A 286,504-nucleotide genomic window follows, 5' to 3' on the forward strand; every position below is an offset into this window, starting at 1 on the left:
GTGGCATGGGGTATGAAGCCCTTTTGCAAAGGGCCCCATTCCTACCCTGCCACACAGCAGTGGCCAGAGCAGACTGCTCTTCAGCCTTGGTGCGGCCACGCAGGATTGCTACCGGGGGCCCACCCCGGGCTGGCTGGAAGCTGTTGCACACCAGGCTTTGTGATGGAATCCGCCAGGACAAGACCTGCACCACAGCTGAGTCACGCAGGGTGCTTGGTGGGTAAGAGGCAGGCGGGCCCTGGTCAGTGCTGTCAGGCAAAGTGCCAGGTCCTCCTGGTGGCTCCCGGGACAACGCTGAGCCGCTCCCTGGGGACCCCTCTCTTTCATCTCCAACCACGCCCCTCGCTCCAGCCTCACTGCGCTGTGTTCAGTCTGTTGAAGGAATCACTTTCTGCCTCCTGGCTCTGCTGCAGGCTTGGACCAAGTGCTTGAACCCTGCCTGACTGCTCCTCATCCCTGATTATGGGGTCATCTTCCCTTGTAAGCTCTCTGCAGCCCTGCATATAGATGGGGAATCTGTCCTAGGCCCCGGCTACCACCCCGATTCCCCTATCCTGGTCCTTGTCACCCCTGTCATGCTGGATTGCTTAGCTGTCTCACGGGCCAGGCTGTGAGCTCTCCGAGGCAGGATCTGGGGGTAGAGAAAGGAAGGAGGGAAGGCAGAAAAGGGAGGGGGCCCACCTAAACTTCCTGTGCCATCCTCACCCCCACACAGCTTCCCCCAGGAGCAGCAGGGTCCACCTCCCTCCCCCTTTCCCTTGGCGAGAGATGCACTCTTTATTGGGAGAAATGATTGACATTATCCAGTATCAGCTGCAAGCAACAGTGCACCCAATGAGAAACGGCTTGCTTGAGATTTTCATGCTGTCACCCAGGAGTAACTGGCTCAGGACGAACCCAGAAGCTCAGGGGTGGGTCTAAGAGCCCCGCCTTTCCCCACACCTCTGCTCTGGTATCCTACTGTTTTGCTATTGGCTACATCCTGAGGTTGGCTCCTTGTGGTCACTGATGGGCTGCCTCAGGTCTAGGCATCACCTCAAGTCAGGAGCATGGCCACTGGAACAGGGCTTTTTCACCCTGCCACAGATGTCCCCTCACCCTGGGCTGAAGCCACTAGGCCAGTGCTCTAGCTGCAAGGGAGCCTGGAAAAGCAGTGTCCTCTGCCGGTGTGGGTGGAGCCCACAGGGATGGCTGTCACCGCACCGCCCTCCTGTCTTGCCCAAGAGGCCTCCAAGGTCCTTGCCTTTCAGCATCTTCAGTGAGGCAACGCCCAGCCCTGGAGGGTATTTTTTGGGTGTGGTTAAGGAGACCATGTCCCCAGCCCTCCAGCGAAATCTCCTCTCTGAATTTGGAGCAGGACTCTTGATCCCAGTCTCCATTTTTCTTTTAGTTGCACACAGCACCCCCACCCCCACCCCCAATAAAATCTCTGCTTCCCAGCCTTCCTTGCAGTAGATGAGGGCGTGAGACCACATTGGGGCCAATGGGGAGCAAGCAATTTGTTGTATGACTTCCCCAAAGTGGCCTGCAGGCCACGTCCTTCTCTGAGCGTGTCCTGGTTTGCCCGAGACCTTGTTGGTTTTAGCACTGAGGGTCCCACATTTTGGGCAATCCCCCCATGTCCTGGGAAAACTAGGACAGCTGCTCCCGTGTTTCCCACTTCCTGCTGGCTGCAGCGTGAGTGTGAGAGAAGCGTGAGGCAGAAGCCACACACTAAGGATCTCGCAAAATCCGGGCTGCTCTCTGCCAGCACAGGGCTGGCTCCGTGGTGCCAGCCAGGTGCCTCAGATCCTTTCTGTAGCAAAGGGTGCTGATCCTCATCTCTGACTCCCTTTAGGCAAGGACTAGCGTCCATGCTGTGTGGTTGAGGATTTTTTTCTTTTGGATTTTCTGTCCCATGCAGATGCCCGTAACTATAAACGATGCAGAAACAGGGCTGTAGCCTTGGGGGGGGGGGGTGCAGGAGCTCAGCCTTGTGCCCTGCTGGTCCCGGTGTGTTGTGTTGGGGGAGGTGGGCGTTAGTCCTGCAAATGGGAAAACTTTCTGACAAAGGAGCATCAGGGGCTGTCCCTGGGGAGTGAGTGCTGCCCTTAGGGTAAGCTTTCTACCCCACACCCCCATCTCCCCAAAGTCTTCAGCGAGAAGAGGTTTTGGCCCTCAGTTACTTCCTCCGATGCAATCTGAAAGCCAGTGCTTCTTAAAGGAACAGACACCCTGATACCGCTCTCTGCCCCCACTCCCTGCCCCCACTCTCTCTCTTCCTAGCTGTTTCCCCTCTTCTCCATCATTTACACACCCACTGCACACAATGCATCCAGAACAGGGCATAGTGGTGAACACAGACCTCAAAGAGGAAGCACAACAGGAGAAAGAAAGAAACAGTTGCGTAAGCTGCCCTGCCTCCCGGGAGAGAACGGGCACCAGACGCTGGGGCAGGTGGCAGCCCTGTGTGGGATTTGTTGAAGCAGGGACCTCACCGGGGGCACCGCGGGAAGGGAACCAGCAGACTCCAGGGTGTTGCATCATGGCCCCAGGCGGCCACTGTTTCTAACAATGCAGTGCTGTTCCTGGAAATACTAAGCTCGGGGCGCACCTGCGCAACCAGGGACTGTCTGGGCTCGTGGCGGTGGCTGGGAGTGGGCCGCAAGGCAGGGCTGTGCATACATGACCTTGAGGGGCTGGGGCAAAAGTGACATTGGGTGAGCCTGGGAGCCAGATACTCCCTGCTGGCCCAACTGTTGGGTGAGTGGGAGGGACCAATAGACCCCGTACTGGGACCCCAGGGCGAGAGGCACAGAGCAAGGGATTTCTGAGGCAGGACCAGGTGAGCAGCTGAGCCGTCATTCCTAGCCCACGGCTGTCTTATATCCCAACCCTGCCGCTTCCCGGGCAGGCCTCTGAGTCCCCTTCTGCAGCATGGAATAATGATAAAGGCTGCTTTGTGGATGTTGGGGGTGGGGAGGGCAGGACGCAAAAAACACAGCCTAAGATGTCATTCACAGAGGCATTGCTGAGTGTTCTGGCCCCAGGTCTCTCACAAGGTTGTGGTCAAGCTGTGGCCCAAGCCTGTGACTCTCGGGAGGCCTGGCAGGACGGCTCACGCCGTGTAGACCGCCCCGTGAGCGGCTTGAGTGACTCTATGACGTAGCAGATGGCTTCTTCCTGCCACGGTGTCTCCTGTGACACAGCCTGGGGGTGACAGCTGTCATTCTGCAGTGTCCTGGGTCCCAGCCCTCTGACCCGTGGCAGGGACAGCAGGGTGTGGGTCGCAGGAGGAGGGGTGCACTGGTGACTGCCGACTTCGCTGGGCTGCTGAGCCAGCCTGGGAGCCGTCTGCTGCCACCTCGCTTCTCATCCCGCTGCTGCTGTGCAGCTTGGAGCCCAGAGCATCCTGCAAACCCTTCCCAGAAGCTCCTTTTTGGCTGAGGTAGCCAGAGCTGGGCTCTGTGACTTACAACCAAAGCTGTGACTGCTTCCGGCGAGCAAGCCTAGCGGGGCAGCCAACCTAGCCAGGCAGCCTTGCTAAGGGAAGGGACAGGGGTCTCCTGGGGTGTGGGCACACCCCCGGACTGTCACTGCAGACTTCACAAACTCGCCCATCTCTTTGGGAGAGAAAGGCCTGGTGTCACCTGCAGAAACAGTCATGGCTACTCAAACATAAAAGAAAGAAGAACCTTCGCAGGAAACCGGACTCTGGCTCTGCCTGCTCCTCCCTGGCTCCGAGGCCCAGCCTCGGTCAAGGGATGGGATCCTTCCTCTGCTTGCTTAGATTCTCTGCTTGGCTCTGGGCTAGGGCTCGTGCCAGCAGAGGTTCCCAAGCCCCATTGCTTGCACAGCCAGCAAACAGAGGCTGTGACCATGAGCCAAGGGAACAGTGAATTCCCCACATCCGGTCTCCCACCCAAGGTGGACCAGACAGGCCTCCCGAGCTCTCTGCTGTCTCCACGCCAGCCCTGTGGGAATCACCCACATTTGAGAATGGACTCCCCCTCTTCTGAGCTTCTGGGTCAGTGGCAGCTGGGAGCAGAGTGGCTGGCCATCCCATGGAAGCAGGTGCCCCACAGCTGCCAAGCCGGGTAATTGTGCCTCCCGGGCATACAGGCAGAGAAGTGAGTTGCAAGATGGAAATGTATCTAGGATTGTCTTCATTCCATACCTGCACGCCCCTTGCAGCTCAGAGCAGCTATAGCTGAGTGAGAAAAGAAAGCGTTTCCTAGAAGCAAGAACTACTGAGCAGTGAGCTCCATCACTGTGTACAGTGCCCGGGCAGAGGGGTAGATGAGAGGTCCTGGCCATGCCACACACGTACAGAGTGGCCTTCGACAATTCTCCTCTTGCCAAGCCTCAGTTTCCCCCTTTGAAAAGAGAGAAGTTGGGGGGCCGCTGCCGTGGCTCACTTGGTTAATCCTCCGCCTGTGGCGCTGGCATCCCATATGGGTGCTGGGTTCTAGTCCCAGCTGCTCCTCTTCCGGTCCAGCTCTCTGCTGTGACCCGGGAGGGCAGTGGAGGATGGCCCAAGTGCTTGGGCCCCTGCACCTGCATGGGAGACCAGGAGGAAGCACCTGGCTCCTGGCTTTGGATCAGTGTAGCTTCAGCTGTAGTGGCCATTTGGGGAGTGAACCAATGGAAGGAAGACCTTTCTTTCTGTCTCTCTCTCTCTCTCACTGTCTGTCAAATAAATTAAAAAAGAGAGAGAGAAGTTGGGGCCTTTGTTGTGGTGGTGCAGTGGGTTAAGTTTCCACTTGCAATGCTGGCATCCCATGTCAGAGCACCGATTCGAGTCTTGGCTGCTCTGCTTCTTTTTTTTTTTTTAATTTTTATTTTTTTATTTTTTACAGGCAGAGTGGACAGTGAGAGAGAGAGACAGAGAGAAAGGTCTTCCTTTGCCGTTGGTTCACCCTCCAATGGCCGCCGCGGCTGGCGCGCTGCGGCCGGCACACTGCCCTGATCCGAAGGCAGGAGCCAGGTGCTTCTCCTGGTCTCCCATGCGGGTGCAGGGCCCAAGCACTTGGGCCATCCTCCACTGCACTCCCTGGCCACAGCAGAGAGCTGGCCTGGAAGAGGGGCAACCGGGACAGAATCCGGTGCCCCGACCGGGACTAGAACCCGGTGTGCCGGCGTCGCTAGGTGGAGGATTAACCTAGTGAGCCGCGGCGCCGGCTGGCTGCTCTGCTTCTGATCCAGCTCCCTGCTAATGCACCTGCCTCCCATGCACGCTTGAGAACCCGTTTGGGGAGTGAACCAGCAGCTGGAATTTCTCTCCCTCACCCCTCTAACTCCGCCTTTCAAATAAATACATCTTTAAAAATAAGAAGAAGAAAAGAGGAGAAATGGAACAACAGAATGTTAGATATCAAGAGCGGGGTAGTGTGGCCTACCTGGTCAAATCCAGTGATTCTGCCTGCCGGTAACAGAAGCTCCAAGTAGAAGTAGTTGAAATAGCAGGAGGACATCACACCGCATGGGGACTCAGAGGCTCAGTGGCTCTGGGTTGTTTAAGCCAGCAGCTCCGTGATGACAGTGGGGATAGTGGTGACACAAGCTCTCCCCCTCCTTCCCCTCCCCAACCCCCAGGTGTTGGCAGCTCCCAGCATGGCAGCCGATGGCTGAAACAGCTCCAGGTGCCCCTTCCTCCTGCAGAGGCGTCTGCCTGTGTCTCTGCTTCAGTGGGAAGATGACTCTCTGCACCCCACAGGTCTCACTGGCCAGGGGACATGTCACGTGCCTGAGACTGAAGGAGGCACCCTGGGCTGGTGGAAGCCAGTCCCCCTGCACCCCTGGGAACTCAAGGCTCCCAAAGCAGAGGAAGAAGAGGAGGGAGACAGTGAGGGGGTCTGTTGGTTGGGTAGGAAGCAGCAGTGTCTGCCGCAGCTCTGTGCCTGCTCAGAGACAGATTTCCCCAAGTCAGCTTGCACAGGAATTGGTGGCAGTCAGGGACAAATGTCGTCTTGACACGTTGCACCCTGTTGCTTCTGGCCTTGACGCACTGGAGGCCGAAGCTAAAAGTCCCATTCTTAGTGTACACTTTTTAAAAGACTTATTTATTTGAAAATCAGAATTACACAGAGAAGAAGGAAAGAGAGAGAGAGAGAGGTCTTTCATCCGCTGGTTCACTTCCCTGTTGGCTGCAGTGGCTGGAGCTGTGCCAGTCTGAAGCCAGGAGTTTCTTCCAGGTCTCCCATGCGGGTGCAGGGGCCCAAGCGCTTGGGCCATAGCAGAGAGCTGGATCAGAAGTGGAGCAGCCAGGACTCAAACCGGCGCCTGTATGGGATGGCGGCACTGCAGACAGTGGCTTTACCTGCTACGCCACAGCACCGGCCCCTTAGTGTACACATAAGTCCAGGTTGCGCTATCGTGTTCTCGTGCTGACCCAAACCCCTGAAGTGCATAGGCTCCTACCGCAGTCAAGTGCTACTGTGGCACAGAGGCGAGCGCTCTCAAGGTCCACCTGCCATCTCTGCCGCAGCTGCTGCTGTTGATCCTGGCACACACCCCTGGCAGCAGCTGGCGGCAAGACCTCCTGCCGGTCAGAGTGCGGTCCCTGGCAGCAGGCGCGTAGCAATCGGTGCAGCCAGGAAAATGGAAGCCCCTGGGGCTATTTCAGGTAGAACATGTATTTTTATTATTTGCTTTTTAAAAAAGATTTATTTATTTTATTTGAAAGTCAGAGTTACACATAGAGAGGAGAGGCAGAGAGAGAGAGAGAGAGAGAGAGAGAGAGAGAGAAAGAGAGGTCTTCCATCTGATGATTCACTCCCTAGCTGGTTGCAATGGCTGGAGCTGTGCTGATCTGAAGCCAGGAGCTTCTTCCAGGTCTCCCACATTGGGCCATCTTCCACTGCTTTCCCAGGCCATAGTAGAGAGCTGGATCGGAAGTGGAGCAGCCGGGTCTCGAACTGGCGCCCATATGGGATGCCGGCGCTTCAGGCCAGGGCATTAACCCCCTGCGTCACAGCGCCGGCCCCCAAGTATTTTTATTATTTATTAGACAGGTAGAAAGAGAAAGACACAGAGAGCATCCATCTGCCTGTTCACTCTGCAAACATCCACAATGGCTGGGGCTGGGGCCGGGGCTGAAGTCGGGAGCCAGGAGCTCAGTTCGGGTCTCCCATGCGGATGCCAGGAACTCAGTCACTGAAGCATCTCTGCTGCCTCCCTGCTCTGTATTAGGCGGGGCCGGAGCTAGGAGCTGCACCCAGGCACTCTGGTGTAGGGTGCAGATCCTAACCTCTAGGCCAAATGCTCTTCCCTGGGGATTGGTTACAGGGTGTTGGAAGGGTTCAAAGAACCGAAGAGTGAGAGGAGTTTCACCCAGGAAGCTGCTTGTGTCAGCTGTTTTTGTGACAATGATGAAATAGTGAAGACAACTAACTTTATTAAGAGAGAAGGTACAAACTTTTCAGCTTCTAGTTTGGGAAGTTCAAGTCCAAGATGGGAAGTTCAAGTCCAAGATCAGGCCACCTCAGTGGTTTTGACCTGTGTTGTGGGGCCAAACCCTGCTGGACACCAGTCAGTTAGAGGAGTGGGAGGGAAGAGATGGACTCAGCCTGAGGCCCCAGCAAACCGTGTGTGGAAGAGAAGTGTGACAGATGATGTTGGCAGTGTAGATTTCGGGGTCAGGCAGGCCTGGGTTTGAGTCCTTGTTCTGCAACCTTGGGTGAGTCACCTCCCCAGTGCGAGCCTTAGTTTACTCACCTGTAAAACAGAAGTGAGACTTCACCTACCTCAGAGTACTGTTATGAAGGCTCAAGGAGAAAATTATAGTAGGAGACTTTAGCCCCGTGGCCCACGGCTGAGAAGGGGCTCAACAAATGGAAGCTGCTGGTATGGTGTTCACCACCACCGTCATTATCATCACCACCATTGTTATCACCACCATCACCATCATCAGCACCACTACCGTCAGCAGCAGCACCATCATCATCACCATCACAGTTACTGTCACTGTCACAACTCTCATCACTACCCTTATCACCATGAAAATCATTATCACCACCACCATCTCCATTACTATCATCACCACCACCACCATCATCATCACCACTACCGTCAGCAGCAGCACCATCATCATCACCATCACAGTTACTGTCACTGTCACGACTCTCATCAGCACTCTTATCACCATGAAAATCATTATCACCACCACCATCTCCATTACTATCATCATCACCACCAGCACCACCATCACCACTACCGTCAGCAGCGGCACCATCATCATCACCATCACAGTTACTGTCACTGTCACGACTCTCATCACTACCCTTATCACCATGAAAATCATTATCACCACCACCATCTCCATTACTATCATCACCACCACCACCATCATCATCACCACTACCGTCAGCAGCAGCACCATCATCATCACCATCACAGTTACTGTCACTGTCATGACTCTCATCACTACCCTTATCACCATGAAAATCATTATCACCACCACCATCTCCATTACTATCATCACCACCACCACCATCATCATCACCACTACCGTCAGCAGCGGCACCATCATCATCACCATCACAGTTACTGTCACTGTCATGACTCTCATCAGCACTCTTATCACCATGAAAATCATTATCACCACCACCATCTCCATTACTATCATCATCACCACCAGCACCACCATCACCACTACCGTCAGCAGCAGCACCATCATCATCACCATCACAATTACTGTCACTGTCACGACTCTCATCACTACCCTTATCACCATGAAAATCATTATCACCACCACCACCATCATCAGTCACCTCAGTGCCTTTGCAAAAAGTTTCTGGCTTCACTGTGGGCATCCGAAGCTTTCCCAGATCGTTCACTAGGTCCCCTTTTAACTTCCAGAAAGTTCTCAGGTACGTCACTCAATGACATCAGTACTCATCGACTCAGGATTGGCTCCTGACCCACCCCCCCATCTCTAAGTCAATTGTGGTGGCCAGGGACGTGGCACAGAAACATCCCACCCAGATCATTTGAGCTGATGCAAGAGAAGACGGTGGTTTCCCAGGGGGAGATCGGGTACAGTCATAAGAAGGGTGAGTGAGTGCCGGGCATGAGAAACAGCCGTCCACTCAAGTCTCAGCTCGGGGAGGCCTTCTTGTTGCTCACTGTCCCCCTTGTCCAAGATGAAGTCATTTCCTGCTGTGATGCACACTCAGAGCTTCCTGTTGTCACAGCGCTCGCCAGTTCATAATTATACTCCTGTGCAGTCCAGGGCTGCTGCCTTCCACGCTAGCCATGAGCTCCAGGAAGGCTGAGGCTGTGTGGTCATGGTCATATCTGCAGAGGTCCAGCCTGGTGCCCACTTGGGGTACTCAGTGAAACATCCGTACATGAAGGGACCCTGGTCGTCACGAGGACCAGCCTGTTTGTTTTCCAACTGCACTGCCACCTAGATGAGGATTGTTCCCTCCCCCAACAAGCAGGTTTGGGGGGCACTTACCCAGGACATGCCTCCCTGGGGAAGAGAATGACAGTTTTTTTTCCGCGAGACCTACTAGGCCTGAGTCCCAGAACATGGGACGGGTGATGGCGGCCAGCAGAGGGGCCCTGATGAGTCAGGAGAGAAGCCAGGGGGAAAGGAGGGTTACGTTGGATTAAGAGCTTTACAAAGAGTGATTCACGATCGTTGTGGCTGACATTTAAGAAGCCCCAAATACTTGTGGTAACCAGCCTACTGCTTTGCATTTTGCCTCCCATTTATCCCTGGATGAAGCCGCTCTCGGCTGCCCCAGGGCGAATCGGATTTCACTTTCCACTTCTCAAGCCTCAGTGATGCTTGGCTCCTCAGTTTCCTGTATTTAACTTATTATTGCCAGCGCTTATTTTCACAGAAACCCTTGCACGGTGTAGACGCACGAGCTTTGCAGACAGGCTGGCTTCTGCCATCTGCTGTGTGGCTGAGGACAAATGACTTAACTTCTCTGAGTTTCCACGTTCTCGTCGGTCCATAATGTCAACCTCACAGGGCTTTTGGGAGATTTCCGAGTCGTGTGAGCTCTGGGTTCAGCCTAAGCTATGGCGGGAGGGAGGAAGGTGAGTGTCTTGAGTAAGGGAAGAGAAGGGGGCAACTAGTAGGGCTTCCTAGTGTGTCTGTCCTGCCCCGGTGTGGGCGCGAGTCTGAGTCCCCAGGAGCAAATCCGTGGGGAGCTGGAAGAGTGCCTTGCCCAGATACAGGTGCTGTGACACCAGGGCACAGTGTGGCTTTGGGGCATCAGGGATGGCGTGGAATGCCATGTGTGTGACTGGTTTTCCCAGGTTGGGGATGGGTTCCCGAGTGCTGGACTTCCAGTGTTAAAACAGGAGGGTCTCAGGCAGACCAAGGCACAGTTGGTCACATGCTAAGTGTGCTGCCCCACTCCCCTGCTTGTGCCTGGACCCCATAGGAGCTCTAGCACCTCCAGTGACACAGCAGCGGGCACCAGAGCAGGTATAATGATGAGGGTGACCACACTACCTCTCCCCAGACTCTTCTAGAAGCCACTGGGTAAAACGTTGCAGGGAACTGGAGGCCTGAATTAATAGATGGGGTGATGGCCACCACAAGGAGGTACAGGTGGAGGGCCCTGGACGCCCAAAGCCATGGTTTCATTCTCAGAAACCCTCAAAAGTGTATGTGCCGAGACCACCTTGCTCTTCCTAGATTTGGGTGAATGAACCCCCAACTCCTAAGTACAAACCTTTGCTAGATGGAGTTGAGATTCTGACATTTACAGTCCAATATAGCAACGCTAAGAATCTAGGAGTGGGCATTTGGTTTAGTGGTTAAGACACGGGATGCCTGTATCCTGTACCTGGTTTGAGTCCCGGCTGCACATCCAATTCCAGCTTCCTGCTTCTGTGCACCCTGGGAGGCGGCAAGTCATGGCTCAAGGTGATGGTCTCTCAGTGGGAGACCTGGACCAAGTTCCCAGCTCCTGGCTTCAGCCTTGGCCCGGCTCTGGATGGTGTGGGCATTTGGGTAGCGAACCAGTGTAGGGAGCTGTCTGCCTCTCTCATAAATAAATAAAATTTAAAAAGAATCTAAGACTTCATGTGGTTGACAGGGAGAAGACTGGATTCCCTGCCCAGCGGGAAAGGGAAATGGAGCCAAGGAGCAGCCCTCTGGGGCCAGCACTAGGGACACAGCCCTGAGTCCGAGACAGTGACAGTTAGCAAGGCCACCTGAGGAAGGCGGTCCACGATGAGCTGTCCATCCAGGCTTCAAGCGAACTGCCCTCCAGGGCCGGGGGGCGGGGGTCTGGAACCAGACAGAGGAGGGGATACGCAGGTGCACAACCGAGTTTCAGGGTCCTCCAGAGTCACCCACCGCTCTGGCCTCCAGGGGGTGCAGCTCCCTCCTTCCAGCTCTGTGCCCTCGAGTGGTCAGCCAGTCCCCTGTCTTAACCGAGGAAAGCTGGAACATTCTAACACACTTTATAAAGGTTTGGGAGTACCCAGGGACATAAGCAGAGGGAGGCCTGTGAATCCGGGGGAGACCAAGAGGGGCCTTGCCTGGGAGACCGAGAATTCTGGGGGGCAGAGAATTCTCCTGTCCATTCTCAGTTTCAGCTCCTGCCTCCCAGAGTCGAAGGATGAGCAAGTCTGCTTTGAGCAGTGCACAAAGTTAACACTCAAGGGCCGGCGCCGTGGCTTAACAGGCTAATCCTCCGCCTTGCGGCGCCGGCACACCGGGTTCTAGTCCTGGTCGGGGCGCCGGATTCTATCCCGGTTGCCCCTCTTCCAGGCCAGCTCTCTGCTATGGCCCGGGAAGGCAGTGGAGGATGGCCCAAGTGCTTGGGCCCTGCACCTGCATGGTAGACCGGGAGAGGCACCTGGCTCCTGGCTTCGGATCAGCGAGATGCGCCGGCCGCAGCGGCCATTGGAGGGTGAACCAACGGCAAAAAGGAAGACCTTTCTCTCTGTCTCTCTCTCTCACTATCCACTCTGCCTGTCAAAAAAAAAAAAAAAAAAATTAACACTCAAGGATGCTCCCTGCAGCTTTGTAGGTGATATAGCAGTGTGCGTGTGTGTGTGTGTGTGTGTAACGGGTTATTACAGGTCGGGGAGCACACTGTCCAAACTGTTCACAACAGTTACCTCGACGGAAGGAAGGAAGTGGGGAAGGAAGGTAGCATTTCCTATGCCCCCTGCGCACTTCATGCACTTTTGCTTAGCTTTAATTTTTTTTTTTTACTCTTTTCTCAGCCGTGCATAATTTGCAAACAATGACAGTCATTTAAAAAACATCGATGTTGAAAGAACCTGATGAAGTTGAGCACCAACGATGGGAAGGCTGTGTGGATAGACTCTCGGGGTAATTTCATTTCCTCCGCTGGTTTTCAGCGCTTGGGAGAGGGGAGGGAGTGGCGGGTGGGAGGGGAAGGACTGGAGGAAGGTGATAATGAATGGACCCCGGAGACAGCAGCAAGCCTGGGTGCTGGGCTCAGTAGTTATTCTATTCGAGGCACGCGGCATCCGGTAGCCCGTTTAATCTCTGTAAGGTGGCATCATTAATCCTAGACTTACAGCCCAGGAAAGCAGCTCCGAGAGATAAAGCCGGAGCTCGCGAGCCCAGGAGAGGGCAGGGCTGGGGTTCAGACCCCGGGGCGGGGCGGGGCGGGGCGGGAGCTGTCCCCTTCGGGCAGCGGCCCCTGGCCCCATTCAGTGGAGGAAGGGGAGGGGGAGGCCTGGCGTGCTGGAGCTGGTCCCTGAATGGCAGACCCCAGGCTGCAGAGGGAAGTGCAGCCGCGGCGGGAGAGAGCCGTGTGCGCCGGCCTTGGGAGCCGCTAACTAACGTCCGAGTGCGACCTGAGCACGGTCGCCCCCTGGGAATCGACTGACCCGCCATCCACAAAGCAGTGGCGCCCCTCGGGGCCTGGGTCCGTCGGTGTGTGTACCCTTTCCCAGCGCCACTGGCCTCAAGTCCGGGGCCTGGATGGAGGCAAAGAACCGAATCAGACAAGCAAAGGGTCTGACCCTGGCGAGGCCAGCGAGGTGGGGGCGGGGCACAAGCCGCTGTGCGTCCCAGCAGAGTCCCCTGCCCCTCCCTCCTCGGAGAGGTTCAAGGATTTCCCAGGGACGGCCAGGTCCGGCCTGTGAGGGCGGAACCAGGGGCTTGGAGCAGCCCGGAGCCAGGGAGGGAAGTGGCCAGATCAGCTCCCAGGTGGCCAAGCCTGCCTGGCCGGGCGCCCTTGTAGGCTCCCTGCACACTCCGGTGGTTCAATGCACGTTCTTCCCGAAAGCCTATTTAAACAGAGACCCAGAATTGGCCCCCAAAACTGCCTTCTAAAATTGTGGATCACAGCGCACTCTCCAAGCTTAGGTGGAATAGCGGGTGATGGCCAATCTCTCCCTGTGTTTTTCAGGTTCTCTTCATCCAGCCGGGTGTATTTTTTTTTATAGGGCAGGGAGACATAAATATTATTGCTTAATGTGCTTGAACTTGACAACGGAGCCACGTGCCTTGGCTCCGGCCAGTTGGGCCAGTAAAGAGAGCGCCTCGCGCACGGAGGCCCAGCTTCCCGGCTCCGCTGCCGTTAGGGAGCCTCCCCGGGCCCAACTCCGTCCCGAAGACCGCGGCTGCAAGGTCCAGGGGCAGCCTCAGGGTCCGGGGTCCCCCAGCCTGTGCAGCGGCTCCAGCGCGGGAGCCGGGGCTCCAATCCAGAGCCCGCCGCCGGGTCTTTACAGCAGCCGGGCCGAGGCGCGAGCGGCGGCTGCTCAGGGTCGCTCCGGGGCCGCGCAGGGAAAGGTGTGGACGGCTGGAGAGGAAAGGCGAGGGGCCGGCTGCTCCGCGCTCCGCCGGCTTCCGCGGCCGGGGGCGCCCGGGGTGCAGGAGGGCAGGCAGGGGCTGGGGGTAGCTCGCTGAGGGGCAACCCGGGGCGCTGCCCTGCGGCTGACTGGGAGAGGCCAGGCGACTCGGCCGAGGCGCACAGCGGGCTGGTGGCCACGCCTGCGGTCCTGGGAGGCCGCAGCCCTGCACTGCGTGCGCCCCTCGCTCCCGGACTGCTCCTGCAAGCAAAGCCCCGTGGCGGCTCGGAGGGGTCTTAGTGTTCGGCGGAGAGCAGGACCGCCTCCCCGCCCGCGGCTCCTCCGCACCGAAGCCGCCCAAGGCGCAGCTGAGTGCATCTGGCCGGCGGCCGCAGGCGGGCACGCCCAGGTCCGACCCCCTGGGACCCGGCGTGCAGCGCCTCCGTCCGCTTCTCAGCCCCCGACCCGTGTCCTCCGCAGCTCTAGGCCGTGACCCAGTGCCCGGAGGTCACGGAGCTGCTACGCTACGGAGCCGTATGCGAACGTAGCGGTCTAGGGGGCCCCCGAGGAGCAGCCCGGGTGTCCCTGGGCAGGTCCTGTCCATCCCGAGGCGAGCGCCGCGGAGCCTGCCCCGGGACCGCAGTCGCGCATGCGCAGTCGCGGGCGGCGCCCGGGGAGGCGGCGGGCGCCCCAGCTGCTTTGCATTGACGCCAGCAGCCGCTGGAGGTCACCGCTGGGGGCTGGGCGCGGCGCGCTGGCGGCAAGACGCGGCCCGGAGCGCAGGCGGCGGAGCCGGAGCCGCGCCGGCCGCAACTCGCGGGTGCGCGCTGCTGCGCTTCTCGACGGCGCGGCCCCAGGCCCGGCTGCAGCCCGGGTGCTCCCCTGCGGGCCTCGCCGGGCGCCGTGCGGCCGACCCCCGACTCTCCGCCGCGGCCGGCGGCAGCGTGCAGGCTAGCGTTCGCCGACCGCGGGGCGCCTGGCCGCGGGGCGGCGGCCCACGGGCGGAGCCGGAGCCCCGGGCGGCGGCGGCGGCGCGGGCACTCGGGGGGCTCCCTTCCCGGGGTGGGGGTCGCGCCGCGCGAGGACTCGGGCTGGCCGAGCGCACAGCTCCCCTCCCCCGACCCTGCCCGGAAGCGCGGCGCGACCGAGGCGAGCGCGGCGATGTGAGGGAGGCGGCCGGCGGCTCGCGCCTCAGGAAGGGCATGTTCGGAGGGGCGGCCGCGGCGCGCCGCCCGCCCCAGCGCCCCCTCCCCGCCGCCGCGCCCGCACCGCGATAAAAGGGGCGGCCGCGCTTCCTGACGCGAGACCCGCGCCGCCGCCCGCCCAGGCGGCGATGACACGGCGCCCGCGGCCGTCCCGAGGCGCCGGGCGGGCCGTTTGCTGACCGGATCGCGGCTGCCCGCCAGCGTGTCCGCCGCGCCGCCGCCAGCATGGGCTGCGCCCCGAGCATCCACATTTCCGAGGAGCGGGCGGTGTACCCCGGCGGCAAGGAGGCCGAGGGCGCGCCGGGCCCCGCGGCGGCGGCGGCGGCGCCCCCGTTGTCCGGCGAGCCGCGCCTCCCACAGGCCCCGAAGACGGCCGTCCTGCCCCGGGCCCGCGACAGCAGCCTCGTGGAGTCCGAGCCTCGCGACGGCAGCGGCAAGCAGGTAGAGGGGCCGCTGGGGGCTCCCTGTCCGCGGCCACAGTCGGGCCGGCCGGGCGGCCGCTTCCCCTCGGGGGACCGGGGGGTGGGTCCCCCTCCGGGCCGCGGTGCCCTCTCGCCCCGGGCTCTGGTGGACAGCAGGCGCCCGTCGGGGCCTGGGCAGCGCTCGGGGGACGCTGACTCGAGGACCCCGATTCGGACGCGGTCCGTTCCTTAGACGGACCCGACCCCTGGAGCGGCAAGGCCGGCCGTGAACTTGACCGAGACGAGGCGCTCGGGTCGGTTCCCTCTCCGAAAGCTGGTGTTACTGGGGTGCGGGGGTGGGGGGGTGTCCGGGATATTCTGGCGCGCCCCTGAACCGTTCAGCCAATGTGGACTTTGTGCCAGTAGTAGGCAGCGAAGGGCGACCGGCCCCGTGAAGGGGACTGGACCCTCCTGTCCTGTTCTGTTTTCCCTCTGTCGGCTTTGCACACGCACTTTTCCATTTTCTTTGGGGCTATTAAAATGTAATCTGGACCCACATCAGCTTTGCTTCATTGCACATGTATTTGAGGTTCACGTTTAGTAGCATACGTGTTGTATTTAAAGCATATGTAATTAGAAAATACTATCCCGAACCCGCTTTTTGAAGCATTCAGCAGAACAAAGTTAATCTTTTATTAAGCAGTCTTACTGGGACATTTTGTGACTTTTTGGGGGGGGGGGTTAAAAAAATTGCGTGTCTTCTCCAGCGCTTGTTGCCTTGGCTTGTGTCTTGCCAAAGTTTCTGGGCTTGGTTTTTGTTACGGTTTCCTAAAGGAAAGAGAAAAATAGGGGAAATTATTCATTAAGGCACACGCAGCAGAGGCTTTGCAGTTGTCTGATTTGAAATCTAGGGCTGGCACTCGAGCAGTGTTTTACGTTTTATCAAACTAGTTACAGGAAAAAAAAATCTGGCTGGCTGCGGTGGTTGAATATCATCTTTGTCATCACAACCAGTTTTTGAGTCATTTGCAAAAATGTTCTTGCTGAGTGAGGCTTGCTAAATCTCATTTGATGGATATAATGTGATCTACTTTCCATCTTAAATTTTTAGCAGTCCTCATGCTACTTTTCTAAATGAAAAGGAAACATCCTTTTCAGTAACTAAAACGCCCTAACTGAAAATTCCACTCTGTTCTGATTACCAGAGGCTGAAATCTTTCTCCTGTAGATTCTTTGAAGAAACCTATGATGGTTTGGACTATTAACTTACACTGCTTTTAATGTCAGGGGCTTAATAAGCCTATCTAAGTGGCTTGCAAAGAAAAAGAGCATGGTACAGGTAAAGTTGACTCTGGAAACTTCAGTAGTGTTCATGCTTTTGACGCAAATCTAACATTGGTTACTGTGGCACAGTGGGTAAAGCCGCCGTCTGCAGCGCCAGCATCCCATATAGGCGCTGGTTCGAGTCCCAGCTGCTCCACTTCTGATCCAGCTCTCTGCTATGTCCTGGGAAAGCAGTAGAAGATGGCCCAAGTCCTTGGGCCCCTGCACCCACGTGGGAGACCCGGAAGAAGCTCCTGGCTTTGGATCTGAGCAGGAGCTGTTGCAACCAATTGGGAAGTGAACCATTGGATGGAAGACCTCTTTCTCTCTGCCTCTCCTTCTCTCTCTGTGTAACTCTTTCAAATAAATAAATAACTCTTTAAAATAATAATATTAAACTTTTCAGCTAACCTAGTAGTCCTTTCAGTAAGAGGCCTTTGTGTCTTCCAGGCTTTTTTGTGGCGGGCTGAGTGTCCTTAGGTTTGCCTACACATCTGGTAAGCCTCTCCAGTATAGCATTCATCCTTGCAGTGCCTGCTCCAGTGGCATGCATGTGGCAGGTGCTAAAGAAATGCGTGTTGAGTTGATTTTTTATTAACTGAATGATGAAACTTTTTCAGTAACTAGAATTTGATTCCTCGAAGCCTCAAATATGGGCTTTAAAAGATGTTAGAATTTTTTTTTTAAGATTTATTTATTTGAAAGAGTCACACAGAGAGAAGGAGAGGCAGAGAGAGAGAGAGGGAGGGAGGGAGGGAGGGAGAGGGGTCTTCCATCCGCTGGTTGACTCCCCAGATGGCCGCAACAGCTGGAGTTGCGCCAATCTGAAGCCAGAAGCCTCCTCTGGGTCTCCCATGTGGATTCAGGGGCCCAAGGATTTGGGCCATCTTCTACTACTTTCGCAGGCCTTAGCAGAGAGCTGGATAGGAAGTGGAGCAGCCGGGTCTCGCAGCGGTGCCCATATGGGATGCCGGCTCTGCAGGCGGAGGCTTTACCCACTGTACCACTGTGCCTGCCCCAAGATGTTAGAATTTTTAGAGAAGTGGTCGGATTATAAATCACAGTACCACAACTACAGACATAATAGTCCTGTACTTATTCATGAACAGGATGTGTTGATAGCATGCCTCAGTTATAGATATTTGTATTTAGCCATATCAGGTAATAGAGCAGAGGTAAATTTGTTGTTTTTTTTTACTCAACATTTTTTTCTTGAAGGGAATAAGCCTTTAAAATTACTGTGAAATATATTCTGGAAATTCAGAAATACATGTTGGAGAGGAAGATAAACTTTAACAATTTAGCAAAGCCAAATTATATGACTCATTTGAATTTTTTTATATTAGTAACTTAAGATCTAATTTTAGTTCATTAAAAATTTCTTCTTCAAACCATAATAAGTCATCCTACCTTTGAATTTCAACAAGAAATTAATTGATGGGGAGAAGTTTTTATATTTCCATAGCATTTAGTAAATACCAGTTCATCAGAGGTGGGCGATTGATCATTAATTGCGTTTCAGATAAAGTGGTGTGTTCCACGAGGCAGTTTGCAGACTGTTAATGGAAGTATTACGTGAGAAAAGGATTCTGTGGTCAAATAAGTTTAGGAAATACCGGCCCAGACTAAGTTCAGCAGAGTTCTTTCCTGCACGACTGTTAGAACTTCACTTCTTAAAATACACCGAATCACTACTTGGTGTTTACAGCGTGTAGCATTTCCCAAACTTGTTTAAGCGGCCCTTTTCGTGCGGTGTGTCCTTGGGCGGGCCACACGTTAAAAGGCCTGATTCCTTATGTGAGATACCAATACTCAAAGTACAAGAAATACGTGTAACAGTAAAACTCAATTTGCTTCTTAATGATTCCAAAGGTGCTTCAGGATCTTGTAATACATCAGGCTGGGCTGTCTGTATGAACTTATTTAAGTATTACTAAAAATACGCTCTGGCTGTTTATTCGTTTCAGGAGTTCTAGTGTGTGTGGTTACAGATAATGAATGCTGTGTTAAGTTCAGAACACTTACAGTTTTGTTTATTTTTAATCAGTGTGAGCTTTAACTGTAACATTTCAGTATTTTCTTGTCGGCCTTTGGATTTACCCAGTTTCCCTTTTCCTCAGCTAGGACTGGAGTTGCCCTTGAAAGATGTGCTTGCGGGGGAGGGGTGTTAGAGGACACCCTGTGCCCCCACCCCTCCCTGTTTGCACATAGCCATGATCCTGCTTGATTGACGCCCCCCCACCCCGACCCCGCCCAGTCACCAGGTCTCCAGCCAACTCTGTGAGGGGGCAGTCACGCCAGCTTGCTGCTGACCCACCAGGCCTGGCGCACAGTAGGCCTTTCGTAAACGTTTGTTGAGCCAGGCTGTAGAAGTGGAGAACCCGCCCAGCCCATATAAAGGGGTGGGACCCGGTTTTAAGCAGCGGAGGCTGTGAAGTTTGGTTTTATGGGAATCTCTGGTTATTGCTCTTTAGAGCATTGAACTGGGAAATGATCAGTTCCCACCCTGTCGAGCAGTGTGGATTTCTCTATAAAGATTTAAGGATTAGAGTGGCCGGATGGGGAGTATATACCAGGTGACAGGTAACAGCGGCCGCACCCCGGCCTCTCCGCACGTGTGGCTGCCGGCAGCGCTCACGGAAAACCCTCAGACACCCTCCAGCTGCTTTCTGTTCCTCCCCACTTCTGCCCTGCTCTTTTCTTCCTGTTTTTTTTTTTTTTTCTCTTGTTTTTCATTTCCTTCTCTCCCTCTTGCCAGTCTTCTCCTTGCTTTGTCCTGCCAGCCCACCTTCCCCCACAAAACTGCCCAAGCTGGCCCGCCTTGTCAGCTGAAAAGTTGGTAGTGTTCTGGCGCCTGAGCTTCGCAGTTGCATCTGTTGCCTACCTCTAAGTTACACAGTGGGTTAGTCAGATTTGTATATTTGCGTAAACTAAAGCAGTTTTCTGTGTGACTTGGCTTTTTTTTTTTTCCCCTCCACTAGGGGTCTTTGACCTTTGTAGCTTAAATGGAGTTAGTAAAGTTTCTCTGAAAGCATAGTTGAGAAAATGAGACCTAACTTTGTGCCCTCATAATAAGTGGCTGTCCTTAATCTCTGGCACTGGGGTTGGTGAGTTCCCTCATTGTGGTGGCTTATGCCATTTGATATATGGATTTTTACTGTCTTAACCAGGCCTAGTCATATAAAGATATTTCTTTTTACAATTTCTTGTTTTCCTATCATATAGATATTTTGCATTTATTTGTATTATATATGTTTTTGAATGCTTACTGTCACTATGCTATGACTTTTAAGTTTGATTCTATTTTTAAAAAATATTTATTTCTTAAGGAGAGAGCGAGCGTGAGCCAGTGAGAGAGAGGTAGAGATCTCCCATCTGCTAGTTCACTGCCCAAATGCCCACCAGAGCTGGGACGGGCCAGGCTGAGCCAGGAGGTGGGAACTCCATCCAGGTCTCCCAGCTGGGTGGCAGGGACTCAAATCCTGAGCTGCCTCCCAAGGTGCGCCGGAATCAGGAGCATAGCCAGCACTCAGATCCTGGCACTCGACATGGGATGCAGATGTCTGGGGCAAACAGGTGCCTCCTGAGTGTGATTTTTTTTTTTTTTTAAAGATTTGTTTTATTTATTTGAAAGGCAGAGTTAGAGAGAGAGAAGGAGAGACAGATCTTCCATCCACTGATTCACTCTCCAAATGGCCACAACAGCTGGAGCTGGGCCAGACCAAAACCAGGAGCCAGGACCTTCATCTGGCTCTCCCACATGAGTGCAGGGGCCCAAGGGTTTGCTTTCCCAGGCGTATTAGCAGGGAGCTGGATCAGAGTGGAGCAGCCAGGACTCTATCTGGTGCCGGCATCTTAGGTGTAGCTTTGTAGAATGCTGGCATCTTAGGTGTAGCTTTGCCTGCTACACCACAGCGCCGGCCCCCTGAGTTAGAACCAGGGAAAAAGAGGTCTTCCATCCTCTGGTTCACTCCCTAAATGACCACAACAGCCAGAGCTGAGCTGATCCATAGCCAGGAGCTTCTTCCAGATCTCCCACGTGGGTGCAGGGGCCCAAGGACTTAGGCCATCTTGTACTGCTGTCCCAGGCCATAGCAGAGAGCTGGATCGGAAGTGGAGCAGCCAGGACTTGAACCAGCACCCATATGGTATGCTGGCCTGGGGCTTTAACCCACTGCGCCATACCGGCCCCTGTGATTCTTGAGATAGACATTATGGTACAATTCTGTCAGCCCAGACCTGCCCCCAGGCCAGCCTTGACCCTGTCTTTGCTGAAGCAAGGGTTGTGATAGTGGCCCTTTGAAGTGCTGTGACACTGGTTTTTCCTGGGCTGTCTTGCCCACTTGTATGGAGTCTTAAAAAGGGGAAGGTTTGTGATGTGAGGCCACAGGGCAAGGCAGACATCTCAGAGTAATGTAAAATGCCTTGAAGGACAGATAGTTTTGAAAATTAAAACACACAAAAATATCAAAGAGCAGAGGAAGGAGTGTCTTAGCACATGAGTAAGCCCTCTGTCTTGCCCAAGGTCAGTGGCTCGGCCTGGTTTCTCAGTGCGGGGAGGCGGCAGCAGGCGCTGGACTCTGAGGTTCTCGGAGTGTGGATCGTTGGTGTGAGTAATGCCCGGCGTTTCTTCCAAGTGCTGTGCTAGGTGGTCTCACCCTGGCAACCCTGCGGGGAGCTCTGTCCTCTCACTTTTGCAAGCACTTCTCCCTGGCCGTGGTTGAGCCGGGATTCAAACCCACGCTCCTGGATCTCCTTCCCTGGGTCGCTGTGCTTGGTGAACGGCCTGGCCCTTCCCTTCCGTCTGCTCTGGTCTTCTGCTAGGCTACACTTGTCTCAAGTTACCTGGCCTGGCAGCTGGTGTCCTGAGTCTGGTGATCAGGATTTTGCTGGCTCTTGGCTGAGGAAGTTGGTGAGAACCCTACCTCAGGTCCCTGTGTGTGTGGAAATTCCAGGCGCCCTCAGCCCTTCTGCAGTTTGGATGTCCCCCACAGGCCCGTGTATCTGGGGGCTTGGCCTCCAAGTCTTACGTTAGTGATTAATGCATTACGGTTAATGGTTAATGGATGAAAGGTGGAGAAGGGATCTAAGTGTGGCCTCTAGGCGGTGGGCCCAGTGGGAGGTCTCTGGGTCCCTGGGAGGTTGGCCTTGTGAGAGAGTGGGTTGTTGGAGCTGTTTGGCCCAGCTGTTCTCTCTGGCCTGGCTGGCCCTGTGATGCTCCCTCTGGGTGTGTTCCGCCCTCTGCAGATGCCAGACTGCTGGCACTGCCTGGGCTTGGACTGTTTGTGAGCTGCGAAAGAGGTAAACCTTCTTCTTTCCCAAGTGGCGCCTTTCAGGTATTTTCATTGTAGTAGCAAAGGTCTGACACCAGCCCTGACCCACTTACCCTTATCTTCAGTCTGTGCTCTCTGCAGTCAGTTGGCAGGACATCTCTGGGTTTGGGCGACGGGGCAGGGGTGGGGGGATCTCCTTCCTACCTACTTCCGCCGTAGCTCAGGCTGCACAGCCTGCCTTAGCCAAGGTCTCCTGGGACCTCATCCTTTCTGTAGACCTGTGCCAGGAGTGTGGACCTGCCCAGAGTTACTGAAGGCCCAGCTGGAGCTTCCCAGAGCACCTGGCTGGGCTGCTCCTGGGACCGCCCCTCCCACTGTAGCCCTTGTGGGCTTAGGATGTCTTTTGCTGGTTTATAGACTGCCTGAGGGCAAGGACTGTGTCCTAGTTTCCTTACAGTTCCCAAAGTGCTTGGCACACTCCGTAAATATTTGGATAAATACTCAATCTCTAAGGCTTTCATTCACCTTTCTGGGTCTATCTCACCTTGTTTAAACTTAACAAAAATTGTTAGGGTGTGTTGTATGTGTTTTAACAAAAAGTCAAAATACCCTTAAGCCTATGATTAATCTGTAGGGTGAGTAGTAGAGTTTTTGCCTCCATGTTAGGGTTGAGCAATATTCCTGGGGTCCCCTCCTCCTGTTCTGCTTTGCTTGGTTAGGAAGAGTGGTGGAATATGACGTGGGGGAGCTGTTTTGACAAGTTTTGGATTGCAGTCTTTTAGCTACAGGTATTGTGTAGTTAGCCCTTTCACACACACAGGAAGGATGTGTCACATGTCCCCCCGGCTTTGAGGAAAGACTCGGAGGACTTGGGATCGGAGAACTTGCCAGTGATTTTATTTTGTGTGTGTTGGAAATACACCTTAGGTCCGTGGGATTTGTCCCCTTTCACTGTCTGTGTGTCTCTTGTGTGTCCTACCAGCAAGTGAAGTAGAGCAGCCGCTTCTGCTGCCCTCAGGCCGCTGAGAGGTCCCTCCGTGGGGCTGACAGCTTGACACATCAGCAGTTCCCGTGTTGTCTTCCAGCGTTTGGAGTCGCTGGTGGCTCCGTCGTGAGGTGCTGCTGCAAGAAAGCAGAGGAGGAGCCAGGAGACACGCGTTTTAGGTCCAGCTCTCCACCAGGCACTGGCTGTGTGTTATCTGCCAAGTTCTGACCCTCGGTCTTCCCAAGTACAAATAAAGCTGGAACACCTGGGTTCTGGGATCACTTAAAAAACCTACATGAAAATGTTCTGTAAACTTCAAGGCACTATCACTTGTGAGGACTGGTCATTTTCTTGAAATCATCTTTCCCAAAGGCAGACTTGGCTCAAATATATCTATTTATTAATGCAGATCTCATCTTTTGTAGATTTTTTTGTTTTTGCCTTGCTATTTTATTAAGAAAAATTTATATATGTAGCTGAAGTCAAAGAATTATGGACTTGGATACCTGTATCCATACTTCCCTGTGTTTGCTTGATCGTATGTATCACCCCTTCATCCACCCATCAGTCCATTTTATTTTTGGATGCCTTTCAAAGTAAGTTCCACAAAGTAAGTTCCAGTATACATATCATCTACTAGAATTCAAAATAGTGTACTTTTAGGTAAAATTATGTAGTGAAATATGCAAATCTCACATGTGCCATTCATGAGTTTTGACAGATAGTTATACCTGTGTAACACAAATTAAGATGCAGACTATTTTTTAAAAAATTTATTTATTTATTTATTTGAAAGAATTACACACAGAGAGAAGGAGAGGCAGAGAAAGAGAGGTCTTCCATCTGCTGGTTCACTTCCCAACTGGCTGCATTGGCCAGAGCTGCGCCAATCCAAAGCCAGGAGCTTCTTCCATGTCTCCCACATGGGTACAGGGGCCCAAGGACTTGGGCCATCTTCCATTGCTTTCTCAGGCCATAGCAGAGAATTAGATTGGAAGTGGAGCAGCCAGGACTCGAACCAGTGCCCATATAGGATGCCACCACTGCAGGCAGTGGCTTTACCTGCTACGCCACAGCAACGGCCCCTGATGCAGGTTATTTTTTAAAACAGCTTTTCTTTTTCTTTAAGATTTACTTTAATTATTTGAGTTGCAGAGTTACAGAGGTAAAGACAGAGATATCTTCGATGTATTGGTTTATTCCCCAAATGGCTGCAAGGGCTGGGACTGGGCAAGACAGAAGCCAGGAGCCAGGAGCTTCATCTGGGTCTTCCATGGTGGGTCTTCTTCCGTTGCTCTCCCTGGTGCATTAGCAGGGAGCTGGATAGGAAGTGGAGCAGCTGGGACAGGAACCAGCATCAATGGGATGCTGGTGTCTCAGGTGGTAGCTTAACTCACTATGCCACAATGCCAGCCCCAAGATGCAGACTATTACCATCACCCCCAGAAGGTCCCTGTACTTGAGTCCCACTCCTCCTACCCACTGTCTACCACTGTGATGCTTTTTGTCCGTAATAAATTATTTTTACCTATTCTGGACTTCATAGAGTATAATCTTAGTGTACATTATTAGTTTTTGTACAACTTATTTCATCAAGCATAATGTTTTTTTTTTAAACTTTTTTTTTTTTTTTTTTTTTGACAGGCAGAGTGGACAGTGAGAGAGAGACAGAGAGAAAGGTCTTCCTTTTGCCGTTGGTTCACCCTCCAACGGCCGCCGCGGTAGCGCGCTGTGGCCGACGCACACGCTGTTCCGATGGCAGGAGCCAGGTGCTTCTCCTGGTCTCCCATGGGGTGCAGAGCCCAAACACTTGGGCCATCCTCCACTGCACTCCTTGGCCACAGCAGAGAGCTGGCCTGGAAGAGGGGCAACCGGGACAGGATCGGTGCCCTGACCGGGACTAGAACCCGGTGTGCTGGCGCCGCAAGGCGGAGGATTAGCCTGTTGAGCCACGGCGCCGGCCTCAAGCATAATGTTTTTTGAGATTCATCTATGCTACATGAATCAACAGTTTGTTATTTTTCTTGCTCAGTTAGGTGGTAATCTGTTATATGAACACATCACAATTCACCTATCCATTGTCCTGCTGGTGAATACTAGAATTATTTGTAACTTTTGGCCAGTATGACTAAAGCTCCTGTGTAGTATACATTATTTTGTGGATGTGTGCTTTCATTTCTCCTGGGTAAATACCAAGAAGAGAAACTGCTGGGTCATAGGCTAAGTGTACAAGTATGATTAGCTTTTTCAGGGACAGCTTGACCCGTTCCCCAAATGCAGTATTAAACGCAGGCCAGAAGTGTGTAATAGAAGTTCAGTTGCTTCACATCCTTGCTGTCATCTGGTGTCATCAAACTTTTACTTTTAGCTATTCTGGTGTGTATGTGGTGGTATCTTACTGTGTTTTTCTTAATTTTATTTATTGATTTTTAAATTTTGGTTTATTTATTTGAAAGGCAGAATTACAGAAAGAGAAGCAGAGACAGAGAGATCTTCCGTCCCTTGTTCATTTTCCAAATGGCCACAACAGCCGAAGCTGGGCCAGTTCAAAGCCAGGAGCTTCCTCTTGGCCCCCCGTGTGGGTGGTAGGGGCCCGAGGACTTGGACCATCTTCTGCTACCCTTCCAGGCACATTAGCAGGGAGCTGGATTAGAAGTGGAGCAGCCAGGACACAAACCAGCACCCTTATAGGATGCCAGTGCTGCAGGTGGTAGCTTTACCTGCTGTGCCATAATGCCAGTCCCGGTCTTTATTTATTTGAAACACACACACACACACACATACACACAGAGATCCCATCTGATGGTTAACTCTCCTTATCAATCCAGGCCTCCCACGTGGGTGGCAGGGACCTGATGACAAGAGCTGTCACCACAGGGCCCACATTAGCAGGAAGTTCAAGGAGCCAGAATTGGGTATCAAACCCAGGTAGCTACCCCAGGGTGGGATGCAGGCGTCTTAACAGCTATGCTAAATGTCCACCCCCTGATTGTAGTTTTGATTTGCATTTCTCAGATGACTAATGATTATGAGTACTTTTTAATGTACTTTTTGATCATTAACCTTTTTATTGAAAGAATTTAAGTATCAGGCCAGTGCTGCGGCTCAATAGGCTAATCCTCCACCTGTGGCGCCGGCACACCAGGTTCTAGTCCCAGTCGGGGCAACGGATTCTGTCCCGGTTGCCCCTCTTCCAGGCCAGCTCTCTGCTATGGCCAGGGAGTGCAGTGGAGGATGGCCCAAGCGCTTGGGCCCTGCACCCCATGGGAGACCAGGAGAAGCATCTGGCTCCCGGGTTAGGATCAGCGCGGTGCGCCGGCCGCAGCGGCCATTGGAGGGTGACCCAATGGCAAAGGAAGACCTTTCTCTCTGTCTCTCTCTCTCACTGTCCACTCTGCCTGTCAACAAAACAAAACAAAACAAAAATTTAAGTATCATCAAGACTTCCGAATATGGAAGGACTATTAAAAATTTTTTAAAACGATTTATTTAGTTTGAAAGAATTACAGAGACAGGGATGGGAGGGGAGACAGAGAGAGAGAGGAGGGAGAGAGAGAGAGGATAGAGAGGAGAGAGAGAGAGAAAGAGAAAAAGAGAAAGAGAGAGAGAATTATCAGTCTTTCATCCACTGGTCACTTCCCAAATGGCTACAAGAGCCAGTGCTGAGCCAGGCCAAAGCCAAGAGCCAGGAGCTTCATCCAGGTTTCCCACATAGGTGGCAGGGGCCCAAACACTTGGGCCATCTTCTGTTGCTTTTCCCAGGCCATTAGCAGAGAGCTGGATTGGAAGTAGAGCAACTGGGATGCAAACTGGTGCCCACGCAGGATGCCAGCATCACAGTGGTGGCTTTACCTGCTGTGCGACAATGCTGGCCCTGGGAAGGACTTTTAAAGCAAGTTACATAAGGCATTTACTATAAAGGACAAGGTTGATAAACTTGACCACATTAAAACAAAGAACTTCTCATCAAAAGATAAGCTATAGACTGGAAGAAGATATTTATAATGCATAATACCCACAAAGAATAATTATCCTCTGTGTGTGTGTGTGTAAATATATAAGAAAGAGCCCAAGGGGTAGCATTGTGGTGCTGTGGGTTAAACCATAGTTTGCAACACCAGCATGCCCTATTGGAGTGCCAGTTCGAGTCCTGGCTGCTCTGCTTCCAATCCAGCTTCCTGCTAATATACCTGAGGAAGCAGGGCATGATAGCTGAAGTACTTGGGTCTCTGTCGCCCTGTAGGAGACCCAGATGGAACTCGTGGCTCCTGGCTTCAACCTGGCCCAGCCCATGCCATTGTGCCCATTTGGGGAATAAACCAGCAGGTGGAATATCTCTCTTAGTCTCTATCTGTTCCTCTTTTAAATATATACATACATAAATAAATCTTTAAGAAAGAAAGAAAAGACAGCCCAGTTGAAAAATGTGCCTAGATGGGGCCAGCGTGTGGCACACTGGGTTAATCCTCTGCCTGCGGTGCCGGCATCCCATATGGGTGCTGGTTCTAGTCCTGGTTGCTCCTCTTCCAGTCCAGCTCTCTGCTGTGGCCTGGGAGGGCAGTGGAGGATGGCCCAAGTGCTTGGGCCCCTGTACCTGCATGAGAGACCAGGAGGAAGCTCCTGGCTCCTGGCTTCGGATCAGCGTAGCTCTGACCGTTGCAGCCATTTGGGGATTGAACCAACGGAAGGAAGACCTTTCTCACTGTCTGTAACTTTACCTCTCAAATAAATAAATAAAATCTTAAAAAAAAATTTGTGTAAAAATGTGCAAAGACTTGGACAGGCACATTACCATAGAGGAAACCAAATGGCTAATCAACTTATGAAAGATGTTCATCCTTATTGGGAGAAATAAATCCCACAATTAAAGAACATTTTATATCTGTCAGAGTGGCAAACATTTAAAAACTGGACAGTGTGGGGCTGGCATTGTGGTGTAGCAGATCAAAACTGGACAGCATTTTCAGGAACTCCTCAACTTTATAGGTAGAAGTACAGATTGGTTCAGCCACTGGATCAAACCATTGTCATTACCAAGTAGAGTTTAACTTGTGACTCTATGACATGAGTTTGCTGAAACTCTTACACATCTCTACTAGAGACATGTACTAGAATGGTCATAGCAGCATTGCTTGTGATAGCAAACTTTCCTATAAACCCAGATGTCTCTCCGTGACATAAAGGATAAACAAGTTGTGATGAGCCCCAAGAAAGGAATACTTTATAGCTGTGAAAAAGGAATAGGTCATAGTTATAGATAACAACCTAGATCAATCTCACAAGCTCAATGTTGAAAGAAGGAGGAAGTTACAGAATTTATGATTCTTTTTATTTAAAGTCTAGTTAAACAATATAGTATATAGGATTATACATATGCATATAAATGTTGAAACTGTAACGAAAACCAAAGAAATAATTAACTATGAAGTTCAGTTAGGCAGAGAAAAAAAATTTTTTAAAGATTTATTTGAAAGCCAGAGTTACACAGAGAGAGGAGATGCAGAGAGAGAGAGAGAGAGAGAGGTCTTCCATCCGATGGTTCACTCCCCAGATGGCCACAATGGCCGGAGCTGTGCGGATCCGAAGCCAGGAGCTTCTTCCGAGTCTCCCACACAGGTACAGGGGCCCCAAGGACTTGGGCCATCTTCTACTGCTTTCCCAGGTCATAGCAGAGAGCTGGATGGGAAGTGAAGCAGCCAGGTCTCGAACCGGCGCCCACATGGATGCCAGCGCTTCAGACCAGGGCATTAACCCACTGTGCCACAGCGCCGGCCCCAGGCAGAGAACATTTATTCTGAGGACCTAAATGGTTGAACTGCAGGTGAATTTGAGCACTTGATGGGGAGGAGATGGGAGGACTGTACCAGGCTCTCCCTTCAGGAAAGCCTTAGTCTTTCTGGAAAGGTGGGGTGGCTCTCTGACCTGGAGTGCCTGTGGTGCCCTGAGGGAGGGTGTGGGTGTTGGATTGCAGGGGACTGAGGAGACCAAGAGGACCTGGATCAATGGAGGAGGGGATAAAAGGGGGTGGGAGTGGGGAAGGGGTGCTGCCCGCAGACTGTGGGGAGGTTGCTCAGGGGCTAGAGGGGAGGCTTGAGAGCCAGGTCGAGGAGTTTGAAGTCTACGCTATAAACCCCAGGGAACTCCCAGAGGCTTTTTATTTTTAGCAGGGTGGTTACGGGATAAACACATTTTACGAAGATGAAGTTTCAGGCAGAAATTGCAGTGGGTGGGGTGAGGGACAGCTAGAGGTGGGGCGCCCAGGCCTGTCGCGGTAGCTCAGGCACAGGTATGACCAAGTCTGACTAACTGAGTGCAGTGGTCTGGGAAGGAGGGGAATGAACTAAGAAACCGACAGGCTGGAGGTAGCCTGGATTTGGGGAAGAGAGGGAGGGGGAGGAGGTGGGGTGACTCAGGGTTGGGGCTTGCCAGTGTAGCAGGACTGTGATAACACCACAATTTGTACAGGGCTTTAGGGTTTAGCAAGTGCTATTTCTGTGTATCACCTTGTTGATGTTCCCCCAGCCCTGTGAGGTAGAAGGGAGGGATTTTATTTTCCCTGTTTTAAGACCTAAAGAAGCAGAAATTCAAAGAGATTGACTTGTCCAAGTTTGTGGTGACCACTTACAGAAACAGGTTCACAATAATAGCATAGGGTAGGAGCCAGAGGAAAGAGTGGTTAGGGAGTTTTAAAAAAGTCTCTGGGTTCTGGGTTGATTTTATAAAACTGAACTTTTCCTCTCATTGTAAAAGTCACATTCATTATAGAAAACCTGAAAAATACACACAAGAGGAGGATCGCTTAACTTCTGTGATCAGGAGATCATTCTCCTAAAAAGGTGTGCTTCCTTCCATCCATGTAGATTGCCTTAAAATCACCAATTATAAACTTTTAAATATTTTAAACATTTTATTAGAGAGAGAGAGGGAAAACTCCTGTCCATTGGTTCACTTCCCAGTTGCCTGAAACAGGTAGGCCTTAGCCAGGAACTCAGTTCAGGTCCCCATGTGGGTGGCAGGGACCCAAGTACTTGAGCCATTTGCTGCCTCCCGGGTACGTGTTACCAGGAAGCTGGGGTCAGGAGTGGAGCTGGAACTCAAACCAGGTACCCCCACTGGGATACAGTTGTCCCAAGTGACATGTTCATTGCTGTGCTAAACAGCACCCCATCATTTTGCTTTTTAGTTTTAGGAACATAAACTATGGTTTCTTTACTGTTGCCCCCTTCCATGCTCTCATTTCTCTTCCGCAGCTCCGCCCACAAGAGAGAGGATTTAGACGTATCTGATCTGTCCTCACTGTGCTTTACCTTCACTCTGCTAACTTCTGGGAGGATTTCTTTTTAGCTTAATTTTTTTTAAGCTAATTAATTCATTCCTCAGGGTTTATTCAGCTCTTTTGCTCATTGAGGTTTATTTTACATTTTGGGGTGCACAGAGACAGAGGTTGGGTATGTGTGTGTGAGAGAGAAAGCTCACTCTTTTTTGTCCACTTCCCAAATGTAATGGCTAGGGCTGGGCCAGGCCAAAGCTTGGGAGCCAGGAGCTCAGTGCAGGTCTTCCGTGTTGGTGACAGGCACCCAAGCTGTCTCTTGAGCTGTCTCTTGTGCTTTCCAGGTCTGCAGTCAGGAGCCAGAGCCGGGTTGTGAACCCAGACATTCTGATGTGAGATGTGAGTGTCTTAACCACTAGGCCAAGTGCTGCCTGCCTCCCTCATTGCGTTTTTTGGTTTAATAGTTTTTATCTTCAAGACTCATGGTTTGTTCATTTTTCATTACTACTTATTTGTGTTTTATGGTTGGTTATCTCAAACTCCCTTATCTCTCTGAGGCTATTAATTACGCATGCTTTTAAGTTCTGTCCTGGTGGGGCGGGCGTCGTAACATCTGCACCCCATGTGGGACCGCATGTGTTCGAGCCTCAGCTCCTCTTCTGATCCACCTTCCTGCTAATACACACCCTGGGAGGCAGCGATGGCTCAGATAATTGGGTCCTAGCCACTCATGCGGCAGGTCCAGATAGAGTTCTGGATGCTTGGCTTCTGCCTAGCTCAGCTCTGGGTGTTGCAGGCATCTGGGGAATGAAGAAGCAGATGGAAAATCTCTCTTTGTGTGCCTGCCTTTCAAATAAAAGAAAAGAAAATAAAGCCTTTTAAAAAGTCCATTTCTGGTTGCTATTAATTTAAACATTTTAAAATGAGATACATATGCCACCAGCAAAGTATACAGAATCTATAAGTATGTACAGCTTGATGAAATTTTACGTGGACACGATCCTGTGTAACTAACAACCCAAGTCAAGTTAGAACATTTATAGTACTCCAGAAAGCTGCCTTGTGGCTGTTGGATACTTTTTAGTATTTTAAACATTTTTATTATGAAAGGTGTCAAACAGAGCAATCTTGAAGGAATTTCACAGTGCCTTCATTTTATTTTAGCATTTTATTGTAATTGCCTTATCACATGTATCTGTCTATATACATCCTTCTGTCAATCTGTTTCCTTTTTCTTTGATGTGTTTTACTTTTTTAAAGATTTATTTACTTATTAAAATGAATCTTGATGTGAATGGAAGGGGAGAGGGAGTGGGAGAGGGGAGGGTTGCGGGTGGGAGGGAAGTTATGGGAGGGGGAAGCCATTGTAATCCATAATCTGTACACTGGAAATTTATATTCATTAAATAAAAGTTAAAAAAAAATAAAGATTTATTTACTTATTTAGAAGAGAGAGGGAGAAGAGAAAGATTTTCCATCTGCTGATTCACTCCCAAATAGCTACAATGGCCAGCACGGAGCCATCCTGAAGCCAGGAGCCTGGGGCTCCATCCTGGTGTCCCATTTGGGTTTCAAGGACTCAAGCACTTGGACCATTATCTGTTGCTTTCCGATGCATTAGCAGGGAGCTGGATCAGAAATGGAGCAACAGGGACTCAAACCAGCACGGTGATATGTGATACCAGCATTGCAAACAGTGGCTTAATCTGCTGTTCCCTAATGCCAGCCCCTGATGTATTTTAAAGTAATTGCAGGTGTTAATATACTTTTTTGTGAATATTTCAGCATGCATGTCATTAATTAGTCTATCATTTGGAGTATTTTTTGAGAATTAGATATAATAAAATGTGTAAATCTTTAGTGTAACCTTGCTGAATTTTGACAAATGGATGCGTGTATCTGTGTAAAGTAAACCTCTGCCAAGATACAGAATGCTGTCATCACCCCAGAAGGTTCTGTCGTGCCTCTCCCCAGGAAGTCTGTCTCTGCCACTCTGCAGCCAGCCGTCTTATGTTTTCCCACTGTAATTAGTTTTGCTGTTCCAGAACTTCATGTAAGAGGAATTGTGCAGTTTGCACTTTTATGTGTCTTTGCCTCAGCATTCTGTTTTAAGATTCATATTGTTGCATGTTATCAGTCCATAGCATTGAGACTACTAACGTTTAGAAGCTCACATTACAGACTGTTAAGTTGCCCTCCTGAAAATGTGATCAGACTTCAATCTCACAGATGGGAGCTTATAAGACTGCTTGTGGTTCTTTCCACAATCTGATTGTCAGAGGGTGGCATTTCACTGATATTTCAGCTTGAATTTATTTCATTTGTTATTTGTTATCCTTTGTCTTCCCCTGCCCCATATGTTTTGGATTATTGAACAACCATGAATTGCTGTTCATGTTTGTTGCCTATTTTTGTTTGAAAGAGTTACAGAGAGAGGGAGAGATGGAGAGAGAGAGCTTCCATCTGCTGGTTCATTCGCCATATGACCTCAATGGCTAGGGCTGGGCCAGACTGAAGCCAGGAGCCAAGAGCTTCTGCTGAGTCTCCCACACGGGTAGCAGGGGCCCAAGCACTTGGGCCATCCGCCACTGCTTTTCCTAGGCCATTAGCAGAGAGCTATGGGAAGCAGAGCAATTGGGACACAAACTGGCATCCATTTGGGATGCCAGCATTGGAGGTAGTGGCTTTTCTTGCTACGCCACAGTGCCAACCCCAGCGTTTTATATTTTTATGAAATCAAACCTAGCAGTCTTCCTTCTTACATGTTTTTTTTTTTTTTTTTTTTTTTTTTTTTTTTTTTTTTTTTTTTTTACAGGCAGAGTGGACAGTGAGAGAGAGACAGAGAGAAAGGTCTTCCTTTTGCTGTTGGTTCACCCTCCATTGGCTGCCGTGGCCAGCGCGCTGCGGCCGGTGCACCACGCTGATCCGAAGCCAGGAGCCAGGTGCTTCTCCTGGTCTCCCATGGGGTGCAGGGCCCAAGGACCTGGGCCATCCTCCACTGCACTCCCGGGCCAGAGCAGAGAGCTGGCCTGGAAGAGGGGCAACCGGGACAGAATCTGGTGCCCCGACTGGGACTAGAACCTGGTGTGCCGGCGCCGCAGGCGGAGGATTAGCCTATTGAGCCGTGGCGCCGGCCTCTTACATGTTTTTTTTACTTGATTCATATAATCTTTTATTTCAGAGGCAGTCAGTGTATATGCATTGTAGAAAATTAGCAAATGTTGACATGCAGTTTTCACAACCTCAGAATCACTTGCTGCAACATGTTAGTACTTGGATTTTTTTCTGTGCATGTAGATACTTGGATTTTACTGAAATTAGGTCATAAAACATATACAGGCCGGCACCGTGGCTCAACAGGCTAATCCTCCGCCTAGCGGCACCAGCACACCGGGTTCTAGTCCCGGTCGGGGTGCCAGATTCTGTCCCGGTTGCCCCTCTTCCAGGCCAGCTCTCTGCTATGGCCCGGGAGTGCAGTGGAGGATGGCCCAGGTGGTTGGGCCCTGCACCCCATGGGAGACCAGGAGAAGCACCTGGCTCCTGCCATCGGATCAGCGCGGTGCACTGGCAGCAATGCGCCGGCCACGGCGGCCATTGGAGGGTGAACCAACAGCAAAGGAAGACCTTTCTCTCTGTCTCTCTCTCACTGTCCACTCTGCCTGTCAAAAAATATATATATATATATATATATATACACATTTAAAATTGTAGTAAATCTGCATAAGAATGTGCGATTTTAGCCATTTTAAAGTGCACAGTTCAGTAGTGTCGAGTACACTGGCACTGTTGTACAGCAGACACCAGCGTCCATGTCCTCCCACTCCGCCTGGTCTCTGGTGACCACTGTTCTGCTTTCTGCCTCTAAGAACCTGACTCGTCCAGGTGCCTCATGTAAGTGGAGTCCTGGAGCATTTGTCACCTTGTGACGGGCTTCCTTCTCTCAGCGTCTCCTCAGTGCTCATACGTGTCGCAGCACGTGTCACTGTCCTTCCTTTCTCAGGGTGAGTAACAGCCCACGGGCCCGCGTGCAGCACAGCTTGTTTATCCATTCATCCGCTGCTGAGTGCTTCAGCTGCTTCGCCCTTCGGCTGTTGTGGACAGTGCTGCTGTGGATGTTGGATGTTGCCTTACAGATGCTTCAAGTCCCTGCTCTCGGTGCTTTTGATACAGACCCAGAAGTGTGATTGCTGGATCGTATGGTAATGCTTTTAGTTTTTTGAGGAACTGCTGTAAGTACATACTGTTTTGCAATGTGGTTTTTTTTTTTTCCGGCAAAATATACACATTTCAATTTCAGTATATCCCTATCATACCATATGATTCTAGATTCAAATTAAATTTTTTTTAAGATTTATTTTATTTATTTGAAAGAGTTAGAGAGAATAGAGACAGAGAGGGAGGTCCTCCATCCACTGGTCCGTTTCCCAGATGGCCACAATGGCTGGAGCAGCGCCGATCCAGGAGCCAGGAGCTTCCTCCGGGTCTCCCACATGGGTGCAGAGGCCCAAGGACCTGGGCCATCCTCCACCGCTCCCCCAGGCCACAGCAGGGAGCCGGATTGGAAGTGGAGCAGCTGGGATTCAAACTGGCACCCCTATGGGATGCCGGCGCCTCAGGCCAGGGCATCAACCCGCTGCGCCACAGCGCCAGCCCCCAAATTAAATTTTTAAACACTTATTGTTTTATTTATTTGAAAGGCAGAGAGAGGGAGAGAGGGAGAGAAAGAGGGGCAAAGAGAGAGAGAGAGAGAGAATGAATCACCCATCAACTAGTTTAACTTCCACAGCAGCAGGTGGGTTGGCCAGGCCAGAGCCAGGAGCCAGGAACTCAGTGTGGGTTTTCTGTATGGGTGGCGAGGACCCAAGTATCTGAGCCATTACCTGGTACCTCCAGGGTCTACATCAGCAGGAAGCTGGAACTGGGAGTAGAACTGAGACTTAAACCAGGATACTCTGATACAGGACATGATCATCCCGTTTGGGGTCTTAACCTGTAGGCCTACTCCCAAGTTAAATACTTTGGTCACATCATCAGTGATTCATGAATCAAGTCAGAAGACACAATATCTGAGTCACTGGGTTAGGATGATAATAATCAGGCTCCCCTCCCCCCTTTTTAAGATTTATTTGAAAGGCAGAGTTAGAGGGAGGGAAGGAGGGAAAGAGGGAAGCAGGGAGAGAGGGGTCTTCCATCTGCTTTACTTCCCACATGGCCGCAACAGCCTGAGCTGGGTCCGGCTGAAGTCAGGAGCCAAGAGCTTCATCCAGATCTCCCACATGGGTGGCAGGGGCCCAAATCCTTGGGCCATCTTCCTCTGCTTTTCTTGGGCTATTAGTGGAAGCTGGATTGGTAGTGGAGAAGCTGGGACAGGAACCAGTGTCTGTATGGGATGCTGGCATCACAGGCACCAGCTCTACCTGATACATTATAATCGTGGCCCCCATATACTTTTTCTTGGTATTACTTCTGTGATATGGCTTATAAATTGATTTTTTGATATTTAGAAGTTTGCATTCCTGAAATCAATCTTGGCTGTTTGTCACAATTAAAAAAATTAAAACATACTGTTGAATTCAGTTGTAATTTAAATATAATTTTCTTTTCTATATCCATGAGTGAAAAGAGTCATCTACAGTTTCACACCTAGTAGTAGCTCTTCTTAAAGCTTTAGCACATTATTGTGTATATATTATTTTTATTATATTTATATATTATATTTTTCTATGCATGTATAGGAATTTTTAATTTAATTTTTCAAATAATTGTAAAAATATTTATTTATTTGAATGGCAGAATAGTAGAGTGAGAGGGAGAGACATAAGGAGATCTTCTATCTGCTGGTTTACACCCTAGCTGACTGCAATGGTGAGGGCTGGGCCAGGCTGATGCCAGGAGCCTGGAACTCCATCCTGGTCTCCCATGTGGTTGTCAGGGGCCTGTCTGTTGCTGTCCCAGGCATATTAGCAGGAAGCTGGATCTGAAGCAAAACAGCCAGGACTTGAGCCAAAATTCTGATATGGGATGCTGGTGACGCAGGCAGCACATTAACTGTGCCACAACTCTGGCCCTGAAACCTTCCATTTTCCTAAGTGTTTATTCCTCAGTGGGACCTTTGGCTTCATCATATCCAACTTCCTTATTTTATGGAGGAGGAAATTGAGGCTCCGAGGCATTCAGGAGACATGGCGGAGATCGATGCAAGTATTAGAAAAGCTGGGATGGGAACCCCACTCTGGCACCTGCCCTTAGCCCCTGGTACTTTTCATATTCTCGGGAAGGGGCCCAGAGGGAGCTATTCCTCCTGGTCATTACAGTGAGGTCCTGTGCGTTAGCCTGTCCACATGCTCTCCTGATTCAGGTTTGCAAAGTGTACTCCATTGCAGTGGTTTTCCTGTATAAAAAGCAATAAAGAAATTGAACACCTGGAATTTCTAAGCTTGTATTATCATTTGGGGAGTTGCTTGTTATTACAAAAATAGTTCAATTTTTAGTTTGAACAAACATGCACATGCTCTTTTTTTTCTTTTCGGTTTACAACCCCTGCAGTTGGAGTTGGTACACAGTGAAACCTATAGCACATATGGGACCACTCACTGTATATTTGACCTGCTTCCCTTTTGTGCCCTAACGTTTTGGATAAAGGCAGGACATCTTGTTCCTTTGCCCTCTCTGTGGCTTCACGTTCTTTTTGTTTTTCTAATATTAAGAAAGAGAGTCTTGAAAACCAGGAATTTCAAGTGAAGTGAAGTGTAGAAAAGCCTTGCCTTCGGTGGCGTTGGCTTGGCCGTGCTGTCCATGCCGTAGTCTCAGAGGGCTGGGGGTGCCCCTGGTGCGATCATCGGTAGTGACCGTGTAGGCCAGCGCACGCTTGTTCTCAGCGCTAACGGAAATCAGTACTCCATTCGACACTGCTCTCTGGTGGGGTTCATTTCCGAAGCCGAGAATGCTTGCCCTCAGTCTTGTTTCTTGAGCTCCCCTACAGGCGTTCCTGTTAACCCCACCTGCACAGAGAACTGTAGTTTGCTACATTTTCATGATAGGGAGGTCGCTGACTTCTTACTGATGGCGAAGTACCCCTCATTCCTACAGCACACGCTTGTTTAGTGCTGGCTGTGGGCCACGCACTGCACAAGCCGTATCGTGGCAATGTGAAGATGAGTGAGACGGGGCCTCCTTCTGCAGGAGAGAAGCTCGCCGGTGGCCTGGGCATAGGCTTGCCTCTGAGTGTGTCCGCCCTGCTCCTGCCGTGCCTGTTCAGAAGTCTGACTGTACCACTGCTCTGATACAGAGCACACGGGGGTTGGGATGCGAAGACTTAGCTTCAGAGTCTGGCTTTGGCTTTGGTGCTTGTTTACCTGCATGAGCTGGGGCCCAGCATGCAGCTCAGCTGTGAGCCACAGGTCCCTGCACGGAAAGTGTGGCCAGCGAAAAGGTGTGGGAGGATGCCCTCTGACCTGTTCTGCACCGGGGAAGTGACAGCTTTTCCTTGTCGTTCTTTCCGTATTAACCAAGGCTGTGCTTTCTCACCAGTGATTCAGTGGAGAAGGAAGTCCTGTTACAATTCTTTCAGGGCTGCTAAATATGCTGATAATGGAAAAATACACAGGGGTGCACTGGTTTTCTAGTCAGTAAACCAAGAAACAGATTTCCATGCTAAAAGCTGTGTTTGTCTTGAGGGGCTGAGAGTGTTTCTGCTGTGTAGGGCAGCTTCGGATCCCATGGGGGGGTTCTCTCACATAATCACACTGTTGGGGTTCGTCTCAGTGGTTGCGGAGCTAGGTTCCCTACAGTGTAAAGTTTGCTGTGATCTCCTGGCTGGAGTAAGACAATGAAGGAGGCTGGCTACTGGATTTGAAGTTGCTCTTCCAGCCCACCGGCACTGGCCAGTCAGAGCCATGTGCCTGTCCGTCCTGTAGCCAGGCTCTGGAAGGACCTCTGAGCATAGCCCCCACCCCCCCTTTTTTTTTTAAAGATTTATTTATTTATTAGAGAGGCAGAGAGAGAGAGGGAGAGGTCTTCCATCCAGTGGTTCACTCCCCAGATGGCTGCAATGGCCGGAGCTGTGTTGATCCAAAGCCAGGAGCTTCTTCTGGGTCTCCCACGCAGGTGCAGGGGCCCAAGGATTTGGGCCATTTTCCACTGCTTTCACAGGCCATAGCAGAGAGCTGGATCAGAAGTGGAGCGGCTGGAACTGGAACCGGTGCCCACATGGGATGTCTGCACTGCAGATGAGGGCTTTACCCGCCATGCCACAGCGCTGGCCCCATTGAGCATAGCTTTAAGCTGGACCTCTCCTCCCAGGTCAACTTGGAGTCAGCAGTTTCTGAATGGTGGCTTTGCCTCCGCCTTTAGCATTCTTAGCTTTCTCTACTAACATCCTGTCCTTGCCAGGATCATCTGCCATATGTATTTTTCCTCATGAGGAAATCCTGTGAAATCTCTATCCCATTTAATGTGTTCTTCTGCAAAACGTGTCTTCAGATCTCATTTCCCTCGTTCTGAGGCAGCCAGCACTCAGTGCAGAGGCCCAGGCGGTCTCTGCCCGAGAGAGAGTGAGCCAAGCAAACCCAGTCGTGCTGCTGCCTTTCAAGCCGTCTGGGCCTTCCCGGCGTGGGGTTCAGACTTCCTTCCTTTGGCCTACGAAGTGCAGCCTGAGGACTCCTGCCCCCTCTTCAGCTTCCTCCTGTGCTTCTCGCTGGAGCATCTCAGGCGCTCGGACCTCCGGGACTTGGTGACCTCTGGACTTTGCACTGTGCGCTTTCCTTGCTAACGCTCTGCTGGGAGGCTCTCTGTACTTTAATTAGCAGAATTAGCAAAAAAACCTTGGTGATGGGAGAGCTTTAAGGAGTAGGTAACTGGGAGGAAGTTTTATGTCTGGGGCAAAATGCCTTTGTGTTTGTGGTATTTCATTACAGAAACAAAAGCAAAAAGATAAGACCAAGACAGGTGATAAACTGTCAGAGCCAGGAATGCCTGGAGGGTGGAGAGGTTTCTGCTGGGTTCCCTGGGATGTTTCACCATGGCCCTGAGGACCTGGAGAGCTGGGGAGGGGTCCTTAGACAGTGGAGGGACAGCCCAGGGGCCAGGGAGCCTGCAGGTGCTGATGGGGCTGGTGTTCCTTGCTTAACTCTGGGGGTGAAGGGGTGGGGGTGGGGTGTGAGGCTGTGAAGTAGCCCCCTTGCTGGGCACCTGAGGAAGTTATCTTGTCCTTAGAAGCCAGAGATCTTCTGGTCTTGGGGGTGTGCGAGCTCACAGCCAGACTCTGCAGGACAAACACTTCTCTGTGATCAGCTTAACACCTGTTTTCATCACCCTAGTACCACCTTAACTTATTAAATCATGAATTACTCGCCTGGAAGTCACCTGAGATTGAGTTAATATAACACAAGTGTATTGACTGTTTACTTCATACCAGGCACTGTTCTAAATACTTTGTATGTATTAACTTATTTAATCCTCGTGACAACCCAGGGGGCTTGGTGTTACCTTAAATGTCCCTCTTCAAAGATAAGAGTCCAAGGGAACTGGGAAGTTAAACAGTTTAGCCAAGGTTTCATAGCTTATAACTGGCAGACTTGGATTCAAACCCAAGTAGCCTGGTTCCTGGGTCCGTGTTCTTAATCACTGATGTGTAGGAAGGACAGCTTTCCCCTTTCTCAGCCCCTCACTTCTCTTCCCATACAAAACAGCTCTGCAGTCCTCTCTGGAAGCCAGCTGGCTCTTCTGCAGTTCAGTTCCGTTCTGACATGAGCCGCATTAGCGCACATCTCACAGGGTGAGCATTCAGAATCCCGCAAGGCTTCCCCAGCCCCCTCCAACTTCAGATGCCAATTGCACATCCTAGGTCCCCAAGTTACCTGGAATTTCTGTCCAGCTTGGCCACAGGTTGGAGGTTCTCGTGACCCCCTTCTTGGGTTTGATGATTTGTCAGAGTGCTCACAGAACCTAGGAAAATGGTTGCCCTGTTAGGTTGCCAGCTTGTTCTGAAGAGTGTGTTTATTAAAGTGCCTGTCCCAGAGCATAGGAGCTTCTGCTACCCTCCTGGCACATGGTATGTTCTTGTTCACCCTCTCAAAAGCTCCCTTCATGTGTTCTTTTGGATTCTTAAATGAAAATTGTTATTTATTTATTTTCATCTTACTTGAAAGGCAGAGTGACAGAGAGAAAGAGAGAAACTTCTGTTTGTTGGTTCAGCTACTTCCCAAATGCCCACAGCAGCCAGGACTGAGCCAGGTTGAACCTAGGAGCCAGGAACTCCATCTAGGTTTCCCCTGTGGTTGACAGGAACCCAAGCACTTGAGCCATCCTGCTGTCTCCCAGGATGCATACTAGTAGGAAGTTGGATGGGAAGTAGAGGTGCTAGGACTTGAACCTTCACTTCAGTATGGTATGTGGGCATCCCAAATGGCAGCTTAGCCCACTCTGCCACAACACTGTCATAATGTCCTACTCCTCTTTTTTGGATTTTTTAAAAAAGATTTATTTATTGATTTGAAAGGTAGAGTAAGAGAGAGAGATGGAGACACACACACACACACACACGGGAGTGGGTGGGAGAGAGAGAACAAGATCAGTCAATCCACCTTTCATTTACAGGTTCACTCCACAAATGGCTGGAATGACTGGGGCTGGTCCAGGCCAAAGCTAGGAGCATGGAACACCATCCAGTCTCACGTGGGTGGCAGAGGCCACGCACTTGGGCCATGTTGCGCTACTTTCCTAGGCACATTAGCAGGGGACTGGATTGGAAGTGGAGCAGCTGGGACTCGAACCGGTGCTCTGATATGGGAACTTAGCTTGCTGTGCCACAACACCAGCCCCTGTCAGGTTTCTTTTTACTGCAAGTGACATCAACCTACGCTAAACTGGCTGAGGCCAAAAGAGGAATTTTTGGGCCACCATATTGGGCTTACATAACCCAAACAAAAGTGAGACCATAGATATGCTGTCCTCAGGGACAAACAAAATTAAGATTCCTCACCTTTCCTTTCATTGGTGTCATCTTTGTTGTCTTGAGCAGCTTTTTCAGTGCCCACCAGCAGTCCCTAGTTTCCCATTTCATAGCTTCTTCCCTTGATCCCAGTTTTGAAAAGTCCTAGCAAGGAACAAAAGGGGTCTGGTTTGGTGCGTCTGTCGGCCCTCAAGGCCAGTGGGTGGCCTCCGTGACTGGCAGTAGCTTTTACAGAACCGGGTGGTTGGGTGGTGGAGGAGTGGCGTCGCAGGGAAGGGGAGAGTCTGGACAGAACGAAGCTGCCCCTGCACTGGGGTTGGGATTGAGTCCAGCCCCCACTTTCCAGCTTAAGAATGAGTGCCATCGCCATGGCGGATTGACAGTGTTACTCCTTGCACCGACTCTGGGGCAGTTGACTTGTCAGACATATTCCACTTCTGGTTTGCTAAGGGGAGAATGGAAGTTAGCTTGAAGGGGAAACGCAGCAAGGTGTGACATGGAAAGGGCTCCCCAGCTGATCTTCCCTGCTTTACACAGTCTGCTTAGAAGCTGTTTAAATACTCTGTGTGACTCAGTACTTCTCATTTTACTCAGTACTTCCATACTTATTCTTAATTTGGGCTTTGCATTCAGTTGGTAAGATCATTGCATCCTGTGTTCTTGTGTTTGTTTCCGCAGCTAACTTTGCATCTTGGGCAAGTCATCCAACCTTGTGGGTCTTAATTTCTTCACCTGTTAGGATAGACTGACCGTTCTGGCAAGCTGGAAAATGCACAAAAAGCTCAGCCTTGATAGCACTTTATCATTTAAACCTTAAAACAGCTGCTCTCTGTCACTGGGGCACTCTTCTCTAAGCAGTGGGTGATTCAGGGACCAGGGCTCTTTGTATCTGTGGCTTTGCCATCTTCAACACATTGGCTCCCAGGTTCACCATGTTTGCCTGCATTGACAAAGAGGAAAGAGCGCGGAGGGTCATGGGTGAGAAGTATTTAAGGACCAGATCTGGAAGTGGTCCACGTCAGGTTGTTCACATTCCATTGGCCACATGACCATACCCAACTTCGCCCAAGGCTGGGAAATGGGATCTAGCTGAGTACTGGGGACAAGGCACTGGGTTTGAGCATAGCAAGTCTCTGCCACACTTCTTTGGTGACATTTGTTCTTCCCCCTTTCCCTGTTTCATTCATAGCTCTTACTGTGTAGTTTGGATAAGGTTGAGCCCACTCCCAGCTCTAGAGTGGGTCCCCGAGTGCTACTTGTCCCAGTTATGGGTTCAGTAATAGATGTATAACCCAAGCCTCAGGCAGGATGTGGCATTCCGCTGGTCGCAGTGACTAGTCCAGAGGCAGGCTTGTGATATGAACTGTCCCATTCAGAATAGAGTGCTTAGAGGAAAATGACCCTGTCTGATGGGCCACAGCGAAGGCAAAGCCAGCGCATCCGTGGGAACTGCGGAGACCCAGAGCCCAAGTCCTGTTGAACTTTGTCTGAAGGCCTGGCTCTAGACTTTGCAGTAACATGAGCCATTACATCTGCTTTATCACATAATTTGAGGTTAATTTTGTTGACTTGTTGACTTGTAATCAGCATCCCGATAGATACAACTTAATTGGAAGGGGAGCAGGGAGGAAGGATAGAGTCTGGATCCCTAAGTACTGCTTCCTTTTGTTGCCGTCAGTTTTGTGGTGTTTCTTTGAATACTTGAGCACACTCAAGCAGGGTCTGAATTCATGTTATCTGGTTTGACTTCCCAGTTCCCAGGAATAATTATGTTCTTTTTTTTTTTTTTTTTGACAGGCAGAGTTGACAGAGTCAGAGAGAAAGGTCTTCCTTTGCCGTTGGTTCACCCTCCAATGGCCACTGCGGCCGGCGCATCTCGCTGATCCGAAGCCAGGAGCCAGGTGCTTCTCCTGGAATCCCATGCGGGTGCAGGGCCCAAGCACTTGGGCCATCCTCCACTGCACTCCCTGGCCATAGCAGAGAGCTGGCCTGGAAGAGGGGCAACCGGGACAGGATTGGTGCCCCGACCGGGACTAGAACCTGGTGTGCTGGTGCCGCAAGGCGGAGGATTAGCCTAGTGAGCCGTGGTGCCGGCCAATAATTATGTTCTTTAACACTCTTCTCTTTTTCAATGATTTTACTCTGGATTGAATTATATGGATATATAGTTTGTCTAAAGAAGAAACTATGATATTTCCATTGAAAGGAAAATTTCTTAGACTAATTAAATTTGCTTTTTTTTTTTTTTAGATTTATTTATTTATTTGAAAGTCAGAGTTATGCACAGAGAAGGAGAAGCAGAGAGAAAGAGAGAGAGAGAGGTCGTCCATCTACTGGTTCACTCCCCAACTGGGAGCAATGGCCAGAGCTGCTCTGATCTGAAGCCAGGAGCCGGGAGCCTCCTCCCAGTCTCCCATGCCCAGGCCATAGCAGAGAGCTGGATTAGAAGTGGAGCAGCCAGGACTCGAATCGTTGGCGGCTTTACCCACTATGCCACATGCCAGCCCCTTAGTGGTTCTTTTAAAATAATTATTTTTATTTGAAAGGCAGACAGACATCTTCTGTCTGCTGGTTCACTCCCCAGATGGCCTGGAACTCAGTCCTGGTTTCCTATGTGGGTGGCAAGAAGCATCACCTCCTCCCTCCCAGGGTGCATGTGAGTTGTGCTGCCCCTGGAACCAGGATCGATCCTAGGAACTCCCGCTAACAGTGTGATCTGACAACATGCATAGAAAATCAGAAGTGAGGCATAGAAACAATGCAGGGGCAGACACTGGGCCTAGCGGTTAATTAAGACACCACTGAAGAGGCCTGTGTCCCCTGTCAGGATACCTGGATTCAATGCCTGGCTCCAGCTCCTTTCTCCAGCTTCCTGCCAGTGCAGATCCTGGGAGGCAGAGCTGATGGCTCAAGTAAGTGGGTTGCTGCCACTCGTGGGAGATGTGGACTGAGTTCCTGAGTCTTGGCGTGGGCCTGACCTGGCCCAGCTCCAGCCCAGTCCCAGACATTGTGAGTATCTGGGGGACTTAACCAGTGAATAGGAACATTCTCTCTCTCAATAAAAGGGAGGGAAAAAACCCCCAACTCAGTTGGCTGTGGCTTAGTTAGCCAGCCAGTCAGTTGGCGACAGCTTAACTAGTTAATTGATTATAGTCTAATCAGTTAACTGGCTACAGGGCTTTCTGCAACCAGCCAAAGCTCAGTTACTATGATCAGACTCTGCCACTTTGGTGTGTTGGGCCCAGTGTAGGAACCCAGTCCAAATCCATGGCCTCTTAGAATTTAATATTTTGGGGCTGGCACTGTGGCATAGTAGGTTAAGTATCTGTTGCCCTGGCCTCCCATGTGGATGCCAGTTTGAGACATGGCTGCACCACTTCTGATCCAGCTCTCTGCTATGGCCTGGGAAAACAGTAGAAGATGGCTCAAGTCCTTGGGCCCTTGTACCCATGTGGGAGACCTGGAAGAAGCTCCTGGCTTTGGATTGGCTCAGCTCTGGCCGTTGGAGCCATTTGGGGAGTGAACCAGTGGATGGAAGACTCTTTGTCTGTAACTCAGTCAAGTAAATAAATAAATCTTTAAAGAAAAAATTTAAAAAAAGAATTTAATGTTTCTCCTCCACCAAAGCAAACAGACATGGTTCACGCTGTTTCTCTGTGTATTCTGTTTTAGCAGCTTCTCCTCAGTTTGTCTTTATGTCCAGAACGTTCGCAGACGGGGGGTTGCATGCACAGCGCAGAATGTGCTTGGTTCTAAGCGTGTTTATTGGGATAGGATGTTTTAACTTTTTGGTCGAATGCTGTAAACCTTTTTGCAGTTTGAATAGTTTGTCAAATTTGTTGATTTTTATAGCACCTCTAACTTGAAAAAAATGCCAGTTGCTGTTCCTGAAATAGATTTTGAGAGACTTACGTGGTATTCAGCAGGGCAGTTGGAAATAGCCAGATATTTAGGGACTATTGCTCCAGAAGCTAATTTGCACAAGCAGAAGCCATTGGCTCAGCACATAGACACCTCCTGCACCCGTGGTGACACCTGCAAGCCAGGGAAGCCCAGCTTGGCTCAGTCCTGCAGAACAGGAATGACAGAGGTATGGCAACCTCAGTGGTAGACTTGCCTATAACTTAAAGGATACTTCCAGTAGAGTTTAAAAAAAAAAGGAAAAAGGAAAAAGCAGAGAAGGGAATCAGGGCCAAGGGCACACGGGGTGGACTCATTAGTCCAGTGGGGAGTCAGCTCCGCCTGTGGAAATCCATGCCACACGGACGTGCGTGCTTGCCAGGGCGCCTGGTCACACATTTGGCTCTCAGCTTCCCACAGCCTCACCAAGTAGGGAAACAGTCGCAGAGTTCTGGAGATGGAAAACTAGCTAATGTCTCAGGAGCAGTGTAGTTGAAGGACAAGACTCTTAATGGTGTTCCCATAATAATTGTGGTGGTACATAAACAATGAGGAAGGGTACCAGGACCTGGTGCTCAGCTGTGGCAGGCCATGGTCAACTTATTCGCCATTCTGCAAGGCTGTGGGACCTTCTTCCTCAGCTGTGTCTGGCGCCTGCATACGTGGGCAAGATGGACAGTTGAATTGATCTGGATTTGGAGTTTTGCATTTCCCAGAAGTCCGCAAGCTGTTGCCAGTGTAGACGAGAGAATAGATCACTGTAGATTTTGGTTTGCTGTATATAGGACGCTGAGGGAAATATGAGAACAGGAGAAGTGGCTTGGTGAAGTGCCAGATAGGTGGAACTGCTCAGTGCCCTCCACTGGGTGTGAGCAGGTGAGGACCACAGAAGCACAAAAGCAGACAAAACAGATTAGTGCTGTTAGAAGCCAGCCAGTGGTACTGTGGGGGACCCTGAGGGCTTCTAGTGGCTGCTGATACAGCTGGTTAGCCTGGATGCTGGTTATGCGGGCATGTTCTGTTTGTGAAATGCATCTGCTAGCACATGGATGCATGTGAAGGCACACTGTATAGGAAAATGGAATGCAATCCATGAATACACTTTTTAAATTTTTATTTATTTATTTTCACTTTATTTGAAAGAGAAAGAGATCTTTTTTTTAAAAAAAGATTTATTTATTTATTTATTTGAAAATCAGTTACACAGAGAGGAGAGGCAGTGAGAGAGAGTGAGAGACAGGGAGGGAGGGAGGGGGGGAGATAGAGAGAGTTTGGTCTTTTACCCGTTGGTTCATTCCCCAGTTGGCCGCCATGGCTGGAGCTGCACCAATCCAAAACCAGGAGCCAGGAGCTTCTTCCAGGTCTCCTATCGGGTGCAGGGGCCCAAGGCCTTGGGCCATCTTCTACTGTTTTCAGCAGAGAGCGGGATTGGAAGTGGAGCAGCTGGGACTTCAGGAGCTGCTTCAGGAGCTGGGATGCTGGTGCTTCAGGCCAGGGCGTTAACTTGCTGCACCACAGTGCTGGCCCCAGAGAATGTCTCTCTGCTGGTTCACTTCCCAAATGCCTGCAGCAACCAGGGCTGGGCCCAGCTGAAGCCAGGAGCCAAGAACTCTATTCGGGTCAGATCCTGGCAGAGACCAAAATACTTGATCCATCATCTGTTGCCATCCAGGGTGTATATTAGGAGGAAGCTAGATAGGAAGTGGAGTAGCCAGTACTCAAACCAGGCACTCTAACATGGATGCAGGCATCTTAAGCCAAGTCTTAACCATATGCCTGATGCTAGAAGTTTTTGACAATATGCATTTTCCATGCACTTTTTTTTCTTTAAGATTTACTTTTTTATCTGAAAGAGAGAAAGGGAGAGACAAAGAGATGGATCTTCTATCTGCTGGTTAACTTCCCAGATGGCTGGAACAGTCAGAGATGAGCCAGGCTGAAGCCAGAAGCCAGGAGCTTCATCTGGGTCTCCCACATGGGTTGCAGGAACCCAAACACTTGGGTCATCTTCTGCTTTTCTAAGGCCATTAACAGGGAGCTTGATCAGAAGTGGAGCAGCCGGGGCACAAACTGGTGCCCTTGTGGGATGCCAGCATTGCAGGCAGTGGCTTTACCCTCTGTGCCACAGTGCTAGCCCCTCCACGCACTTTTTGAAGAACACTTTTCTGTGTGTTCAGTAAAATGTTAAGAGAGAGAGAGGATGCACATTTTTGGTTCCAGACCACTTGCTTTCATGTCCTAGCTCTACCACTATAGCTTGGGCCTTAGGTAAATTACTTAACCTCTCTGTGCCTCAAGTTCAATAATATAAAAGCAAGAATAATAGTAGCACATTACATAAGTGGTTGGGGATTAAATGAGTGGATACATGTCAAGCACTGTGAATTCTATCTCATGTATAGTAAACACTCCCTGGATATTGCCTATCATTATTTCTGTTAATAGCAGTTACTATAATGAGCGTAAGTGTGAGGGAGACACTTCTGCCCAGTAATGTTCTGAGTGTAGGCCGCTGTGGTGTCTGGTGTGGAGTGGGGCTGGGACAGGCGGTAGTCAGAGGGAAGAAGCTGAGGGGTGGTGGTGGTGCTCTGTGAACTTTGATGTTGCCTGGGACAGTGGTGGGCCTTGGGGGAGGAGAAGGCTGAGTGCTGGGCCTCGGAAGTCCTTAGTGTGAGGACACGGCCACGTGATGTGCGTCTCTGAGGACAGGGGAGGGGCACTGTCTGCCTGTGACCTTTGGGCTGCCGGGTCAGGTGCAGCCTCTCATGACTGCTCCGAGTGGCCGGGAGACAGCCCACATGGCTTTGGCAGAGTACTAGGAGGACTGCAGTTAGTGGCCAGGGAGGTGTCAGAAGCCAGGGGACATTTGGTGCCTTGTGACAAGGAAATATGGGTTGATTTAGTCTGTTTGAATATATTTTCAGAATTCCATTCTCAGTCTCCTGATGGCTTGTGATGGTCCCTGTTACTGCCTTTCTCTCTGAGCCTTGGCTAGATTTGTTTCACCCTGCAAGACCCTTCCTCCATACTGTGTAACACGCCCATGCCAAGTTCTGCTGGCAGGAGTTAAGTCATTCTAGCTCCACCCTCTGGATCCCAGCCCCATTCCTGATCAGTGGGCCTTGTGGCTTTGGCCACGCTCCCATCTTCAGTTCCTCTGCCAGGCTCAGGTCTTGCTTGGATGCTTTGTCCTGGCCACCTGCCAGTATTCCAGTTTCCCCTACGGCTGGGGTCTTCCTTGCATCCGTCCAGCCCCCAGGATGAGAGCCTATTGCCTGATGTGGGCTTCCCCTCTTGGCATCTTCCTGCCAGGCCTGCTGAGCCTGGGCCTGTGCTGATCCCCCAGGCGGCCTCTGCCGGCACTGTCTGCTGGGGATACACTGCTCCTGCTGGCCAGGGAGCCTCCCTCTCCGGATTGGGCCCCGCCTCCACTTGGAGGACGCCTTGGGGCTTCTCCCCAGGCCAGCCTGCCCTTTCCAGGGCTCCAGTTCTGACAGTGGGCACCGGGGATGGACAGGTTTTGAGTCCTATAAAAAGAAAAAGAGAGGAAGTAGCCTTTACACAACGTCTGCCCATTTTCTTCCTTCTTTCTGTTGTGTGTGTGTGTGTGTGTGTGTGTGTGAGAGAGAGAGAGAGAGAGAGAGAGAGATGTTTTGTGGTTTTGAGTTGAGAATGCTTAAAGTGGAGAAGGGTCAAAGAGTTGAAAAGCAATTTTTATTTTGTGACTAGGCAAAGGAACTCTAAAAAGCCAACCTATAGAGGCCATTCTAGTTTTCTTCCAACTATTAATATAATACAAATGACATAACAATTGGGGATTAGGGGCCAGCACTGTGGCATAGTGGACTAAGCCTCCATCTGCAGTGCCGGCATCCTATATGGGCACCGGTTCTATTTCCAGCTGCTCCTCTTCTGATCCAGCTCTCTGCTATGGCCTGGGAAAGTAGTAGAAGATGGCCCAAGTCCTTGGGTCCCTAAAACCATGTGGGAGACCCAGAAGAAGCTCTTGGCTCCTGGCTTCAAATCAGCCCAGCTCTAGCTGTTGCAGCCATTTGGGGAGTGAACCAGTAGATGGAAGAATTTCCTCTCTGTTTCTCCCTCTCTAACTCTACCTCTCAAATAAATAAAATCTTAAAAATTTTTTTTTGATTCTTTTTCTTTTGAGAATGATAGAAAATGCTTTGGCTGTAGATGATATTTAATATTTTGTAGTCAAACCAACAAAATACTGTTTCTACACATGTTTTCTATGACTGGAAAGAAGGACTTTATAGGTCACTCTTTGAAATGGTATTTGTTGTCCCAAAAGTTATCCATGGTAAACTTTAGAGATTTTTGGTGATACATAATAAAATTCATGTAAAGGAGAAAATGCAAGGATTTCAGGCTGCAGAGGGACCATTGGCTAGCATTGTTTTCTGAGCAGTTTTCATCAGAAGTTTAGATTTCTCTGAATTGTGGCAGGTCATCTTGTTTGCTATGACAAAAACCAATCAAACAAAAGGCAAATGTCATATGCTGTTTCGTAGGAATGTAACTTAGTAAGATTACTTTGGAAAACTGTTGGCAGTTTTTACGAACATTGACAGTATGCATGTTACCTCACTTACCAGTTCTACCTCCAGGTTTACAGCCAACACAGGTGTGTATATATGCTCACCAAAACTCACATACTAGAATGTTCATCGCAGTGTTGTTCATACTAGTTAAACACTAGAAATAATCCCACAGGTCCTCAAAGGAAAGTAAGTTGTGGTGTAAGCATACAGTGAAATACTTTCTAACAATGGAAATGAAAGAACCATTGTGCTACACGCAGTAGCATGAATGAATTTCATAAGCTTTGTGTTGAATGAAAGCAGCCAGAAAAAAAGTACATGATTTTGTCTATACAAGGTTTAAAATTGAGCAGAGCCGTGGTGTTGAGCCGGTCAGTGCTGGCCTTTGGGGAAGGGGAGAAGGGGAGGCAGGAGGCCCCCTGGGGAATGGTAGTGCTCTATTTCTTGACCTGGGCAGTAGGGATCTGAGTTGAATTCACTTTGTGATAATTCAAAGCTATACACTTAGGACTTATATTATTTGCTCTATGTTAACTACCAATAAAACTTTCTATTAAAATACTCTCAGTATGTAAAAAGGTGCTCCAAACAGTTTGTGGAAAATGAAATTAAAAGAGTTTTTTGGGGGAGGTACAGAACATTTTTGAAATCTACGCTTAGTTTTTTCATTACAGTACATTTTCTATGAACCTTTTGAAGACCCCTTGTATGTATTTTTTTTAGGGGGCACTAAAATGATCTGATCTTTTAATTTCGTTTTCCTCAGAGTTTTGAGCAGAGCTTTCACATGTTAGTGTCTTTGCTGGTCTTAGGGATTTTGCTCTGCTGGTAGCCAGGCCTGAGCCCCAGCTGTGATTTCACACATCTGTGTGTATTTAATCACTTCCTCCTGCTCTGTGAGTTTCAAGAGAGCAGGGGATGGGCCTATTCATGCCAGTCCTTGTGTCTCGAAGGACGGCCACAGTGCCCACACTGCTTGGTACTTGTCAGATGCATGGACTGACTTCAAAGGAAGCAACCTTTTTGGCTCTGCTCTTTCCATTTTAGTTAGAGAAGTGCAAGTTGGAACAAGCTCTGAGGTCGAAGCCCCCGTGAAGGTGCATGGAATACTTTTGACATGACAGCGATTGAATAGCCTTCGAGTGTGGCCTGCAGAGAAGTCAGCTGAGAGAGGAAGCAGTGCTGGCTGTCAGGCACCCTTAGCCCGGTCCTGTGTTGTGTGCCTACTCGTCCTGTTCCTGAGAATGAGCAGTTGATATATGATAACTTCATTTGTTCTGGCTTTTCTCATGACAATCCTAAGGTCAAGTCTATTTTAAGTCTGAGAAATATGTCCTGGAAGTTAGTTCCAGAGTCCCTATTTCCTTTTTCTTTCCTTAGCATTGAAATCTTGGCTAACCTCCCCAGTCCCTCCCCCAAAAGCGATCTTAGAAACAACTTTGCAAGTATCACAAATATTCGCTGTTGATTTTTCTCTGAACTTCAGTCGTTCTTTTCCAACTGGATGTGGGAAAATGACATATTCTCATTCACATCCCAACTTGAAAGAATTAAGTCCAGAACAATGCTCCGATTAATGCAATAGGGAGAAGAATTTAAGACATGTACATTTAGACTTTATTTGTTGGGTGTTTTTCTTGCTTGTGCAGGGTGGTTAGGAGACAGGTTTGGAGCCAAACGGTACTGGTCCAGATCCCAGCCCCACCACTCCCTGCTTTGTGACCTTTGGCAAGTGGACTGCACAACCTCGCTGGGCCCAGCTTTTCTTATTTGTAAGATGAGGGCAGTTGTGAGGATTTAATTAAGAAATGGAAGTAAAGGAATCTGTTCAGTGCTTAAAAAATGATAAGCATTCAATAAATAGTGGTTACCCAGAGTGGCGGTTCAACTTTATTGTTAGGAAAAGAATGGCTTTAGTAATAGTATGTATTAGACTCTAAAAAGTAGATTAAAACTTCTTATTTTTCCATTTTTCTTTATTTTTATTTCTTTGAAAAGGGCGAGACAGAGAGAGAGAGAGCTCTCCCCATCTACTTGCTCACTTCCCAAATGTCTGCAGCACCCAGGGCTGGGCTAGGTCGAATCCAGGAGCCGAGGACTCAGTCCAGGTCTCCTATAAGTACCTGCTGCCTCCAAGGGTATGCAGTAGCAGGAAGCTGAAATTGGTAGCTGAGCTGGAACTTGAACCCAGGCACTCTGATATGGGATGTGGGCCTCGCAAGCCTTGTCTTAGCTGCTGCTCCAGACCACCCACACCAGGGCATTCTTCCTGAGAATATGTTTGGAAATTAATTTTGGTGGCTTATAAATGATTACGCAATACCCAGTTATACAGTTTACCCTTGGGGATGTTTTGGTTTGTGTAACAGCCCTTTCTCCCCTTTTACTTTGGAACTAAAGGGTCTAGGGAGAGACAGTTTTGGAGAACCCAGTCCTCTGTTGACTCTGGTAGCCATTTCCTGAAGAGCAGCCTATCGAGAGTTGCACAGAAATATGGGAATGTTGATGAGAGCTTTGGGCTTAGGTCATTTTTTTTTTTCCTTTCTTAGCCAGTTTCTGAGTGCTTAGTATTAAGGTCAACGTTACATTGATCCTGCATTTGTTGGTGAGAAAAAGGGAGGCAAAGAGATGTTTTGTGGAGAATGAAAGATGATGTTATGTACAGCATTTCCAGATTTAGACCTTGAACTCTGGCCTTGAAGCACTTGGATGGAGCAATTGGAAGTCAGAGGGGCTTTGAAAGATGGCAGAAAGGACAGGGGCTCTCCGTATGCTGCCTCTACTGTGTGCACTTTGAAGATTTATTTATTTATTCATTTACTTATTTAATTTGAAAGGCAACGTGACAGAGCGGGAGAGAGATTTTTTTTTTAAGATTTATTTATTTATTTGAAATTCAGAGTTACACAGAGAGAGAAAGAGAGGCAGAGAGAGAGAGAGAGAGAGAGAGAGTGTTAGTAGGAGGTCTTCCATCCGCTGGTTCACTCCTTAATTGGCTGCAATGACCGAAGCTGTGCTGATCTGAAGCCAGGAGCCAGGAGCTTCTTCTGGGTCTCCCATGTGGGTGCAGGGGCCCAAGGACTTGGGCCATCTTCCACTGCTTTCCCAGGCCATAGCAGAGAGCTGGATCGAAGTGGAGCAGCTGGGACTCGAACCGGCGCCCATGTGGGATGCCAGCACTGCAGGTGGTGGCTTTACCCACTGTGCCACAGTGCTGGCCCTGAGAGAGAGAGAGACCTTATATCTGCTGGTTCACTTCCCATAGGGCCACAACAACCAGGGCTGGGTCAGACCAAAGCCAGGAGCCTGGAACTTCCATCTGGGTCTCACACATTGTGTAGTAGGAACTCAAGTACTTGAGCCATTATCTGCTGCCTTTCCTGGCACAGTAGCAAGAAGCTGGAAGCAGAGTAGTGAGGACTCGAACTGGCACTCTTAACAGGATACGAGTGTCCCAAGTAGCTGCTTACCCGCTCTGCCAGTGTCCGCCCCGTCCTGTGCACTCTGAACTAGTTGCCGGCTTCTCTGAGCATCACATTCTCATTTGTGAAACAGGAATAACAAATTCTGCCTTACGAAGTTTTTGAGAGAATAAACTGAGACAGCATGTGATAAATGATACTTTTCTTGGGAAACCCTGAGATAGATGTAAAGGGGTGAGCTTTTGGGGCCGATGCTGTGGCGCAGGTTAATCCTCTGCCTGCAGCACCCACATCCCATGTGAGCACCGGTTCTAGTCCCAGCTACTCCTCTTCCGATCCTGCTCTCTGCTATGGCCTGGGAAAGCAGTAAAGGATGGCTCAAGCACTTGGGCCCCTGCCCCAGCGTGCGAGACCTGGAAGAAACTCCTGGCTCCTGGCTCCTGATCGGCCTAGCTCTGGCCATTTGTGGCCATTTGGGGAGCGAACCAGCAGATGGAAGGCTGTCTCTGTCTCTTCCCCTCACTGCCTGTAACTCTGCCTCTCAAATAAATAAATAAAATCATTAAAAGGAAAAAAAAAGGGGGGGGGGTAAGGTTTTATTTATTTATTTTTAGCTTTTTCTTCTCTTCCTTTAATGTAACTTGTTACATGCTTTTAAGAATTTAACAGGGGCCAGCGCTGTGGCGTAGCAGGTAAAGCCGCCACCTGTAGTGCATCCTGTATGGGCGCTGGTTTGAGACCTGGTTGCTCCACTTCTGATCCAGCTCTCTGCTATGGCCTGGGAAAGCAGTAGAAGATGGCCCAAGTCTTTGGGCCCCTGCACCCATGTGAGAAGACCTGGAGGGAGCTCCTGGCTCCTGGCTTTGGATTGGCACAGCAATGGCTGTTGCAGCCAATTGGGGAGTGAACCAGTGAATGGAAGACCTTTCTCTCTCTCTCTCTCTGCCTCTCCTTTTCTGTGTAACTGACTTTCAAATAAATAAATAAACCTCTTTTTAAAAAAAGAATTTAAGGATTCTATATAAAAGATTGTAAAATTTGTTGACCTAATGTTTTGAAATATTTTATTGTGGAGAATTTATAGTATGTGCAAAAGTAGAGGAAATGGTTTTTTATTTATTGTATAACAAGTTACCCTAAACTTTACTGGCCTAAAACAATAATAATCATTGATCTTGCATGGTTTCCGCGGGTCAGGAACTTGAGGGCAGCATGGCTTGTGGTTCTGGCTCATAGCTGCAGTGAGTTGTTGGTTGGGGCTGATCAGGCTGGAGGACTCGCTTCCAAGGTGGTTCTGTCACATATGTGCGTGGCCAAGTCAGTATGGATGTTGGGGGGTGGGCAGGGGCCCAGTTCCCCTCCGTGAGCCATCTACACAGAGCTGCCCACAGATCCTCTCTATGGTGGCTGCTTCCCTCAGAGCTGTGATGCCAGAGGCCAAGGCAGAAGTTACAATGCCCTTTCTGACCTGTCGTCAGTTTCAGTGTCCTACCGCGTACATAGACCAGCCTTGATCCAGTGACGCTGGAGACCAAGCAAGATCTTGTGATCACCACCTCTCTAATTCATTAGTGACAATGTGGTGGCAAATGGTGGTATTCTGTCATTCCATTTTCATTTAATACTGACTATTTCTAGAAAGAGAAAGTTGCCTTATTAGTTACTAATAACAGTTAGATACCATAAGCAGGGTAAATGCTTGTTTCTTTGCCTTTCATTTACCAGTTTTCAGAATACTGACTTAGTTCGCTAGCATTCTTCAAAAGGGGCCAGTAAAATTTGTTGTGAGCTCAGGGAGTGTTATGTATTTGATGTGTTTCACGCTGTCACACTTGCCATCTTTCTTGATGTTCGTATCTTTGTACTACTAGATCTCTGGTGGCATACTACGTGTAGGACTCTTGCTCTTGGCTCTCTCACGTAACAGTGCATCCTTGAGATCACTCCGTGGTCGTCTGGAGGACTTCTTCATTCTTTTAAAAACAATTGAGATAGAATTAACAGACTAACCCTTTTACAGTACAGTTCTGGGTGGGCATTTGGCCTAGTGGTTAAGATGCTGGTTAGAATGGCTGATATCCCACATCACAGTGCCTGGGTTTCTCCCTGTCCAGCTCCTGACTCCAACTTCTCACTAGTGTAGACTCTGGGAGGCAGCAGGTAATGAATGGCTCGAGTGATTGGGTTCCTGCCACGCGTGGGAGACCTGGATTGTTTTCTGACTCCTGGCTTGTGGCAGGCATTTGAGGAGCAGATAGGAGTTCATTTGTATAAACACTCTCTCTCTGCCTCTCAAATAAAAAAGAAAAAAAGTTACCTAACGTAGTGGATTTTAGCATATTTACAGAACTGTACAACCATTATCACTAATTCTAGAATGTTTTGACCAATGCTGCATATTGCCTCCTGCCAGCCACCTCCCGCCCCCTAACTCCTGCTGCTTCTGTTTCTCTCTTTAGATTTGCCAATGGAGATTTCATTTAGATGGACTTGTATACTTTCTGACTTGTGTGTGTGTGGTTTCTTTCACTTAGTAGTGTTTTCGAGGCTCCTCTATGCTGCAGTTTGAATCAGTTCCTGTTTTCCGCAGAGTCATAGGACTGTCCTGGTTTGGTCTATCTGTGTCCCGGTCAGCCAGCCCACACTGGCGAGCCTGTGAGTTGTGTCCAGACTTCTCAGTAACTAGCCTTGTGCATAAACCTCCCTTCCCCACCACATGTAACTTGGTAGATACAGCTGAATTCTCCTCTCTTGGTAGCATTTTGAATTTTCGCCAGGAAGTCTGTTTCCATACGGTAGCATTTTGTGAGATCTTCCTGCTGCTGTAGTTCACAGTTTACTTACATTGTTCATAGAACTGTCAAGATTGAGTGCATATCTTTTCACATGTTTAAGGACCATTTGCACTCTGCTTTCTGTGAATTATCTGTTCAGTATTCCTCTAGACTCCTTCCAAGGCTTGTCTTTTCCTTCCACTTTTGACTTCCCTTCCTGTACTGCATTTTTTTTTTCATTTCTCTATTTCTCTTTTTACTTTGCTTAAGGTTTCTTATGCAAATTTAAATTCACAATGACAGACTTCTACCATGTTTTTTATCCATATATAAACAAGTACTGAAATTTCACCAACTGTTGAGAAAATAAAAGGCATTATACTATCAAGTGGAGAGTAGAGATAATCACAGTATTTACAAACACTATCTTTGAACATATCTCTTCTGCAGTTTGAAGAGAAGCGACACATTTCTTCTCATAATTTTCTTCTATTCTTTTTATTCAGTGTAAAAGTATGCTGAATATTAACTGAAGAAAATTAGAACTCTCTTGACAAAGTTAGAAAAATATGCTGTTGTGTATTAAAACCTATCTTATCTGCTAACATTATATTGGCGATAATACCCAACACAGTTACATAAGAGACTACGACAAGTAGTCTAAAAATTGGAAAAGAAAAGAAACTCTCTCAACTTAAAATAATATGATAGGAGCCGGCGCTGTGGTGTGGTGGGCTAAGCCTCCACCTGTGGCGATGACATCCCATAAGGGTGCCGGTTCGAGTCTTGGCTGTTGCTCTTCCGATCCAGCTCTCTGTTATGGCCTGAGAAAGCAGTGGAAGTTGGCCCAAGTGCTTGAGTCTCTGCACCAGTATGGGAGACCCAGAAGAAGCTCCTGGCTCCTGGCATCAGATCAGCTCAGCTCCGGCCATTTGGGGAGTAAACCAGCAGATGGAAGACCTCTCTCACTCTCTCTTCCTCTCTCTATCTGTAACTCTACCTCTCAAATAAATAAATAAATCTTTAAAAAAATATGACATATCTGGAAAACCCAGAAGAATTCATGGAAAATGTAGTTATTACCAATTAGAGAGTTTTTAGCAGGCTATGCAATAAACATATCAAAAACAACAGACTTGATTGATAAAGAAAATTCAGATAGAAAATAATGGAAGGGAAACCCTGTCTATCAAAGCAAAAAGAAAAATTTTGATTAAATACCTAAGCATAAGCCTAATAAGGACGACTGTGAGAAAAGGTATTAAACACTCCTGAAGGATACAAGAGATTTTAACAAACAGAGAGACATACCATGTTCTCAGATAAGAAGATACAACATCATAAAGATGTCAGTTCTCCCTGTACTAATTTATAAATTTAACACAACTCCAATAAAATGCCTTCAGGTTTTCTTTCCAGTGCTAGACAAGCTATGAAAAACAAGCAGGAATAGCCAAGAGACCCCTGGAAAGGAACAGAAATGAGGGATGGCTGGCCTTACCAGACAGTAACACATTATAAGGCCTTCTGGGGCTGGTGTGGTATAGAGGGTTAAGCCCCTGCCTGCAACACCGGAATCCCATGTGGGTACCAGTTCATGTCCCGGTTGTTCCATTTCTGATCCAACTCCCTGCTAATGGCCTGGGGAAAGCAGCAGCAATTGGCCCAAGTACTTGGGCCCCTGCCACCTGCATGGGAGACCCAGATAAAGCTCCCGGCTCCTGGCTTTGGCTTGGCCCAAGCTGGCCATTGCGGCTATCTGGAGAGTAAACCAGCAGCTGAGAGATCTCTCTGCAACTCTGACTTTCAAAATAAATAAATATATATTTTTAAATATTTATTTATTTATTTGAAAGTCAGGGTTACTCAGAAGAGAGGCAGAAAGAGAAAGAGAGAAAGAGAGAGAGAAGTCTTCCATCCGATGGTTCACTCCCCAATTGGCTACAACAGCCAGAGCTGTGCCGATCTGAAGCCAGGAGCCAGGACTTTCTTCCAGGTCTCTCACGCGGGTGCAGGGGCCCAAGGACTTGGGCCATCTTCTACTGCTTTCCCAGGCCACAGCAGAGAGTTCGATAAAAGTGGAGCAGCCGGGTCTTGCACCGGTGCCCATATGGGATGCCGGCGTTTCAGGCCAGGGCGTTAACCCACTGCACCACACCCTGGTCCCAATAAATAAATATTTTTAAAAAACAAAAAATAAATCTTTTAAAAAACTATATAATTAAAATAATGTAGGTGGTCAGGAGTTCAATGATTACTGTGAATTCCAAGTTTTGAAAATAATTACATAAAGCAAGTGATGAAAAGAGGGTTTAGTATGAAATGCCGGAGGCTTTGCCATCTCACTGCTGCCAGCTCAGCATCAGAGTCTGCTGTGTGGCAGCAGTGAACGTAGGGCCGCGCAGCAGCAGGTGAACGCTTCGGTTTCCGCGTGGCTTTTCAGCTCAGTCTGCTGGGTGGAGCCGTCTCATGGCCGGGGTGGAAGGGTAGGGAAAGGTAGTCTTTTTTTTTTTTTTTATTAAACTTTTATTTAATGAATATAAATTTCCAAAGTATAGCTTATGGGTTACAATGGCTTCCCCCCTCCCATAGCTTCCCTCCCGCCCGCAACCCTCCCCTTTCCCGTTCCCTTTCCCCTTCCATTCATGTAAAGATTCATTTTCAATTCTCTTTGTATACAGAAGATCAGTTTAGTATATATTAGGTAAAGATTTCAACATTTTGCCCATATAGCAACATCAAGTGAAAAAACTACCATTGGATTACTAATTATAGCATTAAATAGCAATGTACAGCACATTAAAGACAGAGATCCTACATAATTTTTTTTTCAAATTAATTAATTTTCTATGCCATTTCCATTTTAACACCAGGTTGTTTTTTTTTTCATTTCCAATTCTCTTTATATACAGAAGATCACTTCAGTATATAATTAGAAAAGACCTCATCAGTCTGTGCCCACACAGAAACGCAAAGTATAAAAATACTGTTTCAGTACCAGTCATAGCTTCACTTGGCTTTAGATGACACATTAGGGACAGATCCCACATGGGGTGTAAGTACACAGTGACTCCTGTTGCTGACTTAACAATTTGACACTCCTGTTCATGGCGTCAGTAATCTCCCTAGGCTCTAGTCATGAGTTGCCAGGGCTATGGAAGCCTTTAGAGTTCGCTGACTTTGATCTTATTCCGATAGGGTCATAGTCAAAGTGGAGGTTCTCTCCTCCCTTCGGAGAAGGGTACCTCCTTCTTTGATGGCCCCGTTCTTTCCACTGGGATCTCACTCACAGAGATCATTCATTTAGGTCTTTTTTTTTTTTTTTCCATGATATCTTGGCTTTCCATGCCTGCTATACTCTCATGGGCTCTTCAGCCAGATCTGAATGCCTTGAGGGCTGATTCTGAGGCCAGAGTGTTGTTTAGGACATCTGCCATCCTATGAGTCTGCTGTGTATCCCACTTCCCATGTTGGATCTTTCTCTCCCTTTTTGATTCTATCAGTTAGTATTAGCAGATACTTGTCTTGTTTGTGTGATCTCTTTGACTCTTAGACCTATCAGAGCTATCAATTGTGAGCTGAAATTGATCACTTGGACTAGTGCGATGGCATTGGTACATGCCATCTTGATGGAATTGTGTTGGAATCCCCTGGCACCTTTCTAACTCCACCATTTGCGGCCAGTCCGATTGAGCATGTTCCAAATTGTTCATCTCCTCCCTCTCTTTTTCCACTCTTAGATTTAACAGGGATCACTTTTCAGTTAAAATTTAAACACCTAAGAATAATTGTGTGTTAATTACTGAGTTCAACCAATAGTACTAGAACAACAACAACAACAACAAATACTAAAAAGGATAAAGTATTACATTGTACATCTAAAGTCAGGACAGGAGCTGATCAGTTCATTGTTGCTTATAGTGTCCATTTCACTTAACAGGTTTCCCCTTTGGCGCTCAGTTGTCACCAATTCACAATAGCTAAGACCTGGAACCAACCCAAATGCCCATCAACAGTAGACTGGATAAAGAAATTATGGGACATGTACTCCATAGAATACTATACAGCAGTAAAAAACAACGAAACCCAGTCATTTGCAACAAGATGGAGCAATCTGGAAAACATCATGCTGAGTGAATTAAGCCAGTCCCAAAGAAAGGTAGTCTTGAGTGCCAGGAAAGAGAGGACCCCCAGAGCCCCCAGGTGGGTAAGCTTTGCAAATCCCTACCACAATGTAGAGCCTTTTTGGGTGCTAATTCTTTAATCTTTAAAGCTCTATCTTTTTTTTTTTTTAAAGATTTATCTATCTATTTGAGAAGCAGAATTACAGAGAAAGAAAGAGAGGTCTTCCATCTGCTGGTTTACTCCCTAGATGGCTACAACAGCTGGAGCTGGACCAATCCAAAGGCAGGAGCCAGCAGCTTCTTCTGGGTCTCCCACGTGGGTGCAGGGGCCCAAGCACCTGGGCCATCTTCCACTGCTTTCCCAGGCCATTAGCAGGGAGCTAGATCTGAAGTGAAGCAGCCAGGACTCAAACCAGCGCCCATATGTGATGCTTGTGCCACAGGTGGAGGCTTAATCTACCACACCACAGCGCTGGCCCCTAAAGCTCTATCTTTAGGTAATGACCTGTTCTGTTTTTATTCTCCTTTTGTAAATTTCGGTTTGTTTCTAGAAAATTGTTTTCAAGATATTAAAATATTAAACACTTCTGGAATGAGCATGGTTCAGTGAACATCTCAGAACTGTCACTTTGGCTACTGTGTGGATGGGGGCTGTAAGGGCACAGAAAGGGCAGTAGGCTGGCCAGCCAGAGGCCGTGCCACTACGGGTCAGAGAGGCGGTGTGGTCAGCTGGTGGCCACAGACGTGGGGGCACGCGGGCAAACTCGGGGTCTGTTTTGGAGTTAGCATCTGCAGGAGGGTGGACAAGCTGTTTCCTTCCATTTGAGGACCAGATAAGCAGTCTGTGTCAGGTGTAAATCAGCACATTGATCTCTTCATTGAGGATGTCTTGCTGTTCAACCATTTTTGTGGTTGATTCATGTTGTAGCTTCAACTCTTGGTTTCATTGTGGACTGCTAACCGCTGCCCCATGGACCACACTTTAAGTAGCACCAGTTTCAAGTATTTCAGTCTTAGGAGCAAGCATGATTTATTAAGCAGTTGAGACTGCTTAATAGATGGTTAGTCTCCGTACCATCTTTCTTTGGTATTAGAAGTGAGCAGTAATGCAATGAAATCCTTACTTGTGTAATTACATTTCCTGAAAATAGAGTAAGGATTTTGGAACATATTGACAAATTATTCCCCAGAAAGATTGCATTTACCTTTGGAATTACTATTTTGCCATCACTGAATCTTTTTTAATTCTGATGCTAATTTGGGTGACAAAGAGAAAGTTGTTATTTTTTTTTTTTTTTTTTTTGACAGGCAGAGTGGACAGTGAGAGAGAGAGACAGAGACAGAGAGAAAGGTCTTCTTTGCCGTTGGTTCACCCTCCAATGGCCGGCGCACTGGGCTGATCTGAACGCAGGAGCCAGGTGCTTCTCCTGGTTTCCCATGGGGTGCAGGGCCCAAGCACTTGGGCCATCCTCCACTGCGCTCCCAGGCCACAGCAGAGAGCTGGCCTGGAAGAGGGGCAACTGGGACAGAATCTGGCACCCCGACTGGGACTCGAACCCGGTGTGCCGGCGCCGCAAGGCGGAGGATTAGCCTAGTGAGCCGTGGCGCTGGCCTGAAAGTTGTTATTTCAATATGTACTTATTTGATCACTAGTAAGAAAATTTTTCATGTATTTTTTAGAACTGATACTTCCATCAGTACCTTGTGTTTATGCCCTTTGGATAATTTTTGAGTTGTAAGTACTTTTTACCTTATAGATATTTACTCTTTGACCCTATAATGAAAATATTTTTCTGCATTTTAAAAATACATTCTGGGGGGCCGGTGCTGTGGCATAATAGGTAAGGCATCCCATATGGGTGCCAGTTCGAGACCTGGCTGCTCCACTCCAATCCAGCTCTCTGCTATGGCCTGGGAATGCCAGCACTGCAGGCAGTGTCTTTACCTGCGGTGCCCATAGTGTTGGCCCCTATTTATTTATAGAGAGAGCGAGAAAGAGAGAAATCTTCTATCTGCTGGTTCACTTCACAGATGGATCCAACAGCCAGGACTGGGCCAGGCCAAAACCAGGAGCCAGGAACTTCATCTGGGTTTCCTATGTGGACCTGGGGCCAAGTACTTGGGCTGTCCTCTGTTGCTTTTCCCAGGTCATTAGCAGGAAGCTGGACTGGAAGTGGAGTAGCTAGGATAGGAACCGGTGCCCATATAGGATGCTGGCATCTCAGGTGGTGGCTTTACCGACTAGGCCACAACACGGTCCTCCCAGCCAAATGTAAATGCTAAAGCCCTAATGTGATCTTAGTTAAGAAACGAACCTTTAGGAGGTTATGGATGTGGGGCTCTCATGGGTGGAATTAGTGGCCTTATATATGAGGCTCGAGGGAGCTTGTTCACCTTTCCACTGTGTGAGGAACAGGCCCTCGCCAGACACCCAATCTGTAGGTGCCTTGTTATTTCCTGCCTACAGAACTGTCAACAGTAAACTTCTATTATTTTATGAATGACATCTTCTAAGATACTTAGTTCAGGCTCATGTAGAACTAAGAAAACAGCTAAAGAATAAATTATTTTCTGATCTAGCATCCAGTCTAGGCTCACACATTTAATTGTCTTGTCTCTTTAGTCTTCGCTGTGAGACGGTTCCATCGGGGTCTGGAGGGTGTTGAGAGGACGGGCCAGGTATTTTGTAGACTTCTCCCCATGTGAGCTTGTTTGATGTTTTCTCCTGGTAGGCTCAGGTTGTACACTTCGGCAGGGATCCACAGAAGCGATATTGTGTCCCTTGCAGTGCGTTGCAGCAGGGGCACCCTGGCTGTCGATTCCATTGCAGCACTGTTCACTTTGAGCATGTGACAGAAGTGCTATCAGGTTTCCTTACTATTTTCCCCTGAGAAATGAATGGATATCTTAGGGGGATCCATTTGGACACCATAGAAACATCCTTTTAGTCATTAAACTTTCACTAACAAGCTTTAGCAGCCATTGATTTTTGCCTGAACAGTAGTTTAACTCCTGGGTTGCATGTTTTGACAGTTTGTTATTCAGCCACTTGGGATCTGTTGCAAGTCTTTTCAACTGAGATGTATAGCAGCTTTTAAAACAAGTTCATTTTTATTTGAAATGCAGGGTGATGGAGAAGAGTGATAGTGAGAGAGAGCAGAGAGGGGGAGAGATTTTCTGTCTTCTGATTTCACACCTCAATGCTCATGACAGCCAGGCCTAGACTAGGCTGAATATAGAACCCTAGAACTCCATCTGGGTCTCCCACATGGTGGCAGGGACCCTAATACTTGAGCCATCACTCACTGTCTCCCAGTGTGCTGGATAGAAGGAAGCTGAATTGGAAGCAGAAGAGCCAGGACTTGAACCAGGCACTCTGATAATGGGATGTGGGCGTCCAAAGCGGAACTTACTGCTGTGCCAAATACCTGCCCTGAGCTGTATAGCACCTTTGTGAAAAAAGAGCAATTAGATTTTTTTAAAGATTTATTTATTTTAAAGGCAGAGTTGGAGGAGGGGAGAGAGAGAGAGAGAGAGAGAGAGGGAAGGAGGGAGGGAGGGAGGGAGGGAGAGAGGGAGGGAGAATCTTCCTTCCTTCTTCCACTGGTTCACTTCCCAAATAGCTGGGCCAGTCCAAAGCCAGGAGCTTCATCCAGGTCTCCCACTTGGGTGCAGGGGCCCAAGCACTTGGGCCATATTCTGCTGCTTTCCCAAGCACATTAGCTGGGAGCTGGATCAGAAGTGGAGCAGCTGGAACTCAAACGTGTCCATATGGGATGCTGGTGTTGCAAGCAGTGGCTTACCTTGCTACACTATAATGCTGGCCCCAAGCTATTAGATCTTAACATTGGTTCACACACAGGAGTGCTTCACATCTCTATTATACCTTTTTGGCTCCTGCTGGCCGGTTTGGACTCCAGACTGCCTCTGCCGTCTGCTGTCCTTTGGCTGCAACACCCACCCATGGTCTGGGCAGCTCGGTCTGGATGTTGGATGTGGTTTTGTGTGACACAGATCGTATCAATTCGGGAAAAAACAACCAAGGCTATGGTAGCATAGTAGCAATGTCATGGATTTATGTATGTTGGGGTCAAGAGATGATCACTTCGTTTTGTTGCCTAGAAGATAGGTTTGCATGCTAAAGGGACAGAGCCATTAGAAGAGACATTAAATGATGAGGGCAGAGGGGACGCTTGGTGTGGGTGGGGGACTGAAAAGATAGGCCTAGGTGGTGGCCTTAGCTGTCAGCAAGAGCAAGGAAGCTTGTTTCGGGGAGACATTAGAAGGAAGGAGAGGAATGCCGTGTTTTGGTAGGTTATGAGTAGGCACAGATGGATTTGGAAGTTACCACCTGGTTGCCTTATTTTCCTCGGTGAAACAGGAGTGAGATTATATCTTACGAGTGAGGGCATACAAGCCTTAAGAACATCAGTGAGTAGGGAGAGGAATTGTGGTGAGTAAGAGAGCTCTGGGCCACATCAAAGGATTCAGGTGGCTGGTGGTAGAGACCACCGAGGCACAGACACAGAGGAAGTGGATGCTGGGTTGGCTGGGGCATGGGCTTTGCACTCACTGTGGTAGAAGGCTGTGAGTGAGGTAGGAGAGAGCAGAAGATGGCACAAGAGGGTAGGATTTTTGTCTGGAGGGGTGGTTGAGACTCCTTCGTCAGTACAGAATGGGGGAGGTGGAGCTGGGGAGACAGTAGAAGAGTGAAAGGATTGGGGGGCAGAGGATTATTAGAGGAGAAACAGGGGTTCAGACTTGCTGGAGGATAGGCATATTGGCCAGGGAATAGGGAGTCAGTGTTTCACATTTCCACTGGGGTACAGTTCTGGATGATGGGGGCTGGAGCAGAGTAGCATGGAAGTGAGGCTCCCTGGGTGTGAGAAAACTGGTTGAAATTGCTGGATGGGTTATTTACATGAATGTTAACGGCAAGTGTTGGCAGAGGGGCATGACTGCACTCAAGGGCTCTGGGAAGAACAGCGAGTCGAGCGGTGATGAAACCTTATACCCAAGAAGGCGGCATTTGGCTGCCTACAGATTAGGGACAATTGGACCTGGCAGTTTGCTGGAACCGGCTGTTCTGAGCCTCAAAAGACGCCTTGGTGCTAGTGGAGAGTGCCGTCTGCGCAGGTTTCAGACGAGGTGGTCATCAGGTGCTTGCTGGCAGTTGTTTCGTCCGTGGCCCCTTCCTTGCCTTCCCTGCTTGGCTAACTCCTGCGGTCCTTCAGGAATGAGTTCTGTGATCACCTCTCCCAGGAAGTCTTTGTCGAACCCTCTCTTCTGGTCTCCTTTTCTGTCCCCATCACTCCTTGTGCTTACCTCCCCCTAGCAGGTAGCAAGCACCCTTGGTCCGTGTTGTCTGCTGTGCTTCCTTCCTTCAGGCCAGGACTTCCTTGGGGAAGGCTGGGATCGTGCTGCCTGCCTGCGCAGGACCCTGCTTGTGTTCGGGTGAACTGTCTGAGATTGTCGCTAGCTAAGACACTTAGTCTACTCTTGTTTCTCTCCCTACTAAGTGACTTTCCTTTGTTACCTCATCTTGAATCTCATTTGAAGTCACAAACTCCTTTCTTAATGTGGCCTTAGCCATTTTTTTTAAAGATATATTTTATTTATTTGAAAGAGTTACAGAGAGAGGTAGAGCGAGAGAGAGAGGTCTTTCATTCCGCTGGTTCACTCCCCAGATGGCCGCAACAGCCCAGACTGGACCAGGGCAAAGCCAGGAGCATCATTCATGTCTCTTAGGTGGGTGCAGGGGCCCAAGCGCTTGGGCCATCTTCCGCTGCTTTCCCAGGCACATTAGCAGGGAGCTGGATCGAAAGTAGAGAGCTGGGACTCAAACCGGCGCCCACATGGGATACTGGCACTGCAGACAGCAGATTAGCAGCTGTGCCGCAGTGCCTGCCCCTTTGATTTATTTTGATAACTCCCCTTTTGCATTTCTCTACACTTGTTAGAAGGGATCAAAAGAAACCAGCTTGAAGGCCGGCCGGTGCCGTGGCTCACTTGGTTAATCCTCTGCCTGCGGCACCGGCATCCCATATGGGTGCCGGGTTCTAGTCCCAGTTGCTCTTCTTCCAGTCCAGCTCTCTGCTGTGGCCTGGGAGGGCAGTGGAGGATGGCCCAAGTGCTTGGGTCCTGCACCCGCATGGGAGACCAGGAAGAAGCTCCTGGCTCCTAGCTTTAGATGGGTGCAGCACCAGCCATAGTGGCCATCTGGGGAGTGAACCAACGGAAGGAAGACCTTTCTCTCACTGTCTATAACATTATAAACATTAGGACTCATTCTCATTTCTCTGCTTCTAATGTGTTCCATGCTGCTGCTGCCTGCAGCTTAAATGTGCTAATGGCTGCTGCTGTCAGTCACTCTCCAACAGTGACTGAACTACCAGTTGCTTCAGAGGGACAGTTTTTTTTGGAAACATAAGGATCTGTACCATTATGTTGCATTGAACAACAGCATATCCAGATGAAAAACAGTCAGGTGTATCTGATATAATAGGAAAATGTTTCCCTTTGTCAGCTGGGGCAGACGTGCCGTGTATAAATCAGATAAGTTTAGGTTTTTTCAGTGGTTCTACTTCCCCATCCTAGTTGATCTTTTCTTTCATCTTCTCAAACTCAGGGCTGTTTGTTCTTGCTTTCGTGGCCGCTGAGACTGTAATATAAATATGCACTTCAGATCCCGAGGCCACCTCCATAAGTCCTGGATCAGAAGTGTTCTCCTTGAAGTCACCTGCATTGTGGCTTGAGACTTCTCCCAGCCCCTCTCTCACTCCCCCTGTGAGCTGGACTTTCCCTGAGACGGCCTTGTCTCACAAGGAGCTTATATACACAGCTTCCTCGGCCTTTGGGGGGAGGGGGTTCTCAATGTCCCAATTCCCAGGATGTTTTTCCTGGGAGTCTTGTCCTCGTCATGAATTTCCTGTTTTTCCCTCAGGGCCAGTTCTGTACTGTTAGCTTGACTGTTGACATTTAAAGAAACGTAGAGCCCAGCGGACCAAGTCCATGTAGATGTTCTGGTTCCAGGCCTAGTGGACACTCTCCATCCACCAGAATGCTTCTTACTCCCCCCTCCCCCTTTCTTGGACTCTGCTAATCCTTAACAGGTTAATCTGAGTTTATATTTAGACGAAGGTTATCCATTAACAGGAAAGTCTAAAACTGAAGACAGCGTTGAAGTAGAGGAGCAGAGGCAGACTTTTGACCAAATTTCTTGTTAGCAGGTTATGCTTGGCACCATCGTCCTGGTTCTATTGCTGCAAAACAAACCACCCCAAATCCAGTGGCATTAAACAATAACCACTTATTTATTAATTTATTTTTAAAGATTTTATTTATTCATTTGAGAGATAGAGTTACAGAGAGAGGGAGAGACAGAGAGAAATGTCTTCCATCTGCTGGCTCACTCCCCTAATGACTGCAACAGCCAGAGCTGGGCCGATCCAAAGCCAGGAGCTTCTTCCAGGTCTCCCACGCCGGTGCAGGGGCCCAAGGACTTAGGCCATCTTCTACTGATTTCCCAGGCAATAGCAGAGAGCTGGATCAGAAGTGGAGCAGCTGGGACTGGAACCGGCAGCCTTATGAGATGTCGGCAGTGCAGGTAAAATTAGCCCACTATGCCATAGCAGCGGTCCCAACAATAAGCACTGTACTGTGCTCATGGATTCTGTGTCGGGGATCTGGCCGGCACAGTGCAGGGTGGCTTATCTCCACTCTGTGGTGCCCAGGGTCTGGAATCACTTGGAGGCTCTGTTACTTGTATGTCTGCTGCCTGGGCAGGCTGCAGGCTGGTGGCATCAGCTGGGAGCAATGACCAGAGCCCTTGTAGTTAGTCCCTCCATGTGGCTGGGGCTTCTCACACACTGGGCTGGGTTCCAGGAGCGAATTCACTGCAGGAAGCATCTAGACAACCAGTATCCCCAGAATACATGGGCTAGATGCTTGCATGACACTCAGTGACCTTGCCCCTGAAGTCACATGGCTTCATTCCGCCATTCTCAAGTGGTGGAAACAGTCAGGAACCTGTCTTGATCCCAGGGTAGGGAACACAGACCCCACCTCTCAGTGGCAGAAGGGCTAAAACATTTGGGGCTGTTGTAAAAACTATCACGAATTTATCTTTAAACAAGATAGAGTATAAAATAATAAATGCCTTATATCTAGTAGGAGTATTGTAGAACTTGCGTTTCAGTTATAATGTGTGTCTGTATGTTCTGGTTTATGGTATTATATTTTTCTTATTGCAGATTACAATTTTTTTTTAATTACTAAGCTGTAGTACCATCTGATTTGGTTGTGAATGTCAAATTTTATCTGTTACTATCTCAATGTATAGGTTGTTCCTGGTGATTCTTAGCCAGTGGTAAAGATGAGACCCTAAGGTGTTATTTGTCATTTGCCTGTAAGGATAGAACAAAGCCCTCTCCTTTTTGGACCTGTTTTCTTTCTTTCTTTCTTTTTTTTTTTTTGGGAGGGGGGGGTTAAGATTTATTTATTTATTTGAAAGTCAGAGTTACACAGAGAGAGGAGAGGCAGAGAGAAAGAGAGGTCTTCTATCCTATGGCTCACTCCCCAGTTGGCCTCAATGGCCGGAGCTGTGCTGATCCGAAGCCAGGAGCCAGAAGCTTCTTCTGGGTCTCCCACGTAGGTGCAGGGGCCCAAGGACCTGGGCCATCTTCTACTGCTTTCCCAGGCCATAGCAGAGAGCGGGATCGGAAGAGGAGCAGCCAGGACTAGAACCGGCTCCCATATGGGATGCCGGCACTTCAGGCCCGGATGTCAACCTGCTGTGCCACAGCACCGGCCCCTGGACCTGTTTTCTTTGCCTCCCAGGAGACCCTCAAGGCCCTGTTGGGACTGTGGATCAGCCTTAGAGAGTTAGTACACTGCAGAATGGGCTGGCTGGACCCTACGATGTGAGTCTGATCTTTGCCAGTCTCTCCTGAGAGGGTGGGAAGCAGCTGTGAGGTGAAGAGGGATGCTTGTTTTTGCAGACCATCAGAAAAGCCTGCAGCATCTGCAAGCTGAAGTTCTCACAGAGAGACCCCCGCCCAGCCCGGGAGGGTGGTGTTCACGCTCAGGCAGTCTCCACCTTCAGTGTTAAAGCCAAAAGGAAGTGTTGAGAGTGGGGTCTCTGAGGGAATTCGTGCGTGGTGACAAAACAGTCTGCCTTCCCCTGCTTCCCCACTTCCTGTGGCTTACCAAGTACACTCCCTCTGTTCCTGGTCTTTTGAGGAAATGCGTGGAGATGATTGAGCTAGGGCATCCACTGACATCTTAAAAAACATTGCATTGCGGGCCAGCACCATGGCTCACTTGGCTAATCCTCCGCCTGTGGCACCGGCATCCCATATGGGCGCCGGGTTCTAATCCCGGTTGCTCCTCTTCCAGTCCAGCTCTCTACTGTGGCCCGGGAGGGCAGTGGAGGATGGCCCAAGTCCTTGGGCCCCTGCACCCTCATGGGAGATCAGGAAGAAGCTCCTGGCTCCTGGCTTCAGATCAGCACAGCGCTGGCCATAGTGGCCATTTGGGGAGTGAATCAACGGAAGGAAGACCTTTCTCTCTGTCTCTCTCACTGTCTGTGACTCTACCTGTCAAAACAAAAACAAAAACAAAAACAAAAACAAAAAAACACCACAAAAAACAACAACAAAAAAAAACATTGCATCGCAGAACATTTATGTGGAAGAGTACTATAAAATGACCCGAATTTCACCAAATATTTAGAAAATTTACATCATTCTGAGCTCTTATTGTGATGAAAATGATAAGTGTTCATTATACAAAAGTAGAAAGTACAGATAGCCAAAAATAAGAAAATAACAGTTTTATTGTTTTCCCACTTAGAGAGAAGCACTGATCTTTGCTGTTGCTGCATATCCTTCCTGTCACTTTTCTGTGTATATGCTGGTATTTGCATTGTTAACAACACATTTATGGCATTTTTAAGCTTCTGTGAACACCTCCGTATTATTTGGGTTGTAGTCTCCTCTTAGCCTTTTTTACCTCTCAGAATCCTACTTGTTCTTCAAGGCCCATCTCAAATACCACCTCCCTTGGGCCATCCCTCTCCCCGCAGCACAGCCACAGCGTTCCACCTGCTTGTCTTGTGGATTTGTGTCGTCCTCTCCTGTCACCTGCAGTAACTTGAGAGCATTAAACGCTGTCTTGTCTTGTAATCTTCTTTGGCATGCAACGCACTGAAGTACATTCAGTGCATGTGTTTAGAGCCCAGTAAGTTGGAGTTCATCACAAAGGCCTGATGGGGGCCCAAGGCGAGGGGAGGGGAGAGAGAGAGAGAGAACACAGAAATGTTGGTCAAGCTGAAGACCCTTCAGATCTCTTCTGGGGAGTGAGTTCTGTTCTGTCATTGAGGCCTCCCAGCCTTGAAATTCTTTGCTAGTAGGAGCTGACATTTTATCAGTGTTCTTATATTAACCTTAGGTAGTAGGGTTCCCCTCACGCCAGGGTTTTATAAACTGACCCAGCTTTCCCTATTTCTCAACACATTAGTGTTGGCTACAGTGAGGAAGCGAGTTCTTTCTTATTTTTACTGCCTGGCCTTTACCCCCATCCTTGTATTTGCTTCAGACGCCTTCCACTCTGCTTTCTTGGGTCTTTCTCTCTTTTATTTTTTAAAACGTTTATTTTTTTAAAGATTTATTTTATTTATTTATTTGAAAGACGGGCTAACAGAGAAGGAGAGAGACAGAGAAAAGATCTTCCATCTGCTGGTTCACTCCCTAATGGCCACAACAGCAAGGTCAATGCCAGGCTGGAACCAAGAGCTAGGATCTCCATCTGAGTCTTCCATGTCTGTGGCAGGGGCCCAAGCACTTGGACAGTCTTCTGCTTCCTTCCCAGGTGTGTTAGCAGGGAGCTGGATTGGAAGCAGAGCAGCTGGGATTTGACTGACACTCCAATATGGGATACCAGCATTGTAAGCAGTGGTTGAATCTGCTGTTCCACACATCATCTGCTCCCCCTTTAAAATAACTTTCTTTAAAATTTAGAGTATCATTCACAAATTTGTAGAGATTATGGCTGGTTTTTTTGAAAGATTTATTTTATTTTATTTATTTGCAAGAGGAGGGAGAGAGGTCTTTCATCTGCTGGTTCACTCCCCAAATGGCTGCAACAGCTAGAGCTGAGCCAATCCCAAGGCAGGAGCCAGGAGCTTCTTCTTGGTCTCCCACACAGGTACAGAGGCCCAAGGATTTGGACCATCTTGCACTGCTTTCCCAGATGCATTAGCAGGGAGCTGGATCGGAAGTGGAGCAGTTGGGACTCAAACCAGCTCCCATATGGGATGCCATTACTGCAGGCTGGGGCTTTAACCCTTTGTGCTACAGCACCGGCCCCTATGACAATGGCTATTTTTATTTCTTTTACCAAAAGTACTTTTCTGTACTTAACAACTTCCATTATGTTTTTGTAAAGCCATGTTCTTCATCTCCCCAAATATACAGATTTTTACTTCCATTTATTCCTTTTACTGCTTAAAACAATTGCTAATGATGAGTAAAATGCTGACGGAACATTTGTAAGACAGTCTGGACAGAGGGACAGTGTCTGGTGCCTGAGCAGGTGACAGGACTCCTGCCAGGCCTCTTAGGACCTGCCTTGAAGCAGTGTCTTCTGTCACGTTCCCATCGGAGTGTCCCACGGTGTTGGGTCGGACGCTGCAGCCAGCAGCACCTGCCGCTAAGAAGCTGCCCACTGCTCACACACGGGGGGTCTGGAGCAGAGGGCCTGGCTCCGTGAATCTCGTGCCTGTGAGGCCACCCCTCTCCCTTTGGAGGTGTGGAACCAGCTGTGGCTTCAAGTGTCGTGTTCCACCTGGCAGTGTCAAAGGCAGGCAGGCAGGGACATTGTCTGACAGACGCTTCTCCTCAGCAGAGGTCCCCACAGTCCCACCAACTAGACTGCCGCTGTCCTCTGACGTCAGGGGAAGCGTGCCTTTGAGTGGACCTGCAGAGACTGTCACAGGCCCGGTTCTACACGGTGCACCGGCCTCTGCTCTATCCCGTCTGCAGGCCAGCTCTGGCTCTGCTCTGTGCGGTCCCACAGCCAGGTCAGCTCTCTCCCTTCGTGAAAAGCTCTGGTGCTGCCTGGATTTTGTCTCCTGGTCACAGGAAGTCTCAGTTCTCCAGCGTCTGGTGTGAGTGCGTCTGACTTTAGTAGCTGCTGTTGAGCCCGCCCCAGCTTTGCACAGGCCTCCGGCACTGCCCCCCTCGCCCCCTGCCCCAGTCGCTGGTCTCCTTGGTTCCTCACTTCCAGCGTGGTAAAGGGAAGGAGCAGCTCGGGCCTGCGGGCTGCTGGCACCTGCAGCCAGTTTTATGGCTTCGGCCTGGTGTCTGTGCCTGGGCACTGGTGCTGTGCACTGTTGAGGCCCACCAGTGAACCAGATCGCCAGGCGTAGGACCCTGCCGCCGGTGCAGCCTCCCATCCTGTGGAATCCTCCATCTCAACCGCATCCAGCCACTTCCTGCGCCCTAACACGCCTGGTGGCTTCACACCCCCACGCCTTTGCACGGAATATTTTCTCCTTCTAGAATGCTCTTTCCTCCCTTCTCACCTGGCAGAACCCTATTTTTCCTTCAAGATTTACCTCAGTAGACATCACTCGTCTGAAAACTTTCATGATTTTTCCCCTAGGGTAGAGTTAATCAGTCACTTTTCAGTCACACTCTGTACAAGTTTTTGTTGTTAAACATTCACAAAGTGTTGTAATTGTCTGTTTATATTTTTCTGTGCTTCTCTGTTTAGCTCCTGGAAGATTGGATCCATATTTTCATTTCTGTAACCAACACTCGGTCGAGGTTTAGCGCATAAATACGTGGAGGCCAGTGAAGAATGCATGGCGTCTTTACGTTTGCTTCTGCTGATCTGTAGCTGCGTCATGTCTCCCTGACGTGGTAGAGGAGTGGAGGTACAGAGTGCTAGGGCGGAGTTACGCTCTCTGCAGTGAACCTGGTGCTTCCTCACGGTGCTGACCTCGGAGGGTCCCCTGGAGCACAGAGTGGGCAGCGGCAGCTGTGGCGGCAGGCTTGTCGGTCTCCGCCTCTCCCAGCTGGACTGCTGGGTTCTCTGATACTGTCTGAGCAGATGGGGCGGGGGGATTTGTGGCTGACACCCCCCCCCCCAACGTGGCTGTCAGCGACGCTGCCCCTGTGCCTCTGCCCGCCCCAGTCCCACCTACTGTTCCACGTCCGTGCCTTTTCTGACCGCCGGTCACAATCACTTCTCCCCGTCCTGAGCTCACAGAGCGGGTTAGCACACGGCAGCGCACTGCAGTGACAGAGCGTGGGCGTTGGGGGTCACCAAGCCCCACACCCCCACTTACTAGCTGAGTGCCTGACAAGCAGAGTAACCTCTCTGAAAGTAGAAGACAGTCACTACTTTGTAGGTTGACATGAGGATCTGGGTGCTTTCTGGTAGGTGGTAGACACTCAGACGTTACCATTGCTGCTGGCTGGGTGGCTAAGTTGCTGGAAGCTGTCTCCTGGCCATCCTGGCCATCCCCTCGGCAATGCCTGACTGCTTGTTACCGAGCCAGTTACCTGCTTTTATAAGGGACATGTCCATCAAATACTTGTTGGAATATTTTTGCAAATAAAGCTGATAATTTTTGTTTCTTGGCACATGGCCGTGCTTTGCTCATTTGTGTAGAGGATGTTTCTTTGAAAAAGTTGCCTCCAAGTCTGCTGAGAGAACAGAATGTTTTCTCTATGTCACAGTTTCAGCCAGCTTTGAGGTTTCGTGTTTGTATAGCTCTAAGTCTCTCTTAATTAAGGAAATGGATTAGAAAAGACAGTTTAATGAAAACTCACGGACCGCAGGCAATTTGCACACATTCCCTTGTTTGACACCAAAGTTCAAACTCACCTGTAGATGTGAAAGGAGCAGGCTGTGACTCTCTCGACTGCTTCCTGACTGGTAACCCACAGAGGTTGTCAGTCCGTGGGACGAGACGTGGATAATTCTGTTGTTTCTCCATCATATGAATGAGAAACCGGGAAAACAGAGTCTATTTACTATAGAGGGAACGAAGGTCCTAGAAACAGTAACTTTTAAAAGGAACCTCAGTTACCTAGTTTTTAAATACCTATGTCTGTTTATTTTATTTTTAAAATCCTGTGGAATAAACTCCTTTCTCTGATTTATAAGGAATCTAAAATATGGAAAATTTGATCTTTAAGGGGCATGACTTCTGGTTTATGGGCTTGTTTGTTTTTAACATTTCAGTGTCTCATGATACTCTTAGTTAAAGGGAAATTCTTTTGACTGTCATGTAGCTATTAATTATAATTTAGATGTATTTCCAAGAAAATACTCATTTTTAAGAAAAAAACGTGAAAATATTGATTTTTTTAATATATATTGAAAAAAAAATCCATAGAGATGTTCTCCTATGTTTAGGAGAATGTTAAGGTTATTATGTTAAAGTAAGAAGATTTCAGGTAATAGCATTTTAACTTTTTTCTCTGCACCTTTTCTCTATTGTCTGGATTTGGGGGTGACTTGTGTGTTACTTTATATTCAAGAAGTTTTAAAGCCATTTTGTTTTTGGAGGTAAAAATGTATAACTTAAGATTTGAACTTGGCGAAGTCAGCCCTTCTCTGGAGCATTACCCCAAGTAACTAGGAGGAAAAGAAACAGAAATGAAAATCCCGTCTTTGAAGAAATTTGGAGGGGTCTGAAACCCCAAGCCAGAAAATAAGTGAGTGTTTGAAAGATTAAACCGAGGTAGGAGAGGAAGCTGGCCGAAGGCACTTGGAGCAACAGATTTCAGAAAAAGAGAAAAACAAACGAACAAACTGCAAAAGAGCAGTTTCCAAGGTGAGGAGCGCATCTTGGGGTTCCAAGCCACAGTCCTGCATTTGAACCAGAGGGGATGAGTAAACACGCTGGTGGCAGGAGCTTCCCTGGATCCAGTTTGGTGCCAGGAAGCCGGGGGAGGCCAGCGTGAACATGCACTTGGACAAGCTGTGCTTAACAAGGAGCAGCCTCAGCTCTGCCCATCACTTTTTGTTTGAGGGAGAGAGAGGCTGAAGAACACCACCCCCACCCTAGGTGCTCACACGCACTGTGCTGCCGGAGAGGGAAGGAGCCTGCTGTTCCCGGGACGCGGCCCTGGCTCTTCTCCCAGACAAGTCTTCAAATAGTTGGTCTGGGAGAAACTGCCCTCAAAAATGAGCAGTTCAGGGTGCAGGCAGACATAATAAAAGAAAAACGGCAAGGAAAAGAACACGAAGAAAAGACTATGATGAGCACTCACTAGGAAAATACTGACACAGAACAAGTGAAAGTTGTGTGGGAACATCGGTGGTGCCAAGCCCTCAGCGGGACCACGTGGCAAACCATTGGGGGAGAGCCCTGAGCTCAAGAAAGAGAGCAAAGAAAGGAGGAAAGCTGTCAAAGCAATAAAAATTAAGAGTGGCACAAGACAGTGTATGGAGACTAGGGATGAAGTAAATGAGCTAAATGAAAACAGTTAAGGATTTGAGAGAGAGTGGTAGATACAGATGCTCCCTAAAGAGGGAAAGAGAAATAATGGATAAAACCAAAAATTTAAGATATAAATCAAAAGTTTTGAGAATTAAGAGGATGCTTGAATCTGCAGTTTGAGAACATGTAGTGTGCCCAGGGAAAATTAACAGAGAATTACCAGCTTTGCAACATACCCCAGTAGTTATTGGACTTAAAATGTAAAGAATTACATGGTGGTCAGGCTGAAAGACTGGGTCACTTGTTAAAAAAGGAGATTTGATGGCTCCATTTTCCATTCAGTGTGGGAGGACCCTGGAACAGCAGCAGCAAGATCCATAAGAGTACTAACTGTGACCCAAGGGCTTTCTGTTCAGTGAAGTTGTTTTTAAAATAAAAAACAACAGATGAGTTTTTTTGTAAGAACTATATTTACTTGAAAGGCAGTGTTAGAGAGGAAGAGACACAAAGAGAGAGAGAGAGGGATCTTCCATCTGTCAGTTTACTCTCCAGATGGCTACAGCAGCCAAGGCTGGGTCAGGCCAAAGCCAGGAACCCAGAGCTTCCAGGTCTCACACTTAGGAGACCTGTACGGAGTTCTAGGCCCCTGGCTTTGGCCTGGCCCAACCCCAACTGTTGCGGCCACTTACAGAGTGAACCAATGAATGGAAGATACCTCTCTGTCTCTTCTTCTCTTTGTGTAACTCTGCCTTTCAAATAAATAAATAAATCTTAAAAAAAAAATGCTTTTCCCTCATCTTTAACAGCCCAGTAGCTATTTAGCTAAAGACATCCATAGGTATAGTACCACTTTACCCCTTATACAAAAATCCACTCAAAATGGATTAAAGAACTAAATCTATGACCCAATACCATCAAATTATTAGAGAACATTGGGGAAACCCTGCAAGACATGGCATAGGCAAAGAGTTCTTGGGAAGGACCCCAGAAGCATAAGCAAAATTGACAAATGGGATTACATCAAATTGAGAAGCTTCTGTACTGCAAAAGAAACATTTAGCAAAGTGAAGAGGCAATCGACAGGATGGGAGAAGTTATTTTCAAACTTTGCAACTGATAATGGATTAGTAACCAGAATATATAAAGAGATAAAGAAACTCAAAAACAACAAAACAAACAACCCAGTCAAGAAATGGGCAAAAGACTTAAACAGGCATTTTTCAGAAGACGAAATTCAAATGGCCAATAGACACATGAAAAAATGTTCAGTATCACTAGCTGCCAGGGAAATGCAAATCAAAACCACAATGAGCTTTCACCTCACCCCAGTTAGAATGGCTTTCATACAGAAATCAACAAGCAACAAATGCTGGCAAGGATCTGGGGGGGAAAGTACCCTAATCCACTGCTGGTGGGAATGTAAATTGGTACAGCTACTGTGGAAGACAGTATGGCGATACTTCAGAAATCTGCATTTAGACCTACCATATGACCCAGCCATCCCACTCCTGGGAGTTTACCCAAACCAAAAGAAATCAGCATATGAAAGAGGTATCTGTACCCCCATGTTTAGCGCAGCTCAATTCACAATAGCTAAGATGTGGAATCAGTCCAAATGCCTGTCAAATGAAGACTGGATAAAGAAATTATGGTTTATGTATATCATGGAATACTACTCAGTGGTTAAAAAAAAAACAACAAAATTTGGTTATTTGCAAGAAAATGGATGAAACTGGAAAATATCATACTTAGTGAAATAAGCCAGACCCAAAAGAACAAATACCATATGTTCTCGCTGACCTGTGATAACTAATAGAGCACCTAAAAGGTAATCTGTAGAAATGAAATTGGTACTTTGAGAGCAATGACTTTGAACAATGACTTGTCTCGACTGTTGAGGAACAGTTTTTTTTCTTTCATACTATTTGTTGAACTCTTTACTTAACATAGTTAATCATGTGTATAAAATTAATTGAAAGTAAATCTTGAAAAATAAGAATGGGAATAGGAGAGGGAGGAGGAAGAGGGATGGGAGTATGGATGGGAGGGCAGATATAGTGGGAAGAATCAACATGTCCCTAAAGTTAAAAAAAGCTAACCATAAGAGAGAATATAACTAACCAAAACAGGGTTCAGAGCAAAAGAAAGAAATTAATTCCATCATTTCTATAGGAGATTAAATAGATAATGCCGGAAAGAACGAAATTTTTATAGATTTAATAAAAGTAAGCAGTAGACAAAAATATAGACTATCCTGGTTAACTCAGATCCCTCTGTGTATGCAGGTACTACTTCCAACAGCAGTCAGGCCTTGCGTTGTTTCTTCCTCTTGTTTCCTCTTGGCTCTTCATTGCACATCCATTCAAATGTTCCAGCTGTCAGCATGTATACATCTGAGTAGTGAGTGGGGATGCCTTCTTAGAGGACCTGTAAATAAAATGGTGCATAAACAGAAGCACCCTAGTAGGTGGCCATGTCAGACACACCAGAGGACAAAGTACGCAAGTCAAGCAGGCAGAACCACCTTATCCTAAAGGCTTAAACTAGGATGCATTATCCTCCTCTCCCCGCAGGTAGTGCACGGATACTCAGAGAGCAGAGCAGTGTGCGTGTGCAGGGTCCAAGTAGAGTGCTGACCGGTCTAGATCAGCCTGTCAGGTTCAAGGGACATCGGTAGTTTGGCAGAAAATGAGGGAGGATGGAGAAGAGCTGGCTGGAAGAGAGGCACTGCCCGTCTGAAGGGGACTGAGGGACACAGTCGGAGAATGTCCAGAGAAGCCACAGAAATGGTCCAGAGAAGCAGGCGCTGCAGCAGCTGTCAGGCTCCAGGAGTGAGGGATCACTTCCTAGTACGTGGTCGCAGTGGAGAGCTCTCATCCCCTGACCCCCTGTCTCAGAAACAGCTGGCCCTTCTGCTGGCCAGAGCGCTGTTATGCAAATGAAACTTGAAGTGCTGTTGAGATATTGGTCACTTTCTTTTCAAAATGGGCCCTTTTCTTTCTTTTTTTTTTAAATGGATACTATTTTTTTTAAAAAATTTATTTATTTATTTGAAGAGTTACACACAGAGAGGAGAGGCAGAGAGAGAGAGAGAGAGAGAGAGAGAGAGAGAGAGAGAGGGGTCTTCCATCTGCTGGTTCACTCCCCAGTTGGCCGCAGTGGCCAGAGCTGTGCCATTCCAGAGCCAGGAGCCAGGAGCTTCTTCTGGGTCTCCCACGTGGATGCAGGGGCCCAAGGACTTGGGGCATCTCCTACTGCTTTCCCAGGCCATAGCAGAGAGCTAGATCGGAAGTGGAGCAGCTGGGACTAGAACCGGTGCCCATATGGGATGCTGGCACTGCAGGTGGCGGCTTTATCAGCTACACCATGGCACAGGCTCCAAAATGGACTCTTTTTGAAAGTGTAACTGTATTAATTGGCTTTCTGTCACCATAATAAATATGTGAGGCAAACTATTTAATGAGAAAGGAGGTTGATTGTGGCTAATGGTGTGGTAGCTTCTCAGGCCATGGTGAGATGAGTGTGTCGGTGGTGTGTGGAGTCCAGATGGAGGAGGGGGCACGTGGCAGCCAAAAACAGAGGGGAGGGGGCAGGGCCCACCTTGGCTTTTATGAAAAAGCTCTCACAAGAATTGCTATCCCAGTGACTTAAGGCCTTCCCATGACAGCTCTTAGACACCGTAGCTGGATCAAGTCTCCACCCTCCCAGTGTCATTAGCTTATGACTTTGGATATTTAATGCCTGCCTCAGTTGGGGAGCCAGTTCATGTTCAAATATAATAGTAACATATAGCAATTAATGCATAAATCACAAGTGTACGGCTTGATTTTCACCAATGTAACCATCACCCAGATCAAGAAATAGGACATCGGGGCTGGCATTGTGGTGTGGCATGTAAAGCCATCTCCTGCGAGGCTGGCATCCCATATGGGTATCGGTTCAAGACCTGGATGCTCAACTTCTGCTTCAGCTCCTTGATAATGGCCTAAGAAAAGCAGAAGAGGAACGTCCAAGTATTTGGGTTCCTGTCACCTACATGAGAGACCTGGAGGAGGCTCTGGGCTCCTGCCTTTGGCCTGGCCCAGCCCTGCCATTGTGGCCATTTGGGGAGTGAGCCAGTAGATGGAGGATCAATCTGTCTCTCACTCCCCCCACACTGTCTTTGTCTCTCTTTTTTTAATCTTTTTCTCCCTCCCCCTTCCCCCTTCCTCTTCCCCCTACCTCCCTCTCCCTTCTCTCCCCCTCTGCTCTTCCTTTCAAATAAATAAATAAACCTTACAAAAAAAAATAGAGCATTCCAGGATCCCATAAGATGCCCTTATGTCCCCCCAATATACTGTAGATTAGTTTTGCCCAATTTATTTATTTATTTATTTATTGACAGGCAGTTAGACAATGAGAGAGAGAGAGAAAGGTCTTCCTTCTGTTGGTTCACCCCCTAAATGGCTGCTACGACCGGCGCGCTGTGCCAATCCAAAGCCAGGAACCAGGTGCTTCCTCCTGGTCTCCCATGCAGGTGCAGGGCCCAAGCACTTGGGCCATCCTCCACTGCACTCCCGGGCCACAGCAGAGAGCTGGACTGGAAGAGGGGCAACCGGGATAGAATCCAGCGCCCCGACCGGGACTAGAACCCAGTGTGCCAGCACCGCAGGCGGAGGATTAGCCTATTGAGCCGCGGCACCAGCCAATTTAAATTTTATGTAAATGGATTGGTCACTTTCTAAAAATATTTATTTCAAAAACAGAGACACTGGTTCACTCCACAGCACCCCCCCTCCCCCCACCGCAAAGGCAGGGCTGGGCCAGACCTAAGCCAGGAGGAACCTGGAACTCATCCTAGTTTTCCCACATGAACAGTAGGGACCCAAGTACTTGAGCCATCTCCAGCTGCCTCCCAGGATCTGTGTTAGCAGAGAGCTAGAATTGGGGGGAGAGCTGGGACTTGAACCCAGATACTCTGAAATGGCATGTGGGCATCCCAAGTGGTGTCTTAACTTCTAGACTAAACATCTACCCAGGATTGATCATTTTTTATTATGAAATTAAGGCTGGCTGTTTGTGATTTAATGTATGCTGTGTTGAATAGTGTCTCTCTCTGAGTTCATGTCCACCAGAACTGCAGAATATTATCTTATTTGGAAGTAGAACCTTTGCAGGGATAATCAGTTAAGATGAGGCCCCACTGGATTAGGGCAGGCTCTGAGGCAGTAACTGGTGTCCTTGTATGAAGGCCATCTGATGACAGAGGCAGAGATTGTAGCGATGCAGCTAGAAGTCAAGGAAAACAGGGTTTCCAGAAACTCCCAGATTCTGCAAGCGGAGAGAAACAAGCAGCTTTTCCCTTAGGGTCTCCAGGAGGCAGCAGCCCTGATGTTGGCCCTCTGTTCTCCTGCAGTGTGAGAGTAGCCTCTTGGTGGCCTTTGTGACAGCAGTTGAAGAAATGATCGCAGTAGACTTTGTATTGTGAGAGAGCCACAGCAGAGCTGGGGGACTTGTCTGAGTCTCCACAGTGGAGGAAACAGTTCTGCTGAACAGGTTTCAAGTGACTTTTCAGTCACCCTGCAAGGGCTTTGTTTATTCAGTCTGCCAGTTACAGAAGCAAACCGTTGGCTCACAAGAGGATCACAACGTTACGGGCTCGCTCCAGAGGGGCAGTGGAGACAGAGCCTTCCCCAGGTTTATTTCAGGCATTGTCACCACCGAGCTCTCTCACAGAGAGTCAGATGTCCCCAAGTACATTCACTCTGAAGGGGGAGGTTCTTCAGTGGTTCTGATCATGCCCTACCTTGCACCCAGCGCAGTGCAAATGCTACCAAGCGGTTGCTCAGCCTTGGAGTGCCGAGAGCAGATCAGAGTTAAGAGGCCATAAAAGCAAAACCACATGTGCAAACTTCTGTCCTCTTCTATTAATCGTCTTCCTTCCGACTGCCACTGAGGAGGGAGGTGAGTTAGGCTCCGGGGCTTGCCCTGCAGAGCCCTCCTGTCGACCAGTCTTCACCACACTGGCATCTGTATTTTCCCAAGCCCTTCCGCCACCTGTTTATAGAAGACTCTTTAGGAAGCATGAACATATAGTAACATTAAACTAACAAATGATAATTGAAACCAGCCTCCGGCAGAAAGAGTTCTGCTCTAGTTTCATTTTCTTTTTTTTTTTTTTTTTTAGAACATGTATTTATTTGAAAGGCAGAATTACAGAGAGGCAGAGGCAGAGAGGGAAACCTATCTACTGGTTGACTCCCCAGATGGCTGCAAACGGCTCCAAAGTCAGGAGCCAGGAGCCTCTTCTGGGTCTCATGTGGGGGCAGGGGCCCAAGGACTTAGGCCATCTTTTACTGATTTCCCAGGCCACAGCAGAGAGCTGGATCAGAAGTGGAGCAGCCGGGACTTGAAGCAGTGCCCATATGGGATGCCGGCTCTGCAGGCGGCATCTTTACCTGCTACACCCCAGCTGGCCCCTAGTTCCCTTTTATGAGGGTAATTATAAATAAGAGCTTCAGATTTTTTCTTCATCACTGCCAGGTGTGATTTATTCTTTCCTTATTTCTAGTGAATTTCTTTTTAAAAGTGGGGGCATTTTCTTACACTATTCAATAAGCATGAGGAAACTGAGATTTCAGGGCCAGCATTGTGATGCAGCAGGTTAAGTTACCAGTGGGGATGTCTGCATCTTATACTGGCTTCTGTACTTCTGATCTAGCTTCCTGCTAGTGGTCCTGAGAGACAGTAAGGATGGCTCAAGGACTTGGTTCCCTGCCACCCACATGGGAGACCTGCAGAGCTCCTGCCTTCCTGGCTTCAGCCTGGCTCAGCCCCTGGCTGTTATAGACATTTGCAGTGTAAACCACTGGATGGAAGATAATCTTTCTCTGCCTTTCATGTAGGTGAAAATAGATAAGCATTTAAAAGATACTTTCTAAAAATATTTCATTTTAGCTTGGTATATAAAGATATTTTACATGTGCACTTTTAAAATTTATTGTTCCACAAAAATCTTTGTTTTTGTTATTTTCTAGACTTTATCTTCAGAATAACCCATGAAATTTTTATCTTTTATTGAACAGGAGGCCTTAGTTCCTATTTTGTATGTATTACACTTGCTTTTTAGAGTCAGTTACATGTGCTCAAAACCAATGCTATCTTTCATTTATTGTGTTTTCTAATTTAAATGGAAAACAACTTTTCACAAAAGAAGTCAAGAACTGTCTATGATATCTAAGCAAAACCTGGTTGAAAATAGCAAATTGATCTGGGGAGCTAAAATACCCATATAAAACAGGATAAAAATCTAATCAAACAGGACTTTGAATATTTGGTTAAGTCAAGGATACACTCAAATGTAACAAAATTAAAGATTGCATCATTTCCTTGGAGACCTTTGAGAATGATATAGAGTGTCCATTCAGCTGGAAAGATTTCACAGTGCAATTAGGAAAAGAACAGTATGATTTATATACAAACCTATTTGGAAAACTGGCCAATCTTCATTTTATTCTAACAACTGGAAATGATTATCCTTTTTTTTCCCTTAGAAATTTCCTTTCAGAGCATTCATTATCAAAACATGAAGAAGTGATGAGGACTTTAATTTTTCAATAATTGGTTCATTCAGCAGACCGGTTACTGAGCTCTGTACTTCTTTAAGTTTTAGTCTTGTGAAAGCTGCTAGAACTCGTAAGTCTGGCAGGGGCAGGTGAGTAGATCCGCAGTGTGGTGGAGATCGGCCCCCCAGTGCCTTGGAAACACAGGGAGGGTACCTTGTCCTGATGGAGGCTGGGGCCAGAGTTGGAGGAGCCTCCTGCACTTAAGTCCTGAAGGCTGAAGGGGAGTTAGGCAGGGGAGAAGAGGAGGAAACAGGAGTTTGCCAGGCTCAGTGAGCAGCATGGCCGCTGGTGCCAGTCGGGGGCACTAGGTTCTTGAGGAGTTGTGAGTGATTTGCAGTAGCTGGAACTTGGTCATCCAGGCTTTACCTAGGGCAACGTGGAGACCCTGCAAGATTGCACACGCGCTGTACGTATGGATGATAGAATCCGTTACTTTGGAAATCTGACATTCTGATGCGTTTGGAGCATCATGCTGTGCTCCGTTTCCTCTCGTCTGTTGGATTCAGGTAGTGGTGACAGAAGGCAGGCAGACTGGCTGTCATCCTGCTTCTCAGTTACTAGAAGAGCGTGTTTACATGGAATAGTTGTGAAACAAGCACAAAGATATTTCACAGTGTTTTTTGTTGGCTCTTTCTGATCAGCAGCTTTGTGCATCCTGCAGAAATGTGTTATTCCCTGTATTTTCAGGAACTTCTGAGATTTTTGGGGACATGAATTCTTTTTGAGGACTTTTGTGGATGTTTTCTCGTTATTACTACTGAAGTAAAGAGGAAATGATATCAGCAGATGTGCGGAGCTTTTATTCACACTGAATACACTATTCATCCAGACAAAAAGATCATTTCTCAATTCAAATTGGAATATTCTAATTTAAGGCCTAGATCAGTTGTGTCATAATCGCTATGGAAACAAAGCTTTCTACTGTGTAGTAGTTGCATAAGTAACTTCCCCTGGTAGATGTACAAGTTATAGATGCAAATGCTGCTTTTTCCATTTTCTCTCAGGAACTCACTTAAAATAGAAGAGGCTTTAGCCAATGACATTTGCTTATATGTTTTATAAAATCTGAAGTATGTGTTCAGATTTCCTGCTTTTGTGTATTTTTATAAAATTGTTAAAAATTGTTGCTGAGCTTTCTTTGCTTGGTGGAGTTCATCTGAGGAAGACTGAATTACTCTTCTCAGTGCATAGCGCGTCCGCGTCTTGCTAGGCTGTCTCGAGTCTGCGTCTGTCTTCCTACATTCTTTATACACTGTGGCCATGAGTCTTTTATGCATTGTGTTCTGCAAATGCCTCCTCCAACTCTGTGACTTACCTAATCATTCTTTTATCCAGGACTTTGGTTGAACAGAAGTTCTTAATTTTAAAATCTGTCTTATCAACCTTTTCTTTATGGTTTGTGCTTCTAGTGTCTGGTTAAAGAAATCTTTGCCACAACAAAAGCAAAAATATAGACATATGACACTGCATCAAGTTAATAAGCTTCTGCTCAGGAAAGGAAACAGTAGCTGAAGAGACAACTCCCAGACTGGGAGAAAATATTAGCAAGTCATAATCGAATAAGGGGCTAATAGCCAAAATCTATCAGGAACTCAAGTTGTTCAATGACAAGAAAACAAATAACCCTAAAAGTGGGCACAGGACATGATTAGATAATTCTCAAAAGAAGATAAACAAATGGCCAACAGATGCATTTAAAAAATTGCTCAACATCTTAGAGGAACGCAAATTAAAACCACAAGGAAATCTTTGCCTCCTGCCTGTGTCAAAAAGATGAAGCATAAGTGTTGGTGATATTGTAAATTAGTACAGCCATTTTGGAAAATAGTTTGGAGCTTCCTCTGAAAACTAAAAACGGAAACACCAGATGCTGTGGTTTGGATGTGACTTGTTGCTTCAGGGTCTGGGTGTTGAGAGCTTGGCTTCTACAGTGGCAGGATTGGGAAGTGATGGAACCTTTAAGAGGTGGAGCCTGGTGGGAGGCCCTGGGTGAACGGGACATGCCCTCAGCAGGGATGAAGATGTTCTTGGGGATCCTGGTTCGTTCCCATGAGAAGATTCTTCTAAAAGCCTGAGCCTGGCTCCAGCCAGCCTCTTTGGATTCCTACATAGAGACCTGATCCTTCCTCCCACATGGATGCCCACCATTGCTATGTGTCCTGCGAGGGTGCCGCCAAGAGCCGGCAAAGAATATGTCCAAAGAAGTTAAAATTCACAGTAGCCACGGTACAGAAATGGCTGAAGTGCCCATCAGAAGATGAGTGGATTACAAATGTGCCATATGTACATCCATGGGAGACTAGTCAGCCCTGAAGAGCAGAATATTCTGTCATTTATGTCAGCAGTGGTGCACACAGAGGACATTCTGCTAAGGGAAATCAGCCTGGCACAGAGACACAAATGCTGTGATCTCGTTTATATGTGGAATCTAGGAAGGTTGGACTCGTAACAGGCAGAGGGAGGCCGGGGGAGGGTGGGGAGAGGGGAGATGCTGGTCAGAGGGCACGGGGTTTCTGTTTGACAGAGGACTAAGTTCTGCTGGCCTGCTGTACAGGTGGCAGCTATATGTAATAATCATGTAGTGTGTTTTTAAAATAGCTTCTAGGAGGAATTAAATATTCTCACCACAAAGAAACGATCGTATTTGAGGCACTGCATATGTTTAAAAAAAATCTTTGCCTCAAGGCTCCTCTTTGTCCCTCTTCTTTTTCTTTCTAATTCTCCACTTCCTTTCCCCTCTGCCACCCATAGGCACCCATTCCCATGTGCTGAACATATGTTACTTTGTGTGTTTGTGTTCCAACAAAGTACATACTGTTGTCATGTGCTTATATGATTTCAATTTATACAAATGGTGTTATATTACAGATGTTGTTTTCTTTTGTACTTAGCTTTTTTTTTTTTTTAAGATTTGTTTGTTTATTTGAAAGGGAGGTTTACAGAGCGAGAGGGAAAGAAAGAGAAATAGATCTTCTGTTTGCTGGTTCACTCTTCAAATGGCTACAATGGCCAGGACTGAGCCAGGCTGAAGCCAGGAACCTGGAACTCCATCTGGGTCTCCCCCATGGCTGGCAGGGTCCCCAAGCACTTGGATCGTCTTCTGCTGCTTTCCAGGTGCATTAGCAGGGAGCTGGATCGGAAGTGGAGCAGTCAGGACGTGAACCAGCGCTCATATTGGGTGCCAGTGTTGCAAAAGGTGGCTTACCTGGCTCTGCCACAATGTGAGCCCCCTTAGCATGTGTTGTTTTTTTAAAAGAGTGAATATTGGGACCAGCGCTATGACACAGTGGGTTAAAGCCCCAGCCTGCAGTGCCGGTATCCCACATGGGCACTGGTTTGAGTCCCGGGTTGCTCCATTTCCGATCCAGCTCCTGCTGTGGCCCGGGAAAGCAGTGGAAGATGGCCCAACTTCTTGGGCTTCTGCACCCATGTGGGAGACCTGGAAGAAGATCCTGGCTCCTGGCTTTGGATCAGCTCAGGTCTGGCCATTGCGGTCATTTGGGGAGTGAACCAGTGGATGGAAAACCTCTCTCTCTCTCTCTGTAACTCTTTCAAATAAATAAATTAATTAATTTTAAAAAACTGAATTTTTTTTCTTTTAAAAAAAAATTATTTATTTGAGAGGTAGAGTTACAGACAAAGAGAAAGATCTTCCATCTGCTGGTGCACTCCTCAAATGGCAACAGCCAGAGCTGGGCCAATCTGAAACCAGGAGCCAGTACCTTCTTCTGGGTCTCCCACACGGGTGCAGGGGCCCAAGCACTTGGACCATCTTCTGCTACTTTCCCAGGCACATTACCAGGGAGCTGGATCAGAAGTAGAACAACCAGGACACGAACGGGGGCCCATATGGGATACCGGCACTGCAGGTGGAGGCTTAGCCTACTACGCCACAGTGCTGGCCTCCTTAGCATGCATTACTGTCCTTGAGCTAGATATGCCCCCAAACGCCTTCAGGCCCTGCTACCACCCTTTGCCCTGGGCAGACATCTTTGTTCATGTTCCCTTATAAATCTTTGTGCTCAGGTCACACTGATCACTTCTGGGTCACAGAAGGAAGCAAGTCTAGGTGTCTTTGGCTTAAGCTCAGCAAATGTTGTAAATGAAAATTTCAATCAGGAGCATTTCTTACCATCTTTAATGGGAAAAATTTTTACCTCTAAACCCTTGGGAAGAAGCAGCATGGGAAGAGACAGTCTCTCTTGGGAGAACGTTTAGTCTGCCAAGCGGGTGACTGCTGCTACGTGTGGTACAGGGGCAGGCGGTGATTGTCCGAGGCTGGGGCAGACCTCCACACCATCTCCAATCTCCCATCCTGGTCAGAAGGCCTTTGTGTGCCCCTGGGACTGGGACCTGGTCTGTTTGTTGTTAGTTCTTTCTCCATACACTTCCCTCTCGCTCTCCTGGCGTTTCTCCTCTGAAACCTGAAGTTCAGGTTTCTTTGGGAAAATGGTTTCTTCCTTGATTTTTCTGATATGATTTTTCTAAATTTAGAATTAGACGTAATTGTTCATAAAAATAAAAGTATTCAAAAAGAAAGCTTTAAAGAAAATAATAGTTTGTAAAAAAAAAAAAAATAGTGAGGGTCATTTGCCGAGAGATCTGTGTAGTCCTCATAAATGAGGACTTAGAGACAAGTTTAGCTGTGTGACCTCAGGTCAAGGGCTGCGTCCAGAGGGTCTGCTGGTTTAGCACAGGAATGTCAGAATGAGCGATTTGTGGCCGACTCTGAGATCATTCAGTCTGGAAGTCCGCTTTGTACAAAAGCTGTGATGGTAAAAGCATCTTTAGCCTCTGGTCCTGGTCTCTGAGCTTTTCCTTGCTCTGGATCCGAAATGTGGGCATTGTGGGTCTCATGTCCCCTTGCACTGCTGTTGGTGACAATGCGTGGAGCACCTGTGCTGCTGTTTTCCAGGAGAGGCTGAGCAAAGTGGAGAGCCCTGCCTACCATCACAAGGGATCCTCCCTTCCTCCCCCCTCCCCTTCTCTCCCCTCCCCTCCCCTCCCCTTCCCTTTTTCTGTTTCTTTTTAAAGCAGGGGTGGTCAGAGTTAAACCCCTATCTGTTTAACCTGGTTATGGATACTGTCGGGGTGATTCAAGATAATTCTATTGTGTGGATTGTCATTGTCAGTGCAATCCCCTTCTGATCGCATTAGGCTTACTAGCCACCCAGCAACACCGGGGCTGGTCTTGGCAGCCAGGATGCTGGGCGGATCAGGTAGACAGCAAGCCCCTGTGGGGCCTTCTGAGAGTGCAGCGTGTTTCATAAACATAATTGATGAATGCAGATAGGCCTCCGCTGCAAGGGGCCTTCAGGAAGCGCATGAAAAATGGATGCTATGGAAAAGCTATGCATGGCTCACAACATTTTTTTTACACCAAAATAAATTTACTTTTTAATTTCATTTTTATGTGATTTTTTTTTTTTTTAAGTCGCTGTGTGGCCTCGAGGCTCATTTAATTGGTGGTTGAGAGCTTTCTTTTTTGATATCCTTGCCATCCATGCCTGCTGTATTCTGTTTTTCTGCAGGAGGGAGTGGAATGAATAGCGCTGAGTTCTCAGCTTCTGGCTGCCCGCGTTGTGGGGCAGTCTGTGGACCCTGCCCCTCACGCTGTCAGGCCATTTGCACAGTGATCAATTTCTCTTCTGTAGGCGCTGGGGCAGTGGTGTAACCCGGTCTGCTCTCTGACGTTACACCTCAGATTTCTGCAGTTGGATTTGAGGATCTCAGATCTCACTGACCCTCTTTGGACTTACTGTGCGGGTCTCTGTGCTCACTTGTTGTGAACCGGCTCTTACTTGTGAAACATTCAAAGGTCATTTTATTTTTACTTATTTTCCTGAAGACTTTTCTCTGTAGTACTCTGTACTGTATCAGATACAGTAATAGGAAATTTAGAAACTGGATCCTACTTTTGTATGCTATTTCAAGATGTCATGAAGTTAATAGCTCTTTTTTTTTTTTTTTTTTAAATTTTTGACAGGCAGAGTGGACAGTGAGAGAGAGACAGAGAGAAAGGTCTTCCTTTTGCCGTTGGTTCACCCTCCAGTGGCCGCCGTGGTAGTGCGCTGCGGCCGGCACACCGCGCTGTTCCGATGGCAGGAGCCAGGTGCTTCTCCTGGTCTCCCATGGGGTGCAGGGCCCAAGGACTTGGGCCATCCTCCACTGCACTCCCTGGCCACAGCAGAGAGCTGGCCTGGAAGAAGGGCAACCGGGACAGGATCGGTGCCCTGACCGGGACTAGAACCCGGTGTGCCGGCGCCGCAAGGTGGAGGATTAGCCTGTTGAGCCACGGCGCCGGCCAGTTAATAGCTCTTATTAAACATTATCACCTTAGTACTCTGAAAGAAATAGGTTTTTGGAAAAATATAGTTTTTAAATTTCCTTATGAGCCAAAGATGGCTTGCGTACTTGGGCCCCTGCCATCCACATGCCAGGGAGTTCCAGGCTCTTAGCTTCAACTTGGCCCAGCTGTGGACATTGTGGACATTTGGGAAGTGAACCAACCAATAGAAGATCTCTCCCTCTCTTCCTCCCTCCCTCTCTACCCTTTGTTGTCTACCTCTCTCTCTCTGCCTTTCAAATAAATCATTTTTTTAAAAAAGTCCTTATAATTTGTACATATGTAAAATTATTTCATAGCAGAAACTCCTTGGAAAATATTTCTTGATATGTGTAATTTTGGGCAGTTTACCCAGCATCAGGGTACTATGTTAGTAAGTGCTTGAAATAGCTCATTTAATTCAAATTCCATTTTTGCCCAACACTGTGGGTTTGGAAAGCAAGTACCTGAATGATTTCACTGTCACACGTGACTTGATCAGGTTACAGAGTGAAGGCTCTCAGTGGATATTTGCTGCGTAAATCACTGGAGGGAAAATCAGGAGCAGGTAAAGGGAGGAGAAAGAGACTAGGACGGTGGGGATGGAGAGAGTATGAGAGAAGGCAGGGGAGGCAGCGAGGAGCTTGCCTTAGGGTGGCTCTTGGTGCCACCTTGTGGGTGGATCTGGAAAGGACTGAGCAGACCCACACGGGCTCCCACTAGGACACCTGGCAGAACCCCACATTTCCGTGAGATCCTGGTGTGAAACCGCAGATTGGATCGCACAACTCTGGTGTGTGAACCGGTGGATCTCTGTGTCCCACCATCAGCAGGTTCTGATCGCTCTGCCTCCAAAACACACCCCAAATCCTTCTCCTCTCCATGGCAAATGCCAGACCGAGCTGTAGCCCTTCTGCCATTTGGACTACAGGAACTTCCCTTGTGGTCTCCGCCTCTCTTCTCAGCTCCCCATAGCCCGTTCTCCATGGGCAGCCAAAGGGGTCTTTTTAAGAGTAAAAGTCAGACCATGTTACTGCCTTGTATAAAGCCCTCAAAGCCCTTCCTGAAATTTAGAATAAAATCCAAATTTATTTATTCATTTTTTATAAAGATTTATTTATTTGAAGCCTAATCACAGAGCGGGAGAGAGAAGGAGATCGTCCACCTGCTGATTGACTCCCTACATGACTGCCAGAAAGGGCTGGGCCAGGTCGACACCAAGAGCCTGGAACTCCATCTGGTTCGCCCATGTGGTGTGCCACAGTGCCAGCCCCTAAAATCCAGATTTCTTGTCCTGGCATAGAAAACAGTACAGCCTGGCTCCTGATAGCTCCTGACCCTCTTCCCCTTATTTCCTCCACCTTGTTTCCAGCGTGGGTCCTGTGCCCCGGCCTGTTCCCTCTGCCTAGTGTTTCTGCCTTAGCTCCTTGTTGTTCTGGTCCCACCTTGCCCCAGAGAGGCCTTCCATCCGCAGCTCTGACTCAGGACAGCAGCCCAGTTCTGCCGTCACATCTCTCCCAGTGTTCAGTGGTGGTATTATCTGTCTGTTCTCTGTTGAGACCCCAGTGCCTGGGAATCCATTTGGCGCGGAGTAGAGCTCAGCAAAGGTTTGTCGTGTGGGGGATTGCTGCTTCCCAACTTCTTGACCTCATTTCAGTAGACATAGGTTGGGGGCCGGTGATTTGAGAGTTTCCTCATGGAGATGGAAATTCAGTTCAGACAGAGCGGGGGTCCTATTCCCGTCATGGCTGCTTCCAGCAGTTTGACCAGCAGCTCAGAGCTTTGGTTTCTTTATCAATGAAATGGAGTTAATGAGTTACCTTGCTCATAGAGTAAGAATTAAATTGATCTTAAATATGATTGGAAGCAAAATATTTAGCACATAGTTGGCACATTTTCCTATTAAAGCTGACTGCATCGTGTTATCATTATTTGTTTCTCCCGCCTCCCACTCGAGGTTGGGTTAGGTACTTGTTCCTTGTATTCCGCGTACCCAGCACTGCACTAGCTTTCTAATCAAGAAATGCGTGCCCCACAAATGGCTGGAATAATTGAGACTCTTTGATTTTTGTGTACAATTAATGTGAACTGATCCCAGTATAACTTTCTGTTTCTGATAGAGGGGATGCAGGAAAAAGGGATAGCTCACAGGATTCTTCTGTGGTTCCTAATATTATTCACAAGATTAATTCTGTTTTTAATGAAATACATGTGAAAGTCCTCTGAGGAGCAGAAGTGCTGTGTGTGAGTATAATTTATAGATCGATGATTGGCTCAAGAAGATTAAACGTTCACTCAAAAACATCATTTGAAAGCCTGTTGCATGCCTGCTCCTATTTTTGGGTGTTGGGAATGTAGCAATGAATAAAGCAGATAAGTCTCTATCATCATAGAACTTTTATTTTCTACTAAGAGAAAACAAGGAAGATAAATAGTAAAATATGTAGCATATCAAGTGGTGACTGGGAGCTAAGAAGAAAAAAACAAAGCAGAAGATGCATAGGGAGGGTGTAGGAGTAGAAATGTGAAGTGGGCTGGGATTGTCCATCTCGTCTTCCGCCCCTCGGCCACAAGTGAGGTTCCTAACACAGTAACTTCCAAGTACTGTTAGGTCATTTCCATAGTCAGAAGAAATTTGACTGTGATTCATCAGAGCTTCTAGTAGGAACTAACTTTATATTTCTGTATTTATCAAAAAATTACTTTAAAATATTAAAATGCAGATAAGTATCCTTATTAACTAATGCCCTAATTTTATAATCTTTTCTAAACAATAAACCTTAATAATAAATTTTAACATAAATTAAAATCCAAAAGATTAAACTCAATAGCTTGTATAATTTCTGATATCAGCCCTTTAACATATTATCACTTTATATACTATCTGAAAATGTCAGATGCTCTTGAAGGTAAAAGATTAAATTAAAGCTGTCATCTTAAATTTGGTTTTAAAATTATTATTCCTTTATAGATATGAATGTGAAAAGTAAGTTATTGTTAAGAGGGCTGTGACCTGAAGCATTAGGTCAGTTTGACTCTGATTTTCACACACAAAAAAGGGCTGGATGCAAAAATTCCTTTAGTCCAGTCTCCTTATCCAGAGCCGCCGGGAAGTTGTTTCCTCTTGGAGGGCCGGCTGCTGACGTCCGCTCCCTGAGTCATGTCATCAGATTTCCTGGTGGTGGCAAGTCGTTGTCCAGCTGTGCTGGGACTCTGCAGTGTGCAGGTGGTGAGAGCCGCTGTCACCCTGCAGACAGGATGTAGGTCCAAGTTCAGGCCAGCGGAGTGAGTAGTCAGTGCTCACGGGGGATGGGAATTGCCGAAACATGACCATTTTTAAGTGATACTGCTAAAATTAAAGTGTGGCAAAATTCATAGTCTTAAATCTTTTACAAATGAATATAGAGCTTTTTAATTTTTTCAGATAAATGCAATGGTGAGTTATTTTTACAATTCGAGATCATAAAGTTAGGCTGTCCTTTGCAAAACTTATTTCATCAACTTTCAAAAAAATTATTTCAGAGACAAAAAGATGGGGGGAGGGCAGATGGGCAGAGAGGAGCTCCCATCCGCTGGCCCTCTCCTCAGATGCCTGTGATGGCCCGGACTAGGCCGAGGCCAAAGCTGGGAGCCAGGAACTCATCCAGGTACCCCATGCAGGTGTCAGGAACCTAGATGCTTGAACTACCCAGAGCTGGGAATAAAGTCCAGGTACGCTATTGTGTGGCTGGGCGTCATTAAGCATAAGGCTAAGTGTCTGCTCTCAAATTATCTTTTAATTTCATTTTCCACAGACGTTTTGAAGTTCCCTCATATAAGCTCAGCCACCTGTTGTCTGAGTGACTTGGGCCGTCACTTTGCTTCAAGATCAGTTTCCTTCTCTGGAAAGTAGGTTGGTCAAAGTCCCAGGCAGGGGAACTGCAAGGAGTGGATGTTGTTATTTGTAAAGAGCTGAGATTGTGCAGGGATTGCATCTGTAGGCCACCCCCCAGGCCTGCCTGGCCACTGTAGGCCTGGGAACAGGCAGGTCAAGGCCTCGGTACAGGCCAGCAGCACCCTGCTTACAAAAGCAAAGAAATGAAGACAGAAACAAGAAAAAACTCCAAGCATACACCTAGTAAGAACTGCTTTGGGGACAGATATAAAAATGCTTCCAAAAAACCTAAGAGATTTGACCAAGTGGAAAGACATTCTGTGTTCTAGGATAAAGTCTGTCAGTACATGAACATGGGATTTCTGATTTCATTCATCAGTGGTGTACTGTTTTCATTGTACAGATTTGACCTCCTTGGCTAAGTTAATTCCTAAGCCTGCTATTCTTAGAAAAATTTAATTTGCTGAATTCAGTCCGCTAGTGTGTGTTGAGGATTTTTGCATCAGTGTTCATAAAGGAATTGATGTATATTTTTCTTGTTTCTTTCTTTATCCTTGTTTTCAGGGTAATACAGGCATCATAGATTGAGTTAGGAGGTGTTCATTTTACTTTAATTGCTTGGAAAAGTTTGACAAGAATTGGTTTTAGTTCTTTTTTTAAAATGTTTGATAGAATTCACCTACAGAGCCATCAGATTCAGGACTTCTCTTTGTAGGGAGATTCTTTGTTTTTAATTCTGTTTTCACTTTTAATTTAAGAGTGAGAGATCTTCTACTCACTGGTTTATTCCCCAAACGTCTGCAATAGCCAGCATTCCTGAAGCCAAACCTGGAACTCCATCCGGGTTTCCCACGTGGGTCGCAGGGAGCTGAGTACTTCGGCATCATCTCTTGCCTCCCAGGGAGCGCATTAGCAGGGCCCGGATAGGAAGCAGAGCCAGGACCAGAAGTAGGCATTCTGACCCGGGAAGCGGGTATCCCGGGTGGTGTCTGAACCACTGTGCCAGTCTCCCACCCCAGGAGATGTTTGATTATTGATTCAATTTCCTTACTAATTACAGCTGTTCAAATTCTCTACTTCTTTGTGATTTGATCTTGGTAGGTTTTGTGTTTCTTGGAATTTGCCTGTTTCATCTAGGTTATCCAACTTTTTGGTGTACAGTTATTCATAGTTCTCTCTTATAATCCTTATTATTTCCATAGAAATAAATAGTAATGTGGTAAAGTCCTCACTTTTGTGATTTTAGTAATTTGATTCTTTTTCCCCTCAGTCTATCCAGCTAAACATTTATAAATTTTGTTAATTGTTTTTAAGAACCAATTTTTTTAAAAGAAAACATATTCTTTATTTTTAAAGATTTATTTATTTACTTGAAAGTCAGAGTTACACAGAGAGAGAAGGAGAGGCAGAGAGAGAAAGAGAGAGAGAGAGAGAGAGAGAGGTCTTCCATCTGATGGTTCACTCCCCGACTGGCAGCAACGACCTGAGCTGCGCTGATCTGAAGTCAGGAGCCAGACTTCTTCCAGGTCTCCCATGCGGATGCAGGGGCCCAAGGCCTTGGGCCATCTTCTACTGCTTTCCCAGGCCATAGCAGAGAGCTGGATCGAAAGTGGAGTAGCTGGATCTTGAACTGGCGCCCAGCGCTTTAGGTCAGGGCTTTAACCCGTTGCGCCACAGCGCTGGCCCCAAGAACCAATTTTTTATTTCACTGATTTTTCTCAGTTGTTTGTCTAGTCTATTTCACTTTAAAAATTTTAATTTTTATTTGAGGGGTAGACACACACACACACGGGAGGGGAGGGGGATGCAGATGGAGAAAGAGCAGCCATCCATTGGTTTATTCCCTGAATGCCCACAATGCCTAGTGCTGGTCCAGGGCCAAAGCTTAGAGCTGGGAAACTCAATTCAGGTCTCCCATGAAGGTGGCAGGAACCCAGTCACGTGAGCCATCACTGCTGCCTCCCAGGTCTGCATTAACAGGAAACTGGAGTCAGGAGCCAGAGCCAGGATGGAACCCAGGACTCCAGTGTAGGGTGTGGGCATCTTAACCACTAGGCCAAATGCCTCCTGCTCTTCTGTATTTCATTTATCTCTGCTCTAATCTTTATTATTCCCTTCCTTCTGCTACTTGGGGTTCAGTTTTTTATTCTTTTTCTAGTTCCTTAAGTTGTAAAGTTAGTTTGTTTGAGATTTTTTCCCCCTAATGTAAGCGCTTACTTTATAGCTATAAATTTCCCCCTAGGACTTTTATTTTTTTTTTAAGATTTATTTTATTTATTTGAAAGACAGAGTTACAGAGAGAGGTAGAGACAGAGAGAGAGGTCTTCCATCCGCTGGTTCACTCCCCAGATAGCTGCAACGGCCAGAGCTGAGCTGATCCGGAGCCAGGAGCTTCCTTCAGGTCTCCCACACTGGTGCAGGGGCCCAAGCACTTGGGCCATCCTCCACTGCTTTCCCAGGCCACAGCAGAGAGCTGGATCGGAAGAGGAGCAGCCAGGACTAGAATCAGAGCCCGTATGGAATGCCGGCGCTTCAGGCCAGGGCTTTAACCTGCTGCACCATAGTGCTGGTCCTAGGGCTGTTGTGGATGCTGCCTGACTCTTTGCACCTCTGTGATCAGAAGCAACAATCGGAGCACTGATCCCTGGCTCCTGCAAGTGGTGTGTAGGTTGCTCCAGGAACAGGTGCACAGCTGCCTGCCATGGGGCTGGAGCTGGGAGTAGGTAACTGCTATGTGCTGAGAGTTGAAATTGACTGTTAGTGACTTCACTGTCCAAACGCTCGCCCTGGAAGTTGGGGGCATTCTCATCAGACTCCATAGTTCCCCCAACAGAATAGACATATTGCACCAGTGCAGTACTGTCTGCATGGGAGACAGATTGCTGGTTGTTTTTCTCCATTTTCCCTTAGGAAAATTCCTGGCCCTCTTGGAATTTTCTCATTCAAAAATCCTGACGTTGGGTGGGGGCTGGTATTGTGCAGCAGGTTAAGCCACCACCTATGACACCAGCATCCCCAGTGAGTGCTGGTTCCAGTCTCAGCTGCTCCATTTCCAATCCAGCTCCTTGCTAATGCACCTGGGAAAGCAGCTGAGGATGGCCTCAGTACTTGGGCCTCTGCCACCTGTGTGGGAAACCAGGATGCACTTCGAGGCTCCTGGCTTCAACCTGGCCTAGTGCCATCCATTGTGGCTGTTTGGGAAGTGAATCAGCAGGTGGAAGATATCTCTATATCTCTCTTTCTCGGTCTCTCCCTCTCCTTCTCTCTGTAATTCTGCCTTTCAGATAAATAACTAAATTTTTTTTTTAAATTTTTGACAGGCAGAGTGGACAGTGAGAGAGAGAGAGAGACAGAGAGAAAGGTCTTCCTTTACCATTGGTTCACCCACCAGTGGCCACTGCGGCCGGTGCATCGTGCTGATCCAAAGCCGGGAGCCAGGTGCTTCTCCTGGAATCCCATGGGGTACAGGGCCCAAGCACTTGGGCCATCCTCCACTGCACTCCCGGGCCACAGCAGAGAGCTGGCCTGGAAGAGGGGCAACCGGGACAGAATCCGGCGCCCCGGCTGGGACTAGAACCCGGTGTGCCGGCGCCACAAGGCGGAGGATTATCCTAGTGAGCCACGGCACCAGCCAATAACTAAATCTTTTAGAAACGAAATCCCGACGGTGGCATCCAGCTGCAGCTGCGTCTCAGCGTGAGGCTGCCCTGGTCCCCCTGGCCACGGCTGCTTATTTTTCCTGTCCCCTCTCACAGGATTGGTCTGAAATCAGAGTGAGAAACCGAGTCAGTGGCCTAAGGCCAGTAGACACCAGCTTTCACAGGTGGAAATGTGTGTGGATTTCTGCCATCAAGAGGGGATTTTGTCAGCATGTGTTCAGTACAGATGACTGCTGGAGGTGGGCAGTGTTAGGAAGCATCTTTAAAAAACAAAACAAAACAAAACAAAATCTATTTATTTGAAAGGCAGAGTTACAGAGAGGCAGAAGCATTGAGAGAGAGAGAGGTCTTCCATCCGCTGGTTCACTCCCCAAATGGCTGCTATAGCCGGAGCTGCGCCGATCCAAAGCCAGGAGCCAGGAGCTTCTTCTGGGACTCCCATGCAGGTGCAGGGGCCCAAGGACTTGGACCATCTTCTACTGCTATCCCAGGCCATAGCAGAGAGCTGGATCGGAAGAAAAGCAGCTGAGACTCGAACCGGCGCCCATATGAGATACTGGCACTGTAGGCTTTACCTGCTATGCCACAGCACCGGCCCTGGGAAGCCTCTTGCCGGAAGTCATAGGTTCCCTGCTCCTCCATTGCTGTGGTCTGGGTGTGGAATCAGACTATCACCAAGAGGCCAGGGTAGGAATCCCTTCCACACGTATGGAGCCTCTAGGTAAACTGCAAAATGTCTCTTCCTTTAGGGAACAGCCCAGTGACAGAGTTCATCACCTGGGGCTGGACTTCCCCCGAGCAGCTCCCTCCGTGGGGCTCCACTGCGCTGCACAGGTCACCCAAACCCGCCCACCACGGTGGGTGTGCAGCACAGGCTGTGGAGCTAGAAAGCCAGCAGTGCCTTGTGCTTGTCCTGCGGCCTCAGGCAGGGCACTGGAATCTGGGTTTCCCTGCTGTGCGCTCTCCCCGTTGCTAGGAGGAGTCAGCGAGACATCCTGTGTTCAGCCCCCCTCAAGGTGCCCACTGAGGTTTGGTAATGGCCTTGTGTTTGTCAGCGGGGAGGCTGTTGCTGACAGATAAGTGCTGTTGTGCTCTTTCTGGGCAGTGTCTGTGTCGCTGACACCTGTGGTTCTGACTGCCGGATCACATTATCCCTGTGCCGTTTGGATGAGAGGTTTCATCACGGATCAGGAGCAAGAGGGAAACAGGCAGGGAGGGAATCTATTCCGTGTTTACTGTTTTGGGGCTCTTGATGTTGTTATCTCATTTGATTTTTATAACAAGAAGTTGAGGCTGAAGGGGGTAGAGTAATTTACTTAAGATCACATACAGCTGGTAGAAGACAACACAAGGATTAGGTTCATTTTTGTTTCTCCTTTCCTGCTCTGACCTCTCTCAGAGATAATAAGGCACCCTTGGACACCTCCTCTTTTTTTTTTTTTTTTGTCTGTTTGCTTCATAAATTTCACTTTTACCTGTGGGACTGATTAGAGAGAGAAGTAAAGCCTGTGTGTGTGTGTGTGTGTGTGTGTGAGAGAGAGATTATTTTGTAAAGCAGATCCCTTTCTCGCAGGTAGCAGCAGCTGACGTGCAGTTTGGTCCCATGAGATTTCATCAAGATCAACTTCAGGTAATAACAGTCACATTCTCCTTACCATCTGTTGGTTTTCTTTCAAAAAAGTGGGTGGGGTCCAAAGTTGCCTGTTAAAGATATAGTCCATCGTTCAGATAATAATACTGGGCTAATGTTAAATTTGCTAAATTTAATAGCAAAATTAGAGTTATATTAAAAGAATGCTCATTTATTCATTTTTAAATTTTATTCAAAAGGCAGAAGAGACATTCCTAGACTTACCACCTGCTGGTTCATGCCACAGAGGCCCCCAGCAGCCAGGGATGGTCCAGCCAAAGCCCCAAGTAGGCAGAAACTCAGACTGAGTGTCTCATGTAGTTGGCGAGACCCAATTACTCGAGCCTCCATCTCTCATGTAGACGGCGAGGCCCAATTACTCGAGCCTCACCTGCTGCCTCTCAGTGGGCGTCAACAGGAAGCTGCAGTTGGGAAGGGGCCAGGACAGTTAACTCAGGCACTCCCACAATGGACCGTGGGCATCTTAAGAGGGGCCTTACCCTCTGTGCCAAACGCCCAAGAGATCGTCTTTCTCTTGGTGATATACATTGAGGCCTTTAGAGGTAAAGACGTATCTGCAACCTACATCAGATTGGTTCACCGTGTTGTTGTTTGCACGCAAGTACATGTGTGTATATATAGAGAGAGAAACCGAAGTCAAGGTGGCCTTCACAAGTTTCCCGTAGGTTTTAAATTTTCCAATATAAAAGATAAGGTATTTTATCTTACATTGCTGAATCAGCTCCATCAGGGAGAAAATATCTTCTGTCTGATCCAGAATAGGGGACAGAAAAATATCAATTGCAATGTATCCAAGTTATTAGGGGAAAGTTCCCTTCATACAAATGCATAATCACTATTCCCTTTAAAAAAACAGAAATGCGTGCTGTTGGGCCTCAGCTTCCGTGGTGTTTGTGCAGGTGGGGTCAGAGGAAACAAGGCCGGGGAGGAGGGCCTCCCTGGTCTCTGTCTCACACAGGCTGCCCTACCTCCAGCAGAGCCAGGCTCCGACGGGATGGGCAGTGGCATTCCTGAGCCCGGGTTGGGGTATTGGGGAAGAAGCAGCTGATCCGGGCCTTGCCTGATGCTTGCCAGGCTTGGAGCAGAGGCACAGACAGTGCCTCCTCCACACGCTGTTGCTCCCGTGTCACTTACCTGGAAGGTGTTGAAGTTAACGTTTTGGTCTGCTCTCATTCTCCCCTCTTACAATTCAAGTGATTTTTAAAAAATGAAACATGGAGGAATTGCATAAACTCTTGAGTCAAAACATTTAAATACATTTTTTAAAGGTAAAATGTTCCAATAGTTTCCCTGAAATATTTGCATTTGCCACCTGAGGCTTACGTAATTAAGTTTCTGCTCACTAAAATGAATATTTCTGTGTTTTAATTGATTTAGTTTCAAGATAAAATGCTTTATCAAGCCTTTGTTGAGTTCTACCAATGGATTTATTAGCAGAACAAGTAAGTATATGATCCAAGCACTTGAACTTCCAGACTAAGAGCAGATAGGAAATAGCACTAACTTGGGGGAGCTGAGAGACAACGTCCCCAAATCATGTACAGCAGAAGGATTTCTGTGCACAGGCTGCCATGCTTACATGTGCAGCCTCGCCTTGAGTATTCTACAGCTTATTAAGAAATGACAATTCTAACATCTTTTTTAAAAGAAAAAAAAATGTCCGTGCTCTTTTAATTCAGGTACTTTTAGTGTTTACCAAAGAAGATAACCAGTGTAATGGATTCTGCAGGGCGTGTGAAAAAGCAGGGTTTAAATGTACGGTCACCAAGGAGGCCCAGGCTGTGCTGGCCTGTTTCCTGGACAAGCATCATGACATCATCATCATTGACCACAGGAACCCGCGGCAGCTGGATGCAGAGGCACTGTGCAGGTGAGCCTGAGACACGAGCCACAGGGTCCTGCTGGCATTTGTGACAATAAACACAGCCTAGGAATGGGTTAAGTTCAATTCCGTCTCTCTTTTAAGTTGCCTTGCTTGCATGTAAATAAGCAAGACATTAGAGTCTCATTATTTCTAGGACCAGTCTGTATCTCTCTTGTTTTGTCTTGCTTTGCTTTGCTTAGTGTAGCTCCAAACAGTAAGAGAGTATGAATGAGAATCAGTAAGAGTTAAGATGAAACCCGGTATGTAGTTTACCACAATTATTCCCTGTATATTACTACACCAAGAATTATTAGAATTTTCCAGATTGTTTTCAAAATTATAAAAAGTTGGCCGGCACTGTGGTGCGGTGGGTTATCGCCCTGGCCTGAAGTGCCGGCATCCCATATGGGCGCTGGTTCAAGACCCGGCTGCTCCACTTCCTGTCCAGCTCTCTGCTATTGCCCGGGAAAGCAGTAGAAGATGGCCCAAGTGCTTGGGCCCCTGCACCCACCGGGAAGAAGCTCCTGGCTCCTGGCTTTGGATCTGCACAGCTCTGGCCTTTGTGGCCATCTTGGGAGTGAACCATCGGATGGAAGACCTCTCTCTCTCTCTCCGCCTCTCTTCTTCAAATAAATAAAATCTAAAATATATATATATATATAAAAAGTTTTGAAGATTGTCTTCTAAGGTTAGTTGAGTGTGCCTTATTTATAATATTTGCAAATTTTCAATATGCAAAAGTTCTGGGTAGCACACAAAACTAAAGAAAAGGGATTTTTTTTTTAAAAAAAGATTGTATTTATTTATTTGAGAGGCAGAGTCACAGACAGAGAGAGGGAAAGACAGAGAGAAAGGTCTTCCAAATGCTGGTTCACTCCCCAAATGGCTGCAGTGGCTGGAGCTGGGCTGATCTGAAGCCAGAAGCCAGGAGGTTCTTTCGGGTATCCCACATGGGTGCAGAGGCCCAAACACTTGGGTCATCTTCTACTGCTTTCCCAGGCCATAAGCAGAGAGCTGGATCAGAAGAGGAGCAGCTGGGACATGAACTAGCACCCATATTGAGATGCTAGCACTATAGACCATGGCTTAGCCTTCTACGCCACAGCACCTGCCTCCAGGGATTTATTAATTTTTTTAGAGATTTATTTATTTTAAAAGCAGAGTTAGGCCGGCGCCACAGCTCAATAGGCTAATCCTCCGCCTTGCGGTGCCGGCACCCTGGGTTCTAGTCCTGGTCAGGGCGCCAGATTCTGTCCCGGTTGCTCCTCTTCCAGTCCAGCTCTCTGCTATGGCCCGGGAAGGCAGTGGAGGATGGCCCAAGTGCTTGGGCCCTGCACCCCATGGGAGACCAGGAGAAGCACCTGGCTCCTGGCTTCAGATCAATGCGTTGCGCTGGCCACAGCGCACCAGCCGCAGCGGCTATTGGAGGGTGAACCAACGGAAAAGGAAGACCTTTCTCTCTGTCTCTCTCTTTCTCACTATCCACTCTGCCTGTCAAAAATAAAAATAAAAATAAAAAAATAAATTTAAAAAAGATAGAGTTACAGAGAGAAAGAGAGGGAGAGGGAGAGAGAGGGAGATCGTCCATCCTCTGATTTACTCCTCAAATGGCTGCAACTGCTGAGGCTGGGCCATGCCAATGCCAGGAATCCAGAGCTTCTTGCAGGTCTCCCATGTGGGTGACAGGGGCCCAAGCACTTGGGCCATCTTCCACTGCCTTTCCCAGGTGTGAATGCAGGGAGCTGGATTGGAAGTGGAACAGCTGGGACTTGAACCGGCGCCCAAATGGGATGCTGATGCTTCAGGCCATGGCTTTAACCAGCTGCACCACAGTGCCGGCCCCAAGGCTTCACTTCTTATTCTTAGCACATCGGCAACTCCAAAAGACAAGAGGGAGATTTCAGGGAGACTGGTGAGTGCCCACAGAGGAGGTTTATATATAGAGCCATGGGTGCCTGGTTCAACAAGGGCTTCCGAGAAGATATTTGGGTTGGGTTGTGAAGGGTGAGCAGAAGCTTTGAAAGGAAGAAAGGTCCTGGTAGAAGGAGCAGCCTGTGTAGAAACAGGCAGGGTGTCCTGCTGGGTGTTCACGGCTGCTGGTCCCACAGGTGCGGAGCGTGGCTCTGGGAACCTGGAGCAGCACTCATGAGCCAGGTCACACAGGCCTTGTGTGCTGAGCCAGAGACTTTGGACTTACCCCACAGGCGGGTGAGGTGCTGACATACTCTGTGCAAGGGAGTGTTAAGAGCAGGATGGAGGCTTACTTGGCTGCCAAGAGGAGACAGGAGGAGCTGGGGCAAGTCAGTCCCCTTTCAAGGCTGGTAAAGGCCACCTTGTGCAGTACCAGATTCTGTGTGTCCTCCAACTTCTTATCAGAAAACCCAGGAAAATAGCAGGAGGCAAAAATAGACCTTAACAATAAGACATGCAGAATCTTTCGAGGATAGATTCTCGTGTGTCAAAGCTGGGTGAACAGGACAGGACTTTCCCCTCCTCTGTTGTGCTGTGAGGAGTCATAAGGAGACCTGATCCTGTGCCATCCCCGCTTACAGTGTCTGTGACGCTGAGCAACAGACACAGGCTTTGCCTCACTCCCATGGGACACGGCAGGTGCACTGACCAGAGACGGCCTAGGAAGTCCCGCTGGGCAGCCTGTGCTCCAGTCTCAGCTATTCCACTGCTCCCTCGTTCTTTACTCTCTACAGCCACTCAGGAATCAAGATGAGGGTTGGACAGAGCCATGGATTTGCCTACCATGTTGTAAAAAGGGAAGAGGCATTGAGGAGTCTGACAGTTAAATACTGCCAAAACAGTAAGCTGCGTTGGATCTCAGGGTTAGTCTGAGAGCCGGCAGGCCGGGACCCACTCTGGGCAGCAGACCCACGCGCGTGTGCTGGCAGCGCTCTCTGAGCTGGAGCTGTGCCTGCAGACTTGGTCTGCAGCCCAGACTAAGAGGTGGGTCTGGCAAAGGGCTGCTAAGGAAACTTCTGGCTCCTCTGTTAGCAAACTCTTGGCCTGGGTAGTAAGAGAACAGGATGCAGAGGCCTATGAAAAGCTACCACAGCAGAATGGAGGGGAAGGAATAGCCCAAATGAACAGAATTGTTTTTGTAAGAAACCAAAGAACCTTTTAGAAGCCACATGCTTAGCATATTGGAAAAGGTGAGGACAAGAGTCCTCCATGCAACAGAAGCAGGGTGCTGTACTGAGAAGAAAGCCTCTTCAAGGGAGACAGAGTTCACACTGGACCGCGCAGAAGCATGCCCGAACCGAGCCTGCCAGCCACTCTCAGCCTCTTGATTGGCCCTGGTCTGTACTTCCTTCCTAATGTCGCTCTTCTCCGTCTGAAACCTGTTCTGTGTGGCAGAGTCCTAGCAGACGACAGTGGTGGGGTTGTGCTCCGCGTTGTCGTCATGTGGGCTCTTCCATCACCTGGGTGATTTGTCCTTGTCCACTTTGAAGACAGGTTGTTGCCCCGAGTACCTGTTTCTGGTCTTTTCCTGCTGACACAGCTGCTGATGTGCAGCTGGGCAGATGGCCGCCTAGAAAATCTACTGCGTGGCCTTGCTCTGCTTCGGCCGGCCAGTGGAGTTCCCACATAAATACATCTCCTGGACGGCCTCTCGTGGAGGGCAGTGTGCCCTTTCCCTGCTGCCTGGAGCGGGACATTGTGGCTGGTGCTCAGCCTCTGTCTTGCACCGTGAGGAAGAAACCCTGTAAAGATAATAGAGAAACAGCAGGTAGAAGGCCTGGGTGCCTCCTTCTGCACATTGCTGTGTTTGAGACAGGGAGAGATGGCTTAAGTCTCTGTTCTCTGGAGTTTCCTGTCACGTGTGCCAAGCTGGATCCTAGCACCACATCAGGGAACGTGGTATTGAGGGCGTCCCGACAGACTCGAGCTGCTTTCAGAAGCTCCGGCCACAGGCTCGAGCCCCGTCTTTTCTCTTCCTTTCTTGAGACTGGCCTTCTCAATGTCCAAGTGTGCGTTTCCTCCCCAGGTTCATGAATTCTACGGCGACCGGAAGTGCACCTCTGCCTCTTTGGACAGTTTTAGTGGCCCTCTAAAGGGAGGGCCTGTCTCCAAGTGAACGCTTAGTCCTCTGCCCAGTGCCCCTGGTTCTCATGGCCACAGCTATGGGCAGGGGCAGGTTACCCGCACTGTTGACCGAGACCGTCTGTGTGGTTGCCTGCTTGCCGTCACCCTACTCAGATCTGTTTGTCTTCTGGAAAGCTGAGGGCTGGCCTGAGGTGGCTGGCCGCGTGCTTCCGTGACGTGGCGGAAGCAGAAACACAAGACTAGATCCCTCGTCCCTAGGCATCGCGCAAACACCAGCTGTGAGCCCAGGTCTCCTGCCCCCTGCCTGAGAGTGTGCGCTGTGCCAGGGACCCTTGCCCAGGCAGATTCAGAAGCGGCTTCCCGCTGGTCCCTGTCCCATCTTGGCCTCTCTCTCCAGGGGTGGGGAGGGGCCCAGGCTGTGTGCCAGGTGCCCTGCGGCTTGAGGCTTCTTCCTCTCCCGCAGCTGAGTTCCTCCCCCTGCTGTGGAGGAACTTGTCTCTCTCCACGGAGGAGGAATCTGGAGCTGTTTCCTGTCTCCAGTCTCAGAGCACCGTCTTCCTCCCACTCCTGTGTGGCCCATTCATTTCCGCCCTCTCTGGGCCTTTTGTTGTGTCCCCAGTCCCTGTGGCCTTGGAAGCTGCTTCCCGGAGGGCTGGGTGCCCTGTCGCTTGGGGCCTCCTGCTGCCAGGGCACTGCGGGGGAGCAGTGGCTGCTGCTTTTCCCTCACACCTCCAGCTGTGGATTCTCTTCTTTCTGACGGGTAACCGTATCTGGCATGTCCCAGTTTGGGGGTTTTTCTTGTTAGTTTTGCCTCCTCTCTCTCTTTATGTATATATATATATATATATATATATATATATATATATATACTTTTTTTTTTTTTTTTTTTTTTGGACAGGCAGAGTTAGTGAGAGAGAGAGACAGAGAGAAAGGTCTTCCTTCCATTGGTTCACTCCCCTAATGGCAGCCACAGCTGGTACTACACTGATCTGAAGCCAGGACCCGGGTGCTTCCTCCCTGTCCCCCATGTGGGTGCAGGGACCCAAGCACCTGGGCCATCCTCCACTGCCCTCCCGGGCCACAGCAGAGAGCTGGACTGGCGTCCCAACTGGGATTAGAACCCGGGGTGCCGACACCGCAGGCGGAGGTTTAGCCTAGTAAGCCGTGGCGCCAGCCAACCGCTTTCCTTTTACCTGGGAATTCTTCATTCTTCAAGCTGCCTGGAGCACAGTGAGACTGGCCCTCGCTCTGCTTCCTCCCCAAGGTTCACAGCCATTAGCTCACAGTGATCGCATTTCCCTGTGTCAGGGAGAGACAAATAGCTCCTTGCATGTAAGCGCACAGTAGGGGCAGCAAAGACCAGGACAAGTAGGAGGGCACCCCTCAGCGAGCTGTGACAATCCGGCTACCACAGTCCACAAGTAGGGGTCCGTCCCCCAAAGGGAGGACACTCGCGCAGCCAAGGAGGTGACTCCCAAGTGTGCGGGGATGTTTTGCTCTCCTGTTCACCTCTCGCAGATTTGCTCTTTAGTAATTGTTTCTATTTTTATTTTTTTCAGGTCTATCAGATCATCCAAACTCTCAGAAAACACAGTCATCGTTGGTGTAGTACGCAGGTACAGTCTCTTTTTCTTTTCTTGGTGTTGAAACTTGTGGCATCAACGTAACGCTTGCTCGTAACAGATGGCTGAGTGACAGCTGCCTGTGTGACAGTCATGCCTCTTGGTGGTTTGTGTCTTTCATTTTTATACCATCTTAAGTTGCTTAAGTTAACTTCATGGAGGGTTTCGGATCTGATGCTAGGTTTTTTTGTTTTCAACTGCCATTCACTTCAGAAGCAGGCAAGCTATGAGAACTCCATTCCTCAAAGTGTGGTTCCCAGGGGAGCCTGCTTAGAGCCTTCCAGCTCCCACGAAGGAGGAGTCTCATATTTCATCCTGAATTCCAGGTAGGGAGCAGGGCAAGTATTCACATGAGAAGTGTACAGACATCCAAGGATAAAGAAGTGCTCTGGATCCTTTACAGCTTTCCCTGAGTAATAGAGAACAAATTTTTTGTTTCATTTTGTTAAATTTTGTTTGTTTTAACATTTATTTATTTTGGGGTCAGCCTTGTGGCATAGTGGGTAAATTAGCCACCACCTGTGGTGCTGGCATCATGTCTGGGCACCAGTTTGCATCTTGGCTGCTCCACTTCCGATCCAGCTCCCTGCTAATGCACCTGGGAAGGCAGCCGAAGATGGCCCAAGTGCTTGGGCCCCTGCTATACACGTGGCAGACTTGGAAGAAGCTCCTGGCTCTTGGCTTCAGGCTGGCCCATCCCTGGCTGTTGTGGCCATTTTGGGAGTGAACCAGAGAATGAAAGATTCTCTCTCTCTCTCTTTGTAACTGACTTACAAATAAATACATCAGTCTTTAAAAAAAAAAAAAAGGATTTATTTTTATTTTAAAATCAGAGTTAGAGGGAAAAACACACACATGCAGAGAGAGAAAGAATCTTTCATTCTCTGGTTCACTCCTCCGATGGCTGCAGTGGTGGGGGCTGGGCCAGCCCGAAGCCAGGATCCAGGAGCTTCTTTCAGGTCTCCCATGTGAGTGGCAGGGGCCAAGCACTTGGACCATCTTCGGCTGCTTTCCCAGGCCATTAGCTTGGAGCTGGATCGGAAGTGGAGCAGCCAAGACTCGAACTGGTGCCCATACGGGATGTGTGTATCTCAGGCAGCAGCTTTAACCGCTACACCACAACACCGGCCCCTATTTTGTTTTTTAGATAAACTGGAAATAGAAGTATTACAGTGTATACTGCCCAGAAGCTAAAATATGAAATTAGAAAACAGTTTTCAACTTTATACTTTGAACTTAGATATTGATGTAATACAGCTCACTGGATGACAGCACTGTGTGAGCTAGGGAAGAGTGAGAGAGGTGAGAAGCCCTGCTGGACGCTGTGTCTGACCCTGCCCTGTGCTCTCTTAAAGGACAGATAAGGAGGAACTGTCTGTGATGCCCTTCCTTGCTGCTGGCTTCACCAGGGTAGGTGCCGCTTCTGTGTTAACTACGGAGAACTCACTGAGGCGTGAGTCTGTCTCGGACCCAGCTCAAGTTCTGAATTCGTTTGAAGAAAATAAATTGTTGTCCATGGACGTGGTACTGTTTGATTTAGATTTCTAACCTGTTGACCTAATCTATTACTCTTACTGTCTTAGTCTCAGAAGTAACTTTGAAAGTCATCTAAACATAATACCCCCCCACACTCTGATACACACATTGGAAATTCTACCATAGGATGTGTTTATGAAAATGCTTGCATGTACATGCAGTTGTTAAAGCCAATCCAAGAATTCTGGGAATAGAAATAAGACAGCCTGAACCTGGCTCCCTGTCTCTCCAGTCTTGGCTTCTCCTAAGCCCAAGAGCTGTGAGGTCAGCTGGTTGCACAGGAGGCCTTGGGAATGCAGTGGAGACCACCTGAGATTGGCGCCTACTTCACGTCCCGTGAGTGAGACAGCCAGTGTGGATTTAAGGTGATCTGGGTGGGCAGGGCTCCCAGGTGCTTGGCAAAAGCAAATACAGATCCTTCCAGAAGAAGACACCTTCATCTTCGGCCTCAGAAGCTGCACATTCAGCTTGAATAAACAAAAACATAATAACTAAACATTTTTAAACTTAGACATTAGGTCAGAAGAAATTGTCCAGCATGTGGCACAGAGATACAAAGACAGGAAGTTAGAGAGGTTAAAAATTGTGAGGGTTAACTTGAAAGTTTACTGTGTAAGTAACTGGAGTCCCAGGAGAAGAGGAAGAACTGGGCAGACTAGATATTTGAAGAATGACTGAGAATTTTCCAGAACTGATGAAAGACTAACCATACATTCAAAAATTCCAAAAAATCCAAAGTAGAGTACATTAAAAATAGAGGACGCATCACAGCGAAAGTGAAAGGGAAAAAAAAAAAAAAAGTCCAGAGAGAAGATCTTAGAATTGGCCAGAGAAAAATGACTTTCAGAAGAATGACAGAGAACAGCTAGCACCTCCACGGTGCTGGGAGGCGGTGGGATAGCATTTTCAGTGTGCTGATAACTGCTGGCCTGGAATTCATGCCCAGTGTTTGTGCCTTTTAAAATGAGACTGACATAATAAAGACTTTCAGAAATACGAACATGAAAGGAGTTTGTGTGAATGCTTCAGCTGGAAAGAAAGTGAATCCCAGAGCAGGGTCTGAAGTGCAGCAAGGGAAGAGCAAAGAAAACTGCGGATGTGGAGTAAACACAAGCCCTGTGTGGAAGCGGTGCTGCCGTCCTGCTCAGTCAGATTCCAGGGTGTACGGACTGCACCCCAGTCACTCACGTACCCCGCCAAGCTACTGTTCAGCTTTCAGGACCAAAGCAGAAATGGCTGTTTGTTTTGGGAAAGTACGTAAAATTCAGGGATCTATGTTCCTAAGAGCAGGGTCTGAGGGAAGCAATTGACAGGAGGATCCTAACTGCACAAGAAATGAGCTAGGACAGACGCTGGAGAGGGGAGGGAGAAGCGCAGTGCTGCCCATACACGGAGGTGCATGTGTGTGTTCAACCTGTCTACCTCCTTATGCAATGAGTGTCAAATGGAGAAACATGGACTGGGATGTATAATACTCTTTTAACAGGATGGACATCCAAGAGAGTAATTTTTTTTTTTTAAAGATTTATATATTTGAGGGGCAGAATTACAGACAGACAGATCTTCCATCCGCTGGTTCACTTCCCAAATGGCCGCAGTGGCCAGAGGTGGGCCTATCCAAAGCCAGGAGCTTCTTCAGGGTCTTCCATACCGGTGCAGGAGCCCAAGGACTTGGGCCATCTTCCACTGCTTTCCCAGGATCATTAGCAGAGAGCTGGATTAGAAGTGGAGCAGCTGGGACTCGAACTGGCACCCATATGGGATGCTGGCACCCCAAGTGGAGGCTTAGCCTACTATGCTACAGCGCTGACCCCCTCAGAGAGTAATTTTAGTAATAACTCAGTATATAAAATCTAAGCCATCCCAGCTAACCATTGGTGTTTGCATGTTTGGGAACAGCAAGTGGGGGGTAAAAGCATCTCATGGGCTTAACTTGGAGATGTGGTGTGAGGGCATTGAGTGACAGTGACCTGACGTGTGTATCTGTGGGGAATGTGCACAAGAGAGGGCCACTCTGATATACTCTATTGTGGAAGTAGCTGGTATCTTGCTTTCAAATAATAGTAAAGGAATTTGTCTGCTTTTGAGATCAGATCAAAGGAAGGTAAAACGGGAAACGTGGATTTTATAGCGACTCAATCAATCTGGCAAACAACATGTAAAATCTCACAAAGATGAGACAAGAGTAAAAGCTGAACCAGTGGCTTGAAGGCCTCTCTCTCTCCCTCTCCCTCTATCTGTACCTCTGCCTCTCAAATAAATAAATAAATCTTTACCAAAAAAAGAGAAGGAGTGAAAGCCAATGCGTGTGAGTGGGCTGCATTCTCCCTTTTAAGAGACAGGCAGTTAGATTGTATTCAAAAAAACATGGCTATATATTTATAAGAGCTTAATAATAAAGGAACAAAGAGGTAGCAAAAATTCAGACCAAAGAAAAATAGAACTATCAATTTTAAGGTCACATAAGGTGAAACTTAAGATTTTATACAGCACACCATTTCGTACAGGAAGAATATAGTAGGTTATTAGTATTACGCAGTTGTTGCGGCTTTGTGTTTTTGACAGCCTTCACCACAGGATTGAACGTTCCATCCCACAACGCCTGGCAGCAGACATGTCCCCCAGTGTCAGGATTGCTTGAGCAGGCTTTACTGACTGAGCGTCCCTGCCGGGAAACACACAGTACTCTGACACCCTAACGTCCTGAAGTTTTGAAGTATCAGCTCCTCCCCTGGCCACAGCTCTCCCGAGGTGCATGTCAGCGTGAATGAGGACAACCCAGCCAGCACCAGGGAGAGGGCTGCTGCAGGCAGAGTCCCAGGCTGCAGGTTGTCTGTCCTGAGGGGTGTTTCCGTCTCCGAAGCTGCTGGGGAGGGCGTTCACACTGAGCTCTCTTGGAAGACCCTGGAGTGCTCAGCGGCTGCAGACCCGCTGTGCCTTTAACAAGGAGCTTAGAAGCCGCCTCCTGTGGAACCTGGCAAGGAAGTTATCCTCGCTGTGCCTTGGGCGATTTGCTTCTCACAGCCACCGAGGTCATTCAACCTTGGCTTTGTGCACGGTCTCTTGGGAAGCACACAGATGCAGTGTTGGACACGTGTGTGTTTGGGATTCCAGGAGCTCAGCTGTGCAGACTGCGAGAGCCTCCTGGTAGAAGGCTGCTACCCGACAGTCCTTGCATTTTCTTAGTATTGTTGAGTTATGGAGCTAACTTGAAAGATTGTCAGTACTGACACCACATATTCCTCCTCTCTTGCCCACATCACTAAACAAGATGTCGCCTGGAGCCGTTTAAGTGCCTGCCCATGTAAGAACATGTTCTACGCAGAAAGCACAAAAGCATTGCAGTTGTCACTTTAGTGACACCTGACTTGGGAAATATGGAGGTGGCAGCAGGCTTACCTTTGTGGTGGAGGGATCAGAACGGGGCCCAGCATTGTAGTGCAGCCTGTTGAACCGCTGCTTGCGATGCCTGCATGCCTGCATCCCCTATTGGAGTGCAGGTTAACATCCCATCTGTGATTTCAATCCAGCTCTACCAATGTGCCTGGGAAAGCAGATGATGGCGCCTGCCACCCACATGGGAGATCCAGGTGGAATTCCTGGTTCCTGGTTTTGGCCTGGTCCAGCCTTGATGGCTGTGGCCACTTGAGGAGTGAGCTAGTGGGTAGAAAAATCTCTTTCCCTCGCTGTCTCTTTTACTCTGTCACTCTGCCTTTCAAATAAATAAATAGTAAAAAAATTTTAAAAGGGTGGTCCTTAGAGACCACAAGTGCTAACTATACTGTCATCCACTGTTCTTTACCTTCGTGTGACCAAAGGGTGCTCTGGTCACAGAGCAGAACAGCTAGACCTAGAGGGAAAGGGATTCTTCCGTGTCTCAGGCTTAGAGGGAGTGGGGACAAGGCTTGGCCCCGACAGCCAGTACTGCAGTGAGATCACTCTGGTATTCAGGGGCAGTCCGCGGTTTGGTGGATCAGTCACAGTTCAGGATGGGAAGGCAGACGGGGGACCTGTTTGCCTCCCCAGTTGGCCTTGGCAAGGGAGCGTCTAGGGTTTGCTGTCTCTCACGGCTGGGTCTCTGTTTCCGGCAGCACAGGGAGGGGCTGCCAGGTGTTACTGTTTGTTTTCAGATTGCAGGTAGTTCTCAAATGCTGCTGTTTGGGCAGAGGGCCTAGCGGCTGACCTGCCCAGGACACTGGCCCGGGACACCTGGCCCGAGTCTCCAGCCGCCATGCCCTCAGGGCTCCTTGAGATTGAGGAGAAATTTGGAGTGCGGAGGGTGGTCAGCTGAGAGGTTTATGGCTGAGCGGGGATAGTGAGCAGAGAGCGGGTTTCCTGACCTTCAGTTCTACCTTGGGAGTGAACAAGGTCAGTGCATGTACAACCTTCACACGCAGTGAAAAATCTGGTTGTAGTATGGGGGCCCATTTGTGGAACTGGATAAATACAGCCCCCGACCTGTCTGTCTCAAGGCCCCCACTGCCTGTCTGTTGGTCGGCACGAGCACTGTGCCCAGCAGTCCCCCCTGTCCCTTTCCATTTAGCGCTGCACTCTCCTCCCCTGCCAGGCGGCTGTCAACCCCCCATGGTAGGAAGGGCTGTGTGTTGCCCGTGAGCTGGAGGCTCACCCCACCCTGGCCAGCACTGCTGCCTCCCTTCGTCTCCTGTGGGTCTCTGCACTGGGAGATCAAGGTTACTGTTCTTGGCTTCTTATTTATTTATTTTTTGGAGGGGGGTCAGCCTCAGGAAGGCTAAGTGCCTTGTTTAGGATCCTACAGCTTTTAAAGCAGGCCTGGGGCTAGATTCCTGCGTTTCTAGGCATCCAGACAAGACCCCAGTCATCGTCCAAATGGCGGACATAGGCCTTCACCAAGGTGGCAAAAAGAACTCATTCAGGGCCTCCTGGCCCAGATTGGCCAGTCTAGGGCTCGATGGCCCCAACTTCCTCCTCCATCGGGTGGAGCATTGCCCATTGATTGTGCAGGTGAAAGCAGAGAGCTCTTCACAGAAACAGGGAGAGGAGGGGCCGGCACTGTGGCTCAGCGGGTTAACACCCGGGCCTGAAGCGCCGGCATCCCATATGGGTGCCGGTTTGAGACCCGGCTGCTCCACTTCCGATCCAGCTCTCTGCTATGGCCTGGGAAAGCAGTAGAAGATGGCCCAAGTGCTTGGGCCCCTGCACTCACGTGGGAGACCCGGAAGAAGCTCCTGGCTCCTGATCAGTACAGTTCCAGCCGTTGCAGCCAATTGGGGAGTGAACCATCAGATGGAAGCGCTCTCTCTCTCTCTCTCTCTCTCTGCCTCTCCTTCTCTCTGTGTGTAGCTCTGACTTTCAAATAAATAAATAAATATTTTTTAAAAAAACAAAACAGGGAGAAGAAATGTTCGCAGACACTTTTTACATCTAAGTAGAACCGTGACAAAGCACAGTGGCTTCATTAAATGTGTCATTTGATGGAGGAATGGGTCCCCCTTCTCAGAACTACATTTGCTTTCTTGTGAGATGTTTCTATTACGGGAAGATGATTATACAAATTTCAGCGTCCACAGCAGGAAGACACCAGGCAGGACCATGGTGTCTGCCGGTGCCTTCGCTGGAAGAGGGGACCATGTGCCCCCTGGCTGAGTCACGTTGGAAGTCAGTGTAGGAAAATGTTGCCTGCATGAAATACAGGAGCAGTAGATATGCAAGCACATACCTGCTGACTATGCACTTGTGTGACTTTAAAAGGAGGACTAAAGATTGTCCTTGGCTGTACTCTGAAAACCCAGTATGAAGAAGCCTGTAGTTAACAAGAATCCCCCTTGGCATGTTCTAGCCTCTGCTTCACCAAAATACAAGGCACCAAAGGGAAATGTATTCTTACACTTAATATTTATTTATTTATTGTAGCTAATTTGGTGCTTATAAATTTTCCTCCTCTTCTATTCCTCATTCATGACAAGGTATTTTTTTTATTTCAGTTGCCAAATTGAGAAGTTTGTTTAGAATTCCTTCCATCAGCGTACGTAGTCACTTACGGATGCCCCCTTGTGTTTCTAGAGATATGTGGAGAACCCCAGCATCATGGCCTGTTACAATGAGCTGCTGCAGCTGGAGTTTGGAGAGGTGCGGTCGCAGCTGAAACTCAGGTAACGCCACTGCCACATGCCAGTCTTGCAAGCGAGGACCTCGGTTGTGGGACCTTGGCCATAACTGACCTCCTGCTATAATAGCATGGGGTGGTAGCAGCTCTCGTCACACAGACTCTCTGGAGTCTGCCTGCATGTTTCCCAAGAGGTCATGTTGGTGATTAGAAACTCACACTGACACACAGGCCCCCAAAGGAGTGGTAAATGAAAACATATGACTTGCACCTGCTGGATTATAGGTTCTGTTTTCTAAGGAATATACATACACAAAACCTACTAGCACTGGCTGTCTCTGGTAGGTAACATGTTTTCTTCTTTATAGTAAAGATTTTTAAATTACTCTTCTTAAAGTCTGTATGATTCTTTGATGAGCAAGAAAAGCAGAAAAGTTAGTGTAATTGTATCAGGTTGACAGAAGATAAAGTCCGCAGCTCCTGTCATTCTAGGTTTTTCTACGTGGGTATCCTGTTATTTTTTTTTCTAAGATTTTTATTTATTTATTTATTTGACAGGTAGAATTACAGACAGTGAGAGAGAGAAAGAGAGAAAGGTCTTCCTTCCGTTGGTTCACTCCACGATGGCCGCTACGGCCGGAGCTACGCCGATCCGAAGCCAGGAGCCAGGTGCTTCCTCCTGGTCTCCCATGCGGGAGCAGGGGCCCAAGCACCTGGGCCATCTTTTACTGCATTCCCAGGCCACAGCAGAGAGCCGGACTGGAAGAGGAGCAACTGGGACTAAAACCGGTGCCCATATGGGAGGCTGGTGCCACAGGTGGAGGATTAACCAAATGAGCCACAGCGCTGGCCCCTCAAAAAAATTTTTTTTAAAAATTTAATTGGGGGCAGGTGTTTGGCTTAGCAGTTAAGAGACCATCAGAATACCTGGGTTCAGTTCTCTGCTCTGATTTCTGACTCTAGCTTTCTGCTATGCAAACCCTGGAAGCAGTAGATAATGGCTCAAGTGGTTGGCTCCCTGCCATCCACGTGGGAGACCTGGCTTGAGTTCTCAGCTGCCATCTTCAGTCTCCGCCGATGAGTGAGAGCTTGCTAGCACTGCCTCTCCCTCTCTTCCAAAACAAACAAACAAACAAACAAAAAGTGGTAGGGACCGATACAGGATCCCACATGCAGGGGAGGAAAGAACTTCATGGACAGATGAATGGATAGCAAGCCGAGCCTGAGTAGCCAAGCTGTGGTGCTGCGCGCAGGTGTTCCAGGCTGAACACTGGGAAGGAGCTCCTTTGAGTTGCAGGATTTGAGAGGAAAGGGGAGGTAGGCGGCTGCCCTGGGCCTCTGTGCCCTCCTGGCACAGCCCTTCTGCCCTGAGTCAGGCTGCTGTCCTCTCTCAGCGGAGATGAGCTGTTTGAAGCAGGAGGTCATGTTGGAGCTCATTTGATCCGGTCAGTATAGAAACAGACCCAGGGAGGTCAGCTGGCGTGCATCCGGGACCTCACAAGCAGCAGATGGTAAAGATGGTCCTTTAGATTGTCACCCATATGTCCAAATCGTGAGTCATTTGCCTCCCTGTGTTTGAATCTCACTGTACCCGCAACCCTTTCTGCCTGCATCCCTTTGCTTAGTGAATGTACCATCCTCTTCGCTGTGGTCCTCGACTGAAACAGGCGCTCACCACGTCCTGTTGGAATCTGACCACTGGGCTTCATCCTCACTGCCGCTCTCCTTTGAGAGGCGCTAACCTGTTTTGCCTGGATTATTGGCCTCCCTACACGAAGTCCTGATGCTTTCTGTCCATTCTCCACACCAGAGTAACGTAACTGCATCTGTGTTTCTGTCCTGTGACTCCTTGCTGCCTTCAGGATGAAGTCCCAACTCCAGGGTGCAGCCGACAGGGCTCGCCACAGTCCATTCATGGCTTACCTCTCTGTCCTTGTCTCCCATCATGCCCTGCTTTGTTCTCCGTGCACCAGCTGACAGCCCCATGTGGACATAGCCATGCTGAAGGGAGACAGAAAAATAGGAAAGGAATGGGGAATGTGAGGCTAGAGAATTGAGAGAAAGAGAGATTTTTCCTGCTGGATTTGAAATGCAGTTAAGTAGTCAGTGTTTAGAGTGTGATTAAGACATCCACAGTGCATATCAGAGTCCCTGAGTTGGAGTTGCAGCTTCAGCTCCTGACTCCAGTGTCTCTCCAGGGCAGACCCTGGGGAACTACAGTGAGAGCTCAAGGAATGAGGGCTACTGCCATTCCCATGGGAGACCTGGATGGAGTTCCCAGATCCCAGTCCCGGGCATTGTGGGCATTTAGGGAGGGAACCAGAAGATGGCAGCTCTGTCTCTCATTCATTCATTCTCTCTGTGTCTCTCAACTAGCTAAATAAATACAGAAACTTGAGTTACGTATTTATTTTCTGGCTAAGCAACTTTCCCAAGATTGTAACAGTGAATGGTTGAGTCAGGATTCAGCCCCAGACAGGCCGGTCTGTAGTCAGTGCTCCTAACCGTGTGTTCTGCCTGCTGTTAGGGTCTACACCTGAGACACTGTTCTCAAGCCATTTGCATAGGACTCAGCAGGATCAGCAGGATAATGCTGTTAAAACCCAGTTTCCTGGACTCCCTCCAGACCTGGGCTATGGGAATCATTGGGGGGGGGGGGAGGGTCCAAAACTCTTGACAGGTAGAGGTAGGACAACCACCTTGGGGCTGTGAGGCACCTGGAGAAAGACGGACTCCAGGAGACTGGGTCACTGGAGACGCAAGGTGCCAGTATTCAAGCCCTGCCTCTCTACCCCCAGACTCTTACATGTGGAGGAAAATTGGTTGCTGTTTGGTGAAGCCACCGCAGTGGGTTTTGGTACATGCAACTGATGGTGATCCTAAAGAAACAGAGGGTCTCTGATTAGGAGTGATGTGTTTACTGATCGATTGATTTTCCAGAGCAGCACTATAGGATAGAAAAATAAAGTAAGCCACATAAATTTTAATTTTTAAATTTATTTTTGTTTAATTTAAAAAGCAGAGAGACAGAGATCTTTATCCACTGAGTCACTCTCCATGTTTGCTGGGTCTGCACCTGGCTAGGTCTGGGTCTGACGGAGCCATGAGCCAGAAACTTGATCCATGAGCCTGTGTCGGTGGCATCATCTGCTGCCTCCCATGTGTCCATAAACAAGAAGCTGTATCAGAAGCAGAGCCAGGATTCAAAGCTAGGTAGTGTCATGTGGGGTGTCAGTGTCCCAAGTGGCACCTTCACCACTGTACCAGACACCCACCCCAATAAGTAAAACTTTTTTTAAAAAGCACTAAAAAGCAACTTTGTGTTACTGCTGGATCAGCAAATTAGAATACAAAGCCCAGAAAAAAGGTATGAAGATGTGGTATATGATCAACATGGCATTTCAGATCCGCACTGTAAAGGGTGGACTTCGCAGGGAATAGGATTGAACAGTTGGTTAACTAGTTGGAAAACAAATCAGATTATATTCCGATCTCCCACCCTACCTCAAAATAAGCTCCAACGAGTTAAAGACTTGAATGTAAAAAGGTAAGGCCTCATAAGTACTAAGAAGACTTGCTAGGCATTTGTAATTGGATGATGACATCTTTTTAAGCTCATCATGGCATGAAAGATTCATTAGAGGAAGGGAAACACATTAGACAGCATAAAAATGTTAAGTTTGTCTACAGTTATGCAAAAAAGTTAAATAATATTATAATGTTAAACTTCAGACAAAATGGCGAACTGGGAAAAGTGTATTTGTAGCATATAGGACAGACAGTAGGTTAATGTCCCAAATACACAAAGGATTTTGATGACTCCATTAAGAAATGGAAACACCCCAGTAGAAAAAATTTCAAAGACATATTCAAGCTGTTCACAAGTGATATTAATGGCCAATAAAACACATGGAAAAAGATGTTCAGCCTCACTAGTTATAAAAAAAAAAAAAAAAAAAAAAAAAAAAAAAAAAAAAAAAAAAAACAACAAGTGAAAGCGAGAGGCCATTTTTTATTCACCAGCTCTGCAAAAGCTGAAAAAGGATGGTAAAACCTAGCGGGGCCTCTCCCAGATCGATCTCCAAGGTCTCCATTTTGTTCACTCCCCAAATGGCCGCAGCAGCCTGAGCTGGGCCAATCCAAAGCCAGGAGCCTGGAGCTTCTTCTGGATCTCCCCACGTGGGTGCAGGGGCCCAAGCACTTGGGCCATCTTCCACTACTTTCCCAGGCACATTAGCAGGGAGCTGGATCCAAAGTGGAGCAGCGGGGACTCGAATCAGCGCCCATATGGGATGCTGGCACCTCAGGCGGCAGCTTTATCCGCTATGCCACAGTGCCTGGCCCCTGTGTGGAGAGTTTGACTCTCATTTAGTCTTCATGGAGACTCCCAGTGGTGAAGAGGAGGCAGAAGGGGCCCCAGTCACGTGCCTGGGTCCCTTGGCTGCTGAAGAGCTGGGGTTTGACCCCGGCCTGTGTCCCCGTAGCCCACTGCCTCCTCACCGCGGAGAGGAAGGCACTGCCATGGGCAGAGGTGGTCCCGAGTGGGAGGCACGAGAGGGGTCCTCTGCTCTGGAATGGTCTCCCTCTGTTCTGGAATGTACAAGCAGCACCTTTATAAACCACATGAAAACACATCTGAGTGAGTTAAAGTCTGAGAGTGTACAGTATTTATAGCATTGATCAGTCCTTTTGTTTCTACCCCACAGGGCTTGTAACTCAATATTCACTGCATTAGAGAAAAGTCAAGAAGCAATCGAGATCACAAGTGAAGACCACGTCATTCAGGTTTGTTACCTGGACATGTGTCCTTTCAGATTTCTCATGTGCGTGTCCTCGTCGTTAGGCACGAACCCTCCAATGTGGTTTTTTTTTTTTTTTTCCCTTTCTGAAGTTCTAGGACCAATTTTTCCTTACAGACATATTAGGGAAAAAATCACTAAAATGTGATTTTTAAAAAAGAAAAGATACTAACAACAACTAAGGTTTTTAAAAATGTCTGTAGAAATACCACATTAGCATTCATTATTACGATACTGGACAGCTGGGGACCCTGTGCGGGGCCACGTGGCCTCAGGAATGTCTTGGCTTCCATGAGGGGATAGGATCAGTCATGAGCCAGTGCAGAGAAAGCAGGAGGTTTTCTTTTTATGATTTATTTATTTCCAAGGCAAAGTGACAGAGAGAGAGAGAGAGAGAGAGAGAGAGAGAGAGAGAGAGAGAGATCTTGTATCTGCTGGTTTACTCCCCAAATGGCCTCAACAGCTGGGGGCAGGCTAGGCTGAAGCCAGAGCAGGAATTCCATGTGGGTCTCCCACATTGGTGGCAAGGGTCCAAGCACTTGGGCCGTCATCATCTGCTGCTTTCCCCAGGTATATTAGCACGGAACTGGATTGGAAGTGCAGTTAAGCCGGCAATGCCAGCCCCAGCAAGACAGCTTCGTGAGAGGAAACAGCGGAGACAGTGCAGTCCCATTGTGTGTCCCAGGCTGTGCGTTTCCAGGGCTGGGAAATGTAGGCTAGCACTGGACAGACACGCTGTTTCTGAGAAAGGGGTGGTGGTTTCTAGGAATGAGGGACCCACCTCTCTCCTCTCCTGCTGCTTCCATAGGTTGTCATGGCAGCTGTACAGTGTCATGGCGTGAGGGGTTATCTTAGTATGCTAACACATTATCATGGAGGTATAAGGAGGATTCAGGGCTCCTGAGGTTAGGTGAGGCGCCATTCTGGATCCAGCTGATTTGAACCCGTTCTTCTGCCTGTATCTGGTCTTTCAGCCCACTTTCGGGGCGGGGTGGAACGTTCTATCGCACCGTCTCCCTGCGGTTGGGAAGACTTTTGCTCAGAGGCTTATTGCTCAGGAGGGGCACTGCTGAGCAGAGGGAGTGCCTGGCCCTCGGGGCTGCAGACCTTCCTCCTGCTCTTGGAGACAGTGTACACTTACAGAACTTGATTGGAAATAAGCCAAGTATCTAAAAAAGCAGGCTTCGTAATTACTGAATAAGTGACCTATTATTAGCCAAGTGGGTTTAGCTTGGTGACTGTGATCACGTGGCTTGTACTTTGAGGCAGCAGCAGGAAAGGGAGTTGTGTCAGCCCAGCATCTGAGAACGAGCTGCACTTTGATCTGACTTCTGGGCACTCGGGCCATTCAGTCTGACTGATGCCTCCCTTGTGAGGAGCTGTCAGTGCCCTGGGAGCAGGCTCGGCCCCAGCTGGGGCTTTGGTTCCAGTTTGCCTCCGCTGAGCAGCCAGTGGGAATGGCAGTTAATCTAGCCGACTGTTTTCTCCTCTGTACAAATGGCAGTGGTACAGATAACAACAACCAGCTGCCTTCTGTAAGCGGGTCCTGAGGACTGAATGAGTGTGTGTGTGTATGTGAGTGTGTGTGAGTATGTGTGAGCATGTATCTGTGTATGAGTTCGTATGTGTGTGAGTATATGTATGTGTGTCTACTGTATGTGTACATCTGTGTGAGTGTGTGTGAGTATATGTGTGTATCTGAGTGTATGTAAGTGTGTGTATGGGTGTGAGAGTGTGGTGTGTGTGAGAGTATATGTGTGTATCTGTGGGGGTGTGAGTCTGTGTGTGTGAGAGAGTATATATGTGTATCTGTGGGGGTGTAAGTCTGTGTGTGTGTGTGAGTATATGTGTGTATCTGTAGGTGTGAGTGTGTGTGTGAGTATATGTGTGTATGAGTGTATGAAAGTGTGTGTATGGGTGTGAGAGTGTGTGTATGGGTGTGAGTATATGTGTGTATCTGTGGGGGTGTGAGTCTGTGTGTGTGTGAGAGAGTATATATGTGTATCTGTGGGGGTGTAAGTCTGTGTGTGTGTGTGAGTATATGTGTGTATCTGTGGGGGTGTAAGTCTGTGTGTGTGAGTATATGTGTGTATCTGTAGGTGTGAGTCTGTGTGTGTGTGAGTATATGTGTGTATCTGTAGGTGTGAGTGTGTATGTGTGTGTGAGTATATGTGTGTATGAGTGTATGAAAGTGTGTGTATGGGTGTGAGAGTGTGTGTATGGGTGTGAGAGTATATGTGTGTATCTGTGGGGGTGTAAGTCTGTGTGTGTGTGTGAGTATATGTGTGTATCTGTAGGTGTGAGTGTGTATGTGTGTGTGAGTATATGTCTGTATCTGAGTGTATGTAAGTGTGTGTATGGGTGTGAGAGTGTGTGTGGTGTGTGAGAGTATATGTGTGTATCTGTGGGGGTGTAAGTCTGTGTGTGTGTGTGAGTATATATGTGTATCTGTAGGTGTGAGTGTGTATGTGTGTGTGAGTATATGTCTGTATCTGAGTGTATGTAAGTGTGTGTATGGGTGTGAGAGTATGTATGGTGTGTGAGAGTATATGTGTGTATCTGTGGGGGTGTAAGTCTGTGTGTGTGTGTGTGAGTATATATGTGTATCTGTGGGGGTGTAAGTCTGTGTGTGTGAGTATATGTGTGTATCTGTAGGTGTGAGTGTGTATGTGTGTGTGAGTATATGTCTGTATCTGAGTGTATGTAAGTGTGTGTATGGGTGTGAGAGTGTGTGTGGTGTGTGAGTATATGTGTGTATCTGTGGGGGTGTGAGTCTGTGTGTGTGTGTCACTTACCGCAGTGCCTAGCAAGGACCATGGCCCTTGGTGGATGCTGTGTCAGCAGGGGCTGCTGCTCCGCTGTGCTTTTGTTTTCTCCTTATCTACAGCCTTCTTGGAAACTCAACCGCACTGCCTCTCTTTTGTAACGCTCCCGGGTTCGTAGCCTGCGTGTGCGTATCGCTCACTTGATTCCTGTGAGAGAGGCAAGATGACTGCTCCTCCCCACTGTCAGAGGAGCAGGGGTTCAGTGACTTGTGGAGATCAGACAGGGTCTGGAGGGGCAGAGAGTGGAGGCAGCACCTGTCACAGGACGTGCCTTCCTGGTCTGGCGTTTTATTATATTCCCCATTATCTAAATAGCCCTCTTAAAGCAGCCCTTGGTTTATCCCAGGCAAACTTGTCGAAGTGGGGGTGGGTCTCTGGAGAAGACAGCAGAAAGCTCTGGAATCCTGTCTCTTGGGCCCTGCAGCCATTGGGGCAAGTCCATGCTCCTGAGCTTTCTGGGTAGAAAACATGAGGGTGGAGGTTGAAGACTCTTTATCGTCTTCTTTTCAAAATGTCTTTTAATTCACTTGATTTTTTTTTTCTTTTGTCTCCCTCCAGTATGCAAATCCAGCATTTGAAACAACAATGGGCTATCAGTCAGGTGAATTAATAGGGAAGGAGTTAGCAGAAGTGCCTATAAATGAAAAAAAGGCCGACTTGCTGGATACTATAAACTCGTGCATCAGGATAGGCAAGGTAAGTAAGAGGTCAGTGTCTTCACACACTCACACGAGGAAGGGGGAAGGCGGCTTCGTGTTTATGGAGCCCTGCCTGTGCCATAGCTCAGGGACCTGTGGGTGTTTATGGAGCCCTGCCTATGCCATAGCTCAGGGACCTGTGGGTGGTATCGTCCCTACTTTGTATATAGGGAAACTGAGCCAGGGAGCAGAGTAAGTTGAACTGGCTCTTCAGCCATTGTCTCTATCTTCGTCAGAGTGAGTAAGCTGATCTCTCTCACCGTTGATCCTGTGAATGGTGTGTGTTGGCGGATGATTCGGGGTGAAGGATTACCAAGGAGGCCACACATTCACAGAGCACACTGAGCCCAGCACTTCTCAGAGCTGGTCACGGAGTCGTGTGCCAGGCACTGTGCTGGATTCTGGTGTGGAAAGAAGAGCAAAACAAAAACGCTTGCCTTACAGAGCTCATCCTGCAGGGTTGGAGGTCGACAGAGGAATCATTCCACAGTAATGTGCGAAGTCACATAGTCACATAGTCACATGGTCACGGCGCAGACGGTGCAGGCCAGGGGGAAGGCAGCTTCCCTCTGCCCGTGGCCATGGCAGCACCTTGCGGTGCTAAGGTCTTCCCTGAGGGTGCAGTGCGAAGGGGTCTACTGCTCTCGCTCGTTCTCCATCCTTTCTGCTGGGCTGCTGTTTACTTTCAGAAGTTGGCGCTATTCGTCTGATTATTTGACAGATAGGCGACCTGTTCTGCCTCTCTGTGGAGGCCCCAGTGGAGGGGCTGCGTGCGCTGCATGGGTCAGACCGTGGGCGCCCTCGCTGGTTGAGAACGGCAGCAGCCTCTCCACTACTGGCTCGCAGGGCACGCCCTGGCCCTGGGTAGCCAGTGGTTGGGGTGAGGTTCAGTGGGGGGTGGACCAGGATGCCCCTCACGTACCTCGGTCGGTGACGCTTTCCTTGGGGTGTGCCTTGTCTCCATCCCTGAGGAGGACATAGGGGAGGGGCATCCGTGATTGCTATCAGCCTTCTTGGGCTTGCTCAGATGTGAACACTGGGAGAACTGTTTGCTAAAACCAGTAACTATTGTGAGCGAAGAACGGGAAGCTCACCGCCGCAGTTCTTGAGGTGAGAGTGTGTAGCCTTTCTCCTCCGGTCTCGCTGGGGAGTTGGCTGGCCTCGAGGAGCGGCGGTCAGACATCCCCTGGGAGCAGCGTGGCCAGGCAGGTGGCCAGGCTGGGGGCGCTGAGCGTCAGCTTGTAGTTGCTGGAGGAGAAATTCTGACGATGTTCCAGCACAGAGCGTTGCAGGCCCGCCCCACTCCCGCCTCAGCCAGTGGCTTCTCTTCAGGGTAGAATCGAGAGCTACCTTGATTTTCAGCCTCCACCTGCCAGCTCCCTTGCCTCCTCACGTGTGTCCTCCTTGACTCTTCTCTTCCTGCTTCCCCTGACTCCTTCGTCACGGCTTTAGAACCCATACTGCACGCTCTCCTCTCTCCCAGGTCTTGTGTGTTCTCCTTCGGGAATTGCGTGTTCTCGCTCTGGCGCATGGTGGGTGCTGATGAGCACCAGCTCATCACACGGTGTCCATGTGCGGCTGCAGAGCCCTGGCGCTTTTCAAATCCTTCATCTTCCTTGGCTCCTGTGTTGCTGTTTCCTCCTCACCGGCTCCGCCTCGTCCCGCTCTGCGTCCCCCTGTTTCCTCCCAGATTTACCAGGACTCTGGCTTTGGCCCGTGCTGTTCTCCCTCAGAGAGCGTCTATGTTTCTGAGCTCTCTCTCCTGCCCTGTGTAGGTGTCTCACACCTCCCTGGGTTTCTGTTTTTGTTTTTCCCCAAATATTTATTTTTTATTTATTTGAAAGGCAGAGTTAGAGAAAGAAAGAGGTTTTCCAACCACTGGTTCACTCCCCAAATGGCTGCAATGGCCATGGCTGGGCCAGGCCGAAGCCAGAAGCCATGAGCTTCATCCAGGTCTTCCATGTGGATGCAGGGGCCCAAGGACTTGGGCCATCCTCCACTGCTTTCCCAGGTCATAGCAGAGAGCTGGCTCAGAAGTGGAGCAACCAGGATGCAAACCAGCCCCCATAGGAGATGCAGGTGTTGCAGGCAGTGGCCCCATCTCCCTGAGTTTAATCTCAGCCTTTTTTCCAAAGGTCTGGTTCAGCATCCTGTGGTCTCCTTGAAATTCACTGCCCTTGGGGCCAGCGCTGCAAGTGCTGTGGCACAGTGGCTAAAGCTTCCAGCTGAGACTCAGATCCAGCTCCCTGCTAATGTGCATGGCAAAGCAGCAACACCCACATGGGAGACCCAGATGGAGTTCCAGCCTCCTGGGTTCAGCCTGGCCCAGCCCCAGCCATTGTGCCATTTGGGGGATGAACCAGCAGACAGAAGATCTCTCTCTGTCTCTCTCTCTCTCTTTCCATCCCTCCCTACAATCCCAGTTGTTTCTCCAGAGCATCCTAATCAGTAGCTTAACTGTTCAAGCAAACGCCTGCCCCTCCCTGCCCTTCCGTCTCCTCCACCAGACCCATCACCGAGCCCTGTAGCTGTTAACCTGCAGCCTTTGCGTGTCCACTGCCTGGGCCTTTGTTCAGGGCCTGCTTCAGATGCCCTGGACTTACGGTGGCTGGACCTGGCCAGGTCTCGTCCTCGTTAGGATCTTTCACCTCCTAAATCCACCCATGCTGTTGTGTGACTGGTCTCACCAGATCATTGTGTCCAGCTGCTGCCTCAGTGGAGAGCTCATGTCCCTTAGCCCAGCCACCAGGATTCTGTAGTTGACCTTGGCCTCCCTTTTTCGTTCAGTAAACAAAAGCCCCAAGTGTTCCTTGGTTGTTTACCATGTGCAAGCCCTGTGCTGGCCCTCGGAAGAGGACAGCTGGGTGACGATGATTTAATTCTTAAGACAATGGGTGCCAAGAGGGACTGCATCACTGGAGGAGCCCAGCTGGGTGTGAGGCTGGTATGGCCCTGAGGGGAGCTAGGGCTGCAGAGAGGCCTGTGCGAAGGCGCCTGCCGCTGAGACAGGCCGTTTAGGAGTGTGTGCCACAGGCCTGCACTTGGCTTAAAGCTTGTGTGCACTACCCAACTTCATCTTTATAACAGCATTCTAAAAGTAGTGCTTTTACTATTATTTTCGGGAACCAAAATTCATGATATTTATGAGAAGTAAATATGCCTTTCTGATAAGTAACTATGACATATGATAAGTAAATTTTTTTGCTTCTGTTGGCAACTGGATTTAAAGACAAGCTTCTTACCCGTGGCAGGTCACTGCCCACTCGTGCCCTCCACAGGGGCGCTGTGGAGCTTTGGCTGCTGGTTACATGTTGGCCCTGGATCTGCAGCCTCCCAAGTCTGTTCAGAAGGGGCTGGAGAAGACAGTCTCAAGTGTGGACTGATTGGTTAGACTGGTCTCTTGTGTGTGTGTGTGTGTGTGTGTGTAACACTGTTGAGCTGGGTTTCCTGTACTTAGGATTCACCCATTTCAAGTACACTGTCAGTGGTTTTCAGTGTATTCATGGAGTTTTATAAGCCTCTCCACATTTTTCTTGACAATGAACTCCAGAAGTAGCCCTCAGGCAGTCTGCACAGCCCCTTAAGGTGCAGGCTGTGGTGGAAGGTGGCTATGGTATGGAAGGCAGTCTGCGATCCCTTGCTGGTTTGGGCACAGGCCTCTGTATGGCCCGAGGTCTTCTCCCCTGAGGCCTGTGTCTCCTTCCACCTTGTGTGAGCTAAGCGTTGAGCTGGGTCCTCTGACTGTCCTTTGATGCAGTCGTTTTGGGCGCCATTGTCCTTGGAGTTGCATCAGGAAGCTTCAGTGATCATGCTCTGCCTCGCACAGTGGCCTGGCTTCGGTTTGATCCAAATACATCTATAAAGACGTGATCCTACCATTGGCATTTGCATGCAAGTTGCCATGCCCCGAGCATAGGAGATCCAGCATTGGTCTTGTGTCAGCATACTTCAGATGAGCTACCAAGGCCACCCCAGTGCTCCACCGAGGGATTCTGGGAAGTCAAGAAGGCTATGGAACTGTAGGATTTCAGTGTTCGGTAGTGGGTTTTAGGGGTTTCTGTAGATTAAGGACCTTGGTGCATGTGCTTTGGAGCCTGTGCTTTGTGCGTTGGATGAATAGAGACCTTTTATGATGAGTCTCGTGTTCTGCACAGTTCCCCCTCATTCAAGAATCCCTGGGTCCTATCTGATCAGGATGTCCCTGGAGCAAAATTAGGCCCAGGCTACTTGACACTGGACAGGCAACACACCAGCGATGAGAGCTGATGCAAGCAGACCGTATGTTTTATTAGTGGCCCCCTGGAGGATGGTAACCTGTGTGGCCTCAAATACACGGCTCCCTAATTTGCAAGCCAGCAGGACGACTTTTAAAGGAGAAAGTGTGGGGAGCTGGCATCGTGCGTACATCCCACATCAGAGCACTGTTTGAGTCCCACCTGCTCCACTGCTGAGCCAGCTCCCTGCTAGTGTGCATGGGAAAGCAGCAGAAGGTGGCCCAAGTGCTTGGGCCCCTGCCACCCGTGTGGGAGACCGGATGGAGTGCCTGGCTTCTGGCTTTGCCTTGGCCCAGCCCTGGCTGTTGCAGCCATTTGGGGAATAAACCAGCAGATGGAAGATGGCTCTCACTCTCACTTTCACTCTCACTCTGTCTGTGTCTCTGAAAACTGCCCTTTAGATCTGAAAACAAAAATGAGACAGTGTAGCTGTGAGTCAGAGGGAAGACAGTGGATCCTGGACTTCTTAGGCCAACAGACTAAGTCACGAGATGCGTGGTTTTGTTAGTTCCAGTATGAAAGGAAGGGAAGGTTGGATGCATTTGTCACGGTTGTGACAGCATGACCAGCTGGCACAGTGGCAGCCCCAGGTTTTGAGGTCTTGCCTCTTTGTTCTTCTGGAGCCCTGTCCTGGTTGTTACCTCATCCTCCCCACCTGACCCGCCAGGCTACCAAAACCCCGGCGCACTCACAGGGCCCTCCAGCTGCTGGTACAGAGGAGCTGGTAGTAGCCCCCCACCGTGGTACTGGCCGCTCGGCGGCCCCTTCCTCAGCCCAGTCCTGAGATCCCTGCCCTCCACATGCAGGACAGATGCCAGGCCCCTCCTCCTCTGCAGCAGGTAGGAGCTAGAGAGGAGGAGCCTGTGTGCTGTGCGTTGAGTGAGGGAGTCCCCGTCCTTGTGGGCCAGGACCCCCTGAAGACACGTGACTACTCCAGGGTGACGACCTGATTCTTCATCAGCAATCCAGGAGGGATGGCCTTTGGAGGTTAAGAATTAGCAGAGGCCCGCGCTGCAGCTCAATAGGCTAATCCTCCACCTGTGGCGCTGGCACCCTGGGTTCTAGTCCTGGTCAGGGCGCCGGATTCTGTCCCAGTTGCCCCTCTTCCAGGCCAGCTCTCTGCTGTGGCCCGGGAGTGCAGTGGAGGATGGCCCAATTCCTTGGGCCCTGCACCCGCATGGGAGACCAGGAGAAGCACCTGACTCCTGGCTTCGGATCGGCACAGTGCACCGGCCATAGCGGCCATTTGGGGGGTGAACCAACGAAAAAGGAAGACCTTTCTCTCTATCTGTCTCTCTCACTGTCCACTCTGCCTATCCAAAAAAAAAAGAATTCGCAGATTGCCTGAAACTGAGTTTGGGTCAGGAGTCTTTTTTTTTTTTTTTTTTTTTTTTAATTTTTGACAGGCAGAGTGGACAGTGAGAGAGAGAGACAGAGAGACAGAGAGAAAGGTCTTCCTTTCCCGTTGGTTCACCCTCCAATGGCCGCCGCGGTAGGCGCGCTGTGGCCGGCGCACCGCGCTGTTCCGATGGCAGGAGCCAGGTGCTTCTCCTGGTCTCCCATGGGGTGCAGGGCCCAAGGACTTGGGCCATCCTCCACTGCACTCCCTGGCCACAGCAGAGAGCTGGCCTGGAAGAGGGGCAACCGGGACAGGATCGGTGCCCCAACCGGGACTAGAACCCGGTGTGCCGGCGCCGCAAGGCAGAGGATTAGCCTACTGAGCCACGGCGCCGGCCCATTTTTTTTTTTTTTAACTCTGATTACTTTATCAATGGTAAATGAGTCAGAACTGGAGCAGAAGATGTTCTTAGGTTTATGTTTTGAACACAAAATGTACTGATGCTTGCATTCCATTTATAGGAGTGGCAAGGAATTTACTATGCCAAAAAGAAAAATGGAGATAATATACAACAAAATGTGAAGATAATACCTGTTATTGGACAGGGAGGGTAAGTGAAAAAAAGTTACTCTGATCAACATCTCATGTTTCGGGTCACTGCAGAATTTGCTCTGAATTCTTAAGAACTGCCTGCAGAATTTGACAAGCCAGGCTCACAATAACGTCACATGTCACCACAGTATAACCCTCCAGGTGGTGTGTCCTTGGTGACTTCCTCCACCAACAGCCCAGGGCCTCCAAAGTCAAGATAGGTTTCTTTAAGCTGTGTGTATATACAAGGGACTGGAGTCTTTGTGTTTAAATCAGACTGCCCCTTCATGAAGCTGCGTGATAAGGATGCTGTGTTCGCTTTTTGTCAGAATGGATGCCTGAGAGGAGCTACTTACTTAAGAAGGAAGGAGATTTTATCTCAGCTCACAATTTTGGATGTTCACAGTCCAAGATGGGGCAGCTCATTGGTCTGGTTGTGGTAAGGGTGGTGGGTGGTGGAACGTGTGTAGAAGAACCACGTGGTGAACTAGGAAGCACACTGGTCCTCTGGCCACGTGGCTTCTCTTTATAAAGCCACGGTGATTTGATCTTGGGGGCTGCACCTCAGCAACTTAACCTATTCCAACCACTTCCCAAAGGGCCCACTTTCCGATGCCACAACTGGATCAAATCTCTACCCTTAATCTATTAACTGTTAAAAAAAAACAGTTAACCACCAACGTGAGGCTTGGAGGACCAAACCATAACATATGGTTTGGGGGACACCCAAACTAATACCCAAACCACAGCATATGCTGGCCTTGGCATTTAGAAGATGATTGTCTACTTTGGTAGCCCATGCATTATTTCTTTCCATTTAGGTAAAAATATCTTACATACTAACAATTATGAAAATTCTTAAACAGATGTTGACCATAAGTTGGAAGTCAGTTTAAGCTATCAGGATCCTAAAAATTTTAGATGATTTGCCTCAGACCCTGTGTTGGAGAATGAGGAAAGTGGAAAATCACAAATATGAATTGTAGAAACCTAACAGCAAAATATGCAGCCATTAGAGATGCTGATGACAGAAAAGTAAACGAGCAGAGTTAAGTGCAGTAGGCACAGTGCAGATCAGACCTCGTGTGTGATCCCAGCCGTGAGAAAGGGAGGAGGAGCAGTCGGAGGAGCTGTGGTTGGTCCTCGGGTACCACTGCTTTTCTCTGAGCCCTGCCTCTGGCCAGGCCCCCCCCGTCAGTTGGCTGTCACTTCATTTAGTCCTAACTGCAGCCCTGAGGTTGGTGCTGTGGCCGGTCCCCAGCTGTTGGTGCATGGCAGAGCTGGCCACATAGCTCTCCTCGTGTGTCACCAGGCTTTACTGCCAGCTGGCAGTGCCTCGGGGACACAGTCTCTGTGGACTCTCTGTTCTGATCCTTTCCACATTTCTTGTGATGAGTTTATAGGAATTCAGTTATCAAGGGATAAAAAGTGAAAAAAAAGAACAATGAATACATGAACAGTCAGTGGCTTCAGAGCCTTGTTTTAGGCTTGTATCTGAAACAGGGAACCAGGAGTAGATGGCTTATTGGAACTTGAAGGAGAGTGTTGATGTAAAGGGTCGGGAAAATCAGAACACGGCAGAGACCACGAAGCTCTTGGTCGCTTAGCATGCAGTGCGTTTTAAAAGGCACGCACATTCTTACCGTCTGTGATGGTACTTGGGAAGAAGTTGGTTGTTTTCACTGAAGTCACTTCTTTCCTACAGAGCCCCTAGAAGATGTTTGCAAACTCTTGTTCACTTGCTGGTGGCCAGGGCCACAAAGAATAAATAAGAGTGGTATTGTCAAAGCGGGTACTGTTTTTCATAATGAAAGTTTAACTACATATCCATCAAAGTGGAGAGCCGGGAGCGAATTAATGCTTTTTTTTCCCTACTTACAGAAAAATTAGACACTATGTGTCCATTATCAGAATGTGCAATGGCAACAATAAGGTACGTGAGGACAGCCCTGGGACCCCAGGCACCCCCACGAGACTTCAGACAACCAGAACTAAAGTCTTGTCGAATTCATTTTTAGGCTGAGAAAATACCTGAATGTGTTCAGTCGGACACTCATGCAGGTATGGCACCTTGTACTCCTTCTTGGGGCTCATTTAAGCTTTGGGAAGAAAACCGAGCAGATCCTTACTGTGCCAGCCGGGCCTGCCTGGCGTAGCGACAGGGCCATGGTTTCCTCCCCCTGACTCCTAGGGGCATCATCCAAGGCTCAGGCACTTGTGGACGTTCTGCCCGCACCCCAGGGTGAGCCTCTGCCTGTGGGGAGACAGCCCACTCAAGGCGTGAGCTCATGTGACATGCGTGGAGGAGAGTCTGCTTTTACGAGCTGCTGTGTGCTTCTGAGGCCGAGGGTTAGGTGTCAGACCGGACGCTGGAGCTTGGAACTCATTGTCCGTGCTGTCAGTCATCACCAGCAGCCTACAGGACAGTGGTGGGGCCCCTAACTTGCCCCACTTGTCTGTCTCTTACCAGTCCTGGGCCGCCTTCTGTCCCTCTCCATGTCTGTATCACAACAGATGCTTTTGCCTGATCAAGGGAACAATGCTGGGGGGAAAAAAAGCTTTCATTTATCTTCTCCACAACATGAGCTCTGACACGTCCCAGGAACACTTCTCTTTAATGGGGGGGGGGGGGACCATTTGGGTGCACTTCAGGGACAGCTGACCTTGTTCCTACCGACCCCACTGGCAGCAGAGGCCCTGGCAGTCATAGGCAATGTTAGGTGCGGTAAGAACCTCCACCGTGCCCCTGTGGATGGCTTCTGAAAGCAGGCAGAGGATTGAGTCTGCACTGTGGCGTGCTCCAGGGACTCGGGGAGCAGTGATCCCAAGGGGATGTTGGAGCTGGGGATCTGGTGTTTAGACAAGATCAGTGATGAATGCTCAGGGAGATCCAGCCTGTGAAGTCTGCCTCTGTTCTCTCCACAGCCACCCTCAGCGCACACCCCACTGCTGCCTGCTCCCCCATCCACACAGCTGCTGCTCCACTCCACACAGCTGACCTCCCCCTCTTGCCCCTCTTAGCTATAGCTGCACAACACGGCTCATCCTTTGCCTCTCTGCCCCCACCCCAGAGGGGACTGTGCCACGGCCCCTGCAGTCCCCTGTCCTCACGGTTACTCCTGCCGCTCTTAATACACCCACCTTGACCATACCTTCTTCCTCTCACCTCCTTGATGGCTGCCGTAGGGCCTGGCACGGGTTAAGTGGCCAGGAAGCGCCTGTTCCCGGATGGGAGCAGAAGTCCGAGCCAGGTCTTACCAGGCAGTTGTGTGGGCGTGAATGGAGGGGACCTCGGGCTGAAGGAGTGAGGAGAGGGCACGCGTGTCCAGGCCGTTCCAGACACAGCACACGCGTGGAAGGCACGCTGCGGCTGGCAGGCTCGCGCGGCCTCGGGTGCTCAGTTTTCTTTATCCCTGCGACGTTCAGCACTTTGCCCGGGAGCTGCAGTCAGGGTGGCTGGCTGGACGTCACGGTGCGTTGATCTGTGCACAGGGATGTGCGGCGGTGGAGTAGAGCTGGCTTGTCGTTGCTGAACGTCTGTTTCATGCTCAGCCCAGTGCTGGTCCTGGCCCTCCAGTCACTCACAGTTGGCAAGGAAGACAGTGGCCCAGACCATCGGCCAGTGCTGCGGCAGGGCTGGACACGAAGGGAAGGCTTCCCACAGCTCAGGCTGGGGGTGCGGGTTACCCAGTGCTGAAGGCCCGGGCACTGGGAGAGGGTCACTGCCACCTGGGCACAGAGGTCTGTGAGCCGTCACGTCATACATCCTTCACGGGGACTGACCAGAGGGATCCCGCTCTCACACAACTCCGTGCCACCCTGCAGGGTTGGGATCTTGTCCTAAAAACTGATGGGCCCCGGCAGTGTCCTGACTGGGAAAGTGATTTGGTCAGAGCTTTGCTTTGGAAGGACCACGTGGCTGCCTGCGGAGGATGGGTAGAGGGAGCGAGGTTGGGGACTGTGGGACCAGTGGGGGGGATGTGGTGACCCCAGAGGATAGCACGTGCCTGAGCCATGACAAGGCAGAGCGGGAATGGGCAACAGCGGTGCTGAGAAGGTAGATGGGGCCCATGCGTCAGGCTGAGCAGTGGGCAGGGAGGACAGAGGTGGTTTGTCTCCACCTGTGCAGAAAGGTGACCTGGGATTCAGGCAGACCTGGGGACAGGTGAGTCCATTCTGGATAAGGAGCTGATGGCAGTGCCTGAGGAGTGGGGTGGGTACGGCAGTTGGGTAAGATGTGAGCAGTCAGGTCTGCGGCACAGGAGAGGGCTGGGGTAAGATGGCTGCCCAGGAATCTGCAGCTGTAGGAGGGAGCGGGATCGGGGAGAAGAGCAGAGCCAAGGACAGAACCTTTGGAACCACTGCAGGGGGAGCGGGAGGACCAGGAGGACATCATGGGAGGTATCAGTCTCCCAGGAGCACAGGCCCTGTGAAAGGAGGGTGTGCTAAGAGGGCTTGGTCATGTCCAGTGCCACGGTGGAGTCGGGTAGGAACTGCAGTGTGGCCCTCAAAGTTAGCAGCAGGAGGTGACCCCGGCAGGTGCACTGCCAGTGTGCAGCAAGGGGAGAAGCCTCTCTGGTGCAGAGGAGCACTAGCGGCCTGCCCCGGGGGTCCTCTCGGATCAGGGAAGGAATGGGTTCCAAGTGAGGAAACCAAGATGAGGCGCAGAGAAGCTGCCTCCAGGGTTGGAAACCCGGGGCTGGAACGCCCACCGCACCTCGGGATCAGCTGCAAGTCACCTCCCCATTTTCTTGTCTGTGAGATGGGACATGAAGTGTGGCAGCCAGCAGGTGCACAGAGGGAACCGTGAGAAAGTTCACCCAGCCATTGGTGACTGGTGTGGGGCTTGGGGGTACACAGGAGTCAGTGGTGGCACCCTGTTTGAGCCCTGGAGAGCAGCAGTGCCCTTCGCATAGAGCGGGGTCGGCCGGAACAAGGTCAGCTGTCCCTGAAGTGCACCCAAATGGTCCCCCCCCCCATTAAAGAGAAGTGTTCCTGGGACGTTTCAGAGCTCATGTTGTGGAGAAGATAAACGAAAGCTTTTTTTCTTTTAGGGCAAACATGTCTGGGGGTCAGAATTTCCCACCCCATTTTACTCACTTACGTAGGAGAACTTGCCCCAAGCCCATCTCTGCCCTTGTTAGTAGATGCTGGGGCTCTGCGATTGTTGCCTGTAGCCTGCAAAGCCCAGGTTAGTGAGGGCACCATGGGACCTTGGCGACTGCCACCCCGGCACCTGGGTGCAGGCTCCTCTGTGCACTGTTGAGTGTTGTGAAACCTTAAATGGCTTTCTAATTCTGAAATTGTTTAAATGGATAACCTCCCCTAATATGTTGCTAGAATCTCTTTGGTGAGGTAATTTATAATCTCACTGTTCCCACAGATACCCAGACAGGCAAGCATAAAGACAGGAGGAAAGGCTCCCTGGATGTCAGAGCTATTGCTTCTCGCACAAGTGAAGGTGAGTGCCCCGGACAAGAAGAAACGTGATCATCTCAATGCAGGCCAGACGAGGCCAGCCCACCGCAGTGCACCTGCCTGGTCTTCCCAGGCAGGAGAAGGAAGGGCTCTCAGGGCCTGGGGTCCTGTTTCCCCTGCTCCCTGCTCCCGCCAGCGGCCTCCATTCTGAGCTTTCCAGTGGGCTGTCCAAGTTTTTTGTCTATTTTTATAATTGTGTTGCTTTTCTTGTTGATTTGTAGGAATTCTCTTGTTTAATTAAGCTATAGAGAGCTCCCTGCTGTTGGTTCACTCCCCCAGATGCTTACAATGGCTGCCAGCTAGGGCCGAAGCCAGAAAAAGTATCCCGTGTGTGCTGCCACCGATTTTCTGAGCTGTGACAGCACATGTCGGGTGACTGCTGTAGTGGTAGGAGCTGTGCGTTGGCAATTCTTAATGATCCACTCCATGGGGTGGGGGCGGGGGCGGGGGTGCAGTTTTCCATGGGAACGTACCTTCTGGGGAGGTGGGAGCTATTTGGGGATGATGGAAGACTCTTTTTATTATTATTATTATTATTTTTTATTTTTTTGACAGGCAGAGTGGACAGTAGAGGGAGACAGAGAGAAAGGTCTTCCTTTTTGCCATTGGTTCACCCTCCAATGGCCGCCGCGGTAGACGCGCTGCGACCGCGCACCGCGCTGATCCAATGGCAGGAGCCAGGTGCTTCTCCTGGTCTCCCATGGGGTGCAGGGCCCAAACACTTGGGCCATCCTCCACTGCCCTCCCTGGCCACAGCAGAGAGCTGGCCTGGAAGAGAGGCAACCGGGACAGGATCGGTGCCCCGACCAGGACTAGAACCCGGTGTGCCGGCGCCACAAGGCGGAGGATTAGCCTGTTAAGCCACGGCGCCGGCCGTGATGGAAGACTCTTATTAAGCAGCTACTCTTTAACCCATGGAGGCCAAGCTTCCAATTCTGTGAATATTTCGAAGACATAATACTTACTTCAGAATTACCATCCATGGTGTATTTATTGCTCAGTTTAAGTCTTTATAAGTGGCCTATATATAGGACAGTAACCCTGGTTAAGTTCTAATTGAAATATACTAGAGATTGTGTACATGCATGAGCTGAGTGACCTAGTGTGTTTAAAGTAATCAAAATTATATATAAGGGCCGGCATTGTGGCAGAGCAGGCCAACCATCCCATGTGGGTGCCGGTTTGAGTCCTGGCTGCTCCACTTCCAATCCAGCTCCCTGCTAATGTGCCTGGGAAAGCAGCAGAAGTGGCCCTGCCACCCACATGGGAGATTCAGATAGAGTTCAACCTGGCCCAGCCCTGAATAGTGTGGCCATTTGAGGAGTGAACCAGCTCTCTTTCTCTCTTTCCTTCTCTCTGTAACTCTGCCTTTCAAAGAAATAAATAAATCTTTAAAAAAAGAACATTGTGTATAGAAAGTATGGAGGCAAATATTATTGATGGCTGTGTATGTTTTTTGGCCCAGAGGGAATAGGGAAGGATACAGGGCTGGACGTTAACGATTGGAAAGTCGAAGCCTTGCAAGACGCTATCTGCTAAGATTATACAGCACAGCATTTTTGTGCAAGTTGTTTTCTGTTTTGAAAGGTAAAGAGGCAGATCTTGCCTGCAACAACTGGGGCTGGACCAGACCAAAACCAGGGGCTGGGAATTCACTGAGTCTCGCACGTGGGTGGCAGGGACCCAGTGATCCATCACTTGCTGCCCCCGCCCAGGGCGCACATTAGCAGGAAGCTGGGATCAGGGTGGAGCCAGGGCTCTAACCCAGGCACTCAGTGACAGGATATTCATGTCCCAGGTGGTGTTTTCACCACTCACCGAACACCTGTTCCTTCAAGTCCCGTTGTGGGCGTATGTGTTCAGCTTCTACCTAGAAGTGGAATTGCCAAGCCTCAGGGTAGCTGCAGACTGTTCTCCAGCATCGGTTGTACCATATTACTTTCTAGCACTAACCTGAAAATTCCAGCATTTCAAATGTTAGCTATTTTGGTGGTTTTCATTTTAATTTTGCTGAAGACTAATGAGGTTAAGCACCATTTCATGTACTTATTGGCCACTGGGATAGCCTCTTTTGAAAAAAAAAAAAAGATTTATTTATATAAATAAAATATATAAGGGTTTATATAAATAAAATAAATAAGGGTTAACACAGAGAGAAGGAGAAAGAGAGATCTATCTGCTGGTGCACTTCCCAGATGGCTGTAATGCCCAGGTCTGGGCCATGCCGAAGCCAGGAGCTTCTACCAGGTTTCCCACATAGGTGGCAGGGGCCTGCGTACTTGGGCTGTCTTCCATTCCTTCTCCCAGGCCATTGGCAGAGGCTGGATTGGAAGTAGAGCAGCTGGGCCTTGAAATGGTACCCATATGGGATGCTGGTGTTGTAGGTGGTGGCTTAGCCCACTACACCCTAGCGCCAGCTCCTGGGATATCTCTTGTGAAGTGCTCTCCAAGTCTTATTTGCCCATTTTTGTAATTAGGCTATGTTTTCTTACTGATGTGTGGGAATTCTGTTGATTGAGAGGCAGAGAAACAGAGACATACAGGGAGAACTCCCCATCCACTGGTTCAGTCCCCAAATGCTTGAAATCAACCTTAGTTAGAGCTGAAGCCAGAAACCAGAAATTCAGTCCAGGTCACCCCTGTGGGTGGCAGAGGATCCGATTACTTGAGCCATCCCCACTGCCTTCCAGGGTCTGCATGAAAAGAAATGAGTCAGGAGTGGCGCCAGCTGTGAAGCCCAGTACTCCAGTATGGAGTGTGGCCATCTTAACTGTGAGGCCAAATGCCCATCCCTGGAATTCCTTATGTGTCCCAGATAAGGGTCATCTATTGGATACATGAAAGTACTTCAGAAAGCTCATATACAAATGGAATTAAAGATAACTTTATTTTGGTACAAAAAATTTTATAAATCCTTGCATTGTTTTTTCATAAGGTACATTTGCCATGAGATTTCTGGAAACCCCTTATATACATGGAATTCAATATTTATACCAAAATAAACTTTATGTTCTATGAACTTTTAGAAATAACCTTGTATGTATTATATCACAGCTGTATTTTCTTAGTCTGTGATTTGCTGTTTGCTCTCTTAATTGTGTCTTCTGATGAACAGGTGCTGGATTTTCTTTTTTAAAAATTTATTTGTTTGAAAGACAAAGTTACAGAAAGAGGGAGAGACAGAGAGATCTTCCATCTTCTGTTTTTTTCCCCAGATAGCCACAGTGACCTGGGCCAGGACCCACTGAAGTTGGGAGCCTGGAGCTCCATCTGGGTCTCCCACGTGTGTGCAGGGACCCAAGCACTTGGGCCATCTTCCACGGCTTCCCAGGCACATTGAACAAAGAGCTGGATTGGAAGTGGAGCAGCTGGGGCATGACTCAGTGCCCACATGGGATGCTGTTGTTGCAGGTGGCGGCTTAACCCACTAATCCTCAACACAGGCCCCTGCGGTCTTTAGTGAAGTTCATTTTACCAGTGCTATTACGGCTAGTGCTTTTTGCATCCTGTTTGACACATTTGTCTCAGGGCTGGCATTACAGTGTTGCAGGTAAAGCCACCACCTGCAACACCAACATCCCATGTGACTACTGGTTCTTGTCCTGTCTGCTCCACTTTGATCCAGCCCACTGCTAATGGCCGGGGGAAAGCAGCAGAAAATGGCCCAAGTGTTTGGGCTCTTGTGCCCACCTCGGAGATCTAGATGGAGTTACTGGCTTCAGCCTGGCTCAGCCCTGGCCATTGCAGCCATTGGGGAATGAACCAGCGGATGGAAGACCTCTCTTTGTCTCTTTCTCTGCAACTCTGACTTTCAAATAAATAAATAAATCGTGTGTGTGTGTGTGTGTGTTTCTCTATCCCAAAGCCATGAAGATATTCAAAATGATTTATTCTAGAAGTTTGTTGATTGATCTTTCACTTTGGGTCTCTAATCCATTTTGAATTATTATTTATATCTGGTGAGGGTAGACATGGAAATCTAACTGATCAGCCACCATATTAGAAAATCACCTTTTGTATAGTACTGTTACTGTAAATCAGGAGGTTGAATACGTGATGTGTCTGGATTCTGTTCTGTCTCACTTCTCTGTACATGCCCCAGTATAACAACCGATTACTCTAGTCTTACAGAAAGTCCGACTGTCTGCTAGGGGCAGCTCTTCTGCAGTGTCTTGGTTATGCAGGTCCTTTGCATTTCCAGTAACACTCAGAATTAGCCCGTTCACACACACACACACACACACACGCACCCTTCCCTCACTCTCCTTCCCGCCTAGACTTAGTACCTTGAATCTGTAGCTCAGTTTGGGTAAAATTATGTCTCTATTTACTTAGGTCTTTGTTTTCTCTCAGCAGTGTCTTGTATTTCATTACAGAAATCTTACAGATAGTTCATCCGATTTGTTCTTAGCTAATGATGGTTTTTGGTGCTATTGTAATGGTGTTTTTCATTTGCATTTTCAATTGCTTAGTAGTATATAGAAATACAATTTGTTTTTACATATTGACCTTGTACACAGTAGCTTTGATAAACTTATTGACTGTAAGAGTAGATTAGTACATTTGTACATTTCTTTGGGCTTTCTTTTTCTTAGCTTATTGCACTTACACTGTTTGATATTTATAATTCAGTTATTTATTTGGCAAAATTATGTCTTTGTCATATACATGATGTTTTAAAATATATATACATTGTGGGATAGCTAAATAGAGCAAATTAGCAAATGCATCACTTTATTGCCTTATTTCTTATGGTGAGAATACTTAAAATCCACTGTCTTACCAATTTCCCAGTCACCATGTTACATAGTAGATCTGTATTGTGTGATCTGTTTAAATATTTGCCACTGTTATTATATTTTAAAATGAGGATAAGTCCTTTTATGACAGTGGTAGACAGTGGCTTTTAATTCTGATTTAATGACCTGTTGGGTAAAATGGAAAGTTGGCAGCCACGTGCTGGTCACCAAAATTAGATTTAAATGCTGTTGATTTGAGGCCCCTGAATTGGACAGTGCCTGTCCTTGGGCCTCACTGGTAAAATGAAGCTGACACATCAGTGTGGGGACAGCCGAAGCCCTCTGGAGGTCTCTGAGGGACTCCTCTGTTCTTTGCCTCGGCTGGGCTCCTCCCGCCCCAGAGGAACCACTGTTGCCAGGAACAGCAGGCGGTTATCAAACCGCTGTGCCTTCTGGCCACTGCCTGCCTCATTGAGAGCGTTTGCCTCATCGCAGATTAAGCCTCACTTGGAAAGCACCAGTGGGTGCCTTGAAACGTTGAACCAGAAACTCCTGTGTTTCTAGTGAGCTGCAATCATTACAGGAAACAAAGAGCTTGTGTGGCATTGTCTTCCTGAACATTGTCACTCCTGGAGAGCAGCAGGCAGGAGAATTACAAAGCCTTATTGTTAGAGACACAGAAAGGGGCTAGCTGTTTGGCCTTGGCTGGCTGAATTGCTTCCTGTTTTCTCTCTGGCCTGTGACGTCAGACGTTCAGGCCCTGGGGCGGGTGTGCGTCCTCCACTGAGGAGAGCAGAGGTGGTTACGCCGGAACCCCTGGCTCGGGCATGGGGCGGAAGCTCAGCATTCACGGGATGCTGGTGCTGCTCCCCATTCCATGGCTGAGACAGCTGTGGCCTGGGGAGGAGGGGAGGCCACAGTGCTCGGCGGCTGCCGCTCCCCAACTTCTACATCCTTTTCTCCACAGTGTCCAGCCAGAGACGCCATTCCTCCATGGCCCGCATACATTCCATGACGATCGAGGCGCCCATCACCAAGGTGAAGCAGCGTGGGGCTGGCCTCCCAGGAGCAGGCAGGCCCCTGTTTCCCCCGGGGAGAAGGAGCAGGGATCCGCAGCACCTACACTGCTCTCCTCCCTGTGGCCTGCCTCCTCCAAGAGGATGTGAGGCGGGAACACCAGAAGCAGCCTTGAGTTAGCGCAGTGGGCCCAGTGAAGCACTTGCTCGATTTCTCCCATTGTTTTCAGGGCTGAACGCCAGCGTTTTCTCTCCATACACAGGTGATCAATATTATCAATGCTGCCCAGGAAAGCAGTCCCATGCCTGTGACAGAAGCCTTGGACCGTGTGTTGGAAATCCTGAGAACCACTGAATTATATTCTCCCCAGTTCGGTGCTAAGGATGACGACCCCCACGCCAATGACCTTGTTGGGGGCCTGATGTCTGTAAGTACGTGAGTCGGCTCCTAGCTGGGGCCTGGCCTTGTTTCCGCAGAGCTTTTGCTGTTTGGAGAGGCAGGGACACTGCGGAGCCTGACCTCCTCCACCCTGGGCTCAGCTGCGCTCTGGCCTCACCGCCGGCCACCCACTGCCCCTCCTAGGGACACCTCAGCTTGGGACACAGAAGAGAGGGACTGAATTCTTACAGGCTCAGAGCCAGGCCACCCAGTGTTGCTTAGGGTTTCTGTGAGCAATTTATTTAAGTAAACATTTCTAGGTGTGTTAAAGATGTTTAAAACAAGAATGAAAGAAAACCAATAAATATTATCACACGAAATTGCAAAACAGGAAGACCACCTTTCTCTTTGTTCTGCCATGTGTGTTTGCAAAGGCTCTGAGAGTGGGCCGGAAATCTCCAAAGCATCCAGATGAAAGTGGATGATTCCATGGGGAAGGCATCCTTAGGGATATCTCAGTAGAAGGGAGCTTTGCACCACAGTCTGTTGAGGGAGTCCTGGCCGTCTCCTCCAGCCCCTCTGGGAGAGACTACTCACGAGGGAGGAACAGTCTTGGGGAGGTCATTGTGTCACCTGTTATCCTGGTCAGGAATAAAAGTTACCTCTGTACCAATTCTTGCTTTCTGAAGTCGCTTGGTTTCAGGCAAATAAGGTTTTAGGCAGCAACCTAGAAGGTGGAGTGGTTCCCAGCAGTGGTCGCCTCTACCTGCCGGGGACAGAGGCACCTCCAGCCTGTAGGTGAAGGGAGAGTGATGAGGGCTCTGGGGAGAAGGGCTGGGAGTAAGGCGGCGAGAGTCAGGCTGGCGAAGAGGAGCCGCGCGGCAACTGGGTATGGCCTGCCGCTCTGGGAGCAGCGGGGTCAGCTGGGGGATGAGGTCCTTCAAAGGCTCTTGCAAAGGAAGCCTGGTGAGCTCAGTGCGAGGAAGGTGACAAGAAGTGGTAGGGAAGGTAGTGGGGCACGGGAGGTTGTCCACAAGAAGCCAGGATGGGCCTTGAGTGTGCAAAGGGATGCCAGGCTTTGGGGGCCTCTTGAGTTCACCTCCCTGATGTTACCCCTGCCCCTGGGGTCGGTACCCCGCAGGGCCAGCCCAGATCTTCAGGCTGCCGTGCTGTGCAGGAAGTGACGGGGTTCACGGTTGGCCATGGTGGTGGTCGGGGCTGCCCTGCGTCGTCCTCTGCCCAGGGCTGCCATGGAGGAGAGTGGAGTCGTGACTGTTCTTGTTTTCCTTGGTTTCATCAGGATGGTTTGCGGAGGCTGTCGGGGAATGAATATGTCCTTTCAACAAAAAGTAAGTTTTTGTTTTTGACTTTTATAGATCACTGTGATACTGCAGTGGAGCTTAAATGAAGAAAATGGTTTTTGCAGATAAAGCTTTTCAGATGAGTTTTCTCATCAGCAAGTTTCTTGGTCCTAAAACCTGAGAGACAAAGCAAACATCCCTCGTGCAGATGTGTGCTGTGAAGCCCATTAACTTGGCTCTCCAAATTGCAGGCCTCCCACAGGTTTCAAGCAGTATGATCACTCCCATCTCCCTGCCCGACATCCCTCCACGGATAGCTCGGGCCATGGAAGACGAGGAAACCTGGGACTTCAACATTTTCGAACTGGAGGCTGCCACCCACAATAGGTGAGTCCCAGGCAGCTCAGCAGATGAAGAGCTGGGAACGAGGCTACTCAAGGGGGTGGATTGTGGGCAGAGCTGGTTCCTGGTCAGGGTGGCAGGTGGCCCGGAGTCGCCTGAGGAGTCTGCAGGGCCTATGGCAGCAGCACATTGGTGGGAGGCATGACACTGAATGAGTGACTCAACTTCCCCAAAGAGCTGAGGGCTTTAATGTTTTTCTGTGAAATAGGATATTAATTTTTCCTGCAGATGGGAACATAGTGAGTTTGCCAAGAGCCCCACTTAGCACCTAGAGCTGACGTGTGTTTGCCAACACATTTGACGAGGACTGCCCTCAGATCTTGGCTGCCATATTGGTGACAGGCGTGGGGACGCTGTTAGCCTCCCCTGCTGTGACCACAGAGAGTGGGGCTGCATGTTCAGTTTCACACCTTGCTGGGGAAGAAGCACTCAGCAGAGGGAGATCACTGGGCACATAGGGCAGGGGTGTCAGGGAGCTGAGGTCTGCTGGGACTGCCCTGTGTGCTCTCAGGAGAGGCCAGTCTGAGTGCACTGTCCCTAGGTCAGCCCCTGCTCATGCTCGCACGAGCCAGCCTCCACTCGCATCCCCAGCACCACCTAGAACACTCCTGTGGCAAGTGGATCTTTGAGCACCTGCTTTTCAGGTTAGTGACGCTGCAGCAGGTCCGTTCAAGTCCTCTGAACACCGTGGATGCTGTCTGCAGAGCCATGTGTCTTGACCTTCCAAGGCCCAGGCCAGGTGCTGGATCCAGGTGACTTCTCAAGGAAGGACCCAGTTCAGTGGCCAGCCGGTCACTTTCTCAGGAGAAACCCCCCTCCTCCTGTGTCACCCACCTCCCATGACATGTGGCAGTGTCTGGCTCATATCTGGCCAATACCACAGGTCCAGCAGGTCTAGCGGAAAGGCTAGGGTTCGAATGGCACCAGTTTAGCCTGGAAAAAGAATTATGGAGGGTGCACAAGCATTACTTCAGCAGTGGAGAGCCCCGAGTAGAGTCTGAGGGCAGAAGCTGTTGTGGGCAGCAGCCGTCCCCCGGGGCACCCTGGGCCCCTGAAGGCATGAAGTGGAGAGCTGGGCTTCCCTGGGGCTGGTGGCGTCCACAGAGAGGCTGGCACCGCCCCCTCCTCTGCACCCTCTCTGGGACTTGCCTATTGCATCTGAACCTGTTCAGGACTCAAGACACTTGGCCTGCTTCATGCTAATGCTGTGGTTATTTTTCTCTATAGGCCTTTGATTTACCTTGGTCTCAAAACCTTTGCTCGCTTTGGAATCTGTGAATTCTTAAACTGCTCCGAGTCAACACTGAAATCGTGGCTACAAATTATTGAAGCCAATTACCATTCTTCTAACCCCTACCACAATTCTACACATTCGGCCGACGTGCTTCATGCCACTGCCTACTTCCTGTCCAAGGAGAGGATAAAGGTAAGCTGGCATGATGAGTGAGCAGAGCAGGGGGAGAGGCCTGTCCTTCTGTATCCACTGCTCAGGAGCAGTCCCACATGTGCATGTACTGGCACCGGCAGGGCAAGGCCACGGAGAATCGGGCAGGAAGTGCCTTGGAGCTCTGGGGAACTGATAGCCTCATCGGTGACAGCCATGCCTGCAGTGCAGGGAAGGCCGTTCCTCTGGGGTCTGTCTCAACCTCAGACAAGCACAGCCACGTCACTGTTGGAGAGCGTTGGTGAGGGTCTGAGACCCAGTTCATCACCTTTGCCACAGCCCTGCTCTCACCTGGAGTTGTCTACTTGGTCCTGGATTCCATCATCCAACCAGACACCCAAGTCAGAGACCTGAGCCCCCCGCCCAGCATCTGGATATATATATATATATATATATATATATGTGTGTGTGTGTGTGTGTGTGTATATGTATATGTATATATGTATATGTATGTATATGTATATATATATGCGCTAAACTAGAACTTAATAACAGTGAAATAAAGAATGTCAGACACTATAAACAAAGTATTTTTAAAGATTGATTAGCTTTATCCAAATAAAGAAAATAGAGATAAACAAGTTTGAAATAGAAAATGATGAAAGAGAGTACTACACGCATCTGTCCTCATCCTAAAGCTTTTATGATTTCTCTTGGGGAAAAAAAAGTTTAAGTCAAATTGATGCAGGAATTAGAAGACCAACAGAGGACAATAGCATGGAAGTAATTTTTAAATTATCAATTCATTTCTTCAAAACCTGGCTTCTCACCCAGATGGACAGGTGAGTTCTTCTGACTTTACAAAGGGAATTTTCTGGGTTACACAACCCTTTTCAGAGCCTTAAAAAGACAGAAAACTTCTAGATCACTTTATCAAACTCACTGAGCTATCATGTCAACCTAAGAAAGATGGCACCAAAAGGGGAGAGGACGAGGCCGATCCCAGTTAGTGTACTTGATACACGTTTAAAAATGATTGTTCTTTCTTACGTAGTGCACGTTAGTGCATGTTGGTCTGAATTGGTCTCTGAAATGGAGATTATTTGGTGGTGGGGTTGGAGAGGGCCTGGCGAGGAGGGGACTCCTAGCTGTTGTATCTTGGTGAGTCCTTACCTTGTGTGACGCTGAGAATCAGATACGTCTCCTAACAAACGTATGCCAAGACAGAGCGTCCTCAGAGTGGCGACAGGAGAACGAGATGTGCTCACGTAACGCACTTCTCAGGAACGTGAAATATCCGTACAGAGAGGTGACAGAGAGGCTTCCTTCCTTCAGTGCCCTACCCCGGTTTTGAAAAGATCTCTTGTTTTCAGGAAACTTTAGACCCAATTGACGAGGTGGCGGCCCTCATCGCGGCCACCATTCACGATGTGGACCACCCTGGGAGAACCAACTCCTTCCTGTGTAATGCCGGGAGTGAGCTGGCCGTGCTGTACAACGACATCGCCGTGCTGGAGAGCCACCACGCGGCCCTGGCCTTCCAGCTGACCCTTGGAGATGACAAGTGCAACATCTTTAAAAACATGGAGAGGTAAGAGCGACGACTCTCCTCACCTCTGCAGCTCGCCCCTCGAGAGGGCGCGTGGCCTGTGGTATGTTCCTGGAGCTGTCCCCATGGAAGACGTTGTTATTAATTCTTGTTAACCCCTTAAACACCGTAGGCTCCCGAGCAGTCCCTCCCTGAGCCCACCTCAGCTCCCTAACCCTAGACAACTGCTGACCCCTTCTCACTCGGCATAGGATTTCCAAGTTATTCAGTCCCTTGTGTTCCAACATTTCAAGAAGGGAGGCGAAGTGTGACGCTGCCGTCTGCCATCCCTGCTGGGGCATCGCCCTCGTCCCGCCGTGCCCAGCACACCTCTCGCCAATGTCTACGTTCACACATCGCATCCCTAACCCTCGCGCTAACGTTAACCTTGTTCCTTTGTAAAACTGTCACGTTTTTATTAGACAAGTGTTCTCAAGTGTTTGTTTCATCTCATTGAGCTCCTTAAAGTCTTGGGTGTCAGACGTCTCTGGCTCACCACGTGCCCATGGGTCTCCTGTGGTGCCTGGGACACGGCAGGGACTCGGTAAACATCAGCTGAGAAAGAAGTTCTGCTATGAGAAACACTTCCCGATTTGGATTTTTAAGGGAAATTTTAAGTGAGGTTTCCGATTTTACAGAACTGGCTTCGGCTGTGTCCTAGGATTCCGGAGGTGGAGTTAGAGTAGGTTTTATTCACACTGGCTGATAGATACGTCTCGCACCTCTGGAGGAACATCCCAGGCGCTGCCGCCTTTGGCTGTCTGCAGGGACAAGAACGGGGAACCGCAGCAGAGGGGTCGAGTGGAGCCCTCACGTCTTCCTCTGTAGCCTCCATGGATGGCCTCTTCCAAAACACGTCGTCGAGGCTGCTAAGCTAGAAACAGGGAGAAGGCGTCCGGCGGTCCCTGTGGTGTTCTCAGCCAGTGGAAGCTCGCCCTCCGTGGCCTCGGAGCCTCCGGGCGGAGTGCGTAACGGAGAGGCAGCTCTGCAGGTGCCGAGAACTGGCTTTGCTCACGCGACAGCGCCCCGTCAAATTCTTTCCTGGGAGCCGTATGCCTCACGCGAGACTGACAGCAGGCCAAAGGCAGCAGCTGTACTGAACGTCCATCCAGATCCCTTGCTAATGGTCTAGGCGCTAACCCACACTTCCCACCTCCCGTGGCGTTGGGCAGTGGTGTTAGCCAAGGGCACACGTCCTGGGTAACCTGCAGCCACCCCTCTGTCCCCTGACGCAGGAATGACTATCGGACGCTGCGCCAGGGTATCATCGACATGGTCCTGGCCACGGAGATGACCAAGCACTTTGAGCACGTCAACAAGTTTGTCAACAGCATCAACAAGCCCTTGGCAGCACTAGAGGAAAACGGGGTAAGGGGAGCCCAGTGCAGAGAGAGCCTGTCTCGGGACTGGTAGAGCCTCGAGTTGTGGAGACCCGGGTCCCGGGCATCACAAGCAGTGGGAGGGGCCCCTCCGGCTTGCGGAGTCCAGTTTCCATTGGCTGAAAGATTAATTGAAAGTACAACGTCTTGGCAGGAAAAGAAGTTAGGACATCCAAGTAGGTGTGAAGCCTCTGGAGGGAAGGGCAGATGATAGATGAACTCACTTCAGACAGGGGACCACTCCCGTGCCCCTTCTCCCAGATGCACCCCTCTTTTTCCTGGACATTCTAGGCCCCTCTGAGCGCTTCCAGGCTCTCCTCCAGCCACTCTCTCTGGGTCATTCCTTGTCAGCAGCAACTCTGCTCTGTTGGAAGGGAGGGCCCTGTGTTTGGGTCACAAGGACGAGAGCATTGCTGCCCCTCGCGGCTGGACTGGCGGCATGGCATCCACAACTCCTGGCAAGGATGACGTAACCTCTGGCCAGGCAGGGGGCCCAGCGGAGGGAGCAGCCAGAGCTGAGTCCCTGACCTGGTCCTGCTGTGCCATTTCCTTGGTGCAACGGGGGGAGTAGGCAGAGATCTCAAGGCATCACTCAGTGGCACCAATTACACCTAAGTGTGAGATTAGCAGCTTGAGATGTGTTCACCTTCACCCGTGACCCCACTTCCTCTGAGGCCCGCGGATGTGCTGTGACCTACCCTGCACTCACTGCGCCCTCCTCTCCAGCTCCTGTCGCCGTCTGAGACGCTTGCCCCACACGGGGCTGACTGATCGCTGGGGACGGGGTCACGGTCTTCTGACTCCGTTTCACCTGTACAGCTCATGTGTTTGGCCGCGGCCTTTGCTCCGTGTTCTGGTGTCAACAGCTAGTACAGCAGAAGGCCACAGAGCAGACAAACGCTGAGAGGGTCTGTGTACGACAGAATGAGAAACCCAGTGGGGCTCCTTGTGAAGGAGCCTTGGACTAAAGATGGAACCAGAAGTTCTTATCCCAGCTCAGCTGGGTGACTTTAGATGAGTCCTTCACCCCTCTTAGTCCCAGTGTTCTCATTTATAAAATGTAAGAATAAACAGTAGTACTTTCCATGTTTACCATATGACCCTGTGAGTGCAGATCACAGTTACTGTCCAGGCCTTTGTACATCGTAACTGTTAGGACAGGGTAGAGGAGTTCTCTCCATCTGACATGCCGGGGGCACTGAGGCCCGGTCCCCAAGGTCACATCTGTCTCAGGGCTGGGCTGAGATTCAGTTGTGAGAAGTAGGGAGCCTGGTGGACCACAGAGCCCTTTTGTTGTAAGGTCAGAGAAATATTGTAGTTTTTTCAGATCATACTGTTAGTAAGTATAACAAAAGAAAAACCAGTTGTTGAATTCTTACCAAGAGGGGGCGAGAGAGTGAACAAAAAGAGGCAAGGAGAGGGGAGAGGGTGGACACCCGCCCCAAGGCTGCCCTCTGCTCCCAGGCCTCCCTGGGCCTCGGCTCTTTCCCTTGGCAAAGGAAAGGCCCACTGGCTACTTGGAGTATTCGCTGCAACCCTTAACGTAGAGATCCTGGTCCATACTTTTCTGTGCTTACCCTGGGACCACGGCTTCTGGGGTCTGGCACCAGAAATTCATCTTAGTTGCTTGGAATTCCACTGATGTTTCAGGAAACTGATAAAGACCATGAAGCCATAAAAGCTATGCTCAGAACTCCAGAGAACCGGACTCTGATCAAACGAATGCTGATCAAGTGTGCGGACGTGTCCAATCCCTGTCGACCCCTGGACTACTGCATCGAGTGGGCTGCTCGTATCTCAGAAGAATACTTTTCTCAGGTGAGACCCTGCCTCCTCACTGCATAGAGCCAGAAGTCATCACAGGCGCAGTGGACTGAGAGCCGGGAAACCGGGGCGGGCGTTTGGCACAGTGGTCAAGCTGCTGCTCCCAGGTTCCCCACCCACTTCTGCTTCCCACTCCAGCTTCTTGCTCACGTGCACCCCCGGGGGCAGTAGCGATGACTCGGGTGGTTGGGTCCTTGTCACCCATGCAGGAGACCTGGATGGGGTTTTCCGCTCCAGGCTTCAGCCTGGCCCAGCAAAGCAATGGGTGGAAGATGTTTCTATGCCTGTCTCTGCCTCCTTCAAGTAAATTTTTACAAATAATGATAATAATAATAAGTATTACAGCTAGCAAATAGGTTCTTAAGGAAACCCTGACCTTGAGAAATATTTCTTATATTGTGTATTTACTGGCAATGAATTCTTTTTCCTCATCTGGGAGTACATTGATTGGACCTTCATCCTTGCTGCTATTTTTTCTCAGTATGGAATCATGGGCTGATAGTTTTCTTCTAAAAACATTTTTAAGGGAGTCACCTGTCCTCCATATTCTTTCTGGGCAGAGAAAAACATTAGAAAATGTAGGGACAGTGTTGTGGTACAACAGGTTAAGCTGCCGCTTGGGATACCTGCATCCCGACTCGGAGTGCCTGGTTTGAGTCCCAGCTACTCTGCCTCCAACCTTGCTAATGTGCCTGTGAGACAGTGGATGATGGCTGAAGTGCTTGGTCCCCTGCCACCGACATGGGAGGCCCAGATGGATTTTGAGCTCCTGGCTTTGGTGTGGGCTGTTGGGAGTGAACCAGTAAATGTAGGATATCTCCCCCTCCCCCACTCTCTCTCTGCCTTTCAAATAAATAAACATTTTTTTAATTAGAATATACAATTGCTAAGATTTCTCTAGAGTTGGTAGAGAACATGTGCACACAATTCAAGGAGTCCAGTGAATCATAACCTATGACATAGTCAAGCAGCTACAAACCAAACATAAAGGAAAAAAATCTTAAAATCAGCCAGAGAAAATGACATATTACTTGTAGCAAAACATTGATTCTTTTATTTTCTGATTTCCTGTCAGAAACTATGAAAGCCAAGGGACACTGGAACAAACATCTTTAAGTGTTAGAAGAAAACTGTCAACCAGAATTCTCTACACAGTGGAAATAGCTTTTAGAAATCAAGGCAGGGGCCAGCGTCATGGCACAGCAGGTTACACCACCACCTGTGACACTGGCATCCTGTGTGAGCACTGGTTTGAGTCCTGGCTGCTCCACTTCCTATCTAGCTCCTGCTAATGCAGCTTGGAAGAGCGGTGAAAGATGGCCTGAGTCCTTGGGTCCCTGCACCCACATGGGAGTCCTGGATGGAGTTCCAGGCTCCTGGCTTCAGCCTGGCCCGGCCCTAGTCATTGCAGCCATTTGGGGAGTGAACCAGCAGATGAAAGGTCTCTCTCTCTCCGTCTTTCTCTCTCTCTCTCTAAATCTGCCTTTCAAATAATGACTAAATCTTTTTTTTTTTTTTGAAAAATAGAATCAAGGCAGAAGTAAACACATTTGCAGAAAAGCAAATTTAAAATAGTTAGTGGAAGTTTTGTTTTTTTTAATAGAAGTTACTCCTCCCCTCCAACTGTACCCCTGTACCCATTAGCTGCCCGTACCCATCCTCCCTCTATGGCCTCCACCCTGGGCTCTTGCAACTGCTCTTCTCTGCTGCTTTCAGATCAAGACGTTGGCATCCACACTTAAGTGAGAACAGGTGGCATTCAGCTTGCTGGGTTTCACCTACTATGTTTCCAGCTGCGTTCATGCTGCTGTAGATGAGAGCATGTTGTTCTTTTTATGGCTGAACAGGATTCCATTCTGCACACATAACGTACTTGTCTGCTGTTACCAGACATGTAGGTTGATTGATATCTTTGCTTTTGTGAATAATGTCACAAAAAAATTGTGTTATGTCTCTTCCACATACTGATTTCAGCTCCTTTGGATATATAACCAGTGATGGGAATGCTGGTCACAAGGTCGATCTGTTTTAATTTTCTGAGGAGCCTCTGTCCTGTTTTTATAATGGCTGGACTAATTTGCATTCCCACCAACAGTGGATGAGAGTTCCCCTTCTCCACATACCAGCAATGTACCTGGCTCAGCCCCAGCCATTGCAGCCATTTGGGGAGTGTGCCGGCGGATGGAAGGCCTCTCTCTGTCTCTGTATTGCTTTTTGTCTTTGTGATAAGAGCCATTCTAGCTGGTGCTGAGATAGCTCGTTGTAACTCTGATTTGCCTTTCCCGGATGGCTAGGATGTTGAGCATTTTTTCATGTACTTGTTGGCCATGTGTGTATCCTCTTCTGAGAAATGTCTGTTCAGGGCATTTGCCCATTTTAAATTTTTTTTTCTATTTTTTATCTGAAATATGGATATCTTCCATCTGCTGGTTGAGTCCCCATCCAGGGCTGGGCCAATACAAAGCCAGGAGCCTGGAGCTCTGTCTGGGTCTCGTACATGGGAAATAGTGACCCAAGTACTTGGACCATGATCTGCTGCCTCCCAGGATGCATATTAAACAGGAAGTTAGATCTGTACCAAATGCCTGCCCCTATTTGCCCAGTTTTTAAAAAATATTTTATTTATTTGAAAGGCAGAGTTACAGAGAAGGGGATGAGAAGATAGGTCTTCTGTCTGCTGGTTCACTCCCCAAATGGCTGCAAGAGCCAGGGCTGGGCCAGGCCAGAGCCAGGAGCCTGGAGCCTCCTCGGGATCTCCCACATGGGTGCAGGGGCCCAAGGACTTGGGCCGTCCTCCGCTGCTTTCCCAGGCACATTAGTAGGAAGCTAGATCGGAAGTGGAGCAGCCGGGACTCGAACCAGGGCCTACTTGGGATGCTGGCATTGTAGGCAACAGCCTAACCTGTTATACTGCAGTGCCAACCCCACCCCATTTGCCCTTTTTTACATTAGGTTATTTGGGGTATTTAGTTGTTGAGTTCTTCATATATTCTGGAAATTAACCTCTCATAAGATGAATAGTGTGCAAATATTTTCTTCCATGGATGAAATAATAAGAAAAATTAGGAAATTAAATAAATTTAGAGTTAAATAATAATGAAAACAAATCAAATTGTGGGATGTAAATAAAATAGTAATTAGAGGAGATTTATAACTTATATTAGAAAGAAAGGAATCTGAAATTAATGACTTTGATTTTGCCTTAAAAAACTAGAAAATGGGCCAGCATGTGGCACCGTGGGTTGAGCTGCTGCTTACAACAGCGTTCCATGTCAGGGCACTGGTTCAAGTCCCAGCTCCATCCAGTTCCAGACCAGCTCCCTGCTAATGTGCCTGAGAAAGCGGTTGAAGATTGCTGACGCACTTGGGCCCCTGCCACCCACATGGGCTACCCGGGTGGAGTTTTGGGCTCCTTGTTTCAGCCTGGCTCCAGCTGTTGTAGGCCTTTAGGGAGTAAACCAACAGATGGAAGATTCCTCTTTCTCTATCTCTTCCTCTCTCCCCGACACTCTACCTTTCAAATAATTATGTTAAAAAATGGGGTGGGGAGGGCCAGCATTGTGGTACATCAATGCCAGCATCCCATATGGGAGCTGATTTGTGTCCCAGCTGCTCCATTTCCGATCTAGCTCCCTGTTGGGAAAAGCAGCAGAAGATGGTCCATGTGTTTGGACCCCTACCACCCACATGAGAGACCTGGATGAAGCTCCTAGCATTGGCATAGCCCAGGCCATCTGGGGAGTGAAACAGCAGATGGAAGATCTCTCTCTCTCTCCCCATGACTCTGACTTACAAATAAATAAATCTTAAAAAAAAAAACAGGCCGGTGCCACGGCTTACTAGGCTAATCCTCCGCCTACGGCGCTGGTACCCCGGGTTCTAGTCCCAGTTGGGGCGCCAGATTCTGTCCTGGTTGCTCTTCTTCCAGTCCAGCTCTCTGCTGTGGCCCGAGAAGGCAGTGAAGGATGGCCCAAGTGCTTGGGCCCTGCACCTGCATGGGAGACCAGGAGAAGCACCTGGCTCCTGGCTTTGGATCGGCACAGCGCGCCAGCCATGGCAGCCATTTGGGAGGTGAACCAACGGAAGGAAGACCTTTCTCTCTGTCTCTCTCACTGTCCACTCTGCCTGTCAAAAAAAAAAAAGATTAAAAAAAAAATGAAAAACTAGAAGACAAGTAACCTAAAGTAATTAGAAGGGAAAAAATTAATGTAAGAGCAAAAAAAGAAATAGAAAACAGTAAAAAACTAAGAATGCCAAAGGTCGATTCCTTGACAAGACTAACAAAATCAGTGAATGTAGGCAGACTGACAGAGCACGGAGAACACCATAGGAACTATGGCAGGGCTGCCACAGAGATCGCTCAGACATACAAAGGTTGGGAAACGGTTAGGGACACCTCTGCATCAACACATCTGACAGTGTAAAGGCAACGGACAAATTCTGTGAAAATTACAGTGTACTAAAACTGATAGGGTGGGGCTCAGTGTTGTGTAGGGGGCGGAGCCACCTGCAGTGCTGGCAGCCCGGACGGGCACCGTTTCAAGGCCCGGCTGCTCCACTTCTGATCCAGCTCCCTGCTGATGCACCTGGGAAAGCAGTGGAAGATGGCCCAAGTGCTTGGGTCCCTGTACAAACGTGGGAGACCTGGAGGAGGCTCCAGGCTCCTGACTTCAGCCTGGCTCAGCCCTAGCCATTGCAGCCATTTGGGGAGTGTGCCGGCGGATGGAAGGCCTCTCTCTGTCTCTGTCTCTCTCTCCCTCCCCTCTTACCTTCCCTCCCTTTCTCTCTCTCTCCCTCTTTGACTCTGCCTTTCTTTCCTTTTTTTAAAATGTATTTATTCATTTGAAAGTTAGAGTTATACAGAGAGAGGAGAGGCAGAGAGAGAGAGAGAGAGGTCTTCCATCTGATGGTTCACTCCCTAATTGGCCACAACGGCTGGAGCTGCGCCAATCTGAAGCCAGGAGCTACTTCCGGGTCTCCCACACAGGTGCAGGGGCCCAAGGACTTGGGCCATCTTCTACTGCTTCTCCAGGCCATAGCAGGGAGCTGGATGGGAAGTGGAGCAGCTGGGTCTGGAACCGGCGCCCATATGGTGCTTCAGGCCAGGGCATTAACCCACTGCACCACAGCACCACAGCGCCGGCCCCTGTGACTCTGCCTTTCAAATAAATAAATCTTAAAAAAGAAAAAAGATAAAAACCTAATCTAAGTATACCCATAGTAAAGAAATGCTTAGAAAGGTTGCCACAAAGAAAACTGAAGATTTCTATCAAATGTTTATGGAACAGATTATTCCAGTCTTAGAAATTACATCAGAAAAGGGAGGTGGACAGTTGTCTGCTCGTTCTGTGAGGCCTTCATTCCCCTGTTGTCTGACCCTGACGGGGACAGTGGCAGGGGAAGATTATAGCCGTCGTCCTGGTGAACACACGCAGAGATCCCTGACTGAAGAACTGACGGTCCCTGCCGTAGCATGGTTCAGCAGAGGATGTTTGGACTTTGTCATGGTCAGAAAGCAGGAAGCATCCAGCAGAAACTGCTTCAGCGTTTGAATGCTGCTCAGTCTTTGGGGGGAAGAAAAGGGTTCCCAAAAGAAAGGCGGGTGGTCCCAGCCCGTGATGTGGAAAATAATAGTGGGAACCAGGCTCATCTTGTATAGAGGGCAGATCAGAGAGGGGCGAGCCTGCCCACTCCTGCCACTGTTCAGCCTCCAGTTGGCCGTCCTCACCATTGCCATAGATGAGGGAGGGAAAGAGGGAAAAGGCACAGAAAAGACCTGCTTCTGTTTGCGATGACATGTGGCTTCTTTTTAATGTACTTATTTGTTTGAAAAGCAGAGAGACAGGGAGGGAGGGAAAGAAATCTTCTGTTCACAGGTTCACTCTCCAAGTGGCCACAACTGCCAGGCCTGGGCCAGGCCAAAGCCAGGAGCCTGGAGCTCCTTCCAGATCTCCCGTGTGGGTGTCAAAAACCTAAGTACTTGGGCCATTGCCTGCTTCCTCCCAGGGTGCTCCCCCCAGGAAGCTAGGTTGGCAGCACACAGCCAGGACTCGAACCAGCACTCTGATATGGGACGCCAGCGCCGCAGGCAGTGGCTTAACCCACTGTGCCACGGTGCCAGCCCCTGACATGTGTATTTTTATGCAGAAAATCCTAAGAAATCTGCAAAACAGTTACTGGTGTTAGTAAGTGGCTTTGACTTCGCAGGGCAGTAGGACGCAAGTTCAATATATGAAAGCTGTACTGTATGTACAGCATAGGTACTGTGTATATACTAGCAGCACTCCATTGGAAATGACGCTACAAACAGTCCCAGTTGGAATAACAATAGAAAGCAGATTTTACTTAGGAATAAATTTAATGAGAGAGGCCCGAGCCTTCCAGTGAATGCCAGGCCATGGTGCTGGGAAAAGCAGCACTGCCCGGGGGCGATACGTGTGGCACTGCCCAGGGGGGCGGCGTGTGCGCACGCATCCACAGGCCACCAGCGCTCAGCTCAGTCCCCCACCCCTGGGCTCAGTCCCCCACCCCTCAGCTCAGTCCCCCACTCCTCGGCTCAGTCCCCCACCCCGATGCATTGGTTTAGCACAGTCCCAGCCTTTTTTTTTTTTTTAATAGAAACTGACAAAAAGCCTAAAATAGGTACATTGGAAGGAGCTCTTGAATAAGCAAAGCAAGCCTGACAAAGTCAGAAGAATGAGTTTGGCTTCAAAAACCTTCCCTAGTGGAGACAGCGCGGCACTGGCACACAGATGACAGATAGCCCCCAGGAGCGCCCGCGTGTACACCGGTGGGGAAGGGGACTTTTGTTAGCCACTGGTGTTGGATTAATTGGATATCTCTGGGCGGGGGGGGGGGGGGGGGGGACCCACAACTCCTCGCTCTCACTGAACAAATACTGGTTCACACCGGATCCCACCTAGGGAGCAGTTTAGCAGTTGCTGTGTGTGGCAAAACTTACACAACATAAAATTGACTGTTTTAGATCGGGGTGCTTTTTCCCTTCGTTCTCTTACTGTAGCATAATCGCACTGGTTTTCGTATGCTAAACCTGCATTCCATTCCAGGAGTAAAGTCCACAGGTTTGCGGTGTGCCGTCCTTTTCATTTGCTGGCCTTGGTTTGCTAGGACCCTGTCGGGTTTTGCATCAGCGTCGGCAGGCATGTTGGTCTGCGGGTTCATCTTTGGCGTGTTAGGAGGGCAGCGCTGGCTTCTCGGACTGGCTCGCTCATGTGTGAGTCTTTGGAAGGGGCGCAGAGCCCTGGTTCCGTCGCGCAGTGCAGCCATCCCGTCCCTGGCCCTTCCTGCCGGGAGGTTTCTTATTACAGTTGATCCACTCACTGGCCGTGGATCCATTCTAGAGCCTTCTGTCTAGCGGCAGACCTACTATAGAACCTCCACAAGTACATAAGTCTGGCAGAGATGAGAGGCAGCCGCCAGGCCCTCTGCTGTGAAGGCGGGGCTGTCTCTCGCTGGACAGCGCGGGTCAGGGGGCTGGGTTGTTGGGGCTGCGCTGGGATGTCCTGCAGCCCCCTGGCGTGGAGTCGCCGGTGCAGAACAGCTTGGCCCCTGGGGGCTGCTGGCTCGTGGCCATTCCCGCGCGCTCTGCTTTGCAGACCGACGAGGAGAAGCGGCTGGACCTGCCCGTGGTGATGCCGGTGTTTGACAGGAATACCTGCAGCATCCCCAAGTCCCAGATCTCCTTCATCGACTACTTCATCACCGACATGTTCGATGCCTGGGACGGTAAGGGGTCGCGCCGGGCTTTGCCGGCCTCTAGGCAGCAGGCCGTCTGCCACCAGAGTGGGTTTGGAGCTTAGACTCTCCGGAGGGAATGAGGAGGAGAAGTGGGCCGTGAGTGAGGACCCGGAGGGCTGGGTGTTCTTTGTGCCTTTCCTCGACATCCCCCCACCCCGGCTCTGGTGTTGCAGACAGCTGACAAGGCACACCACCCCAGGTCTCTGCACCAGCCCGGCAGGGCGGCTGGCCTCCTTCTGGCCCAGACACATCGCTCTAGTGTTTGGTTAGGGCAGGGGAGCCATCAAACCCCAGGTTATGAGAGGAGGGTCCCCTGATGTTCTCGTCCCTTGCACCTGGAGGGCCCTGCGGGATGGGGGGTGGGGAGGGTGCCACAGCGGTCAGTGCCCAGAGCCAGGGCTGGGTTCAGGCCCCTCAGGAGGAGAAAGCCTGGGTCACAAGGAGGGCATGGGTGCATCCTAGGGTGAGCAGACAATGGGGAGAAGGACCGAGGCGGCAGAGGGGTGGGTCTGAGGCCTCTCCCAGGGTGCAGGAGTGCAGGAGAGCCAGTGTTGCCGCCAGCCTCACCGGAAGCAGGGCCTCCCTCCCCGAGCCTTCTGTCACCGGAGGCCCGGAGGTGCTGGGAAACGGTGGCCGAGCAGATGGCTACCTTCTGCCTGATTCCGCAGGGGTCGCTCAGCTGGCAGGCAGAGAGGCGGGGCCTGGCTGGCGGTGAGGATTCACCTGCTGCTGGGTGTCCTGCGGCGCTTCTCCTGGCTGTCCCCTTTCCTTAGCCGAAAGCCTGAGCCTGTAGACGGGGCTGTGAAGGCTGTTGCATTTCCACCTTTTCCTCCAGCCTTCGTGGACCTGCCTCACTTAATGCAGCATCTGGACAACAACTTTAAATACTGGAAAGGACTGGATGAGATGAAGCTGCTGAGCCTGCGGCCGCCTCCCGAAGAGTGTGGGGAGGAATCACTCGCAGAGGAGCATGGGACGGGCCCGGGCCCCGGGCCCTGAGCCTGTGTCCCTCCCATCACTGGGAATCCCGAGGGCAGCCAGACCTCCTCGTCTCGTCAGTATTAGGCAGAACCGTCCCGGTCCACAGGGCCTGTGAAGTGCATGGGACCTTCTGCAGCCACCATCCGCTGCCACTGCCATCCAGGAAACTGGCCCCAAGAGCGGGGGCCTGCGGCAGGGGCTCTGCAGAGCGGCCCTGGGCGCCGCGGTTCGCATCAGCGTCCCGGTGAGACAGGGCTCCCTGCGCGCGGAGCCACAGCCGCCCTGCCACGGCACAGAAGGTGCAATCACTCACTTTGGAACACTACTGAAAGTGACTGCTCTTTAAAAATTTAGTAGCAAATGAAAAATAAAAAAGGAAATTCTGAAGCTGATTATTACTATCAATTATTAAAATGTTTTATTTATTTTATTAGAAGTTCAATATTTTCTATGAATTTAAAAATACTTCAAAGCCAAAGCCAACTTCAAATGCCATGACCAAAATTTACATGACTCGTATCCATTAAATATGCATTACTTGGTGTACAGACGTATTTTCGTAATGGGAATTTAAAATATAAAATGACACATTTTTATTGCACTATAGAAATATTTGTGTATGTTAAACTGTTTTCTGATTGATGCTAATCGGGAGAAGCGTTTTGCCGGTGTTATTCCAGGGAGCAGAGGAGACAGTGTCTTTGAGTGGAAGACGCAGGGCTCTGGAGCACCCTGGCGCCCCGTGAGCTGCGCAGTGACTCCCCAAGTTCAATTACACACACCTGAGTTTGCAAAGAAAAGTTAGGACTTAACACTTTTTCCAAAATTTTTATATGTGAATTTCCAGAAGTCTGCCTTATTTTATACTGTTTCTATAAAATATTCCCTACAAAAACAAAAGCAAAAATGGAATATTTAATGAATTGACATTTTATAACTGACCTGTTTTCACCTGCAGCGGGAATCTTTGAGTCTAGAAATTTATAAAGGCTCTGTATCTTCACATTTTGAGTAAGCATAATACCACAAAGCATGACACTTGATGACTTATCAAAGTGCTTGCTGTTTCGTTTTAAACTTGTACCTTTTTTTCCAGGCAAAAAATGAAATTAAACTATTTGTTTTTAAGAATGTATGTGTCCCCTCTTCTTTGGAGTTCTTAGTTTTCTGCTCTTGTTCTAAATAAAGAAAGTGCCTTTTTTTTTTTCAATCCACAGAAAAGATGAGTAGGTAAAGCAGTGGCTGCAGGATCGTATGTGGACAGCTCAGCCTAGTCTCTACCAGGCACCAGTGAGGGGGCCGCCACGGAGAGCACCGAGAGGGCTCTGTGAAGGACACAACGGCCCCCTCTCCACGTGTGAAGACGCTGACCTGAGAGCATGTGCCTGGAGGAGCCAGGTGGAAGGTGCGTGCCCTCCTCCAGGTGCCGAGAGACAAGGGGATGACCCACACATGCAACTCGGCCGTCCCGAGGGGGAGCGGCAGTGCCTGCGACACAGGGAGTGCGCACCACCAGGGTTCGCGCCAATGAAATGATCTGGAGGAGTTGAAGATGAGTATGCTAACATGTTGGGAAAGAGAAAGCAAGCAATAGATTCACTAAGGAGTAAGCAAAGATAGTTTTTACAAGGATAGGTAGATTTGAAAAATAGACGTCTATGAGAGGTCTCCAAAAAGTCCATGGAAAAAATCTATTCATGAATTTCAAAAATTTTTGTGCCAATGTAGAGTTATCTTTTAATTCCATTTTCCAGCAGACTTGTTGAAGGTACCCTCTTTGAAGCAAACAGAAAACCTCTGGGTACAGGTTAAACAGAAGACGAGACATAGCTAAAGAGAGAATTAGTAAATTGGAAGACATTTACAGGATCACTTAGAATGCAGCCCAGAGAGATTGACATGGACAATCTGAAAGTAAAACGTGAGGATGGAACGCAGAGCATCCACGTGTGTCTAACTGGGAGATCTAGAAGGGGACTAGATGGGCAGAGGCACCACCCTGGCAGACCTCTAAGTCCTCAGCTTTGAGGGGCACATCGACTCCCCAGCGGGATAAGCACATCCACACATCACAATAAAACCGTGTAACACTGAGCACAAGGAGTAGGACAGAGGGTGCGAGGGTGCGAGGCCACCTGCAAAGGGACCAGTGTCAGACAGTGCAGGCTGCTCGGCTGTGATGGCCGGAAGACAGGAAGAACGTTTGCAAAGCTCTGAAGGAAGCTGTCAGCCTGGGATTACATCCCTAGTCAGCTGTCATTCACCAGTGAAGATAAAACAATTTCAGACATGGACACAGTTTGCCAACAACGCATCCCTGCGAGTTCTGTGTAAAGAACTGCTGAAAGATGTGTGAGGCAAGCCCAGGAAGCAGAGGCATCAGCAGGCGGTGGTGAGGGGATGGCAGTGTGGCGCATCAGGTTATGCCGTTTGTGATACCAGCAACCCCCAGCATCCGTATCACAGTGGCTGTTCAGCTCCCTGCTACTGCGCCTGGGACAGCAGTGGATGATGGCCCACACACATGCTTGGGTCCCTGCCACCCAGTTGGCAGACCCAGATGGAGTTACAGACTTCTGGCTTCGGTGTCCAGTCCTGGCCATTGTGGCCACATAGGTGGCCACACCAGTGGATAATAGCACTCTCTCTCTCTTGCTCTGTGTATGTGTGTGTGTGATCACTTTGCCTTTTTTTTTTTAAGATTTTATTTATTTATTTGACAGAGTTACAGACAGAGAGAGAGAAAGGTCTTCCTTTTCCATTGGTTCACTCCCCAAATGGCCGCAGTGGCCAGAGCTGGGCAGACCTGAAGCCAGGAGCTTCTTCCAGGTTTTCCAAGTGGGTGCAGGGGCCCAACCACTTGGACCATCTTCCACTGCTTGCCCAGGCACATTAGCATGGAACTGGATAGGAAGTGGAGCAGGTCGGACTTGAACTTGGTGCCTGTATGGGTTGCCGGTGCTGCAGGCAGAGGCTTAGTCTACTACGCCACAGCACTGGCTCCAATAAATAAATCTTTGAAAGCAAAAAAAGTGAACAAAGACACTGGCAAACATCTGGACAAATAACTAAGTAGATTGGTGGGAATTATGACATTAAAAATGATACAATAAGTGGAGGGAAGGAGGTGTACCAAACAAGAAAAGCTAAGTGTTAAGCAGAGCAACACTGTCAAAGGGTAAGAGCATATGGGACTGAAAAATCACAGGAAAAAAGTGAGCAACGCAAACCCCAGAACAAATGGAAAGCATGAATTCCCAGTGATAACGACGGAGACAAATGTAATCCCAGCAGGACAGAAGCCGTTCTAGGTTAGAGCTGCACGTGAGAAAAACACCTTGTTGACACTGGAATATTACTGAAATGATACCAAGAACTTTAGGAAGAATAAAAGAAATATTTTTAAAAGTTAGAAATTCTCTGTGATGAAGAATAAAAACCATGCCAAGACTACAATACAGGTTTGGATGTGACCTGCAGAAATAGGGGAGGGGCGGGGAGGGGCGGGGCAGGGATGCGGCCAGGCATTAAGATGCCTGGGTTCAGGCCCCCTCGCTACCTTCTGATTCCCCACTTTCTGACAACACAAACCCTCAGAGGCAGTGCTGATGGCCCAGACATTTGGATTCCTGCCACCTGGCTTGAGTTCCCAGTTGGAGCCTCAGCCCAGCCCAGCCCTGTCCATTGTATTATTTGGGAAGTGAACCAGGGGATGGCAGCACACCCTATTTCTCTGTACTGAAAGAGAGAAGTAGATTTTCAAAAAGATTCCTACAAATCAGTAAGGGTAAAAAATGTTTTATAACTTTCAGATTAACACAAGTTTTTAACTCTGGGCATACCAACTATTTGATGAGGCTATGAGAAATGTAAACTTTCCAATATTAACAGTAGGAATACAAGATGAATACAGCCACTTGGGAGGGCAGTCTCAGCGTGGCATACATGCATAGTCAGGACTGCTTATCCTGGGGACCCCGCGTCCCACGGCTGAGGGCTTGGCTCGAGCCCTGACTACGGTTCTGCTCCAGCTGCCAACTAACGTGCGTCCTGGGAGGCAGCAGACGATGGCTCGAGCACGTGAGTCCCTGCCGCCCACGTGGGACAACCAAAATGGAAATCTGGGCTTCCGGCTCTGGCTCAGCTCAGCTGCAGCTGTCGTGTGCCTTCGGATAGAAGATTTCTCTGTGAGTATTTCACTTTGACTTTCAAATAAATAAACAGTAAAAAAAAAAAAATCTGGAATTTTAAAGAGGTGAAAATGTTGCAGCCACATGGGAGGTGAACCGGCGGATGGAAGCCCAACCTCTCTCTCTCTCACTCTGCCTCTCAAATAAATAAATAAATAACAATTTCTCCAGCCCTCCTTTCTGCTTAAGCCAGGTCGGGGCGGCCTCCAGTCTCAAAATGAGTCTGAAAAGACCGGGACCCTGTGCTCGGAGTTCAAAACGGCAGCTCGCCTTGGAGGGAGGAGAGAGGTCTGGACTTTTTGAAATAATACAGGTCAGAAACTGGGGTCTTCATAAAGAAACGAAGACTGCTGAAAAAGGAATTAGTGAAGGTAAAATGATTTTCTTTTTTTGCTCTTAATTGATGTACCAGGTGACCGTCTGTGTCACAGAGTCCATGGACAGTGTGTATCATGGAACCCATGCATGATTTCTGTCTCTCTTTAAGATTGCTGTCATCTGTGTGAAAGGCAGAGAGGGACAGGGAGAGCTCTTCCACCTGCTGGTTCACACCCAACAGCCACAAGGCCAGGGCCGGACCCGATATGCATGGACTTCAGTTGTTTTTTGCACCAACTGGTTGATCATTCAATCCCCTTTTCCAAGAACTTTTTGAAGTACTTCACACTCTCCTGTACTAGGATATATCCCATGAGGACACTGTGGCAAGGGTGGGCAGTGTGGTGCAGTGAGCTGAGCTGCCACTAGTGATACCCACACTTTTTTTTCCTAAAGATTTAATTATTTATTCAAAAGGCAGAGTCCGAGAGGTCTTCCATCCAATGGTTCACTCCCCAAATGGCTGCAACAGCCAGCGCTGGGCCGATCAGGAGCCTGGAGCTTCTTCTGGGTCTCCCACATGGGTTCAGGGGCCCAAGAACTTGCGCCATCTTCCACTGCTTTTCCGGGCACATTAGCAAGGAGCGGGATAGGAGGTAGAGCAGCCAGGACTCAAACCAGCACTCACGTGTGCAGGCTGCAGCTTCACCCTCTATGCCACACTGCTGGCTCATTACCCACATTTTGTATCAAAGTGCTGGTCCAGATCTCAGCTGCTCTGTGTCTGGTCCAGCTCTGTGCTGTTGCCTCCTGGGAGGCAGTGAATAATGGCTCAAGTGTGTGGGCCCCTGCTGCCGATGTGGGAGACCCAAATGGAGTTCCTGGCTCCTGGCTTTGGCCTAGCCCAGCCCTGGTTGTGCAGGCATCCGGGGACTGAAGCGAGAGTGCCCTCTTTAAGTCACTCTCTTCCTTTCAAATAAATAAAATGTTGCTAAATATTTTTGGTACAAAAATCTTTTTAAAGATTTATTTATTTGAAAGGCAGAGTGAGAGAGAGAGACAGAGATCGATCTATCTGCTGGTTCACTTCCCAAGTGGTTGCAATTGCCCGGGCCTAAGCCAGGCCAAAGCCAGGAGCCCAGAACTCTATCCGGGTCTCCCACACGGGTGGCAGGGGCCCAAGAACATGAGCCATCTGTTGCTGCTTTCCCGGGTGCATTAGCAGGGAGCTGGTTCAGAAGCAGGACAGGGGCCAGCACTGTGGCATAGAGGGCTAAGCCTCCACCTGCAGTGCTGGCATCCCGTATGGGATAAATAAAATAAAATTAAAAAAAAAAAAAAAACAGCCAGGACTCCAGTCAGCACCCCTAAATGGTCCTGTTGCATCACAATGCCAGCCCTAGGCACAAAACAATGTTAAATCCATGTGTAGATTTTTTTCATAGTATGCACTTTTTATGAACTTCTTGAAGAGCCCTCATATGCATGGATCTCACAGTTTTTTGCATGAAAAACTTACCCTTTGACCCCATTTTCCATAAATGTTTTGAAGCACCCATATGTCGGGGTCTCAAGCCCAGTGCTAGCCCCTGACCAGCAGGGGCAGTGCAAGCACTCCCCAACAAGGCGAACGGGAAGGGTAAGGTCGATGGGTGATGACACACCACAAGCACCCGTGAGTTCTGTCCTAGCAGGAACCGCTGTATTGAAGAAGTGTGCAGGCTTATAAAGCTTACGAAAGACATGCGCAGTAGGGGAGCCAGTCAGCAAGAAGGTCATGCAGGCGTGGCTGGACCATGCACAGGGGCACCTTAAGCAAAGTATAGGGATCACGCACTGTCCACGTGTCCGGAACTAAAGTGGTCAGATCTTAGGTAGCTTAACCACGCCCCTCAAACATCCGCCAGGCGCCATATTGTAATGGAGATTTTAGGCAATGCCCAACACCCATATATAGATTTAAAGTAAATAGAGGCTGGTGCCATGGCTCATTTGGCTAATCCTCTGCCGTCGGTGCCGGCACACCGGGTTCTAGTCCCAGTCTGGGCACCAGATTCTCTCCCGGTTGTTCCTCTTCCTGTCCAGCTCTCTGCTGTGGCCCGGGAGGGCAGTGGAGGATGGCCCAAGTGCTTGGGCCCTGCACCCACATGGGAGACCAGGGGGAGGCACCTGGCCCCTGGCTTTGGATCAGCACAGCGCGCCTGCTGTGGCAGCCATTTGGGGAGTGAACCAACAGAAGGAAGACCTTTCTCTCTCTCTCTCTCTCTCTCTCACTAACTCTGCCTGTCAAAAAAGATAAAAATACAATACATTACAACCAATTAAAAGCAAGCAGGGATACTGTATCAATTTCAAACAAAGCAGAGAATTTATCTTGGGTAAAGAGAACCATGGCGTACTGGTAAAGAGCGATATTCCCCAAGAAGACCTGAAAATCCCCCGCGTGGATGCACTCACAGCAGCGTCAAACCATCTGAGCCAGAAACACAGAACCGCAAGGAGAAACAGCAACCCACTGCTACCATGGAGACTTGCACACCCCTCCGCAGAGATCGACTTGTCCAGTTGGCAGACAGCGAATAGGGACACAGTTGAACTGCACGACACTGTCAGTCAACCGGGTATAATCGGCATCTGTAGACTGCTTCATCCGTCAGCAGCAGGATACACGTTTTGCCTCGAGCCCAACATGACCCCTGCACAAAGGCCATCCTTGGAGCCACAAATCACACCTTATTCACCTAATTTACCATTCAGCATCTTGTCTCAGGCCACAGTGGAAGTAACTCAGAATCAATAGCAGAAAGATAACAGGAAAATCTCAAAATGTATGCAATCTTTCTAATTAAGACATGGGCCAAGGAAGAAATCTCAAATTCCAAAATATTTTAAACTAGATGAAACAAAATACAACTTATTAAAATGTGTGGGATGTAGGAAAAGCAGAGCTTAGAGGGAAACTCATAGCATTGAGTGCATATATGAGAAAAGAAGAACAATCTAAGACACTAATATAAATTTTCAACTTAGAGAACTAGAAAGGGCAAATCATAAGTAAATAGAAGAAATAAAAAAGCAGAAATAAATGAAGTTGAAAACAGGAAATAGAGAAAAATCAATGAAATCAAAAGCTGATTCTTTGGAACAGTTAATAAAATCGACTCTCATCAGGCAAAGACAAGGAGACAGGACACAAGTGACTAACAGCAGAGATGAAAGAGGGGAATGGCGCCGGCACACCGGGTTCTAGTCCCGGTCGGGGCACCGATCCTGTCCCGGTTGCCCCTCTTCCAGGCCAGCTCTCTGCTGTGGCCAGGGAGTGCAGTGGAGGATGGCCCAAGTCCTTGGGCCCTGCACCCCATGGGGGACCAGGAGAAGCACCTGGCTCCTGCCATCGGATCAGCGCGGTGCACTGGCCGCAGTGCGCTACCGCGGCGGCCATTGGAGGGTGAACCAACGGCAAAAGGAAGACCTTTCTCTCTGTCTCTCTCTCACTGTCCACTCTGCCTGTCAAAAAAAAAAAAAAGAAAAGAAAAAAAAAAGAAAAAAAGAAAGAGGGGAATAAGCCCCAAGATGCCCGATCCCACATCAGCGTCTGGGTTCAATTCCCATCTCCAGCTCCTGACTCCAGCTTCCTGCCAACGTAGACCCCTCGAGGCAGTGGTGATGGTTCACGTAATTGGGTTCCTGCAGCCCACGAGAGACCTGGAGTACATCCTCGGCTCCCAGCCTTGGCTGTTGAATACATTTGGGGAGTGAACAAGCAGAGAGTTCACTCTGTCTCTCTCCACTTGTCAAGTAATAATTTTTTAAAAAGATTTATTTACTTATTTATTTGAAAGAGTTACACAGAGAGAAAAAGAGAGAGAGAGAGGTCTTCCATCCACTGGTTCACTCCCTAATCGGCCGCATCGGCCAGAGCTGTGCTGATCTGAAGCCAGGAGCTTCCTCTGGGTCTTCCCACGCAAGTGCAGGGCCCAAGGACTTGGCCATCTTCCTCTGCTTTCCCAGGCCATAGCAGAGAGCTGGATCAGAAGTGGAGCAGCCGGGACTCGAACCGGCACCCACATGGGATCCTGGCACTGCAGGCGGTGGCTTTATCTGCTATGCCACAGCGCCAGCCCCAATAATTTTTTTTTAAGAAATGAAAGAGTCTGGGGGCTGGTGCCGAGGCACACTAGGTTAATCCTCCACCTGCGGTGCCAGCATCCCATATGGGCACCGGTTCTAGTCCTGGTTGCTCCTCTTCCAGTCCAGCTCTCTGCTGTGGCCCGGGAGGGCAGTGGAAGACGTCCCAAGGACCCACATGGGAGACCAGAAGGAAGCACCTGGCTCCTGGCTTCGGATCAGTGCAGCTCCGGCCGTTGCGGCCACTTGGGGAGGGAACCAACAGAAGGAAGACCTCTCTTTCTCTCTCTCTCTCTCTCTCTCTCTCTCTCTCTCTCTCTCTCTCACTGAAACTCTGCCTGTCAAATAAATAAATAAATAATCTTTAAAAAAAAATGAAAGAGTCTCTCTGTAGGGAACCAGACCGGAGGAACCGTGCCCCTAAGATGGCGCCGACTCCCTGCTTCCGGGTTCTTCCTCATCTCAGGGAGTTCCCGCTCTTGCTCGCTCCTTCCCGCCTTAGATTTCCCGCTCTAGCTCGCTCCTTCCCGCCTTGCCACGAGATTGTCCTATCCCCGCGCTTCTAGCCTATCACCTGATTTGTGACGTGTATTGTGCATATAAACCCTTGCTACGCGGGTGTAAGGGAAGTTCCTGCCCAGAAGAGATCGAAGCTGGATCTCCTGCTTGCCGAGCAATAAAGGAACCCCGTGCAAAGTGTTCGGTCTCTGTCTCTTGCTGGACGAGGACGGCGCCGAGCAGCTGGTGGCCCGTACGGGGAGCTTCCTCTACGTTGCCCGGTAAGTAGAAGGTAAGCGAGGTCAGTCTTACCGTCTGGGCCCCGCGAGTGAGGTATATCTCGTGGTTGGAGGGTGGACGCACCCTAAGATAGCGGACGTGTTTCCCCGCTTTAAACTGAAAGAATAGCAGACTTGTTCCCCCGCTTTAAACTGAAAATAAGATAGCGGACGTGTCTTCCCGCTTTAAACTGAAAATGGGAAATTCATCTAGCCATTCAATGTTGCTTAATCCGTTAAAAGCATTATTGCGTAGCAAAGGGATTAAGGTTTCTAAGACCACACTTGTCAGGTTCCTTGGAAGTGTTGATTTCTTTGCGCCGTGGCTCACCCACGAGGGCCAAATAACTCTTGAGTCTTGGGAGAAATTAGGAAAGGATCTCCGGCGCACAGTTAACGATCCCCAGGAACCCGATATCGACCCCGTTGTTCTCCCCTTATGGGAACTACTGCGGGCGTGCCTCCAAGAGGAGAGGTCGGTGGGAGCGGACCGCCCGACTCTTGCGGCGGTTCGCGAGGCTCTCGAGGAAGTTCGTTCTCAGAGCTCGGACGGCGCCCGGGACCTCATACAATTTAAGGACACGGGATGCCAGACTTCCTCACTGGCCTCAGGCTCCGAATGTGGCTCCGCCTCCTCTGAGTCTGAGGGGGAAGGGGACGGCGATCCTAAATCCCCGCCTCCTACGTATGCGCAGCTGCGGCAAAAGTTAAAAGATGCCTGTTTACGCCCTCTAGTGCCTACGGCTCCTCCTATCGATGTCGTGCCCGCCCATCAGATTAAAGACGCAGCGCCTCCTACTGGCGGTCATGTAGGCGTGCCTCAGCCCCATCTAACACCCGTGCCGCCATGGCCATTAAACGTCCCAAATGTGCCACCTTTTTCAGGCAGACAGTTTCATCAACAAGCCTGGAAACAGTTGCGAACTGGCGCTCCCGCTGCCCCCGCTCAGGCTTACCCTGTTTTGGCTTTGGGCACGCGAGAGGCCCGGCACGAACCATTGGACATGACAGTATTAAAACAACTTAAGGCTGCGGTCCATGACTATGGACCCACAGCCCCATTCACATTGTCACTCCTTGAATCAGTCGGCCAGTCCATTTTAACACCTAGCGACTGGACCCAATTGGCTCGGGCCTGTTTAAGTCCAGGCGGCTTTCTTTTGTGGCAATCTATAAATACAGAGTGCTGTCATGACCAGGCAGATGAAAATGCTGAGGACGGCCACCCTACGTGGAATGCTGATATGCTTTTAGGGCGTGGACCTTATCAGGCTGACCAGACCCAATTCCCTAGACAAGTATACAGGCAAATTTCCAACTGTGCCCAACGTGCGTGGAGGCAGGCGTCCAATCCAAGTGACTCAGCTAGCCACCTCACCAAGATCGTTCAGGGCACGGCCGAACCCTTCGCTGATTTTGTCGCTCGCATACTTGAGGCTGCGTCGCGTATTTTCCCTTCCGAGGTTGACGTTCAGCCACTGGTCAAACAAATTATTTTTGAGCAGGCTAATAAAGAGTGCAAAAACATTCTTCGACAATATAGACATAAATCTCTGGACTCCTGGTTAAAATACTGCAGAGATACCGGTGGGCCACTTACTAATGCGGGCCTAGCTGCGATGCTGGCAAAAGTCAAAGAAAACAGTCCAAAATCTAAATCGACCCGACCCCCCATATCTTCAGGACTTTGCTTCCAATGTCATCAACCGGGTCACAGAAAACGCGATTGCCCCAATCTCAGCCACGGGTATTCCACGGCACAGCCTTCAGGCATAGAGCCTTGTCGCCGTTGCCGCAAGGGCCCTCATAGGGCAGAGGTATGCCGTTCTGCTTTCGATATCGATGGCAACCCACTTACAGGTAGCGCCCAGGGGCCAAAAAACGGCCAGAGGGGGCTCCCCAACCCAGCGAGGAGCCCCCAAAATCAAATCTACTCTCAGGTTCCACCTCCCGTGTCTGCGCTACACCCAGTGCACCCTCAGCCCGTGCCACTCACGGGTCCGCAGGCCTGGACCTCCGCGCCACCTCCCCTCTCCTCTTAACTCCGGAGATGGGGGTACAATTAGTGGAGAGCGACTGCTCCGGTCCTCTGCCCCCGGATTCGGTTGGATTAGTGTTGGGTCGGTCCTCCGCCGCCCTCCGAGGGCTAGCTGTGATCCCCGGGGTAGTTGACTCTGATTTCACTGGTAAAGTAAAGATCATGGTTCAGGCCCCTCAGGGACCTTTAGTAATCAATCCTGGAGACCGTATCGCACAAATGTTATTACTGCCCAGTCTTCACTCTTTAATCCCAGCTAAAAACCACGTTCGCGGCACTGGTAACTTTGGGTCCTCTGGCATTAATTTTACCGGCTTACATATGCTTTTAAATGAACGTCCCACTTTAGTGTTGCAGATTAATGGCAAGGACATTAAGGGACTTTTAGACACAGGAGCCGACAAATCCATTATAGCAACAAAGGACTGGCCTAGTACATGGCCTACAAATGTGGCGGAACAAACCTTGCAAGGACTTGGTTTTGCTCATTTCCCAAAAATCAGTGCAGCCTTGTTGTCATGGCAGGATAGCGAGGGTCATAGAGGACAGTTTTCTCCATTCATTTTACCTCTACCCATTTCCCTTTGGGGGAGAGACGTCCTGGCAGAAATGGATGTTGCTTTGGTCACCACTTCCCCTGCAGTACGATCTATGCTACAAAATATGGGTTACGTCCCAGGCAAGGGACTCGGTGTCCAGCTCCAGGGCCACCCTTCCCCCATTGAACCAAAACAAAGACCAAGTAAAGTTGGCCTGGGTTTTTCCTAGGGGTCACTGTTTCGCCTCCTAAACCAGTGGAGCCTTTACCCATCTCGTGGCTAACGGACGTACCCGTCTGGGTTCCACAGTGGCCCCTATCTCAGGAGAAACTGGAGGCAGTCAACACTCTGGTCTTGGAGCAGGTCAACGCTGGTCATTTGATCCCATCCACCTCTCCATGGAATACGCCTATTTTTGCCATCCGCAAAAAATTAGGTCAATGGAGACTCTTACATGATCTTAGGGCAGTCAACGCACAGATGCAGCCTATGGGCCCTGTGCAACGTGGTCTTCCTCTGCTTTCGGCACTTCCCAACCAATGGCCTGTTATTGTAATAGATCTTAAGGATTGTTTCTTTTCCATTCCATTGGACAAAAAGGATACCCCACGTTTTGCTTTTACTGTCCCCACCCAGAACCAGGAACAACCGGACAAGCGTTGGGAGTGGACAGTCTTGCCTCAGGGTATGACTAATAGCCCCACCATGTGTCAAGTCTATGTAGCCCAAGTACTAAAACCTCTTAGAGACCGATATTCCGACTGCAGGTGCCTACATTATATGGACGACCTACTGTGTGCAGCCCCCACAGCAGAGAGGCTCCTGGCCTTATACAGTACACTCCAACAAGTGCTGGAAGGGGCAGGGCTGCATATTGCACCTAATAAGGTGCAATTGTCGTCTGTAGTTTCTTATCTTGGGGCTATAGTCGCCCCTACTCAAATTAGACCTCAAAAAATTCAAATAAAAATCAATGCTATCTCCACTCTAAATGACTTACAAAAACTTTTAGGGGATATCAATTGGATTAGGCACTACCTTAACATTCCTAATGCTGCATTGCAGCCCCTCTTTAATATACTTAAAGGAGACCCGGATCTTGCTTCCCCCCAAACCTTCACCTCTGAGGCCAAACAAGCACTGTCAATTGTCAACGATGCCCTTAGTAAAGCTGCCCTAAAACGTTGGGACCCTGCGGGAGACCTTACTCTTTGGGTCCTCGACACCCTTAAACAGCCCACCGCGGTCCTATGGCAGGATGGGCCTCTCCTCTGGATCCATCCCTCAATGTCATCTACTAGATCTATTAGTTACTATCCCGTGGCAGTGGCGGAGATAACTCTCCTAGCCATTCAGAGGGCTATCCAACATTTTGGACGCGAACCATCCACCATTGTTGTCCCCTATTCCATGGAACAGGTACGTGTGCTAATCGCTTGTACTGATGCTTGGGCGGTTTTAGTCTGCTCCACTTCCGCAACTATTACAAACAGAACACCCTCTGATCCTTTGCTAACCTTTGTTCAGTCTCACCCAGTTATTTTTCCAAAGTCCACATCCCAAAAGCCCTTACAGGGAGCCCCAGTAGTGTATACCGACGGTTCTAAAACAGGAGTCGGTGCATATGTTGTTTCAGGATCTGTGCCAAAAACATTCCAATTCGCTACTAACTCCCCCCAGGTAACTGAACTTCTTATAGTTAACCAAGTCTTCTCTGATTTCCCCGGACCTGTCAATATTGTGTCTGATTCACGCTATGTGGTTAATTCTGTGTCTATCCTTGAGGCCGCAGGACTAGTCAATTCTTCATCCTCCGTAGCGACAGTTTTCCTCACCCTGCAAAAATCTATTTGGAATCGGTCTGCTCCTTTCTTTATTACTCATATTAGAGCTCATTCTTCCTTACCTGGACCCATGACCACAGGCAATGCTATAGCTGATCAAGCCACACGCCCCATTTGGATACTCCAATTTTCTTCCCCAGAAGAGCAGGCTATCCAGTTTCATTCAGAGTTCCATGTAAACGCAAAAACCCTTGCCGCCAAATTCGGTCTTTCTCGTGCTGCCGCTCGCGATATTGTTCGCCATTGTGCCGCATGCCCTACTTTAACCCCTGTGCCTTCGGTGGGGGTTAATCCCCGAGGATTACTACCAGGACATATCTGGCAGATGGATGTCACCCACATATCCGAGTTTGGGACCTTAAAGTATGTTCATGTGTCAGTTGACACCTGTTCCCAAGTAATTTTTGCTTCTCTGGAGACGGGTGAGCGTACCACCCATGTCATTAATCACTGCCTTGCTGCATGGGCAGCCTGGGGCAAACCAAAAACTTTAAAAACAGATAATGGTCCTGCATACACAAGTAAATCATTCCAAGATTTCTGCACCCGTATGCAGGTACAACATAAAACTGGAATCCCTTATAACCCTCAGGGACAGGCCATAATTGAAAGGGCTCATCGAACCCTCAAGGCTTTTCTCTTAAAACAAAAGGAGGGAATTGCCACGGGCAAAACCCCTCGAATGCGCCTCTCCCTTGCACTGTTTACTATAAACTTTTTGAATTTGACAGATCATTCTATGTCCCCCGCTGAGAGACACATGTTAAAGGAGCCATCTTCACGAGGCTATGTCCGTTGGAAAGATGTCCTCACGGGAAAGTGGTACGGCCCGGATCCGGTATTATGCTGGAACCGAGGCGCGGTCTGTGTCTTCCCACAGGAATCTGGAAGAGAACCTCTCTGGATACCGGAAAGATTGGTCAGAAAAACAGCCCCGCCGCCGCAAGATACACCTCTATCACCTACGGACGACATCTCCCCCGAGATAACCGAGATTACCACGCTCTCACAGGACGACAAATTGCAACAAAACAACGAGACGTGAGATGCACCCCTTCCGCTTCTTCATACTGGCAGCGGCTTTGCTCCCTGGCTCTTATGCGGGCTTTAACTCCAACCCCACTGCTTTACTGCAGAACGTAGGCAACCCTTGCGACTGCAAGGGGGGGACCAGCAACACCGTACTGCAGCGTACTCACATCGCCACAGCTGATTGTGGGGACAAAACTGCATATCTGCCCCTCCAGGGGATCCCCGGCCTACCACGCGGCTACATATGTGTGCCCAAACCCCGCGTTTCTGATCCCCATAGCAAAAACCACTCCTGTCCTTGCTCGACCTTTCAAGAATCCATGCACAGCTCTTGCGATTCCTCATACTTCCAATGCACTTCTGGCGGTCAGTCGTACTATGCCACCCAGTTACAAAGTACTCGCAGGTCCTCTAGTCCTGACCATTTGCCACAGGTAGTCCATTCATCCCCCTACCTCTCAGCCCCCTGTGTTGGTACGCCTGGACAGTGGGCGTGCTGGCGCACTACGGCACCCGTGCATATCTCTGATGGCGGAGGCCCACAGGACCAGCTCCGCCACCAACAGCTAACAAAGCGATTAAAACCCTCGTCCCCCCATCCCTACTCACGCCTCACATATGGACAATGCCTCCATCAGGCACACACCTTCCTCGAGTTGTCTTGTTCCCCCTCTCATTCATTGGGCTGTATCACCCATCCCTGACGGGGAGCGAAAACTGGGTATGCGAGACCAAAGGTACTGCAGCAGGAGTCCACCCGGGGGTTCCGGGGGTCCTGGGAGAGCATATGCATATGCATGCAGGTTCAATTCCCAGCCTGCCCCAGCAAAAGGGAATAAAAACTGATCCCTAACGGAGACATCAGGGGTTGTGGCCAGGCCCTTGAAGTTCCGTAACTAACGGATCACAAGCACGCTGGGTATGCACCTCTACTCTCTGCCTAGTAAATATTCTCCCGGCCCTCATGAGCCAGGGCCGTCGGGGATGTGATTTGTGCAAAAACAAAAGGAGGGAGATGTAGGGAACCAGACCGGAGGAACCGTGCCCCTAAGATGGCGCCGACTCCCTGCTTCCGGGTTCTTCCTCATCTCAGGGAGTTCCCGCTCTTGCTCGCTCCTTCCCGCCTTAGATTTCCCGCTCTAGCTCGCTCCTTCCCGCCTTGCCACGAGATTGTCCTATCCCCGCGCTTCTAGCCTATCACCTGATTTGTGACGTGTATTGTGCATATAAACCCTTGCTACGCGGGTGTAAGGGAAGTTCCTGCCCAGAAGAGATCGAAGCTGGATCTCCTGCTTGCCGAGCAATAAAGGAACCCCGTGCAAAGTGTTCGGTCTCTGTCTCTTGCTGGACGAGGACGGCGCCGAGCATCTCTCATTGCAAAGCCCATAGATGTTAAAAGGATAACAAAGGAATACCTTGAATAAGTCTATGCCCACAAATCTGATAACTTAGATTAAGTGGACCAATTATTTGAAAGATGTACGCTGCCAAAACTCACAGGAGAAGCAGCCATCTGAGTAGGCCCTCGGTAATGTAACTGAGTCAGGGCTGGCACTGTGGTGTAGCAGGCAAAGCTGCTGCCTGCGATACCGGCATCCCATATGGGCGCCAGCTTGTGTCCTGGCTGCTCCACTTCCCATCCAGCTCCTTGTTAATGACCTGGGGAAGGCAGCGGAAGATGGCCCAAGTGCTGGGCCCCTGCACCCATGTGGGAGACCCAGATGGAGCTCCTGGCTCCTGGTTTCAGCCTGGCCCGCCCCTGGCCATTGCAGCCATTTGGAGAGTGAACCAACAGATGGAAGATCTTCCCCCACCCTCTCTCTTTGTGTCTCCCTGTCTCTAGCTCTGCCTTTAAAATTAAAAAAAAAAAAAGTAATTGAGTTAATAATTAATAACCTAAAATGGAAATTACCAGGCCAAATGGGTTCATTGGTGAATTCTACTAAGCAGGGGCCAGCATTTTGGTGCAGTGAGTTAAGCCACTGCCTGCAGTGCCAGCATCCTGTGTGCACATGGGGCCTTGAACCTTGGCCCCATGTGGAAGCTCCACTTCCAGTCCAGCTGCCTGATAATGCATGCACGAGGCAGCAGGAGATGGCCTGAGTGCTTGGGCCCCTGCCACTGACGTGAGAGACTTGGATGGAGCTCCAGGTTCCTGGCTGCAGCCAGCCTGGCCCAGCCCTGGCCACTGTGGGCAGGAATGGAGCAGCGGATGGAAACGCTCTGTCTCTCCCTCTTTCTCTGTTTCTGTAACTCTTTCAAATAAATAATTTTTTTCTACAACCTCATTCAGAATACGGAAGCAGAGGGAATAGTTCCTAACTCAGTCTGTGAGGGCAGCATCACACTAACACCAACACCGGAGACATTACTAAGAAACTATATATCACTATCTCATAAACATGGATACAAAAATAGCTGACGAAGTATTCGCAGATAATTCCACGAATGTGTAAGACGTATTCACCATGACCAGAGAGGGTTTATCCCAGGCATGCAGAGCTGGTTCAACATTTTCAGACCAATTAATGTATTCTATCACATCAGCAGGCTAAAAAACATCACACAGTCACATCAATGGATACAGCAAAAGCATTCAACAAAATCTAAGACTCATTCATAACACAACTCTCACTGGGGCAGTGCTTGGCCTAGCAGTTAAGATCCTAGTTAGGCGCCTGCGTCCTACACTGGAGCGCCAGGTTTGACTCCCAGCTCCGGCTCCTGGTTCCAGCTCCCTGCTGACGCAGACCCTGGGAGGCAGTGGTGATGGCTCGAGTCGTTGGGTCTCTGTCACCCACATGGGAGACCTGGCCTGAGTTCCCAGCTCCAGGCTCCGGCCTGGCCCAGCCCAGCCACTGTAGGGAGTGAACCAGAGGAAGGAAGTTCGGTTTATCTGTTCGTCTACTTCTCCAATAATTTTTAAAGCTTCTCATTAACACAAAAATAAATATAATATCTACAGAAAAGTCTGCAGCTAACATCATTCGTAATGGTGGGAAACGCCAGGCTTTCCTACTGAGAACAGGAACAGCACAAGGCAAGTTTGCTCACCAGTTGTTTTCTTTTTCTTTTCTTTTCTTTTTTTTTTTTGACAGGCAGAGTGGATAGTGAGAGAGAGACAGAGAGAAAGGTCTTCCTTTTTGCCGTTGGTTCACCCTCCAGTGGCCGCTGCGGCCGGCGCATCTCGCTGATCCGAAGCCAGGAGCCAGGTGCTTCTCCTGGTCTCCCATGCGGGTGCAGGGCCCAAGCACTTGGGCCATCCTCCACTGCCCTCCCTGGCCATAGCAGAGAGCTGGCCTGGAAGGGGGACAACCAGGACAGAACCAGCGCCCCGACCAGGACTAGAACCCTGTGTGCTGGCGCCGCAAGGCGGAGGATTAGCCTGTTAAGCCATGGCACCGGCACCAGTTGTTTTCAATATTACACTGGAAATCCTAGCTAATGCGGTAACACAAGGAAAAGAAACAAGATATATTGATTGGGAAGGAAGAAATAAAACTCTGCCAATAGATGACATGGTTATCTATGTAAAAATTCCAGACGAATCCAAAGCAACAAAAAACTGGAACTCAATAAGTGACTATAGCAAGGTTGCACAACACCAAGTTAATACGTGAGTCGACTTTGTTATATATGAGCAATTAACAAGCCGAGTTTGAAATTTAAGATGATAATACCATCTATGTTCCTCCTCCCAAGTGAAATACTTAGGTATGAGTCTAACAAAATATGTACAAGAATTATAAAACTATAAAACTGATGAGAGACATCAAGAAAGAACTAAATAAGTGGAGAGAGAGTCCGAGTCCATGAACAGGAAGGCTCAAAATTGCCAAGATATCGTCTTTCCTAACTTGTCCTGTTAACATCTCAGCGGGTTACTGTGGATGTTGGCAAATCGATTCTAAAGTTCACAGAAAAGGCAAAGGACCCAGGGCAGCCAGAACAATACTGAACAACAACAAGTCTGAGGCCTGACAACACCTGACTTCAAGACTTACTGTAGGGCTACAGTAACAGAGGGTGATGGTGGTGGAAGATCAGAGAGAAGACACCCCAGGAAGGGAGCCAACTGGGCCTTGATAAAGGGGCGAAGGCAACACAATGGAGTGGAGACAGTTTTTTCAACAAACGGCACTGGAATAATTGGACATCCCCTGGTCCAAAAAAAAAAAAACAAAAAAACAAAAAAACACCATGAATTTGGACACAGACCTCACAAGCTTCACAAACATGAACTCACTGTGGATCCTCCATCTAAATATAAGATGCAAGCTATAAAGCTTCTAGAAGACATTGTGGGAGAAAACCTAGATGAATTTGAGTAAGCCAATGACTTGAGATACAACACCAAAGGCAAAAAGTCCATGAAGGCCGGCGCCATGGCTCAACAGGCTAATCCTCCGCTTAGCAGCGCCGGCACTCTGGGTTCTAGTCCTGGTCGGGGCGCTGGTTCTGTCCCGGTTGCCCCTCTTCCAGGCCAGCTCTCTGCTGTGGCCCAGGAAGGCAGTGGAGGATGGCCCAAGTGCTTGGGCCCTGCACCCGCATGGGAGACCAGGAGAAGCACCTGGCTCCTGGCTTCGGATCAGCGCGGTGCGCCGGCCGCAGCGCACCGGCCACGGCGGCCATTGGAGGGTGAACCAACGGCAAAGGAAGACCTTTCTCTCTGTCTCTCTCTCTCTCACTGTCCACTCTGTCAAAAAAAAAAAAAAAAAAAATCCGTGAAAGGGCCCAGCGCTGTGGCGCAGCGGGTTAATGCCCTGGCCTGCAGTGCCGGCATCCCATATGAGCGCTGGTTCTAGTCCCAGCTACTCCTCTTCCAATCCAGCTCTCTGCTGTGGCCTGGGAAAGCAGTAGAGGATGGCCCAAGTCCTTGGGCCCCTGCACATGTGTGGGAGACCGAGAAGAAGCTCCTGGCTCCTGGCTTCAGATTGGTGCAGCTCCAGCCATTGCGGCCAACTGGGGAGTGAACCAGCAGATGGAAGACCTCTCTCTCTGCCTCTCCTCTCTCTATGTAACTCTGACTTTCAAATAATATTAAAAAAAAAAAAGTCCATGAAAGAGATAAGTGATAAGCTGGACTTCATTGACAATGACAAATGTCTGCTGTGAAAGACATGCCCCCCACCCCCCCAAAAAAAAGAAAAGAGAAGCCACACAGTGGGAGAAACTAATTAGAAAATACACATGTGGTAAAGTACTGTTACCCAAAATAGACAAGGACTCATCAAACCCAGCAACAAGAAAGCAACACGATTTTAAAACGGGTCAAAGACCTGTCTAACAGATGCCTCCCCAAAGACCTTAGTGATGCCTCTTCTTTTTTTTTTTTTTTTTTTTTGGACAGGCAGAGTGGACAGTGAGAGAGAGACAGAAAGATCTTCCTTTGCCGTTGGTTCACCCTCCAATGGCTGCTGCAGCCGGCGCACCGCGCTGATCCGAAGGCAGGAGCCAGGTGCTTCTCCTGGTCTCCCACGGGGTGCAGAGCCCAAGCACTTGGGCCATCCTCCACTGCATTCCCTGGCCATAGCAGAGAGCTGGCCTGGAAGAGGGGCAACCGGGATAGAATCCAGCACCCCAACTGGGACTAGAACCCGGTGTGCTGGCGCCGCAAGGCGGAGGATTAGCCTGTTAAGCCACGGCGCCGGCCTTAGTGATGCCTCTTGAGAGATGCTTTGCATCATATGTCACCAGGGGAGTGAAAATTAAAACAGCAGATGTCACTGTGTACCTATTGGGACGGCCAAAATGCAGAACACGCAACACCACCACGTGCCCGCGAGGGTGTGGAGTCGCAAGAATCCTCGTCCATGGCTGGCGGGAATGCAAATGGAGCAGCCCCGCTGGGAGATTTCGTACAAAGCTAAACGTGCTCTGACCACACGCTGCAGCCATCGAGAACCCTGAAAGGAAAACTCGCACTTGCAGAAAAAGCGTCTCACAGTCCCAGCAGCTCTTTCCAAGCTGGTATTCAATGGGACAAGATTCTATGTAGGACACAAGGAACTCCTTATTCCACTGATACATCAGACCCAGCGATGCCAGACGGCGGCCGGCTCACACGTGGACGTCTCTGCTTAGCGGAGGGCAGACAGGCCATTTCAGACCACACAGGCTGGTCAGCCACGACCCCTTCGTCCGCTGGGGAGCCAGGCTTACCTATGTGCCATAGTTGATACCTGGTCAGCACCAGACCTTATGCTTGTTAGAATACTGACCGACGGTCTACCAATACGCACTGCCCGTTAGGAAAACCCAGTAAATAACCGACCCGGTCAAGGCACTCACTTCTCCCATTTCTGGCTAATGAATAAAGTAGTTTGTGGAATTTTTGCACTCCTTTTTTTTTTTTAAGATTTATTTTATTTATTTGAAATCAGAGTTACAGAGGGAGGTAGAGACAGAAAGATCTTCCATCTGCTGGTTCACTCCCCAGATGGCCACAAAGGCTGGCTGGCTGGAGCTGGGCCGATCTGAAACCAGGAGCCAGGAGCTTCCTCCAGGTCTCCCACATGGGTGCAGGGGCCCAAGGACTTGGGCCATCTTCCACTGCTTTCCCAGGCCACAGCAGAGAGCTGGATTGGGAGTAGAGCAGCCGGGACTTGAACCAGCACCCATATGGGTGCCAGCACTGCAGACGGCAGCTTTACCCACTACGCCACAGCACTGGCCCCCGTTTTCCCAACTTTTCTTATGACCACATCGAGGATTTGGGAGCCAGTAACTGCGTAGATTTGGTGTGGTTCTGTCGCCTGTCGGGGCATGCACTCTGAGGCCACTTCCAACCTCTAAAAAGCACCTAGAAAGAACACAGCATCACATCCAAAGAATGTTTAAAATGCAGCAAGAAAGCTCTCAATTTGTAATTCAAATATTTCAACTCACTCGGGCACTTTTGTCTAACAGATCAAACAAAACAAAAAGATTAAAGCAAAATTATGCACTCTATTTACCTCTGATTTTTAGACAGAAACAAAAACTTCTTAGTAGGATTCTAATATTCCCTTGTTAAAATCTTGGTTTAAAAAAAAAAAAAAAAGATTCCCCTGGGGAGAGGAAAAGTCTAGCATCCCATAAAGAAAAACAAAAGCCAGACCAAACCCACATCTCCATGTAATCTGTTACCTTCGGGAAATTAGAAAAGAAAGAGAAAAGCAGAGACAGACAGCCGCTCACACAGCGGACAGGCGGCTGCGCACAGGCGTCGGGAACGCCTCCAAGCCAAAGTGGGGCAGCAGGAGCCGGAACAGCTGTGTGTGGAGTGGATGCTCACTCACACACACCCGGCCACACCGAGCGCTGGGCTGCAAAGGGGAATCTATAACGGAAGCGTCAGCACCCGTGGCGTGCCGTTGTTTTCGGCCACCGGCTTCTTCCAACATTTGCTAATTCTTTTTGAAAACTTGTTGTACTGCATTTTCACAACGTCTGTGCCATCACCACATGGGGATGGATCGCACTGTGTTACTGCCTTACTGGGTGGCTCAGGCACACAGTTCTGTTACAAGAAATCATACAATGGCGCGAAGGCAACGGGGACTTCACTGACCCCCAAGCACTGGACTTCGGAACATCCCGGAAGTGACTGACCACAGAGTTCTGACAAAGCTGAAGCCTTGGAACATCAGGCTCTGGGTCTCTCCGACCCGCTGTTCCCACCCCCGCCCCGTCACTCTGCTGTGACCCTGAGTACCCACAGTGAAACCACAGCCTGCGGAGCTAAGCCCCACCCCCAGACAACTGCCATTACTTGACCTTTGGGGTTTCTCCCAGCAAGGCTGCCTTTCCCAGAGGGGCTTCAGAGCCACCCAGCAGGCAGGACCATTTCCCAGGGGAAGTTTAGTCAACAAGCAACATGCAACTACTAAATAACAGTTTAGGGAGGCAGGAGGCTAACGGAAAAGCTTAAACGAAATCTGAGGACTGAGCCATCTACAGGAGACTTAATACTCCTCCTCACAGTCTAACAATCTCAAAGGCCAGTTGCAGGCTTGGAAAAGATCTAGGAACCCCGGGGTCAGCACTAGAGCGTAGAGGGTAAAGCCGCCGCCTGCAGTGCCGGCATCCCATATGGGTGCCGGTTTGAGTCCCGGCTGCTCCATTTCCAATCCAGCTCTCTGCCATGGCCTGGGAAAGCAGTGGAAGATGGCCCAAGTCCTTGGGGCCCTGCACCCACGTGGGAGACCCGGAAGAAGCTCCTGGCTCCTGGCTTTGGATCAGCTCAGCTCCAGCCATGGTGGCCATTTGGGGAGCGAACCAGCAATGGAAGACCTCTTTCTCTGTCTCTCCCTCTGTAACTATGCCTCTCAAGTAAAATAAATAAATCTTAAAAAAAAAAAAATACAGGCCGGCACCGTGGCTCACTAGGCTAATCCTCCGCCTTGCGACGCCGGCACACCGGGTTCTAGTCCCGGTCGGGGCACCGATCCTGTCCCGGTTGCCCCTCTTCCAGGCCAGCTCTCTGCTGTGGCCAGGGAGTGCAGTGGAGGATGGCCCAAGTGCTTGGGCCCTGCACCCCATGGGAGACCAGGATAAATACCTGGCTCCTGCCACCAGATCAGCGCGGTGCGCCGGCCGCAGTGCGCCTACTGCGGCGGCCATTGGAGGGTGAACCAACGGCAAATGGAAGACCTTTCTCTCTCTCTCTCTCACTGTCCACTCTGCCTGTTTAAAAAAAAAAAATACATATCAATAGAATGTTAAGCCAGCTAGATGAAGTCAAACAACTTTACCCATAAGCTACTGAATGGCAGCGCGGTGACGCAGGTTAAGTGGACACTTGCGACACCAGCCTCTCACGTGGCACCGGTTCATGTCGCAGCTGCTCCACTTCTGACCCAGGTCTCAGCTAATGCAGCTGGGAAAGCAGCGGACGATGGCCCAAATGCTTGGGCCCCGGCACCCACGTGGGAGACCAGGATGGGGTTCCAGGCTCCTGGCTGAGGCCTGGCCCAGCCCTGGCTGGTGCAGCCATTTGAGGAGTGAACCAGTGGATGGAAGACCTCTCTCTCTCTCTCTCCCCCCTCCTCATGCTGCCTTTCAAATAAATAACTGAATGTGTGTGTGTGTTTTCACCAATTATTTACAAACACAAAGCACAAGCACAATTTTGCAAAACTTTGACCAACCTGAGATGGTGGTCACTGGGTGTTTTGGATCACACAATACATCCATGCACCCCATGGGGTGCAGAGCTATTTACCTGGAAAAAGACCCATCCAGGCAGCCTATCTGAATGGTTGAAGAAACTCAGCTTTTAATCTTGTACTGATTGGTTGTGATACCACATTAAGAAGCTATTGTGGGGGCCAGCTCTGTGGCGTAGTGGGTTAAGCTGCTGCCTGCAGCACTGGCATCCCATATGGGCGCTGTTTTGATTCCTGGCTGCTCCACTTCCAATCCAGCTCCCTGCCAATGTGCCTGGGAAAGCAGTGGAGGATGGCCCAAGTGCTTGGGCCCCTGCACCCACGTGGGAGACCTGGAAGAAGCTCCTGGCTCCTGGCCCAGCTCTGGCTGTTGCAGCCATCTGGGGAGTGAACCAGTGGATGGAAGACTCTAATTCTGCCTTTCAAATAAAAATAAATAAATATTTTTAAAAGCTATTATGATGTTAATTTGCTTAATTCTCGGTGTGTTTCTCATTACATTGTCTTTAAGACAAACGTGTAACTTAGATTGCAAGTGATTTGAAACCACACGGGGGGATTATTATGTCGCTTAAACTAATTAGACTGTGACCCCCTCCCAGCTGTGAGAACTTGGGGTGAACGCTGCACCTCTGCAGGGGACTTCACCTCGAAGCTTAAACCCCTCCCCCCGGAGTTACTGACCTCAGCCAGCACAGGGCACAGTATACACGCTCAGTCTGGCTGACAGCCTGGGCTGAGACAGGCTGCCCGGGTGACCTTGGAGCTGACCCCAGCCTGGCCCCGGCGGCGCCTGGAGCGATGGATGTCACATGTCTCAGCTGTGGCGGTCACGCCAGCCGCTCTCGCAAGCACATCACTTGCCAGAGACCTGGCCCTGGCGGAGCAGTTGCCTGGGGAGTTCGCCCGCAGTGGGGCCAGCGCTTGACCTGCGGGTTTTATTCACGGTGGATGGCGGTGACCCTCGTGATCCGTGTCATCCTTTGGTGGTCCCCTCCTTGCCACCGCGGACACAACAGGACGTGGGAGGGTGGGGACAGGCAGGGAGGAGCCGCCTGGGCTGGGTTTCGCTCTGAAATAGACCAGGGCAGGGCGGCAGCGCAGCTGTATCCGGGCAGCTGGGGTGCACGTGGCGGCCCCCGCCAGGGCGTCCCTCGGAGCCGGGCGGGCGCACAATGAGATTCCAGAGAGGAGCAAAAGCTGCCAAGCTGGAGCCAGACGCAGGCTGGGGCGCCCACCCCGCTGGAGCCAGACCTTTCCAAGGAGGGGAGGGGGGGTCACAGAGAAGGAGGAAACAGTTTCGCTCACCCATTTTCTTCAAAGAAGCCACTGGACGTGGAAGAGCTGGTTCATGAGTCACTAGGAAGCCTTTTCCCCGAGGAGCGGGGTCGGGAACAATGGGGAGAGGGCCGATGAAAGCTCAGGAAGAGGCTGGATCAACTCCATCCCATCCTGCAGCTGAGGGGGCCTGGGGACAGAGCCGCGCGCCCTGCCACGGCACCGAGACACTGCCCAGGGCGGAGGGGACAATAGGGTCCTCACACCAGCAGCGCCCGCATCCCCAGGCCCCGCGGGATTGGGAAGCCAGGTTTAACCAGTGCTCTCGGCCCCGTGCCCAGGCCCCGATGGCCCCGATCTGGGCCGTGGAGGAGGTCCCCACTAATCTAGAAAGAGAGGAAACACTCGCGGGGCAGGAAGCAATCGCCCTCACTCGGGGCCAAGAGCGGCAGCGCCAACAATGTGGCAGGCGGCCGGGCCGAGCACGGCGCTGAGCCCAGTGGTCACGGCCACGGCCACTGCGGGAGAGGATGGCGGCCCCGGCGCTGGGCGGGTTGTGCGCCTTTTCTAAAAGAACCAGGGGCAGTGGTGTCAGGCGTCCTCGGGACCTGCACTGGCCTTGAACCAACCCAGCCTCGGGTTCTCACCTGACGTCTCCCTGTTTCCCTGCCACGGCCGGGCGTGCAGAGAGCCCCGCGGTCCGCCGCTGTCCAGCTGTCCGTAGCCCTCGCCCCTGGTGGGCCTGCGGGCGCTGGTTTGCATATTTTCTTTTCAAGGGGGTGGCCGTCTAGAAACTTCCATGTCCTGGGGAGAAGCCGCAAGGCAGCGGGCACTGTCTTTCCCACGTGCAGACACACAAGATGCTTTTCAGTCGCCCCCATTGGCGCGAAAACCGGTCTCCGTTGAAAATCGGGCTAGAAGCTCTAAATTACGAAGGATAAAGGCTCTCGGAAGTCAGCCCCGCGTCCGAACTGGGCGGAGGCCCTGCAGAGCCGGGGAGCGGGGTGCGCGCGGAGCGGCTAACCGCGGGCAGGGCCACTCCACGCGCGGGGGTCGGCAGCTCGGTGAGCCCGAGCCGCGCGGGACTCCCAGCAGAGACCCGTGCATCCCCCTCCTCCCACCGCCACTCGCGCCCCCAGCCCCGGGCTGACATTGCCAGGCGCGCGCCCTTGTGCCGCGGGGAAGGCCGGCTTCCCGCCGCGCGCCTGGAGAGCCCGCGCCAGACCATCCTGCGGGGAGGGTGGGCGGGAAGCCCGCGCCAGCGCCCCCGCCCCGCTTCCCCGCGATGACCCGGTGCTCCAGATGCGCTTGGCAAACCCTAACTCCACGCTGGCCCCCACCCCACTCACCCCAATACTGATGTTCGCACTTGATGAAAAGTGCGGTGAAAAACACGATTTTTTTTTAAATTTAATTTAATTTTATTTTTTTGCACACCGTGGTCCTACTGGACGTTTTAAAAAATGCAAGTGTGGCGGCTCTGGAAATCAGAGCTCTCCCCCATCCTTTGTTTTGTTGTTAGGGTTGCTGGGGTGGTCATTGTTGGGTGACGTCCCTGGAGTCATTCGGTAGCGTCTGTGTTGTTTTTCACGGGGACCGCCGAAGTCTCGGCTTGGTTAGGTCCGTGTCAGACACTCCGGCTAACTCCTGGAGAATAAACCTCCCAGCCTCTGCCGAGCAGCCCCAGCCGTGTAGGTCACTTCCTCTCCACACAGCTGTGTGCCCTTAGGGGAGAGGGCTTCCTCGGGGCTCTTCCGGGCACACACAGAGTCCCGTGTACCTGGGAGCCTTGTCATTGGCCTTGTCTGGTTAATGACAGCTTCTGGATGGAGTCTTCAGGGAACCCACCAGACACGTGGAAGGCTGGCGGCTCTCTGGGGAGAAGACCTTGTGGGGAGGACCCCAGCCACAGAGTTTGTCCCCACTGTCACCCGTCGGGCTGCTGTGTGAGGAGACACAAACACGCAGCCCCCCGGCTCTGCCCTCGAGAGCGTGGACGTTGGGATCCGCGGCTCCTTCCCAGCTGAGGGAGAGGAGGGGAGAGGGGTGAGGCCCGACTTTGGGCAGTGGCTGTCTGGGACCTCCCGGGCTTCACGGAGCTGAGCGCAGCTCAGGCCATGTTACGCCCGTGCGCTCTGGGGCTGCAGGCTTGCTAGGCGAGCGGTGGACACGGGACTCCAACCTGCGTCTGCCCGCACAGCTGCCCAAGTCCAAGAGCAAGGGAGGTGGAGAGGGAAAACCAAACCCGAGGGGTCTCGCGGGCCCCGGGGATCCCCCGTGGGGTCCGACTGCCCAGCTGTGACGCACCTGCGGTGACATCCAATCCTTTCCTTCCTTTGTTGGCTATTGATACTGTTCCCAGTATCCAGACCACTTCCCAACACCATCCTCCAATGGCTAATGGGCTTCAAAACAAGTTTTTTTTTTCTGGATAGATTTCCTTTGGGGACGGTAACTCAGCGTCAGTAAGTCGCTCTTACAGGCCCAACAGCTAAGGCCAGGATTTTCTCTTCATGCACATGGGTGAGTATGTACCAATAATGTTTTTTCCCCCAAAACTCCACGAAGTCGTGATGGGCCTGGCTTCCACTGAAGCCCTGGCCATTAGGCTCCAATAAAATGGAGAGCCCTGGTGACCCCGGCAATTACAGCAAACAAGGACTTGCAGGTAGAGGGGGAATTTGTGCTCCCACGAAAGCTCTGTCCGGTGAGGCAGCGCCGCGAGCTGGGCTGATTTGGCCCTGCCCCTCTCACGGCCCAGGAGTTCCCAGCACGGCAAGCTGCAGACACTGGTGTGTTAGTCTTACCTAGGCCCCGGGCCGCGTCCATCTAACCGACTCCCTCCCACAAGCCCTCCACCCCAGACAGAGCTCCCCGTAACTCCTCCGAGCCAGGGCCCGTGAGCCAGTCCTCACAGTTCTGAGTGCGTGTTCACTTGATGTCTATACAAGAGCTCATTTATTGTACTGTGGTTGAAACTGACCAAGGACAACATCGAAGGGAAAAAACCCAGTTACCTCCAACCGTTTCTGGTCACTTTCAGATTTCTCAGGAACACAGAAGGTGGTCCTGTCTCTTTAATGCCAAGGCTGTTATTCTGCCCCAAAGAGCATGGGCGACAGCACCCCAGGGAAACCAGTGCCACAGTCCCTCAGCCTCCCAGCGCTGAAGGCAACCTGGCCCCAGCTGAGTGGTCAAGAGGCATTTCATCACAGCTGCAAGAACTAAGGCCCACAGCCCTCACCCACCCCGCGGGGCGCGGTAACAGGTGCTCCTCACAGCCCCCTGGGCAGCCTGCCTCTCCCTCTCTGCCCCGAGTCCCCAGCCGCCGCAGCTGAGCTACCTCCGGCCAAGGCCTGGAGCTAGGGGAGCCCGCAGAGGTAAAGCAGCGACGACACCGCCCCCTAGTGGAGGAGGGTGGCAACTTAAGTTAATGGAAAACAGCAGATTCAGCCTCAGAAAATGTCCTCACAACTACAAGAGTGATTTATTTGAGAGGTAAAGTTACAGACAGCGAGAAAGGTCTTCCACCTGCTGGTTCACACCCCAAACAGCCAGAGCTGTGCCGATCCGAAGCCAGGAGCTTCCTCCAGGTCTCCCACATGGGTGCAGGGCTCCAAGCACTTGGGCCATCCTCCACTGCTTTCCCAGGGCACAGCAGAGAGCTGGCCTGGAAGAGGAACAGTCTGGGGCTGGCGCGGTGGCTCACTAGGTTAACCCTCCGCTGCAGTGCCAGCATCCCATAATGGGCGTGGGTTCTAGTCCCGACTACTCCTCTTCCCATCCAGTCCCTACAACCGCATGGGAGACCAGGAAGAAGCATCTGGTTCCTGGCTTCGGATCAATGCAGTCTGGCTGTTTCAGCCCTTTGGGGAGAAAACCAATGGAAGGAAGACCTGTCTCTCAAAAATAAGTGGAGCAGCCAGGACTAGAACTGACGCCCACAGCAGATGCCAGCACCGCAGGTGGAGGATTAACCGACTCCACCATAGCTCGGCCCTCCCCACTACCACTCGCAGTGGGAAGCCCACAGATGTTGCCTTAAAAGCAAATGCCCACCCACAGAGAGCCAGTGAATCAGACACCCACCCAAAGGGCATTCTGCAAAATGACTGCCCAGGACTTCCCACACTAGGGACACTATGCAGGAAACCTGCTATCGACTGTGGGCTGGGCCACTGTTACCCTTGATTCACGGCTGGACTGTGGTTATGTAAAGGCGTGTTGTTCTTAGGAGGGAAGATCCTGAAATATCTGGGAGTAAACGGGCACATCTCAAACTTGTTTAACCTCCAATAGGCCAGAAACAGTGACCATGATAAAGCAACCGGGGCCAAATGCGGACTGGCCAATCCGGGCAGACACACACCAAGGTCCTTGTCTGTGCTATGCTTGCAACTCTGAGTTTGTAATACACAGATGCAGTCCCAGCCTGCCCTTGTGCGCTCCAGGGCGCAGAGGGAGGTGAAGCGACCCAGCCAGAAACCCCCCCCATTATAGACCCACGTGACTCCCCTCCAGGCTGTTCTCACTGTTGGGGACCCTGCTAACAGGGCATGGACCTCGGGAGGCAGCTCCCCCACGTCCCCGGCTGCGTCCCAGGCACCGTCAGGAGGGCCCCACAGCCCCGGTCCCCTTGCGAGAACTCCCGCTCTCGGCGCCAGACAACACAGGCAAAGGCTGGTTGTCCCAAGTTTATTGAAAATACGACAGCAAAGCAGAAAGGCTCACACGGCTCCACGCGGCGTTTTGAAGTTCATCCCCACTGTGGGCTGCGTGACCTGCAGGTTGGACAGGCTGCCGAAGTCCTGGAACAACAGAGGGACCCAGTGAGCACCATCTGGCCGAGCTGAGGGGGTCAGAGCAGCACTACCCCCCCCCCCCGCCTGGGGTGGGGCTGGTGGGATGAGGGCCCTCTCCTGAGGGGCCCGGCCGACACCCCAGGCACCCCCTTCCCGTGGCTCCTGAGCACTCCAGACACCTGCGCTGGGTCTCCCTGAGCAGCACCCCCGCTCCTGCCTGTCCAACCTCAGCAGCCGCCTCCAAGACACTGCCAGGGCGCATCCACAGCCAGCCACTCAGACTGGAGGGAAAAAAGCCATCTCTGGTCTCCATGTAGACTTTCTTTTTAGAGAACTTTATTTGTAAGGCACAGTGAGACAGATCTCCTCTGTATGTTCACGCCCCAGAGGGTCCTGACAGCCATGACTGGAAACCCCACCTGGGTCTCCCAAGCACTTTCACCACCACCTGCTGCACTCCAGAGTGTCCATCAAGAGGAAGCTGGAACCCAGGCACTCCGGGATGCGGGGGGGAAGCCCCAGGGTGTCCTGGGCACCGTGTCACATGGCCATGTGCCCACCCTCCCTAAGGACTTCATCAACGACACACACAGCACTTACACCAAAGCCCACGATGCCACCGGGCTCCTACCCCGGAACCCACTCCCAGGACCAGCCTGCGGCCTGGAAGCACCTCTAATCCCATCAGCACGGGCACAAGCTCAAGGCCGGCCCTGCAGCAGGCCCGGACCATGCGGCGAGGGAACAGGACCCCAGGGCCCACCATGTGCCTGGAACCTAAAGTGCAATTTGGTCCTTAAAAAGACCTGACAGTTGGAGCAAAAAAGCTGCACACATGACAGCGGTTGTTTCGGTTCGGGTAAGGACCCGCAGATCCACAGCAGGCGCCGGCGGCACCGGCAAGGGGATGCTGAGGCCGGGCCACAGCTGCACGCGAGCTCCCGGTTCTCAAGTGCTTCAATCTCTTAACCTCCCAACAACCACAAAGATGGGAAAACTGGGGGCGAGAGGTGTAGCCCTATCCCTTATCAGAGCGCCTGGGTTCAGGCTCTGGCTCCTGGAAGTGGCAGCGACAGCTCAAGTAGTCGGGCCCCTGCCTGCCACATGCAAGCCCAGGACTGAGCTCCTGGCCCCAGAATTTGGCCTGGGCCAGCGCTGGCCGCTGCAGCCACACGAGAAGTGACCCAGCAGGTGGAAGCTCTAACAGATTCACCAAGAGCCTGCTGGACCTCAGAGCCCAGGCCCTGTCACCCAACCATGGCCCTGCACACGGCCTACCGGCACACACTGAACCCAGACCAAAGGAGAAGTGGGGAAGACAGAGCCTGGGGCGCAATGATAAGAGCAGACAGGAGAGGCCGGAACCGAACCTTCCCGAAGCCACAGCAGAGGCCAGCGGATCTGGGAATTACCACCCTGCAGCCAACACGCTCAGCGCCACCTTCAACAACCAACCCATGTTACAGAGCTGTGGACGGGTGCCCAACTCAGCCACTCCCTGGGAGCTGTGTGACCTGGAGCCCGGCTAAGCGGGTAGCTAGTAGCACTACTAGGAGGCGGCTCCGGATGGCATCCGGCTCGGCGAGCGCAGCCAAGGCTTACCAGAAGCTTCAGCATTTCCTTAGTGTCAGGATCTACTTCAATGATCTCCTGATCCAGGGCTGAGACCTAGAAACAAAGACAGGCCCCGTATCAGTGAGAGCGCGCACCTCCCCGCACCTGTTCCCACTGATCGTCAGATGCGTGTGTACAGGGGGGCGAGCCGTGGGTGGGCAGGACCGAGTCCCCCCCAAAGGTGAAGTCGGCCAGGCAGACCCCAGGAGGCCGGCAGCAGCTCTCGGTAGCCACAGGTGGGCACGCGGCGGGCTCACCAACCCGCTTCCCCAGCTGAGCGCGAGGCCCAGGAGGCTCACCTCGGGCACGTAGTTGTCTCTCCGCTCCCGCTCCTCCTCCTGCAGCTTGATGGAGATGCCTCTCACCGGGCCCCTCTGAATCCGCTTCATCAGGTGCGTGACATAGCTGCGCCAGACCCTCCGTGAGCGCGCCCGGGGGCGGCCGCAGCCCCCGGCCCGGCCCCCGGCCCCCGCCGGCCGCGCCCTCCGGCCCCCGGGGCCCCGCCTCACCCCGCGATCTTGTTGCGCAGCTTCTTGCTGGGGATGATGGCGATCTCCTCGCACACGCGCTTGTTGGTGTGGAAGTCGTTGCCCAGGCGGGTGTAGTACTTCTCGATGATGACCCGGGCCGCCTTCTTCACGGTTTTGGTGCGGACGCGGCCCTGCGGGCGGCAGAGGACGGGAGTCACCCGCGGGCAGCGCTAGCCGAGCCAAGCCCCGCCGGCCGTGGGCTCGCGGGCCGGGCCTGCCCGGGAGCAGCGGAGTTGGGGCGGACGCTGCGGGACCTGCGGTCGCCAGCGGCTGCAGGTGGACAGGGTCGCGCGCGCACCCGGCCCGGGGTCTCCCCTCCGCGGTCAGGGATCACGGGGAGCTGTGGATGGGGGACGATGGAGCTGGATAGCGCCCTAAGACCGATACACCTACCATGTTGGCGGGTCCTGAGTGAAAGAGGAAACAGGAAGCACAAGAGAGGCCTATAAAGCGCAGGCCAGAAAGCCGCTTCCGCCCAGCCCGGGGCGCGCGGAGCCTGCTCGAGCGCACCACAGCGGCCCCTGGCGGCGCGGGGCGGAAGTGAGGGCGGTGCCCCGCCCGGGTGGGCGGTGCCCCGCCCGGGTGGGCGGGCCGACGTCGGCCCCGCCCACGGTGGGTGGGGCTCGTCCGCTTCCGCGTCCCGCCCGCTCCGCCGGCGTTCGGGGCGGCCGCGAGTCGCACGCTCTGTAGACCGGGAGCGGGCGTCTCCCACACTCTGGGCAGTGCGGGGAGGACTTCCAGTCCCTGAGAGGCAGACGGGCCCACGGCCACGGAGACGTGTGGAAGTAGGGGTGGCGCCCGCTCCCCAGCCGCCGCAGAGCCTCGTCCGGTCGGAGCGGCGGCTGCGCCCGGCGCCCCGTGTGGGTGTCCGGCCGGGCCCAGCCCAGCGCAGCGCCCCCAGCCCGCTGTCCGGCCCCGCACCCTCCCCGGACTGGGCGGAGACGGCGGGTGGGCGAGGGCAGCGCGCCTCACCGGACAGGAGGGTGGGAGGCCGACAGAAGGGCCCCGCCCCCAGTGGCCGGGGAGACCCCCCGCGCCTCTCAGCCGGGGGCCTCAGACCTGCTGCGGCCCCCCCAGGCCCCACAGGCCAGCTCTGCGGGCCCGTGAGGAGTCCGCGGGGGCCGGCTCGCTCTCGCCGCTCTCGGGAGTCGGAGGACGGGACAGCGAGGTGGGGGAGAAGCCCCCACCCCCGGGCCCGCTCCCGCCGCCCCCGGGCCCCCACCTCAGACAGACACGGACCCAGAACTCTGCTGCAACGTGTTTATTATGTGCCAAAAAAACTACACCACAGCTTACTCCACGCATCTGTATATACTACAGTGAGGTAGAGACTTCACACACAGCTTCACAAAACCCACAGAGTAGCTGGGATCTGCGACAAGGCGACAGCAGCTCAGCGGGGGGTCATGACACTGGTTCTTTGGCACACGGCTTCCCTAAGAGGGGCGAGTATTTAAAAAAAAAAAAAAAAAAGGAGAGTCAAGTTTTCAAATTCCAGTAGCGGTTCAGTCAACTGCAGCTGTGGCTCGTACATTCCTCAAATGAAAGAGGTCGGAGGGCACTGCCCGCTCTCAGAAGGGCCGGGAGCCTTCGTCCACCCCACCGAGAAGCAGCCCTTTTTTTTTTTTTTTTTTTTTTAAGCTCAGTTACAAAAGAAAAAAGTCCTGTGAGTCTGTGATTAAAAACTTCTATCAACCCTCCCCCGACAAGTGCAACTGAAGAAGGTGCGAGAAACCATTTGAAACTATGTACAGCAGCCGCTCAAATGCCCTTTATCGGGTCCAGTTTCAAATAAAACAAAATTTTTTTTTCTTGGTTGCAAACGCTTTGATTTGCAACCGTGTGAAACAGTGACCAGTAGTCCCCAGACACAAATTTGCTATAATGTTAAAAGCTGCCAGGAAAGAAAAAAATCTCTTGTTCCAAATGACTTAAAAACTGTTTTAAGGAGTGTAAAAAGGAACCGGTAAAAACCCTCGAGCGTAAAATATGAAATATGATTTTGGTTTAAATGAAGAGCAAAGTCTCCTTGTTGTTTACAGTAAAAAACACCAGCTGAACACTCAGTTTATGCCGTTCAGGTGGGGGTTAAATAATGGAAAGGCACTGTATGGCAACTGCAAGGATGAAACCAACGAGACCTGCGCGTCATCACCATCAGTATTGCAAGGAATGTAAAAAAGCGCTTTAATAAATAGACCTCTAGATGTGGGCGTCCGTGTCAACACCTTCTGGACACAGTCTCTTTTTTTCTTCTTGCTTTTCATCAGCAAAATGAGAAACTAAAATCTGGGAAAACTACAGAGTTGCTTGGAGGGCGAGCCAGAGGGTCCTTGCTCTGGCTCACCCCTGGAAACAAAACCCGACGAAACTCATTGTGCATTAATTAGTGCAGAAACAAAGACAGATTCAGCAAGTGCAACGGTGACTATGAGTTCCCTTGTCCTCGGGAAGCCAGCTCCCTGGTCGCCAGTGGCAGGGTGGTGCCGGCCACCACAAGACCTGCCAGCCTTGGGCGCCCCGGCCCCCGGGCAAGGCCGGCTCCTCTAGCTGGCCTCTCGGTTCTTCTGGTTCCGCATCAGGGGGCTGTGGTGGCGCAGGCCCTCCATGCTGTGCCGCCAGTGCCAGCAGCTCCGGCAGAAGTACTTGAAGCAGACCTGGGTTGGAGGGACACAAGGGGAGAGGTCATGTCCACGTCAACACCGGCTACAGACAGGGTCCCTGGGAGCTCACTCACCCCGACCATGGTCCTCCAGGGGTGCACAGAGACCGCCAGTGTCCCTCAGCCCCTCTGACCACTGCACCAGCTCTGCCCTGCCCTGCCTTTCTCACCGCCGACACAGAGCTGCCGTCAGGGCTGCTCACAGGGGGCACAGTTAGGGACATGCCAGCGGCCAACAGCAGGCACTGGGCGGCCAGAGGTGACTGGTGGGTTCCACCTCTTGCTGGCTGTGTACCCTCAGGCAAGCCACTAGGCTCTGAGCAAGGTCCTGGAAATGGAGATCATCTCTCAAAGATCCAGAAGCCCACCAGGGAGGGCCAGAGCTACCCAACGACCCAGACTTCCTTCACACTCTTCACAGGGGGCCCTCGGCGTAACCATCATCTACCTCCCCCGAGATGGAAAGCCTCAGCCACAGCATCACAGAGAACCAAGCACAGCGGACTGCCAGTGTCCTCGGAGGCCGTCCGCTGGACGAAGCGTGGTGCACGACGGTGACGGACACCACAGGGCCATTTGTCAGTGGCAACCTCAGGCCCTCAGACTCGGCATCCACGTTTCAGTGAGGCCCTTGGGTGACGCGTGTGTGCGTCAGTTTGAGAAGCACAGCCAAGCACGTCCATATCCGTGCCCCACCACCCAGAAACACTAAACAGGAGACGGCCACGCTGCTTTCTGCCTGCTGACGACAGCCCAGGCTCAGTGTCAGGGCAGTCCAGGGGCCCAGAGGTCAAGGACAGGAGTCCCTGAGCACAGATCAGCCAGCCTGGGGGGCCCAGAGCTAGAGCAGTGGTACTGGCTCAGTGTCAGGGCTGTCCAGAGGCCCAGAGGTCAAGAACAGGAGTCCCTGAGCACAGATCAGCCAGCCTGGGGGGCCCAGAGCTAGAGCAGTGGTACTGGCTCAGTGTCAGGGCGGTCCAGAGGCCCAGAGGTCAAGGACAGGAGTCCCTGAGCACAGATCAGCCAGCCTGGGGGGCCCAGAGCTAGAGCAGCGGTGCTGGCTCAGTGTCAGGGCTGTCCAGAGGCCCAGAGGTCGAGGACAGGATCCCTGAGCAGAGTTCAGCCAGCCTGGGGGGCCCAGAGCTAGAGCAGTGGTACTGGCTCAGTGTCAGGGCGGTCCAGAGGCCCAGAGGTCAAGGACAGGAGTCCCTGAGCACAGATCAGCCAGCCTGGGGGGCCCAGAGCTAGAGCAGTGGTACTGGCTCAGTGTCAGGGCAGTCCAGAGGCCCAGAGGTCGAGGACAGGATCCCTGAGCAGAGTTCAGCCAGCCTGGGGGGCCCAGAGCTAGAGCAGTGGTACTGGCTCAGTGTCAGGGCAGTCCAGAGGCCCAGAGGTCGAGGACAGGATCCCTGAGCAGAGTTCAGCCAGCCTGGGGGGCCCAGAGCTAGAGCAGTGGTACTGGCTCAGTGTCAGGGCGGTCCAGAGGCCCAGAGGTCGAGGACAGGATCCCTGAGCAGAGTTCAGCCAGCCTGGGGGGCCCAGAGCTAGAGCAGTGGTACTGGCTCAGTGTCAGGGCGGTCCAGAGGCCCAGAGGTCAAGGACAGGAGTCCCTGAGCACAGATCAGCCAGCCTGGGGGGCCCAGAGCTAGAGCAGCGGTGCTGGCTCAGTGTCAGGGCGGTCCAGAGGCCCAGAGGTCGAGGACAGGATCCCTGAGCAGAGTTCAGCCAGCCTGGGGGGCCCAGAGCTAGAGCAGCGGTGCTGGCTCACGGTTCTGCACCCGGACAGGCACTGCCAGGAGCATCCCAGGCAAACATCAGAGTGCCAAAGGCGCAACGCAGCCAGCTCCCCAGAGCCCACAGCAGGGCCCGGCCTGACCCCTGGCGAGCGTGACTGCTGCCGCCTCTGCTCGCTTGACACCAGTACCTCAGAACTCCAACCTGGCCGCGTGAGCTGTAATCGAGGACGGGGGCTGCCGAGACACCTCCTGGGCCCAGGGGACTCACCTGATCGCGACAGAAGAAAGGACCGGGCTGAGAGCCGCAGATGTGACACGGAGAATCCTCCAGGTAGGGGTCTATCTGAACCTGCACGGAAGCAGAACAGGAAGAGGAGGTGCTCTCCTCACCAGGGAGCCGGGGTCAGAGGGCACCACACGTGAGGCACCACGCTTGCCTGTTTGAAAGGCAGCTTAGAGCAAAGAGACTACGCGCACCAGACACAGCCATGCTGGCGGCTCGGGCGTGCAGGAACCACACGCTCCTGCCTGCTCACCTCAGTGTACTGCCCCCAGCCCTCCACCACTCAGCTACAGGCACGTGTTCAGAGAGGTCAGGTCGGTTGAGATACCGGACTTAGCGAGGCCAGAAACCAGCACACTGTGGGGCTCAGACCCCTACTCCAGGACCGCCCAAGCCCTCGCCTCAGTCCTTCACAGCTCGGCTCCCTTTGCCGAGCAGCCCCAGCCCCTCAGGGACACCAGAGCAAGGCTGCCCACTCACCTTCTTGGTGAACTTGGTGGTTTTGATCTCTACAAAAGCAGCGCTCACTGCTTTCAGGTAACTATGTTGGTTGTTGAAAGTCACACGACCAGACCCTAAGGACAAGACACGAGCTTACCTTCCAGCCCAGTTTTCCCAAATGCCTCGCTCTACCCTCGGGAAGCCGTTTCTCTACAAGTGCCATCCAGCAGAAACACAATGTGAGCTACGCGTGTGCTTTACGATTTCCGGGTAGCCACATGGGAATACAAAGTACTGGGACTTTCGTAATGTGGTTAACCCAGCACGTGGAAAGTATCGTTTCAACAGGTAGCACCGCCTCACTTCCAGCACACCAATGGCCACATTTAGCTGGTGGCTACCGCATCGGACAGTCCGGAAGAGACCGTGTTGGCATGAATCATGGAGTGGAAAGGATGGGTCTCCATGGGGAGGGAAAGGGTTCCTCCGGCACAGTAAGGTCACAGGGCTCAGAGTGGAGACCAAGGGAGCACAGCTCTGTGGAAGGCAGGCCCACCGGGCCAAAGGCAATCGAGCCAGACGCAGTCCCAACCTGCACCGGCTGCCCCCGCCTCGGAGGCCCCGGTGCAGCACTGATGAGCACACGGCGCTCCTTCCTGACCAGATTCAGCCGTGGGGAAATGGCTTAGTCATGTCTGGATCGGAGAGCTGGCGCTCTGCTCCACCTCCAAAGCCCACCATCGAGATCACTCTGCCATGACTGAGGAACTGACCTCGATTCTCAGAAGGGCCGTTCAAAACCCAGTGGTTGGGCCCACACTCTTACATTGGGATAGCACTGGCCGAGGCTACACTGTAGCCCATCATCCAGAAAGCCCTCCTCTGGCCTGGCCTGGTTTTGGATCCTAGACAACGCCAGAGTCTAAAGTATTATTAATAAAGCAGAGCAGGCAAGTCCAGGAAACCTTGGCCTCTTAGTAAAATCTCTATCTGTCTCAAAGTGGTCTGGCTGCGCACTCTGGGCTTTCAACGAGGCCCCTGCTTCGTCCTTCCTTCCCACCACCTCCCAGTCTCCAGCCACCCTGCCTCAGGTGCAGGAGGTGCAGCTGAGGGCTGGCGACCCGCTGGGAGATGCTACACTGCTGCTATGCGCTGATCGGGAGACCTGGGTCAGGTCTCTTGCTGCACTCCCGTGGGGAAGGATCACAATCTTGGTCTACTCCCAGGAGCCACCCAGCTTTGCCACACAGAAGTGGGACACTCACCAATGGGATACTTGTGCTTATCTGTGTCAATCCCAGCATACACCACTCCCCCAAATAGGTCATTCAAGATGGCCGCCAGGGCCTCCGCGTTGAGCATCCCATGCAGAGCGCCAACAAACACCGTCCTGCTGGGGTCAAGCCTCTGAGATGGGCTCCGGACGAAGTTGCTGTCAGCCAAGACCCAGGGGATCACCTGCACCTGAAAACCACCCAGAGGTGCATCAGCATGGCGGAGCCACAGGGAGACAGGCTCTGGAGATACTGCAGCAGCTGGTCCTGCACAGCACTGGGCAGGCAGAGGCCCCAGGCAGCCCCTTACCCCTAAACAACTAGAGCTAAGCCTCTCAGTCCACAATGGTGGAAGTTACCACCAGAGCAGCGTTTGCTCACCCTTCAGTACAAGCAAAAAAGTACCAAGCTGTCAAGTCCAGGAGCCACTCTGTCACAATCTCCCACTGTGTGGTTACAACAAAGGGCCGTGGGCACGGAGGAGCAGGGAGCACCACATGGAGTCCGTGAGAAGGGAAGGAAGGAGTCCCAGGTAATTGGAAGGCTGGAGGGGCTGGCACTGTGGTGCAGCAGCATCGGTGTGCCTTGGGTCCGGCCACCCTGCTGCGAATCCAGCTCCTGCTAACGTGCCCAGGAAGGCAGAAGGTGGCCCAAGTACTTGGGTCTGTGCCACCTCGGTGGGAGACCTGCTTGGAGTTCCAGGCCCTGGCTGTTGCAGTCAATTTGGGGAGTAAATCAGTGGCTGGATGATCTCTGTCTCTCCGCCTTTCAGATAAAATAAACAACAACAAAAAGGCCGGGATCTGGAAGGACAATACAGATACTCGTGGTATCTGCACCAGTTACTGGCCCACCAAGGCTCCAGAGGGCTCACGACAGGGGCAGGGGCATGGAGAGGGTGTGTGGAGCATCATGCCCAGAAGACCCCGGGAGCCTTATAGTCCCACGGGGCAGGAGATGACCACGTCCTCTGCCCCAAATCCCAAGCCCAAAACAAAACCTAGTGTGGCAGGCAGAGGCGGCCACCACAAAGTGAGCTGATCAGCGAGCTGGTTTTGGATGGTTAGTACGGGAAGACCTTAAGAACTGCACTAGGTTATCAGACATAGGAGGACACACAGGAATAGTTCTGGGATTCTACTGTACAACAGGGCAACCATGGATACATATATTTCACTATTTAAAAAAAAAAGAAGATGGGATTTGGGATGTTTCCACTATAAAGAAATACTAAATGTTTGAAGAGATAATCAGGTTTTCCCTAATTGGACATTATACAATGCATACATGTACCAAAACATCACATAGTACCCTATACATGCATATAACTTTAATATGCCTGTGACGCCTTTTTTTAAAAAAGCTTAAAAAAGATAAAAAAAAATTCTTGAAGCAGGAAATTGAGCTCTGAAGCACAAGCCAGCAAGGAGGTAAGACATCGATTCCGAGGGCAGGACAAAGCTGGTGAGGACCACATGGCCCTGGCAGGTCCAACAGAAGGGTCTGCAGACGGCAGACTGCCTGGACGTGGGCGGGGGGAGTGGGACTGAAGGGTTCCAGTTCCAGTTTAGCGTGGCCTTGGGATGAGACGGCCTGGCAGAAGGCACTAGAAGACAGGAGAGCCTGTTTTGCACAGGTAGCAATTTGGGATTACAAAGCAGCCCAAGGAGGGTCCCCTGCTGGAATGGGGGCTCAGGAAGGACAGGAGGCCAGCAAGGTGGGCCTGGTCAAAGGTAAGAGCAGAGACGACGACGGGAGGGGGTCAAATCCTGGCTGAGGTGGTGGTGGTGACAGTGGGAAGAGGAGTCGGGAGAAGTGGACAGTGTGGAGCCGGGGTACCACAGGTAAGCCCTGCGAGGCAGGGACGAGGAGGAGGTCACACTCAGGACAGGAAGCTGTCAACAGAGGCGCTGAGGAGAGAAGGACGCAGCAGCTTTTGACCAGTCTTGGAATCCACAAAGGTACGACTGCTGAGCGCCATGCAGCAGGGGAGACGGGAGCCGTGCGCCACTGCGGTAGCCAGAAGGTGCCCCCGACCTGTCCCTGACACAGTGTGAACAATATGGGACACGTCTGGGAAACAAGGGGTCAGCACAGTTACATGGGTCACTTGGTTAAATCTAATGTGAGCGTCCCAATTAAATAGGCTATTTTTTCCCTATACTTTTTTTTTTTTTTAAATAGAGTTTGCTTTTCAGGGTGAAGGTTCACAGTAAAACTTAGCAGAAAGATTTCTCATATTCCTCTGACCCCTGACACGCGTGGCCTCCCCCACTGTCCACAACGGCCTGCTGTTGTTCCGAACCAACCCTACACTGACATTTCATTACCCCCCAAAGCCCCTAGTTTATCTTAGGGCTTCCCCCTGATGTTCATGGTACAGCCATGTGCTGTGACACGTGTCACGTGTCTATGGTGACAGGCATCCACCACTACAGTGTCCTATAGGACAGCTTCATTACTCCCAAATTCTTAACGCTGTGCCCGTTCATGCCTCCCTGCACACACCACGCCAGATGCCGAGGCCAAGGAAGAGAGCCATGTGGCCTCTCCCACCCTGCTGGGGGAAGGACTGGCTGGGACAGGGTCTCACATCACCACTGCTCTCCACCCCCGGACAGACACGCCCAGGTCACAGAGCCAGGCTCTCCTGGGGGCACTCTGCCAGGGGGAGGCAAAACACTGGTCTTTGTACTCCAAGCAGGCATCAGCTCCTGTGTTATAGATGAGAAAGTGAAGATTCCAAAACAACACATCCAGTTCAATGTCACAGAAGTGATGGGCTCTGGGATCAGGTTCAAGAAAACCCAGCGCTGACGCTCTCACAAGTGGTTCTGATGCTGCCTCTAGAGACACCTAGGGGACCTGGGTAGAGCGGAGACTCCTACACTCTGCCTAGACTGACTTGGTACATCTAGGGTGAGACCCACGATGCCGGGGACCTGAAAGACGGATGCTAAAGAAGATGTGAGAGAGAATCATACGGAGAAGATGCTAGAGTGATAAAGCTCCAGACGGGAACGGGCTTCGGGGGACTCACCCACCGGGCTGGCAGCCAGAAGGTGCAGCCCAAGCGCAGGACGAGGGAGAACAGCTGTCGCTGATGAGGGAAGGGCAAGCAGAGCAAGGGGCTGCTCTGCACGTCGCCCTGAGGACAAGCGCAAGTACTGGGTAGACCGAGAGCGGAACAGGACTGGGTAACGGTCTGAGCTCTGTGGGCAGGCCGTGTGCACTCCATGAAGGCCCCCAGTTTTATTATTATTATTCTTCTTACACAATTGAGAGAGCACCACTGGATTTATCGTGGAGCAGGAGAGCAGCAGCTCACTCAGCAGGAGCATCCCTCGCCTGCGCCCTGTGCCTACCCCGCCCACGGGAACGCGGTGCCTCTGTGAGCCCGTGACCACGACCCAGGACACAGCAGGTCTCACCTCCTTGCAGCGCATCCTACGGCTGGACATCTTGAAGTAGTATTCACTGGGACCATCCGGGCTCAGCGGGTCATGAGAGCAGGCTTGCAGCAAGGCCCGGACGTACTTCTCTATCTCGAAGACCAGATACACGTACCCTACGCCCAGAGAGGACAAACCGCATTAGCATCCCTCGGCGGCCATGCCAGCTTCACAGCAGGGTGTGACTCCTCAGAGAGGAGGCCTTGTGTGCAAGGTGCACGTTTTCCTACTCCTGCAACGTCCTGGTGGATGGGAGCACACGCTCCGCCAGATGCTGAGGCCAAGGAAGAGAGCCGTGCAGCCTCTCCCACCCTGCTGAGGGAAGGACTGGCTGGGACAGGGTCCTGCGTCACCACAGCTCTCCACCCCTGGAAAGAGATGCCCAGGTCGCAGAGCCAGGCTCTCCCGGGGGCACTCTGCCAGGGAAGGCAGGTATGGCTTTAAAAGCCTACTTATCTCACTGGTTCAGTTCAGGGAAGATGGGGCAGGGTGAAAATAGCACCTGCTCCTTTCTACAGGGAAGGGATCTCATTTCAGACCAGTGAGGAATCAGATGTTTGGTCCTCTTTCCTGCAAACTCCAAAGGGATCTCAGAATCGGGTCAGGCAGCAACGTAACTGGCCAGGAAAGCTTTTCTAACATACAACTTTGAGGGGAGCAGTGCCGTCGGGGTCCAGGTTTGTAGGGAAGTGCACAAGGAAGGGGGTCCAGGGGTGGCTCCCACTGCAGTGTAGGTCTGGGCAGGGAACATTAGCTCAGAAGAAGCAGGGATGTGCCAGGCTGAAGAAGCAGCACCCGCGTCACCAGCATGCGCTGTGACACCCCAGCACCCCTCTGTGCAGTTACGTACTAGGGAGGGGAATAAAAAAGCTCCTACCATGTCTTTATTACCTTTAGGAATATTACCTTTGGGAGGACACCGGGGGTGCTTGCCATCCTTACCAGGCCACTCCACACTCAAAGAGCCAAAAACACGGAAGGTGTTAACCAATCCAGCTGCAAAAGATGTTGAGGAGAGCAGAAGCTGAGCACTGGCCCACCAGGAAAGGCGTGCTCAGACTCCCCAGTGCCACCCCCTCGGGCTCAGCCCCCTGAACAAGGAGGTGTCCTGTGGTCTCAGGTAAGACACAGAAATGCTGAGCCTGCAACACAGGCCCCCCCCCCCCCCCCCCTGTAAGGCCAGGTGCTCATCTGGCCTCAGGGCAAGTTTCAGGCTCTTGAAAGACAGGCCCCACCTTCAACTCTCGGAGCCAGGGTTCAGAGACAGCTCACCTTCTGTAATATCCCAAGGAACACCTCCTAGGAACACCTTGCAAGAGTAGATGGGGTTCTTATAGTTCCGAGGGGGAAGCTGGCCACTCCAGGTGCAGGTGGCTTCGTTCACAGCTTTGGTCCAAGACAAAGAGAGAAACAGGGGTTCAGGGAATCAAGACCACCAGCCCCTCCTGGGATGAGCCTGTTCTGGAAGAACCAGACCCGCGACTCTGCTGGAGAGCAGGGAACCTTACTTAGGACACCAATCCACTCAACCCAGATGTGGTCATCGCAGTTCACACCATCTGTCCTAAGTAAACGGAAAGAAACACCAAAGCAGACATACAGGGTACAAACTGTCAGACCCCAAGCTATGTTCAGACACGGAATGGTGTGTTAGCTCCAGAGCAGTTATCTAGCTATTGCTTACAGCACTGATCAAATTTGTAATTACTTGAAAGTGAACAGCAGTTTTACATACAACGTCCAGAAGCCCAGCTGGTCCACATGAGCCCTCTTCCAGTGTTCACATGAAGAACGTCGCACTACTTTTCTGTCTGGTCTGGTCCCGACGACAGAAGTTCAATAAAACCACCACCAGCGAGATGAGACATCACTGCTGCTCCCCCAGTCCCAGCTCCGGCTGCCGGAGCCAGGGCACAGCACAGGACGGATGCCGGGACCCTTCGTGCTAACACTGTAAGGCGGTGGGTCTGCCCAGCTGCGACCACTTCCCAGTGATGCCACACACAAGTCCCCCAGAACCACTCTGAAGCTGGCCTGACTCGGACACCACATGCATAACCCTTCTTGCTGTATGAGCTGGGCACCGTCTGTGTGGCCTGCCCTAGCTATTTCCAGAGGCCTGCTCTTGGGGGACCAGCTCGGCCTTCTTTCGTCGTGTGCCCACTCAGTCTGTCTTTCCAGATCAGAGCCCTGCCTCAGAGGGGAATGGTTGAGCCCGGCCCGTCTCCCCTCCTCCCTCAGCAGAGGCAGACAGCCAAGGCAAGGAGCCATCCCCTTCACTCAGCCCATTCTCTAAATTGGGCTCTGTTAGCAATACTTCATGACGAGAACAGAAGGCGACGTCTCACGGGAAAGCAGCGGCACTGGGGAAGGCACAAGGCTGAGCCGCCACAGCCGTTAGGGAAGCAGGCACAGCTCTCTCCAGAGAGAACAGGATCAGGACCAGCTCTGTGAGTGGCCGGACAAACTTGGGCCTACGGAGCAGCGGCCATTCCCCACGTCATCAACACAGGACCTCAGGAGGTGTGACCGACTGGGCATCTCCCGGAAGGATTAGCATCAACAACTCACCCTGGCACACTTCAAAAAGCTCGTGAAAAAATGGAATTAAAAGATATTTCTTTTGATGCAGAAAAATCTGAAATCCATGCATAATTTTTTCACAATTACCGATTTCAGTTACCTTTCAGAGACCCCTCCCAATAGGTCATTTACTTCCAAGCACCAGTGAGAGGTGAAAAAGATTTGATATGTGTTAAACAACAGCTGCAGTGACCGACCCTTAAAGGCTCCTCAGAAACCCTGGCAAGCCCGCGGATGCAGGCAAATGGACCACCCAGACCCAGGAGGCACTCCCGAGCGTGTCAAGCGGAAAGCCTTGGGGAACAAAGCCACCTCCTGCCTGTGTCTGAACAGGAAGGGAGGGGGCAGACAACATTCCCGAGGACACCCTCCCACGCAGCCAGACTCCATGGAAGAGCACAAGTGAGCGGTGGTTGTGACACCATGTGCTGTGGCATGGTCCTCGCACCAGATCATCTCCTGTTCTTCTCCACTTGGCCTCAAAGCTGTTCGTGGGTTCGTTCCCATGAACACTCAGTCCTCAGAAGTGGCTGTTCTCTGCACATCTGGTGACTTCACCATGCAGCTAAGCCTGTGCCACCGTTACTTCCTCTCTGTTCCCAGAACGCGGCCGCAGGCCACATCAGCCCTCGCCACACTCACCTGCAGCTTGCCGGTGCAGCCTGGCCTCTCTCTCTATGCTGAAGGGGTCTTTCGGAGCTTCCAGCAAGTCCCAGGATGGCCACACAGAAGCTCCTGGCCATCTCTTTGAAGCACTGGTTGGGGAGGGAGTGACTGCAGCGAGAGCAGCTTGCTCTTGGTCCATCCGGGACCCGACCCCCATCTTTAAAGGGTCTCTGGGACCAGCTCCCGTCAGAGACAGGAAGGGCAGAGGAGGGGAAATTCGAAGGCTGGACTAGGGGAGGAAAAGCAAGACATATTTTTAAAAGATGGCTTTGCTATAAAGTAATAATCACACTGTAGAAAATTATAAAAACACACATTAAGAATTTGATAAGTCATCTATGACATTCTCCTATGCATTTTGAGAAGCAGTTTTAGTTATACTGTTAAATAAGGTCTCCAAGAGAATTTTTTCCTATTTTTCCCATAGTGCCAGTATTTATAACAATTTTAAGAAATCATATCTAATTAGGGAACAAGCTACATCTCACTGGCCCATTTCCCTATTGTTAAACATTTAGCCACTGTACACGTTTTCAGAATCATCAGTGTAAGCAGACTCATAGAATGGCAGTTGTCCTAAACAGCACTCTGGCCTCAGAATCAGCCCTTAAGGCATTTGGATCTGGCTGAAGAGCCCATGAGAGTATTTTAGGCATGGAAAGCTAAAACACTTGGGCAAAAACAAAACAAAACAAACCCTAAATGAGATCCCAGTGGAAAGAATGGGGCCATCAAAGAAGGAGGTACCTTTCTATGAAGGGAGGAGAGAACTTCCACTTTGACTATGACCTTGTCTATATAAGATCAGAGTTGGCAAACTCAAAAGGATTCCATAGCCTTGGCAACCCATGACAAGAGCCTACGGTTATTACTGACGCCATAAACAAGAGTGTCAATTTGTTAAGTCAACAATAGGAGTCACTGTGCACTTACTCCCCATGTAGTATCTCTGTCCTTAATGTGTTGTTCAGTGTGAATTAATGCTATAACTGGTACTTGAACAGTACTTTACACTTTGTGTTTCTGTGTGGGTGCAAACTGTTGAAGTCTTAATATATACTAAATTGATCTTCTGTATATAAAGATAATTGAAAATGAATCTTGATGTGAATGGAAGGGGAGAGGGAGAGGGAGATGGGAGGGGTGCGGGTGGGAGGGAAGTTATGGGGGGGGGGAAGCCACTGTAATTCAAAAGCTGTACTTTGGAAATTTATATTTATTAAATAAAAGTTAAAAAGAATCATCAGTGTAAACTCAATGTCTTCTTCACGTTCTGTCTTCCTGGCCAGATCCCTGGAAGCAGAATGCCAGGACGCTCTCCGTGAGGGCCCGGGCACTATGAGAAATGCACACGAGTCCCACTGTGGGCTCATGTCAGGGTTTTCCATTCTAACTGGGGCGGGTACACTGGTCCCTCGTAGCCTTCAAGTAGGGTTATCTAAATACCCATTTAAAGCGAAATCCCAGAGCTTGGTCAGTTGTGAGGTAAAATTCCAAGCCTGGAGACCACACAGCATGCACGGCTGTAGACAGGAATGTGAGATGTGTGAGAAAACTGACACAGGAGTCCCTACTCATCATGTCTCCTACTGAGACCTGGCACGGGTCAGTGGGGAACGTGTAGGAGACAGACTCAGCCAGATCTGGATCAAAATCCTAGCCCTGCTGACTGTTAATGTGGCTCAGAATTATCACTTGAAAATCTGAGCTCTCACGAGCACAAAGGTACTTAAACTGTGTTGTTCAAAGGCTCAGGAAAATACCCGTATAGGTCAAGAAACAGAACACTTCTGGGGTCCCCGTCCTTTTGGAAATTAACTTTTTCACCAGCTCGGGCAGGGACTCAGTCCTTGGCCTCAGCTCTGAAGGTTTTCTCGGTGAGTTCTCAAAGCCTCCTTGGTTCTGCAGAACAGCAGAGCTTCCCGGATGTGCCTCCAGCCCCTCATCCGCCCGTGACCCCTGCCCCCACAGCACTCTCCTGGACAGACAGGCCTCCATGTTGAGCTCGGATGCTGCACCTGCCTGCCCCTGGACACATGCGGGCAACTCTGCCTCCGCCCCCTCCCCAAACACATTACATACAATCAGGTCTGAGAAATGGTCTGATCCGGAGCTGAAGCCACTGGTGTCCGAGTCAGAGGGGCTGCTGGAGCGGGAGTCCAGGATGGGCCGGGTGTCCAGGCGGGATCCTCTCACCGAGGGTGCTGGAAACTTGTCCACCAAGTCGGACCCCAGGGGGTCGAGAGGCAGGAAGCTCAAGGGGGGCTTCCCCAGGACGTTTCCCAGCGGGTTCTGGAGCATGCTCAGGACTGGGAGGCCAAAAAGGAAACCTCATGACCTCTTGGCTTTCTTTCCAGCCAACAACCCTTCTCTTTCCTCCCCAGTCTCCCAGCAAGTTCACCACAGCAGGAAGTACGTCAGAGACAGAACACAACAGATCACCCAGGTCAGCGCAGCATCTGGGAAACTGTGCCATGTGGGACCCCGGACACAGCTGCGACTGCCTGGACACACCTACAACAGCTCTGTTAGGGAGCCTCAAGCCGGACTCCTTCACCACCAGCTGTTTCCCAGAAGACGCCCTGCCTTCAGAAAGCTCCACAGCTGGAGCCAGCATTGTGGCACAGCTGGCTAAGCAGCCACTTGCAGCCCTTGCATCCCACACTGGAGTGCTGGTTTGAATCCTGGCTACTCTGCCTCCAATCCAGCTTCCTAATGCACCTGGGGAAGCGGCAGAAGATGGCCCAGGTGATTCAGCCCTGGCCACCCCCATAGCAGACCTGGATGGAGTTCCTGAATCCTGGCTTTAGCCTGGCTGAGCCCTGGCTGTTTGCAGCCTTTTGAGAAGTGAACCAGCAGATGGAAGATCTGTCTCAATCTCCTTGTCACTGTCTTTGAAGTAAATTTAAAAACCACACAGCTAAAATACAGGATTTCACGCTACACATCAGAAGTCTGGTACAGTACACACACCACCTCGTCTGCAGAGTTCCCTCACACCAACTTCTGGCACACTGGGAGTGCTTCTGGGAACTCCTGGACTTGGAACACTGACAGAAACAGAATGACACAGCTGCAAATCCACACTGGCTGGCAGAGCCCTGGGCCGGACACTCCCGGTCGATGGCCGCGAGGTCTGCGACGCTCCCTCAGCTTCCCTGAGCCTCCACCTTCTCAGTGGCTTTGTGCTAACATCATTAAGAGGGTTCCCTAGTCAGCAGTGCTCAGCACACAATATTTAAATCCCAAACATCAGAAAGAGCAACGCTGTGGTGCAGCAGGTTAAGCCTCTACCTGCAGTGCCAGCATCCCATATGAGTACTGGGTTCAAGTCCTAGATGCTCCACTTCTGATCCAACTCCCTGCTAGTGCACCTGGGAAAGCAGCAGATGGCCCGAGTGTTTGGGTCCCTGCCACTCACATGGGAGACCTGGCAGGAATTCCAGGATTCTGGCTTTGGATTGGCCCAGTACTGGTCATTGCAGGCACTTAGCGGGTGAACTAGCGAATGGAAGATCTCTGTCTCAATCTCTTTCAAATAAATAAGCAAGCAACATTTTCCCACATTCAGTCTTGGGACAATGAGGAATTTTGGCAAAGACATCTTTTACCCATGAGGATGAGGAGTAAGAGGGGCTGACCACGGAGCCATGGAGCATTTGACGCAGGAAGAAGCCTGAACTTGGTGCAGGTTCCATCTGAAGAATGGGAAACAAATCTACGTCCCAAACAAACCACCTGTGTGGCCCTGACTGCTCCACTAGAGCCTCATCAGTCCTGAGGCAGGAACAAACCAGCGTCAGGGCACGGGTTCAGGCACCAGACACATATGCCATTTGTGACCACCTGTCCACAAGGCCCCAGACAGCTATGCCTATGGGGAGGAGCCCAGCCCCCTTTCCCTGGGCATACGACCTTCCTCTGGATATGGCAGCTGTGGTCCTAGCTTTTCTTTTTAAAAGAAGGGATGCAGTGGGCATTCAGCACAGTGGTTAAACCACTGTCTGATGTCTGCATCCCACATCAGAGTATCTGGTTCAGGCTCTGGCTCTTCCACGTCCAAACCAGCTTCCTGCTTTACGGATATCCTGGGAGGCAGTAGGTGATGGCTCAAGTACTAGGATACCTGCCACCAATATGGAAAACCCAGGCTGAGCTTTGGGCTCCTGGCTTAGACCTGGCTTGGTTCTGGCTGTTGGGAATGAACCAGCAGATGGACATGTCTCTCCATCTGTTTGTATCTCTGCCTTTTGAGTAAAAAATAAATAAATAAATAAATAAAATAAAATAGAGGGGCTAGCGCTGTGGTGTGGCGGGTGAGGTTGCCACCTGCAGTGCCGGAATTCCATGTGGGAATTCAAAAGTCCCAGCTGCTCCACTTCTGATGCAGCTCTCTGCTGTAGCCTGGGAGAAGCAGTGGAGGATGGCCCAAGTCCTTGGGCTCTGCACCCACGTGGGGGACCTGGAGGAGGCTCCTGGCTTTGGATAGGCACAGCTCTGGCCATTGTAGCCATCTGGGGAGTGGATGGAAGACATCTCTCTCTCTGCCTCTGCCTCTCTAACTCTGCCTTTCAGGTAAATAAATATTTCTTAAAAAAAATAGAGGGGATTTTGTGGATTTATTTGTTTAGTTATTATTTTATTATGGTTAAAATACCTTCAATTTTTTAAGCAACTATCATACTACTTCCCTATGTAGATGTACCATGTTACACTTCCACTGTAAGTCCCTCTACATTCAGGCTGACACAGAAGAGTATTAGATTCTAGCCAGTCTAACACGCACTGGGGAGTGACAGCACACCATATGTAGCAGGGAGTTAGTATTCTTATGCCTAAGGCTTTCAAAGCACTGGCATGTAACTGAGAGCTGAAACCGAATGTCTCAAATGCTTAGATGCTGACACCAATCAAAAATAATCCTTGACAAACTTCTCAAATAATCCTTGGCAAACCCCTGCCTGTAAGAACCACCCTATCGAAGCCCCGGGAATCTGTGCCCTGAGAAAGCAGGAGACGTGAACGTTTGTGGAAAGCTCCTCCCTGATGATGCGAAGCCCAGCAGAAAAGCATGGTGAATGCCGACAGAGCGCGTGCTTTCGTCTTAAAAGTGGCGCTGATGCCCGAGGGTCTCATCCTTCTTCATGTTTCACAAACAAGTTCAGGGTGGTGAACAGTGAGTAGCAAGCCAAGCTAGAGTGCCCTGTCGACCAGGTTAGTGACTGACCCGCGCTGAAGGCTGGTCTGAAGAGCTGCACGGGGGTGGCGGAGGCGGCTGCCAGGGGAGCCTGGCACTGGCTGAGAGGGAGTTAAGAACCTGAACTGCACTGGGAGACTTCCTCCAGCAGAGCTCAGGTACCTGGATGGACACTGGAACCAGGCAGGGCTGCGGTTCTCCCTACAGCCACTCCCCCGCCCCTGGGGATCTGGAGGAGGAAATGGGACAGCAGAGTTGAGGGCAACAGCAGAGGAGATGCAGAGTGTGCTGTGTACTACAGGCTAAAGACAGAAGGGAGTCAACAAGCCAGGAGCAAGTTCATGGAGAGCTAGCAACTTCCACAGGCAGACAGCGTGAACAGGAGGTGGTGGGACAGCATCCCTGCTGAGTCCTAAGTACCACAAGGCCCTGGACACAGACTCCTCTGTGGCTGAACGACACTGTACAAAGTCTGAATACTGGACAGGACATCCAAACACTAAAGGGACCCCGAGGTTAAGCCAAACAGCAGCAGTAGCAGCAATTGCTAATCAAAGTTTCAGCACATGGAAACTGGTAAAATTGGTAAAGAGGTAGATAAGGCTTAGGAGTACATGTGGCTCCCTTTGGCAAAGGAATGTCTCAAAAGAACAGCCTTCAGCTAACCCAGAAGTCAGAAAGAGTGTTTGCTAGTGACAAAGCAAGATGAAAGGCTGCCTGCTAATCCCGGCAAAGGGGGGTTCCCAGGAGAACGGCGAGAGCTCCCAGCAGCATCCAGGAAGATGCAGCGCAGAGCACAAGGCAAGAAAAGGCCAGAGAGCCTGGGGCACCTCGGGTGACAAGCCAGGCTTTGAGGACTACGTCTTAGCCTGAGTTTTTCTGAAAGGGTACACTGGAAAGAGTTTCAAACAGCAATATGGTGGCCACTACAAACCACTTTCTCACCACTGCATCAGCACATCCTCTGTACCAGCCACATGTCCATCGACTTCAGCTCACGTGAGCACTCAGCTCTCCACCACGCCCACGGAGGTATCTCGAGGCTTGGTCCAATTCCTGTGTCACAGTGCAGAGTGGTGTTTGCAGCACCCCCTGCACTATAGACACTCCACACGGCTGCTAACGGACTCCACCAACTCCTCAGGTCCTCCAGGTCCACGATCCATTTTGCAGCCTGGACCAGGTTCAGTCAAGCTGCAGTCACTCAATCCCAGCAATTCCCATTTGCTGAACACCCAGCGCGTGCCAGACGCTGCATCAGGCACATCATCTTCAGAGTCCTAAGAAGCAGGTGTTATTACCCCATTTCAACTCTCAGGGACAGGATGTACGAACAGCTCATGAGTAACTGGGCCATGACTGACTCTCATCTTCTGTAGTGTAGTCTACAAGCTACTCCTTTCAACAGTCAGGACCTCCCATCTGCTCGTCTTCATGCTCTCATCACCGCTCCTTTACTCAAACCCTTTAAGAACATTCAACTACAGACAAGTCTTCTCACTCGCCAAAAGCCAATGCTTTGGGACCCAAAGCAACTATGTCTTAAAACTTATTTGGAGTCTGGCCACTGTAGAAACTTATTAAAAATGCATCTTGAAGGGCAGCGTTGGGGAAGGTCAGGCTTTTAGCCTGGTGGTTGAGATGCCTGCGTCCCACACCGGAGTATTTGGATTCAATTCCCAGAGCCAGCTTCCTGCCAGTGCACACTCCGGAAGGCAGCAGTGCTGGCTTGAGTACCTGGGTCCCCGACACCCGTGTGGGAGACCTGGATTGACTTCTAGGTGGGCCCAGCTCTAGCCATTGCAGCTGTTTAGGGAGTAAACTAGCATGCTGGCTGTGCTAGGTCTCTGCCTCTCAGAAAAATAAATTAAAAAAATTTTAAGTGCACCTTGAGCCCCATCCCAGTCCTGAATCAAAATTTGCATTTTAACCATATACCCAGGAGATCAGCTGAGGAAAACCTGAGGCTTGCTACTTCAAGTTTTTTTTTTTTTTTTTTTTTTGACAGGCAGAGTGGACAGTGAGAGAGAGAAACAGAGAGAAAGGTCTTCCTTTGCCGTTGGTTCACCCTCCAATGGCCGCCGCAGCCGGCGCACTGCGGCCGGCACACCGAGCTAATCCGAAGGCAGGAGCCAGGTGCTTCTCCTGGTCTCCCATGGGGTGCAGGGCCCAAGCACTTGGGCCATCCTCCACTGCCTTCTCAGGCCACAGCAGAGAGCTGGCCTGGAAGAGGGGCAACCGGGACAGTATCCGGTGCCCCGACCGGGACTAGAACCCGGTGTGCCGGCGCCGCGAGGTGGAGGATTAGCCTATTGAGCCACGGCGCCGGCCGCTACTTCAAGTTTCTAATCAACCTTTCCACACCCAAACATGTTCCCCGATTTAAAGGCTGGAGGTTAGAGCATCACCACAATTCTTAGACATAATGGCAACTAAAGTTCAAGAGAACAAAAAAAAGGCCTAAGAAACCAAGGTGATTTATATGGGACGTCTCTCAAAGAATTTGATCTCTGGAAACACTGGGTAGCAACGCAGGGAGCAGCAGAGGCCGCAGACACTGTAACCAAGGACAAGTGAGAGTATGAGAAGAGGAGGAAGGTCTGTACTAGTTTCAGGAAAGTGATGGCAAGAACAAGCCGAGGGAAGAACAGTCAAGATAATCAAGGGACTGCGAAAGCTCAGCCCCAGCAAAAACAAAGGCAGCTGCGCCCGACTGCTGGAGGCGGACACAGGGCGAGGAGATGGAAGAGGAAAACTAGGAACTACGCACAGGGGCTCTGATGCAACCAGAATACAAGCACAAGTTCAACAAGAATACTACGTCCATTTAAATTTACTGAAGTTGGTAACTGCTTCGTTATGAATGACTGTAAGATTATCTACTATTCTTAGTAGTACAGAAAAACACTACGTATACAAACACACAGGGAACGGCAAATGATAAGGCGAGCAGGGTGAATCGAATGTCAACAGGAGGGTAGACAGAGCCAAGTTCCTGAAACCGGGACCCTCGGTCAGATGTCCTAGAGTAGCCCGGCTGTCCCCGTGCAGCCACCTGGCAGAGGTTCTGGCTCATCAGTGCTACCTCAGAGGGTACAAAAGACCGACTCAGCGATAATATTTTTAGACTGATTGTTAACTTTCTCTACTTTTCCCCTTCCATGCCAGCTCCTGTGGGGTTTACCGCTGAGTCACTGTTCGCATTTTCTGAAGCCTTCTCCAAAGTACAAAGGCATCCAGAGCCTGACGGAAGCACCAGCAATGGCAGCAGGCCTGGCACTGGGTGCCTGCACTGCAAGACAGTGTCTGAGTTCCAGCTCAGCTGTGGGCCAGGCCAGGCCCAAGCGCCATCATGGTCAGAGGCTTATTAACTAATGAGAGTGGTCACAGCAAAATCCCAGAGCAGGAGCCATTCTGCCTAGCCAGAGATCTAAGGCCACATGTCTGGGCCCATCTTCACTTTCTGCGTCCTCGGTTCTAGGTGTTGGCTCAGAGCCTGTCTGAAGGCACAGAGGTAGGAAGGGGTGAAGGGTAGCACTCACCCGAGTATGTAAACAGACCCGGAATCTGCAGCTCCACATCACACCACAACTCAGAGTGGTTTCCCTCTGCTGATTCTGGATCCCACAGGTCTGAGAAGGTACCAAATACAGCCAATTTCTTCCCAGAGTCGCTCCCAATCTCAGTCACTGGGCAGGTCCTAGCACTTGCACGGCAGACATGCCCAAGTCCCGTGGCAGGTCAGCACACACTCAGCCGAATCAGCTTCCCTCTCACCCGAGAGCAGCCACTGCCACACTGTGTCCCGTGTTCTCCCTTCCTCTGCACTGGCAGAAGCTGTCCCCGAGTGGACTGCCTCCACGCTCCAGTGTACATGAAAACTTCAAGTGCGTCACGATGCCCTAGAAGTCACGAGGGCCCTGACACACTGACTTGTGAAGCATCTGTCCACCCAGCTGATCCTGAGGAACGGGAGAGGCCTTGTCTGAACTCGGCAGTCCAAAAACATCCGTGGTTAACGTGGGGCTCAGCGTGTTTATTCAACAGCCATGAGCCAGGCACCAAGCTACAGGCCTGGAATACAGTAGTGGAGAATGGGGAGCTCAAGCAGATTCGCAAAAAACCCTGATTGGACCCAGAAAGCCCAGGTTCAACACACGAGACTCAAGCCTGCGTCAAATGTTGTCAGAGAGGCTGGAAGTACAGAAGCAGCAGTAGGTCCCCCCACTGGTTAGCAGAAACCAGAGCAGGCAGACAGCTTGATCCCCACGGGACTTCCAGAAGAGTGGGAGGAAACAGGACATATCCTCTGGCAACCTCAGACCCAACACATGGTCTGCCTACCAGGCTTGTGTACAAGGTGTTCACGAGTCCTTTCCACGCCCCCCCAGTCACTCTGCTCTCTTGCTGAGTAAGGCAGCACACGGGAGTCACAAGGGGGAGGGCAGGAAGACAAACCCAGCGGGCGGTCCAGCTGGGTGCAGACAGCAAGTCAGAGGCACACCCCTGCCTTTCCTGAGCCTAGCACCTCCGACTCGCACATGAAGAACCCCTTAGGTTAGTCGTCGTGTCAGCATGCTAGCACTCTGCTCCTAGGGACACAGGTGTGACAGGAGGAGTGTTCTGGGAGCTCGGTCCGTCAGCGGCTGTGACACTTCTGCCACTTGGCACCATGGGGAGCTCATTTCCTCAGCTGTGTATGCACTAGAACCACGTGATGCACTTAGCACAGAAAGCAGTCAGCAAATGGTGGCCACCCCAGGACACTGAGGACAGCTCCCACAGCCCTGACATTCCACTGCGGGACTCAGGACGCCGCACGCAGGCTGAGGGCAGCCCTGACCACATGCCACTGAGACCTTGGAGAAAAACACTTCTTTCATCTGGCCCTGGAGGGCTTTTCCCCCAGCAAGTGGGGGTGGGGGGCTCAGAGTATACCATCTGCAAGGCAAGGGCCCACAAAGTGCCACATCCTAAACAGATGCTGGTCTTGGCAGGCGTAACTCTCCAACAAACTGAGGTCTTCCTGCAGGCCTCTGAGCGAAGAAATGCACATGGCAGAGGCCCTCCAGCCCCTGGAGAAGGAAGGGCTGTCACACAGCAGCCTCACACCGAGAACCCAACCAAGGCTGCAACGCACACAGTCCTCGGTGCAGACAACAGAAGGCCCTAGCACAGCAGCTATGTGCCGCACACATCTTCTACTTCCCCTGAGAGTAGGGGGAGCCTTAAGGGAAACAACCCCACCCTATTCATTGATGTTCCTCCAGTGCCTAACGCAGTGCTGGGCACACAGCCAGCGCTCAATGTCTGCTGAATGAATTTAGCCAAGATTTTTATTCAGGAGCTCGGCTACCTGCAACTTTGCCCTCACTCTGCTGAGCTCCTCAGGGCATAGAAGATGGGCAGATGTGCAGCCACAGCTGCCTGGGATGATGCATCACCAGGCAGCACCCAGGAAACCAGATCATACCCCGGCCTCCACGCAGAAACAAGGCACCTGCTTTCTGCCAGGACCACTCCCGGACTGCCCAAAGTTGTTGAGCTCTCTCCTCCCTCCCGGTGGAAAGTGAGTTAGCTGGTCTTCAGATGGGAAGGCAGTGTAGGCACGGGGATGTGGGCTGCATGTTCCCGCAATGCTGGCAAGGGTGCACGATCTGGCACTGCAGCTGGCTGGTGGGAGGCCTGCATCCCACTTCAGAGGCGGAAACCTCATGTGGGCTTTCCAAGAAGGCTCACAGCTCGGGAAAAGAGGAGATACGGCCATCCCACAGCTCCAAAAGCCACAGACGGCAAGGTGATGAGGGATGGGTGTGTCCTTGTTCCTCAGAGAGAAAGAGGTACCCAGCCTCACCCTCCCCCCCCCCCCCCCCCAGACGGCACTGCTGGAGCAACTCGCTGGCCCTTACACTTTCTGAGGCTCAGACCGCAGTCCCTCCCCAATCCACAAAATCATGTAATATTTATCACTAAAGTGCTTGAGAAGGAAGGTGGAGAAGAAAAATGATCCCCATTTTGGAGACAAACAGCAATAAGCATAGGCCTTTCGCGCAGCAGGGGAGCTGGGGAAATTACAACTGGGTCCAGGGTATTTCTTGGAGCCTAATTTCACAGTAACTTTCAGACCAGGCTCCTTCAAGTCTCAAGTCGGGCATTTCTATGGCCCTAATGCTGCATTTCCGAAGAACTCTTGCAGATAAGGAAATTCAAAGCCAAAGAAGGGCCACACCCCAACCCGATGCCAGTGAGACACAGCCTTGGTCAGACACTGAGCCCCACGGCCAGGTGCCCCCTTCTCTGCGAGCTCTCGTGTCCTCTGCTCGGACACGGAGTGAGGACAGGACAAGGGAGGTTTCAAAGTACACACAAAGGGAGGCGTAGTGGCCTCTGAGCCAAGAATACCAAACGGTGACACCACAATTCTTGCCCAGGGGAACAGGGAAGCTACCAATCTTTCCGGAAAAACCTGAGTCAGCTGAAGGCCAGCACTACAAGAGACCCTTTCTTTGCCGAGAGGTGGTTACTTAAGACAAAGCTCCTGCCCATCCACGTCCAAATACAACCCCTCCTCCCCCAAGAGGGATTTTACCAAAACAACTGGGCACGAAAATGCCTAACAGACACAACAGTCTCTGCTGCTGCACAGCATTCTAAAAAAAGACCTGCGCCAAGCAGGGTGGAGGCCAGAGACATCAACAAGGCAGCACCTTGCTGTTAGGGCAGAAGGGTGGGAGCCCAGCGACCCCCACACCCCATCCTACCTCCCTACCCTCCTCGAGCGTCTGCTGCCACTTCTGTGTTATGGTAACACACACACAGAGCAGAATGCACAGGTTTCTAAGCATACTGGCAGTGCTGAAGTCCACGTTTCACCTCCCCTTGGAGCACAGTGGGAAGTGAACGGGTAGGGGGGAGGTCTGTGCAGAGGCCGTTCCAGGGGCGGCCAGCAAGTCCCTCAGCCCGTCCCTACCACATCCTACCACAAAGGCCAGGGATCCTAATGGGAGTGGCTCTCCCTTCCTCCCAGGAAAAAAGGTCTGTGGAGCTGGAAGTTCCCCTGCCTACCCCTTTTCCAGATCAATGCTCTTATGTTAAGTCAATTCCAACATCCCACAGCAAATCCCAGCCTCACCCTAGGTTAAAGCTCTCCTCTTGCCCTGGCTCAGGGACCACCTGCACTTTACGTATAGCTTATTTCTAAAAGCCACTGAGAAACAGAAATCTGGTCATCCAGTAGTCAGCCCCTTAAGTCCCCTCCCCCCGCCTAAAAGTGTTTTGCTTCATCATCTCCAAGACAGGGTTAGCTGGATCTTTCCTGCACAAGGCTGTCACTCCAGGGACCCTTTCAGGGCCACCCCAGGTGCAGATGAACAACTCCAGGGAATTTACCAGGCTGAGTGGAAAAGCCATGCCTGCCTTTTTACGAGCAGCCATCTGTCCTGCCACACTCACAGCCAGCATCTCCATCTCTTGCAAAATAGCTCCATGTTGTGTTGTGTGTTGTGTGCATGTGTGCGTGTGTCCAGGGGTGGGGGGTTACCAAGCGGACAGAGCTGCGGCAGTGGGTGTCTTCCCTTACCATCCACACGCCCCTCCCCCAGCTGTCTCCTTCCCAGGCACTTACCCGAGTGTGTGCTGCTCTGGGCCGAGGCATCGGAGTCCTGGGTGCTCCAGGGTCGGTCCCAGCCTGTCAGACTGAGGGACTGCAGGCCAAGGCACAAGTCATTTGCATCTGGGAGGCCACGAGAAGATTCTTGCGCAGAGGTGGGGAAAAGCATCCTGCTTGCAACTGTTTCTTCAGAGTCCTGGAAGTCTGCTTTGGATAGGGGGACAGCGGAAATCCCACAGTTAAGGGCTGTTTTCCCCTACAGCATCAACAATAAATATTAACCACAGTTTCCCAGGCTCAGGGGCCAGACATCCAAGCCGGCTGGGTGCTGCTGCCGCCGCCTCTGCACTTTTGGGGGCGTCAGAGCGAGCGCAGCAGCCATACAGCCCCCTCCCCACACACACCCCTATCCCGTCTGCATTACAGACGGGGCCAGCATGTGATCAGGCTGCTGATGCTTCCCGCTGCCAGTGACATCAGCCGGCTGAGCCGTGCAATAGAGCGGCCTCATCCCTCACAGAACGGGGGAGGAGCGGGAGGGAGGACAGGGAGGAGACTTGCCTCCCAGGGAAAAGACAGCACAGAGCTACTTGGAACGGTCCGGGCGCAGTGCTGCAAGTCAGGGTTGCGAGGCAGCGCCCTCCGGTCTCCGGCAATGGTGGCTGAGCGGGCCCTCGGGCGCGACTGAAGTCCTCCCTGCTGACAGCAGAGCCAGAGCAGAGGCGCTGACTGCCTGCTTGTGTGGCTCTGCCCTCCTGCCCCTCCCTCTCCCTCCCTCTGCTCTCCACCCCCAAACCCAAAAACACTCTAGTTCTGGACTCTCTCCAGCTGCTGGCTCAAGCCCTGGCTTTGCAGCCCGATGCAAAGCTTCACAATCCTGCTGGCAAAAATCTATGTGCTCCAAGTGGCCCCCGGCAGCACCCTGACACAGCAGTGTTTGCCGCTGAGGAAGGGGAGAACCTGCACACCTGGACCCTGGGGAGCAGCCCTGGTACCCCAGCTTGTCTGGACAGCTCTGGCAGGGGGAGGGGGCAGCAGGCTGCTCCAGATACGTCTCCAGGACAGGGACCACACCCCACCTGCCAGAGCAAGCCCTGCCCGGACTGGGATGGGCTCTGCCCCAGGGCCCCCACTCTGGCCAGGGGCTACTGGCTCTGAGCACATCTATCAGTCCAGCTCCCCTCGCTCCTGCAGCTGCAGCCGCAGCCTGGGGAAGCACTTCCGCAGTGGTGTCTGGTGGCTCCGAACACGAGGAGCTGTCTCCCAAGTGCTGCTACGCCAGAGAGAGAGAGAACGTGCTAGGAGCTTGCACCACCCGCTGTGTCGACACTGTTTTCTCCTGCCCTTCCAGGAGGCCGCAGGGTGACACTGGCCAGCTGGGAGGGCCGTGGACGCCTTCACTGCCTGGGCCTGAGAGGTGCTGCCAGAACCAGGGCCCTGTTTCTGCAACCACTCACAGTCCTAGCAACAAAGCCGCAGAAAGCCCAACTTCTGAGGTCTCCTCCATTTTCTCTTTGCCAGCATCTCCTCCTAGAGCACCCAGAGCCTCTCGCAGGATACCCCGTGTGCATTCGGGCGTAAGGCTGGAGGTGGGGGAGACGGCCAGTCTGGGGGAGGGACTCCTCCCCAGCTGCTGTGTCATCCATCCACGGTCCGGTCTGGCTGCAGATGCTCTGCCTCTGCCTGCTCCCTGCCCGTGTTTGCCACAGCCTTTTTCACTACCACACAGACTGCACAAGACACCATCCCTGCTGGCACTGCCCCCAGCCCCAACCACCCCCTCCAGCTTCTCCAGGTCTACCCTTCTCACAGCTGCAGGCGAACTTCAAAACTAAGTTCCAGGCCTTCCTTACACAACAGCATAATGCTCCCTTTTTAAAAATCCATACTCATATATAAGTCCCCCCCACGCATGTCCCCAGGCCTGTGTAGTCACTGCTGCCCCAACATGACAGCATCTATGTCCAGAACCAGCTATTCTCTACCCAGCATTGCAATCAGAGCAGCTGCACAAACAGCCACCCTGGCCCCAAGCAGATGCTCATCAACCACACTCTTGCCACTCATGGTGTGGCAAACCAGCAACATCAGCATCACCAGGAGCCCAAATCACACACAGGGAACCTCAGGGCCAGCGCTGTGGTGTAATAGGTTATCCCTCCACCTGTGGCGCTGGCAACCCATACGGGTACAGTTGAGACCTGAATGCTCCACTTCCTGTCCAGCTTCACGCCAATATGCCCAGGAAAGCAGCGGAAGATGGCCTAAGCGCCTGGGTCCCTGGGTCCCCCACGTGGGAGATCCGGATGAAGCTCCAAGCTCCTGGCTTTGGTCTGGCCCAGACCTGGCAACTGCTGCCATTTGGGTAGTAATCCAGCGGATAGAAGGTCTGTGTCTCTTCCTCTCTAACTTCAATTAAATAAAAAATAAATGGTGAAGCCCAGGCCTCATCTGGGATCTGTTGGACTGACCTGCATTCTCCCAGGCTTCCTAGTTAGCATGTGTAGACGCACACACTGCCCAAGCAGTACTGATTTTACATGAGCACCACAGCCCTCCCCACCCAGGCTGAGGGACCGCAGGTCTGGAGCATGGGGCCCTCACACAGCCCAGTTACCCCACCATGGACCTCACTTTTAGCCTTAGACTTTAGCTAGACATTCTTCCAATTCTTGTCTTCACTACCCCATAGGATTCCCTCACTAGATCCAAAATTGACACAGGCCACACCCACTAAATCCTCAGCGCGGCAGCCTGCTCTGCTCACCCACTACCCCGCCTTTCTTTGCAGCTTCTCATCGGAAGTGGCAAGAGCAGCTTCACACGACACCTGTGAGGACCAAGCAGGCATGTAGCACAGTGTCTGGCATCCAAACCAGGACACTTAGAGGAAGACAGCCAATATTAACACCACACCAGGACTGCAAGCTTACACAGCCAGCACGTTCAGAACATTCTACTCACAAAAGCTCCTTTCTGACAGCCTCTTGAATCCACCCCTCTGAACTCACCTGTGCGCTCCATCCTAACGAAGTTTGAGAAGCAAACTGTTCACACAGGGCACGTGCAGTGAGCAAACAGCTATGACAAGCAGAAGCCCACTTGTGTTTCTCACACTCACCCCTGTAATAGAAAGGTACTTGGTCCTTTTTAATCAAAGATGTTCTGTATAATCCTCTGCCAGGAAGCCACCAGGTCCACAGAAGGAGCCAACTCTGGTAGCCAGCCCAGCTGAAATGAACAATCCCACTCTCAGGCAATCTATCTGAATGATGTCTCAAATGCTTTCTCCCAAAAGTTTCTTTTAGCAATACTTACAAAGTTTCCCACTGAAGTTTCTAAATTCAGATAAATTTTTTTTTTGACAGGCAGAGTGGACAGTGAGAAAGAGAGAGAGAAAGGTCTTCCTTTGCCATTGGTTCACCCTCCAATGGCTGCTGTGGCCGGCACATCTCGCTGATCTGAAGGCAGGAGCCAGGTGCTTCTCCTGGTCTCCCATGGGGTGCAGGGCCCAAGCACTTGGGCCATCCTCCACTGCCTTCCCGGGCCACAGCAGAGAGCTGGCCTGGAAGAGGGGCAACCGGGACAGAATCCGGCGCCCCGAGCGGGACTAGAACTCGGGGTGCCAACACCGCAAGGCGGAGGATTAGCCTATTGAGCCGCGGCACCAGCCCAGATAAAATCTTTAGATTTTTCTTTCAAAATGTCAGTAATCTTTTCTATAGTTTAAAAAAAAAATCCCAATTTCTTAACAACTCAGGGAAATAATTAACTCCACGTTTAAAGTCTGCTGCAGTCTTGCCATGGTTTGGATGTGTCTCCTAGAAGTTCATGCATTAGAAACATCCCCACAGACAGCAGGTTAGGCCGCCACCTGTGATGCCAGCATCCCATCCCAGAGCCCTTCACATCGCTGCTGCTCTGCTTCCAATCCAGCTTCCTGCTTACGTGCCTGCGAAAGCAGCAGGTGATGGCCCAAGTCCTTGGACCCTGCCACCCACATAGATAAGTTCTGGGCTCCTGGCTGTGGCCTGGCCCCGTCTGGGCTGTTGTGGACATTTGGGGGAGTGAACCAGCGGATGGAGGATCTCTGACTCATTGTTTAACTGTGCCTTTCAAATGAGAGAGAGAAAGAGACAGAGAGAGAAGAGAGAGAGGAGAGACAGAGAGGAGAGACAGAGACACACAGAGACAGAGAGAGACACACACAATCTCCAAACTCCTAGGTACCTGGAGCAGAACCCTGCGGGGGTCATTACAGTTAGGTGACGTCATCAGGGTGGGGGCTCTCTAACAGCACTAGCAGTTTGTAAGAGCAAGGCAGGAGAGTGGCAAGATGGCGGAATAGGAAAGGAGCACACTGATAGTCCGGGAAGAGACAGTTTAATAAAAGTGGAGATACTGCAGGTTCAGGGAAGAGTAGGGGAAGAAACAGCAGAGGAAACTCTTCTGGAACTAGTGATTCACAGTGGACCTGCGTGGACAGCGTGGGAGCCCAAGTTCGGGACACCAGTAGCAAACTCAACACACCAGCGCTGGAACGCAAGGTGAGCCGAACCTCAATAGCCCGAGACACCAGTGGGAAAGCAGAAAGAGGAGACTAGAGGGAACGAGGCTTGAAACTCTGTGGGGAAAAGTTCACCAGGCTAACTAGAAGAGAGAGAGAGGGAAAAAAAAAAAGTGACCGATACGGACATGAGTTTCTCTCTCTCTGCTCACCTCTCAAAGGCGAGCAAGACAAAGAGCAGGCGCCATTTTGGACATACATCATAAAAAGGGCGACCTCAGGTCTGCACCGCCCCTGAGCCTAGCAGAAAAACCTGACTCTGGGGGGAGGGGTGAAATAACAGGAGATTAGGATCTAACTTGGCAACCCAGTGGGAGACTGCAGGAGAACTGGAGCCCACACCGAGGGCAGCAGAGATTCCCTGTGTGGTCCTTGGGAAAGAGCTTCCGATCTCTGGCTCCTGTGGGTATATTGTTCGCCTGCTAACTACCTCCAATTACGTTCAGCTGTGCGTTCAGCTGTGCAGAATTACTTCCCTTTTGAATAAAAAAAAAAAAGAATGCAAGAAAGAGATTTACCACGCCTAACCTGGGAGTGTCACCTTTTTTTTTTTTTCTCTTTTATTTTTATTTTTTTTTTTTGACAGGCAGAGTGGACAGTGAGAGAGAGAGACAGAGAGGAAGGTCTTCCTTTTGCCGTTGGTTCACCCTCCAATGGCCGCCGCGGTAGTGCGCTGCGGCCAGCGCACCGCGCTGTTCCGATGGCAGGAGCCAGGTGCTTATCCTGGTCTCCCATGGGGTGCAGAGCCCAAACACTTGGGCCATCCTCCACTGCACTCCCTGGCCACAGCAGAGAGCTGGCCTGGAAGAGGGGCAACCGGGACAGGATCGGTGCCCTGACCGGGACTAGAACCCGGTGTGCCGGCGCCGCAAGGCGGAGGATTAGCCTGTTGAGCCACGGCGCCGGCCGGGAGTGTCACCTTTGACACACCCTCAACCCTGAGGAACCAAACAGAGCTCTCAGGCCACACTCATTTCAAGCCTCTAAGGCTCCATCGAAAGCAGACAGTACACTTAATTTAGAGTCATAGTATAACAAGAAAAAACACCACAGTGAAGAAACCAAATATCTCCAACATGCCAAACAAATGCAAAAACCGAGGTAACAAGAACAAGGAAGACACTATGATGCCCCCAAATGAAAAAGACAGCCTAATTCAAGATTATGAAGATGATGAGATAGAAGAAATGCAAGAAGCGGATCTCAAAAAATTGATAAGAACATTAAGAAGTTTTCAAAAACAAATTCTTGAACTACAGAAATCCTTAATGGACAAGATAGAAAATCTCTCTCGTGAAAATGAAATATTAAGGAGGAATCAAAATGAAATGAAACAACTAGTAGAACAAGAAACTGTGATAGTGACGAGAAATTATAATGAAATGAAGAATTCAATAGATCAAATGACAAAACACATTAGAGAGCCTTAAAAACAGAATGGGTGAAGCAGAAGAGAGAATATCGGACTTAGAAGACAGAGAACAGGAAAGGAAACAGGCAAACCAAAGAAAAGAAGAAGAAATTAGAAATCTAAAAAATATTGTCAGGAATCTACAGGATACTATTAAAAATCCTAACATTCGGGTGCTAGGAGTTCCTGAAGGCATGGAGAGGGAGAAAGGATTAGAAGGCATTTTTAGTGAGATACTAGCAGAAAATTTCCCAGGTTTGGAGAAGGACAGAGGCATCTTAGTACAGGAAGCTTATAGAACCCCTAATAAACATGACCAAAAGAGATCCTCACCACTACATGTTGTAATCAAACTCACCACAGTGAAACATAAAGAAAAGATCCTAAAATGTGCAAGAGAGAAACGTCAGATTACTCTCAGAGGATCTCCAATTAGACTCACAGCAGACTTCTCATCAGAAACCCTACAAGCTAGAAGGGAATGGCGAGACATAGCCCAGGTACTAAGAGAGAAAAACTGCCAGCCCAGAATATTATATCCGGCAAAGCTCTCATTTGTGAATGAAGGTGAAATTAAGACTTTTCATAGCAAACAAATTGAAAGAATTTGTCGCCACTCGTCCAGCCATGCAAAAGATGCTCAAAGATGTGTTACACACAGAAACACAGAAACATGGTCACCAATATGAAAGAAGGTAAAGGAAGGAAACCTCACAGCAAAAGATCACAGGAAGCTCAATTTCTCTTTGATATAGAATTAAAATCTGATGCTCTGTTAAAGCAATGTGTTAAAATAATCTATTATGTTCTCTTGATGTCTGTTAAATTCTAATTGTTCAAAAACAGCTGAATTTTTATTAAGAGCTATGGGTTATTTAAATATGTGCTTATTTTCAAAGATTTGAATAATCACCTTGTAACAATGATCAAATTTGGTCTATGTTATGTCATGATTTTGAGGAATCTTATTTCAACCAGATATTTTGGATTTTGAGCCTTCTTGGCATTCTTGACAGGCATTCAAAAAATCAAAGTTTCAAACAATCTGGACTCTAAAATTTCCAAAATCTTGGACTTTGGTTTTTCCAGTTTGGGCCCAACTGAAGAAATCGAAGGACCTATGTCTCTCATCTTATAGAGACACCAACTAATCAGGCTATTTGGATTATATTAGAAGTACTGTCAAGATGTGACGTGGTACTAAATTTTAAGTTTCTATAGTGGAAAATGCTATTAATACAAATGTTTGAGAATTAAAAAGTCTAATGATCTTGTGTTACTAGACATGATAGTTATCTTAATGAGAAAGCCCCAGAGGCCTAAAGGGTTAAATACTTGTAAAATCCTACAGGTGCTTTCAAAAATACTGTGAAGTAAGCAAGTGCCTCTTGTTGGTTGATGAGTTTATAATTTTAAACATGGCGACTTAAAGTCTTTTGTCATCCACAGTTATATATGATTTGCTGCTCATAAACCTAAAACGTTGTTGGTTCTGTGTTTAGCTGTCCTCCTATAGGTTCCTATGGACTTTTTCCAGCCACTTCTATTGTATTCAGTACTTTGGGATGGCTCTGTAAACAGATGAAGCCAATAATGTATTAACAGTACCAACTAAGAGAAAGTATGGTTAACTGAGGTTACTAAAAACAAAAAGCAATTCAAATCAATTGGCAATCTACAAAAAGAATTAAAGATTTTAAAAGCTATTATTAAAATTGCTATATTGGTCTATTATATGTGTGTACATATTGTATGTCCACATAGGAAAATTTTATTAAGAGTTTTAATTGGCTTATAGATAAGATTGTCCATAAATTTAAGCTGCTAAAATTAATCAAAGATACATTTTAATTCGTGTGACCCGAATCTCTGCATCATATGTTTTATACTTGTTGGTAGAAAGAAATTAAAAACATTTTATATGGTTGTGCTGAAATTTACTGGTTAAACAAACTACACCATGTCAGATATTTAAGAGGTGTTTCCAAATACATGATTCTTAAAATTTATAGAGGCATTGGACCTTCTGGTAAATGTTTTCTTAAGTTATCTAATGGTTGAAACTATTTGCTGGCCGGTGCTGTGGCTTAACAGGCTAATCCTCCACCTTGCGGCGCCGGCACCCCGAGTTCTAGTACCGGTCGGGGCACCGGATTCTATCCCGGTTGCCCCTCTTCCAGTCCAGCTCTCTGCTGTGGCCCGGGAAGGCAGTGGAGGATGGCCCAAGTGCTTGGGCTCTGCACCCGCATGGGAGACCAGGAGAAGCACCTGGCTCCTGGCTTCGGATCAGCGCGATGAGCCGGCCGTAGTGGCCATTGGAGGGTAAACCAATGGCAAAAAGGAAGACCTTTCTTTCTCTCTCTCTCTCTCTCTCTCTCTCTCTCCACTCTGCCTGTCAAAAAACCAAACCAAACCAAACAAAACAAAACTATTTGCTAAGTATTCATGTGATATTGCTATTGTCAGCAAGCGATCCAGGACTTGCTCCCTCATTTCTCTATTCTAAGCCCAACTTGTTCTTTCATTTCTCTATTCTCCTCAAGGTAGGAAACTAATTCTATTATAAAGGAATCTGTAGGATGCACAATTTAATCTTTAGACCGTATGAAAGAGATGGCTAACATTTTTCTGTAATAGCATAGCCAAAATAAGAGCTTAAATAATAATCTCATAGCTAGATTTACTTCGCCATCAGTGAAGTAAACAGTAAGTAGAAAAAACCTTTCAGACCAAAGGGAAAGAAAGTTTTAAAGTGAGAATATAATTTTCCTCATGGGCATTGTCTACCTTAGAAAAACTACTACAGAACATGCCTGTGACTAGACTTGTAGTTCAGGCCACCGAAGATTAGAGATGGGACTTGGGCACTCCCTTGACTTGCATCCTCTGGTCTGCTGTAACAAAAACCAGGAGGAAAAGAAAGCTAGGCATCAGAAGCAATGGGTGGCAGGCCTATTAATGGCTGATCTGTACAGTGATCTGCCCTCAAGCAGACCCAACAGGCCAGTCCACTGCAGTGGCTTTCAATGTGGTAAGCCTGGGCTTCAGCAGAAGTCAGCTTGTGAAGAGCCCTGGCAGCTCTGCCAAGAGTTGGATCACTGGAAATGGACCTGCCCTGGAGTCGAAGGATGCCCAGGTCAGAGCCACAGATCTTATTGGCTCTAAGCTGAAAAGCCCTTCACTCAGCCCAGCTTCCAAAGTGACCACTGCAGCTGAGGGGACGGCCACGTAGGGTCAGCAACATTGCAGGCAGAACTGTAAATTTCTTGTTAGAGATGCAACCTGCCTTTACCTGGCCAGCTCTCCTCCCAGGCCAGCCAAGTAATGAAAGTCAACAGAGTGCCTTCCCCTAGGAGGTCCACACCTCCCTTAGGATGTACCCCATGTGAAGAGATAGATAGGTCTGGGCCTCTTACAAGGCCTAAAGCCCACCAGATTATTATCAAGCCCCTTCTGTCAGGTTCTATTTGCCTCTCAATCAGAAAACTTAATTGTAGCTTAGACAGCACCTTTCTTAGCTCCTCTAATAATGACTCTGTCCTTTGTTCTAGACCCTGTCTAGCGCACTTGGGCCTCATTCCTTTGTAATCATAACCTCTACTCTACCACCAATGGCTCTACTCCCAACCTGTGTGTACTGATGGTCCTCTTCCCCACTTAATGCTGTATAATTGTTCAAACCTGGTTAATGCCACTCTTAGGATCATTGGTTACTATCCTCACCCTGTCTTTTATGACCTTGTCTAAATATGATCAGAGTCGGCAAACTTGGAAGGCTTTCATAGCCTTGGCAACTCATGACGAGAGCCTAGGGTGGTTACTGGCGCCATAAACTAGAGTGTCAATTTGTTGGGTCAACAACAGGAGTCACTGTGCACTTGGTCCTCATGTGGGATCTCTGTCCTTAATGTGCTGTACATTTTGATTTAATGCTATAACTAGTACCCAAACAGTATGTTTCACTTTGTGTTTCTATGTGGGTGCAAACTGTTGAAATCTTTACTTAATGTATACTAAACTGATCTTCTGTATATAAAGAGAATTGAAAATGAATCTTGATGTGGATGGAAGGGAAGAGGGAGCGGGAGAGGGGAGGGTTGCGGGTGGGAGGGAAGTTATGGGAGGGGGAAGCCATTGTAGTCCATAAGCTGTACATTGGAAATTTATATTCATTAAATAAAAGTTAAAAAAAAAAGCAAGGCAGACCAGACTCTGTCTCGCTCTACACTATGTTATGAGGCAGCACAGGAGGCATCACTAGATGCCAGCACCGTGCTCTTGGACTCCTAAGTCTCCAGAACCTTGAGCCAAATAAACCTCTATTCTCTGCAGAGACCAGGCCTCAGACTCTTTGTTATAGAGAGGGACTAAGATCTAAAGTAGAACAATTCCCCGATTTAAATACAGACGGACTCTGGCTCCAGGACTCAGACTGCTATGCCTCAACTCTGATCTCTTCTAACTGCTGCACGAGAATCTGTCTAATCCTGGGACGACTCCTGCGCCACCCAAACTTGTCACAGAATTGCAGGGTCCTCGGCAGATGATCCATCCCTGAGCACCTGGTAAAGGAGATAAGACTGCGCCAGCACCTGTAGGCCCTCAGCTGTGAAACCACCAAGGCAAGAAGTTATAAAGGCTCCACTGCGTAAGGGGGCCTCACAAAGTTTGTAGCAAATAGAATTCAAAGTTTATTTTGGGGGGCCAGCACTGTGGCGCAGCGGGTTAACACCCTGGCCTGAAGTGCTGACACCCCATATGGCCTCAGTTCTAGTCCCGGCTGCTCCTCTTCCAATCCAGCTCTGCTATGGCCTGGGAAAGCAGTGGAAGATGGCCCAAGTCCTTGGGCCCCTGGAACCGCGTGGGAGACCTGGAATAAGCTCCTGGCTCCTGGCTCCAGATCGGTGCAGCTCCGGCTGGAGCAACCACCTGGGTAGTGAACCATCGGATGGAAGACCTCTCTCTCTCTGCCTCTCCTCTCTGTGTAACTCTGACTTTCAAATAATTAAAAAAAAATTTATTCTGGTCTGAAAAAAATTTATTCATGTATACAATCAGGCTTCAAAGTTCATGGAAAATATTTATTACTTAATAAACTATGCACAGAGGCTGGCGCTGTGGCGCAGCCGGTTAACGCCCTGGCCTGAAGTGCCGGCATCTCATATGGGCGCCGGTTCGAGACCCGGCTGCTCCACTTCTGATCCAGCTCTCTGCTATGGCCTGGGAAAGCAGAAGATGACCCAAGTCTTTGTGCCCCTGCACCGTGTGGGAGACCCAGAGGAAGCTCCTGCTCCTGGCTCTGGCTCGGCGCAGCTCCAGCCATTGCAGCCAACTGGGGAGTGAAACAGCAGATGGAAGACCTCTCTCTCTGACTCTCCTCTTTGTAACTCTTTCAAGTAAAATAAATAAATCTTAAAAAAAAAAAAACCTATGTATAGACTTCAACATCTTTTGCACCAAAATTTTAAAATTGCACTTTCCCATGACTACTTTGAAGTCTCCGCATAAATCAGGGAGGCAGTGACTGCAAGAAGCCAGTTGGGCCTCACTGAAAAGTGCTTCACGGAGCAGATACATCGCAAGTTGATTCTTCAAAAAAAGATTTCTAGTTTTCAGAAAGACATAGGAGAGAAGGGAGGCTGGCTGTGTTAGGGCCGGCCAAGACAGGAAGAATGGAGGCCAGAATATCCAACAGGCTCAGGTACGCAATGAGGAATCTTTGTGAAGTCTTCAACAAGAGACAGTCTGGGAGGAGGCCCAAGATGAACCGGGGTTAGAGCTAAGGCGGACAGAGATGGGAGGGGGAGGGGGACACATCAACAACAAGAGGGAGTTCACTGCTATAAGCAGACTACAAGTTTGCATCTAGACTATAACTATGAAAATTCTCATGTTAATGGCTGAAGTTGGTAATGGACCATAGGTACTATGAACAGCTAATGTGTGTGAGGGCAGCAGGCTGTTAATGGCTCTATTGTCCTTTAGTTATCACACAGGGGTTACAGCAGTATAAAATGAGATCTGGGGTAGGCGCTCAGCACAATGGTTAGGATGCTGCTTGGCATGCCCACATCTCATACTGGAGTAGCTGAGTCGAGTCCTGGCTCCTCTGCTTCTGATCCAGCTTAACCAGAGAGGCTTAGCCTGATAACGGCTCAAGTACTTTGGCCTCTGCCACTCATGTGGGAGACCTGGATTGAGTTCTAGGCTCTTCGGAGCTGGCATTGAGGTGTAGTAGGTAAAGCTGCCATATGCTATGCCAGCATCCCATATGGGCACTGGTTTGAGTCCCAACTGCTCCACTTTCCATCCAGCTCCCTGCTAATGCACCTGAGAAAGCAGTGGAGGATGGTCCAAGTCCTTGGGCCCTGTACCCACATGGGAGACCTGGAAGAAGCTCTTGGCTTAGGCCTAGTCCAGCCACTGGGGAGTGAACCAGTGGATGGACGATCACTCTCTCTCTCCCTCCCTCTCTCCCCTGCTCTGCCATAACTCTGCCTTTCAATAATTTTTTTAAAAAAGATTTTGAGAGGTAGAGTTATAGACAGTGAGAGAGACAAAGGTCTTCCATCCACTGATTCACTCCCCAAATGGCCCAACAGCCGGAGCTGAGCTAATCTGAAGTCAGAAGCTTCTTCCCGGTCTCCCATATGGGTGCAGGGGCCCAAAGGACTTGGGCCATTTTCGTGCTTTCCCAGGCCATAGCAGAGAGCTGCATCAGAAGTGGAGCAGCGGGAACTTGACCCAGCGCCTGTATGGGATGCCAGCGCCACAGGTGGAGTATTAACTTATTGCACCACAGTGCTGGCCCCTCAATAAATTTTAAGAGTTCCAGGCTCCTGGCTTCCACCTGGCCCAGTCCTGGCTGTCCCAGGCAACTGCAGAGTGAACCAGAAGATGGAAGATGCCCTCTCTCTGCTTTTCAAATACATTAATAAATTTTAAAAAATAAAATGTATCCACTGGCATTTTCTCTCTGGACACAACAACCACACTATGACAGTTGGAACGACACTGATCTTTTTATAAAGTCTCTACTTCATTCCCCAAATCCAGCTGCTGAGAGGATAGTCCTTTGTACCCATTACATTGTTTCAAATCACTGAGGTACTTCAGTCAGCTGACACTTATCAAGGATTTAATGGTCCTTCTTAAAGTTTTAGCAAGTCCATAAAGTAGCATTTCTAAGAATATATTTCTGAGAGGAGTTTGCCCAAATCAAGAAAACCAAAATGTTTTGGAAAAACCAGTTTGGGCAGCTTAGAGGGAAAAGACAAGCGTGCAGGAAGCCAGCTAGCCCTCCAGACACGCGGGCTCTGGTCTGCACGTGGCCCTAACGCACTGCAGGCCTCTAGAACAGGACTTCTCCATTCTGGGCACACACGCACGCTTGCACGTCACTCGGCATTTTTGCTGAATCACTGGTTCCGACTGGTGGTCTGGCCTGGGCTCCAGAATTTGTATTGCTAGCAAACTCCCAGGTACTATCAGGGCTAATGGCCTTTTGACCACACTTTGAACAGTAAAGATTTTAAGTGGGCTTATTGATTTGAGAGGCAGAGAGACAGAGGAGAGTGAGCGATCTCTATCAATCACTGATTCACTTCCCACATGCTCAAGTTGGGAGCCAGGAATTCAATCAGGATCTCCCAAGTCTTGGTGGCAGGGATCCAACCCCTGGAGCCATCACGCTGCCTTCCAGGTTGTACGTTAGTAGGAAGGTGGAATTGGTGGAGTTGTCCATTAGCAGGAAGGAAATGCCTGTCCCTGAGTGGATTTGTTTTCCACTGTCTACCTCAGCTTCTCCCTCCCAGGTAGCTCGCCCCACCCTCACTCAACATCAGTTTATTGGTGTCACTTCCCTTCAGTGGTGCCACACTGCCACTCAGATCAAAGCCACCCTCAGGCCCAGCTCACTTTAACTTTCTTTCATACTCTTCACCAAACATAGAAGAGTAAGCCTGAATTCACTGCAACTCCCTGGAAGTTCAAACTCCAGAGAACAATTTATTACTAATCTACGTGCTAACAAATGGAACAGTCCGTTCAGAAGACAAAATGCATAATGGTTAGGCTATTCAAAGAGCTTCCTTAGAATTTTAGCTATGCATTAAACTACATTATAGATCAAAGGTGTATGGGAACATTAGATTTTGTACTCTCATAAAAATATGATTAAACTTGACTGCTTTTAATAGTCTTCAAATAGATTCTGTCAATTATTTCCAACTGTTTTCTATATATATATTTTTTTTGACAGGTAGAGTTAGACAGTGAGAGACAGACAGACAGAAAGGTCTTCCTCCTGTTGGTTCACTCCCCAAATGGCCGCTATGGCCGGCACTGTGCCGATCGGAAGCCAGGAGCCAGGTACTTCTCCTGGTCTCCCATGCAGGTGCAGGGCCCAAGCACTTGGGCCATCCTCCACTGCCTTCTCGGGCCACAGCAGAGAGCTGGACTGGAAGAGGATCAGCCGGGACTATAACCTGGTGCCCACATGGGATGCTGGCGCCACAGGCAGAGGATTAACCAAGTGAGCCACAGTACTGGTCCCTGTTTTCTATATTTCTTAAGATAGATATTAACATGTTCTGGTTTTAAAGTGTCACATCCCAGGCCTGCACCATGGAAGGACGAAGGGATCTGGTCAGTGCCAGCCTCACTGCTGCTGGGGGACAGGTGTTGACAGCAGCACCACCTGGGAGGCTACAAGAGAGCTGCCAATCTCCTGCACCATGCATGCAGAGAGGGCCTGCAGTCACACTTGGGGTAGGAGGTGAATCTTAGCTGGGAAAGTCAACATCAGTACGATATCCCACACAGATTTGTATTCTCCAGAGTATCCAGGTTCTTCCCACTGAAAAGAAAATGGAACATGTGGAACAATCCAGAATTTTTTATCACAGAAGATGGAATTCAGTTGCTGCTCACCAACATTGATACTTCAGCATTTAGAGGTACAATGAACAACAGTATAACCGCTGGCAGCCTGTTATCAACTACCTGGAGAGTGAATGAGGACACCTAAACGCAGAATCACCAGTGAACAGATGGCCGATGCCTGGTGACAGGACCCAGTGTGTATGCTCCACTGCCCCCTCTGGACTTACACCACTGCATACCGAGTTCGGGAAGCCTCTGCATGAATAGGTGGCTACCATCCCACCTACTGCCAAAGCACACATGCTCATACTTGAGGAATGCCAGCTGTTTGAAAAATACAGTGGCAGCTGGGGGCGGGGGTGCTAACCTAGTCACTGCAACGCTGGTTAAGGTGCCCATGTCACACACTGGAGGACCTGGACCCGATGTTCTGCTCCTGCTCCAGCCTCCTGCTGATGCCGATCTTGGAAAGCCACGACGAAGGCTCAGTGATCAGGCCCTGCCACCCACGAGAAGACCGAGATTGAGTTCTCAACTCCCTGTTTCAGCCCAGTTCAGCCTCACCTACTGCAGGCATTTGCAAAGTGAACCAAGGAATGAGAACTCTGTCTTCTGAAGCTCTCATAAAATTTTTAAAGACAGATAAATCCAAGAACATAAAAAATGTAGAATTTCCAGAAATGGATTAAGGAAACAAGCTTGTTAAAAAGATGAAAGGTGCAGGGGGAAACAGGGGTTAATGTTGTTGTACAGCCGGTTAAGCCGCCTCCTGCAACACCAACACCAGCATCCCCTATGGTGCTGGAGCTGGAGTCCCAGCTGCTCCACTTCCAGTCCAGTTCCTGCTAACGTGCCTGGAAAAGCAGTGGATGATGGTGCATGTACTTGAGCCCTGCAACCTAAGTGGGAAACCAAGATGGAGTTCCGGGCTCCTGGCTTCAGCCTAGCCCAGTCCCAGCCACTGTGGTCACTTGAGGAGTGAACCAGAGGATGGAAGGTATCTCTCTCGCTCCATCTTTCTAAGCCTGCTTTTCAAATACATAAAATAAATCTTAAAGATGAAGGACAGTTTACCTCCTGCTGTGGCTGGCAGTAATAGGGTCAGAGGAAGGCAGTATCCTTACGGTGCTGCTGACGGTGAAAATGGTCAACATGAGGGATTTTACAACACTAAGAAGTGTAAGAACACACATGTAAGACTTGAAAGATATTACTAAAACTGCAGGAAGAAAACTGGCAGCTCGTGGCAACAATAAAGGGCAGCTTCCTCAGAGCCTTTGGCACAAATGGAAGGCGGCAGCAGGCAGCATGTAGCTGAAACAAAGAGGGTGCAAACGGAGCAGGAGTGAGGTGAAGGTCAGAGAAAAAGTTCAACCCCGAAGGACTCGGAAGCTGAGCTCCAAATGCACCAGGAGCAAATGAGAATTCAGATGCGCAGCAAAAATAGAAGAAATGCGTCATCAATTTGAGGATGAGAAAGCAAACCAGGGAGCTCAACAGTGTATTTTTTTTTTTTTGACAGGCAGAGTGGACAGTGACAGAGACAGAGAGAAAGGTCTTCCTTTGCCGTTGGTTCACCCTCCAATGGCCGCCGTGGCCAGCACGCTGCGGCCGGCGCACAGCGCTGATCCGAAGGCAGGAACCAGGTGCTTCTCCTGGTCTCCCATGCGGGTGCAGGGCCCAAGAACTTGGGCCATCCTCCACTCCACTTCCGGGCCACAGCAGAGAGCTGGCCTGGAAGAGGGGCAACCGGGACAGAATCCGGTGCCCCAACTGGGACTAGAACCCGGTGTGCCAGCGCCACAAGGCAGAGGATTAGCCTATTGAGCCGTAGCGCCGGCCTCAACAGTGTATTTTAAAACAGAACTGAGAACTCTGGAAAAGCTTTGAAGAAAGGGGACCCTTCTCAACTGTCCATTGACCATGGTCACATATGTGCTGCCAACATGCCAGCTTGCACACCAATGTATGTGGGATCTGTCTAGCCAATCTGTTTTTATCCAAAATGACAGAACTAACAGCATGACAAAAATTACTTTGTTACTGCTGTTCTTGATGGAGATTAAGATGCCTTGAATTATCTAGGGTGTTGTGTACTTACATAGTAACAGCTCTATGTACCTTTTCTACTTTTTATTAAACAGATGCCTTCAATTTAATGCAAGGGAACATGTTACTGTTGTCCAAGTCTGTTCTGGCGGATTGTTTACAGGGTATTCCAAGATAAAAGGGCCTCAAATGTCTTCGCTGGGGATACACTGCCATGATGCAAGCTATGCTTCTAATAATTATGAGAAGGTCCATTCAGGGTAGCATATATAATAATGTAATTTAGTCCAACAGAGATGACTGTATTCTTGACACTTCCACTGTTTAAAAATACACATGGCTGTGACACAGCAGGTTAAAGCCCTGGCCTGAAGCACCAGCATCCCATGAGTGCCGGTTCTAGTCCCAGCTGCTCCTCTTCTGATCCTGCTCTCTACTATGACCTGGGAAAGCAGTGGAGAATGGTCCAAGTGCTTGCACCCCTGCACCCACGTGGGAGACCTGGAAGAAGCTCCTGGCTCCTGGCTTTGGTCAGTGCAGCTCCGGCCGTTGAGGCCATCTGGGGAGTGAACCAGCAGATGGAAGACCTCTCTCTCTGTCTCTATGTCTCTCTGTAACTCTTTCAAATAAATAAATCTTTAAAAAATACGCATAGGAAAAATCCTATATACTTACAATACACCTTGAGCTTTTTAACAACTGTTCTTTCTCTGCATGCTTTGTATTCTTTAAATATATATTATTCTTATTTAGTGGCCTCTTTAGCCAGCATCTCATTACTGCTTCGTTTTTGTGAAAACATTTAATACAAGAAAACTTCCCTTTAACTTAACTATCCCCCCCCCCCCCCTTTACACTCAAGTAGCAGTGGTGGTGGTGGGGTAGAACACATTTATAGATCATTTCTAGAATGCACTGTGAAGAAAATGATCAACCTGTTCCTACCCATATGTAAGTATCTTTGTTTTACTAAAGTGAGAACCCCGGCCTCTGGGAGAGAAAGTCGCCATTCTACATTTAGCTGTATTTGTGTACTGCATTTGTCCCTTTCTGTTTGTATCATAAAAAAATTTAATAATGTTGTGATGTAAACAAGTCATATCATGGTCAAATACTGGAAGATTCAATATTGTTAAAAATTTAATTCCTACCAAATTTATATGGTGTAATCTCAATAATACCTGCCTTCAAGCAATTAAAAGGGGAAAGACTTAAATGGTGCTGGCTAAACAAACCTTTATCTCCTACCTCACACATCATATACAAACATTAATAGGGATTAGACAGACTTGAAAGTAAATGCTAAATATAACTACAGTCTTCTCTAAGAAAATATCTTTGAGACTTAGTGTCTGCTGGGCAAAGCAACAAGCAAATGCTTATTGTCTAGGACATAGAAAGCAATGACCATTAGAGAAAATATTGACAAATCAGACATATCAAAATTGGAGTTCTGTTCAAGAAAGCATGAAGACAATAACGGGGCACGTCAGAGTACAAGAAAACACCCACAACCACACCTGACAAACGTCTATTATCTGGAGTATAGGAGAAATCTTAACTTGAAAGTTAAAAAGATTCTGGGGGCAGCCATGTGGTACAAAGGTTAGGATACCACTTGAGACACCCACATCCCATACAGGAGTGCCTCATCTGAGTCTTGGCTACTCCACTTTCAATCCAGCTTCCTGCTGATGTGCACCATGGGAGGTAGCAGGTAATGGCCCCTAGTACTTGGACTCCCGCCACCCATGTTGGAGACCTGCATTGAGTTCCTGACTCCTGGCTTCAGACTGGTCTGGCCCTAGCTGGTGCAGGCATTTGGGGAGTAAACCAGTGGTGGGATATCTAACAAAGTGGAAGAAAAAAGTTTTGAGGGCATAAAATCTAAAAACCACTTCACAAGGATATATAAATAGACAGTAAGAATTTGAAAAAAATTTCATTTGTCATCCAAGAAATACAAGTTAAAAGTACCATGAGATACAACTACCTACCTAACATGACTGAGACTGCGGCATGCATCTCATCAACATTTGGTACTGCCATTCAAAACTTCCCATATATCATACAACAGCACACTGTGAGAAAAGGCTTGTCTACTTCCTATACAATGAAACACACTATCTTTTGACCTAGCAGTTCTACTCCTTGAAATTCAACCAGGAGAAAAGAAAGCATATGTCTACCAAAACCATGCAAGAACGGTAACAATTTTACTCATAACAGACAAAACCTGAATACAGTGCAAGTGACTGTCAACAGAACAAGCTGTGGTCTCTGCACAGCCTGGATTACCACCCGCTGATAAGGAGGAAACAACTACTGATGTGTGTAGGACACGGATGAATCTAAAAATACAAGGAGTGAAAGAAATTGTCTGAACTTGTAGAAAACATAATGTATGGTAAAAAAACAAAAACAAAAACAAAAACAAAAACCAGGCAGTTGCCTCTGGTGGTAGTGGCAGGTGGGGCACTTTCAGAAGTGAGGACAACAGTTTGGATGTTGACAGTCAGGCACACACACCTGTCCAAATGCATCTAGTGATACACTTAGGATTTGGATTTGTGCCTTACCCCAATAATCTTTTTTTTTTTTTTTACAAAGAAACCTTTTATTTAATGAGTAAAAATTTCATAAGTAAACTTTAGAAATATAGTGATTCTTCCCACTATAGCCACCCTCCCATCCCCACGCCCACCCCAATTCCTCTTCCCTCTCCCATTCCCAATCTCATTAGTAACTTTCACCTCAAAAAGAAGTGCAGAGCACTAGTTAGTAATATGCATGAAATATGGAGTTGTATCTGTCTACTGCTAACTCTGAATGGAGTCATAAGAGATGTACTGCTGCAGCTGGGAGCTAAGCGAATGGGTAAGTGATGGAGCAGTATCACCCAGCATTCTGTGCAGCACACGTGTGGCGGGTATTTCAAATATTCGTTTGATAATTCTTGTAGCTCTATTGATAGGCTTGAAATATTCATAATACAGTTTTCTGATAAAAATCAAGTTTGACTAAACCAACTGGCTTGTCAATAAGAAATTACTCCATTAGGCTGGCGCCGTGGCTCACTTGGCTAATCCTCCACCTGCGGCACTGGCACCCCGGGTTCTAATCCTGGTTGGGGCACCAGATTCTGTCCCGGTTGCTTCTCTTCCAGTCCAGCTCTCTGCTGTGGCCCGAGAGTGCAGTGGAGGATGGCCCAAGTGCTTGGGCTCTGCACCTGTATGGTTGCCCCTCTTCCAGGACAGCTCTCTGCTGTGGATCTATGTGGAGGTGTGGAGGTGTGGAGGTGCACAACGCAGGACCCCAGCAGGAAACCCCGCTGTGGACCTACGTGGAGGTGTGGACGTGCACAATGCAGGACCCCAGCAGGAAACCCCGCTGTGGATCTACGTGGAGGTGTGGAGGTGTGGAGGTGCACAACGCAGGACCCCAGCAGGAAACCCCGCTGTGGACCTACGTGGAGGTGTGGACGTGCACAACGCAGGACCCCAGCAGGAAACCCCGCTGTGGACCTACGTGGAGGTGTGGAGGTGTGGACGTGCACAACGCAGGACCCCAGCAGGAAACCCCGCTGTGGACCTACGTGGAGGTGTGGAGGTGTGGACGTGCACAACGCAGGACCCCAGCAGGAAACCCCGCTGTGGACCTACGTGGAGGTGTGGACGTGTGGACGTGCACAACTCAGGACCCCAGCAGGAAACCCCGCTGTGGACCTACGTGGAGGTGTGGAGGTGTGGACGTGCACAACACAGGACCCCAGCAGGAAACCCCGCTGTGGACCTACGTGGAGGTGTGGAGGTGTGGACGTGCACAACTCAGGACCCCAGCAGGAAACCCCGCTGTGGACCTACGTGGAGGTGTGGAGGTGTGGACGTGCACAACGCAGGACCCCAGCAGGAAACCCCGCTGTGGATCTACGTGGAGGTGTGGACGTGCACAACGCAGGACCCCATCAGCTGAAAGCCTTAGCACCAGTTTTGGAGTGGGGTGAGAACAGACTGCAGCAGCCCAAGCCACTGGTGATAAAGCTACAGGAAGAGCCTGACGGGAGTCCGGCTCAGAGCCCTGTGGGGAACAGTGTACCTGCCAATGGAGAGGGGGGAAGAAAGGGCATGTTTCTCTCTCCTTGACCACATGGCACTGGCATCCCCTAACTAGCCAAGAGAGGGCGGGCACCATTCTGGACATACATACCAGCTGTGCCAGCTCATGTCTGTGTGCCCAGCAACCAGCTGAGAGGAGACACCCAAGTCTGGCTGGGAGAACTGATGGGAGATTGGGAGCTTGTGACTGTAGAAGCCTTGTGTGCCAGGACTGTGAAAACACTGACTGTGTGGGAAGATGCGGTGTGGCTGGGACTTAGGACGGCTCCCCGATTCCCTGGTGAGGGTCCCTGCTTCGGGAGCTGAGCTCACACCAAGGACTGCATGGATCCTTTGTGTAGTTCTTATGGCAGCCAGGATAAAAAGTGTACCCACTGGGGCTAGCACCCAGGCATGGGTCTCTTTTGAGGAGAGGGGGTGAGTGTGAGACTATACTAACAGAGCTGAACAAACCTCCCCTCTGAAAAAAAAGATTTATCACGCCCAACTTAGGTGTCACCTTAAATACTCCCTCACCCTGGGGCACTGAACGGAGCTCCCTGGCCTCTGGGTATTCCATGGAAGAGTGGACACTCCATTAAGCCACAGAGGCGTAGTACAAAGATAAAAGCCATTGGGTAGGGGAAGCAAGTATCACCACAAATGCCTAACAACAAATGCAGCAATTCAAGAAATAAGGGAGACAATACGACGTCCCCAAAAGAACACAATACTCAACACTAGAATGGGAAGATAAAGAGATTGACAAAATGCCAAAAACAGAATTCAAAAACTGATTACAGGATCACTTAAAAGTCATAAAAGCAAATTAATACTAAAATCCATACATGACATGAAAATTTTTTCCACAAAATTGAGATTTAGGAGAAATAAAAATGAAATATTGGAAATGAATAATTCAATAGAATAAAAAATATGGTAGAAAGCCTTAAGAACAGACTCTGTGAGGTAGAAGAAAGAATATCTGAGTTAGAAGACAAATCTCTAGAAATCTTAGACCAAAAAAAAAAAAAAGAAAACTTGGGGCTGGCACTGTGGCGCAGCAGGTTAAAGCCCCCAGCCTGCAGCACCAACATCCCATATGGGCATTGATTCAAGCCCTAGCTGCTCCTCTTCTGATCCAGCTCTCTGCTATGGCCTGGGAAAGCAGCAGAAAATGGCTCAACTCCTTGGGCCCCTGCACCCACGTAGGAGACCTGGAAGAAGCTCCTGGCTTTGGATCAGCTCATCTCTGGCTGTTGCAGTCATTTGGGGAGTGAACCAGTGGAATGGAAGGCCGGCCCCTCCCTCCTTCCCTCCCTCTTTCTCTGTAACTCTTCCAAATAAAATAATAATTTTTTTTTTTTTAAAAAGAAAACTAAAAACCAATGTCAGAGATTTATGGGATTCTATCAAATGACCCAATATACTGGGTTTTACGAGTTCCTGAAGGCATGGAGAGAATGGATTAGAAGGCCTCTTAAAGTGAAGTAATTACAGAAAACTTCCCTAATTTGGAGAAAGAAAGGGATGTCCAGGTACAGGAAGCACACAGAACTCCTAACAGACATGACCAGAAAAGATCTTCATCACAACACACAGTATTCAAACTCTCCACAGTAAAGCATAAAGAAAAGATCCTGAATTGTGCATGTGAGAAACACCAGATTACTTTCAGAGGCTCTCCAATTAGACTCACATCCAACTTTTCATCAGAAACCCTACAGGCAAGGAGAGAATGGCGAGTAATATTCCAAGTCTTGAGAAAAAACTGTCAGCGCCAGCACTATGGCAAAGCAGGTGAGACTGACGCCTGCAGTACCAGTTCGAGTCCCGGCTGCTCCTCTTCCAATCCAGCTCTCTACTGTGGCCTAGGAAAGCAGTAGAGGATGGCCCATATCCTTGGGCCCCTGCACCTGTATGGGAGACCTGGAAGAGGCTCCAGCCTCCTAGCTTCGGATCAACCCAGCACTGGCTGTTGTGGCCATTTGAGGAGTGAACCAGTGGATGGAGGATCTCTTCTCTCTTTATCCCTTTCTCTGGCTCTGCCTTTCAATAAATAAATCTTTTTTTTAAAAGAAAATTCTCAACCCAGAATACTATAACTTCCAAAGCTTTCATTTATGAATGAAGGAAAATAAAGACCTTCAATAACAAAGAGAAATTGAATGAATTTGTCACCACTCGTTCAGCCTTACAAAAATGATGGTAAGAATATGCTACGCACAGAAACATGGTCATCTCTATGAAAGAAAGTGAAGGCAGAAAATCTCCCAGTAAAAGTACAAAAGAAATCCAAAGTAAACAGGACTATTTATGGAAAAAAAAATGGCAGGGCCAAGTGGTTACTTATCAATAGTCACCTTGAAGGTAAATGGTCTCAACTCTCCAGTTAAAAGATACAGACTGGCTGAATGGATTAAAAAGCAAAACCCATCTATTTGCTGCCTATAAGAAATACATCTGACCAACAAAGTTACATGCAGACTGAAAGTGGAAGGACAGAAAAAGATAAATCCATGTTAACAGAAACCCCAAAGAGCTGGTGTTGCCATCCTAATATCACACAAAATAGGTTTTAACATAAAAACTGTTAAAAGCGACAAAGGGCACTATGTAATGATTAAAGGATTAATTCAACAGGAAAATGTGCCTATTATAAATGTATGGCTATGTAAAAGAAATGTTAATGGATCTAAAGGAAGACATATAATCTAATACAATAGTAATGGGGAACTTCAATACTTTTCAGCAATGGACAAATTAGCCAGACAGAAAACCAGCAAGGAAACAGCAGAGTTAATTGACACTACAGACCAAATGGGCCTAAAGGACATCCACAGACTCTTCCTCCTACAGATGCAGAATACGTATCTTCTCTCCAGTGCACAAAACTGTCTCTAGGTTAGATCATATGCTAGGCCATAAAGCAAGCCTCAACAAATTTAAAAAAAGTCAAAATCAAATCATCCATCTTCTCCGACTACAACGGAATGAAGCTGGAAATAACTCAAGACTCTAAAACACATGTAGGGGCTGGCACTGTGGCACAGGTTAATCCTCTACTTGCGGCACCAGCATCCCATATGGGCACCAGCTCTAGTCCCGGCTGTTCCTCTTCCAATCCAGCTCTCTGCAATGGCTTGGGAAAGCAGAAGATGGCCCAAGCACTTGGGCCCACGTACCCATGTGGGAGACCCAGAAGAAGCTCCTGGCTTTGAATTGGCTCAGCTCTAGCCACTGCAGCCATTTAGGGAGTGAACCAGTGGATGGAAGACCTTTCTCTCTGTATCTCCCTCTCACAGTCTGTAACTCTTAATTACATTTAAAAAAATCTTAAAAATACATAAACACAGAATGAACATGTCCCTGTTTGAACAGTGGCTCATTGAAGAAATCAAATTTCTGGAAATGAATGAAAATGACATTACAACATATCAAAACTTATGGAACAGAACAAAAGCAGTGTTAAGAGGAAAGTTTACAGCAACTGGAGTTTACATCAAGAAATTGGAAAGGCACCAAATAAATGAGCTATCAATGCATCTCATGGACCCAGAAAAACAGCAAACCAAACCAAAAACAGGAGAAAAGAAATGGAAAACAAAATTGAAACCAAATACACAAGATATGCAAAATGAAGAACTGGTTTTCTGAAAAAATTAACAAAATTGACACACTTTGGCCCAACTAACAAAAAAAAAAGAAAAAGAAAAAAGGGATAAGACCCAAATCAATAAAATTAGAGACACTACAGAAACAAATCATCAGAAATTACCACACAGAGCTGTATGCCAACAAATTGGGAAACCTCTAAGAAATGGGTAGATTCCTGGACACATACAACCTACCTAAATTGAGCCATGAAGATACACAAAACCTAAACAGACCTATAACCAAGACAAAAACTTAATCAGTAATAAAGACCTTCCCAGCAAAGAAAAGCCCAGGACCAACCAGAAGACTTCACTACTGAATTCTACTGGACATGTTTTAAAAAGATTTATTTTATTTATTTGAAAGACAGAGTTACAGAGAGGTAGAGACAGAGACAGAGACAGAGACAGAGACAGAGGGAGAGAGAGATCTTCCATCTGCTGGTTCACTCCCCAGATGGCTGCAATGGCCAGAGCTGAGCCTATCAGAAGCCAGGAGCTTCCTCTGGTCTCCCACGCGGATGCAGAGGCCCAAGGACTTGGGCCATCTTCTACTGCTTTCCCAGGCCATAGCAGAGAGCTGGATCAGAAGAAGAGCAGCCAGGACTAGAACCAGCGCCCATATGGGATGCCAGCGCCTCAGGCCTGGGATTTAACCCACTGCACCACAGCACCGGCCCCTCTACCAGACATTTAAAGATGAACTAACTCCAATTCTTCAAGATATTCAAAACAATTGAAAGGGGGGACCCTCCCAAACTCCTTCTATGAAGCATGCATCACCTTGATTCCTAAACCCAAAAAAGTCACAATAGAGAAAGATAACTACAGACCAATTTCCCTGAACAGATGCAAATATCCTCAACAAAATACTAACCGATCAAATACAACAATTCATCAGAAACATCATTTCCCAGGCCAAGTAAGATTTATTCTTGGTATGCAGGGATGGTTCAACATTTGCAAATCAATGTGATACATCACATTAACAAACTGAATAACAAAAATCATATGATTATCTCAATAGATGCAGAGAAAGCATTTGATAAAACACAACACCCTTTCATGATGAAAACTTGAAGCAAACTGGGGATAGAAGAACATTTCTCAACACAAGGCAATTTATGACAAACCCATGACCAGCATCCTACTGAATGGGGAAAAACTGGAAGCATTCCCACTGAGATCCAGAACCAGACAAGGATACCCACTCTCACCATTGCTATTCAATACAGTCCTGGAAGTTTTAGCCAGAGCCATTAGGCAAGAAAAAGAAATACAAATTGGAAAGAAAGAAGTCAAACTACTCTATTGGCAGATGACATGATTCTATATATAGGGAATCCAAAAAAGACTCCACTAAGATTATTGCAACTCATAGAAGAGTTTGGGAAAGTGACAGGATATAAAAAAACACACAAAAATCTACAGCCTTTGTCTACGTAGACAATGTCATCATTGAGAAAGAACTTCTAAGATGAACACCATTCACAACAGCTACCAAAAAATCAAATACATTGGAATAAATTTAGCCAAAGATGTCAAAGATCTCTATGATGAGAATTACAAAACATTAAAGAAATAGAAGATGACACCAAACAAATGGAAACATCTTCCATGTTCATGAATTGGCAGAATCAGTATCATCAGAATGTTCTACTACCAAAAGCAATTTGCAGATTCAATGAGATATCAAAATACCAAGGACATTCTTCTCAAATAGAAAAATGATGCTGAAATTCATATGGAAACACTCCAAATAGCTAAAGCAATTTTATACAACAAAAACAAAACCAGAGGCATCACTATACCAGATATCAAGACATACTACAAAGCAATTATAATCAAAACAGCATGGAACTGGTACAAAAAAGATGGACAGACCAATGGAACAGAAACACCAGAAATCAACCCACATACCTACAACCAACTTATCTTTGACAAAGGAGCTAAAATCAACCCCTGGAGCAAGGACAGTCTCTTCAACAAATGGTGCTGGGAAAACTGGATCTACACATGCAGAAGTATGAAGCAAGACCCCTACCTTACACACAAAATGGACTAAAGACCTAAATCTATGACCTGGTATCATCAAATTATTAGAGAACATTGGAGATATCCTGAAAGACACTGGCATAGGAAAAGACTCCTTGGAAAAGACCCCAGAGACAAGGCAATCAAAGCAAAAATTACATCAAGTGGAGAAGCTTCTGCACTGCAAAAGAACACTCAGCAAAGTGGAGACACCCAACAGAATGGGAGAAATTTGCAAACTATGCAATTGATAAAAGATTAATAACCAGATCAAGAAATAACAGGTCAAGAGATTCAGCAATAAAACAACCCAGTTAAGAAATGGGCAAAGGACTTAAATGGGCATTTTTCAAAAAGGAAATCCAAATAGTCAACAGACACATGAAAAAATGCTCAGTATCACTAGCAGTCAGGGAAATGCAAATCAAAACACACAATGAGGTTTCAGCTCACCCCAGTTAGAATGGCTTTCCTACAGAAATCAACATTCAAATGCTGGCGAGGATGTGAGGAAAAAGGTACCCTGATCCACTACTGGTAAGAATGTAAACTGATACAGCCACTGTGGAAGACAGTAAAGAGATGGAGATACCTCAGAAATCTGAATACAGACCTACCATATGATGCAGCCATCCCACTCCTGGGTATTTACCCAAGGGAAATGAACTCAGCATATGAGAGAGTTATCCGTATCCCCATGTTTACTGCAGCTCAATTCACATATGTAATCAACCCAAATGACTATCAACTGAAGACTGGATAAAGAAATTATGAGAAATGCACACCATGGTATACTATGCAGTGGTAAAAAACAAAAAACAAAATCCAGTTGTTTGCAACAAAATGGATGAAACTGGAAAACATAGTGAAATAAGCCAGTCCCAAACCAACAAATACCACATATTCTCCCTGATCTGTGGTAACTAATAGAGCACCTAAAAGGTAATCTATAGAAGTGAAATTAACACTTCAAGATGCAATGTCTTTGAACACCCACTGTCTCGACTGTTGAGGATCAGTCTTTTCCCCCATACAATTTGTTGAACTCCTTACTTCGTATAAAGTTAATTGAATATAGATCTTAGTAAAAAAAAATAAGAATGGAAACAGGAGAGGGAGGAAGAGGGGGTAGGAGTGTGGGTATAGCAGGAAGAAATCACTATATTCCTAAAGTTGTATTTATGAAAAGCATGAAGTTTGTATTCCTTAAAGGTTTCTGGGGGAAAAATAAAAAAAGATGCTGCTAGAGATGCCCTCACTCTTACAGAATTCCATAATTTGAGTCCCAGCTCTGTTCTCAATTCCAGCTTCCTGTTAGCATGCACCCCAGGTGACAAAAAGTACTGGTTCAAGGAGTTGGGCCCCAGCCATATGTGGGAGACCCAGACTGAGTTCCCAGGTCCTGGCTTCAGCTTGGTCCAGCCTCAGCTGTTGTGGGCATTCAGGAAATGAACCAGCAGATATGAGATTCCTGTCTCTGTGCCTTTCAAATAAATAAAAGCTTAAAAATATTATACTGGCAAACGTATATTTTTAAATTAGAAATATTCAAGTTTTTCTCAGAGTCATGTGCACTGGGCTAAACAAGGTATCACTAAGTGACAGATAAACAGACTCGTCATCTGAAAGCACCATGAGGAAAGCATTCTTGTTTCACTTCTAGGAGCTGAGCAATTACAATGTCTGGTATGACCAGGTAACATCTTTTCACAAATTTGATGGCTTCCAGTTTTTTTCTTTTTGACAAACACGAAGGAGGAGTGAACAGAACTGCTGGTAAGTAGAGGATTAAAAATGATTATAGATGGCATGGAATGCAAGAAGTTCAAAGAATTGAGTGACACTGCTTCACACCCATGTATCTTGTGCGTCCAATTCTACTCAGAGCACAAAATCTATAAAAACAAAACAAACATTTGGTATTGAAAACCTTAAATCATTCTGTCAATAAGTGAGTCATCCAAAATTACATGAGTTTAACACGGGTCTCATTTATCTTATTAAAGCATCTCTATTGAAGAATAAAATTTTATCAAAAGTTATGTTTAAATTATATTAATCATTTAAGCAACAGCAATCAAGAACACTTTACTGCCTTTGAGTCACAGGAAATAATTCAAAATTTCAATTTACTTTTTTTTTGTTATATAGAAGTATGACATGTAATCAACAGAAGACTCTTAAGCCTAAAATATTACATTAGGATAAAACTGGGGGAAAATGGACTAGAAATGCAAGTAAAGGAAAAAATAATGAAAAAATTCCCACTGTTAAAGAACTGGTTTACATATTTTTAAATAGGTATCTACTCTCTCTACAATTGCAAATCCACTGAATACATTTTTACTTAGGATGAAAATTCAGATATCAAGTAAATGTGCAAGAGGTATGCTTTATTAAAAGCTTTTTAAAAAGATTGAGAGAGTATATGTGTGGGAAAAATGTCAGTAACAGCCAGGGCTGGGCCAGGCAGAAGTGAGGAGCTCCATCTGAGTCTCCTACATGGAAGACAAGGACCCAAGCACTTGGACATTCTTCTGCTGCCTTCCCAGGCACATACAGAGCTGAACTGGAAGTGGAGCAGCCAGGACTCCAATGGGTGTCTCAATATGGGATGCCAGCATCATAGGTAGTGGCTTAACCCTCCATGCCATTTATTAGAAAATGTTATTTTGGTAAAATGAACAGAAAATTTACTAAACTATGATGAAGTGTGCAATTCAGAGGCATTCAGCACATGTACCTTTTTGTGTGCCCATCACCACTATTCACCTCTACAACTTTTTCATCTCAACTCAAACTCCACCTTATACAACAACTCAACACTAGCTTCTCCTTCCAATCTCAGGAACCTTACTTTCTGTCTCTATGAGGTGACTATTCCAGGGGTTTCACTCAAGTGGAATCATACACTATTTGTCCTTTTTATCTCATTTATTTTCTTGGTGTGACATTTTTAAGGTTCAATCAAGCAACAGCATCTATCAAAGAGGATAATATTCCACTGTGAGCACATACAACATTGTGTTTATCCATTCTTCTGTGGAAAGACCATGAGGTGGGTGTTTCTATATTTAGCTAGTGTGGAACAGTGCTAAGAATGTATGTGTTCAAGTCCCTGCTTTCAATTTTTTAAGTTGTACGCCTAGATTCAGAATTGCTGGATCCTGTGGTAATTTTTTCAAAGATTTATTTATTTGAAAGATACAGCAAGAGAGGGAAAGACAGAAAGAAAGGTGAGATCTTCCCTCTACTCCCCAAATGGCTGCAACGGCCAGGGTTGGGCCAGGTCAAAGCCAGAAGCTTCATTTGGGTCTCCCATGTGAGTGCAGAGGCCCAAGGACTTGGGCCACCCTCTACTGCTTTCCCAGAAACATTAGCAGGGAGCTAGATTGGAAGTGGAGCAGCTGGGACTTGAACCAGTGCCCATATGGTAAGCTAGCACTGCAGAACGCAGCTTAACCTGCTGCACCACAGCTGTGGCCCAGTCGTGGTGGTCCTAATAACTCTTTAGAAACACCAGCCATACTCCATTTCCTAGCAGCTATACCACTTCACAGTTACATTTACAAGGACTCCACTTTTTCCTTGTGTTAGTCAACACATGGTATTTTCACTTTTGTTTTTATAATACCCACTCTAATGGGTGTAAACTGGTATCTAACTGCAGGATATACTGACTTTGAAACATAGATTTAGAGCCAATGTTGTGGTTCAGTGGTTTAAGCCATAGCTACTACATTGGCATCCCATGTGGGAGTGCTGGTTCAAGTCCCAGCTGCTCTGCTTCTGATTCAGCTCCCTGCTAATACACCTGGTAAAGCAGTGAAAGACAGCCAAAGAGCTTGGTCCCCTGCACCCAACTGGAAGACCAAATGGAGTTCCAGGCTCCTGGTTTTCACCTGGCCCAACCATGACCAGTGAGGCCATTTGGAGAGTAAACCAGTAGATGGAAGATTTCTTTCTGCCTGTCAAACAAGTCTTTAAAAAATACTGAATACAAACAAGTGTTTGAAGATTGCTGCTGCCTCGTTCATCAATCCCCCAAGGTAACATTTTTAAAAATCTACAACATGCTAGGTTTTTATTGAGTTGCTGTTCTATGTCTTCCAACTATCCCTGTTGGCAAATGCCATCTTCTTTCAGAATTCCCCGTTACTGGCCACAGTGATGGTCCCCATATGGGCATCTGACCCATGCCCAGAGAGACCAGGTGTGGGCATGCCTCAAGCCAAGCTAGTTGGGAAGCATTCCTTGAGATTTTCCTAATTGTACACAGTACAAGCATCATTTGCAGATCTCTTCCTCAGAACAGACAAGTCCGCTACGAGGAGAAAGCGAAGCCCGCTCTAGGGGAGGGGGAGGAGTGTCGGCAAAGCGACAGGCTCTGCATTCAGCACCTGTAGTTCTCGGTGAGTCTGTCTGATTCTGTGAGGCACAACGGGTCTTCAGAAAGTTCATGAACTATGATGATACAGTTATCCACAGATTTCACAATCTTTGGCTTGGCACCAAGTTTATCTTTTCATTCCTTCCCTCCATGAACTTTCTGTATGCTCACACACATCGTTGAAGAGCTTCCCAACACATCTGCTGTTTTTCCAAAGTGGGTGCCAATCAGGTCTCAATCATTTGTAAATCAGAGTGTTCTGGGTCATTCAGGCTCTTAGGCAAGGACTGAGCAATTGACCACACACAGGTCACGAACCTCTGGGGCAAAAGTCCTGAATGCCCCGAGATCAGATGAGAAAGCAAAGAAGGAATGGAACTCACAGACCACCTGGTCAAATCCCTCCTCCTTATTAGACAGCAAACAAAGCCCAGAGAGGGCCAGGTGACAGCCACCAAGTGGCAGAGGCAGGACACAAATTTGTATTTGCAGATCTCTCCTGCTCTGGGACACTTGCTAGCTCTGGTCTATGCTCATACACATCCCTGTCCCCATTCATCCTATCAGGAGCGGAGTTCATTAACTCTAGCTCCTTCTCCCTTACCACTATCCCCCACAATCTCCCACTTATTCAGCAAAAAAAAAAAAAAAAAAAAAAAAAAAAAAATCCATATTCTAATGTTCCCAAAATACCACTGCTGTATTTCTAAAGATGACAATTTAACTTCCTCCCCACGGAGAGAAGAAAGAAGACTGCCTATTCAAGCACCGCTCCATCCGATCTGTGGCTTTTGGAACAGGGTTTCTTGAGAAGGCCTTGAAGACTCTGGTCCAGAGTCCTGGAATATGCTGTGTTCCCAAGCTGCACGCCAGACTGGTAGAACCAAAACACAACAAAATGGCACTTTGCCTAATGCTACTATTATGTTGAAATTCCCTGGATGTTACATCAAACTTGAAGACCCTCACAGTTACCAACCACAATGGGCCTACAGAATATAAGTCAGTGATTTTAAAAAGACAAAGTACTGGGGCCACACTGTGGCGCAGCAGGTTAATCCTCTGCCTGCGGTGCCAGCATCCCATATGGGCACCAGTTCTAGTCTCGGCTGCTCCTATTCCAATCCAGCTCTCTGCTATGGCCTGGGAAAGCAGCAGAAGATGGCACAAGTCCTTGGGCCCCTGCACCCACGGGGTAGACCAGGAAACAGCATCTGGCTCCTGGCTTCGGATCAGCGCAGCTCCAGCTGTTGCGGCCATCTGGAGAGTGAACCAACGAAAGGAAGACCTTTCTCTCTGTCTCTCCCTCTCACTGTCTGTAACTCTACCTCTCAAATAAATAATCTTAAAAAAAGAAAAAAAGTACTGGAGCCAGTGCTGTGGCACAGCAGGTGACGCCACCGCCTGCAGTGCTGGTGTCCCACGTGGGCGCCACTTCAAGTCTTGGCTACTCCACTTCTGATCCAGCACTCTGCTGTAGCATGCAAAAGCAGTAGAGGATGGCCCAAGACCTTGAGGCCCTGCACCCACACGGGAAACCCAGAGGAAGCTCAGGCTCAGCCCAGCTCTGGCCGTTGCAGCCATTTGGGGAGTGAACCAGTGGATAGAAGACCTATGTGTAACTCTGCCATTCAAAACAAATCTTTAAAAAAAAAAATAAAGACAAGGTACTTTCACATACAACAGACAGCAAACTGGTACAACATTTGTTTCTGAGGGACTCTGACATGTGCAAATTTCAAAAGATGGGGTAGACATTTGGTCTAGCCACTACAATATTGGTTAGGACACCTGTGTGTGTCCCACACTGGAGTACGTGGGTTCAACTCTTGGCTTTGGCTCCTGACTCCAGCTTCCCTTTCACATAAGACTCTGGAAGCCAGTGGCTATAGCTCAAGTAACAATTTCTGCCACCCATGTGGGAGATCCAGAAGTAGTTCCAGGCTCCTGGCTTCAGCCTACCCAGCCCTGGCTGTTACTGGCTTTGAGGAATGAACCAGTGAGTGGATAACTCTAATTACAAAAAAAAAAAAAAAATTTCCAGAAAATATTTATTCTGTGATGAAGAAATTCTACTTTCAGGGATTTATACTTATCCTATGGCCAAATCATCACAAATACAGGCAAAAGCTGTATTTTGAGGTCCTTCTCACCTGTGTATAAAATAAGACACCTATCAAACTATCATCTAAATACGAAACTACCTTTTCACCATAAACCATTTGGCCATCAGCTACATACAGCCTATGGCTACTTTCTAAGAACAATGTTCTTAAACACATAAAATAGTGATAATTTTAGAATGGTAAATGACATTTCAACATATGGTATAATGACTATAAGGAATCAAATATGAGTTATCTGATCATCCTATCAATGCCAAAATATTACACTTTGCTACTATTGCTATGATTTATTGCCTAAATATACAACAGAAAGAAAAGATACATTTCAGTTAAATAGTGGTAAAAACAAACGTAAGCGTTTGCCTGTCTGTATTACTGGACCCCTGAATTCTATCTGGTAACACCCAGGAGGCAAGAATCCCATAACACAGGCTGCTGCTTGTAACACTGGTATCCCATATTGGAGCATCCATTTGAGAAGTGGCTGCTCCATTTCTAAGCCAGCTCCCTGCTAACACATTTGGAAAGACAGCAGAAGATGACCGAAGTACCTGGGACCCTGTCACCCATATGGGAGACCCAAATGGAGTTGTGGAGTTCTGGCTTTGGCCTGGACCAGACCTGGCTATTGTGGCCATTTGGGGTAGTGAACCAGTGGATGGAAGATCTATCCCTCCCTCTCTGACACTCTACCTGTTAAATAAGTAAATCTCTAAAAAATCAAATAAAATAATCTTGTAACACATCTACATAAAAATCAATGAGGATAAAAATCAACGACACAGAAAGATAAAAGGAAGAGAAAAAGGCAAATTAATACATGTGTTCATGTATACAGCTATATTAGAAACAACAAAATGTTAACAGCACTGGTTAATGAGATTATGCAATTTTTCCCTTCTAATTTATGCTTTCAATTTTTTTTTTCAATGAGCTTATTTCTGTAATAAACTGAGCTATTAAATGGGGTAAAATGAGTCAGATTTACTATTCTCTATAGAGACTGGTGTTGCGGCACAGTAGGTTAAGTACCACCTGTGACACAGCATCTCGTCCGAGCGCCTTCTCAAGTAGCAGTCACTCTGCTTCACATCCAGCTCCCTGCTAATGTGCCTGGGAGGGCAGAGAATGATGGCTCACATGGTTAAGTCATCTGCTACCAGGATGGAGTTTCTGGATCTTGGCTTCAATCTGGCCCAATCCTGGTTGTTTGGGCCATTTGAGGAGTGAGCCAGTAGATGGGAGATCTCTTTCAAGCAAATCTTTTTTAAAAAATCTGTAAGATCTAGGCCGGCACCACGGCTCACTAGGCTAATCCTCCACCTTGCGGCGCCGGCACACCGGGTTCTAGTCCCGGTCGGGGCACCGGATTCTGTCCCGGTTGCCCCTCTTCCAGGCCAGCTCTCTGCTGTGGCCAGGGAGTGCAGTGGAGGATGGCCCAAGTCCTTGGGCCCTGCACCCCATGGGAGACCAGGAGAAGCACCTGGCTCCTGGCTTCGGATCAGCGCGGTGCGCCGGTCGCAGCGCGCCAACTGCGGCAGCCATTGGAGGGTGAACCAACGGCAAAGGAAGACCTTTCTCTCTCTCTCTCACTGTCCACTCTGCCAAAAAAAAAAAAAAAAATCTGTAAGATTTGAAAAAATCTGTAAATTTGAAAGAAAAAGCTCACATTAAAAAGATTATGGTGCTGACGTTATGGCGCAGCAGGTTAAGAAGTCACTGGCATCCCATATGCTACTATTACAGTTCCAGCTGCTCCACTTTTTTTTTTTTTTTTAAAGATTTATTTATTTGAAAGACAGAGTTACAGAGAGAGGTAGAGGTCTTCCATCCACTGGTTCACGCCCCAAATGACCGCAAAGGCCAGAGCTAGCTGATTAGAAGCCAGGAGCTTCTTCTGGGTCTCCCACATGGGTACAGGGGCCCAAGGACTTGGGCCATCTTCTACTGCCTCCCCAGGCCACAGCAGAGAGATGGATTAGAAGTGGAGCAGCCGGGACTAGTAGCTGGTGCCCATATGCGATGCTGGCATTGGTGGCCCCTGACCCACTTCTGAACCAGCTCCCTGCTAATTCGCCTGGGAAAGCAGGGGAAGAAGGTGCAAGTGCTTTGGTCCCTGCACCACATGGGAGACCAGGAAGAAGCTCCTGGCTTTGGTCTGGTCCAGCCCTGGTTATCACGGCCATTGGGGGAACAAATCAACAGATGGAATATCTGTCTCTCCCTCTCTGACTCTGCCTTTCAAATAAATAAATCTTTTTAAAAAATCAGATTTTGGTAAGATCTAGGCAGGGAACTAGTTAGTAAGGGAGGCAAGATACTTCCAATAGTTTCCTTGCCAGAGTCACTCAGCACTAAAACCCCACCCACTCCTAGGCAGATCCAACACAGCTGCCAGCTCAACACACCCATCACGCAGAAAATGCCGCGATGACCACACGTATGCTCCATGTATCCACTGGAGACACCACCAAACTGAAACCCCACTGAAACTCTGTCCCAGCCTTGTCTTCAATTAGGGCACCACCCCACCCGATACAGGAACTCAGGTAGGGGCAGATACCACCCTTTCCTCACAGAGAGAGGCTGCTGGCATTGACGTCTGAACATGCACTCTCCCTAAATCCCATTCTGCTTCTTGGACTTTATGTCTCTGCTCTGATCTCCACGTCCCACAACACTTTCACTTTAGGAGTTCAATGATAAAGAAAAGAGTAAAATTCAACTGAACTAAGCCACAAAACATTAAAAAAAATAGGAGGACCTTCGGCATCCAGTTAGTCCCAGACACACACAGGGGAAACACCCTCAGCCCTACTGAGGATCCTTAACTCCTGATCTCTGCAGAACCCCCTGCTCCCATAACTGTATTCTTTTCTTATTTGGCCAAACAAATCTACAACATCTGTATTTGGAAACTGAACAGAAGTGACCCTAACCACGAACAAATAGTCTAGCTGGACAGACAACCACCAGCAAAACCCTGATAGCCCAGCAGGTGGGGATGGGACCATGGCTTTCAGAAATTAAATGAAACATCACGTTCCATACTTTTATAAGAATAAAAGTCCAGAAAGTTAGTTCTGAGGTCCAAGAGTTGTAGGCAACTTCTAATTACTACCACAACCCTCAGAACAACCCCATGGAAGAGGCGGCATGAGGCCCATTTTACAAGCACTGGCTCTGAAGAAGTAAAGCAATCTGATCAAGTCATACGAGCACTCGGCGCTCTTCCCTCCAGGCCCTTTTTACAACTTGACATGATACGGTCAAACTTTATTAAACACACACACACACCCCTGGGACAGGCATTGTGGCACAGTGGGTTAAGCCACTGCTTGGGGACACCCACAACCCATATCAGGATGCTGGTTTGAGTCCTGGCTACTCTGCTTCTGATCTAGCTTCCTGCTAATGCACCTGGGAAGCAACAGATGGTGGCCCGAGTAATTTGCACTTGTACTTGGGTGTCTTTCCTGGCTCTAGGCTTTGGCCTGGCTAGCACAGTCTGTTGTGGCCATTTGGGGGAATGAACCAGCAGATGGAAGATCCATCTCTCTCTTTCAAAGTAAATGAATTTTAAAAAAGGTAATATATAAGCATGAGTAAAAAGTGAAAAAGATTGTCACGCCCCTGCAGTACTCCTCACCCCAATCCTATCCCTCTCATACCATCTTCTGTGCACTCAGTAAACCCTTCACCAGCACTGATGCCCTTCAAGTTCTGCTCTGGTACAGCTTGTGTAACAGGAACTAGCTAGGCCAACAGGAGTACTGTGAGGGAAACAGCTAGACAGCACTTGTCTTTATGGATTTACAAGTCTGGTGGCAGACAGAAACAAACTCATCAAGCACGTAACAAACTGCAAGAAGTGTGAAGGAGGCAGCATGATAAACATACATAAGGGGGTTTCTGGTGGTTAACATTTTCCTGGGCTTTTCAAGTATCTTACTGATCTAACTGGCAACATCCCTGATTAGAGAGTTGAGGTATGCGTCCCAACCCCAAATAGAATAAAAACAGCAAGCAGCTGTCAATTTTCAGTTCATATCTTTGGCCTTTCTTTTACATCAGTAAGCCAATATTTATTGTCCTCTGCAAGGTAAAGAAAGAACATTTTATTGTGTTTTTTCTAAGCACTGGGTAACATCGAAAGCACTTTAAACTCAAACTATATGCAGAGGCCCCTAGTTGAAAGTGTTATTTCCTTTAAAAATAAACAGATTTGATCTCTCCCTCCGAAGTTACTTAAATTTTGTTTAGGACAGCCAGATTGCTGGTAAAAACCAAAGCTCAACTGATCTGCATAAATATAAACAGTATCACAAGTTAGTTTGTATTTTTGTGTTAATTGGGAAAGAATCTAAGGATAGGAGTTCAGGCTGGTTTCACAGGCATTCTAAATTTGGATTCACACCTGCCCACACCTTTATACTGAGGGACACAGAACCTCACAGGTGTGAATTCAAGATGACTGCTATTCCTAGCCATCATTAACATTTCAAAAAGTTAAAGTTGCCAGTACAGGATGTTTGCTTTTCTAAGCCTATTTTAAAGCATTTCCTCCAAGGGATTTTATTCATTAGGAACTAGATAACAATGTCTGCATTTCTTTTCTGTCAACTAAAACACAAAGAAACACCAAGTGTCTTTAAGGCAGTCTGATTTTAAACTCCAATATAACAAAAAAATAAAAATAAAAGGGTTAGTAGGAAATTCTACGTGTAAAAAGATTTAAAAGACTTTTTCTTAAAAAAAAAAAAATTGTTCCACTTATAAAGGAAACAGTAACTACAATGAGAATTCTGCCTGCCAAACCAGAAAAATTAACAACCTAGACCTCATATGAACAGAATATGGCATCAAACATTTACCCAATACATGTGGTTTGTAAGTTAGTACAGGCCAAATGTGGGACCATTAAGCAAGTCTCAACAAATTTCACAACTAAAGTCATATGGAAGGGCCGGCCCTGCAGTGCAGTGGGTAAAACTGCTGCCAGCAGTGCTGGCATCCCATATGGGCACCTGTTGGAATCCCGGCTGCTCCACTTCCCATTCAGCTCCCTGCTAATGGCCTGGGAAAGCAGTGGAGGATGGCCCAAGTCCTTGGGGCCCTGCATCCACGTGGGAGACCAGGAAGAAGTTCCTCTATGAACTCGGGTTCAAGTTCACTTCTGGAGACTTCCACTGCTGACCCAGCTCCCTGCTGTGTCTGGGAAAGCAGAGGAAGATGACCCAAGTGTGTCAGCCCCTGCCACCCACATGGGAAACCGGATGGAGTTCCTGGCTCCTGGCTTAGGCCTGGCCCAGCCCCAGCTGTGGCAGCCATTTGGGGAGTGAACCAGTGGATGGGAGACTTGATCTCTCCATCTAACTCTGCCTTTTAAGTAAATAAACATTTTTTTAAAATTGCTAAGAGTAGATATTGGGGCCAGCGCCCTGGCTCACTTGGTTAATCCTCCGCCTGCGGCACTGGCATCCCATATGGGCACTGGGTTCTAGTCCCGGCTGATCCTCTTCCAGTCCAGCTCTCTGCTGTGGCCTGAGAAGGCAGTGGAGGATGGCCCAAGTGCTTGGGCCCCTGTATCCGCATGGGAGACCAGGAAGAAGCTCCTGGCTCCTGGCTTCGGATCAGCACAGCGCCAGCCGTGTTGACCATTTGGGGGGTGAACCAACAGAAGAAAGACCTTTCTGTCTGTCTCTAGACTGTCTATAACCCTACCTGTCAAAAAAAAAAAAAAAAGTAGATATTAGATGCTCTAACTATAAGAAAATTATATTAGGTACTGGATATGTTAATCAGGTTGATTTAGTAATTTCACAGTATCTAACTGTATCAAAACACCACAACATACACTATTAATAAGTACAATTTTAACCAATTATACTTAAATTTGGGGAAGATATAAAGAAGAGATATCTAATAATTATACGTTTGTGTTGACAGGCCCATAACATGCAGAGCTGTAACTGACAGCACAAAGGAGGAAGGGAAAGCAGCGACTGATTCTAATGCAAGTTTTACATACTACTGAAATTAAATTGTTATAGAACAGAAATAACTGTAAAGTCAGGTGCTAGTTGTAATCCCCAGGGTAGCCATTAACAGAATTAAAAAACACACAGTTAAAAGATGGGGTGGGAACAGGTATTACGGCACAGCAGGTTGAAGTGTCAGTTGGGATGCCCACCTCCCACAGTGGAGCCTGGGAGGCCCACCTCTAAGACTGACCCAGCTTCCTGCTGATGCCACCCTGGGAGGTAGTGTGTGACAGAGCAAGTGTTTGGGTCCCAGACACCCATGTAGGAGACACAGATGGAGATTCTGGTTCCTGGCTTCAGCCTAGCCCAGCCCTGGTTGTTGTGGGAACTGGGGAGTGAACCAATAGATGGGAGACCTCTGTCTCAAATAAATGAAAAAAATGATTATATATACAAGTATTTATATATACACATACATACAACAAGTGAAAAGGAAATTATAATCATTAGATTTCACACTAAAAAGTAAATGAAAATGGCAGTGACAGGAAGAAAAATGTGTAAGACATATGAAATATAGATGGATTGGGGCCGGCACTGTGGGCAGTAAGTTCCACGTGCGGCGCCAGCATCCCATAGGTGCAACAGTTCTAGTCCCGGATGCTCCTCTTCCAATCCAGCTCCCTGCTAATGCACCTGGGAAAGCAGCAGAGGATGATCCAAGGGCTTGGTCCCCTGCACCTACGTGGTAGACCTTCATGAAGCTCCTGGCTGCTGCCTTCAGCCTGGCCCAGCTCCAACTTCTGCAGCCATGTGGGGAATGAACCAGTGGATGGAAGACCTCTCCCTCCCTCCCTCCCTCCAACTCTTCTTTCAAGTAAATAAAATAAACCTTAAAGAAAAAAAGATTCATTTCTGATTTTAGTCATTTGAAAGAAGGGATATTAAAACAGGAAGAAAAAGAACTACAGGGATTACTACAAATAATCACATGTAAACGTATTTGGCAACTTAGATAAAATAAACTTCTACAAAGACACAAACTACCAAAACTGACTCAAGGAATAGATGACCTGGGGGCCAGAGTCCCAGTTGCTCCACTTCTGATCCAGCTCCCTACTACTTGGAAAAGTAGCAATGGATGGACCAAGTGCTTGGGCCCCTGCCACCCTGGACAGAGCCTGGCCATTGTGGCCATGTGAGGAGTCAACCAGTGGATGGGAGATTTATCTGTCACTCTACCTTTCAAATTAAAAAAAAAAAAAAAAAGATGATCTGAATAGACCTATAATGACCAGAAAGTTTGCATTTAAACTTTTAAAACTTTCCACAGAGAAATGTCCTGGAGAAGATGGATTCACTGGTGAACTGAACCCAATTCAACTTAAAAAGTAATGACCATCAATTCTTTCATAAATTCTTTCACAAAAGGTAAGAGGAGGGATGTTTTACAACTCAGTCATGAAACCAGTATTTCCTTAACACCAAAACCATACAAAAACATCGAGAAAACCAGGCTTGTGTCTTATGAGAACAGATGGAAAAAACCATCAACAAAACATTCGCAAACCAAATGTGGCAGAACATAACAGATTATATATGATGGATGAGATGCATCCCAAGAATGCAAGGTTGGTTCACCATATAAAAAAAGTAAACTTTATCATATTTACAGAATAATACAAAATACAAAAATCACATTTCAACATGGAGAAAAGCAGGTTTAGGATAAAAAGGTTTAATTAACTAGGAATATATGCATAAAAGGGAAAACCCTCCATCTGATAAAAGGCTTCTATGAGGACCACATCTAACATCATGCTTAATAGTAAAAGACAAGGCTGGTGCCGCGGCTCACTAGGCTAATCTTCTGCCTGCGGCGCCGGCACCCCAAGTTCTAGCCCAGGTTGGGGCACCGGATTCTGTCCTGGTTGCTCTTCTTCCAGTCCAGCTCTCTGCTGTGGCCCGGGAGTACAGTGGAGGATGGCCCAGGACTTTGGGCCCTGCACCCACATGGGAGACCAGGAGGAAGCTCCTGGCTCCCGGCTTCGGATTGGCAGTGCGCCGGCCATAGTGGCCACTTGGGAGGGGGGTGAACCAATGGAAAAAAGGAAGACCTTTTTTTTTTTTTTTTTTTTTTTTTGACAGGCAGAGTGGACAGTGAGAGAGAGAGAGACAGAGAGAAAGGTCTTCCTTTTGCCGTTGGTTCACCCTCCAATGGCCGCCGCGGTAGCGCGCTGTGGCCGGCGCACCGCGCTGTTCCGATGGCAGGAGCCAGGTGCTTCTCCTGGTCTCCCATGGGGTGCAGGGCCCAAGCACTTGGGCCATCCTCCACTGCACTCCCTGGCCACAGCAGAGAGCTGGCCTGGAAGAGGGGCAACCGGGACAGGATCGGTGCCCCGACCGGGACTAGAACCCAGTGTGCCGGCACCGCAAGGCGGAGGATTAGCCTGTTGAGCCACGGCGCCGGCCAGGAAGACCTTTCTCTCTCTAACTCTGCCTGTCAAAAAATTATAAAAAAAATAGTAAAAGACAAAACTTTCAGGAACAAGACAAGGATGTCTACTCCCCTCTCTTCTCCTTTATACGAAACCATACTGGATGTTCTGAGCAGGGCAATTTGGTAGGAGAATGAAATAAAAAGCATCTAGATGAAAAGGAAAAAAAGCTGTACTACCTTTATCACAGACAACACATATTGGACATACAGAAAGCCCTAAGGAATCCATACATACAGACTAGTGAGTTAATGAGTTCAGCAAAGTACCTGGTACAAAAACCAAATCTATTTCTACATACTAGTGATGAACAATCAAAGTAAAATTAACAACTTCATGTACAATATCAAAAATATACTTACAAATGGAGTGAAAGACTTGTACACTGAAAACTGCAAGACATCACTGAATGAACGGACACTCTTGTTCACAAAGATTTTGCATTAAGAGAGCAGCAGCCCCCAAACTGACCTTCAATGCAATCCCTATTAAAGGTAGAATCACCTTTTATGCAGAAACTGACAATCAGATCTTAGAATTCATATGGAATTGGAAGAGACCCAGAAAACTCAATAATCTTGAAAAAGAACAAAGTTGGAAGACAACACACACACACACACACACACACACCTGGATTTCAAAACCTACAGCAATAAAGACAGGGAGGTACTGGCACAGGGACACAAATACAGACCAATGGAATACAGTCTATAAATAAATCCTTACACTGACAGTCAACTGATTAGCTACAAGGATGCCAAGATCATCTAATCGGGAATGAAGCCTTGTCAACAAATAAGACTTGGACCACTGGATACCCGCACACAAAAGAATGAAGTTAGACACTCCCCACCAGCATTCACCACATACAAGTGTGAGCTCAAATGCATCACAGATTAAGAGCTACAATAGGAAGAATCTTGGAAGAAACACAACATAGGCATGAATCTTGGCAACGTTGAATCAGGCAATGATTTCTCAGAAATGACACCAAAATAACCACCAGCGAAGAACAGCAGGTAAGTTGTACTTCAAACTAAGAACTTCTGTGCAAGTGCAGAGGCAACACAGAGAATGGATAAAAGATCTGCAAATCAGAAGTGACGTCCAGTATCTGGACTATATAAAGAACTCTTAAGATGCAACGGTCACCCCCACGGTTCTTAACACATTAAAATTTTAAAATGGACAAAGTGGTGATCACCAGAGGCTGGGAGTAAGAGGGACTGGGGAAACGGCAGTCAGAGCACAGAGCCACAGTTAGGAGGAATACACCGTTTTTTCCTCTGAGATACACTGAACAGCATGGCGAATATACTAAACAGCAATTTTGAAATGGGCAATGTTAAATTTCAAATGGTCACACCACAAAAAGTATTTCAGGTGGCAGATATGTTAATTAGCTTGCTTTAATAATTCCACACTAAGTGCATAAACCATCCCATCACTTTGTATCCCATGAATACATGCAGCTATAATTTGTTGATTTACAGTTTTAAAAAACCATGTTTCTAAAGGCAAAGGCCTGAAGAAATATTTATCCAGTGAAAATACACAAATGGCCAATTGGTTCACATCACTGGAAAAATGCATATCAAAATCACAAATTTAGGGGCTGGCGCTGTGACGCAGCAGGTTGACACCCTAGCCTGAAGTGCCAGCATCCCATATGGGTGCTTGTTCGAGACCAGGCTGCTCCACTTCCGATCCAGCTCTCTGCTTATGGCCTGGGAAAGCAGAAGATGGCCCAAGTCCCTGGGTCCCATGCACCTGCATGGGAGACCCAGAAGAAGCTCCTGGCTTTGGATTGGTGCAGCTCCAGCCGTTGCAGCCAACTGGGGAGTGAACTATCGAATGGAAGACCTCTCTCTCTCCTCTCCTCTCTCTGTGTAACTCTGACTTGCAAATAAATAAATAAATATTTTTTAAAAAAAACCCACAATGTAGGGGTTGGCATTGTGTCATAGAGGGTAAAGCCACCGCCTGCAGTGCTGGCATCCCATATGGGCACCAGTTCAAGTCCCAACTACTCCACTTCCTATATAGCTCTCTGCTATGGCCTGGGAAAGCAGAAGACTACCCAAGTCCTTGGGCTCCTGCACCTGCGTGGGAAGACCCAGAGGAAGCTCCTGGCTTTGGATTGGTGCAGCTCTGACCACTACAGCCAATTAGGGACTGAACCAGCAGATGGAAGACGTCTCTCTGCCTTTCCTTCTATCTCTGTGTAACTCTTTCAAATAAATAAGTCTTTAAAAAATTAGTGAAATAAAAAAGGAAACAAACTACTAATATCAGGAATACAGGTAATTCCGAAACAGAAAAGGATGTTACATATAAATTTATGCCAGCATATTTAAAAAATTAAACAAAATAAAGCAACTCCTAGAAAAAACAGCTTACCAAGAAAATACAAAGTCTGAGTAAGTATTAAAAAATTTGGGAGGATTCCATCTTTTTCGATTGTTCTGAATAGTTTGAGGAGAATTGGAGTTAGTTCTTCTTTAAATATCTGGTAGAATTCAGCAGTGAATCCATCTGGTCCTGGGCTTTTCTTTGTTGGGAGGGCCTTTATTACTGTTTCAACTTCTGTCTCAGTTTTGGGTCTGTTTAGGTTTTCTATGTCTTCGTGGTCCAATTTAGGTAGGTTGCATGTGTCCAGGAATCTATACATTTCTGATAGATTTCCCTGTTTGCTGGCATATAAGTCCTTGTAGTACTTTCTGATGATTCTTTTTATTTCTGTGGTATCTGTTCTTACATTTCCTTTTTCATCTCTGATTTTATTAATTTGGGTCTTTTTTTTAGTTAGTTTGGCCAACGGGGTGTCAATTTTGTTTATTTTTTCAAAAAACCAGCTCCTCATTTGGCTGATTTTTTGTAATGTTTTTTTGGATTCAATCCTGTTGATTTCTTCTCTGACTTTAATTATTTCTCTTCTACTAGATTTGGGTCTGGTTTGCTGCAGTTTTTCTAGATCCTTGAGATGAATTGAAAGCTCATTTATTTGGTGCCTTTCCAATTTCTTGATGTAGGCACCTATTGCTATAAACTTTCCTCTTAACACTGCTTTTGCTGTATCCCACAAGTTTTGGTATGTTGTGTTGTTATCCTCATTTACTTCCAGAAAGTTTTTATTTCTCTTTTGATTTCTTCTATGACACACTGTTCATTCAGGAGCATGTTGTTCAATCTCCATGTGTTTGCACATTCTCTATGTATTCCTGAGTTGCCAATTTCCAACTTCATTCCCTTATGGTCTGAGAAGCTGCATCGTATGATTCTAATTCTTTTGAATTTGCTGAGACTTGCTTTATGGCCTAGTATGTGGTCAATCCTAGAGAAGGTTCCATGTACTGCTGAGAAGAATGTAAATTCTTTATGTGTAGGATGAAAGGTTCTGTAGATATCTGTTAGATCCATTTGGGCTATAGTGTTGCTTATATCTACTGTCTCCTTTTTGATCTTCTGTCTGGTTGATCTATTTCTGAGAGTGGAGTATTGAAGTCCCCCAGTACTATGTATTGGAGTCTAAGTCTCCCTTTAAGTCCCTTAACAAATCCTTTAAATAAACCAGTGCCCTGTAATTAGGTGCATATACATTGATAATCGTTATATCTTCCTACTGAATTGATCCCTTAATCATTATATAGTTTCTCTCTTTGTCTCTCAACAGTTTTTGTGGTAAAGTTTACGTTGTCTGATATTAAGATGGCTACGCCCGCTCTTATTTCTGTTGATATGGTATATCTTTTTCCAGCCTTTCACTTTCAGTCCATATGCATCTTTGTTGGAAAGATGCATTTCTTGTAAGCAGCAAATAGATGGGTTTTGTTTCTTAACCCAATCAGCCAATCTGTGTCTTTTAACTGGACAGTTGAGACCAGCATCACCTTAATCCCTAAGCCAGAGAAAGATGCAGCATTGAAAGAAAATTACAGACCAATATCCCTGATGAACATAGACACAAAAATCCTCAATAAAATTCTCGCCAATAGAATACAACAACGCATCAGAAAAATCATCCACCCAGACCAGGTGGGATTTATCCCTGGTATTCAGGGATGGTTCAATGTTCACAAAACAATGTCATACACATTAACAGACTGCAAAAGAAAAACCATATGATTTTCTCAATAGACACAGAGAAAGCATTCCATAAAATTCAACACCCTTTCATGATGAAAACTAAGCAAACTGGGTATAGAAGGAACATTCCTCAATATAATCAAAGCAATTTATGAAAAACCCATGGCCAGCATCCTATTGAATGGGGAAAAGTTGGAAGCATTTCCACTGGGATCTGGTACCAGACAGGGATGCCCACTCTCACCACTGCTATTCAATATAGTTCTGGAAGTCTTAGCCAGAGCCATCAGGCAAGAAAAAGAAATTAAAGGGATACAAATTGGGAAGGAAGAAGTCAAACTGTCCCTCTTTGCAGACGATATGATTCTTTATTTAGGGGATCCAAAGAACTCTACTAAGAGACTACTGGAACTCATAGAAGAGTTTGGCAAAGTAGCAGGATATAAAATCAATGCACAAAAATCAACGGCCTTTGTATACACAGGCAATGCCACAGCTGAGAAAGAACTGCTAAGATCAATCCCATTCACAATAGCTACAAAAACAATCAAATACCTTGGAATAAACTTAACCAAGGACGTTAAAGATCTCTATGATGAGAATTACAAAATCTTAAAGAAATAGAAGAGGATACCAAAAAATAGAAAAATCTTCCATGCTCATGGATTGGAAGAATCAACATCAGTCAATCTGGAGATTCCTCAGAAACCTGAATATAACCCTACCATACACAACCCAGCCATCCCACTCCTTGGAATTTACCCAAAGGAAATTAAATGGGCAAACAAAAAAGCTGTCTGCACATTAATGTTTACTGCAGCTCAATTCACAATAGCTAAGACCTGGAATCAACCCAAATGCCCATCAACAGTAGGATAAAGAAATTATGGGACATGTACTCTATAGAATACTATACAGCAGTCAAAAACAATGAAATCCAGTCATTTCCAACAAAATGGAGGAATCTGGAAAACATCATGCTGAGTGAATTAAGCCAGTCCCAAAGGGACAAATATCTTATGTTCTCCCTGATTGGTGACAACTAACCAACCACAAAAAAGGAAATCTGTTGAAGTGAAAGGGACACTATGACAAACAGTGACTTGATCAGCCCTTGTCCTGACTATTGATGTACAATTTAATACTTTATCACTTTTAGTATTTTTTTTGTTCTAGTTAATACTATTGGTTGAACTCTGTAATTAACACACATTTATTCTTAGGTGTTGAAATTTAACTGAAAAGTGATCCCTGTTAAATATAAGAGTGGGAAAGAGAGAAGGAGGAGATGTACAATTTGGGACATGTTAAATTAGACTTGCCCCAAATGGTGGAGTTAGAAATGTGCCAGGGGATTCCAATCCCATCAAGGTGGCATGTACCAATGCCATCTCACTAGTCCAAGTGATCAATTTCAGTTCACAATGGATCACACTGATAGGTCTAAGAGTCAAAGGGATCACACAAACAAAACTAGTGTCTGTTAATACTAACTGATAGAATCAAAAAGGGAGAGAACGACACAACATATGAAGTGGGATACACAGCAGACTTACAGAATGGCAGATGTCCTAAACAGCCCTCTGGCCTAAGAATCAGCCCTTAAGGCATTTGGATCTGGCTGAAAAGCCCATGAGAGTATTTTAGGCATGGAAAGCCAAGACACTCAGGCAAAAAAAAAAAAACCCAAAAAACAAAAAACTAAACTAAACTAAAAAACAAACAAAACAAACAAACCAACCTAAATGAAAGATCTCTGCGAGTGAGATCCCAGTAGAAAGAACTGGCCATCAAAGGAGGAAGTACCTTTCTCTGAAGGGAGAACTTCCACTTTGACTATGACCTTGTCTAAATAAGATCGGAGTCAGCGAACACAAGAGGCTTCCATAGCCTTGGCAACTCATGACTAGAGCCTAGGAAGATTTCTGACGCCATAAACAAGAGTGTCAAATTATTAAGTCAACAACAGGGGTCACTGTGTACTAATCCTCATGTAGGATCTGTCCTTCATGTGTTCTCCAATGTGAAGTAATGTTATAACTAGTACTGAAACAGTAGTTTACACTTTATGTTCTGTGTGGGTGCAAACTGATGAAATCTTTACTTAATACATACTAAATTGATCTTCTGTATATAAAGATAATTGAAAATGAATCTTGATGTGAATGGAATGGGAGAGGGAGCAGGAGATCGGAGGGGTGCAGGTGGGAGGGAAGCTATTGGGGGGAAAAGCCATTGTAATCCATAACCTGTACTTTGGAAAATTATATTTACTAAATAAAAGTTTAAAAAAAATTGAACGCATTATAATTTTAAAAAGACCTTCCGTCGGGCCGGCGCCACGGCTCACTTGGCTAATCCTCCACCTGTGGCGCCAGCCACCTGGGTTCTAGTCCCAGTTGGGGCACCGGGTTCTGTCCCTGGTTGCTCCTCTTCCAGGCCAGCTCTCTGCTGTGGCTCAGGAGGGCAGTGGAGGATGGCCCAAGTGCTTCGGCCCTGTACCTGCATGGGAGACCAGGAGAAAGCACCTGGCTCCTGGCTTTGGATTGGCGCAGTGCTGGCCGTAGCGGCCGTTTGGGGGGTGAACCAATGGAAAGAAGACCTTTCTTGTCAAAAAAAAAAGAAGACCTTCCCTCAACAGGCCAAAAAAAAAATCTGAGATCATACAGCATTAACAGTACATTCACCAAAATTAAAAGGCAGAATACTATACAGTTTTGCAAGCTCTTCCAAAGAACAAAGATACAAGAACTTCCTGATTTGTTTCAAGAAATTAACATGAATCGACACCTAGGATACTTTAAGAATTACTTGCTAATCTCTTACACACCTGAACATAAAAACCCTAAAGACAACATTTGAAACTAAATTCATCAACATACTAAAAGGAACACAATGTGAACATTTATCTGGCCTAGCAACTGCGATGCCAGTTATGATGCTTACCTACGATCCTGGGGTGCTGGGATCCTGAGTTCCAGCTCTGGCTCCCGACTCGTCGTCTGCTATTGCAGACACTGTGAGGCAGCAGTAGCTGAGCTCCTGCTGTTCACGCGGCAGACTCAGACTTAGTTCCCAGCTCGCTTCTATTTCCTGGTCCAGGCCCAGCTGACTACTGCCGGTTATCTGGGTACTAAACCCATAGGCAGCCTGCTTGCTGTGTCTGCTTCTCAAAAAACACTTGCATTTATTCTAGGAATGTAATATTGGTTTTACTTTGGGATTCTATCCTGAATGCTACTGCCACATTTATAGAGATTAAAAAAAAAGGCAGAAAAAATACAAATAATCTAACAGTTATTAGAAATTAAAAAAAATCAAAATCTTGTCACAAAATTCTGAAACAAAGTTCCCTAATCAGATAAAGGTTGAGCACTTCTAATGTGAAATTTCACTCCAGCAAACCTCCCCCACCTCAAGGCTAGAAACTAGACACGGATGTCTATTATTTACTACTTCTCTTTAACACTGCACTGATTATCTGGGTTGTTAAAAAAAAGGTACAGAAGAAAAATAGGATTGCAGGGGCCAGCACTGTGGCCTCGTAGGTAAAAGCCGCCACCTGCAGTGCCAGGATCCCATACAGGGGCCAGCTGCTCCACTTTCGATCCAGCTCTCCGCTATGGCCTGGGAAAGTGGTAGAAGGCCCAGGTCCTTAGGCCCCTGCACCCACATGGGAAGACCCGGAGGAAGCTCCTGGCTTCAGATCAGCATAGCTCTGGCTGTTGTGGCTAACTGAGAAGTGAACCAGCAGATGGAAGACCTCTCTCTCTCTCCCCTAGCAATGCTCTCACAACTGTCTTCTTTATAGACCCACATCAGCACACAAACACCATTTAAGCAAGCAGATGCAGTCACATGCACTACTTTAGGTTTTCGACACATATGTTTATTTCAACAAGTCTCCTATGATCGGGTACTACCCCTGTGTTGCAGCTCAGGAAACAAACTCGGAATTGGCTAAGGCCATAGCAAGTAAGCAGCACAGACAGGACTGTTTTCAGGTCATTATGTCCAATGCCCCCTCTCCATTTTTGGTAGGTTTATTATGAAATGGCAAGGTGATCGTTTTTCCAAAACTGTTCCCTACCCTCCCATTCGGAAAGTATGTTTTTACAATGTCATACAGCAGGTAATCAACAGAAAAGGGAAGAGCCATGAAGGACCTTTCCCCATCCCACAGAGCTAGACTACAGGACATGGGAGGAGGGAGAATGTTAAATTCTCAGAGGACAGCCAAGCTGCCTCTGAGTAAGAGCAGGGCATCTCTGGCCAGACAACACTCAATTTTGTCATCAGCGGCATAGCAGGGGCTTATTCCTTGTGCAACTTCATCTAAGTCAGTGATTGCAATGGGGTAACACACATGGAATCTCAAGGAACACAGCATGGGCCAGCAGGATTTCTGGACTACATGTCCTAACTGTGGAAGATATTTTATAATTCAAACAAAACCAGACTGACAGACCAACGTTTGGAAATATGACAATACCCAGCTAGGGCCTATAAAGATGGAGAAAAATTCACAATATCCTAGCAGAATTGTGAACTCATTTCTTAAAAAAAAAATTTTTGACAGGCAGAGTGGACAGTGAGAGAAACATCTTCCTTTTTCCATTGGTTCACCCTCCAATGGCCGCTGTGGCCGGCACACCAGGCTAATCCGAAGCCAGCAGCCAGGCGCTTCTCCTGGTCTCCCATGCGGGTACAGAGCCCAAACACTTGGGCCATCCTCCACTGCACTCCTAGGCCACAGCAGAGAGCTGGACTGGAAGAGGAGCAACCGGGACTAGAATCCGGTGTGCCGGCCCTGCAGGAGGAGGATTAGCCTATTGAGCCGCGGCGCCAGCAAAATCCATTTTGAAAGTCATCAGCAGCGCAGGCCTTTGGTGCACTGGTTCCGAAGCCACTTGGATGTCTGTATCCCATACTGGAGTGTCTAGGTTTGCGTCTCAGTCCCCACCTCTGAATCCAGCTTCCTGCCAATTCCCACCTTGGGAGGTGGCAGCTAATGACTCAGGTATTTGGAGCTGAGACCCAGATGGAGATCCCGGCTCCTGGTTTCAACCTGATCCAAAACCTAGCTGTTGTAGGTACTTGAGAGTCAATGAGTAGATGCAAGATATCTGCCTTTCAAATAACTTTAAATGCAGCTGGTATTGTGACACAGCAGGTTAAACTGCCCCCTGCAACCCTGGCATCTCATACCAATGAGTACTGGTTCTAGTCCCAGCTGCTCCACTTCTGATCCAGCTCCCTGCTAATGTGCCTGGGAAGGCAGCAGATGACTCAAGTACCTGGGACTCCTGCCACCCAGGTAAGAGACCCCGATGGAGTTCCAGGCTCCTGGCTTCAGTCTAGCGCAACCCAAGGCATTGTGGCCATTTGGGAAGTAAAACCAGTGAACAGAAGATCTGTCTCTTTAACCCTGCCTTTCAAATAAATAAATATTTTTGTCTAAATTTTAATTTATTTTTAATTTATTTTTTGACAGAGTGGACAGTGAGAGAGAGACAGAGAGAAAGGTCTTCCTTTACCGTTGGTTCACCTTTCAATGGCTGCTGTGGCCGGCGCATCACGCTGATCCAAAGCCAGGAGCCAGGTGCTTCTCCTGGTCTCCCATGGGGTGCAGGGCCCAATCACTTGGGCCATCCTCCACTGCACTCCCGGGCCACAGCAGAGAGCTGGCCTGGGGAAGGGGCAACCAGGACAGAATCTGGCGCCCCCAAATAAATGAATCTTTAAAAAGGAGGCGGGAGTAATCACTGTGGCTTGTGGCACAGCATGTTAAACTGCCATCAGCAACACTGGCATCCCATATGAGAGCTGGTTCAAGTCCCAGCTGCTCCACTTTTTATCTAGCTCCCTGCTAATACACCTGGGAAAGCAGTGGAAGTTGGTTCAACTTGGGACCCTGCCTCCCATGTAGGAGACCTGGATGAAGTTCTTGGCTCCTGGCTTCAGCCTGGCCCAGACCTGACTGCCATGGCCATTTAGGAAGTAAACCAGCAGATGCAAGATCTTTGTGTGTCTCCGTCACTCTGCTTTTCAAGTAAATAAATCTTTAAAATAAAAAGTAGCAACTTTAAGTTTGAAGACAATGCAAGGGAACTTCAAAAAGCTCATGGAAAGTACTTACTATGAAAAAGTATTTGTGGATTTCAAAATTTGAAATTTGCCATTTTCCCATGAGTTTTAAAAATCCATATCACTCTGAAATTTCCATCTGGATACATTTGCAGAAGTAACTCATTACTTGTACACAAGGAAATGTAAACAAGGGAAATTCACCAAAATGTTTATACAGCAAATATTCTAATAGATCTGAACACTTACCAGTAAAGGGACAAATACCTTGTATATGGTACTTATGTAAACTACCACTATATGACATTTAAAATGTGTCTACTTGACTTGGAAATACCAACATGCACACATTCTAAATAAGGCGTCGTGGGAAGAAAACAAGTGCTGGCATGACGGTGCATGAGGGGTTTGTTTAGGTGCTAGTAACACTACTTCTTGATTTGAGCTTGGATACATTTGCTTTGTGAAAATTTACTCAGTTACATACTTTAATTGTTCACTTTCCTCAAAGTATGTTTAATTCCCATAAGACAGTAAAGCATAAAATGTTGTTCAAGGACAAAACATACAAAGTATAGAAACAGATTAAGGCAAGACACTTCAGAGGGGTCAAAGTGAAAAGACCTAGGCACGGAATTTTTCTTTGATGTTTATGTTACCTGAACAAAGGTCTGAAATAGGTATATCAAAACCTTAATATTTGTTAAAAACAAATGATTCGTATGATTTAATGCTTTTCTTCTTTGAAGTATTTACAAGTGAACAGCCCCAAAAATGCTCATTTAGGGGCTGATGCTGTGGCACAGTGGGTTAAGTTGCCATTCGTAACATGGGTATTCCATACGGAGAGCAAATTCAGGTCCCAGCTGTTCTGCTTCCAATCCAGGTTCCCTGTAACGTGCCAGGGGAAACAGTGGAAGATGGTCCAGGTGTTTGGGCCTCTGCTACCCATATAAGAAACCTGGATGGAGCACCTGGTTTGGCAAGGCTCAGACTTAGCCTTTGTAGCCATTTGCGGGAGTGAACCAACAGATGGAAGATCTCTCCCTCTTAAATAAAAATGTGCACTCAAATCCTACTACTCAGATAACTACTATTTAAGAATTGTTAACAACTTTATTGGCATTATTGCCATGCAATAAATGGCACATACTGAAAGTGTTTAACTTGGTATGTTTCTACCTGCATACAGGCTCATGAAACCAACACATCAGGGTAACACACACATCCACCATCCCCAACCCCAACAGTTCCTTCACACCCCTGCACATCCCACCCAAACCCCCTTCTCTGGGCCCCTTTCTCCCGGCAACCACTGCTATTTGCTTTCTGTTGCTACAGGCTGGCATTTTCTAGAACTCTCGGAAAATGGAATCACAGTGTAAATCTGTCTGGATTCTTTCACTGAGAATTATTATCCCAAGATTCATCCATGCAAACAGCAATAGTTTATTCCTCTTTACTGCCGAGTAGTATCCCTCCATATGGACATGCTACAATTTGTGTATTCATTCACTGGTCGTTAGACATTCAGGCTGTTTCCAGTTTGGGGCTATTTATAAGGATGCTATGAACATGTGTGTACACCTTTGTGCACAGACTTATGACTTCTCAAGCATGACCAGTACTATTCAAAACCTTCACTATGATCAAAACAAGGAAAGTCTGAGAACTGGCATGGTCTAAAAGAACCCAAGCAGGCATGATGACACAAAGTAATGTGGTATCCTGGATGAGATCCAAATACAGAGAACATTAAGTAGAAATTAAGGAAACCAAAAACAAATATGGACTATAGTACCAATACCATCAGGTGTGACAAATGCGAAGTATGGTACAGAAAGTACAGGAGTTCTTTGTCACTCCTTCTATAAAATCAGAACTATTATAAACAAGTTTACTTTAAAAGAAAATGGAAACAAAGCAGATGGCCATATAACCTAGTGGGTTAACACATGACTTGGGATGCCGACATCCCATTGTCAGAGTACCTGGGTTTGATATCTGGCTCCAGATTCCTGCTACCACAGACTGTGGGAGGCAGCAATGATGGCTCAAATAACTGGGTTCCTGCTACCCACATCAGAGGCCTGGATCGAGTTTCCAACTCGGTTTTGCCTGTTGCAGACATTTTGCAAATGAACTGACAGATGGGAACTCTGTCTTGATATCTTAACTTCAAGATTAAATTTTTAAATATTTAAAAGTGAAACTTCTAGGCCACTTAATAGGTAAACATTTAAAATTTCAAGAATCTGCCCAATTGTTTTCCAAGTGGTTACACAAATTTGAATTCTTTTCATTTTTACAGGCAGAGTTGAGAGCGAGAGCGAGAGCGGTCTTCCTTCCATTGGTACAGCCCCAAATGGCCACCACAGCCGGCACACTGTGCCAATGCGAAGCCAGGAGCCAGGTGCTTCCTCCTGGTCTCCCATGCGGGTGCAGGGCCCAAGCACTTGAGCCATCCTCCACTGCCTTCCTGGGCCACAGCAGAGAGCTGGCCTGGAAGAGGAGCAACCGGGACAGAATCTGGTGCCCCAACTGGGATTAGAACCTGGGGTGCCGGCGCTGCAGGTGGAGGATTAGCCAAGTGAGCTGTGGCGCTGGCCACAAATTTGAATTCTTACCAGCAGTTTTTCAGTTCCCAATCCTTGCCATCTCTTGATAAGGTTCGGCTTAATTGTAAACATTCTAATAGGCATGCACACTGTTAATTTTTGGGGTGTGTGAGGGATCTTCGGAGTGTTCCCAGGAATTGTGTATTATGAAGAAAACACAAGGTTTTTTTGCATCAAAACAAACTGTACTGACTTGTTACAACATGTCTGAGTAGGAGCCAGCTTGAGGTCCTGAGGAGGAGGACACATCAGTGGAAAGAACACCTATCAGCGCAATGTGAATTCTGCGAAGACTGAGGCAGCAAAAATCAAACTTACGGTGGCGTCTCCGTGGAAGACTGCTACCACCACTGTGCTTCACCAGAAGTTTCTGAGGACAAAGCCCCGAAAGAATCGGCAGTCTACAGACAAGTCATTTAGAGAGGGACTAGGGTGATGCTGGGAACAAAGCCTGCCACAGAGCGGCCCTGTCCTTTTGTGGGGAGAATCTGGTTCCCGTCTTAATGAAAGACCAACGATCAGCAGCAGAAATGGCAGCAAGCACACCGGCATGTCAACCAGCTCAGCTCGCACAAGTGAAGGCCGAGAGAACCACGGGAGCCTAAACTGCTGTGACTGCATCAGCCGAGGACAAGAACAGAGCTTTCACTGGAGATCTCGTGAGTCGGAAGAAATGCTTTTAACAAGTGTTCCAGGAATGAAACCTGGCTTTGCCAGTGCGAGCTTGAAGACCAAGCACAACTAAAGCAGTGGCCACACCAGGAGGTGGGAGGGCCCAGTTCCAGCAAGAGCAGACCAACTGGGACCACAGGTCACGGCAACAGTTTTTTGGGATGCTCCAGGCATTTTACTTGTTGACTTTCTAGAAGGTCTAGAAGGTCTAGACTATCTGTTTATTCTGAGTGTTGTAAGCAAGCCAGAGCTTTATCAGAAAATTTCCCAGGGAAGTTTCGGAGAGGTTCTCCACTGTAATACTGCTCCTGCCTCACTCAAACCAGGGTAATTTTCCAAGAGTTTCTGCAGGAAGTCATTAGGAAGCCACCTTACAGTCTTGATTCAGCCCCTCTGGTTTGTTTCCTAATCTTTATTAATCTTTAAAGGGCATCCATTTTCCATCAGTTTATAAAACAAACGGCACTGGCCTGCCCAAATTCCCAGAAGCCTCAGTTGCTCAGGGATGGACTAAATGCCTGGTGTCATAAATTACAGAAGTACCTTGAACTTGATGAAGCTTGTGAGGAAGAATGCAGTTCGTATTTTTTACCTTTTAATTCTATTTTGCAAACCTTTTAAAGTCCCCTCAGATACAGCCATATATGTTAACATATACATACACACATGTGTGGACCTAAGAGTCCCCCCCGCCAAGAACAGACTTCTTAGTTCCTACAGGAAGAAAATTGGCAACTACCTAAATACAAATCTCTCTACATCCTCCAAAACCCACAGATCCTCATTAACGACAAAAAACACCACACTTATATCCCACAACTACGAAGTACCTAGGAGTCAGAATGCCATGGGCTTGGTTTGCACATCAGGGACCCTGGGAGCAGGTGTCTAGTCTAGCGGTTAGGATGCCTGCTTCCCACATCCAAGTCTGTGGATTCAGTTCCTCGCTCCAGCGTCCTGCTTCACCCTGGGAGGCAGCAGTGACAGCGTAAGTGTCCGAGTTTCTACTATCCACATGGGAGACCTGGATTGTGTTCCAGGCTCCTAGAGGCAGTCCCAGCCCACCCTAGTCAACGTGGGCATTTTTCTCTGTCCATCTTCCAAATAAATTTTTAGTTTTATTAAAAAGAGAAAAGGACTGAAATGTCCAAAATGACATACCCAGTTCAGCAGCCTGCTCTGGAGAGGACTGTCACAGCAGCAAACAGAATGACACTAAGAGCGAAAACAACAAACACCCACCAAGACCTGGAGCCAGAAATGTATGAAGGGTAGAAGAGATGTCCACAGAACACTGAAAAAAATTAACACTTGATAATGCAACAGTTACACCAAGTTACAACTGATACATTGACAAGCCTTCTAGTTCAAGTATCCACAAATTGATTCATAGAATCAATACAATCCCATTCACAACAACCATGGGAAATCATTTGTTTTGGGGGTGGGAGACTGATGGGCAGAATCTATGGAAATGCAAAGATAACAGCTAAGAATCAAAGATCAGGAAGAATCAGAGATGGAGGACTTCACTGCAGAACTCTAAGACAAAGACAGGTAAGAAGATCAATGGAAGATAACAGACTCCAGAAAGGGATCCACACATCCACAGACACTTGACTTATGAGAAAGGGGACACTGTAATGCAATTAGCAAAAAATTGTGCCCAAAATGGTGCTACCTGGCTATTAACACAGAAAAGGAAGAATCCTGACCTTCTATGCAGACTAAATTCTAGATAGGCTGCCAATCTAAACATGGGGGGAGGGTCATAGTTTTGAAATATACTACCTTCATGACCTTGGAATAAAATAGGCAAACACTACTTAAAGAGGACACAAACTATGAAACATATTGGCAGAAAGTTATTAAATCATAATTTCACTCAAATTTGAGTTTTCTGTCATTTAAAATATACCAAGTAAGAGTATAAGGCAGGGGCCCCACTGTGGCACAGAAGGCAAAGCCTCTGCCTGCAGTGCCAGTATCCCACGTGGGCAGTGGTTTGCAGCTCAGCTGCTCCACTTCTGATCCAGCTCCCTGCTAACATGCCTCGGAAAGCAGTGGAAGATGGCCCAAGTACTTGGGCCCCTGCACCCACATGAGACCTCCAGAAGGAGCTCCTGGCTTTGGCCTAGCTCAGCCCCTGCCATTGTGGCCATTTGGAGAGTGAATCAGAGAATGGAAGCTCGCTCTCTCTCCCCCCTTCTCTCTATATATCCCTGCATTTCAAATAAATAAACCTTGGCCTGCATTATGGCATACTAGGTCAGGCCTCCACCTGTGATGCCGGCATCCAATATGGGCGTCGATTCCAGTCCCAGATGCTCCACTTCCAACCCAGCTCCCTGCTAATGGCCAAGAAAAGCAGCACAAGGATGGTCCAAGTGTTTCAGCCCCTGCATTCATGTGGCAGACCCAGAAGAAGATCCTGGCTCTTGGCTTTGGATCGGTTCAGCTCTGGCCATTGCGGCCACTTAGGGAGTGAACAAGTGGATGGAAGACTTCTATGTCTGTAACTCTCTCTCAAATAAATAAATCTTTACAAAACAGTATAAAGGCAAATCAGAGATGGGAGACAATATTTGTAATACAGATACATAACACATGCAGAACGAAGAACTAGTACAAGTAAACAAGAAAAAGGTAGGTAGCCCTGAAGAAAAAACGAGCACAGAAGGCTCTTCAGGAAAGAGGCCATCCAAAGGCCAATAAACAAGAAAAGGTGCCCACTGCATCCGTCATCTCAGGGAAATGAAAATTAAAACCAGAATCCCAACAGTGATATTACTACAGACTCGCCGAGAGGTCCACAATGAAAAATCAGCATCAACTGCTGGTGAGAATAGTGAAAACCCAATTCTTCACACCCTACTTCGGTGTCAACTGGTACAACCACCATGGGAACTGGCAGCATTTCTTAGAGCTGAACAAGTAGGTACCACCCTGTTGAAATCTTTACTTAGTATATACTAAGTTGATCTTCTGTACATGAATTAAAAATGTATCTTAGTGAAGAATGGGATGGGAGAGGGAGTAGGAGATGGGATGGTTTGCGAGTGGGAGGATGGTTATTGGGGGAAAACTGCTATAATCCAAAAGTTGTACTTCTGAAAATTTATTTAATAAAAGTTTTCTAAAAAAATATGCTGTTGGTATGTGAAAATTCTGTGAATATATTTATACTTCCATCCTTTCTATATATACTTCAATAAAAAATTAAATCTTATTTAACTGTTGAAACCATATATTAAAATTCCACACAAAATAAGACAGCCTGAGAGTAATGTGAATCATCTGCTAGCTGGAACTGAACGGATTAAACCGTGCTTTGGAATAACTCTTCAGATAATTTAGATAATTGGACACTATTTATGAGTCTGCAGAATAAAAAAAGACTTCATGTTAGCTAAAAATGCAACAGTAGGTAATAACTATTCAATTCTTTGGTTCTAAATTAAAAGTCAGCAGACCATTTAGATATGGGTGTGGGTCACAGTGTTGGGTTTGTTTTGAGGAGGTCGGCATTCTTAACCTATGATACACACTTTCCTGTACATCTATTATCCTTTAATTTAAAAGGGAAAACCTTTAGTAGTCAGTCTCAAATCTTACTCCAAACTACTCTGGTTAATCAATTCCTTCTTTAAGCCTCCACACTGTTAACTGGCTACAGAGAAGTCTCGTCTCAGTGACTAACATGACACCTTTTTCTCCCGCCATTGCCCCCAGTCATAATCGTACTTGCATCTGCACCTCCCCACCCACCCTTAGGAAATCTTACCAGTTTTCACATCTTTTCAGTTACGAGAACTCAGCTCAGGCTGCTTGAGTGGCATGTCCATTTACAGTTCATTTCAGCAGACATGAGGCTTAAAGGATGAGTGAGGGCCCTCTAGGTGGCAGGCATCCCTCTCATGAGCAGTGTGCAAGATCCCCACACAGCTGCATGGGCAGCAGATTCACTCTGGGCGGCCCCTCCAGCCCCACCACTTGCACGCAACAAGGGCCTTCTTGGTGAGCTACTGGCCAGAAAGCTTAGGACTTCTGCAGCACCTGGTAAGCCACAGGAGGTCACAACTTCCATGTTTGTCAACTTTTTTTATTTTTGGGACAGGCAGAGTTAGAGAAAGGTCTTCCCTCCGTCAGTTCACTCCCCAATGGCTGCTACGGCCGGAGCTATGCTGATCCGAAGGCAGGAGCCAGGTGCTTCTCCTGGTCTCCCATGCGGGTGCAGGGCCCAAGCACTTGGGCCATCCTCCACTGCCTTCCTGGGCCACAGCAGAGAGCTGGCCTGGAAGAGGGGCAACCGGGACAGAATCTGACGCCCCAACGGGGACTAGAACCCGATGTGCCAGCGCCACAAGGCGGAGGATTAGCCTGTTAAGCCACGGCGCCAGCCTCCACGGGCTTCTTATCTAGACCAGGAAAAGGCTGCAATGATGTTTGTGGCCACAGGGACAGCTCTGTGGCCTTTTGGCAAGCCCCGGGGCAAGTATCTGGCCCCACTTCTTGGGGGCTTTCATTATACCACAGGTCACTTAACACTTCTTAATTCTCAGCTTTGGGTCCTAATGGCCAATTCTGGGGTAACAGGGGGAAAAAAAAGCACTCAATAACCAGTTACAATGAAATATTTTTAATTCTATTCAAAAATCTAATTCAAATCCTCTTCACTCAAAGCGTTTCCTAATGCTTTATCCACTGGAGGGGGGCGGGGTGTACTTCTGTTGCCACTCCCTGCACAGCAAAAAGTGGAATACTTCATTACAGCCAGAGTATCACTCCAATAAAGAGAATAAATAGTATATAACCAGGGACAGTGCTGTGGCATAGCAGGTAAAGCTGCGGCCTGCAGTGCCGGCACCCCACATGGGCACCGGTTCAAGTCTCAGCTGCTCCACTTCTGATCCAGCTCTCTGCTATGGCCTGGGAAAGCAGTAGAGGATGGCCCAAGTCCTTGGGCCCCTACACACACATGGGAGACCCAGAAGACGCTCCTGGCTTCGGATCAGCACAGCCCCAGCAGTTGCAGCCAACTGGGGAATGAACCAGCAGATGGAAGACCTCTCTCTGCCTTTTCTTCTTTCTCTGTGTAACTTTCAAATAGAGAAATCTTTTTAATAGTATATAACCTGTGCACGTTGGTTATACCTGCATAGAAACAAGTTAATTGTGCGATTTTAACTCTGACAGGTAACCAGGCGTGGATAAGCGTTATCGTAATAGTAGCAGGAGGGTCAGCGCTGTGGCCCGGTGGATTAAGCCAACACCTGAGATACCAGCATCCCATGAGCACCTGCTGGGAGTCCTGGCTTCTCATCTTCTGATCCAGCTCCCTGCTAATGCACCTGGGGAAGCAGAAGATGACCCAAGTACTTGCCCTCCTGCACCCATATAGGAGATCTGCCAGAAGCTCCTGGCTCTGGCCTGGCCCAGTGCTGCCCATTGTGGTAATTTGGGGATTAAAGCAGCAGATGGAATATCTCCCTGTCTCTCCCCTTTTCTCTGTAAGTGTGCCTTTCAAATAAATAAATCAATCTTAATAAGATAGGATGACTTCTTTAGGCAAACTGGAAACGGAAACATTAAAAACACTGTGTTTAGGATATACCATTTCTTAAAATTGGTACACTAGGTTTGCTACAGAAGAACCAGTAGGGAAAGATTACAGAAAAGATTTGCTGTCACATCTTTACTGTTACATATGTATTATTCTAGTCTTTCTCTGTACAGATACTTAAAGACATCCTGTTTTGTATTTTCTTTTTTCATTTCTGACACTGTGATTATCTTTATCTGCCATTAATCAGTCCCCCACAAACATACTTCATGGTGCAGAACCTGCTATGGTATGGCAGTGCCATGATTTACTTAACCTTCTGCCGTTATCCAATTTTCCCCAGTTGTAATGCTGCCATAAGCCATCTGGTTCTTAAGACTGCTCTGATCATTTTCATAGGTAACAAAATTACTTTGGGCCAGAAGTACAAGTTCAGGTTATTTCTCAAGGTTCATTCTGATTTACTTAACTACAGGTCAGTATCTCGGCTGGTGTGGTCAACATGGTTCTTGCTGGGAGAACCGCAGAAAAGACATTTTTAACTTGTACTGTTCATCTCTGCATTACTACAACCAAATACCTGAGACAAGCTACTTACAAAGGAGAGATGTTTACCAGGCTTACAGATGTGGAGGTTCAAGTCCACTCATGGTGGCCCCACAGGTTTGGCTGAGGGCACTGGATGATATGGCAGAGCACTTGCAGAGGAAGGATCCCACTAGCCACGCCAGAGTGTGGCTGGGCTCACCTCGGGTTTTTACAGTGACACTTCTGGATGACAGCCACCTTCTGAGGGCATGCCCAAAAGCCCTAAGGAACTCCCATAGGTCCACCTCCCAAACACCTCGAGTAGATTGTTAGTATCATTAACTTTTGACTTTAAATTTTTGCATGACTTCAGGAGTCATATCATATTCAAACCACAGCACTGTCACAGGCCAGACATCCCTGCTCTAGCACTCACGAACAAGGACCCAGAGGTGGGCTGAAGTCTCAGGTAAGAGCTGGAGAGGCCTAGGTATGTGTGGAAGCTACCTTGACAATCCCTTGAGTTCCCCTAAATATGCAGTATTGCATTCTCATGAGCCTCATAAGAAACCGGGGAGGGGGGCAGGCTGGAAAGTTATTATTCTGCCCTATAGTTGGCAAAACTGACCTCTTCACCTCACTACCCAAGAGCAAGCTCAGAACCCAGGTTTCCCAGTTTCTTCAAGGCACTCATCCCCGAACCTCTTAGATGTGTGCCCTGAGAAGTGAACACCCCCCAGTCTGGCCAACCACAGACCAGGGCAATGCTAACACCCTTCCCACAGCCTGGCATCTCATCTGCGAGGCCACCGGGCTCCCAGGCCAATGGCAGATGCACACTCCTGACAGCTCCTCTCTCATCAAGCATGGGTCCTTTCCCTCACACAGTTCAATGACCTAGCATTCGCTGAAAAACACTTTCCAATGTATCTGAAGTGACCAAGTGACACCTAAGCCAGTGCTGTCATTCTCATTGGAATATAATCCATGCAATTTTCCCAAAGGAGAAAAATAGAACACGTGTATTAGAACCAAGATGGCACCCTAAATTTTTAACTTGGCATAAGCTAGTGGAGAAAAGGGCTGGCTCATGACCCGTACTTTACAAACACACTTTTCTGGAGGTTAGAAGAGACAGTGTGCCTTCACTCATTTGCCTTCCTGTAAAGTCAACAGAAACTAACTCTACAGATGCCACAAGTCAGCCTCCTTCTCAAAGAGTTTCTCCCTCAAATGTTTAGCTATTTGATGCTCACATACTCCTGCATCTTTGTGGGAATTATTGCCAAGGCCAAGTTAAAAAAGAATAAATCTAAGAATTTATAATTAAAAAACATGAATTATCAGTCCTAGTTCTGAGAATGCTTGTTGTTGCCAAATTCTTTCAAGGTCCTTCTAAAAATGTTTAAATATATTCTTTCACCTCAGAAAAAAATTCCATCAACAGTCTTACAATACGGTGCAGTACCCACAGAAGGTTATGAACATGGAGGATATCCACACCTCCTCGGGAAAGAGTCACCTTCACAGGAGATGCTGCCCTCGTCCCTCTACTCCTCGGTGGAGCATCCTACACACCCTGAGACCTAAATGTTGGTTCATCTAAACTTATGCTTAAAGGCCAGTAAAACATCCAGGAGCTACACTGTCTACAGTAGCCACAAGTTGTATGCAGCTTCTGAGGACCTGAAACTAACTAGTTCACACCATAATATCTTGCAAACGTAAAATGCACGCTAGTTTTTGAAGTCTGAGTATTAATAAAAAGATACTATCTCATTAATACATTCCTATTGATCATAAGCTGACATACATTTTGCTTATGTGTGACATGAAATACTTCATTTCATCTGTTTTGTTCTCCTTTAAAGTCTGTAACATGCAAGTCACGTGATATTTCAATATAGAAATACGCCTGTCACCTTTGGCCTATTTTCTACCCCATCTTCCTGTGTGTCAGGTAATAGATTTCTATACTCTACTCAGCCAGTCTTCATTCAGACACTCCAATCCACAAAGTAAAGCACAAGAGGGACAAGCGTCACCAGACCTGACGCCACTCTTCACGAGGTTCCCAAGGAAGTTCTCCTACAAGCATTACCTAGAAGCGTTCTATATACAAACCTAGAACATCCGAGTTTTCAAACCTAAATCACCTGGCAAATGATCATGAATTCTTCTGTTTATGGGTGTAGTGCAGACTCTGCTGAAATCCAGAGAATTATCCAATATGGCATTTATCCTTCGAAAGATATTGGCATTGCTACACGTGGAGAGTGCAGGCGCTTCTTGGTTGTCCCAGCAATCTTGTAGCCTTCCCACGTCTTCTTCCTAGAGTCAGAGAGAAGACACTGAGACTTTCTACACACGACAAAGACTCTGCACTCACTCACAGTGCAACAGCTGATAACTGAGCTACCTGAGCTTGATAAAGTAACTTGGAATTCTTGCTTATACATTAAATGTTCACTATGAACAAGGTACTCAGGGACTCTAAGACAAACACCAAAATACAAAGGCATTTCCTCAATAATCGCCTAACCTAGTGGGACACACGTGGGAATCAACATGACACTAGTAGCAGCTGGATACAGAGCCAGGTGGATCAGGTTCAGATCTCAGCGTACAGCCATGCACTGGAGTACTGTCTCTAACACAAAGGAATGGCAGTACTGATACCCACTACAACATGGATTAAATCTGAACACACATGAAATCAAAGAAGCCAGTCATAAAAGACTATTATTTGAGCCCATTTATATGTAATATCCAGAATAAGCAAATCTGCAGATTAGCTGTGTGGGGCAGGGGATGAGCAGATTAGAGGGGTGGCTAGGTGGCTAATGCGTACAAGGTTTCTTTTGAATGACAGGTTCTAAAGTTATAGTGATGGTTGTATAACTCCAAATACATTAAAAACTTTATGATATGTAAATTATATCTTCATAAAGCTGTTTAAAAATTCGGATTCTCAGGGGCTGGCACTGTGGTTAAGCCACTGTCACCTGCGACAATCACATTCCATATGGGTACTGGTTGGCGCCCCAGCTGCTCTATTCCAACCCGGCTCCTGATAATGCACCTGGGAAAACAGAAGATAGCCCAAGTTTGGGCCCCTGCCACCTGTGATTGAAACCCAGTTGGAGTTCCAAGTTCTTGGCTTTGTCCCAGCAATTGCAGCCATTTGGGGAGTGGACCAGCATATGGAAGATCTCTCCCCCTCCCTGTCACTCTTCCTTTCAAATAGATAAAAGTTTTAAAAAAAAATTTGGGTTCTCAAGGCAACACTGCGGCACAGAAGGTTAAGCCACCACCCGCAACACCAGCATCCCATACAAGTGCCAGATTCCTGGCCACTCAGCTTCCAATACAGCTTCCTGCTAATGTGCTTGGGAAAGCAATGGAAGATGGCCCAAATGCTTGGGCCCCTGCTGTCCATGTGAGAGATCCAGACGGAGTTCCCAGCTCCTGGCTTCAGTCTGGCCCAGCTCCAATGGTTGTGGCCATCTGAGAAGTGAACCAACTGATAGCAGATCTGTCCTAACTCTGCCTTTCAAGTAAACACTTCTTTAAAAAGTTGGGGTTTATCAATATCGGCTGTGTGATCAGGTGCTTAAACCAGTGCTTCCGTTTCCTCATTTATGAAATGGGTACAGATCAGCTTTTTGGTGATGTATATAAAACACTTAGTCCGGGGCCAGCGCCGTGGCTCACCTGGGTTAATCCTCTGCCTACGGCGCCTGCATCCCATATGGGTGCTGGGTTCTAGTCCTGGTTGCTCCTCTTCCAGTCCAGCTCTCTGCTATGGCCTGGGAGGGCAGTGGAGGATGGCCCAAGTGCTTGGGCCCTGCACCCACATGGGAGACCAGGAAGAAGCACCTGGCTCTTGGCTTCAGATCAGCTCAGCTCCAGCTGTTGCAGCCATTTGGGGAGTGAACTAGCAGAAGGAAGACCTTTCTAACTCCCTGTCAAATAAAAAAAATTAAAACACAAACAACCACACTTAGTCCACTAAGAAACTGCTTCAGCAGCTGCTATTTTTACAGCTGAAGATGTAATCACACGAAAAGCTGTGATAAGCACCAGGAGTGGTACAAACACCGCCAGGAGGGAAGTGGTCTTTTTTTTTAAAAGAGGCAGAGAGAGGAGAAAATGCTCCCATACACAGTTCACTCCCCAGATGCCCACAATGACCAGGCCAAAGCAACAAGCCAGAAACCCAACCACTGCCAATTTCCAGGGTCTGTACTAGCAGGAAGCTAGAGTCAGCAGCCAGAGCCTGGTACTGGTAATATGACTGTTAAAAGTATATACAGGAGGCCACCGCCACGGCTCAATAGGCTAATCCTCCACCTGTGGCGCTGGCACACCAGGTTCTAGTTCCGGTCAGGGTGCCACATGCTGTCCTGGTCACTCCTCTTCCAGGCCAGCTCTCTGCTGTGGCCCGGGAGTGCAGTGGAGGATGGCCCAAGTGATTGGGCCCTGCACCCCATGGGAGACCAGGGGAAGCACCTGGCTCTTGCCTTCGGTTCAGCGTGGTGTGCTGGCCACAGCGCGCCGGCTGCAGCAGCCATTGGGGAGTGAACCAACGGAAAAGGAAGACCTTTCTCTCTGTCTCTCTGTCCACTCTGTCAAAAAAAAAAAAAAAAAGTATATACAGGAGACAGTGCTGTGGTGTAGTGAGCTAAGCCTCTACCTGCAGCACTGCCATCTCATATGGGCACTGGTTAGAGTCCCAGCTGCTGCATTTCCAATCCAGCTCTCTGCTACAACCTGGAAAAGCAGAAGATGGCCCAAATGCTTGGGCCCCTGCATCCATGTGGGAGATCCAGAAGAAGCTCCCGGCTTTGGATCAGTTCAGCTCCAGCTGTTACAGCTATTTGGAGAGTGAACCCATGGATGGAAGACCTTTCTGTATCTCCCTCTCTGTAACTCTGCCTTTCAAATAAATCTTTTTTAAAAAAATAAACTACTGGCATGAGAAGATGTGAGCAACATTACTGAATGAAAACAGAGCTCCTGGATACAGAATCATGCACTGAACCCCTACATAAAACCACTCCGTTGGTGTTGTCTATCTCAGTAACTAACATCACCATCTACCAGGAGCCCAAGGCAGAAACCTGCCATTGTTCACTCTAATATACCTCCCTCTCCACATCTGATGCCTAACACAGTACGCGTGAAACACTGGCAGACAGACAAAAATCCTCTAAGGAGTCTGCTTCACCTGTTTAAAATGCCCAATCATCTTGGGAAAACCAAACAACAAAAACAGACCAAGTAAGAAAACTGGCACTTACGGTATCAGCTCACATCTAAAAGTGTGGGCTCACTTTCTGATTAGGCTATAAAATCCAGGTCAGCATGAGAATGGCCAGAACCATTTATAGTTTTATCGACTCTGCAAGATGACCATGAAGTGATGAAACTGAGCTCCATTTTAGCCGGAATCCCTTGACAAGACTGGTACCCTTTGTAAGCTGTGAGGACAACAGAATACCCAATCCTGCAAGGTTACTTCCCTGAGCCCTCCAGAGAGGCACCGTCGAGAGCGATTAAATCCAGTGACTCAGGTCCTTTCATAACTAGAATTCTAACATGATTCCAACTTCATGAAGACAATTTCAAAAAGGCTTAGACTGCAAGCATGTACAACCTGCAGATCTTAAGGCCACATACATTTCATTCACTAACAAACAGCAACTACCTATAGTGAGCACCCCCAAGGTTTGTAGATGAGACAAAGTTCTGGGAGTAGGCATCTGATATAGTGGTTAGAACACCACCTGTGAGGCCTGCATCCCTCATCTGAGTGTCCGGGTTTGATTCCTGGCTCTGGCTCCCAACTCCAGCTTCTTGCTAATTTACAACATTGGGAGGCAACAGATATTGGCTCAAGTGGTTGGGCCTCTGTCACCCGCTTTGAAGACCCAGATGGAGCTCCTGGCATTGGCCAGGCCATCCCTGGTTGTTGCAAGCATTTGGGGAGTGAAGAGTGGATGAAAGACCTTCCTCTGTATATTTATTGGGCTGGCGTCGTGGCTCACTTGGTTAATCCTCCAACTATGGCGCTGGCATCCCATATGGGCACCTGCGCCAGGTTCTAGTTCCAGTTGCTCCTCTTCCAGTCCAGTTCTCTGCTGTGGCCCGGGAGGGCAGTGGAGGATGGCCCAAGTGCTTGGGCCCTGCACCCGCATGGGAGACCAGGAGAAGCACCTGGCTCCGGATCAGTGTAGCTCCAGCCGTAGCGGCCATTTGTGTGTGTGGGGGGGTGAGCCAATGGAAGGAAGACCTTTCTCTTTGCCTCTCTGTCAAAATATACATTATATATAATATATTTATATTTTTTAAAAAAGAAGTTTTGAAGTCTGGAAAGGGAACTAGGGCATGATCATGTAAAGAACCACAGCACAGCGTGCTGTACACACACACTGACCTCTAAGCCCAGCTGGCTCAGAGGGAGGGCATCTGTCCACAAATTGGGGTAAAGGGGAAGGGAGGCTGCAGAACTGGTCCTGGGGCTTGTGTGGCACAGCGGGTGAAGCCACAGCTCACAACACTAGCCTGCTATACTGGAGTCCTTGTTCAAGCACCAGCTGCTCTGCTTCAGATCCAGCTTCCTGCTAGTACCACTGGGAAGGCAGGAGGATGTGAGAGATCAGGGCAGTTCCTGGCTCCTGGCTTTGGACTGACCCAGCCTCGGCTGTTGTGGCCATTTGGTGAATGATGAAAAATCTCAATGTTTTCAATCTCTCAACCTCTCCCTCTCCATTGCTTTGTCTTTCAGATAAAAACAAAACAATGGGTCTTGTGTGGTGAAGAGAAGGGAGCACACTGGGAAGATGGCCTCCTATGCCCGATTAAGGAATTAGCATTATCTTCTAGGTTAGAAGTTGCCACACTCTCAAAGGTCCCTTTAATACATAAAAACAGGGGCTGGTGTTGTGGCACAGCAGGTAAAGCTGCTGCCTGCGAAGCTGGCATCCCATATGGGCGCCAGTGTGAGTCCTGGCTACTTCACCTCTGACCCAGCTCCCTGCTAATGGCCCAGGAAGAGCAGCGGAAAACAGCCTGGATGTTTGGGCCCCTGCTACCCATGTGGGAGACCCTGATTTCAGCCTGGCTCAGCGCTGCCCATTTGATAGTGAAATACACAGTATATCAACATTGTGGCCATCGTAGGCCATCTGGGGAATGAACCAGCAGATGGAAGATCCATCTCTCCCTAACTGTTCCAAAAAAAAAAAAAGTGAATTAAAAAATAAGCTTTTTATTTATTGTAACAGAAACATTATAAATGTGGATTCTCAGATGCTGGCCACATCTGAGGACAGGTGACTAGCACTGCAGTAAGTCTTAGAGACCGCCAGCAGGTATAAGACAGACAGGGGCAGGAAGGGCATGAGAAAAGCATCTAGTAGGCAGGGGAAAGACGCAGACTTGGAGCCTTTAGGTTAAAGTGGACTGCCCAGAAGAGGAAGGTCTAAGAACTTTTTTTTTAACTTTTTTTTTTTATTTTTGACAGGCAGAGTAGACAGTGAGAGAGAAACAGAGAGAAAGGTCTTCCTTTGCCGTTGGTTCACCCTCCAATGGCCGCCACAGCCGGCGCACTGCGGCCAGCGCACCGCGCAGATCCGATGGCAGGAGCCAGGTGCTTCTCCTGGTCTCCCATGGGGTGCAGGGCCCAAGCACTTGGGCCATCCTCCACTGCACTCCCAGGCCACAGCAGAGAGCTGGACTGGAAGAAGGGCAACTGGGACAGAATCCGGCACCCTGACCAGGACTAGAACCTGGTGTGCTGGCGCCGCAAGGCGGAGGATTAGCCTGTTGAGCCACGGTGCCGGCCATAAACTATGAACCTTACCATTCAAACATGCTAAGGAAAAAAATATATGACTTAGGAATATGTCTAAATTTAGGAGTATGGCCACCCTGCCCTGCTAGGACCTTGGGCTATAACATGTAAACTAGGCAAATGGTAGCCAGCATGCCTCCCCCCCTTCTCTCATGCACACCAAATCAGATTTCTAACTCTGTATAATTAAAAATAAAAAAAGTAAATGAGGTGTTCAATTCGTACCTCACACTGCTTTGTCTCTTAAGTACCAACATTTGCCTTGAATAACCAAATTACAAGGGGAAAAAAGCCGGCCTGGTCAGATGGGGAACTCATCTACCACTTTTCTTACATGTACCATAAGGGATAAAACCCTACTGGGACTGGCATTTGGATCAGTATTTTTATTTATTTTATTTTATTTTATTTTACAGGCAGAGTGGATAGTGAGAGAGAGAGACAGAGAGAAAGGTCTTCCTTTGCCGCTGATTCACCCTCCAATGGCCGCCGCGGCCGGCGCACCGCGCTGATCCAAAGCCAGGAGCCAGGTGCTTCTCCTGGTCTCCCATGCGGGTGTAGGGCCCAAGCACTTGGGCCATCCTCTACTGCCCTCCCGGGCCACAGGAGAGAGCTGGCCTGGAAGAGGGGCAACCTGGACGGAATCCGGCACCCCGACCAGGACTAGAACCCGGTGTGCCGGCGCCGCAAGGCAGAGGATTAGCCTACTGAGCCGTGGCGCCGGCCGGATCAGTAGTTATTAACATGCCAGCATTGTGGCATGCATAGCAGGCTGGGCCACCATGTACAGCGCCAGCATCCCATACTGGGTGCTGGTTTGGGTCCTGGCTGCTCCCCTTTTGATCCAACTCCCTGACAATTTTCCTCCCTTGGAAGGCAAAATATGGCCCAGGTCCTTGGGCCCGTACACCTACATAGGAGACCCAAAGGAAGGTCCTGGCTCTGGCCTGGCCCAGCCCTGGCCATTGCAGCCATCTGGAGAGTGAACCAGCAGAAGGAACACCCCTGTTCTTCCCAAACTCTGCCTTTCAAATACAATTGAAAAAAAATAAAAACTCCTTCGTCCAATATCTAAGTGTCTAGGTTTGATACCCAGCTCCATCGTCCTACCAGTGTATACCCTGGGGAGGAAGGGGTGATGGCACAAGAAAGCGAGTTCTTGCTTCCCAGGTGGGAGATCTGGATTGAGCCCCAAGTCCTCCCCAGCCTAGCCCCCGTCACTGTGCACATTAGACAGAGTGGACAGGAGTGTACATGCACTCAAGTTTCTTTTAAAAGTCATACTACCACCTCAGCTTTCTGTGAACACACATCAGGCACAGTGCCTAACACATAAGTACAAGCTGGACAGAGAAATGCTGTCAATATCATTACACCTTGGGGTCAGAGGCCACTGCAGGGAGGAGAGAGACCTGCCCATTAAACAAGATAAACGAGCTGAAGTAGTGCAACTATTCCTTTGAAGACGCCAGGCCCTTCTGTACCTGAGATCCCGTAACCCTTCCTTCTAACCATTTGAAAGAGTCCACCAAAGAACTAAAGATATGTCATAAACAGAACTGCTTAAACCCTGAGTCTACATAGCATACACTGAGCCTTTTAAGCTTTCTGGGTCAATGAATTCAGTTTCTTACTCAAAACAGAAGCCTGCTACCCACCCCTATACTCACAGACCCATTTACTGTGAATAATGGATACTTTAACCTCAGCGAACAGACAGGTCTGAGTTCAGACCAGGGTCTTGCCATCAGGAAAAAAGTCTTTCTTAGTTCCTCTGCGATTGCCTGATAATCTGCCATTAAGTGAGATCACTAGTGGTTTATTTGGTCTGGTCACTGTGGACAGGAAAGTAGGCTTCAAAGACAACATGCAAACTTCAGTACTAATGAAGAGCTGCCTGGCAATGCAAAAAAGAAAAAGACAAAAACAAAACAAAACAAACCTCTTTTAAAGCTCAATGCTGACAATACAGTGAAAACGGCCTCAAGATAGGTAGTTCTACCTCCCCGGAATGAATGGCTCACGCAGAAATCTCTACGAAGCCGAATGATTTTAGATCAGGCCTCAGCCTTCTCCTCTTCAACAGACATGAGCCGACACTCTCATCATGGGATACAAAAATGTGGGCAGGGAGCCGTCTGGGAAAAAAAAGGCATTCTCCTTTTCCACAGCTGTGACTCCTTTCCCCTCAACCACTGTTCCAAAGAGCAGAAAGAACATTGGCTTTGGAGTACAGACACCTGGTCCATCACTGAAGTGTCACTGCGCCTTGGTGACCTGAGATACAGAACGGGTACCACCCACACTGCAGTAATTAGAAATGCATGATGTACAGGGACCTACTCAAGTAACTTCCCAGTGGCAGGTGTCCAATTCCATACAGGTGATTAAACTGGTGTTACTCCACAGTGTGCTTTCGGTTTATTCATCCCAGCCAAGTTCAATAGGAAGCTGACCTGTTCCAGCAAAGAACTGGGTTTCTCTTTTTGCATCTGTAGTTTGAAAGTATCACTTAATTCTTTCTTTAAAACCTGGAACCTAGGGGGCTGGTGCTGTGGCACAGCGGGTTAAGCAGCCACCTGCAGCACTGGCATCCCATATGGGCGCAAGTTTAAGCCCCAGATACTCCACTTCCTGTCCTGCTCCCTGCTAATGTGCATGGGAAAGCAGCAGAGGATGGTTTAAGTGCTTGGGCCCTTGCACCGTGGGAGACCAGGAGGAAGCTCCTGGCTTCAGCCTGGCCCAGCCTCAGCAGTTGCAGCCGTTTGGAGAGTGAACCAGCAGGTGGAAAATTTCTCTATCTCTACCTTTCAAGTAAGTAAATACATTTTTTTTTTTTTTGACAGGCAGAGTGGACAG

At 49.0% G+C, this 286,504-nt stretch overlaps 3 protein-coding genes across 9 annotated transcripts in view; 1 reads left to right on the forward strand and 2 right to left on the reverse strand.

The window, feature by feature from the left end:
• The first annotated feature begins 15,121 nt into the window (after positions 1–15,121).
• Positions 15,122–156,855, forward strand: PDE8A (phosphodiesterase 8A). 2 transcript variants are annotated; one of them, XM_062206303.1, is made up of 22 exons: positions 15,122–15,371; positions 98,405–98,461; positions 100,162–100,352; positions 105,962–106,018; positions 107,380–107,434; positions 113,603–113,691; positions 118,352–118,430; positions 121,828–121,965; positions 128,102–128,190; positions 130,053–130,104; positions 130,190–130,232; positions 133,555–133,632; positions 139,356–139,426; positions 139,668–139,832; positions 141,084–141,132; positions 141,336–141,471; positions 142,714–142,912; positions 144,244–144,461; positions 145,694–145,826; positions 147,488–147,655; positions 155,278–155,407; positions 156,255–156,855. In XM_062206303.1, exons 1-22 carry the CDS (start codon positions 15,156–15,158, stop codon positions 156,416–156,418), a joined length of 2,577 nt encoding a protein of 858 aa, XP_062062287.1. In that variant the 5' UTR covers positions 15,122–15,155; the 3' UTR covers positions 156,419–156,855. The 2 variants fall into 2 exon arrangements, with proteins under 2 accessions (XP_062062287.1, XP_062062288.1); XM_062206304.1 differs by lacking the exons at positions 15,122–15,371; positions 98,405–98,461 and adding an exon at positions 99,860–99,924.
• Positions 156,856–186,373: 29,518 nt separating this feature from the next.
• On the reverse strand, positions 186,374–189,147 carry RPS17 (ribosomal protein S17). The gene is made up of 5 exons (XM_062206305.1): positions 189,032–189,147; positions 188,618–188,769; positions 188,408–188,513; positions 188,097–188,162; positions 186,374–186,500 (listed from the first exon to the last, which is right to left on the reverse strand). The coding sequence occupies exons 1-5, from the start codon at positions 189,032–189,034 to the stop codon at positions 186,420–186,422; spliced, it is 408 nt and encodes a 135-aa protein (XP_062062289.1). The 5' UTR covers positions 189,035–189,147; the 3' UTR covers positions 186,374–186,419.
• Positions 189,148–189,891: 744 nt separating this feature from the next.
• The window catches only part of CPEB1 (cytoplasmic polyadenylation element binding protein 1), a 115,945-nt gene continuing 19,332 nt past the window's right edge, over positions 189,892–286,504 (reverse strand). Inside the window, exons 2-12 of one of the 6 annotated variants that reach the window (XM_062206309.1) lie at positions 277,944–278,118; positions 214,557–214,745; positions 203,818–204,044; positions 201,712–201,964; positions 199,759–199,872; positions 199,393–199,482; positions 198,466–198,602; positions 195,026–195,224; positions 193,800–193,894; positions 193,305–193,385; positions 189,892–191,295 (exon numbers count right to left, since the gene is read on the reverse strand). In XM_062206309.1, coding sequence (XP_062062293.1) covers positions 191,185–191,295; positions 193,305–193,385; positions 193,800–193,894; positions 195,026–195,224; positions 198,466–198,602; positions 199,393–199,482; positions 199,759–199,872; positions 201,712–201,964; positions 203,818–204,044; positions 214,557–214,710 — 1,461 coding nt within the window. In that variant the 5' untranslated portion in view covers positions 214,711–214,745; positions 277,944–278,118 and the 3' untranslated portion in view covers positions 189,892–191,184. Of the gene's footprint in view, positions 191,296–193,304; positions 193,386–193,799; positions 193,895–195,025; positions 195,225–198,465; positions 198,603–199,392; positions 199,483–199,758; positions 199,873–201,711; positions 201,965–203,817; positions 204,045–214,556; positions 214,749–277,943; positions 278,119–286,504 lie in introns of those variants that run through there. The other 5 variants (XM_062206310.1, XM_062206308.1, XM_062206307.1 and 2 more) reach the window with 5 other exon arrangements.

Source organism: Lepus europaeus, chromosome 11, assembly GCF_033115175.1.
Source record: "Lepus europaeus isolate LE1 chromosome 11, mLepTim1.pri, whole genome shotgun sequence".
NCBI lineage: Eukaryota > Metazoa > Chordata > Mammalia > Lagomorpha > Leporidae > Lepus > Lepus europaeus.

Excerpts from the sequence above, each read along its gene's own strand:
- PDE8A (XM_062206303.1), top strand. The coding sequence starts at position 15,156 with ATGGGCTGCGCCCCGAGCATCCACATTTCCGAGGAGCGGGCGGTGTAC. Across the intron at positions 100,353-105,961 it reads GATGCAGAGGCACTGTGCAG|GTCTATCAGATCATCCAAAC; the intron begins GTGAGCCTGAGA and ends TATTTTTTTCAG. Across the intron at positions 139,427-139,667 it reads TCGAGGCGCCCATCACCAAG|GTGATCAATATTATCAATGC; the intron begins GTGAAGCAGCGT and ends CTCCATACACAG.
- RPS17 (XM_062206305.1), bottom strand. Across the intron at positions 188,514-188,617 it reads CTGCGCAACAAGATCGCGGG|CTATGTCACGCACCTGATGA; the intron begins GTGAGGCGGGGC and ends GGTCTGGCGCAG. Across the intron at positions 188,163-188,407 it reads GAGACAACTACGTGCCCGAG|GTCTCAGCCCTGGATCAGGA; the intron begins GTGAGCCTCCTG and ends CTTTGTTTCTAG.